The sequence below is a fragment of the Lutjanus erythropterus genome, chromosome 16 (assembly GCF_056507025.1).
Source record: "Lutjanus erythropterus isolate fLutEry1 chromosome 16, fLutEry1.hap2, whole genome shotgun sequence".
Lineage (NCBI taxonomy): Eukaryota > Metazoa > Chordata > Actinopteri > Lutjaniformes > Lutjanidae > Lutjanus > Lutjanus erythropterus.
In genome coordinates, this window is record NC_139332.1 from 18,318,667 (window position 1) to 18,595,000 (window position 276,334).

Here is a 276,334-nt window from a genome sequence, read left to right on the forward strand (position 1 = left end):
ACTAACTTCAGAGCTGCTAAAAGAAAAGCAGCCTATTGTTTTTTTGTTTTTTTTTTAAATGTATTTAAATGTGATTTAATGTCACCGTGCAGCAGTGAGTCAGTGAGCAGCAGCTCTGCCTCCATGCATCCATGCATCCTGTGTCTGGTATCATCGAGCAGCCAGCAGACGGCAGAAGAAAGGAGGAAGTGGAAACATCAGCACTATCTCTACGACAGAGGAGAGAGAGAGAGAGAGAGAAACACCACTGACTGACTGACACACACATTCACACACTCACAACACACGCACACACACACACTAACTCCGGACACCAGCGCTTTAGTGGGAGAAGTGTCCTCGCCTCGTCAGGTTGGTCAAAGCTTTCTTCTTTTCTTGCGGAGCTGAGCGGGATTTTGGCTCCACTTGTTTGGCGTTTCGTGCTAAATGTTGGCGATGTTTTGGGGGCTCGCTGCGCCTCGGAAAACGTTTCTGTCTCTGTTACATCGTAGCGAGGTGATACTGTCTTTCTCCTGTCTTTTCTGTCTGTTTATCTCGCCGCCTGTCTTTATACTTTTGCGTAAAGTGCCTTTAGCGGCAGCTTTGGGCGCTGTTCTTTATTGACATGCACGTCTGACTGAAGCATCGCAGCTCGCTCCCGCTTTCAGAGACACATTGAACTGCAGTGGATATTAAACTGCCGGTTAATTCAATCTGTGCGTGTTGTTATTTTTAGTTGTGTTTTGTGCGTGTTAAAAAGCTGCAAGTTGTGTGTTTTGCAGCAGCTCTAGTTAAGCCGAGGCTGCCGCTGCCGCCGCCGCCGCCGCCGCTGCTGCTGCTCCCCCGGCTTGTTTGTTCAGTGCATGCTGTTCGCTTGATGCCAAAAAAAGTGGTGCGTTTATAGATGCCTCCGTTTTTTTTCTCCCCTCCACACTGCTAATTAAAGAGCTGCTTTAATGGTGTGCGGTGTGTAACTCCAGCCCAGCATGCTGGCCACACCGTGGGCCTGTGATTAGGAGACAGGAGGGTAGAGAGCAGCAAACGCAGTGTTGGAGCTCTTCCTACTCTCCTCCATGAGATGACAACAAAGATATCAAGAAGCATTTTAATCTGGGAGTTAATCCATTTATCTGAGGTCTAGAACTTAAAACGACTTTGTTCTTTTTGAGTCTGTGCATGAGGGGTTCCCAAAAGTTGTCATATGTCAGTGTTTCCCAAACTTTAGTGGCTTGTGACTCCTTGAAACAACAGTGACCACCTGCGACCCCTCATCACCTATAGTATACTCAAAACTATACCTCAAAATTAGCCCACAACCCCCAGTCCCCAGGTGTGGAACAGCTGCATCAGACCTCTGTTTAAAGGGGTTTCCACTAAGCATAAACAGTAGAAGAAGTGGATGGAGTTTCTGGGTCTGAAAAGTGAAGCCAATGCGGAAGTGCCTTAAACCTGCGTTCTTACTAATGGCCACCAGGGGCAGGCTCCACTGGTTGCAAAAAGAAGTCCAATTCTATGGAGTGTTATGAGAAAATGACCCTAATTCTCACTTGATTTATGACCTCAGTAAATAGTTTCATATAGAGTTTATGGTCTTAATCACTAGTTTCAAGTCTTCTTCAACACAGGTTGATGTTCATTCAGTAAACTATGATCCTATTTAGAGAAATATAGATGAGATAGGAGGTGGCCATCATTGTATTTCCAGTTTCCACCGGAGCCTCCCAAACTCAGATCAAACTGTCAAACTTGGCAGTCCTGATCAAATATGGACCAATATTCTTTCATTGCATTTCTCACCTAAGATGTATTCAGAAACATATTTTAGTGTACCCTTTAGTTGTAATACAAGAAAGATTGCGGTGAGTCAGGCTGACATTATTTCCTGCTGAATGGACAAGCCAAAACAAAGCAGTATGTCACTCACCAGCTTCATGCTCTGTTAGTACTGTTCATGGTCTGGTTGCAAAAAAACATGATGGTGATTCTCGTAATGCAAAAACTCAAGGCTTCAAAACAGTAGTCCACAAACCACTGGGTGACGCCAGGATGGCTCCATCCACTAACTCTACTGTCTGTGGTCCCAAACAGCCCTTTTCTCAGACGTTTTGGTGTTTTTGTTTCAACGGAAACACAGAAATATTAATACTGTAAATCAGCCATTCCCAACCAAGGGGTACTTGCAGTTACCGGGGGCACATGGAAAGATTCTGGAATAACTGAACTAATTTGAAAATTTAAAATCATGTCTTGGAGGAAAACAAACATGCAAATATGAATATAAATTGGTGCAATACTGACTTTTAAGTATCTTTATTGCCACAATAACAGCTATGACAGATCCAGTTACCCACTAACCAGTTGAGTCAGTTTGTGCTACAGTTGGGGGTATGAGATACATATTAGCCAAACAAGCAGAAAAGTCATAAAGGTCAAATGTAAACTTGACCAAACTTACACTGATAGTTCTTTTTGTCGAATACTTTTGAACAAGCCATCTGTGGCTGTAATGATTATTTTCATTGTCAGTTAATCTGATGAACATTTTCTCGCTCAATTCATTAGTTGTTTGGTCCATAAAATGTCAGAAAGATGTTGATCAATATTTTTCAAAACCCAACGTGACATCTACAAATGTCTTGTTTTGTTCATAACCCAAAGATACTTAGTTTATTGTCATAGAGAAGTAAAGAAACCAGAGAATATTTACATTTGAGAAGCTGAAATTGGAGAATTGGAACATTTTTTTTTCTTTAAAAAAATGACTCAAAATGATTAATGATAATATGATATGATTGATGGTAATCTTAAATTAGTTGTTGATCAATTCTAATTGACTAATTGTTGCAACTGTAAAGTCATCCCATCCATCACAAGGGTCCTTGAGTCTGGATGATATGGCTGTGGAGCTACATAGGCCTTAATGCCTTTGGTCCCACAGCGGCCCTTAAACGGCCCCAGGTCATCCGCAGACCCCACTTTGAGAACGCTTGCTCTACATTTACTCTGTGATGATCACTCGCTAACCATAATCAGCCACAGCAACATTGGTACTGTGGCTCACAGTGTGCATTGGCGCTTTCCTCCTCACGTCAGTTGCGGCGCGGCCCTGCGGCTACGCTGCCGTCGTCTCTCGGTCCCTCTGGCCCTCCAGGCGGCCTCTGATAGAGTGAGAGCCCATTTACATGCCCTGTTAGCCACCAAAGATGTCCCTGTTGTGATGGAGCCGCACGCACTCCAGCGTTATCGTGTCAACTCAACAATAAACACGGGGCAAACATACCCTAGATACAGAAGCACAGGGACATGTGCAGCCATGTCTTAGACACTGACATAGGGGCAGTTCAAGAGCTTGATGAGGAGGGATGTTGGGGGGGGGTGGGGGGGTGGGGGGGGTGTCAATTGTGGTTTCAAGTGCCATTCTGGGAAAAGCAGCGAAGTAGAAAGTTAGAGGTTATTGTCTGGTTGCTGTAGTTGTTCTTTGATGTGAAATCTGAGTTTCTACATACTTGCACTGAGAGGTTCTGCGTTGCATTGTGAGGTTTTGGCCTGTATGTGCTCCCAGTTCATGTAACTGTGGTTGACAGTGGGTTAGAGATTGATGTTTGGTTTTCGGTTCAGGTCTGGCGCAGCTTTCAGCAGTCAAGGAACGCAATTTTCATCTCGTGCTTCGGAGCAAACCACTAACTTGAGCACTCTCTCCCATTAAACTGGTATGTGAAGCAGGGCCAGACCGATACTGGATTTTTGGGGCTGATACCAATATCAGGGAGTTTAAAAAAAATAAAAAAAATCTGAAATCGATATATTAGCTTTGTTTTTGGTCAACAGTATTTTTGAAGAAACATGTAGTGTAAAAACTGATACTTGTGAAAATATGACTGGTTATTAACTTTTTAACATTTCAGTGAACTGCATTGTAAATGTGTTCTGTGGTGTGACATTAAATTATGAAAGAAATCTTTAGTTGAATGATATACAAATAACATGAGAGTTATCTTCATGGTTAGACACTTATTTTCATACAGTATTATTTAATTCATATGACATTATGAATAACACTATTTTTTTCCCATGACTTATTAGACATGTTCAATAAATGCAAATCAAACTTTGCTGTCATCCTCATAAAACTGTTGAAAATTATATCACTTTAAAAAAAAGCGATGTTTATATATCCTGTAATGCTCAACTATTATTTTGACACAGGACATTTATAGGACGTAGATACTTTGACATGGGATGTTTTATTTATTCAAATAAAATTATTTATCTTCGTCTTGTTGCCGCTGTTTCCACTCAACTTGACACAAATTCAAGTAATGCACTACAGAATTGTTTCCTGGGCGTAGAGGCAATGTATCTATTTTGTTTTATATTAATCATCAACGTTGTATGTTTTTGTATTATGAAGGAACTACAACTCTAATTTCATTGTACAACTCTGTGTTGTGTAATGATAATAAATGTCCTTGAATGCTTGAATGTCAGTCTGGTGTGAGCACAGTGTTGTCCAGTAGTTGTCCAGGTTAGAAGTGAAGCATGCCACAAGACTTATATTACAGTTTTACAGCCACCTGAGGGACCTATATGTCAAAAGGAATGCACACACGCATGCGAAAACAAGTTTTATTAGCCACAGCAAACCTCCGTTTCTTGTTAGCTGGCATGCCCAGATAAATATTTCTTTATCCCTACAGGGTCTTAAAAATCAGCGACAGAAATGGAGTGTTGCAACACAAGAGAAAATGAAAAGTGAGGAGGTAAAATGCGGCAGCCTTGACTTGCTCTGTAAGTCATACGCCAGATAAACTGATGGAATTAAACTTGAGCGCTTTGGTGTTTTTGTTTTAAATAGTGAAACATAATCCAGGAAATCAGATTAGCGCAAAGAGGCAGAGATGGAGCACTTTTTGGAGAGAGGAAGACGGGTGCCTGCCCTTGCTTATTGAGTTGCATCACATACGAGAGATCCTGGTGTGCATCTGTTTGACACTGCCTACTGTTTGGCATCCCCTCAACACCTCCCGAGGTGCAACCTTGCCAGTTTCAGAGCTGTTTCTGCCTCCTCTCGCCTGTCACACAGCCCCCCCCCCCCACACACACACACTCCCCTTGCAGCTTGTTATCGTTCTCTCATTAGCTTACTCCCTTACACTCGCTTTCTCACACATACTATCTTACTCTCGCTCGGTTTAGCTTCTCTCTTTCCCACCATCTCTTGCACTTTCTTCTCATCATTGCAGCGCAGCCCCCCCCAATCTACTCTCTCACTCTGTTCTTGCTCCCTGAGGGAAACAGAGGTATGTAAATTGTTTTCTCCTTGATAGATGCCCAGCCTGCTATCTGTCCATCTTAATGAACTCATTTCCCCCAATTTTTTTTCCTCCTAAAACCTCAAGATTGCAGCAACACCAAAATTTCAGGGTCTGAAGTTTCCTGTCATCTCTCTGTTGCTTCTTTTTTGTCTTTTTGTGCTGGGAGCCACTGAGAATGCTTACAGAAAAAAACTTTAATGTAGTGGTATCCTTGCTTGCCTGTCCTTCAGTGGCTTGAGGTTAGATTAATTTGTGGTTCCAAATGAGATGAATGTTGCCTTGCATAATTGCTCCCTGTGGTATGAAGTTAATTAAAACAGCAGGTAGGTACTGAAGGTGCAATGGGAAGGTGCCAGACAGCCAGACAGACTTAGGTGGGTGAGGAGAGATCTCATAGGCACTGCTGCTGCTGCCATGTTCTACTCTTTAGTTTTCTGATTGTCGCTTCGGGCTAAACTCAGAGCCAGGCAACTATTTGATTTGTGAGAAAATGCAATAAATAAGAGAAACTGATGTGTTTTATGACCGACTAAGATGATCTCTTAGCAATTGTGTAAGGAAAAAACGCTTGTGGATGCATTTTGACTTATTACCCTGTGTTTCTATAACTGTATGTTGTATCCCTCAGGCACAGTCCATCCAGAGTCCATCCATTCTTAGAATATGCATCAGTTTAAGCGGCGAGCATCCGCGGGCATGTTTTTCTGTTAAAGTCTAGACTTTATGCGGAGTGAAGCAGCCCTAGATGACCCAGAAACTGATACGGTTCCCTCAGCGCCCTCACTATGCCCGCTGCATTCCAGCTGTGGTACTGCCGCAGAGCTCTGTAAATATTAGGTGAGAGGTTAGCCAGCTCTCTTGCTCCGTGTGTGTGTGTGTGTGTGTGTGTGTGTTTGGTATTTAGCATCTCTCAGCTAAGAGCCTCTCAGCCTACTGACCCAGCAGGATAAATGGTTAGATAGTGTCCTCGGTCTGACCAGTATATCCCTGCTCCAGCTGTGTGAGGGGCTTGAACCAACTTTACATTTTAGAGGAGGGGACTTTGTCAGGATTGCCAAGTTGTGAGCAGGTGTTAGGGACTACTAGACAGCATACAGCTGTTGTAGTAGGATTGTGCATACACTGTAAAAAAAACAAACAAACAAAAAAAACCCCAGAAAGTTGAGTTAAAGTTGAGGTCATTTATAATGATTCGAAACATAAACTTTTAATCACCTGAAGATGATGATGAAGTTGTTGATGCCTCACTTAATTTTTTGTTGTTTCGATGGGTTAGGTGAAGCTGTTTAGACGCTGGCTGCAGGCGTGCTACTCTTAGCAGATGCTGCTGTGGGGGACTTTTAGGCTAAGAAATACTCTTTAGCTTCAGATAAGCTATATTTTTTGTTTGTAAGACATGTTGCCCTTGTCATCTTTGCATTTCACATTACACAGACAGTAGCGAGTGTTGTTGGTGTTGGAGTTTTGTTAAGTTTAACCGTACTTGCTTCTGCTTTCAGCTCATTAATCTGACTCACTGACTGATTACTCTCTCATCCAGATGTCTCATCCAGGTATCAGAATTTGGCCCTGCTTGATTTAATGTGAACTGGCACTCATTACTGCAAAATTTGGTCAGTACCTTTAAAAGTACCTAACCCAATTCAGTTGTACTTAGCTTAAGATATTAAGTTGAACCAACAACTCATCAGTCACACTCATGAACATTACAAAACAAATTTAATTTCCTTTTTCAATTTCTGAGTTTAAAGAGTTTTTCATTTCACAATAAGAACTGAAAGCTTCAGCTGCTCCCGTTGGAGCTACTTTGTTCCAGCATTATCATAAGGACAATATGTGAAAGTGCTCCCAGTGAATTTATTAAATTTTAACTGTAGGGGGGGGGCAGGGACTGAATTCAATACTAACTGTCATCATGGTTCACAGTGTTTTCATTATTTCATCACCATGACTTATCTTAAAGTGTATCAGACACACACAGATAATTTCTGAATTTCTAAAGTCTTCAAACTATAAAAGAGAAGAATCACGGGAGAGTTTTAACTCTCAAGCAATGCATGCTGGGAAGTCTGCTAATATGCTGATCATGTTCCTCAGAATCTTATCTTAATGTTTATTGAGTTAGTCTGTACAGTACATTAATTCAACTCATCATTTCAAGTCAGAAGACTTCCAGTTAGAAGAACTCATGTTTTTAAGTTCTTAAAATAAATACTAGAAATTTAAAGTTTCATTAACTAAATAAATAAAACTTTTATATTTATGTTAATTCAATGAGAAAAGATTATTTGGCTCCACTAAATTCCTGTATGATCCTTTATGCTGTATGTGTTAGTGATGTTAATGTCGCTCAGTGTGTGATTTATGGCATGTGTGTGTGCACATGTGCTGTAGAAATGTGCAGACAGTGCCGTGTGCTGCTGTGTCAGTTTTTATTTTTCTTCAAGGCTTGCCTGCGTCATTTTCACAGTAGCTCCATGCTGGTGTGTCAGTACGACCCAGGTGCTAAACACAGGTTTTCTTCAGCTGTAACCTAATTATAGCTGTGCATGTGTGTGTGCACATGTGTCTAACAGGCCTTTTGGTGGTATGTAATAGTGTGGGTCATGGCTTGATCTCTGTGCTTGCTGTTCAGACATGGATGGCTTCTGTCAAACTGCCATTTCCATCCATCACTCCATCCACTCGCACACCTCTGCGTCTCTTGATCCATGCGTCCATGAGTCATCCATCCATATATCCATTTGCCTTTTTTTCCTCTCTCCATGGAAATATGATCAGGTGGTCTACCAGTGCTTGATCAGGCACACACATGGATCATTGCTAAATCCCTACATGATTGCAGTGGCTTAGAAAGGTGTGTGTGTGTGTGTGTGAATCCCTTAAGGCCCCACAGTGTGCACTGCTTCCCCTGACAGTCTCGCCCACTACCGTCTCCAGCGAACGTGAGTTAGTGGAGGTGCCCTGGTTTTCCGCACTATTTTCCCGAAAGTGTGCACTTGACTTTTGGTATTTTCAAAAATGTTGACCCATTAGTTCGTGGCTGTTTTTGTCTGATGTGGTAATGAGTTTTCTGTTTGATGTTAGATCTGGGTTGGATAAAGATTTTTATGAACTGTGTGTGTATGTGTGCTGCAGTCTTATTTGTGCTTTTTCTCACTGTGTATTGCACAAAAAGTTTATGAACTGCTGGTGTGAGCTGAACAGTATCTTACATATCAGATTATAAGGGCAGGCAGGAGATGTCAAGGTGCCATGTCCCCTGGAGCTTTAATGTTGTTCTTTATGATGCTGGCTTGCTTCCAGTCGCAGAATTTTTGTTTAGTTTTAGCAGAAAAGAAAATACCGGCATACCTGCTGCAGTATGCACAGGTGAAATAGACTGAAACAACGTAAGGTGGAATAAAGTGCAGAGAAAAGGAACAGGCATCATCATATTGAAAGACCTAACATTTTCTGGCAGATTAATTTTAACTTCACTTTATAGCTGATATAAATACTTGAAAGGGGAACTCAAACCAATTTTACACACCAAAGTCTGTTGGCATGTCTTGGCGTGTACCTCTGCATATGTAAAAAAAAAAAAAAAAGTTGTAAAGCTTTTCGTGGCTCCAGAGGGAGCTGAGTGAAGTCTGATAAACTGCCTCAAGTGATAGACCATCATATTAAAATGCCCAACTTTACAGCAGAAATAAACATGTTTACAGCCTGGTATAAAAATGGTTTTGGTCTCTGTAGCTCATTTTCTGTCTTCATGACAACTAGGCAGGGGGTGAAGATTATAAAACTCATCCACTGAAATTCTATTAAGGCTTAAAGTTAAGCATAATTGATCCCTGCCATGTCCTGCTTCTTTTGCTCTGTGTTCCAATTAGAGTTGAGCTTATGACAGTCCTGCTTGCTTTTCCTGTAAAAGCAACATATAACTAATGTTACCAAGCACTAGATTAGCTAGCATTTTGATAACATTGGTTAATACAAGATGTGGATATGTCATTTTTACAGGTCCCCCAGCAAAATCTTTTAACCATCTTCAAACATTATTTTTTCAACCTAAGTCTAACACAATGCATATTTAAGTTAAAAAAAAAACACAAGAAAGGAGAAAGTTGGCCGAGGTACCAAGCTTGCTCAATGGGCGCTAGAGCACTAAATGAAAAGGGGCGAGACTTAGGAAGGCCCAATTAGGGCCGTTTTTGGATTAGCTGTGAGTTAAGAGGAATCAGGCATTGCCAACATCTGGAGCCACCAAACTGAGCGTCACAACAGCTCTTAAAAAAACCTATGAATCACAGAGTGTACATCCAAGTTTTACAATATCTATGTGTGGAGTTAAAAAGAGGTGAGCCAAACCTCTGAAAACTGCCCCTCATCTCTGCTTGAGGCTATTAGCTTGAGATTTCATTAGCCACTCCAAGCATAACTGTAGACATATGTACATAGAAACAGCAATGGCCTTTGGATTGTACGTCCACATTATTAGTCAGGTTAAGACTGGCCTGTAAACACATTTATATAAATGGGGTAGCAGCATTTTTTCCTGGATAAAAAGGACTGGCTTTTATTCATTCAAGGGTTTATGATTTACATGAAGTAGAAAAAAAGGGTTTTTTTTGTCTAACGTGCACCACAAAAATCATGAACCCTTGAATATAAAAACAACTCAATAATATGACGGTAAGTGACGATAAGTGGCCAATGCAACATCTATGCATATACTGCATGTCCGTGGGTGTAATCCACCTGAATCTCCAACTGAGTTGTGAATGTTCGAGTTGCGTTGTGGGTAAAGTAGGTGCCAGGTTTTGACAGGAAAGAAGAGAGCATGAAATTAAAAGATGATATCTCTAGTTATGCTGCATCGATTGATATCATTTTTAACTGCCAGCCCCACAAAGCTTCCAGGTCTTTAACTTCCAGTACGGAGTGTGTCAGGCCGAGTGGTTATAGAGATGGACATAAAGAGTACTTTGGTGAAGTCCTGATAAGTCCTCAAGGGCTCGGGGCTGTCCTCCTGCAAAATCAGCAAGTGCTTGGGGGCTCTCTGAATGACTTTTGGAGGCCTTTATTGTGCCCTTTCTGTAAATGCTGCAAACTTTGCTTGAAGGAGTTAACACACATTTCATAGTAGTATAAATGTGGCTGACAAGGAATTGAAAACCAAAGAACGTGTTTATCGTAATAATACATAGTCATGTTGATCTGTTTTCATCTAATTGATAAGACAAAGTTACTGATAATATACTAACATTACATTAACGTTACACACAAAACTGTTTGGTGTTCAAGGGTGGACATGGGGACTGTCTGGCACTATGGTCAGTTTAATCTCTCAAGCCCAGTATTGCATACAGTAAAGCACAACAAAGAGACATAGGAAGGTGAGATTAAAGGAAGGTTTTTTTTCCCAGTAAAGGAAAGGTCTGACTGATCTTGTCTGTATATTTGTGTGTATACATAGATGTGTTGGTGTGTTTTTGAGCTCCGAGTCACTATGTTGAAGCCGGGGCCCAAACAGAGGTCGACCCCATGTCGTCTCTCTGCGTCTCGCAGGCGCGCACACAACACTGATCTTGTCAACGCTGTTCCTTGATGACAGTGGACAGCACATACGGATGACTGGAGGTTCAGTGAGATGGACCGGAAATAAAGCTACCCTGTTGTTTTGCAGGATGTGGGAGGGGTGGAGGTGTGACACTGTTTCCAAGAAACCTAGAAAAACTTATTTTTTTCTTATTTTATCCTCACATTATTGCCAGTATGGTCTCTCTGTCCTTTTTTTCCCTTGTTTTCTTGTACTCTCTGCCTCTCTTTGATGATTCTCTTTAAGTCCCAGTATTCTGACTTGATTGGTTAGAAAATGACTCGCTTGAGATTTAATTTATTTAGTTAATGGAAAGGAAGCAGAATTACAGTACAGTACGTGCTCAGAAGGTGCTGGCAGAATGTGTACCTGTGTGTGTAATCTTTGATGGTGTCGCTGCCTCACAATGCTTCACTACAAAAACACCTTTTTAGATAGTAGTTCCCTTTGGTACTTCCCCCACTTGTTTGCTTATGGCTGCAGTGAGTTTGTTCATTTCAAGTTATTTCTGTTCAGAGGACTTGAGGTTTGACTGAAAAGAGAAATGCAGTTGTCATACAGCAGCTGCTGTGCACTGTTAAACAGGGAGGCCTAAGAATGACCACCACAGCAACTCCGATATGAAGATCTAAATGAGAGTTAATTTGTGTTTAAAATTGCAGTTAACCCTTCGCTAAGCCCCACCCTCCTTAGCTACTGTTGCTATGCGTTTTCTGAAATGAAATTGGTGGACATTTTCAGTTTGGTGGTCAGTATATAATTAAAATATTAAAAATGTCGTCTCCATTCTCGCACTGCACATATGAAGTTTACAGTGATAATGGTGGCAGATTTAACATCAAAATTGGTAGCTTCTCATTTCTAGCTGATAACCGTGGATTTTGTTGGTTAAAACGATGACTCTCACTCGCAGGTTTCTTAAGCGTAGTTAGCTAATGTAAGCTAATGCTAATGCTTAAACTCCTTGAGTCGGATGAGACCTCTTCCAGTTGACTTGTTAATGTTTCCACGTGACACACTAAAACGAAAACCCTGCAAAAGGGGCTAAATATGTGTAGTTACTTAACGCCTGTTTACATAATAGAAAGTTAACGCTAAAAAACTGAGGCTAAAAGTACATCCCAGCAAACATTTCTTGAATGGTGAAATATGACACATGTACTAGACAACATAAACACATTGGAAATGGAAGCACAGGGATTAGATTAAGTGCAGCGGACCTCACCCGAGAGAGCTAAGCTAACCCAGTTTAGAACTAAGAGAGCCAACTAGAGAGATGCATCTTTGTTGGACCACTTTCATTATGCGCCAGCCCACATCATTGTCCTCAAACCCCTCACAGAAGTCATGATTCTGGCAAAAACAATGGTATATAACACAACTGGAGGTAACATTACTGCAGGTGGTAAGCTAGTTAGAGAGGCATGCTAATGTTTGCAGCTCAGGTTAGTGCAGATAAAGACGTGTACATGTGTTTTTGAAAGGCTGCAAGCCTACGACACACAGAGTATCACCGTGCCTGGTTACAGTTACTAAGCAATAATTGGACAGTTGCTGTTTGGAGGAGGGGCTTAGCAAAGAGTCAATTATCGGAAGGAAACTGGGACTGCGTCGTGTCGGCAGGAGGGGTTGGGGATCATTCCTACTGAACATCTCATAACACAATAACACGTAGCTAAACATGTTGCATAATTAATGTACGGGCTGAGATTAAGGATTTGAACCCATTCTGTCACAACGCGGCCCTCTGCGATGTCAACGTGCCACAGCAGTGTTTTCCATTAGACTTGTCGAGGCTCCTCTAGAGAGAGGAGGCTGAGGAGGAGTGGAGGGCCTCTCATAACAAGCCAAGGTCAGCAGCTCGCTCGTTCTCTCTGGCTGGGGAACTGCAAGCCTTGGTTTGAAGGTGTGTTGCTTTATGTTGGGGCTGCCTCTGAGTGTCTGAATAAATCAAAACACAGAAGGACATTCGGGAAACAAGGCACTTTGATATCTCCCTCTCTCGCTCTTCTTTTTTTGCTCCTAGACTTTCTGTCCTCATGTCTCCCCTGCAAGACTTTCCTAGCCCCTTTTCTTCAGTGTATCATTTTTGTCTTGCATTATCATCTATCTGTAGCTGTTTCTGCCTCCTCTCTGGCCTTCGCTTCTATAAGAGCTAAGCTTACAGCTAAATGACTTCATATACATATTGTCCGGTTTCTGGGCCTCACTGCCCACACATTGACCAGCTACAGCTGAGTTCAACAGAGCATCTGGAATAGATCGACCTACACAAGGCTCCAGTGGTCATCAGTCCTGCTGCTACTTTTGAGCTCAGTAACAGCCGTGAGTGAGCTTTTGTTGGCTCCAACCAGCCAGTAGAAAGAAGCCATAATCACCCTCACACCCCAATGCTGCCTTTCATCACCTGTTAGCAACAAGTAAATGTGATCTCTGGCTGGAAAACAACCGCTGCATGGAGAACATTTCTTTCAGGGCCCACCAAAGCCTTGCTCAGGGGTATGTTGATGCCCTCAAATGCGTGTAAACTAAATTATATATACCTTGATTAAGCACTGGTGTAAATATTGACATCAGCATTTCATGGGTTGAAAAAGGCTCAAAATGCCACCCACGTTTTTAAAATCATCCTCAGCCTTGCAAGGCCAATGTTGAGAGAATCGACTGTTTGGGACTAATCAACATCATTAAATTTATATTAAAAAAAAGAAAATGAATGCCCTCTAATCAGAGCCCCAGCCCCTGCTCTTGAGTGGGAGTCTGTGGAGCAGTGCTCATTTTCATATATATGCCATTTCTGCATTTTGGGACTTTTGACGGCTGTAGATGCTCCACTGGACTGCATTCTGTCCCTTGATGATGATCCAGTGATAAATAGCAGGGCTATAGTGTACTGACTCTCCCCTACAGACACAAACAAGCCTCTTAGCCTCTAGCTGCTAGCTCTAGCTTGGCTAGCTACAACATAGATGCAACACAGAAACAAATGTGAAGTGCGACAGATGTGCTTCTCGTGACTGTCAAAGCTCCTTCGGACTCTGTGTCTCCAGTGTTTCTCTGCAGACACGGACAGTCTGACAGCAGCTGCTCACGGCTGGCTAGCTGTGACTACCTTGGCCTCTTTGGTCTGTGTTGTAGCCACGCCCCCTACAGTGGTTTTTCTATGCACCCCTAGCCTGCCACCCCTTTCCCACTTTTTTAGCCTTTTTCAAAATTTTGCGGTGGGTGGAGTTGGGCTCAGACCTGGATCACAAGTTGCACTTTAAACCTCATGGACAGCTCATATTTTCTTTACAAGGAGTAGTGTTTCAGCTTGCCCTCATCCTCAGTCACATCCTTGTGGCTATTGTATGACCACAATGTTTGAATGCATGAAAATTGCGGTTTTTAATTAGCGTCTATCCATTTCCCATGTTGTTTTCCTTTCTAAAAGGGCAGTCATAAACACACAGACATTTGATCAAACCGTTATTTGTCTCTTTTCTGATGACAGTGTACTAAAAAGTAGAGCATTTCTGTTTCTTCCTCCTTCTGTTGTGTGCTTATCTGTGTTTTTGCTTCTTGTCATTCCTGCCAGCTTGTTGTTGTGTCTATAGACACAGGTTTTCAGTGCCACCTGAGAACAAGCATTAAGGAGTGTTTTGTTTTCTCCCAGGCTCGTACTGTTGTGTTGCGCGCCGGATTCTCTTGCTGTTTGTGGCCTGACCAGATGCCCCATCTGTAAACCACCTGCCTTACCCCGTGTCACCCCGACTGGTCTGCGCTGGCCACACATCAGTGTTTTCCACTTCCTGTGGATGTTAGTCATTGTCAGTGTGCCTAACCCTTATCTTACTCCCAGCTATGTTAAAAACTGAGGACTAACACGGTGCAGCTCAGCTCAGTTGTGCTTAGTGTGGCTCTCTATTGAGAGAAGAGAGGTATTGTAATGGCGGACTAGCTGGGTTTAATGTTGCCTTCGGGGCTTGTTGCTGTGTCTGTTCTTTTGTTGTCTGGAGGCGAAGCTTAACACTCTGTGTTTGTATTTTTGTGTGTGTGCGTGTCCAACTTGTGTGGCTGCATTTTCCAGCCCAGACAGTGCCGTGGAACCAAGGCGCAGGAAATACCAATGGCATTTTTACAATAGCTGCAGAGCTACTGGATGTGTGACAGTCTTAAGACATGTGGTGATAGTTGTTTTTGCAAGCTTATTTAGTAAATACAGGCAAGTAATACAAATAGCACTCACGACAATGAGGAGATAATGATATAACTCAAAAAACAAAACAAAACAATTAGACAAAGAGACCTAAAGAAAAATAAACCTTGATCCTTTCAGTGATTCAAATGATTAGATTTAAAGTACTAGTACTATTAGAAACTGAAATATACATGTGACAGGTAGAACACAGGCTATTTAGAGTTTTATATAGTCTCACTCTACACTAGAACAAATCTTTTCCCATTTCATATTATATTGTTCTTTGTAATGGTTTGTAGCTATTTTTTGGCTTTACATTTTTTTTCTGTTTTTTTTTAAAGAAACTTAAGCAGGGTTTTTCTTAACTTGCCCAGGCCAGAGAGTCAAAATCTACTTTCCCAAAGTCAATTTTTACTTGTCCTAGTACAAATTGTTGTATTTATTAGCAGTTTGCAAATAACAACAAAGACTTAATTGGCTGCAGCATCCATAAAATGTCAGAAAAATTTGGAAAATGTCAATCCCACTTTTTCAGAGTCTTAAGGTGTTTTCTCTAAATGTCTCATTTTGTCAAACTAAAACTCAAAGGCTTTCAGTTTAATAAGATAATGAATGAAGAAAAATGGGAAATCTCAACATTTGAGAGGTTGAAAAAACATTTTCTGCCATTTTTGCATGAAAAAGTATTTTAATAAGTAGCCGATTATACAAAATGTTGAATTCTAATTTTGCTTGTGCCAGGCATGCAGGCAATCCTTATTGTTGAGCCCTGCTTAAGGTAAGATTGGTACTTGATTGAGGTTTAGATACACATATTTAACAGAATAATTGTATTTCTTATCTGGGGTCTTTATCCAGAGCCCACAAAATCATGTTTAAAGGTGTAAATTTAAAGTGAATGTCAAGTTACCTTGAAAAGACGATAGTAAAACAAATGCATCTGGTCTTCCTTGTTACAGAGTCTATGTATCATGTGGTGGCAGTTTCTTACATGAGCAGCAGCAGGTTTCAGAAGTAGATTTTAGTACAAATGAACATGCCACTCCTGAACTGAAGGTGGAGGTGAGCCACTTCCTGCCAATATCTGCATGCGAGCCGATCCATTTCCTGTTGACACAAAGTGTGAACAGAAAGGTCAAGACGTGCAGGCATGAGCCGATGTAATGTGGTTAGCCGTTAATGTTTTTCAGTATCAATTACAGTGCGGGCTGACAAGTGAAACATGTCGTGTGTGATGTCTGTTTCCATGTGCTCAGTGCATAGATGTATGGGGGGCTGCTGTGCGTGGATTACATCATCCAATGACATCGTACCCACAGCAATGAAAGTCTGGCCTGAGGAATGCCCTCCACTTGTGTTTTTCTTTCCTCGTTTCTTCCCCCCACTTTCCCTGTCTCTCTGTATTTCACATAAATGTGGGTTACATGCAGTTAACCCATAAAAGGCAAAAATGAAGCTTTGAATCCTATGCCCCAGTCCATAAATAGCCCCACATCAGCCTCATTTCAACTCTATCCCACAAGCGAAGCCCCCACCCACAGTTTCACTATAACTTGACAATAATAAGGCAGCCACTAGCTCAGCCCCAATGAATGGCTTTGTAGGACTTCGGGTTAGGCAGGCAGGAAGGATGAAAGTGTTCCAGCAGCGGCCAGTCACCACACTGCTAGGGTGGAGGCCGAGCTGGCACCGACACTGGCTGGTGACTGACCAGGCAGGCAAGGCTGGAGGCTGTCAGTGGGTAAACATACACTGTAAAAATAAACTATTTGTTATACCTTATAAAAGCTAGTGTCCGGGATACCTTAAAATCTTAAGTTGATTGAATTTGAGAAGACAAGTTTAGGTAATTTTGTAATTATTCAAAACAAATAAACTTTTCTAGGCAAATAAACTTGATATAAATTCAGTTGTACTTGAGAAAACATGTTTAACATGTTTAACATGTTTAATAAACTTAAGATATCAAGTTCAGTCACACTAGTGAACATGAATGAATTTTTTCTCAGTTTGAAAAGTCATCTCTTCGTTTCATTCAAAGAACTTCCAGCTGTAGCTGTTCCTGTTGGAGCGACTTTGTTCCAGCATTGACACAAAGACAATATGTAAACTGCTCCCAGAGAATTTATTACAATTTAAATGTAGGCGAATAGGGACTGAATTCTATAATAACCTTCATTATAGTTCACAGTGTTTTCATTATTGTGAAAACAAACCATGACTCATCTTAAAGTGTAATAGAGATGCAGAGTAAATTTTCATCATATGTTTTCTTAAAACCATAAAAACGATGGTCTCAGGAGAGTTGTAACTCCCAAACAATGCATGCTGAGAAGTCTGCCAATATGCTGATCATGTTTCTTGAGAAACTTAATTTAGTGAGTTGATATACTGTGCACAGTACATTCATTCAACTCATCATTTTAAGTCAAAAGACCTAAAGTTAGAAGAACTTGTGTTGTCTGAAGTTCTGAAAATAGATAATAGAAATTTTAAGTTTAATTAACTTGAATAAATAAAATTTGTATATTTATGTTTATTTAATGAGAAAAGGTTAGTCGATTCTGAATTCCTGCATGATCTTTTTTTACAGTGTATGGAGGGGAGGGCATGGGTGTAGCATATGGTTAAAAAAAAGACAGGGGATAAATAAATAATAGGAAGACTGTGGAGAGTGGGAGGCTGAGGGCAGAGTTTAGGGGTTAGAAAATTAAAGGTTGAGCCCAGAGATTCGGCACGGGGCATCTGTCAGGAGTGGGGAGGACCCTGTGGTGAGAGGGTGTGGTATGCATGAAGGAGAGTCTCAGTGGGCTGGACGGAGCAAAAGAACAATAACAAGCATCTATAAGACAGCACAGAAGGCAAGAGGGACTAAAGTAAACGGAAAATATTTAGAAAAAGACCCCAGTGTGTTATTCGTAGTAAACATGAGCTCATGTGTTGTGGCTGTGTGCGGTGGTGTGATAGTGATGAGCCTTTGGTGGTGCTGATGAATAATATTGTGCCTCCAACAGTGCAGTCAGTCAGTCAGTAAGGCGGATAGGCAAAGAGCACCCAGCAGGGAGGAAGACAGTGTTTCGGTGAAGCCAGGCCCCTGAAGCCACCCAAGACATGTGTGCTGAGTGGGATGTGTTTGCGTGTGGAATTAAGGCTAACTTGATGTATAGCCACAGCTGGGGGGGGGGGGGGTGTGTGCTTTGGGAGGGGACGGAGAGACAGCTGGCAGAGCAAAGGGTGAGTGTAATGGGGAGTGAGTGTGACAGCCACAGTGACTCCTTTGTTCCCACTCACTTGTGCCAGTCACAGCGAGTAGATGGCTGATCTGTGAAGTGACTGAATCCTTTCACAGCACCTACACCAGATACACAGTCCTGCTATACAAGGACGGGGTACCGTTGAAAATTTTTGATACCGGTACCTTGATGCTGATACCGGTTCTTGAAGGCAACCTTTTACTTTACCAATTTTAAATGTCAGGAGGATTAGGAGAAATGATGTCCTGTCCTGGTTAAAAAAAAGAAAAGGATCAGCCAGACTGTTACCAACACAAAGTTCAAAAACCAGCATCTTCGATGGTATGGGGGTGTGTTTGTGCCGATGGCATCGTGGGTAACTGTCACAAATGTGAAGGCTCCATTAATGCTGAAAGGTAAATGCAGGTTTTGGAGCAACATATGCTGCCATCCAGATGTCTTGTAAGCAGGGACCTCCCCACTTATTTCAGCAAGACAGTGTGGCTTCATAGTAAAATAGTTAGGTACTAGACTGGTCTGACTGCAGTCCAGATCTGTCTCCCACTGAAAATGTGTGGTGCATTAACAATTAATGTCCTCAGTTCCCAAACGCTTACTGAGTGTTGTTAAAATACAAGGTGATGTAACAGAGTGTTAAACATTCCTCTCTCTGAACTTTTTTTGGAACATGCTGCAGATATCAAATTCAGAGTGAGTGTGTGTATATGTACAAAAAACATTAAAGTATATCAGTTTGAACATGAAATAGCTTGTCTTCGTATGTTTTTCAATTTAACATAGATTGAAAAGGATTTGCAAGTCGTTGCATTATGTTTTTATTTACGTTTCATGCAGCGCCCCAACTTTTTTGGAATAGGAGTTTGTAGATCTTGGTACAAGCATGCTGCCTGCTTAATGGCTCACTGACGCTGCTCAACAGTGTCAGTGGGCCATTAAGCAGGCCGCATTTACTCCTTTGTCACGAATGACAGTGCATTTTTCAGTTCACGATAGGATTGAAACAATTGGCTGGTGCCGTAAAAAAACTGAAGTGCAGTACCCGGCCCTACTGAGGTTTCAATTCCAGTAAGAGCTGTAGACAATCTAGTGTAATCTGAAAGCTCTCAATAGGTGTGCAGCTCTAATGGCAGTATGTGCATGTTTATTTTATTTTATTTAGTTTTATTTAGTTCAGATGTTTAATTGCTGCGTGTTAATGGCTACTGAAATTTGGTACCAAATGTTAGGGCATTTTCCAATACTCCATATGATTGAAGCAATTTGGTCGGTGCCATTAAAGTGTTGAAGTTCGTTACCCAGCCTTATGCTTTACACTAAATGTGTGTGTATATGTGTGTGAGACTCTATACCAGAGCTGGCAATGGCAGGAGGAGATTTCCATGAGAGAGCCCATAACCATCTTCCATAATGTCAGTGCTCCTGTAGAGCACTTATTACGCTCGTGATGATAGTCATCAGCTGCTAACATAATTGTAGCAGCAGCAGCATCGAACAGTAGCCTGCTCAGTATATGCTTAGGTAATGAGTGTTGTTGAGGGCCTGTGTTCTCTTCTGAGTTATGGTTTAATAAGAGGAGTAATTTTTGCTCTGGCGGAGAGAAGCGCAGTGTGCAGCTGTCCTCTGTGGCTTCTAGAGGAAACGCTGCCACTGCATGCGTTGAGTTTATCGAGGTGCAAGGTCACTTGAGACAGGTTTATTCCACCTTTCCTTTATTAAACCTGTCCGGCGCGTGTGTGTGTATGTGTTCACTTGGGCATTTATCTTTCCCAGCACGTTAATTTTCATTCCTCAGAATGCCAGTGGCCTTTAAATAATAGACCAATGGATGGGGATACTCTGTAGCTTATCCCTCTCAACTATTAAAAGGTGCTCTTCTTCTCTGAAAGCTCTACACTAAAGCGTCCACTCTCTTAACACCATTTAGCTTTCCAGTGATTTTTTTTTTTTTTTTAGGAGTTCAATAAGCCTTTTCAGTGCCTGACTTCTTCCTCTGAGCATCTGAACCATTTAGTTCAAGTAGGACAAGTAAAAATAGCCACAAATCAATCCCAAATGTTCTCGGGCTCTTCGCACATCTCGATCTAGGCTAGCACAACCCAACAGGGGATAGAGTGACACAGCATTCAAAGCTGGGCAGAGTGACTGGCAGACTGGCACTTTAGAGGAAGGCATGTTCATTAAAAACGGGACTGGTGGCAGTTATTCGGGCCTTGACACACTTTAAAAGCCATTAAAGAGGCAGCGGCGGATTATGGTTTGTTGAGTTATGATGATGATATGACCTTTTGGTTATTACATGCTTCAGTAGAGATGGTAATCCTCTGAGCTATTGAATTTAGCTAAGTGGAGACCATGTTTCCATTAAGAGATGTATATGACGTGTGCAACACTGCAGCAGCAGTTCATGCCAGACCAAATTATTGATAGCACAGAAATGTCACATACTGTAAAAGTGTTGTGTGATTCCACAAGAGAGATGGAAAAAAGACCTGCTGGGTGCACTCATCAGCAGGGGGGAAAGAGCAATCATAGATCTACAGATTATTTATTTATGTAGGGTTCAGCGCAGTCATATCATTTTGTTTAAATATTTCTTGTTACGCAAGCCAACCATTTGAAAACATTTGGGATTAATGTCATCGGAGAATATCCCATTGTTCCACTTAAATAAAAATGTATTCTATTTTTTATTCTTTACGATAAAGTACCCACAAGTCACCACCAATATTTTCATATTTATGATGTAAGAAAATATGCAGTGTTATGTGTGTGTATAAAAACAGTGCAAACAAACAGAGGCTGCAGGATTTGTTCCTTTTTCTATTCATCCATCTCATGCTTACATGAAAATGATTCTGCAATATTCTGCAGGGAGCAGCAGGGAGCTCTGTTGCATCAAAACAAGCACTCTGGTTTTCTCCCTAATTTAATTACCAAATGAAAAACAAAAATAAAAAATTGGGGAATGGGGAGAAACAAAATTGAAAGTAACGTGTTTGAGAAAGATTAAAGTAAAACAGTTCAGAAAAGTAAAACCTACTAAACAAAAACTTAAGAGTCAGAATCAAAGAAAACTTTCTGGTGTAGGAAAAGGAAATAAAAATAAGCTTGCACCAAAAAAATGGTCATCTTGAACGTTGGATTAAAATTGATGATGATATTTATCTTACAAACATTTATCTCCCAAAAATATTGATAATGGGATCCTACATGACCATATCTGACGACATTTCTAAGAATGATGAGGGTTGGGGTCAGCAGCAGTGTTCAGTTGTCTCACAAGGGGCACCAAATGTATCAGAAACTCTCTGTGCGCTGGAGTTTCGTGGGAAAATCTGCAATCTGATGTAAGCACTTGGGTGGAACATACACTATGTCTGACTGCGTGTACAGTGGTCCTGGTAGGAAGGCATCTGAAAGTGATCCGTGTTGTGTATGTTTGTCTAAATGCTGAACAAAATGAAAGCTGGGCCTTGGTGGCTCAGCAATCATTTGCAATGGAAATTCTGTGACCCGGGACGCCCAATCCTTCACATCCCATTTAACTCAGTGGAGCACATGCCAGCCCTGCCAGGCTGTGAGTAGAGAGAGTTAAGCTCCTATAATGTAACAAAGCAGGTCTGAAAAAAAGCTCTTTAGTCGTCAGTGAATCAGTAGCCTTTTAGTTTAAAACCCCACTAAGACTGTGGTCATAACTATAATGCTTTTTGTCGTACACTGTAACAAGGAAATGCTCAGTGTATCACTTTTGGTCCATGTTAGCTGTTTTCCAGGGAGAATTTTGTTATAAAACTTCATATGATGTTTACTCAATTTGCTGCACTGCACTATTTCACAGTTGAATTTCAAGTTGCTCTCGACTCAGAAAGTGTTTTGTGTTGTCACTTCACTTGGTTGTTTGACAGTGGAAGGCTGATTTCAAATTCATTTGCTGAAGGAGAAAAGTTTCTCTGTGCTCAGAACTTTTTCCATGTGTCGGTATGAGCAGGATTTTGTGACATCACAACTAGTTTGGAGATCAATCTTGGACTCGTATGTAAATTGCAGAAGTGTTATGTGGAATCTTGAAACATCCAGCACTCACTGTGAAGTGGGAGACATCTTTTCTCATCGTTACACTTTTGAAATGGAATTAATCTATGAATATTTGCACATTCATAGATTCTGTTATTTTAATGAGGGAGAAAGAGTAGATATGTTTGTAAGAATGTTTAAACTTTGTGTCTGTGAAGTTTTTCTAACAAAGTTAGATTTAAAAAGTTTTTTTTCCAAGCAGCAGTGTTTTAGTTAACTTTTTCTGTGACCAAAAAATGTTAAAATCCATGTTTTTGAGTGCTTCTCCTTTGTCCTAATAGTCCATTCACCTGTCAAGGCATATGGAGCTGCTGATTAAACACCAGTCTGAACTGGGTGTGTGTGGCGTGACGGTGTGCAAACAGCCTGTCAGGACGTTAGGAGACTTGGCTTGTGCCAGATGAGCAGTATGGAGGCATTTTATGTTTTGTTTTGTTTTTTATGTTTGAAAACCGGTCACCATTATCTTTCATTGTTTAAGAATTTCTGCTGTTTTCCTGTGAAACTCCAGCAGTGTTTCACGGACTAACAAAATAATCCTGACCCTCAATCAGCATAGTGGTCAGAAGACAGTGACTGAATTTTCAGTTTTGGGTAAACTATCCCTTTAAGTGTTGAGCTGGGTATATAAGTCTTAAGAGATGTTGGGTGGAAAGTGATGCTGCAGCTTCCTCAGCAGGCATCAATGAGGGCTGGATCATCAGCTGTGCTACTCAGACTTCATGTCCTTGCATTATTTTTTTCTCCTTTTCTTATTTTTGTAACCAATTTTAAGTTTAATTTTCTTCCTCTCCTTCCATCTGAGTCTTGACACGGGCACGTACTGTGGCTTAAGGAAGATTTGAAAGCCTTCAGTACTATTTATATCTCATATGAACAACAGCTATTGACTAATGGATAATTGGCTTGACAGATTAATTGGTCAATCTGAGGCAATATTTAAAGCTGCTACAAGTAACTTTCATATTGTATTGATTTTGGAGACCACTGTGAACAAAAATGTTAACAGTTTCACCGTCATAGCCACAAAATAAATTCCAAAATGAAATTATCTTAACAGAAATGTCCTCCTGCTTCTGTTAAACTGGCTTATGGAAATTTCCCTAAAAAAATGTAAACATACACTATTCCAGTCTGCATGCTATAAATCGTTCACGGAGAATTCAAACCACCAAGAATAACTTTCTAGAAACAGCTAATCTTCTCACTCTTTGTCTTCTGTGCTTATGTAAATCATATAGAGGCATCACCACTAAACTGAGACTGTTGACTTAGAGCGCTTTACTTTCTCACTCTCTCTTCTCTCCGACAGTGAACTAACACACTAACACGCCGCTGCAGTGGCCGCATAGTCCCGCCTCCTCTCACTTACTCACAGTGTTGTCTTCTTCTTGTCACTTGACTCATTTGCTCTGGTTTAACATTGTTGTTGTCATGTTTTAGCCTTGTTATATTTATCTTCAGATGAAAATCTATAATTTTATCACCTCAATGTTGAGTCAGTTTTTGCCCATGGTATCGAAAATGGTATCGAATATCGATATTTTTTGAAATATTGATTTGAACTTAGAAATTCCAGTATCGTGACAACACTACAGGGGAACCACCCATCTATACAATGAAATGATTTTCCTAAGGCTTAATTTTAAATTTACTCATCCAGAATCAGATATTAACAATATACAATAAATGAAAATAACATATGGTGTACTGTAGACCCTGATTACATCACTCCATCTCTGTTAATTCAATTTGAAAAGAACCGTGTTTAACAAAATGGGCACCATAACATAGTGCTAACATTAATTACCATATTCTGCCATACAGCCCATGCTTTTGGGCAGAAAAGGTCTCTTTTCTCTCTAAAATGAGTGAATCTAAGCCTTTAGCCACAGTATTGTTCTTGCATAATCCCCACCGCTCTATTCTGGGACTTACACACACAAACTCATGCCTGCTCGGCAGAGTGCACTGCTCTTTTTGTGTGTTCGTAGGCGTGCGAGTAACTTCCCATAGCACCTGCCCGTTTGGTTTTCAATTAGCACACAGAAGACGTATGATCATTATCTTCCTCATGAACTGAACTAATCCAGTTAAGGGATGGAGGATCCCTCAAGAGCTGTGTTTGGTTAGCCGGGATGTGATAACCACTGTCAGTGGTTTTATGAATGAGAAGCCCCGTAGAGGGGAGAATAAAAGGCAGCTTTACGTCTGTTGTCTTTTGCTTGCATATACACTTGTGCCTGTGTGAGCATCTTTTCCATAATAACCTTTTGTCTGGTGCTTTTTATTTCCCCGCTGTCTGGGGTGTAATTTTAGTGCTTTGAGGAAGTGGGATTTAGTCTGTTGTTTTTTTTTTTTCTTTTCTTTTTTTAATCTCTACACTGTAAAAAGCAAGTTGAGAAAACTCAGAATTTCAAGGCAACTGTCTTCATTAAATTTTGAGTTTTGAATTTAACTCTGAAAGCACTAGTTCACCCAAAAATCAAAATACATGTTTTTCGTCAAGCTTATATGAGCTTATATGCTATTTATATAGATAGGAATGTCTGCCTTTTCTCAAATATAATGGAACTCAATGGCATTTGGCTTGGGGGGCTCAAAACTCCAAAAAATACTTTTGACACGGTTACTTGTAATAATTCAGAGTCCTTTTTGTAAGCAGTTTCATGAAGGAACTAGTTTCTTTCTTTGGTAGAATCTATCAGAACTACTTCCTTTCTAGAAAAAAAAATAGTTTTGACACAGAACTACTCTCAAAATGGTCTGTGGGTTATCTTAAGTAACTGGGTCATGATCTCTAGAAAGAAACAGTGGTGTTCAATAATTCACGTTTTCTTTTTTTTTGGAGAAGCCAAGCGCCATTTAGTCCCATTCTGTGCGAGAGAAGGCTGACATCTTCATGGCTGATATCTCTAAACATGGCAACTCACACCAAAACAATCAAGATGAATACATAGCATTACAGGCCAGAGGAAAAATGTGATTGCTTAATTTTGGGGTGAACTGAAAAAGAAAAAAACAAAACTAATTGAATCTTTGAGTTTTGAAAAAAAAAAAAAGTGTGTAAAAAATTGTTGAGTGAATTCATTAAAATGAAGGTGAATAATGGATAATAATTTAATATTTTCAGTTGCAACCATTTAATTTTCAAGCACCCAAATAATGACAAACTGGGCTCAGAACTCAGTGTGAACAATTTTTGAAATACATAATTTTGGGGTTTTCTAAAACTGAAAGATTCAAGTTTATATCTAGAAGAAAATCAAATCAAAGCCAGCCAAACTTGTTTTAGTTTATAGGTCGGCAAAACTTTCAGTGTTTCAAATTTTATTGAGTTGCCTTGAAATTGAGTTTTTTTTTTTTTACAGTGTAGAATCAAAAGACACTTGAGCTTGACCCTGCCAAATTAAGAGGCCAGTTAAAACATTGTGAATGAGAATAGATTTTCAAGTATTTCTACTCTTGTAAAGAGCTGAGTTTACAACAATTTTGTTTTCTGACTGCAAGGATTATATTTCATTTCTGTAACAGAGTTTATATGAGACAGACGTGGATAAAACACGCCTCTCATGACGCTGTGCTGGGGAAGAGTTATTGATTTGCCCCGCAGTAACATGTTTTGATTAGTTACACAATGTGAAAACTGGCGCTCATCATAGCTTAATATGTTTTTTCAATGAAAGCCCGACTTCATAGCCTGAATTCATAGACAAAAAGGCAGTTTATGTTTATGTGGTTGTTTGCCTTTTATAAAATGCACCCACTTGGAATAAGAGGGTGTGTGAGTGAGATGCTTGGATGCATTCACTGTTCTGCTGGAGTAGTCAAGGTCACTTCATGATGGAGGCGTTTTTCTGCTTGTGAATGAAGAATGCTGTGCTGGTTTCTCCTGGTGCTACGATGCCTACCGCCTCCTCCAGCACACACACATAAACACGCACACATATAGGCTTCACAGTTAAACAATGGGACCATAGACCTGTTTCTACAACTTCCCTCTCTGACCAACCAAAAAGCAACATTCATCCCCGCCTTGGTCATGTGACCTGGCAGGGTCTTTGTGTGGTCCCTACCCATCCCCTCTATATACTCTCTCACACACACAGACACTCAGACGGATCCAGTGAACTTTTTCAGGATGGCTTGTTCCTTGAAGCGTGGCCTCGGAGGCTCCAATCATTGTTGTCTGCAGTGATCAGTCATGGGGAAGCTCTGGTCAAACCAGTCCCCGTGTCCCCCCTCCCTCCCTCCCACTCCGCTGCTTTTGAAGAATTTTGACTTTGATGTTTTGTTTTTCTACATCACAAACTGTTGTGTCGTCGGAAACAAGGCGCACTTTTGTTGTGTTTCTTTTGATTCTCACGAGTTTGCTCTACTTTTTAGCACTTGTTTGATATTTTCTTGATACTGAAAAAAGGGACTTCAGCTTTGCTTTTGATGACAAAGAAGAGAAGGTTTAAGATCCCACAGTGGGAAAAATGCATCTTTATCCTGTGTGTCTCCCCTTTGGTAATATAGAGTACTTTAAGGTTTTTTTAAGCTTAATTTTAGAGTTGCAGAAGAGAATATATCAATACAATATTTATATATGTATAAGAGTACATTTTCTTTTAAATATATAATTTGTTTGTAACTGAATTTTGGTTATTTACAAGTTACCATCACTCTTTGTTGGACATTATTAGAATGAGCTTTGACTTAATAGCAAATCTAATGTAAAGGGACGAGGACTGAATCCAAAGAACATTTTGGGAAATATATATATTCACTTACTTGCCAAAACTGTGATGAGAAGATGAGAAGGCTACAGGCAGCAGCAGGTTAGCATAGCTTAGCATAAAAATCGAAACCGTGGGAAAATAGTCTTTGTCCAAAGTAGGGTTGACTTATTTTTTAAGGCCAATATAATAATGATAAACAAGAACTGAACAAAATGTTGACTATTGAATTCAAGTAATATCTTAAATATATGAATTTGAAACTGAACATTAAACTAAGCATGAAAGATCTAAGTTTGAGCAATTTTTATTTATTTATTTACTTTAAATTACTTTATTTTATTTATTGTTCCTCCATGCAAAATGGTGTGTACATCCCTGTGTGACTTGTGGAGGCTGTGCAGTAGTGATGTGTGTACCACAGTTACAACTGCAGACACTGCTTTATCCACAGATCGGGTGTGCCGGGTGATAAAAATTAACATTCTGATTTATAGAGGATGCATTGCAAGTGGGAGAGACACTATGTGCACATTTATGCATGAGGTATAATCAGTCGTCAATGTCGTCACACACATTAGTACGACGCACAATAAAGAAATCATCTGGGGAGCTTGCACTGCTCGACATAATTTAAAAGGTAATACAGCCCACAGGGATGGGTAGAGGTGCGGGTCTCCAAATCAGAGAAAATAATGTTTGGATGGGTGGCGGGATGATGATTTATGCTAAGATGTGGATTCGGATGAACTCTGAGCTCATCCATGCATCATTACAGTGCAGCCATCGGCCATGATTGGCGCCAAGTTACTCTGATACTGATAGTTCGGTAAACTCCCTATTGACGGAGATTAATCAGCTAAATCAAGCAATCTGTCGACCTCTAGTCGACTAATGACCAGCACTTCCAAGATTTATTCATTAACATGTTATATTGTTCACTTTGCACAAAACAAGTAGAGGTTTTGTGGGTATTATGAATAGGGCTGTTTCTTGGCTTTGCTGCAATCAGATTAAACAAACAAGATGTACCATTTTAATTAGTGAACTGGAATTTGTTACCTTTGGACAGGACTGGCTGTACACCCCCATTACCAGTCTTTTCTGTTTAGCAAACCAGCTGTCACAAACAGATAATGAGAGTGAGGTTAAATCTTTTTTTCCTTTAACTCTCGGCAAGAAAGCAAATAAGTGTATTTTCCCAAATACCACGCTATTATTAGTCAAGTTAGTCTGGAGCAATACTCAATCAGAAATCTTTTATGTTCTCTAAACTTGGAAATGTTCTCTAGTGTCTTGCAATTTGGGAATAGTTTTTTTCCCTTTAGCTGAAACCCTCAAGTTTTTTCTGTGCTGGCGGTCTTCTATAAGACACATATTTATAAGATAACATTTGGAGAGTAAATTTACTCCCAGAGTAAATTTAAACCTCAATAAACATTTGGTCCATAGTCTGCCTAGTGATTAGATTCATACACTGCTGCTGTTTTCAGATTCCCGTCTGTCTCTTTAAGCATCCAGGCTCTTTCTTCCAGCTTCGTCTTAATGGTCCAGCTATGTAAGTTGATTACACCAAAGACCCCACGGGCCTGCAGCCAGACCAGCCGCTGTGGAGTCTTCTGGGGATGCACATAGCATAGCTGACATTTCTATCTTCCTAACCAGCATCTCTAACTGAGGCAATCTAAGGTTTCAGAAACCACTGTTATCAGCCTCAGAATTTAATCTGAGGTTCGTAAAAGCCTTCTGGTGGAGATCAGAATGGACGAGTGGTCGAGTGTGGTGTCTTTCATGGTAACTCTAGCTGCATTCATGATGTAGAAAAGCCTGATTCCTAAAAATCTTAGCCCTCTTACCACTAAGATAAGAGAATAATGTGTATGTGCTGATTGCACAAGTCAGCATGTCCACAATATGGTACCCTCTTAGAAATAAAGGTGCTCACCAGAACCATATAGGGTCCTTTAGCTTGTCCCCATATGAGAACTCGTTTTGCTTCCTGGTAGAATTCTTTATAAAGGGAATCCTTTCAGGGAGTTCTACCTAGAACAAAACATAAAGGGTTATACCTAGAATGATCTGTGAAAGGTTTTACCTGGAACTCCCTATGAGAGTTTCTACAGAGAACCCTTCTATGGTGCAACGGTTCCACCGACTACCCTCTCTAGACCCTTTTCCGTCAAAGTAGCTCTGGTTTTGAACAGGTTCCATTCAAGATTCTTGGGACCATGGTGCTATCTGGTGAAACAGCCCATGTTTCCACCCATTTTGAATGAAACTATTGGATGTTATCAACAGAGGACTGTGCAAAATACACAACGATTCTGTATATATAATTTGCAATGTTTGGGGTCTGGTTAGAAACCAACTTTTGTGGTTCTGAACCAATTTACTTTTGGTGGAAATGCTGTGACCAGTTTGAAATTAGATTCTTGAACCAGAACAGGGCTTGTTCCATGTTGAACCAGGCCTTTGTTGGCCTTTCCAACTTTTAAGGGTTTAATCTAGAACCCACTCAGGGAGCTCATCTACAACCCACCAAAAAGGATATAAAAATACAAATTTTAAAATACAGGTTTCACCTATATCCTTGTTCTGCAAAGACACATCTATAATTAAAAAATACTATCTGAAACATGAATTTTAATAGTTGAGGTTAAGGATCTTTTACCACCCATGTCTTTAAGCAAATGGTTCTTAATGGAACCCTAAGTTTTACAAAGAACCCTTTCTTCAAAGAATGGTTATTCAAAAGCAAATTGTTCTGTGTAAAACCTCAGTCCTTCTGAACTCTTATTTCTACGAGTGTACACTGCTCCTATCTTCACAGCAAGAATCAAACAATCCCTGCTGTATGTTAATGTTTCCTGCTGCTGCAAGAATTTCTGAGTTGGAAACGATTTTCGAAAACAGCAGTTAGGCAGCATTTCCCTATCTCACTCCTCCTATATCGACAGCTTGGACCTCGTACACTATGAGGAGTGGATGTTTGACCTCGATAGGCTGCTTCCAACAGAGCCGAGGAGCCTTAGAGCAGAAGGTCACGCTGTCAGTGACTCACTACGCCCATGGGCTCTCTCACGCTCGCACACACACACATTCACATCCACGTACACACACACTTTTCCTAACTGGCAGTGAAAAGGCTTCCAGGGTAAACACCTAATTGCGCTCCTCTTTTCTGTTTTTAAGCTCTCACCACCGACCTTGATGCTGACTGATATTGAGTTATGTAAGGGGGGAGGATGGCATGTTATTTTTAAATCTAAAGAGAAAAGAGATTTGTTTGAACAGTGCACATAGCCTATTGTGTTTCAGTTAGCAAGGCAATGGAGGAAAAAACAACATGTGTAATAGTCAGCTTACATAACACTCTTGAACACACACAAGGTGTAAGTGCAGCGGATTAAAATATACACACCAGGGTATTTTAATGGTACAGATAACGTTTCATAAGCACTTAAATATCCCAAAATATCACAAGTTGAGATTGATCAGGGAACAGTATGAACCTCATTTGGGAACAATGTGTCACCGTGTTTGTCTGCACTTCTCAGTGTTTTGTAACTCAGATGTCGTTCATGCTGTAAACACCCGATAAATTCAAATAAAAATCTAAATTAATTCAGTCATGATGTTGATAATGAGATAATGGCACTTGGCTGTCAAACACTAACATCTGAATTTCATATCAATCGCGACCACTTTGTTGCGCTCTCCATCATTTTAACAAATCTCTTGTAGCACTTCATTCATTTTTTAACACTATTTGTTTATGTACACCTATTTTGAATACATTTCAATGCTACGGATGCAGTAAATGCAGCAATGGCAGGTGCTTTATGAAAGAAGGAGTACGCCTCCTGGACCTCTTTTGAAAACACAGGCTTTCTCCTCGGCATGACAGCTAACTGTTAGCATACTGACAGGTTCTGTCAGAAAGCGCCGCAAGCCAGTGACTCATATGCTAGCAGCAGCCTTGACAACAACACATTGAATGATTGACACGCACACAGACAAATCACTGTTGAATTCAGACATGTGGTGCATTGTTTATGTTTTTATGTCGGGTTAGATAATGAACAGAACAGACAGACAGAATATGATAAATGTCTATGTAAGCGCTGGAAACAAGTTAAGTATTATAGTTATTATTTTAATTGCAGTGAAAACTGGGACAATTCGGTGTTTTATATATAAGAGTTTGACCTATTGTGGTCATTTTATGATTTAATACAGTAAATAAATTGCATATTTCTCCTTTAACCCCTGAGTAGAGGTAGTATTTGTGGAGAAGTTAACATGCAGTTATGCTTTGCTCTCATGAATTAGCATGGTGGCAGCTTAAACGTTAATCTTTCACACAAGAAAGAGAAACAAAGTCTGTTAAGCATGTACTAATTGGCATCAATTTCTGAAACTTGATTTTCTTCATCTTACATTCAAAGTTGTCTTGGGTTAAGGAACAACAACATAATGATCTGAGTACGCCTGTTACAATAATGACAGAAAAATTGTCGAGGTTATGTCCATATTGCCTATTGAGCAATAGGAACAAACGAATGTCGCCAACATGATGCCAGTTAAACCACAGGGTTTTCCCTGCCACTGTAAGACTTGCCAAAGTGTTCTTTCACGGTGCCTAAGCTAGACGAACAGAAACAGAAACAGAGATGTGTTTTTCTGTCATGTCTGGTTGCACTGCTTCCATCCTCTGATGGATGGATGTCTGAATTAAAAGTTCTTTGATCTTGTTACTTTATCATTATATCAGTGGAATAAAATGGTGTTAAAACAGCTATAATATTGTTTGCAACATTATTCCAGCAACAATATACTGGGCACTCACTATGCAGGCATAATATTGAAAGCTCGATCAGTATAAGTTTGGTGTTTTTGGCTGTTTGTTGTCACCTACACACCATGCAGGTTTAGTTCCCACTGAATATATGTGGTGTTAAACTACTGTGATACAAGCGAGGAGTCAGTAGCACATTAGCCTGTGTGACCATGTTCCAATTATTATTGTTATTATTTTAAACCATCACAGACAATAATGAGAGGATACTTGCACAGCCCGTGGGCAGTGAGACCCAACTAACAGTGTAACTCTACTTGACATTTCATGCAGCCAGCTAGACCCAGGAGTGTTTGGTCCAATTAAATAGCTGCTGTTTCTAGCAGGTTGTGTACCTATTAACTTTGACTCTGTGGTCTTCACTGCAGGCTGTTTACTCCATATGAAAGGTGCGATTCGGACTATATTTTGCGGAAGAAAGCCTGTTCTTAATTCATATTTGTTTAATTTTTTGTCCGATTATGCCACATGATGAAGATGATTCCTGGAAAACTTTCAAGGCCGTGCTCTGATTACAGCGTTATGAATCGACTCTGTAATGTAATCATGCATTACTGTATGTTTTTATGATTTCCAGGCGTGCACATACAAGGATATGCATTGATGATGTTTATCTGATGATGATGTTGATTTGATGGATGAATTGCCTGCTGTTATTACACATGGCTCATGATAATCAAATTACAGGTTGCCCCTCAGTGAAACTAATTCAGTTCAGACTTCCTCCTCAGACTCCTTCAGGCAGGAAGTCTGGCTCTCTCCAGTACCTTCTTCATTGTGTGAACACTGGGATTTCTCCAGGCTAATAGCTTGTGTTTGTTCATTTGTATAAAGACAAGTATTATATGTTAGCTTAGCAGCCAGCCACAGGCAGCTGCTTTGTGCTCAAGGCCAAAGGAGACGTCGCTCTGTGTTGTTTTGGGAAGCTGGATATTGTGTGATAGTTGTGAGGTGGTGTTTTGCAAGGTGATGTACTATTTGGAAACTAAAAATGCAGCCCAGCTTTCTGTTGAGTGTAACACAGAAGCTGCATGTTAAAATGCATGGATCATAACCACTGGAGTTTGACAATTACAAGTAAAGCATGTAACTCCTCTTCAAGTGGAATAAATTTGGATGCGGTTTTGAATAATAGATGATCCCCTGAGGTGTTGTGGAATTATCTTTGCCTGACAACCTCCTCTGTGAGCAGACTGTGAGAATGTGCAGATTCATTTTTGGTATTGAAAAATGGGAAAGAAAGCCTGTGAATAAGAAAAAGGGGTTATGAAACAGTAATCGACCGAATGACGTCAACACCTGTCTGGGATATTATTATTCAGCATCAAAATTTACATTTCATATTTTGGGCTTTCAGCAGACACTCTAACCTCGTGCAATTTAGAGATGAGTGTAACCACAAGCTCAAATTTCTGAATCACAAACATTATAAGCAACGGATGTGGGCCAGGGTCAGAGCCACAGTTGACTGGTAATAGTCTCTCCTGAAGAGTACAAACAATAACAACAATTATTTTGATAATAAAATGTTGTTACAATTGGTTGTTTCCAACTGAGAAGGCATCTGGGAAATGATTAGATATCTATCTGTTATTTTTAGCTTATAAGCAATGGAAGCAGAGCCAGGCCAGCTGTTTCCCTCTACTTGCGCTATTTTTGTATTTTTGTGCAAAGCCTTTGCTAAGCTTTTTTTGCCTGTAGCTTCCTATTTAAGAGACACAAGGCTGGTATTGATCTCACATAAAACCCATGGCAAGAAAATGAATACTTATTATTTAATGAATGCTCATTAATGAACAAACAGTTAAAGCACAGTTTTCATACGTCGGTGTGGGCTTACTATGTGGAACGATCTAATTACTGCTCACTACTAATCAATCTTACTGAGCTACTACCATTTATAACTGGCAAAAGGGAACCTTGTAAAGTGGTGCATGCAAAAATGTCAAGGTAAGCAATATCGCCAAAGCCTTTGTGTATCTATCTGTTAATTTAATGTTACTCTGAAATGCCAAATGGAACTTTTTGGCTATTAAGATGTGCTGGCAGCGATTACGTCCAAGTAGCTTATAATAAATATCTGATGAAGCTGTGATGGAAAAGACAAAGTAAGCTGAAAGTAAGTGAGCGATGAGATCTGAGGCTCAACAGTACAGAGGAATGCGGGCTCACTATTTGGCAAGCAACAGGTCACTGTTGTCACCTCATGTTGTAACATTTAAAATCTAATTATAAACCTTTTCTAAATCATTCATAGAGGTATTTTTATTGTTAAGTGGCACCCTACATTATACTTGCTAGTCAAAATAAGATCAGAGTATGCTTTCAGTAAACTATACTCCACATTACATACAGTGTACATTTTTGTACATAATAGTTTTACAGCAGAACAAATCTGAACTTTTCTTGCCTTTTTAAATAAAACAGTCACTTAAAGATTTATTGTTTCACCAGTCATTTTCAAAAACTTAAGCCTTTGTGTTTGTTTGTACTAATTAAGTTTAACATTTTCCTTTCAAACACTGCTTCAACACAGCCAGCTGTGCATACTAAGGCTGAATAGCTCGTGATTGGAACAACAAACAACCTAGACAGACAGTTAAAATCGGGTCAAAAGTACAATCCGACTGACTAAAAACTATTTTAGCTGCCGTTTATAAAGCCAGAGCGAATGACGGACATGTAAACATAGCAGCAGGTCACAAACCACTTTTTCCTGAAGAGACTTGACACTCAAAATCTACATCTTTGGTATCAACCATTCATCGCTTGTAGGTTTGAAAGTTTCTGTTGATCCTTGTTCACTGAGCTGGATGGAAGTTTTGATAAAGTCTGGGGATGCAAATTTCTCCCACCGTTTTTTTTTACCCAAACAAACAGGTTTTGAATTTTGACGAGAGCAGCCGGTGGAGGGAGTGTTCAAGGAGGGGGTTTGAAAGGTTGTGGACAAACATGGCGCAGCATCGTGGAGGTCAGTGGTGCTGAAAGAGAGAGCACAGAGGTGGGGTATTCATGAGGGAGCTGAAATAGTTTGGATAGATTATTAAATCTTTTGACATCATGGAGTTGGTCCGAGTCCCCGGTGAGCTCTCTGACTCAGCAGACTTCAGTTTCCCTGTCAGACAGACAGCTGTGCGTAGATCACACAAATACTCTTCGTCTAGCAGGGAGTCATCAGTGACAAAGGTCCTCTAAACTATTTCACTTCCTCAGGTCTCCATGGCACTTCAGTTTGGCTTCAACAAAACGATTAACCACATGACAGCTCAGCTCATGCACAACCATGTCTTCTTATTTTCTCAGCTTGCGACTAAAACTCAATAAGGATATGATCTGTTTCTATTAGCTTGTTATTTTTCCGGTTGCTGTGTTGAAATGTTTTCGTCTTTGGACACTTGCCTCTCTAAGGCTCTATGGGAGTTTGTGTCAGAACTGAAAGTTCTGGATGTTTGCATTTATGAGGCTCATACGAACCAAAGTTGACCTCAGCCTGGGTGGAGTAAACATCTGTTTTTGTGTGACACTTGCACAGATGGCCCGTTGAGCTTGCAGTCTGAAATGAAGATGTCATCACCCCCGGCTCAAACAATAAATGTTTCATTTGGGCATCTAGCCTCTTAGCTCATGATCAGTGGTCTTTTGTGACAGTGTAATCTGTCTGACTCACTCTCTTGGCACTAGACTGTTCTGACTCTGTTGCATCAGTGGTGATTGGGTGGGAAGTGAAAGTGTGCAGTATATTTTTGGTAATCACCCATTCTCTGGCCATCTTTGATCAACATTAAATGCAACATTGAATCTTAATTGGCTGTAGAGGCGATGACACTTATTCTAAGTTTAATGCATATTAAAAAAATTACTTTCCTGCTTCTTAGCTCTGATATTACTGTTGGCAGGGTCATTTGTAAACTAAATCCATAATTATAAATACAACAGTGAATGTCTTGTGTGATTATTTATCCATTTTTACATTGAAAACAGTTGTTAATGTTGTTCCAGCCTTCCACTGGTTGAGACTGTCGACCAATCAGAGGCTGTGTGCCTGACTTGTCATGTGTGACGGCACTGATCAATAGGTTTATTAATAGATCCATGTGCTAATCTCAAACACAGTTGAATTACATGAACTTGACCTTTCATGATCAAATTTTCGGTGGTGATGTAATGAGCACAACTCTCTGGTAGGTGTCATATGGCCGCAGTATCGTGGTAATCTGGTTTTCCACAGCCTTATAGCTGTGTGCTAGACTGAATAAGATTTGGGTGAAATTTGTTTCCAGGGTAAATCATTTAAATGATAGTTCAACGTTTTGGGAAATACACTTTCTTGCCAAGAGTTAGAATGAGATCCACTCTCACCTCCAGCAAATTTAAGGCTGCAGCCAGCAGACAGTTAGTGTAGCTTAGCATAAAGACTGGAAGTAGGGGGAAACAGCTAGCAGTAACCTGGCTCTGTCCAAAAGTATAAAAATCCCCCTGTCAGCACCTGTAAAGTGCAATCAATGATACATTATGTCGTATCTGTTTAATTCATATAGAACTTGAAGTCTAAATATGACAAGTTGCTCCAGGAGGTGACTGGGTCCTGCCAAGAAACAGTGTACCACATAACTTCCTGTTTAACTACACTTGAGTTTTTGTACAGATTAAATTCAATATAAAGTGAAAAATGCGCTTCGTAAGCTGTTGGTAGATGGCTAGCTTAATAGTTTCCCACTCTTACCTCTTAATGTTAAGCTAAGATTATCTGCCTTAAACATGCAATATGTAAATTCTTTCTCACAATAAGAAAATACATTTTTACGTGGCGTGGGATCATGGGAGTTGTTGCCTTCACTTTTAAACAACCACCTCTATCTGACACGACTCAGGCAGAATTTATGTTCGTGGATCAGGTAATATTACAGTTTTATTCTCGTTACATTTATTCATGTGCACCGATTTCCTTCCTCACTCTCCGATGTATCTGACCTGAAGTGTATCTGATGTTATGGCAACTAGCAACCAGATAGCGATGAAATATATAGCCTAGCATATGTCTAGTGTTTTTAAACATTTAATGTTTAAAATGTAAAATGTTACACGTTAGAGATTTAAGGCTCTGGTCTCACAGCAAAGCACTGGAGAGACAGAAAACTAATGAGATATTTATGACATAATTATGCTAAATTAATCCTATCAGCTCAATTAAGTGTGTTTTTAATTTACAGGGATGATCTGGATGCATGGTTTGTCTTTCTTTACATGTGAATCTCAACTTTAGACTCCAGCAATTTCTTCCTGCTCGCTGTCATCTTATCTTTGAATTTTGCCGCTTTTTTCGCTGACAGACCTGTTTCCTCTTTTCTCGACAAACGCCTACTTCCTCCTTCTGTCTGTCTCTCTCAGCACTCTCTTGGTCGCTCTCTCGCTTGAGGCGAAGCACCTCACAAACCGTTGTGAAGTCTTTGTCTATGGCTTATGATGCTGAAGGCACTGCACTTGCAGGCAGATACTTAAGTTGCTTAGAAAAGGGCTGCCTTCTCTCTCTGCTTTGAGCAGTGGTTTGCACAAGAAGGAGGTTTATTGGGGAGAAAAACTACCAAGCCTGTTGGTTGTCAAGTTTTCCGGGTGAGTCCTCACATCTTCATAGTGTTTTTTTACTCTATCTTCATGCTACACAGGATGCAGTAGGCCTCAGGGTGCGGCTGCCTCCTCTCTTCTCCTCTCCAGTGTGTCACCAGTGGGCACGAACATTGTGGTTAGATGTTTGCAGTCTGGAGCAGTGAACGTCTCTGTACGTACTGTACATGCTTGTTGGCTGATCCGATATGGAACTCAGTGTGGGTTTTCCACATCTAACCAGAGAAGAATGGAAATGTCAAAGAACGGATGTGTTTTAAGACAGTTGAGCGTTGTGGCCTCATGGTTTGGGGGGATGGAAATGTGGTGTCAGTAGTTTATGATTTTGGAAAGGATAAATAAAGACCATACTTACACTGCTGATAAATCTGCTGCATTGGAAAGTAATTACTTGGCAATATCGCTTGGTTCATTCACAATACACATTATGGATTAGTTGTGCGTCTGTAGGCCTAATTCAGCCATGTATTTTCTTTTCCTCTAGCAAGTGTCTTCTTTTTTTGTCTCCTCCTCGTCGCTAAATGTTCCAGTGTTTTGATTATCTGGGTTGCAGAATGCCATCCAAGTACCTCTAATTGTTTCTGACTCACTTGTTTACTTCAAATTGCTGGCTTGCTCTGCTCGCAACACACTATTTAGACTACCTTTGTACCTTGCTCAGCAATACGCTTTAGCTCCATGCTTCACTCATTCTCCTGCGTGTGCAGATTTATGCATCTAGACACACATGCAGTAGATATATGTACAATGTGTGTGCAGCCTGAGTGCAAGATTTGATTTGGTGTCCTCTCAGAGGGTTCTCGCCTCAGTGGGAGGTCGGTTGGCTGCTGTTGAGAGTTGTTACGAGCTGCTGGTACCAACATTTGACAGGATATCCTGGTTGCAGCAGTTCAGTAAGAACCAGGGCGGATTTGTGACACTAACCTGCTGTGAGGCACACAGAGAGAAGTCAGACTGTTGTGATGCTTGTCACTCAAAAACTGTGGTGGAAGCCATACTGAATTTGTAAAAAAAAAAAAAAAAAAAAAAAAGAAAGAAAGAAAAGAAAAACATGTCCACATTTGATGTTTGTGAGAAAAAGTTTTGGTCTGAATCTTTTCTTGGTATATAAACATGCATGCTGAGTCTCTTAGAGCATTGCACTTCCTCCTTTGGTTGAGTCTAGAGGCCATATTTCTAAACCCTGACCCCAGCCTTCCCCCTTTTCCTTTTGTCTTCTTCCTTTATTTGTAGCTGTTTTGTCAGCCCTTTTGTCTTAGAGCCAGCAGCTTTTCCTGTGGGCTGGGTGTTGAGTATGTGTGTGCTGGGAGGGATTGAGCATAACTCAGTAGCATTTTTAAGACTCTCTGTTTTAGTGTACTCTTTCTGTTGTGTTTTACTCATGGGAGCGTGGTGTGCTGTTGTTGTAATATTCTACATCAGCGATTCTCAATTACCTGCAATCCAGTAGCTGATTCTGCACTTGCCTGGGAGGTAAGTGGAAATATTGTGAAGAAGCTCAACTCATTTGATTAAACAGACGTTAAATTTTGCAGTCTGATAAAGAAAACAACACAACATAACAGTGTTGTGATTAAGATGCATGAAAAAGTAGTTAACAAACAGTTGGATAGAAGTATTTGATAAAGGGTTTGAAATGGATAGTATGAACAGAAGGGATAGATAGCGAAATGTAGCAGATATATGGTTGACGTAGGTAGAAATAGTGGAATAAAAAAGGGGATAAAAATAAGTATTGCCTTTGGATATCCAGTACACATTTCAACCCAGTATAAACCCACTAAACAAATAAATCTTTGACTAGGCATGTCAGCCCAGGGAGGCAGGGATTTGCATCTGGGCTGCCTTGTTGAGGGTATGTCTTGATACAGGCTCGTCTTGAGTCAAGCAGCTGTAGAACGCTAGTTAATCATGTGCCGTTTTTCGATATTTTGTTCTCTAAAAACTACAAAAGCACGGAGAGCTGAACACAGAGACACAAAACGTTTTTCCCTCTGGCTCCTGCACTGACAGGAGTCGAGTCTTGCCTCTCCAGCACACATCAGGGTGGTGAGTCCCTATAAAATTCATGATATGATAGGTTGCCTGACCAAAAGAAAAAAAAACAAAACGAGACCAGCACCTTTGTGAAAAATTCAGAGATTTTCAACTTGAAGCATTCGGAGCAGCTGTGCAAAAAAGGTGGAGCTCTTGGAAACACTTGGCGCAGAGCCTTTTCTCTCTCTCTCTCCTCATTGGGAACAACTGAAAAAAAAGACACTGAAGCTCAGAAAAAATATGCTACATGGACACAGGCCCAACAACAGCTAATGGTAGTGTTAGCTAGATTATTTTATCCGTTAGACTCGTGTTTTATTGATTTTACACAATGGATGCAGCATACAGTGCCCACCATGTTAACCTACTCTCTTTTATAGAATCTCCTGAGTTAACATTGTTGTAAATTTCCCAAAAGGTTCATCCTTGGATTTCTCTACTCATCTTTCGTGAAGTCAAGAGCCCACTGTTGTTTTTCCACTGTGGTTATTTTTTGTATGTTTCAATGTACATTTAATATATATATTTCAGTATATTTAAAAAAGCAATGGCTGCAAAGTTGTTTAGCTTGCTGAGATGAAAAAAGGAGTGTTGATTGCTCGGTAACAGACATAAACATTTGATAAGTGATTGAGTATTTAGGATTTCCTAACCTGAGATAAGATAGGAGGAAGTCAGATAAGATTTAGTTCTGTAATACCAAAATGGGAAAAAATCCAATCTTAGACTCTTAAGACTTAAAATAGGAGGTTTCTGTGTTACGTCCCCAGGTGTGTCAGTAAACCATGACATCAGTGTTGAATGCTGCCGCAAAAGAGCACACTTTTGACCCCCACCAAATCACACCCATCACTGTGCCTGGATGTAGTCAAAGGTGAAACAGCAGTAAAACACTGCTTTTCAGAATGGAGTTAAGTTACTTTATGTCTGTGTGTGTGTGTGTGTGTGTGTGTGTGTGTGTGTGTGTGTGTGTGTGTGTGTGTGTGTGTCTGTTTCTGACATGCACACACCTCTCCTCTAGGGTGTAACGTGACCATCCTGTGGCTAGTGTGTGTGTAGGCGTGCGAAGGCGCCACGCTCGGAGCAACAATAACTTGCTCCTCTGCACCATGTCGGTGGCCCTTTGTCTCAGCTCTCAGATAAAAGATGGTGCTCTTTTTGTAGGCTGACACACACTCTTCAACACACACACACACTCACACACACACAGGCCCCTGCGGCGAGGCGGGCCCTTTGTAGAGTCATCAAATGAAGAGCTTGAAGGGCTCCTTTTGAAATCTACCCAGCACATAGGTTAATACAGACACACCCACACACAGGAGGCACAGGCGCAGTCTGCATATGCATTTGTTGAAGTCCACATACTAAAGCGTGATTATGTTCACTCTCACACAGTCAACATGCACATATTGTGAAACCTGATGGTCCACACACACTCTGAGCACATGAGAGCCTTAACAGCCAGATGTAATAGATGAAAATGTTCAGATTAGATTAGTCAGGAGAAGTGGCTGGACAATAGCTTGTGTGACAGTACTTGGCTTGAGCCAGATGCCAGTATGGTCTGCTGTAGGAGGTTAACGTTACATAAAATTTATGATCATTCTGTTTTTTTGTTGTTTTTTTTGTTTTTTGGTCTAAAAATAGTATGTTGTCACCTACCATTTGTATCTATAAACCTCTAGCTGGAGATTAATGACCAGTTATTAAAAGTAGAGCAGGAGGATTCACTGCAGAGTTTCTTGTTTTGAACAGCAAATGATGTTAGAAAAGCATTTTAGGTCTTAGACCTGATAGTCAGCAGCAGAATATTTCTTTATTTGTACTGTCAAAAAGGGTGATAACAATCGAGTGAAAAAGGCTGATAAATTCTGAAAGGCTTCAACAGAGAGAGCACTGTAGGGAGAATAATTTAATCTCATCATCTTTATAGTTTTGAACCAGTTCCTTCATATGTGGATCAAGGAACTTATGAAAAATAAGGTCTGTCAGCTTTAATAGTTACAGTCAAACAAACTTGATCTGGACCTAATGTGAACCAACGCTCATTTTTTTGTGGACTACAGTTTTGAAGCCTCAAGTTTGGCGTTTTGGGTGGGGGTCACCACCTCGGTTTTTTGCAACCAGACCATGCACAGTGTGAAGCTGGTGTGATAAATAATAATAATAAATTCATTTGAGGTCTGACACATGAATGTATCAGATCATGGGAGGTCTGAAGTGTGCTGTTTAGCATGCATCAGGCCGCTCAGACTGCTGCACATTTAAGCGTCAGTTAAATGCAAAAGAGGTCATATTCAAATCACTGACAGTTTAAACCTTGACATAGCTTGGGGAAAAAAAGAAGGATGACAGTTTAGTAAATGTGTTAACACAGGGTATTCTATGCTTTTAAAGTCCGAGGTTCATCCGGGCTGAGTGCTGGTTGGTCACATTGACATTTATGTTAAAACTGCTGCCTCATGTTCTCTCACACCATTAGGGTCCCGGGAGGAGCTGGCAGGAACGGATCTGCATTACTTAGATCATGTTCCCCTTGATGTTCATGCCCCCAGTCTTACTCTATTTGTCTCCTCTCTCTCTCTCTATGGGCGACTCCTGATAGAGTTTTAATTAAAGTTACTTCAAAGTGTCAAAATTCCTTAAATGCAGCAAATAGGCATTTTAATTCTTTATGCAGGGATATTTTAATTAAAATTCTTTGAGAGTTCTTGCATGCAATCAGAAAGTGGTGCTGATGGATTCTTTCGCAGAGCCTAAAATTAAATGAGGCAAATGCCATTAATTAATTGCACAGTCGCACCTTTGGTAGTAGATCTATTTATTTTTATTGTGGAGCTAAATGTTATTTTGCACATCCAGCTTTGTCTTTCTCAATCTTGGATAAGTTGTTCGTTTGGCTTTGTGAGATTTGCAGATACTCTGCTCCTCTGCTTCTTTCTCTAACCCTCTGTCTCTCTTTTCTCTTTTTCTCTCCTCTCTCACCTTAATCTTTTGCTCTTTTATCATCTTTTTTTTCTTCAGATGCTCCTCTCTCCATTTGTCTTGCTTTTTTTATTACCACTGCCAAATTTTGGCCAATTATCAGATCTGATATTCTGCATTTTTCAATAATCCTATCAGAATTGGTGTTTTTTCTGCTTTAGTCAAATTGCTGATGAGATAAATTAATTTAAAAAGGGTGCTACTTTGGCTCTGATGCAGCCACCTCTCTCTGTCACCTACCTACACTATCTCACTGGTCACATGGCACAAGTAATAGCCTAATAAATATGCTTAAAGACATTTCGACAAAGTAACATGTTATTGCACTAAATTTTGACACCAAGATTTTTATTGTTACTGCAAATGTGTATTGGTTCCAAATATAGCTTCCATGATTTCTAATGATCAGTATCAACCTTGAAAATGGCTCATCAGTCATATTTTCAGTGCTGTTTGTCTGTTTGTGAGTAGGATTATACAAAAAACTACTGGCTCGATTCTTATGAACCTTAGTGGAAGGGTGTTGCATGGGCCAAGGAAGAACCCATTATATTTTGTAGTGGATCCAAATCATGGAGCAGATACACAGAATAATTTTTCACTTTCATTCATATTACAAGGTAGGGCATTTGGCCTTGGCGAAACAAATGCCTTAAAATGCTGTAGATGGTATTAAATTCAATAGTGACAAAACATAGTTAATTGTAGGAATACAATAACTGCATCACAAACAGCAGGAGTTTTCAAAGTCTTACTGCCCTTTCACACCTACCTCATTTGGTCCAGACTTTTGTGAATTACTGCAGTGGAGACGATGTAAGAAAGACACAAATCTTGGTTCAGACTTTCAGGTCCTCAGCAAAGCTTGAAAAAAGGCACCAAGTTTACTTTCTTAGTTTTGCTTAATTCCTGGATACTCTGGGTTCATGATTATGTTATTTGGTCCCACGCTCAACAATTAAGGCACGATAGCTTTACATCGCTGTTTTACGTGACTTAGGACTAGTATAAATACAAAAACAGGGTCTCTCCTACAGCATTTATTAATTTTTGATTCTGTGTTCAGAGATACAGTTTTGGGGAATTTTTACTTTCTATCTCTTTAACCATATCACACACAGTTAGGCTATTTATATGATCTTATTTTGATAATAAAAGTGATAACTAATGTAATAATTTTCATTTCCATTTCACTGAGCCTCCCCCTGAAACTATTTTGAACCCACAGAGGCTCGTCTCCCACTTTGAAAACCTCTATTCTATTGTATTTTCCTACACAATGGGACCTCATTGTCTTTATCTTGATTTACTTTTAATGGCATTATCTCATGTTTACTGTCTATGTCTACCTTCCTTTAATCTCTATTACCTCTCATCTCCTTCCTCTCTCACTGCCTCCTCTCATGTTCACTTGCATTTCTCACCTCCATCACTCCATCTCTCTTTCTCTTCCCCTCCCTCCTCCCTCTACAGACGATGTGACCCTCGCATTATACATCATGAATTATTGAGGTGGAAACCGAGCACTCTTCTGCTGCCCAACAAATCACAGGCCCTCTCTCCTCCTCTGTTTCCTCTCCTCTTACCCTCTCGCCCCTTTTTATTGATGGTTTTGTTCCTTAATTTCGACCTCTGGCAGCAGATCAGATCACAGGTTTCTGAGTGTAACATGAGATTTAGTTTTTTCCCCACTCTTTTGGAGCTAATCCTGAGGAATTCTGGCCACTGTAACCCAGCGGCGAATGCCTCTCTGGTTACGGCAGGTGGGCGAGTGCTTGAAGACAGATTAACTGCGCACATACAGAGTCACAGATTACAATACTGTGCTGGAGTGGAGCCCAGTTAGACTTTGATGGTTTTGCCAGCCTGTATTTGCATACATTAGCGCAATTAAACCAATGAAAGGATTATATATGTGTCGAATGCATGACAAAAGAGTCTGTTTCATGATTTTCATTGTCTGGTTTATTTTCTTTTTGGTCAAATTCTGCAAAATAATATGTTCTCAGTAAAGACAGACTCGGCAGGAAAGCCAAGATTGATGACGGTACAAAACGTTGGATGTGGTGGACAAAATGAATGATTGGAGCGCTGTAATCCCCCCAAAATTGGCAGTACTCAATAAAATTGAGGCAATCAGTTGCCACAATTTTTTGGGTTCATGAACTCAGAAGTTGGAGTTTGTCAGAGCTTAAATATTTGGAGTGCTGGTCTTACATGTACTCTTTGATTAGAGTTAAATTAAAATTGATTAAACCAAGTCAGATATTTTCAGTAAATGCTTTTCCAAATTTTCAGTCACCCCCTCACTGCAGTAAGTTAACATAACTGAATAATAGCTAAGTATAAAACTCCATTATTTTGTGTTCAGCAAAGTTCATATTAATTGAAAATTGAGTTTAAAGGACACAAAAGAAAGAAATTTGTGTAAAATGTGTAAATTGTATAAAACTCAGAAAGTGATGATTTGCAAATACTTTTTGACTTGTATTCAAGTGAATACAGTACAAAGACTAGATGAACTTAATATTTTTCGTAAATACACACTCATTCTGAATTTGATGCCTGCAACACATTTCAAAGAAGTTGGGACAGGGGCAACAAAAGACTGGGAAGGTAGAGGAATCTCAAAAACACACCTTGTTGAAATATTCCACAGGTAAACAGGTTAATTGATATCAGGTCACAGTATCATGATTCACTATTAAAAAGGCATCTTCAAAAGGCTCAGTTGTTCACAGACATAGAGGGGGTGGGGTTCATAACTTTGTGGCACATAATTGTATAAAGGATATTACATGTACCCAGGAACACTTGAAAACCTCTAAAAAAACACAGTTTGTTGGTACATCTACAAATGCAAGTTAAAACTCTACCATTCATAGAGAAAGACACATATCAACAACATCCAGAAATGCTGCTGACTTCTCTGGGCCCGAGGTCGTCTGAGATGGACCGACAGAGAGTGGAAAAGTGATCTGTGGTCTGTGATTGTTTTTGGAAACAAAAGATGGTCACATCTGTGAAGGTTCCTTTATAACTTGCAAGTACATACAGGCTTTGGGGCAACATAGACATCCAGGCAACGTGTTTTTCGAAGATGTCCCTGCTTATTTCAGCAAGACGTTGCCAAGACACATTGCTGCACGTGTGACAACAGCGTGGCTTTGTAGTAAAAGAATTTGGGTACTAGACTGGCCTGCCTGCAGTCCAGACCTGTTTCTCATTGTTGATGTATTGTGGGCTTTACAATGCACCACACATTTTCAGAGAGCCCGGACTGTTGAGGACCTGAAGTCATATTTCAAGCAAGAATGAAAAAAGAATTTCACTTTCAAAATACAACAATTGCTGTCCTCAATTCCCAAATGCTACTGAGTCTTGTTCAAAGAAAAGATGATGTAACAAGTTTTTTGGAATATGAAATTTAGAATGAGTGCATATTTATAAAATTGGTAAAGTTAATCAGTTTGCACAATAAATATCTTGTGTTTGTACTGTATTCAACTGTAGAAAGTTTTTGCAAATCATTGCATTCTGCCCTTATTTACGTTTTACACAACGTCCCAACTCCTTTGGAATCAGAGTTGTACATGGACTCAATTTACTCAAGTTAGTAGAGCTTCTGAACACATTTTAAGTTTTCTTGACTTATTACAATTAATTAATGTGAGTGTTCAGTTGCACAGTGAGGAGCGGAAATAAAAAAAACAGGGTCATATCCTGAAAAACTTGACGGAGCGTTCTTCTGCAAGTAAATAAGATGGAGTGAACTCTGTGTGCCGTTAGCCTGTTTAAACCTCTGGCAAAGTGAAAAATAAGCACACAGTCACTCATGCTCAACTAAAACAGGTTTGCAGCAAATCACCTGCTCTGACGTGATGAGCTCTGACAGCAGCTAGCTCGATAACAAGGTCCCATTTACACCATGAGGAGGTTGCCACGAGATGCCAGAGCAACAGATCGGGATTTGATACATGCCCCCCCAGGCTATCGTAAACACTCATCATGACTTGTAGAGAATATATGGAGACAAACACACACACACACACACATATACACATATACACACACACCTGAGTGCAAAACCTTGTTGCCCAGGAGTTGTTGCCCTGGAGCAGTGTGTGTCGATTGCAGGAAAAACATGTTGATCAAATGAGCACTGGACCGTTTGTAGCCCTGCTCATGGTGTGCTGGTGTGTTGAACCGCTGTGTCTCTCAATTACATTTGAACCCATTTTCAAGGGATTTACTGTGGCTGTCAGCAATGAGATAGGTGTGTGTCCTGGTGTGTGTGTGTGTCTCCAATCAATAAGCCTCAAGGCCGTCCATCTCTGAGTCATCTGTAGTTCTCGGAAGATGATGACAAGGTGCTCAGAATACACACATACAGACACGCATGCACACACACTCGTTGTGTTTACTGGAAAACCAAAGCCAATCCTTAGTCAAAGCTTATATTTTGACTTCACTCACAAACTTTCCGTTCTCCATTTTTAAGTATAAATCCTGTTTATTACATCCTGGGTGTTTATTTTTGGAACTTTTGGTGAGTGTAATACTCTCATAACTGACAGAAATGGGCAAACTAATTGCTGAAATGTGGCAACACAGTAACATCACTACAACAAAGTCTGACAGGGTAGGAAAAATAAGCAGTTAGACAGTCAGACAAGCTTTAAATAAACATTAGTTTAGCCAGATTATGCAGACCACTTTATTTGGAGCTAAAACCAAAAGGCGTGACCCAAAATGCTGATAATAATCACTGATTATACAGAGAAAGTAAGTTGGCCTACAGGAAGTCAAAGTTGAACCAGTCCAAAGTCGGACTGTAAATTAGTAAGTAGTAATGGATTTTAGGGGCTAAGAGTGATATTTAAAGGACCAGTGTGTTGAATTTAGTGGAATCTAGCGGTGAGCCTGCAGATTGCAAACACCTCCTCTCACTCTCCCCTTCCAAACAAGAACCTATGGTGGCAGTGAAAGTTGTGCAAAATGCGTAAGGCTGTACACAGAGCCAGTGTTGAAGCCTGAAGAAACATGGCAGCCTCCATGGAAGAGTACCAGCACCCTGCATAGATGTAAGCGGCTCTTTCTAAGGTGGTCTGGATTTAGTTTTGTTTTCTCTTTGTTGCGTTTGTTTAAAACTGCCTGAACTGTCTGATCTTTGTGCTCGTTTGTTGTCTAGTTTGACTTTTTAGAACTGTGTTCCCCGGTGCAATGATAGCATTACTAACAAGAATGACAGTTGCAACTATGAAAATAAGACCCAAATTATTTGAAAACTAAAATGAATCTTTAGGTTTGCACTTTTGTTTGTAATTGAAACAAAAAGAAAGAGTCAACAACCATGGTTTTGGATCTGAGAGGGCGTGCGTAGCATTTAGCTTAATGAATTAGTGTGCTAACATGCTGACAGTGACAATCCCAACATGCTGATGTTTATCAGGCATAATGTTCACCATGCTCACCGTCTTAATTTAGTGTGTCTACATGCTAATATTTACTAATTAGTATGAAGCTGAAAGCTGAACATCCAATAACTGTTAGACTTTTCATGCAAACCTAAAATGTAAACCTCATGGTGGTTGCCAAAATGAAAAGTCACCAATATTATTACAATTCATCCAGAGGGAAACATAAATATCTGTTCAAAATTTCATAGCAATCCCTTGAGTGGCTGATGATGTATTTAAGTATGGAATAAAGAGATGGACTGACTGAATAATAGACTGATATTTAAATCCCTGGAGCCATACAGCTATAGCATGGCTAAAAATCTTGACAGTTTGCCTCAAGGACAATTTTATGGCTTTCCTCCTTCACTGCCTTTCTGTGTTTTCAGTTAGTATTGAGAAGGATGATAATCTGTGCATAGATGACTAACATGCTATTGTCTGTATATATCTGAATGAATCACTCATTCACAGGATGGTGCTGCTGATATTCTTTGCATTATGTTTGTTCCAGTCTGTTAAGTGTAATGTGTGTAGGATTGTGCTTTTCCAGATGTTTGTATGTATCCGTTTCAGTTTTATCTTTCCAGTTTGCTCTCTCCTCATCGCTTATCCAAGAAAGGGCACCAGGAGCAAAATTTTTTCTGCATAGGGTTGCAGAGGGGGAGGGAAACAGAGATACACAGCTGCGAGGCAAAGTGTCTCAGAAAGTATTTAACATACGTTACAAAACCACTCTAATCTTCAATGAACGCTCTCGTCCATATTTCAGTGGTGAAATTCAAAGCGGAGGGGTGGAGTGAGTCATATTTTGGGGAGTTGTGACAAACGTGACTTGAGTATGACACGCGCTTTGGAAAGAAAGATGCATCCGCTTCTCGAGCTATTGATGCAGCGGCTGCCATGGCAACGGGCCCTTGAATAAAGGCTATGTGGATCATTATGGGGTGACTCACACACAACGCCAGGCCAGTCTCATTACGTAAACTATCTTTAAATTAATACATGCTCATCAAACACACAGGCATACTCACACAGTAGACTCCAGATATCCACAGAAAAACACACATTTCATCACTCACCAGTCTGCACACATGCTGAATATATCAACACTCACACTATTCTGCTCAATAGTTTTCTCCCAGGAATTAATCCGAGCCGGTCTTTATGCATTATGGATTGAGATTAAATATGTAAACAGGCTTGTCCACCAGGAACTAGGATGATCCAAGCTTTCTAGACAGGGCAAGGAAACTAAATTATTGATGGTTTCCTCAGTTGATTTTGGGGATATCTATGGTACATTTTCTACTTGATAACTGTGCATTGGTGGGTTTCATTAGACCCCCTGCAAGCACACAGGAGCGGCTTCGCCCAGCTCCCCCTTTGTGGTTGGGAATGACTGTGATTTGGCTGTTTTTCCACCGTGGGGCTTCTAACTGGCTTCTTTTTAAAAAGCTGCAGGGTTTCAGGTCAATCCGGCTGCCTGTTCCTCTGTCAGATATTGCAAGTTTTTTTTGTTTTGTTTTTTTTTTTTGGTGCTGTCACGGGAGTCGTCTGCACAGGAACACGAGCCAGGCCACCCCAGGATTACATGTTCAATATTTGATTGTGAGTGTGTCTTTGCAAGAAAGAGGAGTGAGAGTTAGGGTGCTTGTTGCTATGCGTATCAGCCAAGGTGCACCCGGCGACAAGTACAAATTGAGTCTGTCTGTGTGTTTTAACGCCGTTTTTGACCAGTGAAAGACTGAGAACACAACAGTTTTTATTTCTGGTGTCTGTTAGTACTTCACTTCTGTGCCTCGCTGGAGACTGAATGTCAAACAAATGCTCTTATCTCACTTTTTCCACTTTGTCCCTACTTGTTCTCTCTGTCCGTTGCCTTTGCCTTCGCTTTTTACTTTCCCCTGATTTTACCCTGTCCTCTTCTTTTATAATGCTGATTTGATACACAACCACAGCTTTCAAAACTCAAAAACAATTTGTAGTCTCCAAACTACAGCCTAACTGATTTTTGAGGCTGATACAAATTTTGTTCAAGTTCAGGTTTGTTTATGTAATTTCTACACACCACTAAGTAAAGGAGGCACTGTGTCTAAAATACTTCAAGTGCATATTTGGCATAATTTTTGTTCTATATTTCCCAAAATATAAATATATAATTCTCAAACTTTACTCACGTTTTTCAGGCTCACCCAGAACCACAGAACTCGTAACACAAATGTTTTCAAAGGTTGTTTTATGTTCCTCATGATGAGTAAACTGACCTTTATGTATAAAATTTGAGGATTGCCCCTTTTAGCCAGTGGGATTCGGCAGAGGAAGAAGCTCTGTAGTTGAAACCCCCTTAATCTGCTGCTGCAAAAGTCCTGCACGCTTACTGCTGTTGTGGCTGTAGAGCTTCTACATCACTGTCCTCACTTCAGTGAAAGAGAGATGCAGTTGCTTGTACATTCATTTCTGTGAAAGCGTCTAAAAGGAGTCACAGCAAGATACTGCTGGGTGTTTTGTGTCTTTTTGTCTTTCTGCAGTGTTTAAATGACTGAACTGCTGCAAGGTGGGTCTTTAAAAATGTAACTTTTTGATGCACTCACCTGCTGTGACCTCATTAGCAGTTAAACTTTGATTTGAATTAAACTCTTGCGTGTTTCTGCCCCACTGGCACATCCTTATGCTCACATTGTCAGCAACTGCAAATTAAATTAGGCTGAAAAAAATCTCATAGGACAAATTGAAAAAAAAAAAACAGTTTGTCTGCTTTTGTTTGTGTAAGTGGGTGTCAGTTGAACTGAGTATGCGAATATGATTTCAGGCACCGGTATCTGCAGGAATTTGCATTAAGTGCTTAGTTTTTAAGGTCAACCGTGACACAAACAAGGAGCGTGTTCTCGTTGTGGGTTACTAGAAATGGCAGGTAGTGCATCTGTGACTTCTATACTGGAGCACTGAAGATAGACCCTTGCGCATTGTGGCTGGGCAGCTTGAACTCACATATGGTTTTGGGGTAAAGTGATGTAAGAAGGTCATCTGACTCATTTCTTTTAAACCTGTGTTGTATGAAAATGAATTATTGGTTTGAGCTGTTCAGTAGCTTGTACTGCTGCACTTGTACTCATGTCTTATATATTTTTTAGTAGTGCTCTCACTGACTTTTTCTCTTCAGTCATATGTAATCTTGTTTGAATTTAGAGGAAGTTAATGTAAGCAAACATCATCTTAAGTAACCAGACATAGTTCTTGACTAACGTGCCCTATTTTCTGTCTTTTTCCTCTCCTCTTATTTCCATTCGCCTCTGTTTTCCTTCTCTCTCTGTCTGTCCTCTCCTCTTCATTCTCATCCCGCAGGTTTGGATGAGCTACCTCCAGTAGTCGTGACAGAGGTGTGAGGCAGTGAGACCCACACCAACCACGCCCCGCCCCCAGCCATGCCGCCACCGGCAGACATCGTTAAGGTGGCCATTGAGTGGCCGAAGGCCTTCCCCAAGCTCATGGAGATAGACCAGGTGGGTGTTTTAGTACACAAAAGACTCAGCTTAGTATCAACACATACTCTGACCACAATTTATCAGATAAAGACTTTAACAGCATGAACAAGGTGTAGGTTTTGTCTGAAAACACCATTATATGGAAATCCGCTGTTGTGTATACACTGAAAGGAGTTCAAATATGTGGATGTGTGTGTATTTGGAGGGGGTGGGCGGTTGTGATCAGGAAACGGAATATCATGCATTGTTCCTTACAATTACACTGATTAAAGTCCCTTAACTAAATATGTTTAAACACAGCCACGGCTTTGACACAACTTTACAGACATTACATTAAATGTGATGATGGAGGCTAAATCTAACACCATAATTATCACAGACATGCTGTCCAGCTATTATCCTACTTTTGTCACCAAATTTTCAATCCTCTAATGTCTGCTAGTCTGTTTAGGTCACTATCAGGGCAGAAACAATCCATCATATATGTGCAATATACAGTAGGTCTGGGTCTTGATAGCTGTTTCTCGGTTAGCAAAATATCCGGATTTGTTAAACTTAGAAGCTAACAATTCTTGTATAGAACCTTTTATCTCTATTTTTTATTGGCAGAAGATTCAGGTAGCAGGCCTCTTGTTTCATTAGTTAAAATGACACAGGCTGAAGATTATATCAGCTATAGCCAATACATTTTTGTAGTTGTTAAAGAATGACTTTTTTAGCTGTTGTCAAGTTAAAGGATTGTTCTGTTGTTTGTATCTGCAACCTGGTGTCTGCTGTCAGCCAAAAATCATTTGTGAGTGAAAAGTCACATCAACTGCAGGAGTGCTTTTGTAGTTCTGCAGGATTGTTGGCGTGGTGAATGTTATTTGGATAAATCATCTAGGTAATGGTGTTGCATCAAGTTTGTGAGAATCTCCCAGTTAATCTTCAGATGTCTTGAATATCTTATTGAGATTATCTGCTGCACTGTCTTCATTTCAGAATTTGGAACCAGTAATGCATACAAAAAAAAAAACAAAACAGTGTATGTAAGTAATTAGCAAGTAATTAATCAATTATTCAACAGTTCATTTCTCAATGTGCTCATCTCATTTACTTACTGTAGCTACAGATTGTGAATATTAATTAGATTACCCCTGAAGCCTGTAGTGTTTTAGTGTAGATAATCATCTAAATTGAATCTTCTGAGTTTGCGTTATTTATAACCCCGATGAGACAGAGTGCATCTAGTAGGTTTCAAACAGCGAGGTGCACTGAACTGCATTTTTTGTTGAAGCTGTTGCTCAGAAAGAGCAGTACATTGAGTTAAAAAAAAACCAAACAAAAACATGTTCATTTCTTTTTTTATTGCTGTTAGGCAACCACCGAATCAGCTGTCCTTAGTCTAATCATGATTTTACTGTGAAGTAAACTGAAATCTGTATCTTTTTTATTTTGGTTAGCTAGAAGTACTGACTAAGTACTAGCTAGAACTTTCTAGTTAAACATCTGAGATCTTAAAGTGGATGGGCAGAGGGCACAGGCTCTGGCTCTGAATGAGAGTGAGAGACTATTTCCAAAAACATTGGACACATAAAAACAGAGGTTGTTTGGGTGATGAGACCCTCAGAAAGAGGAGAAATCACAGGGCAACGTGTATCGTGCCAGGGGGATGTTGAAAGAGAGCTAACAGCTGAAATGGATTAAAGAAAGTTAAAAAAAACTTTCTCAAAATCTCAAGTACCACACAAAATTGCCACCAGGCTGGTGTTCTCTGTTCAAATGATGGAAACTACAGTTGGTAAAATCATATTGCTCCAGGTACCCGGTAACAGTCACCAGTAATTTGTACTCCATGATTGTTATTTCCAAGCATCTTTAAACTTTGTTGTCACCACCACAGAAGGCTTGTCTCTCAATTACTCTGAGCATCTGAAAAGCAGTGTGCCCAGGGTGCATTAGTGGCGCACAAAATGCTTACTGTCTATACAACACAATTGGGAAAAGACAACTCTCACTGCCAAACCTGTGCTCTGTCTGACTGGGGCTCTCAGAAGAACTAAAAGCTGAATCAGGATTAATTGATTAGGATATGACACTGGATGCGGATTTGATAAAATGTTATCAAAGCCCCTCAAAGCATCACTACAGATTTCTCTCATTTGCATAATGTGGTTGCTGTAAATCCTGATTTAAATGGTGGACCTCAACATTTTCAGCAACACTGCAGTGACTTTTGATTGAAGTAATGCAATATCTAGTGTTAAAATTGCTGCTTATTGCCTGATCAGTTGCTTCCAAGGGAGTGTGTGTGCTGTCACACAGCTCAGACACGAGTCAGCAGATAAAGGGCATTCTGTATGTCAGCAATCATCAGGGTCAAACAAACAGTGGGTAACATGCTAATGAAATAATTAGCACAAACAATGACTACCTCGTGTGTGTGGGGGGTGACATGTTTACTGTGGCGTTGTTTGATTACACATATACAGTGTGTAAAATGGCCTGTTCTGTGTGTGTGTGTGTGTGTGTGTGTGTGTGTGTGTGTGACTCACGGACAGGCTAATGATTGTACAAGCTGTGAGTCACCGTGACAACTAGAGCCACAATTGCCCGTCTCAATGGATGAACCACTAAATGAAATATTGAGCTACGGAGTGCATGTGCTTCAGGATTTGCCTTGAAGTCCTTTAAGCATTTTCATGTCGATTTAGGGATTTTGCGTCTAAAAATGACCCCTCATCAGCAGCAGCTGCTGCAGTCTGAACTGTAAAAAAATGTCTGTAGGTTTTCCTTTTTCATCTTTACTTCTTGAGCCCCCCCCCCCCTTCCTCATAACCCCCTTCCTCCGCTTATCTCTCCCTGTCATCTTCCTCTTGTTCCTCCTATCTGTTGCCTCCTCCTCCTTGTCCTTCTTTGCTTTCTCTCCTGTTCGTTCCCCCTCTCACTCCTCCTCCCCATCTTTTGTTATAACTGTGAAAACTTGCGCTGCGCCTCCTCCTCTTCTCTTGTCTTCCACCGTCAGCCCCCACCTTTTCCTCCTCCCTCTGCATCTCCTCCGTACAATAGGCCCTGCAGCAGCATATGGCTGTCTGAGTCATGCGATGGGGAGTGGGCTTCAGCTGCTTGCTCTGTCTTGAGACCCAGAGAAAATGTGTGTGCGCGCGCGTGTTTTGTTTGTTTACGTGGGAACAACTCTGAAGAAGTGAAATTGTGTGTGGGTGTTTTTGTGTGGCAACATGCATACTTGTTACTATTCATGCGTGTGTGTGCTTGTGTGTCGACAGCTCTGTGTATGTGTGTATCTTTGTATGTATTTGTATGGGGATTCATGTGTATTTTTCTGATTTCTCTCTCTGTTTCTGCGTATGCTCCTCTGCAGTGTGAGTGTGCATTTAAGCACATCTGCGTCTGTGTGTGCATAAATCAAACTGTGATTCCTGTATCTCTCCAAATATCTTCAGTGCCCCACAGGCACAAAAGTCCAACATTTGTGTAGGAACGCTGGGGAATCGGTACAAGCGCAGACAATTCTAATAAGTGTTGTATTGTTATTGTCAGAAATGCGGTAGAAAACAGGAGGTGGAGAAGCTGCTGATGTCTGCAGGTAGAAAATAAGTTTTGGAAACAAGCAGGAGGATTTAAGTCAAACTAAAGAGAAAGAAGCTGTGATGTTCTGTCGGGGAGCATTGATGTTCTATGGGTTATATTTTCCAGTGTGGTGTGAGGCCATATAGAACTTAATAGATTTTATGCATGTGGGAAATGGTTATTTGACCATTTAGAAATGGAGGTAGGTAAATGTATGCTGATATTTGTGTTTATTTGTAGTTTGTGCTTTGATGCAATGTGGGTACATATGTATTGTAAGTAACCTGTGCATGTTTGTACAGTAAAGGTGTAGGGCAGGTAGTGCAGTTGGGTTTATCAGAGCTTTTTCACTGAAAAAAGATGCCAGCTCTGGCTGGAAAGACTGAGGGTGACAGCTGATAATGAATCAAAACAGTAAAGTTACAGCTGGGCAATGAAAATGATGAGCTGACAGAGGCTGAAATGCTTTGGAGTTTGTTGATTTTTATCTGTGGCTTCATTGCGAGCACTTCCTTTTCATGTACACATAGTTAATAGATCAGTTGTTAGTGTAAAACTGATGATTACAGGAGCTTTAATAAACTGAAGAAAAAAACAAGTCCTATAATTTTTATTAGAATCCATTTTCCTATGCATGTCTCTCAGGTGTGCATTAGATAAGTTTGTACGTTTTATTTATAATTTATATATATTTCAAATGTATGAAGCAGATTTCAGCTGACTTGTTGTTTATGTAAACTCACCAGCCAGTTTATTAGGTACAGTAGTACAATCTAATGCGATCTAATACAACAGTCCTGCCATAAAGTCTGCCTTTACAAAGACAGGAAATGTTCAGTTGTGACGCTATAAGAGAGGTATTCATTTCATTTTGTGTTTATTTTGAACTAGACTGCAGTATATTGTTAGGCATTGCTAATATTTTCTTTATTCCATTTACATACATGAGAGGGGCAGAATATTAGAAACACCTTTCAGTATAATGCACACCACCCACTATGACCTCAATAATAAACATAAAGTAGAATTGCTACCTTTCAGACCGTGTCAACAAAAACTAAAATATATATATATATGTAAGCTTAATAGAAGTAGAATTGCAGGCATCAAATTAGATTATACAAGTGCACCTAATGAAGTGGCCGTTCAGTGTACATAGTGTGAAGGATAATTATCTGTAACAAACCATCTTTGTTACTGCTGTACTTGAATGTGGTACTTTAATTATTGGGGATAAAATATTTAAGAAACCAACCAATAAATTGATTTTGTATGGCCTTTTGAGTGATATTTTAGTGTGTATATATAATAACACCAAAATTAAAATGATCAGGAAGTGAAAATAGAAATACTAAAATCTAGCTTTATGCACAATAATCGTTTCATATGTGTGGATTGAATGTTCAGACAATGCGGCAATCAGGCATCAGGCCCAGCTGATGAAATCCGCTTCTTGTGTAACTCAGCGACCTCGAAAAGAAAGAGATTATGTTTATTTGTTCTCCTCCAAGTTAGAAATGAGAGGTTGTGTCAGATAACTGAAGCTTTAAGAGCTGACAGATGATAGAGACTCATTAAACATGTTTCATTATACGGTACATTACAGTTTTCACGTCTATGCCAAGGCACAAGATGAATACTACTTATGTATGAGGTGTGACACTTGTGTAGTACTCCTTCCTGGACTGCAGCAGTGGAGTGGATCTGATAGTAAGGCAGAGGAAGATGTGGTGGGAGTTCAGACAGGGAAATGTGATGGAGTAGGAGAAGAGTAGATAGGACAGTGGAGGTGGTGTAACTCCTGGATGATGAAAGCGTAGGAAAACAGCAACATGTATTTATACCTCAGAGGTAATAAGATAAAAGGTGCAGATGGCAGCCATTGGAAGAGGAGAGGAGCAAAGTGTTGTGGACGGGACACCTGGGGGAAACACGATATTAATTTATTTATTAATACATTTGTAGATTTAAACTTTAAACCAGTCCAAATGAATTATAAACTAAAGACGCGCTGTGAATGACAATATTAATCATCTGAATGAATGTTTAACAAGCTAAATGTCTGCTGAGAAATAAGGGACCGTCTTAAAAGGGATTAAAATAAATAGTTGGAAGAAAAAATATTTGGATGCACAACTGTAGCACAGACCAAAATACCTGGTCAGACATTGAAAAAAACCCCCAAAAAACTAAAAATAACAGTGCATATAAAATTGGGAAAAGATCTGGGATCATTTATAATACAGATTTGTGAGCACTTTTTTATTTTTAACATTTGTCTTTATAAGAAATAAAAAGTTATGCACATGTGATAATGTATGATTACCTTTTTACATTATTTAAATATCCACAAATTCAAATGTATTACTTTATTAATAATACAAAAGTGGAAAAGGCTTTGATCGTGTCTGAGAAAAGGAATGGCTCTAAGCAACTCACAAGTGGTTTAGTGTCTCTTTAATATTATATTTAAATATTGCAAACCTTTGCTATTTCTTGGGTAGCTGATCTAATTAATAACATTTACAGTGTACACCAGGATTATTCAAGTAGTATTCATATTCTTGCATGATTGTGAAGAACATTTCTTTACTTCTGATATTTTATTGTCAGAGGAGGATTGTGATAATCTTGAATTGTGGTTTAAAAGGGGAACCTTCTCTGTAGCAAGCCTTATTTGTCAAGGTTGGGAAAGAAGTCAGAATATTCTTATTAAGACAGAGTTCTAAAATAAACTGTAATTTTGTAATTAAAGGAAATGTAATTAATTGTTTGAACAATGCAGCTGTATTTTTGTTGTCTCATAAACCCATAAGGGTTGGGCATGAAAAATAAAACATAAAAAGTGAAAGAAATCAGTCGGTGTAATATATTATTACATTTCTATTTATTAATCTTAAATTAAAGCTACTACAAGGACTTTTTAACTTGTTATGAAACCATCTCAGTTTAATAGTGATTCCTCTAGATGACCTACATTAGCAAGAGACCACTTACGGGAAGATTGGCTGTTTTTGTAGTTGCTCCTAATGTCTGCCACTGATTCTCTGGGAAAATATTTTGTGATTATTATGATTATGATGATTATGACAACTGCTTTTGTCCACAGGGGCCTCAGCAAAATGTACTTAAAGCACTTTAAGTGAAAGAACTCTTCATTTTCAGTATTGTAGTTGGTCAAAGTGGAGCTTAAATTGAAACAATGCATCAAATTCTTACGCTGTTCATTGTTTTGTGTCTAAAATGTTAACCTGAAGAGAAACTAATACTTTTAGTTGTGGTACGAATGTAGTGGGAGAAGTTACCCTTCAGGGCTTTTTGAGATGATTGTCTATTTTAACTCAAGTTCGTTGTTGTCAAAAGCAAAAACAATATAACATTAAAGTGTTACATTAACACTGAAATTAAATTAAAACTAAAATTTCTGGTTGAAACCCACGTATGCCCTTGGAGTACTTTTGGACGTTTGTGTGTATTTGTGTTCACTGTGGTCTGGCAGCATACTGTAAGTCCCTGAGAGCTCGAGGATGACAGCAGTAGCAAGCGAACAGATATTAGGCTAATACTGACTGGCATTGTGCACACACACTCCTTATATTTGCCACCTCATCCCCCCGTATGTGTGCTGCTGGCTCCTCATATTCCTCCAGTCCCTCTTTTCTCTCTGTTCAGCATCCACCCTCACTATTCTCATCCTTTCTGCTCCTTGCTGTGTTTGCTTTTGTTTTCCTTCCTCTTATTCAGTTTGCTTATTTCTCACTTTTTTTTAATCTTCTGTTCTTCCTTTTGTTCACATAACAGCCCACATTCTTCTTCTGTCACCTCTCTCTGCCTTTCTTTTCCCTGTCATATATGCCCACCGTCCTGCCGGCATTATCTCCTCTCTGTAAGTCCTCCATCACTGCGGCTCATGCTCTTTGAAGCAGCCTCTGTCGCTGCTCAGGGTAAATCCCAGTGAAGCAGCAATTCAATCATATCATCCACAATGCTCCCTACATTGTGACCGTATAGAGATGCTCAGCAAATTGCTGTGTGTGTGTATTTTAGTGTGCATGGTTGTGACTGTGTGATTTTGTGGACATGCTGATGCCTGTCTGTTTTGACAAGATTACGTTTGGCACAGCGGGAATAAGAGACCCTTAAACATCTTTAAAACACACTCTTGGCTTGTGGATCAGACTCTGAAATGTAACTTCTATTCAGATGATTTGCTTGATTAAAAGTAGATGTACTGTAATTTAAAGGGGTTCTCTGATTGTGATTGATCAGCTTCATAAAGCTGGGGGATTTACAGAAGTCAGAATAAACAAAACAATGAAACAGAGCAGCAGAGGCCTAGATATTCTGACTATAATTATAATAAGTATAATGATATTTTAACCCAGTTTTTCATATAATAATGCCACACTTCTCAATCCATTTGTGTTTATTGATTTATGTCAGGAAATGTCTGCTATAATAATAATAGTAGTAGTGATAATAATAATAACTGTGATAATAATAATGATAACAGTAATAATAACAAAGTCTCTCTACGCCTCAGGCTAAGTTGGGTGCTGGCATTTTGAGGAGGAAGATGAAAAAATGGAAGAGGAAAGAGATAAATGAGAAAAATGAGGGTCCCTCAGCTGGAACAGAACTGCCTGAACATAATTATATAAACCTTTTTAAATTAAAAATAAAATATCTATATAATATAATATATATAATATAATATAATATCTTTGAAAATGGTGAAAAATATTGATCACTGTCTTCCAAAGCCCAAGCTAATGCCCTCAAATGTCTTGTTTTGTCCAAAACACAAAGATATTCAGTTTATTGTCACATATCAAAGTAGTTGGTGATTGATTTAATCGTTGATTAATAAATTAATTGTCGCAGTGCTACAGCTGAAAAACCATATGGCTTCACACTGTGACTTTGGCCAGTGTTTCTCAGCTCCGAGTCCCAAAGGCACCCCTCTGTTCATGTTTCAGATGTTTCCCTCTCAGCTTGTCTTAAAACCTCTGGAGAAGCCTGATAACAACCCATTCATGTGAATCAGGTGTGTGCGAGCAAGGAAACATCTAAAACATCACAATGTCTGAGAATTCATTTGCATTTTTATTCCGCATCACCCAGAGCTTTGAACTCAAAACCCAAGGCACCAAGGGCAAGTCGTGATCTTTTTGAGCTACCTGCTGAGAAACCACAGAGGGATTCTGTGGCTTCTGGTACTGTGGCTGGGCTACCTGCTATTCCCTTCATTAAAGGGAAACTTTGGGACTTTTCATGTGAATGTCCAGTCAGTGTTGATGGTAAATGCATTCAATTGAAGCAATAAATTCTTCAGTGTGTGCTACACTGAAGAATTTATTGCTTCCTTACATCTAGGGACATCACTGAAAGACTATTTTTGTCATCTGTTGCTATGTTTTGGCCAACAAAGTAATAGCTATACCCTAAGGCGGTGATAAAACGGCATCATGGATGTGGGAGGTCACCTGTAATGACTCCTGGTACATGTAGGCACTGCCATATGGCTTGAAAACTCAGTGTTTTTTTTTTGGTCAACATAGCGCAAACAGAGAAACTTATTGCTTAAATTGACTACATTTAACTATGAACACAGACTGGACACCCACATGAAAAGTGCCCCGACTTTCCTCCTTAACGTTTCCCTTTAAGGAAGCGGTGGGGATGAGTGAGTGTTTGCGTCTGTTTGTCTTGACTGAGGGGAATCTGAAGTAGGCACTGAAACTCTTGATGAAGAGGGTGGGTGGAGTCCGAGTGTGGGTGCAATATGTACCCGGCAAAATTAATGTGAAGGAGTAAAAATTACAGGATTTCCTGCTGAAGTAGAAGCAAAAAGAAATAAATTAAGAGTATCTCTAACTTAAACTTATTGTAGAACAATACTTGAGTCAAGGTAATTAGTTACTTTCACCACTTGTGAAGCAGAATATCACCGCTGCTGATAGAGAAGCAGTTTCACACACAGTAATAATGAATGCAACGGTGCCAAACAGACATGGTCAGTGATCCCACACGAGCAGTGGGACAGTTAAACACAGGCTGCAAAAGAACAGCCTCTCATTGTGCCAGTCCTGTAATATAAAGTAATTGCAGCTCCCTGTGAGTCAACTGTTGTTTTAGGAACTCTAGCTTGGACTGTGGACTAAATGTAGTTTTGCCTTTCTCCACAGAAAAAGCCTCTCTCAGCCATCATTAAAGAAGTGTGTGAGGGGTAAGTCTGCATCGGCTTTGTGCACAGACACAGATTGAAAATAATTCTCCCAGGGCCTGTCTCCCTATCTCCTCACCTAAATCTTATTAGCTTTATATGTTCTTCACATTTAATACCAATTAATGTGTTTTTCTTTCTCTCCATCCAATGGTTTTTAGGTGGTCACTGGGGAACCATGAAAACTTTGCTCTGCAGATTGCTGACGCGACAAATTTCTACATCACAGAAAAGGTTTGGTTGTCTGTTTTGTAACTACAGGCAGCAGTGCCTAAGGTAAAAACTGTCTAACTTCTGCTTTTTTCTCTGTAAATCTCCACAGAATCGCAATGACATTAAGAACGGCTCGATCCTGCGCTTGACCACTTCTCCTGTAAGTTAACTGTCCTTGTCTGTACATAAGAATACTCTGATCATTATGGATGCACTCAAGTTTTTATTATCCCAAGGCATTCTTAAAGATCCCCTCCAGATGTGGATTAAAGGAGAAATCTGTAATATGTAATATTCGACCACCTGTCATAAAAACGAGAAAAATTATAAATATTTTAGAAATCTTTAAAAAACGGTTATTGATGGTTATTTTCTTCATCAGATAGTCTCTGCACAGCTTTGAAGTATACTTGTGGTCATTGTCTTGTTGGTATATGAACCCGCGACCAGTCAGATTCAATTTTCATTAATTTGCTCCACAAATGGAACCCTATACCATAATGGAATCTCCACCATGTTTCACTGTGGGTGTAATGCATCTGGCATCAAAATGTTCTCCAGTTTTTCTGTGGACATAAACACGACAGTGCTGACCGAAGAGTTCAAACTTGGACTCGTCCGTCCAGAATACCTTCTTTCAGTCATCAACAGTCCAGTGTTTGTGCTCCCTGGCAAATCTGAGGCGTTTCTGGATGTTTGCAGGCCTCAATAATGGCTTTTTAGCAACTAGTCTTCCCTTTAAGCCTTGTTCTGTCAGTCGTCTCCTTATGGTCATTCTGGAGACTTTCTCAGAGTCTGATCTAGAAGCATTTATCTGTGCCTGAAGATCAGCAGTGGTCTTCCTTCTGTCTCTAGTACTTAAAATCTTGAGGTGTCTGACATCTGCTTCAGTTAACTTTCATTTCCTGCCTCTTCCTTGGTGCATTTTGTAAGTACCAGTCTCAGGAATTGACTCCAAAGCATACTTGACCACACTGTGAGAACACTTAATGTCTGTCCCTTTTTGTCTCAGAGACCATCCAGCATCATGAAGTGTTTTAATGCGGACTCTTTCATTTTCAGTGACCTCTCGACATTTTACCATTTTGAACAGGAATGAGGAATTTCAAACTGAATTCACTTTTAATACCCAAATTTGAGCCGGGCTTCTTTGAGAAGTCAGAAATTAATCAAGCATAACATTCAACCACTAAAACTATTTTTTCTGTTCAGGAAGTAAATAATTATAATTTGATATGCTTGTTATTGTGAAATTACAATGTTGTGCTTGTCTTGTGCTCCTGCAGTGCTCCTGCAGCCTGCCTGAGCTTCCTCGAGTCTGGGCAGTAGGGGGCGGGGGGAAACAACTGACTATTTGAACTGCAGTACTCATTTTTGGACACACAGTTGTTACATAGATACATATACAAATGTTCTGCACAGAACAGTTATGTATTCCCTGGAAAAGTAAACTTCTCATGTCAACCTCTGCACACACATAATTTTGTACAGTGAAGCTGAAACATCCAACTATAGGAACAAGACCAAAATTGAATGGAGGGGGATTTAAATGTCCCTCACATACATACTGTATGTGTGTATGACACCATCACACTGTCCTCCTTCTCCCTTTGTCCACTAAAGTACCAGAATGCAGTCCAGCTTCATGAAAGGATCCAGTCGTCCAGCATGGATGCCAAGCTAGAGGCTCTGAAGGACCTGGCCAACGCGTCGCGGGACATCACCTTCGCTCAAGAGTTCATCAACCTGGACGGCATCTCCCTGCTAACTCAGATGGTGGAGAGTGGGACTGAGTAAGTGAACTACCTGTCCATCTCGTTTGCAGTTTTGGATTTCCTCCATCGCTGCTGTGTTTTCTTCCTCAATGACAAGTTTTCATTCCTCTTTGTTTGATGAATTTGATAGGGACGATGGGGAACACTAGACGGGTGGAAGAACACAGATTTCCAGTTCTTTTCTAAAGCCATAATGCTGTTTAATTTCACATATTTAATTTGTGGCTACAGAATTTTTCATCAATATTTTTGCATCTACGCCTGCATATCTATGCCATGAGTTTTAAGAATATCACCTACACAGGTCTGAGAGGTCAGTGAGAATATAGGCAGTCTTTGGAGTTGCACTGCTCATTTTGATTTAGTTCAAGGCAGCTGAGTTACATTCTCTCAGTTCAGCAACACTTCTCAAATCATTGTATTAAGCTGGGTTTATGCTTTTGTATCAGGTGTTATGGCTGGCCCTCTGTAGATGCCTTTATTGCGGGAAGTATTCAGCACATAGGTTTCACTAACACTTTCTAAAAGCATAATTTCTTAAGACCGTTCTTAAAAATAAAATGGCATGAACCAGGAAATGTTAGCTGACAAATCAGAGTTTGCACAATAAAAAAAAAAACAGAAGTCATGATTGGTTGAACTTGACTTGTTTCTCTATTTGTTAAAGTATTTTTTAACATCTAAAGGTAAGTTTGATTTTTGTTTTTAATGCTGTTCCCCCAGTTGTTTCTATTATGTCATATTTTAGGTTATTGATACTTGGTATTATCACTGGGCTGACTGGTGCTATCAAGAGTATAGATGTGATATTGGAATTGTTCGATCAATTGTCGTGGTGTCACACCTTGGCTGTGATGGATGACTGTTAGGCTACTTATGTTTTATTTATTTAGTATTTTTGTAATGTCCAAATGTAACCAAAACTATTCCTGTTTGTTCCAGTGTTATTATCTAATTTGACCACTTTCCGATATCCCATTACATTGTCTAAAAGCACATATGATAAAGATAAATGTTTAAAAAAATGTTTTTCTTCAGAGCCCTTATGTCCCCAACACTTTTCCACACAAAGTGACGTCCTTGGTTCAGCACACTTTAGAATTTCATAGCACCACTGCAACACTAGATAGACGTGTCATTATTGGGCGGTGTTGCAGAACTCATAACAAACAGCACCAGGAGAAATCTTGTTTACAATCTTACTTTCACTTTGTGACTTAGAGTGATAATGGGAATGTTGTCCTGTTCATCTTCTGAAAAGAAAACACTGTCCTGCATTAATAGCCAAAGTACTCTTGTTTACATTCATCCACTACCTCTGTGATAGTGTGGGAAGCAAAATGTGTGCGGAGGAAATAAAAAAGCAATATCACACAAGAGGTAGTGCTGTTGTTGAATCAACACAGCTGTGATTCAGTCGTAGGCATAAGGCTACGAGTCTATATTGCTTTGATACCACAGTTCAACAGGCGCCAACGACAATAAGCGACAACATATTAAGATGCGTTGGTTTATTTAATCATTTATATGGCCCCGCCGACACAAACAGTCCTGCAACTGGACTGGGACTGGACCATTGCCAAGCAACACATAAACATTTTCCTGCAAACTAACATTAGCTTGCTGTCTACTTTGTGTAGGTCTGCACATTACCACAGTAGAGCTCTCCTTTAGTTGTGCGGATGGATCAATAAAACAGCCCCAGCACAATGTTCAGCTTAGTCTTCTTAATGGACTAAAAGTTATTGTTTATATTTTCTTGAGACTCAACCCGGCATTGACAGAACTAACAGTTGTATAATCTATAAAATCCACCAGCTTTTGAAAGTTGTAGGATAAAACACAATCAGCCTGATGTGATCAGTTGTTATTATCTCTGTGTAGTAGCTAAATCTTTGAGGAGGCTATGGCTACAGCGGTTATCTGCATTAACAGCGTGGCCGTAACCCTGTAACATGCTCTAAAGGTGTGTTACCCAAGTGTGTTACTGCTAAAAAGAGAAGAAGTGGCTTGTGAAGAACATGCCTAGGGGCTCCTGTTCGCCTTTGTTGGGCATGATGGTGATATTACACACAACTGAGACGAGAGCTCTGCACTAGTGGTTGACTGTTCAGCAGATCCAAAAACTCACTGTGTGTGGAAGCCCTGGAGACCGTCGCAAATAAAGGTTAAAGCGAGGACATTTTTCGCTGAGGTGGAATTTCTCAGCCGTGATGCCAGTGGGAGGTGTGTGTTTGTGTCTGTGTGTGTGCCAGTTGTGAACAGTGTGAGTGCGAGGCTTCGGCCAGAGAAAAAACCCAGAGAAAAGTTACAGCTGAAGTGCAAACTTGCACACACACACACACATGCTTGCAAGCAGACGTACGGTGCAACCCGGCAAGGAGGGCAGCAGCAGCAGCAGCCAGCCGGCCGGGACTGTCATTTTCTGCCTCATGCAACTCTCATTATTCATCCCCTTTACCCAGCGAGAGAAGAGATAGATTGAAGAATTGTTTGCTTGCATGAGGAGTTGGCTCAGACACACTCATGTTTTAAATGCACACTCGCATAAGGTCAAACATGCTGTACGGAACAGTAAAAGCCCCACCGCTTTGATGCACCTGATTGTTTTGTACATATATAAAGGGTCAGATTCCAGTTAGATATTTAATGTCTTCTCCTCAGCAGAAAGCACTTAGTGATCTCCTGTTTCAGGGTCTAACATTCTAGCATTACACTCACTTTCACTATTTGACAGGAAATCATTGAAGCATTTCCCTTTTTTGCATATTACGTTGAAATGAGCAAATATCAGACACTGTTTGATCGGCGAGGATCCATCTCAGCAGCACTGATGTTGACTCCACTCTGCTCCTCGCTCTTTCATTAAATACGTTTCTCTGTGAATTGCCATCACATCCGTTATTCAGTACTGGAGAGGTTAAAAGTGGCCTCTGCATGTTTGTAAGCGAGAGAAAGATATAGCGAGTGGTTCTGCTGCATTTCCATCTGAACAGAAGGAGCTTATGAAACACAGACATGCAGATAGGTATCAGTGTCTGACACACACAAAACACACACACTCATTAGTGCGGCTGCCAACCAACTTGGTGAACTGTAATTATTCAAGAGGTTCAGTGCTGCAGACTCTCGAGGGCAAAGCGGTGCTGTGATCTAATGCTTCTGCCAGAGATGTACATGTATTCATGTGGAAATCAGTTGGCCGGCTGCTGCTACTGCTGCTGCTGCCCACGTGAGCTCCACCAGTCAAAGGTGGATATCGCCCTCTACTGACTGAAACATGGAAGAAGCTGATACTAAATGTGACAGTGAACAGGAGGCATAGATCAAAATTATATGTGTTAACTCTTGCAATACAAAATAAGATGAATAAACAAGATAAATATGATGAGGTAGTGTCCTCTATCTACTGTACATATTGTAAATAAAGGACTTTGGATGAGGGAGGTAAACGGTGATAGAGCAAACATGGCACAACAATTAAATAGTGCAGAGAGCATAGATTAGATTGTGCAAACATTTTTTGCTTCATAATGTGCCACACATTTTCAGTAGGCATTAATGGGGTCTTCACAGATGTGACCCATGATGCCATGGATGCTAACACACCCCCATATCATCACAGATGCTTCCTTTGAACTTTGTACTGGTAACAATCTGGTCAAATGTCACAGGCGTTCATTGTTGGTCTTTGCCTCTTATGTGCAGAGATGTCTTTGGATTCTCTGAATCTTTTCATGATATTATGGATTGTAGATGGAGAAGTCACTGAATTCCTTGCAATTGCGTGTTGAGAAATGCTGTTCTTATACTGTTGGGCTATTGCCCAAGCACTTTTTCACAAAGTAGTGAATCTCGCCCCATCCCTGCTTGTGAATGACTTACCCTTTCGAGGATGCCCCTTTTATTGACGAGAGGGGTTCACTTGAAATATTTACAGTCTTCACTCCTAAATAGCTCTGTGATGGAGGCTGCAGTTGTGGGGATAAGCTGCTGTTCAGTCCGGTAGACTGGGCTTTGATGGCTCTATATGTCTTCCCTGATGACAAGGGGACAAATGGACTGGGATCTGGTTTGGGAGCACAGTTCCCACCATCTTTTGTGCTGTTTTTAACACCCCGGCCAAGTCCTTCTGGTTCTAGGCGGTGCAGCTGGTGTACCACACTGTGCACAATGACAAAGAGTGCTCTCTATGGTGCCTCTGTAAAAGTTTACGAGGAGCTGAGAGAAAGTTTGGCCTGTTTGACTTCTCTTGATGAAAAGTCTCTGAGTCTTCACGAGGTGGGAGGTGATATTAGTGTCTTATTAGTTGTTATTAAGTGTTATCAGTAGGTGTTAAGAATGTGCAGTGCAACTTCAAGCAGTTTATTAAATGGTGTTATTAGTTTCAGAAATGGGGGGGGGGGGGGGTGTAAAGTTGTTGTTTTAAAGGGTCAGTTTTACACAAATGTAAAAAAATGAATTCTCTCACTTACCTCTAGTAATGTCTAAGCATGTAGACAGTTTTGGCTGCCCAGGTTTTGAAATATATGTCTGAGAATTCTGCTGCAATGCGAATACAATGGGATTTTGTTCAGAAAATTCACCTAAACACACATTTAAACAGAAGCGTCCTTGTTACTGCCTGTCAAGCGTTTTCATTGGGACTACTTTCTACTTAAGAAATAGTCCCTGTGAAGGCTTTTTTGCTTACAAAGTGAATGAGACGATAAACAAATAATAAAAGTAGTTTGCATTTAATTTTCTTTCAGTGAACTAATAGGTTATTTTTTTTTCAATTTGACTTCTTTTATGAGATATTTTCTGATCTAAATCGAGAAAATTGTCTATTTCTTTCTTTCTTAATTCCATGGTTTCTCATTTGTGTATAACTAATTGCTGCAGCATTTAAATTACAGTATGTATGACCATATTAGGATGTACATTCTGCAGCAGAACTTAAACACTGGTTACATGCAGGGAAACAGAGCAGAGGGTTTCTCTCTCTTTTTGATACATAGAAAGCACCCGTCACTCAAGATGTTTGAGGTGTGAAAAATGCCTTTGTCTTTGCTTCTTATTAAATGAAAGTGTTGTTTGATCATTTCTATGCATTGTCATCTCTACCCAAGCTTGCTCTGTGACAATAAGGTTGGCAGCAACCTGCTTTCTCAACTGTTTCTGCTTGGCATGCTTTTAATGTTTTACAAGTTGGCATACTGGTTAAAGGTGTACAAAGTCATTATAATGTATCAAAGCTTATGCTAAGTGATATATTGAGATTTAATTTCAGTTTGCTTGTGTCTGAATGTATATAATAAGTTTTTTATGATGTGTACTAGATTGGATTTGCTTGGAATCTGGTCTCTTCTTTCAAGGACATTAACTAGTCACCAGATTGTGATGTGTGGTTTTCCCTGCTGGTTTGGTTGTTTGTTTGCCACCTTTGACACCAAAGTTTCTCAAATCTTTGCAGGCGCTATCAGAAACTACAGAAGATAATGAAGCCCTGGTAAGCCCCTCCCCCTTCCCCCCAAGCCGGGTAATGTCGTTGGCTCTGTGCTCTTCCTAACCTGCTGGCCGAGTCTGCATGATTAAGACTCTGGCCCCAGTGCCTTATGGGAAATTACATATATGTATAACACAGCCACTTCCAGGCCTCCATTTTGAAATCAGTGTCACACTTTAATTTTTTTGCATGTGGTTTTGGGCAGCAGACTTAATGTGACTTCCTAATTCTTCAACACAGACTGAAAGAAAGCCAAGATTTATTTCTAAAAAAAACAAATTAAATAAGACGTCTATTGAAACGAGTGAGTTTGGATTGAAATGTTGCACAGCTACATATATTCTTACTTCTAGCACAAGTCGGTGCTTACCCTGAGTTAAATCTTGGTGTTCTTTCCAAAATGGTGCCGCTCAGGGTGAGGGGGTTGTTTTTGGGCTCGCTGTGAGTCGGCTACTTTTCTTACTTTCTCTTCAACATTATTAGCCAGTAGCTTCTATCATCACAGGAACATCATCCATTCATTAACAGGGTTTCCTTTATTCTATCTGCCTCAAACAATCTATCCTTTAATGCAGTGTTGGGGAACCTACCAATTACTTTACCCTGGAAGAAGTTGAGCTACAGAAAAGCTACATTAAGAAGAAATCTATCTTGTTAACTGAAGCTACTTGGAAAAAGTAGTTAAGACTACTGAGAAGGTTGAGGAATTTTTTTTTTTTTTTTTTTTTAATTTAGCATTTAAGGACAAAGTTTGAATGTTGAGAATTAAGTTGAAATATTGAGAAGTCAGTCTTTAAGAAAGAAAAACAAATCAGAGTTCAAAGATTTGATGATAAAGTCGAACTATCGAGATTAAAGTTGAAATACTAGAATAAAGGCAAAGTGGTATTTTAACTTTATTCTTGACATTTCAACTTAAATCTCAATCCTGGCCTCAATCCTGGCCTTAATACACTTCCATATTCATGTGATATGAAATTCTAACAAAATATACAACAACAAAAAAGTCAAATGCCAGTGCCCACTTATTCACAAACAACACATAAACAAAACAAAACAAACAACAAAAGCTTGAATGCAAATTGGAAGGAATATCAGCTTTGGTTTTGTGTCATCAGTCTCTAGAGATGCAATGGTAAAACAATTCCTTTCCTTTTATTCTTCATAGTTTTTCCTCTTCATAGTTTTCAACACATAGCTTAGCGACCATCAAGCGACTGCAAAATGTAGTTAAACTACTAGTTTAATTACTGTACTCCCCAACACTGTTCTCATGTCAGTATTCTTCGATGTCATGTAGCATTGTGTAGTTGATGCAGTATGTCATTTAAATGCCCAGTACCATCTGCAAAAACCTCTTCGTCCTTCAGCTTTGGGTTACTAATTGTCCATTTGACTGTTCACTAATCACCCACCACGCAGCAACACTGACCCATGATGCTCTCTGTTGATCTACTGTCTATGTAGACATATTTGTCTCCTTGAAGCCTATACCTCAATTTCTTATCATTTTGGTTTTATTTGCTGAATTTATATAGTTAGATAGTTAGTTTGGATAGATAGTTTTTCTCAATGAAAGTTAAAATTTCTCAGATACATACGTAAACATTTTGTTTGGGTTATAGCGCCACAATTTTGCATATTTTAATGGTACCTTGATACAACGAGAACATCATAAAAAGAACCTCAGTTCACAGTGGTTCTGCAGTACCAATTCGAAGCAGTAGAGGTCAGTATTGTACAATCTATTAGAGAAGCCATAAAGCATGTGAAAGCCTTACTGAAAAGTTTTATAGCAAAAAATAGCAGAAATAACTTTAAACTGCGTATTCTATCACAAGTGTTTTGCAGGTTAAGACTTATATATTTTAATATGATTTCTGAATTTCTCATTAAGTACTTCCAGCAGTAATGTGTCTTGGATATAACAGCTGTTTAATGTGTTTCCTGCTTTGGCCTCCTGTGACTCTTGCAGAGTGATTTATTCCTCCTGATATTTGTGTAACTGCATGACATCACTCTATTATGAAGCTTTCTGGTCCTGATTGAAAACCGCACTGTGCTGCCCGGCTCCTACTGGCCTTCTGACGGCCCCAGCTGTTTCTCGAAGGCCAGTCTGTCTGCGCTGCATCGCAAAACTCTGTCCCATTTCTTCCTCTCTGTCCCTGTCTCTCTTTTTTCTCCGTCTTTCTCCAGCAAGCCTGGTCGCAGCATTGAACGTAACGTTCTTCTGTCCCCTCTCCTGCCCTCCGCCACCTCTCTCTCTCTGTCTCTGCTGACCGCTCATTCCTCGTTATGTTCCAAGCCATCTGGGCCTTGCAGCTAAACACTGGTCCAAGCCATCTGCTGGAGAGAAGTTTCCTATGGTGTGTGTCTGTGTGTGTGTGTTGTCTCGTAGTTTTGGTGACCTGCTGTCCTTCACTTTGACGGCCTTTGTGGAGCTGATGGACCACGGCATCGTCTCCTGGGACACGTTCTCTGTGGCCTTCATCAAGAAGGTCAGCCAAGAAAACGTCTCATTTAACAGGGCAGGGATTTAAGAGGGACTTGCATTAATAACACTGCTGTTATATTTGCTGGGAATGTTTTGATTTGAGAGTCACGTAAAGACTTTGACGGCCTCTGTGATTAATACAAGGTAGAAAGTGAAGTATTTTGTGGGGCTGTACAAGGTACTTTGGCATGGCCAGCATGCCCCCAGCATGGAGAAGCAGCAGTAGTACTGGTGGAGGAAGCTAAGCGATGTACTGCCAGGGTAAGTGTATATATAAGCCAGATATCGCTCTCTTCAAAGCAGCCAGACTCCACTGACGAAATTAGTAATGTTACCTTGCAGAACACGGGAGATGTTTGTCTACAGCTGCCTTGATTTGTTAGTTTGTTTGTGTTATTGTATGACTTCTGTCTTTTCAAGGGTTAGTTTGGATTCACCAAAGTCACTCAATAACACAAACCAACCAACCAATCACAGCAGTGGTAGACTACCAACTGTATAGTTTTGCAACATAAAATTAGTAAAATTAATTTTTACAACAGCACATCATCTGTATCAGTCAATAAAGGCTTTCAGTATCGGCCCAAAATGAACATTTCTGCTGATTTGAGGAACCGATAAGATGATGCTTTAATTCTGTACACTTGCTGCATGTATGTCTGCGGTGTGGAAGCTTTTGTTAGTGTCTGAGTTAAGTGTGTGTCTGAGGTGTCTGAAATGGATAGCAAATTTGCAATTTGCAGTGATTGCTCAGGATCCAAATTGCATTCCCTCAACACTACAAATTAAATTGCCTATCATAAATCCCAATTTTTTGAAACAAGTTAGTGAAGAACAAAGCCTGTCAGCAGTAGTTATCTTATTTTTCTGTGTACACTCTTAGACACATTGAATTTTATGTCTGCACCTGCCAGTGGGCTATCACTGTGAGAGCAGCCATAATAATGTGTTACTTCCACCACAGGACAGACTTGATGTTCAATTAGGTGGAAAAATATGGTCATATATCTGTATGAGCAACTGGGATGTTGATGATTAATCATTAATTGATTAATCACTATTAAGAATTTAACAAATGGAATTTAATAAATGACAATAATTGTGCCTCATGTGACATTGTTTGGACTGGTGGAGCCATTTGTTGAATAAGGAAACTTAAACTTACTATGAGCAAATGAGGAAAAATGTGTGTTTTGCAGCTTATTCATTAATTGATTATTCCATTGTTGGAGTTTTCAGCATTCGGTTATTGAAAATTTTTGGTTATTGAAGATTTTCAACCCTAATGGGCAATCAGCCAAAATGAGTTGGAAAATATTGGCAAAAATCCAGTGCTGTGGATCCTTATTTTTGAAACGTAATTAGCTGTTACTGTACATAGAAAACGTCACAACTAACTAAAAGTGAAGATTTGCAGTTACACCTTAAATTTATATTCCCAGGTGTTAAAAGAAAGGCCTTTTTTTAAGCTTTCCTTCATTACTGTACGTTTTAGTATCTCTGTGTCTTACATCTCATAAGTTCTTCAGTGTTTTCTGCAGCTTCCTTCAACTCTCCTGCTCTGTCCTTCCTGCAGATTGCAAGCTATGTGAACAAGTCGGCCATGGACACAGCCGTGCTGCAGCGGTCTCTGGCCATCCTGGAGTCCATGGTGCTCAACAGTCAGGATCTTTACCACAAGGTGGCGCAAGAGATCACCATTGGACAGCTTATCCCACATCTCCAGGGGTAAGTGGATCAGTAAACTCATGTTGATTCATTTTTGTGTCTCTTACACCATGATAAATGCATTTCAATCCACGTGAACTACTCATTTACACAGTTAATAATCTGTTTGTGCAAATTGCAGGACTGATCAAGACATTCAAACCTACACTATCGCTGTCATCAACGCGCTCTTCCTCAAAGCTCCTGAGGAGAAGAGACAGGTGAGGCTGCGGTGTGCACACACAGCACTTTCACACTGTGCTGTACATCATTTTCACAATGCAGTGAGCTTTATGTGGTGCATTCACATGTTATCATGTCAGCATTTTTGCACTGTAACAGTGTATTTTATGTGTATGTTTGTGTCTAGGTCTTGATATGTGTTTATACCACATCTCCAGTATAGTGTAACAATAAAATCTAGTAGAACAGAAGTGATTAAAATATATTTATAAAAGCCCAATAAACCCCCCCCCCCATTCCCTGCTCATCTCTCTCTCCGTTCCTCTGTGTAGAAGTGATGTTTTGTGCTCGACCATGCTCTCATTTCTCCGCTCTCCCTCTCTCTCTCTGACTCGCTCTCTCACCTATGTCACGCTCTGCCCTGTAGCTGATCACATGATCCCTCGTATCAGCACCATAGGGTCCAGCGCTGTGCTGTGACATTAATAATGAATGATGCTAACCCACAGTTTTCCCGTATGCAGCATACAAAGTTGAAGACACGCTATGCAGAAATAAGCTTCACAGCCCCGCTGCATACAGATCGTAGCACACTCTTGCAGTTCTTCTTTGTGCTGAGGCTGAGGTTCTGTTAAAATCAGATTCATGTGCCTGGTTGGCAGCAGTTTTAAGCTTAATTGGGTTGTTTTAGGTGATAAGTGAATATTGTCTCTTTGTCTCAGGTGCAGACACGTGTGGTAATACAAGTTTACAGCAGACAGTTTCATTTCTGCAGGGAGACAGTTTTTATATGGGACGGCACCTGTTCATCATGTCAGCTTCTTTTATATGCAGATAAATCAAAGATTACACTTTTTAATATATGCGAGGGGCTAATTACACTATTTTACTTCTCAGTGTGCCGTGTGTGTGTGTGTTAAAGGGATAGTCTGGATTTTTTGAAGTGGGATTGTGTGAGGTACTTATCAGTAGTCAGTGTATTACATACAGTAGATGCTGGTTGGCGGAGCACCAGTATGAATGCTTAGCAATGAACTGCTGTGAATGGGCTCAGCGACAAAACAGATTTTAGCCACTTAAATACTTAAAACAATACTAATTTAACTGTTTATAAAAGCTAAATATCGTTCTCTTCTGAACAAGTACATTAAAATCAATAATTTTACATTCGTTCCCATCAGAAAAGGCTGTCTGATGGCAACGTAGAGCAGTGAAAATATAGCGTACATTTAAATAGTTGTCGATTTTAATTTTAGGTGGACATTTTTTTTAAGTGGCTAAAATATGCTGACCCTGTCCAGAGCAGTTTATTACTTTGTTTCCATGCTGGTGCGACTCTCTGGTTCTCCAAAGTGGGGACAAATCGACCAGAATCTACTGTAGTAAATACGCTGACTATCAATAACCACTTTAAATAGTCTGCCCCATCCCTTTAAAGGACAGATGACTGTGTGTGTGTGTGTGTGTGTGTGTGTGTGTGTGTGTGTGTGTGTGTGTGTGTGTGTGTGTGCGTGTGTGTGTGTGTGTGTGTGTGTGTGTGTGGTAAGGACTTCACCATCAGTAAAGCTTTTATTATGATCCTCCTCTAAGTCTCTTACCATTCTGCTGACTCCGTTGCCCCCTCTCCTGCTCTCCCTCCACAAGCTGCACCAACAGAAAATGATTTTTTTTTAACCTCCTCACAGACTCTTCTTCTTTTTCTTTACATTCACTCACTCACCCTCTCTGTCTCTCTGTCTCTGACTTTGTCTCCTCACTGCACACGATATGGTAGTTTGATGAGCACATTGTGGACATCCTAAATTGTCCCCTGACAGTAAGTGCACCCTTGATTAGCACACTTTATAGTTTGCACTGTAGAAGACATCGGTTAGTGCATCTAGAATCCCTTCTTAAGATTAAGTTTGTTTTTTGGGATGGCTTTTTCCTTTTTTTTTTACAGCCTGTCACTGCTTGCTTTGCAGTGTGCTAAGGCAGTTTTTTGTTTATTTACCCCACATTCATTCCTTCCATTTACAATCCCATTTCCAAAATAGTTGGGATGCTGTGTAAGACATGAATAAAAACAGAATGCAATGAATGGCAAATTCTTTTTGACCTGTATTTAATCAAATACAGCACAAAGACAAGATATTTAATGTTTAAACTATGTAACTTCATTGCTTTTTGTAAATATACACTCGCTCTGCTACATGCTTCAAAAAAATCTGGGACAGGGGCAACAGGTTAGTTGGAAACAGATGAAAGGATCATGATTGGGTATGAAAGGGACATCCTCAGAAAGGCTCAGTCGTTCTCAGGCAAGGATGAGGCTAGGTTCACCGAGCTGAAGAGGAAAGGCTCGATCCAGATTGTTACCAGCACAAAAACCAGCGTCTTTGCTGGTATGGGGTTGTGTTAGTGCCCATGGCATCATGGGTAACTGTCACATCCGTGAGGCCTCCGTTAATGCTGAAAGGTACATACAGGTTTTGGAGCAACAAATGCTGCCATCCAGACAATGTCTCTATCAGGGACGTTCCTGCTCATTTTAGTAAGACAGTGCAAAGACACATTCTGCTTATTACAACAGAGACCATGGGCTGAAGTCATATATCAAGCAAAAAAATGGGAACGAATGAGTGTGTATTTACAAAAAAAACTAAAGTTTGAACACAAAATATCTTGTCTTTTTACTGTAATCAATTGAATACAGGTTGAAAAGGATTTGCAAATCATTGCATTCAGTTTTTATTTATGTTTTACAAAAAGTATTTGGAATTGGGGTTGTATAACGTAAAACCTCAAAGAAATGTATCTTATTTGTTGGTATATTGTTATATCTCATCTTTATCTTTCTGCTCTCCTGTCTTTCTTCTCTCTATCTCTATTTCTCCGTCTACAGGAGATGGCCCATATTCTTGCTCAGAAGCAGCTGCGCTCCATCATTCTCAGTGTAAGTCGAACCGTGCCCTTCTCCTCCTCACCTCTCCAGTGTATCCCTCTGTCTCTATCTCCTTCTTCTGTCTGTCTTTGTCTCTTTTTATCTCTGTTCGGGTTTATGCCTCTGCACCAGACTGATATCAGAGAGGAAAATGACACCTGCCACTGTCTGTCGTCGCTGGTTATTATCTACTGTACTCGCTTTCTCACACCTGTTCCCCTTGTCTCTCTTTCATCCGCTCCCTCGTGTTAAACCTAATTTCTCTCTCTGCTGTTCCCTCATCTGACTTATGCTTTCTAATCCTCCTCATTCTCTCCCAAATCCTCTTATTCTCCTTTGTTATCTTGTTCCGTCTTCTTCCAAAATCCATGTCTGTCTTTCTGACCCCAAAACCTGTCCTTGCTCCCTCACCTTCTCTTTGCACATCTAACACCTCCACTCCTTTTTTCTAACTTAACTCCTCCCACTGTCTCTCCTCTGTTCGTCCTCCACGCCGTGTAGAACGTGATCCGGAGTCCCACGGCCATCAACGATGAGATGGCCCACCAGCTGTACGTGCTGCAGGTGCTCACCTTCAACCTGCTGGAGGACCGCATGATGACCAAGATGGATCCTCAGGACCAGGTGTGGGACTGTGAATGATGTAGACAGGAGCAGGGTGACAAATGAAGGGACAGATGGATGAACGAGTAAACAAATGGGTACCTGCCAAAAAGAGAAAGAAGGGGACATCATTAACACAGATTTTGTAGAGTCGGATAAAGTCAGCTTTGTACAGCCTGAGTTCATTAACTGTAATCTTGCTGAGTTTGTATTTTAGTAAATACATTATGCACACTATATTACACACTATTCAGCAAACTAAGGAAACTTATACATGCACTATATGCAGCAGCATATAGAAAAAGAAGAACAACAAGACTGTTATTGTTTTCTTCATATAGCTTATTTGAAAGAGGTAAGCTACCATTAAACGTTAACAAAAATACTCTATTGGAGGTGCAAGCTCATTTAGTTAAATAACACCTCACACTTGAATTATTACAGGCATGTCATTCAGGAGTTTATACAGAGAGCAATCCATTAAACAACAAAAGTAAGTAATATGGTGTGTAAGAACTTAAATCTTAAGGCTGGTGATATTCTGCATTTCTTATATTGTAAACAAATCCATTTCACCAAAACGGCAATACTTTAGTCTGCTCATCTCAGGTTCAGGTCATTTTATTTATTCCTGTAGGTACACACATTTTACAAACATTTTACAAACATTACAATAAGATAAAATGAAATGCAGGCTGATACATCTGAGCAAGTACTTTTCAGCTTCCCCAGCCTCTGATCTAATGCTCTCCACCCTGCACCCACTGGTTCATACTCAAGGAGTCAGTTTTTTTTGGTGCATTTGTTTGGGACTATTTTCAGCAGTGGATTGATACACATTTTGTGCTTTTGTGCGGATTTCTGACAGCAGGACAGGTGTATGTGGGATTGATGATGCCCATGTTCATCATTATGAGGGAACATGTCACCAAGTGCAACTGTGTTTTTGATTTTTTTTGTTTTTAATAGTTTAAATAGTAATAGTGGAAATCTATGGCACAGAGGAACGAGCTTTATCAGGATTTAAATACACAGACGGTTCTTGTTAGAAGGATTAATTCATTGTTGGTTTTGGTCTTTTCGAGGGATTTGCTGACAGTAAGAACAATATAACCAGACTTTTTAAAATGAAACAGTAGCAAGACAGAATAGAAAGCAGTCAGAACATCCCCATCAAACTGGAGCTGACATTGCACTTGTAACCTCAGAGCATGTACGTGTGCAAAGAACAATCCTCAAGCAAACCTTTTCAGAGAAAAAAGCAGAGGTACATCTCAGTCAGGCATGCTGCAGCTGCGGGGAGTAAACAATCATTAATCTTTTATTCAGCAGTTTATGGGGAGTTTGGGGTGATCCGGCCAGGTTTCTGAAGACTAGTTATTTTAGGTTGGCCAAGTAATAAAAACGGTGAAGAGACATGGCTCTTGGCCAGATTGCCTTGGGCACTGCAAGACCCCAGACAGTGGAGATGAGGCTGAAGCATTCTTAAATTATAAAATGGTGAATGGAAGAAAAGACAGATGGATTCATGAGCAGCACTTTAATATTCTTCTCTGCATGTGCAGGCTCAGAGGGACATCATCTTTGAGCTGCGGAGAATTGCCTTCGACGTTGAGTGTGAGCCCAACAACAGTGGCAGCATCGAAAAACGCAAGTCCATGTACACCCGCGACTACAAGAAGCTCGGCTTTATTGTAAGTTTGGCACATCTTTCACAGGGTCTCATGAATACGCTCGTTCTCTGATCTTCTACTACTGCTTCTACACACACACACATGCACACACACAGAGGACTCAAAACTGAGATCAGAAAGGAAAACAGGAGTCTGTCCTCACGGGATGCCTGTTAATTAGACATGGTTGTCCTTCACTTCAAAATCTGCAGATTAAAGCGTGATTGTATCTGTCTCAGCACGCCCAGAGAAAAGGATGGAGGAAGTATTCGGATCATTTTCATAGCCTTAGTGAAAATGTTAACCCAACAATCTAAAAATAACTTGTCACAAGTGAAATTTAGTGGCAGTTTTATTATAAAAAATATACCAACACTATATATGGCCCATATGACTGATATTCTCTCATATGTTATTATTAGATTGTTAATGCTGTTGCATCGATGCAGAGCTGCTCGAGGTGAAGCTAGTTACTACTTTATGTACTGTGAGTTTTTTTTAGCTTGCCTGTTGGTCAGGCCACATCCATAGGGTCACAAGATATATCTGAGGGATCATAAGATGATGAATGTGGTAGGAGAGAGAAAAAAAAACAAAAGTCTGCTACACAGATCTGAATATATGTTTTCTTTTTTCTTTTTTTTTTAATGCCTCTGCACCAGCGACAGCCATGTCCTGAGGCATTATGTTTTCAGGTTTTTGGGATTGTTGTTAATGCAAGATTTGAAGAACATCTTGAGGGAATTTGATACAAATGTTCACTTGCTCTCAAGGATGAACTAATTAGAATTTGGAGGTCAAAGGTCAAGGTCAGTGTGACCTCATTAACCACATTTTCGGCCATAACTGGAATTCATACGCCAGTTATTACAGAATTTTAAACAAATGCCATTTGACATTTTATATCCAAACAGTCAAAGGTCAACTTCACTGTGACTAAAGAAAGATGTTTGTTTCTCACTTGAAATAATTCACTGGAATCATTCATGTCAATCCATTATGCCAAAAGATACACTTAATGCCTTTTATTAAATTCCTTCAACATCCATAAGTTTGGACAGAGAGGATGTAAACTGCAACTTGACTAGTTGGCAGAGGCATACAACCATGTGGTATAATTCTAGGTTTGTTAAATACTGAACACTTAACTCATTGAAGCCTCAATTAGTAATTTAAATGAAACCATCTGAGGTTTATAGCGGACGTCTCTCTTTGACATAACTGATGACAACTCATGGATTTGTGAAACATATGAAGAAGACACTGCTGTCTTTGTAAAGGGGCATTAGCCAAAACAAATTTGGAACCACTGATTTAATATAAAAACATGCACTGTCATCCTTGCCTGAGAACATTATAAGTTAACTTAATGAGTTAAGTTTAAAAAGTATGATATTTGACTGAATGTACTTTTGAAGTTTGAAGTGTGAACTGTTTCTTAAAGTTAGAAGTATTTTCCTGTGTGTTTATGTTCTAACTCAAGTTCTCTCTCACTCATCCTATTATAGTGTATTTCCTCCTTGGGCTTTTTAATCTTCTCCCACTCACATTCTCCCTAAAACATATTTTGTTTACTACTTTTTTCATTCTCTCATCTCCCTACCTTGAAGCAAGTCTGTTTTAATGAACTGTATATGTGTGTGTGTGTGTGCGTGTGTGTGTTTGTGTGACTTTTTTGTAGTACACAGTGGTCTAACTATAGCATAAGAACTTGAACTAAACCCACTGTGGCTCAGTGTAAGCCCAGATCTGTTTCGGAGCTCTTCCCATCCACACTCCCTCGACAGTGTGCTCAGTAAAGATAAGGACAATTGGACCGACTTGTCTCCACCAGTGTGGAGAAAACCCACCCTAAAATCCTTAGTCTGCTTTCCATGCTAGACAGCTTGCATACACAGACAGACGCACACAAACAAATACACAACCCATAATTCTCTAGATAGACCTTATCGCTGCTGAGATAATTTGTTTTCTGTCTAATGCCCTCAGGTTCTTTCAGTGGGGATTGTTGCACATGCTGGAATACTTTTCACATGTTCATGTGAGGGTATTTTGTAAGATATGCATATGTCGTGGTGTGTATTTTCTGTTTTAAGCCTATAAGTCTGCTTCCTGTCAAGCAGAATTACAAAAGTGATGAGCCAGATCTCAGTGTCCTCCATTCCTCTTTCATCCTCTGCTTTCTTTCCTCACTTCCTCCTCTTCCTGTCTCTTTCATCTTCATCAACATCCTGTCTCACCTCTTAAACTCAAGACGAGCCTCAGAGTGATGTGTTTGCATGTGTACCCACGGATTTAATCATTAGTCGAGTGAATTCTCTGCGATATCTGGGAGGAATTAAGTATGATCGACTGTGACAGCGTAGGCAGCATCTATCTGCATATCTCATACAATATTTAGATGTTATGGGAGGTGGTAGTGAAGAGACTGGAGAAGGAGTCTTGTTATGGCAAAGTTAAGTTTGTTCTTGAAATGTGGGGTACTGGTCCAAACTAAAAAAGTACTTAAATAGTACCTGAATACCTGCACTTTTTCTGAACATTTAGCAAAGCATAATGTCATTTTAAATTGATTTACTGCTGTACCTTTCAGGCTGCCATCACTTTATATTGAAAATCAACTTGAAGAGACTTGAAATTTGTTCATAGATAGTGTCATGTGTATTTTATTTGACATTTGAGTTACCTTTTTGGTGCCTAAGCTGTAGTACAATTGTCTGAACCTACAAAAGTAATCCAGAGCAGTTTATCTAACCTAACCTAAAAATCATGGTGAACAATTTGCTGGCCTTCTAAGAGTCATTTTCTTCATCGTTGTGTTTCAACCAGACTTTTTGAGGAAAAACCTCCTTAGAGGTGCATTCTGACACATTTTGACATCTGGAGATGAGATGACTGCTGAAAAGGATTCAAATTAATCCCAGAAGACAAACAAAAAGCAAAAACAGACGCTGTGAAACGAAGGATGTGAATGTGGTAGTTTGTTGCTTTAAAGACTCTGAAAACATAATTTTCAAATTAGCATTTTACACGATTTGAGTCCTGAGCACAAAAAAAAAAAAAAAAAAGCCAAAGAAGGACATTTCACAGGCAAGGTAGTACCATGTGAGAGGCAGCAGATCACCATACATGGAGGCAGTCCAAGGAAACAACGAGCAGCAATAAATAATAAAAAAGTAAATATGTAAAGCATTTTGTTGCAGTTCATATAATAATTAAATGTAAAGGAAAATGTTAGTCATTTAAAAAAAAACAACTGTCACCATTCAGTTATCTGACAGCAGAAGGAATGAAGGTACTGGAGTGACCGTTTGTTCTGCTAAGAGGCACATTGTAACGGCAGCATGATGACATTACGATGAATTCATTGGACAGAATATGGTCAGATTAGCTGATATTTTCTTGTGTTTTCTTGGCCACCTGTTTCTCTCAGAGGGAACACATGTCTCTTTGCTGGGCTCAGACTATCTCGGAGCAGACTTCCACAATACAATTAGGCTACTCTTGTCTAATAATTGTAATAACATCTTGAGATTTAATTTTGTCTTTCTCCTGCCGTCACCATTACTGCTTTTTGTTTAAATGAAAGAGGCAGACCTTGCTTGTGCTTGTTAGTGCGCCTGGACGTATTTCTGCTTTTACATCAGTCCCATTTGAGAGGAGCTACTGTGATTGGTTTCTTTCTGTGAGGAACACAGCATGTGACCAACTGCATTTTAGAAAAGAAAAACCAGCAATAGCTGACTTGAACGATGTGCTCAGTCAAAAAGTAACAACAACCTTCCTAGAAATGTAGTGGAGTCAAAAGTACAATATTTGTCTTTGAAATGTAGTGGAGTGAAGTGTCATCAGAGAATTTAACAAGATAGCTTCCCTCTTGAGAAATCCTGTATGTGGTTATTAAACATGGGGGATTTCTGTATTTCTGCTTTTGACTTGCCGCAAAAGTTTAAACTGGGTGCAGGGATAAGATGGAAAAAGCTGATGTCATGAACTTCTGTGTGCAGAATTTAGCATCATTTGAATCATCAAGTGATCATGGTTGTAGGGTTGTTCACTTGTGGTGCCAGGCCTCTGTCAATTAAATCTGACAAAACCACGTCCACACAGTCCTTTTTTTGTTTGTTAAATCCTTTATAAATAATGATTTTCTTCACTAAACTCTTAGTTTTAAACACTCAAGTTAGTTAAATGATAGTTTTCCGTTGTAGTCCTTTTGCCAGATGTTTTTAGGCATCCTACGACAGTGGTTTTCAAACAGGAACTGACAGGAGTCCTTGAGGGGTCCCCAGCAAAAGAAGGGAACAAAAGGGTTTGCTGTTTTGATTGACTTTAATTTGTAGTGATCCTAGTTTGATCATTTTATAAACTACACTATAAAGACTTACGTTATCTTCAATCTAAAAATAGAAAAAAGGGATTCATTCTGAAAAAAATCCTTTCAAATTGGGTGCCCATGATCTAATTTGCATCTATTGTGAGGGTCCTTGAAATTAAAAACTTTGGCAGCCCCTGTCCTACAATAATAAAAACTCTATCTTATTTTATTATGATTTTTTAATCTTGTCAAATAAAACTAATTTTCACAGGCTTTAAAAAGGTTACCACTACTGTGCCATAACATAACTAACATAATTAAATATTCCAAGGAAATATCAAGCCTCTACAAGTTTATATTCATACTACAATGAATTGAACTACACTAATTTATGGGATGCAACATGTAACTTAACTGGTGGTTCTTTAACCCTAAATTTCTCCCCCAACAGCAGGGAATTGTTTGAACTGTAAAACATCTCACTTCTCACTTCTAAGCGAGTAGGAGAATCTATGCTGGCTGCAAAACTTATGAAAAATACCCAAAGGCCATACCTAGAGTCAGTGTTTGGTTTGTCCACTGTGGGCTACTGTACAAACATGGCAGTGCAACATGGCCTCTGTAGATAAAAAGGTAATATTATATTCCTTTTCTGCCATGTTGTGCCAATAAATCCCTTTAAATCTTACACACTGGACCATTATGCCAGGAAATAAAGCATATTCAGTGGATTATACCTAAAAGAATAAAGGTTAAAAAAGAGATTTTGTAGTGCATGTTTAAGTCCATGTCTCACCCTCCTCCTCGTCTGTCTCACAGAACCATGTGAATCCAGCTGTGGATTTCACCCAGATCCCTCCAGGCATGTTGGCTCTGGATAACATGCTGTATTTTGCCAGGCACCACCAGGACGCCTACATCAGGGTAAGCGTGCATGTACACTTTCATATGCTGCTATACCCCATGCAGAGACACACTAACACACGCGCGCACACACACACGCTGCTCAGTGATTTCTATGGTGTTGTGTTTCTCGTCACCTCCGCTTCCTACCAAACCATCTTCCCTCCAGTTTCTGGCTCATTCCCAAATTTCCTTTCACAGCTAAAACTGCATTTTATGAAGTTTCTCTACCCAGATAATAGAAATGATTTAATTCCTTTCAGCTTTTTTTGCCTTTTTGTTGCAGTCACCATAATTTTATACTCCAGGGTAATAAACTCATTCAAATTCAGATATGAGATGTACAGCTGTGTTAAAACTTACTGAGAGATTACAAACTGGATAAATGGTAGGATGAGTTTTGTATATTAGCACAATCCGAGTTGATAGATAATGTGGATGAGCTTAAATTTAGGAGATCACAACAGAATAAACCTTATTGAAATGCAGAGTTGGGTAATTTATGATGAAACATGCAGAGCGCAGGATATCTTTTTTTTTTAAACTTGTAAAAATCGTAGGTTAAGAAAACAAAGATATCAGAGAGGACAAATTGTGCATTTGGAGCAGATAAAAGCAAAGAATCCATAAATATCTACATAGGAAAGAAATCCAAAATGCAATTTAGGCCACTAAGTTTAAAAAAGCTTTTCATATAGAAACTCCATTTCCAAAAAAGTTGGGTCGTTGATTAAAAGGTACGTAACAACAGAATGATATTTAAATCCTTTTTGACCTATATTCAATTGAATACAGTACAGACAAACATATTTAATGTTAAAACTGATCAACTTTATTGTTTTGTAAATATACACTCATTCTAAATTTGATACCTGCAACATGTTCCAAAAATAAACAGGAGCACATTTACCACTTTGATAGATCACATTTTCTTTTAACGACACACAGTCAGAGTTTGGGAACCGAACACAGTGAATGTTGAAGTTTTGAAGCTTTACAGTTCTTGCTAGATGACTTCAGGCGCTCATGGTCCGGGTCTCTGTCTCCATATTTTCTGCTTCATAATGCACCACACATTTTCAATGGGAGATGGGTCAGGACTGGAGGCATGTCAGTCTGGTACCTGAACTCTTTTATTATGAAGTCACACTGTTACTCGCTTGTAACATGTGCAGAATGTGTCTTGGCATTTTCTTTCATTCTGTTTTTATTTATGTTTAACACAACATCACAACTTTTTTGGAATTGGGGTTTGCAGATGAGTTGTCTGAGGACGTGCTGAAATCTCTGAAAATGTTTGACTCATGTACTGTTTGCTGAAAATGTGTTATGATCACAGTATAGTGTGTAACCCTCATAGTTTCTGGACCTGAAAGTGAGAAAAGAGATGTGTTAGTAGCGCCGACTCAGCCCTTATCTATCGACTGGAGGGAGAAAACACAGCCTCCAATTTCCCAAATTAAACTGTCACCAGCTAAAAATGATTGGGACCTTGATGGCCTCATTTATGGCAAGCTGCCACCATCCACATAATTAGAGTGCATTTTTTGCTGTTGAGATTTCATTTATGTTTTTTGGCTTCTGAGTCGATAGTTAAGAGAGTCAGATAAGGTCAAATAATGACTAATAGTTTTAACCATAATGGAAATATTTATGGGAGAGTGACCCTTCAGTGTGGCCCTGTAAATTAATGCAAATATATTTTACGTATACTTATAACCACAAACCTCAGCCAAGCCCTCAAAATCCTCAAAATGTGTTATTTTAATATGAAATGATTAATTGTCTTTTAACCCAGCCACTTATGGGATTTGGCCATTTCTGCCTTCTGGTGTTCAAAAAAGACAGGAATGTGTGCCACTACCACCTGGTGACATTGAGAATGAGTGGGATGAAAACAGCACAGTGCAATTTCACATAAAGATTCTTCACATAGAGGCTTTAATCTGCTTCTGGCTCCACGTCTACATGCTATTTTAATAATACCTAAGTTCCAGGAATATTAGGGCTTTGCTCAAGAATCAGCTGACCTAAATGTCAGACTTATAGCCACCGAGTCATGAGGAGATACGGCCCGGATGTTTCTGCTCTGGCTTATTTGATTGTCCATGTTTCCAGATCGTCTTGGAGAACAGCAGCCGAGAGGACAAGCACGAGTGTCCGTTTGGCCGCAGCAGCATTGAGCTGACCAAGATGCTTTGTGAGATTCTGAAAGTGGGCGAGCTGCGTAAGTCATTTTATTCAAAGGCTAATTGGCTCATTCATTTGTTATGTCTAGTTAACCATGAAAAGTTTTGACTAACTTTTAACTTTAAGCAGGGGGAATTTAGTGGAGTCAAACTGAGTGGGGAGAAAGATGTTAAATGCAACATTGTGCAACGGCAAGCTACTTCTAGTAGACTTAAAACCCTGTGATGACACAGGCCCTAATGCGCTTTGTTTCAGTGTGTTTAATCCAATATTGGTTATCAGTTTCCTTGATTACTAATAATCTGTAATAATTATATCAGTCAACCGCTAACACACATGCACCTTCCACATTCAGTGTGCTGTTGCTGGCGCATCTTCTTCATCTCACTTAACTTCTTTTGCTCACAATATCTTCAGAATGAGCTTATAGACAAAAGAGAAAAACAGCCCAGGGACTGCTTTATGCACAAAGATGCATATACTTGTTGGCACAAAAATATAAACAAGTGCACACAATCCCTCCCTGCTAAGATGAAAGCAGCCATTATGCTCTGTAATTGTGCTGCTGGGAGTTCATTATATAGTGATGCACCTCACCCCCATTGAGCCCCTTTCAGCCTAATATACGGCCTCTGGGAGGCACAGTGCGCAGGGAAAGAGATGCTGTGCCCACGTCCACTCCAAATTGATGTGCCCTTTTCATTTGTCTTTACTTGTTTAAATGGGCAAGTTGGTCTCAGTTCCGCTCCAGACTGACCCCTGCTGCTCCCTGTAGGGAGGGAGACGGCATTCTTAGCTCAGTTTTAAACTGATGTGCCCTTTTCATCTGTCTGTTTTCTCATAGAGGATTTAGACATGGCTGCATTGCAGGGGTCTTCAACGCTGTGCGTGCAAATTGCAGCGAAGACGTTAAACTTGAAATTGTGTCCACTGCTGTGTATTTCATTGGAATTCTCCCATTTGTCCTTAACACTGCTGATAAAAGTGACAGGCTAGGTTTCAATACAAGATAAGAAGGTGCAGAAACACTTTTTTTTTTAGCATTTCTAAGCATATTGTAATTTTCCTGTCCTTTTTTTTTTTAATATGCTCTTATCTCTGCCAGACTGCTCTAATGCAAAATGTCTCCACCTTTTCCCGTCCCCATTACATTCTGAGCACATACTCAACAAAGGCAAATACATTTATATATTTTATTTTAGGCAGAAAGATGCAGTCTACACTACTTTATTACACAAACGTAGCTACCGGACAGGCGTGTCTTGACCCGGAGAGACAGGGTAGGTGAGTAGAGTGTTTTAGTCTAGCTGAGTGGACAGGTGAGAGGTGGTGCTACAGTATGTGACGCACTGAGACTTTTACATATTTCAGTGATCTGGTGGCTCTTTCTTCCCATCTCTGTGTGTTTGTGCGCATCCACTTCCCTGTCGTGTGTCTCAGGGCTTTATTTTTATTCTGAGTGTCTCATTAGTTTTTATCCAAATGTTCTCCACTGCACATGGCCTTTTGATCTTCACTCTTAGCGGACTGAAATTGCTTCCCTTTAGTCTCTCTTAGAAATATGGCTTTGACCTCATTCACATCAAAATGCAGATTAAGTAACCAGAGTTGTCCCAAAATAGGGAAACATCTTTATCTCTAAGGCTTTTCTAAACATGTAGCTGAGGGCTTATGCAATAGAGCTCAAATCCCCAGGACGAATGCCAGGCCATCGTTATGAATACGACTTTGTTTTTGAGAGACTTTCTTGTTCATACAAATATAGCTTGGCCAAGTGCAGGATTTCATAGAACTTACTCAAAAGCTGCGAACAGAAATATGCAGCCAGACCAATAAATTCTGTCCCACCATATTGCGATCCTCCCGGTTTTTTTTCATCATCTTTTTATTTCCAACAAGTGTACCATAACCAGAACCAATGGGTAAACACACAAGTATAACAGAGTACACTGAGATTCCTCATATCCACCGTCTCTTCGCTCCTCCTCAATACACCCAAGTAAACAAAACAGAAAGAAAAACTAACAAAAGAAGAAACAAACAAACAAGCATTTCACCTTTATTAGAGCTAAAATTAATGCCGGATGTTCACCAAACGAGTAAGTGTCCGTTTATGAGTTAAAACTTATAAAAAAATCATTAATAATCTCATTAATAATCTAGAAGGGGCAGATGTTTATAATGGTTAAATTTGGCAATATGTTAATGGAAAACAGTAAGGCAGGCAGTCACTGAACTCTAACTCTCTGGGGGCTTTTGTTTTCAGGATTATTGGTTTAACTCGTCAACCACAGATCACATATTAAACAGGGATTCAGCCTATTTAAAAGTTTAAAAGTATGAAAATAAACCAAAGGTCTCGAGGGTTAGTCTCTCTAATGGTAAAAATTCTGATGTTTGGTGCAGGAAAAGTTTAAAAAGTATGTTACAGCAATTAATAGTCTGCATTTATGTAGATCTAACTGAAAATCGGGCATATTATGTAAAGCTACTGCAAGGAACTTTCCTTTTATGTTGATTTTAGAGGCCCTTTTGGACAACAGCGGTAGTGTCTCCACCGCCATAACCACAAAATATAACATCAAAAATACAATTATGGAAATAAAGATCTCCTAATGGTTAAAGTATCACTTGCTTTAGGTTTTGCTGGAAAATGTAAGTACAGGTTCATTTTCTGTGATTTCATGGAGAATCCGGCCCAGTGGCAGGGATTAAGAATGACTGTATAGAAATAGCTGATCTTTTTGCCGACAGTCTGGTTTGCTTACGTAGGTGATATGGAAGCGTCAGTATAAACTGAGACTGTTTCATAACCAGTTAAAAACTTTTACTTTTACTGAGTGAGTGAGATAGAATTTATGGATTAACTTAAATTAGTTTCCTTCACTTGTAATGGGAAATGCATTTTTTCACAAATGTTAAGCCAGATGTTTCATTTAAAAACATCCCCAGATCTTTTTCACAAATCTTTAATAGAGGTTGTTAGGACAGATGAATGACTTTCTTTAGCTATAACGTCATAAAATTAACTTATTTTACTTTTAATTACAGCTGTTTCCCATGATAAACATTTCCAAACCTTTTTCTAGTAGCCTCTGTTTATGCCTGTGTGTGTGTGTGTGTGTGTGTGTGTGTGTGTGTGTGTGTGTGTGTGCGTGTGTGCGTGTGTGTGTGTGTCTTTAAAATAAGATATGAATTTGTCGGGTGAATCTGTAACCTACAGAGAATGATCTATCTGTTTGAGATACTGTCTGCTTCCATAATAGCAACACATACACCTACATGACAGAGTTTCCATATACAAAAGTAGATAAGGTATGGACACACAGATAAAAGAATATATACAAATGCAATAAAATAAAAAAAAACCCTTGCAGGAAATCACTGGGGACAGGAGAGACAAGACAACGTTTTGATTTATTTATATTTACTGCATCCCATATCTTAATGTTGCTATCCGTCTTTGTCACGAGTCCAGTAAATATTTGCTCCCACAAAGCGTTATATGCATCTTATCCTCATGAGAGGAAGCCAGTGTGTCCCGGAGTAGCCATAAGCTGCTCTGCATCTTCTCTTGTAGAGAGCTAAGTGCACTTTCATCCACACACCATTAGCCCTGCGTATATTAATGTGCACTAATGAACGTATGAGTAGGATGAATGTAACACGGGCCAGGCAGGTGTTGTAAAAGCTTAGTGAGCAACGGCTGGTCGTTAGACAAAGAGTGTAAGTGTATGTGTGTGTAATGTGGGAGCACGAGCCTGCGTTTTCCCAGAGGAAAGCAGGCAGAGAAGTGAGTCTCAGCTCCGCACTGACTGTCATCATTCAGCTGACCTTTCAACAGAGAAACAATGAAATGCCTGACACTAATGACCATGTTGGAGGGTGCGTCTGTGTCTCTGTAACGTTTTATCAGCTTTGATAGTGTGGTATTTGAGTCAGAATAATATTAGAAACTGTGGTGCATTATTTCACCAATAACTTCAAGTGTAGCAATGACATTTCAAGCAGTGTTTTTTTCCCCATTCTATATATGAAGTACCCCACAGTAAGTTTTAGCCAGACTGGCAGGGCTCTAGGAATGCCATTATTACTCTTCAAGCCCAAACATGCTGGAGGTGTCTATCATTCATTCAGTATACCTATTGTTTTAAATGGTCAAACACCACCAAAAGCATTGAGGCACGTCAAACTTTGAGCGTCAAGTATGGACCAAAGCTTTTTTTCTACAGCTGCAGCACCTGTTTGGAAAGAACTAAGAGGGAGTGCCAGTGTGATATAAAAAAACTTTTTGTGATCATGAATCCTGATGTTACTGTACAGTTCTGTGGTTTAGCAATGAAGTATGAGCTCCACTGTAGACTGGAGTGCCCACAAGTCGAATGCCATCTATGTTCCTTTGTGTTCAAGTGATGGTATACCTCCAACACTCTGCAACTCACATCAAAAGTATCTAGATGGATATTTAGCGCTATAGGCAAAAACAGAAAATATTTTTTTTATTTGGGGTTCAAGTGTCCCTTTAAGCCTAAATGCTGCAAGAGATGCAGAGCGTGTACGAACTGCTGTAGGTAATTGAGCTGTCAAGGTAGTTGTACCTTTTGCAGCAAAACCGCAACGCAAAGCTGCTGATAGACGCTTCATTAAAACAGACCAGAACACTCTATTTAAAAAGCCATGGTTGTCTTTCAGTGTCTATAAAAACAGTCCAAACCCTGCTGCAGAAAAAAAGTTATTTGAGCTTCTTCTATTATAATTTTTTATTTTTTTTTTACTTACCCCGTTTGTTCTCCACATCCCTTTATGGATTGAGGCAGAAGAAAGAGACAGCAGATTAATGCTGACGGCGGTGACGTCTTAGTGGCTCATTTGCTCTCCCTGTCTGTGCGACATGCCAGTGTGGCTCTGACAGAGGCCAGACACTCTCTTCTTGTTTTCTCACGGGGATGAAACACAGAGGGATTCTGAGTTTGCCGGTCGCTGTTGAAGTTGCCTTTCTTCCCCGTTTGCCTCTTCAAGCCTTCTATCGAGTTTAATTTTTTCTCACTCTTCATTCTTTCTTTCAGGCCTCAGCTTTTTTTTTCTCCAAAAACATCTGTCCCTCTCAGACTTGTAATCCTTTCTCATGCTTTCATGCTCTGATTTTCTTTTTTCTAGCCGACGAATTTGACGGAAATGACACCAATACTCAAGCAAGTAGAGTCTTGCCATTTTTTAAATAAATGACAGAGATTCCACTCAAGAATCTGGCATGACGGCTGTTTTCACGCTCTTTTAGGTCAACAGATTTTCTTCCATTCAACGCTGGCCTCTTTTTGAGACGTTTTCCTTCTCGGTTGTCGTTGAGACATTTTATTTCTATGCAGATGTGGTCTGAGGGAGCTTCTTCTGTTGAATTAGCTGTCATCCCTGCTGCTTTCTACACTGTTAGAAATGACAGTGCTAACTAGAACCACAGAGGGTTCTTCAGCTTGTTCCCCACAGATGAATCCTTTATGGTTCCTGGTAGAACCTTTTTATAATAGTTCTGCTTGGAACTCTTTCAGAGATTTCTACCTAGAACCCAAGTTAAAAGGTACCAAGAATCATCTGCAAAAGGTTTTACCCAGAACCCCCTATGAGAGGTTCTACAGAGAACCCGTCTATGGCTTAATGATTCTATCCAGAACCCTTTCTGGGGGTTTTATCCACAATCGTTCCACCACCCAAGGGTGCTAACAAGACCCCTTTTATTTTCAAAAGGCTTTATTGAGAGCCCACCGAGGGAGTTCTACTGAGAACCTTTTTTATGCCAAGGATTTTCTAGAACCCACGAGGGTGCTGACAAAGACCTACCTAGGGGGTTCTACAGAGAACCCTTTGGGGTTCTACTGATGACTCTTTAAGCTTATGGTAGGGTGTTCACTAAAACCTTGGGACACTATCAAAATTTTATTGAAATTGCATTATAGCTTGCAGGAATTTTCAAATCGCAGGAGGCGCAATATTTGTTAAAGGCAAAATGTGCATGAATGTTGAGAAGCAAAGATGTTCTGATCTACAAATCAGATTCTATAGACTAGAAAAAAATCTTAATTTGGTACAGATTCTTGCAAAAAAAAAAAAAAAAATACAATATCAGTCAAAATAATCACACTTAGATAATTTAGCAAAATCGTTAAGCCCCATTACAACCCATCCGGGGGGTTCCACCCTGAACCATTTTTGTTTTCCAAGCGTTGTATCTAGAACTCACTCACTCAGGGGGTTTGACAGAGAACACTTTCATGTTCCAAGTGTTTTATCCAGAACCTACTCAGGGGTTACTCTTTCATCGAGGGTTCTTTGTAACATAATATAAATGATCTTACTTCTAGTTCTTTTATATTATGGTTTAATGAATGGTTGATGAAACTTTCTTCTAAAAATGGTTCCTTGGATGAAAAGGGTTCTTAGTGGAAGTCTTACAAAGAACCCTCGACAGGCCCTTTCACCAAAAAAAGGTTCTTCAGTAGCACCTGGTTCCTGGCAGAACCTCAGCACTTCAGTAGAACGCTTTTGGAACTCTTATTTATAAGAGTGTTAATAATTCATAACACTATCCAGGTGTCAGTCTTCCATTAATTCTTACCCTTTCTGTTTCTCCCTCTCACTCCTACATTTCTTGCTGTCCTTCTTCGGATCCTGAAAGATTAATTGTCCCGCCATGTTTCTGCTGCAACACCGGCCTTAATGGAATCTGCGTCGTCGAGGCACCAAGCCATGACTTTTCAGACTCCTGTTTAAGCTGGCCCATGGAATATTTATGAAGTTATTTAGAATGGGCCAGGCATGGTGAGTAATGGCCCTGCTTGGTGATTCACGGTGTGGCATCTCGCTGCTTAGATGGAGAGCCGGGTGGCGAGCCGTGGCAGGTCCGGGCGTGGACGCACACACACACACACGCTAACAGACGCACACAGTAAACTCAAAAAGAGACCAGACCGATGCATGTTCAAACACACACACAGGCAGGTCTGGGCAGGCTCCAGACTGACAGTCACATGATGTCCTTATATTTGTAACTGCGTCCTCCATCAGAGAGCCGTCAGCTGGGGTCAGAACAAAGGGCCATGTTCAGCACCACAGACAGCTCCATTCTACATCTGAGCTCATGAGCGTAGGACACCAATGCAATACATTGTGGAATATTTGGATTGATTTTCTATTTAGTTGCGTTTATTGATTTTCTTTTTTTTTTTTAACATCATTTCTCCTCAAGGGCAGTATTAAGGTTTATGTCTTCCTTTTTAGCTGCTTAGTTATGAGCTTTGCATCACAAAATGAGATAGAATTGCATCGTCAGAACTAAGGATGAAGCATTTTGCAGTCAGCGACTCAAGCACATTGGGTTTAATTTAGGTTGTGTATATGGTACTTTAGCACAGCAGTTTTCTAGTCTCATATAAACTGAAGTTTTTGTTTAGTTATTATAAAGAACCAAAATCAGAACTGACAGGAGTGATATCAATATTTTTATGGCAGCAGTATTCTTAAAATGAAAACCAGATTTCCTCAACTCTTTTGTATAAAGGACCTGTGTGCAGGATTTTGTATCAGTGAGCTTGCAGGTTGCTCACTCATGAAAGGCAGTATCTAGAGCCAGTGTTTGGTTTGTCTGTTCTGGGCTACGGTAAAAACATGGTGGTGTAGCATGGCGACATCATCAAAGAGCAGCCGCACCCTCTCTAGACATAAACAGCTCATTTTACAGTAACAAAAACACAACTATTCTTTTTTACACTAATGAAAACATAATTATGAATGTTATGTAACCGTATTAGGGTTAAAAAAAATGTTTAAGTAAAAGTATAGTGTTCTTCTCAAAAACTTCTCAGAGTATTATTTGATAATAACAGCTGAAAGGGGATATTAATTAAAATCAGAGCCCAGTACTCACCTACAATTTAAAGGTAAAGTAACTATTTAGATTAAATAGTGTAATTAATACTTAAGTAAGAGTAAACTTACAGACCTGAAAAAATATTCATAAAAGTACCCACCAAAAAAGACTTAATTTGACAGAAATTTGAGCAGTTGTTACTTGTTACTTCCAACCCTGCATAAAGAGGATGTTTATAACAGTCCCCTCCAATTTTGTTCTCTTTGGATTTTGACAATGGCAAATAATACTGCATTTGAATTCATTTATTTTTTTACCCTTCATATGTTCAATTACCTGCCATTCCAAGTAAATCTAAAGTAAAACCTAAAACCTACAGCACATTTTGGGTCAGTTTTTAGTATCACTATGTCCTCTGCAGGCGCTGCTGTGATGTGTGTGTAGTCATGTCATCGGTGTGTTCGTACGTGGAGTTCGTATGTTTACAGTATGTCTAAAACCAGCAGGTGATTCACAGTCATCCAAACTCATTAACCGGACAACTCCCACTGTAATGACACTCCTGAGCTGCCCGCTGCGTTCCAATAAAAACAACACACACACACTCACACACATACACTCACTCACTTACTGGCCTAAACCCAGTCTGGCCCCTAAACCCTCCCCCTACCCGCTCTCTTTCTATGTTTGTGTGTTTGGATCGAGGGTCCACCTCATTGAGCGTCATTCCAAACCAGTTAGCCTTCAGGGGTTATGAAGCCCTCCAGCACCCAGTCTGCATCGACGCAGGCTTACAACCTCACCTCTCTCCTCCTACACACCTCAGTATGACAAAAGTTGGCTCTGTGCAGTTATTACCAAAGGATAAGTACTAAGTTGTCTTTGACAGACATTTGCGCTCATATGACGGAATTAGAGGTTACGTTGTATTTCGTATTGAACGTGACATCAGTGTTGCCAGATTGGGCAGTTTTCTGCCCAGTTGGGCTACTTTGGGTTGCATTGTGCGGCTTAAAAGTGGCTTGGGCGGGTAGACAGAATTTGGGTTGTTTTTTTTAAATACATTAAAAATTACAAGACATTAATATACATTACATATACATTACACGAATACATCCAGACGCTCAGCACCGCTTTGATATGAAGTAGTTTTTATTCTTTCTACTGAGAGAGCTGCAGCTATCAAATCTGTATTTTCATTACAACAGAAACAACTTGCAGCGTAATTTGTTTGGCTTTTTGATAGCGTGGGATTTCGTGTACTTCTCTTTTACCCTCTTTACGTGTTTGTACGTGGAGGCTGCTCTCAAGGCTTGTTGCAGTCGACCAAGATAGATGAAACCTATTATTTTTGTTATGTTAGCTGTCCCTTTATTTATTTATTCATTTATTTATTAATTTATTTTTTAAGGGAGGGGCAGAAAAGGCAAATATACTCTAGTTGTGTTGTACAATGTAACCTCCTATCTGTGTTCTAGTCCGCTCTTAAATTGTTGTTTTAATATTATGTCATATTGAAAAATTGTTATGAACCACAATATTATTGTTTGAGAATGAATTTGTGTTGTTTATTGTTATTATAGATATATATTTGGGTGGTCTTCTCAGTAATTTGAGCAGACTTTAGCAATTATTGGGCTGGAAAACATCAGACCAATCTGGCAACACTGCATGATGTTGTGAAAACAGTTTTCATTTATTGTTCTGAAGAAATAAAAAAGAAGAACAGATTTGATTTGACTTGACTGCCTGTGTTGTGCAATTTCAGGGGTTGTGGAAAACAAACAAGGGCCTAAGATTAGAAAATGAAAAAAATGTGAAAGAAAGGAGGAGAGAAGGAAAGAAAAAAAAAAAGAAAGTAATCCAACTAAAGAAGCGTAGGAGAGAGTTTTCACCAGCTTACTATGCTATGAATGTAATGAGTGGACCATGTCATTGCTCATACACCCACATCTTAGTCAATGCTGTGTATAAGATTTTAGATACGCTAAATATTGATTGAATCACAATATCCATCATGATGAATGCCTCTGTTTCCATCTGAGAAAGGCAAGGGCGTCCCAAAGCTTACCGGTGTATTTATACCCTCCGCCGTATTTAAGTGTCTCTCCACAGCCACTAAAAACTGACACTGACTGGGAGTGTGTAGAGCCCAGACTGATATTGGGTTAGTCACTCAGTCACACAAACTCTCTCTCACACACACACACACACATATACACATATACACACATACATGCACAGTGTCGATTGAAATGCTGTATGTGTTTGGACTGGCCCAGAGTGTGTCACTGAGGTATAGGTTTAACAGTTGCACACACACATACTGATACACACTGTACGCACTGTGATGGTCAACATGAAAATGACATGCAGTCATAGATTAAAGAGGGGTTGAACGGTAAATATCAGCTGAAAATGTCATTGCTCAGATTCTCTGGCATTTTTTAATAAGAAGTTTTACAATATGCTAAAATGTTTCAGTCTTGAAGGATAGAAAAAAAAAATTAGGGGTGCATAATTAATGAAGATTAAATTATGATTTTTAGGTTATACACAGCAACCCAGATTTTTTGAAATTGGGGTTTTATTTTTGTGAAGATAAGGCGCTGTAAGACGCTTTTCAGATCAAACATATATGACTTTCTGCAAACTTGACATTGTTGTACATAGGGCTGCAACTTTATTATTTCCATTGTCAATTAATCTGTCAATTACCTCCTTGATTACCTCCATTAATTGATTAGCTGTTTGGTCTATAAAATGTCAGTAAAAAATGGTAATGGGGATGGGTTCCCAAAGCCCAAAGAATTTCTGCTCTTAAAAACTTGTTCTAACCAATCAATCAGTTATCAAAACTGTTTTTGATTATTGTTATTGATAAACAAGCAGTGAATTCAGCCCAAAATGTGCTGAAAATATGATTGAGTGGATCATAATAAGCATACTGGAGGATTGTAGTATTAGTCTGCGGGATTTGTTTTAGACATTTTTATTGACATTTTAATATTTTCTACACCCTGAAACCTGTAACCCCACATGACCTCAATCACATGCAGCTTACGTTAAGCATAAAATATAAAAGCATCCACCTTTCCCAGCCTGGAACTCAAGCTCAATAGACTTTGAGTTTCACTTTAATAGGATTAATTATATTTCGGACTCACTGACAGACACAGTTTTCCCCACATGCTGACAAGTCATTGCATTATTCAGTAATTAATACGATACATTAGCTGTTGCTCAGGGTAAAATATGACTTGAAGAGTTTGTCAGTGTTAGTTTTCCATAGTTATTTGTAAATTACTGGCAACGCTTAAAGACTTTTGTGAAACATGAGGGAAGGGCAGACTGAATTACGGTGCACGAAATCTGCCTTTCATGATATGTTTGTGTCCTGTCTCTTTTATTTTCCCCTGCTAGCAGCCGCTCCCACTAATGAAGTATCCATGGGAGATCAAACATTAGTATGCTAACATTAGTGTTAGCTTCACATTAGCCTGGAAACTGATCCCATTTGAAATGACTTGTTAAGTCTCAAGGTTTTAGCGGCTAATCCCTCCCGTAAGTCTCCCTCCATGAATCATGAACGAAGTGGATGATGGCGGGAGGAGGAAAGGCCGAGCATAGCATCCCAAGTATCCCTCAAGTCATGTCATGAGGATCTATTTGGCAGGCGGCAGCCACTTCACACACTTGTCAGTTGCAGCCTTGTGGTAAAGGGGGAGCGCTCTTCAGGGTTTTCCGCTCCATAGCCTCAGGCATACACCAGCAAAAGGTTTTTAAATTGGAGTGCACAAATAACAACAAACTTGACAGATGGGTGCTCGAGAATCTCAAGTTTTGAGCATCCTTGGAGTTTTTCAGACACTCCTGTCCCCTGTCAGCTCTCAGCAGCCCTTGGTGGACTTGAAGCGGTGTGGTGGATAAAACGCAACCCAGCCGATGACAGTGCTGCCACTCTCATTTTTAGCTGCGTGTTTTCTCAGAGGAGCTCCTCGGATGTAATTTACCATCAAACTCTCACCAACCCGTCACCCTCAGACTTTGCTTTTTTTCAGAAACTGTACACCGTGCTCTAGACAAACTGAAACTGTTTTCCCGAAAGGCCCCTTACTAGCAGACCATGTCAAAGGTGAAATCAGACAAAACACTAGCCCCTCCCTAGATTTACACACACACACACACACACACACACACACACACACACACACACACACACACACACACACACACACACACACACACACAAACAATAAACAGTGTAGCTGATTAAAGTTCCTGAAGAAGCTGGGATCTTGGAATAGAAAAAAGTTATTTGATAAAAATCCTCTTTATACAGTTTTATCATGTATTTAATTCAAGTTTTAATAATTTTGTCGACATAATAGAGCCCGTAACAGCACACTGGGGGTGGAGGCGCCATGAAGCGCTGTGATCTGTCAATTCTGGAATGACTTTACTGTCTGTCTGCTCTGCTTGTTTCTCTCCCTCTCTATAGACACAACTGACAAATATGTGGAATAAGTACATAACCTCAAATAGCAGTGACACTATAACTAATAAAAATGATGAAATATTCATATTTCATCATATGTGGGGGGAAAATAGGGGGAATTGAACTCCAGGTGAACAGCAGGAAAAAAGAGCTGAAAAGCATAAGCATATTGTAGAATAAGATCATTTATATCATGTATAATATATAATTTTTAGTTGATTATCTGTGTATTTTCATGCCAGATAGTTTTGTAAATCACTGAAGAAAAGATGCATAATGCATAGTGAGTACAGATTTTAGTCACTTACTATACATTATTGTCACTGCTCATTTAAAGAAATATACAATATACATTTTAAAGTAGTTAAGTCTTCTTCACTGAAGCTTTATGATAATACCTGTGTATAATTTTGTGTATGAATGTTCCCTGTATTTGTGCATCACTTCTGCACAAATACAGGTTGCGTCTGTGTGCTTCCATGTGCATGTGTGCATGTGCACATATGCGAGTGTTAGCGGGACGATCTTCTGTTGTTTTATTATGATTAAACAATTCTGTTTCTTTGCTTGGGCAAACACAGATTGTGTGTTTGTTTGCGTAAGCATGACTCACATCGTCTGACTTAAGATTTTCCTTCAAAAGGAATCTGTCTTGAGATGCATATTCTAGTTCATACTGCAGCACCCATATTTGATGCATTGCGATGTGGAAGATACAAGTTGTGTTTTGTATTTCTGATAAATGCAACCTGGGGCAGCAGCTTTGAGTTGATAGAAACCTCACAGCTAGATGCAGTTGCACAAGCCTCATTGTTTATGAGAACATATGAGTCTGTGAAAGCAGATGTACTGCTAAATTTGTTGGATGCGTGTCTCAGTCCAGAACGCTGATGGATTTGCTACATGCCTCCCTCGGTCTCATTTTCTCTTCTCTCCATCTGCTGCTACCCTGCGCCGTGCTCTCCCTCTGTCCTCTAATGCATCTTGACCATTGTTAGGGACTCTGCATGCTAAAATGGTTTAGTTATGTAATTAGAGACCACAGAGGAAATAAGGCTTTGACTTTTCCCCATTTTCATCCTTATCTAATCAAGCTTCTTCATATGCTTCTCTTCCTCCCTGAAATGAAATACTTGGTGTAAATTCACTCAAAATAAATGAACAAAAAAAATTCAATACTGTGAGCAAATAGTATTTTACTTTGTGCAGCATTGTGCAGTATATTTTTATCCTGCATTTCAACTTGAACCAGTGACCTCATTCTCCTGGCATCTTTGTTTACTGTTCATTAGTTTCAGGGTAGAGGCACTATACTATGTTATAAATTGGAAGAGCAAGTATAACCCAGAAAACATTATAAAAGTGATTCATCATTTTATATTGATCAGATTCCAAACTCAAAAACCCAGAGACGTTGCATTTTAATGTGACATATTTGGCCCAGAATCTACCCCAAAGGACATACCAAGATGCTTATTAGCTTGTAAGCTAATTAGTTTCCTGCTGAACTCGTGTGAGTCCTGTGTGCTATGTGTCCTATTTTTGTGCAGAGCCCATGGATGTACTGTATGTATTAAAGTCCCTGGAAAGGAAAAGGGGAGTTGTTTCCTTGTAAAAACATCAGTCATGTTAGAACATACATGCTGAAAACACGTTAAAACACTGGGATCTATGTAATACTGAATTCTGGAGTTAGACCAGGATCCTATCCCTGTCCTCTGGCTCTGGTGGCTCATACATGTCTGGATCTGTCCAATAAAGCTGGAAGACAGTGTGTCCACGTTTCAGGTCAGGCAGAGCAGACACTACCCATGAGTTTCAGAGCAGAGAGAACTCTTTTTATGTAAGTTTCGCAGCTACCGTAGCTTCTCCTACAAACTTGGCTGGCAAGTTGGTTGCACTCAGCTCTTTCACCATTAGATGCCACTAAATCCCCCACACTGGTTCTTTAAACACAGACTTCTTTCATCTGATTTCAAGGAGAATCCAAGCTGGTGGCAAGCATGAAGAATAAATCAATAGAAATAGTCAATCTTGTCGCAGATGGTTTCATTTGCTTATATAAGTCATACAGAGCCACCAGAGTCTGGTTCTCAGGCCAGGGGACATGTGTGACAGGATTCAAAATAGCAAATAGATGAAAGCAATCTACATTTTTTTCCCCACTGAGATGAACACAGTCAGCAAAAATGGCTGGTTTGCTTCAATAAATGACATAACTTTAAGTTTCAACCTGGGTTAAGCTTTATGCATCACCAGTAGCTGTTTGTCGTTGCTGTGCTGTTAGAGCACAGAGTCAGCCTGCTAAGTCATCCAGCCGGCTGTGGTTTGCGTCTCTGTGTACCTGCTGCCTTGGCATCCTGCACACACGCAAACAGTGACTGGACCGGAAAGATGGTGCTGATGCTGCTGACTGGACGCACACACGCAGACACACACACACACACACTCTCTCTCCTTGTCACAGTTGGACATCAGGGCATGCTGGTATTGTAATTAGAGTGAGGATGACACTTTTTTGCTGTGTATTCATCATGTGACATCGCTGCAAGGTGACTCTGGGGGTTGTTTCGCTTACTTTGTGCACATTCACGGCCTCACATGCACACAAACAAATACACACTGGACCTTGACAGATGTCAGGGTGGCATTCAGCCCTCACGTCTCTCCCTCTCTTAACACACATGCTTAGTCACCTCTCTCCTCTGCAAAACTCATCTGTGTTGCGGCCAGTCGAGTAATTAGCTCCTTGCTGACGTCACAGAGCCCTCAGAGGCCTCACGTTGAATGGACTTTGATAACAGCGTGACAGGCAACAGCTGTCCCGCACTCTGTCGCACTAGCATTCACATACACATATACACATAAACCAAAGTCGCACAGTCACATCAGGGAGACGGCGGTGACCCCTGACCTCAGCCACATCCCAGGAGATGGATGGATGGATGGATGGATGGAAAATGAGAACAGAACTCTGTCCACCCTCTGAGTTATCTTGCCGTCATGATGATATTGTGTGATGTTGTGGAACATCATGGTGGTGATGTATCTAATTTAGTCTGCGACCAATGACTTGGAACTCCTGTCTGCCTACAGAGCTTATGACGCGTTCACTTCATCATACCGTTCAGACTGTAATCACGAGTAGCCGAGGCGTAAAAACATCAGCCACCCGAGTTGTAATTCCATGTCATTAATATTTTAAGGTTTCTAACCTCTCCCACATGATGAAAAGACTTAAATAAGTATCAACAAAAATGGCTGCATATCTGCGATTACTGGCAGTTACATCTAAAATCCAGTGTTAACATTAATCAATTCAGCTTATTTCAAAAGAAGCTATATGTTTGCATCTCATTTTGGACACATTTTGACTAAAATAACTAAATCAATTCCAATAGTGCATCCCCTACACTAAACCCCTATTCATATTTGGAAGTTTTAAGAATAGCTTTGCTAAAGCAACACACCTGTTAATTCCAGTTTGTTGCAGGCATTATTGTGCACTTGACACTGAAACAGGAACCTGTTCGTATTTGAACTTGCACTGATTTTGATGCTAAGCTTACAGTTTGTTTTACCACTGAATGGTGATTTATTCTGTTCTTAACTGTTGCTCACAGGTTTCTTTGTCTCTTTCTGCCATTTCAATTGTCAGTCTGGTTGAATCAATATACAAGGTTTTATTCTCCATGAACAAAACATTGCTTTATTTGCAAACCCTTCATACAAAATAACATCTATTTGTAAGAGGAACCTAAAAGCATTGAAGACCTTAAAAGCATAAAAGACCATTCAGTCCTGTTAACCATATGACTGTGTTGAATCAAGCTTTTGTGTCAGGCAATTCTAAACTTTTGATCAGTATTGTATGTCATTAGTATTACAGAAACATGCTTCATAACTGTATTTTGGGAAAAATCATAGAAATCACAGAACAGACCGTCCTAACTGAGGAATTTCTGTCCTAAATTTAAAATAACTGCGAAAATGGCAGCACCACCGTTTTAAGGTCTGCATGACAATGAAGATGAGAAATGACATTCAGCCTGAAATATCATTGAAATGCTACCTGAAACCAGATTTCTCAGACCATGTATTAAAGGGTTTATATCGACTACCAAGACAGTTTTTAAATTTATTTTGAATTTGATCGATGTGCCAGTCCAGCGTTATTGTCCACTACAGCAAGTTAGCTAGCCCCTGACAAGTAAAGTGATATTGTCATTGATATTATATTCTAAACACAGATACAGGTATTACAAGGGAGTCATTATTATGTTATGCCTGGTTCGGGAGAAAACCTGAGCACAGAATAAAAGTGATTCCCCTTTTTCCCCACTCCCAAGGATGACCAGTGCCACGGTAGATACAGTCCAACAAAGAATGATTTCTTCGTCATTCACATGGTAGACAGATTTTTTTAGAAGGTATTTACATTCTGAGAAAATATAACAAGTTAATCACAACACCAGCTTTCACGAAACAGCACAGCATAGTCAAAATGAAAGAGTGATGCCAATCATTAGCCGACACTGGCATCCTGGGGAAAAAACACAAACAAGAGAACAGCACCACCACAACCAACAAAACCCCTCGTGACTTGGTTATAACACTTAACTGGTTTATTTAAAATTTCTTAAGTTTTGAAGTCTAAGATCAGGTAGGACACAGCCATGAGTTTAGGAATTTGAATCTTTCCCTGAAGACATCACCTTTGTGTCTGGCAAATTGTGATGGGCATTCTTCACAAAACGCTAGATGAGATAAACATAATTACAATAGTTGCAGCCTTTAAGTAAAAGACCTTTCAGCCTCCACCCTGCTGAAATGTGCTTAAGCAAAACATATACTGACTGCCATGCCCTGGAGGAAATTGTGTAGTAGTTTTTACAAATAATTTAAAACAACAAAAGCACAACAAAAGCTACCAGTTGTACCACCAAATCATATCTATTTGTCATCATTTTGTAGTGACATATGGGCAGTCACAAAGTAGCGCACCATAAAACAAAAAGTTCTGCTGATCTATGTGGGCATATGGTTCAGTATAACCTAAACTGGTCATCATAGTATCCTGTTACCTGCTTTATGGGTGGTACAGGCATCGAACATCTGTCTGTGCAGATGGATGTAAAAGCATACAGGACAAAGAAAACTCATTACAGCCCATTTGCCATCCATCTAAATTGTCTGCTATGGACCCATATGCTTGGCCAAAAAGAGTCATAAATTGTGACTTAAATTGAGAGCGAGTTCATATCTATCCTGCTGTTTCGTGGCGTGTCATCCAGCTACAAGCAGAGTTCAGTGTGTGTGTGTGTGTGTGTGTGTGTGTGTGTGTGTGTGTGTGTGTCCCTGGCTGTGTGACTCATCCATCGAAAAGTGTCAGACTCCTCAGGCACTTGATGTGTCCAGTCGCCCACCCCATCTCCATGACCGCGTTAGCCTGCCTGTGGGAGAGAAGGCTGTTTTTCAGCGGAAGGGAGGAAGAAAGGAGACATTTTACATAACCCATTTCAACCAATTAAGAGTCCGGTTCACAGTGGTTCACGAGTGCTTAACCTCAGGCTGTTTTAGGGACACGGCATGATGTAGTTCTCAATATCTATTTAATTTCACATGGAAAAAGAGGATTTAAAGTAATGATTGCAGTGGAAGAAGACCAGAAGAAAACAGCAGTAGAAAATAGCTGAACTTAGGAGGAAGAAAACTGTTGCTGCACTGCTCTCTCTGGTCACCTCTCAATCAGTGTTTTGACAGAAACGATTTTCCATTAACTGCAAAGCCAAAACACCAACTTTGCACTGTGTGTTGAAGTTCTTTCAATCATGGTTATGCTCATGGCATCACTGCATCAGATATGATAGCTCTTCAGGTTACCCTCCCCTTCCAAGCGTGTAGGAGAATCTACAATACTCGTGAAAGACCCTCTCTAGAGACAGGTGACACATATTGTGCAAAACATTCTAGTAGCATCATGGTGCATTTGAAGAGACCAGGCATCATGCCGGCCACTCCTCATTTGCGAAAAGTAGAGCTCTGGGTGACTTTATGCAAATCAAGGGCATCCATCGTGATTCGAAGCTTTGGAAAACCTCTTGAAAAACTTTTAAACTAATCATTCTCAGTCCAAAAAGAAGACAGATTCAACAACCGTATCTCGCCAAAAATGTTTTCAAAACACGTTTCAGTGAACTGCCATGTTGGTCTGTATGGTAATGAAACCACCACAAATACTATTTCTTATACTACTAATAGATCCCCTTATATCTGACACACTGCACCTTTAAGGTTAAATGTTGAAAGGTAGTATTCTGTATCTTTTTCTCCTCTATATCTTATTTCACATTTCTTGACTCTATAAGTCTTTCCTATTTATTCTCTTATAAAAAGTCATTGTTATGAGGAAGCCTCACTTGTCCAGAGCCCTTAAAGTGAAAACATTAATGATAAGTTTCTGGTGTTCAAAGTAGTTTCCTAATGGCTCCCTTATGTCAGTTTTACACACACAAACACACACAGAGCCTCAGATTAAGGTCATGTGCAGCCTAACGTTTTGGGGCAAGAGCAGTGAGGAGCTTTAATTTTTCTTCAATACCGGCCTTCAGTACAGCCAATCCTGCCACTAAGCCCCATCAGTCAGTGTGATGTGTGGTACAGTATTTCACTGTATAGCAGATGTTTTTATTTCATCACTGTGGCTTCTGTCAGAATAATGCTGCAGCATTGCTCAGGTAAAAAAAAGGTCTGTTTAAGGCTAGTAAGGCTTAAAGCCAAAGTTACCTAATCACAGTAACATGACTTTGCACTCACACAGTGCCATCTCCGTTCAGGCGGAGAATTTTAAGTGCATTTGTGCAGTGGTGAGAATGATTCAGCCATGACATTTCAGCTAGCTGGAAAGCAGCTGCAGTGCTGAAAGTATTGCACTAAATTGTTGTTTTTTTCCCCCCTATGTGGGCTTTTCTTCTGCAGAAACTATACATTCAAACAGCTGCTAAGGCTCAATGAAATATAGGCCTAGAGCAATCTGTAAGTATTAGGATAGCATTGATTTCTTCTGTATTTCAGTTAACTGGATTTTAATTGTAATTACCTACAGAGATGTTGTTTGTTGTGCCCCCCAGTTTGGTGAAGCAGAGAGGAGTACCAGCATAGATGCTAGGTAATGAACTGCTGTGGATGGGGTCAGCAACAAAAAATATTTTCGTTACTTAAAAAGATCCACTTAAAAAATATCAATAACAGTCAAAGTGTGTTTCACCACTTAACTTTTTTCTCAGACAGCCTTTTTCTGTCAGACAGCCTTTTCCGAAGGGAACCCCAAACCAACTCAACTCAAATGACAACATCAGTAATTTTATCTTACATAACATACGGGTTGCTGATCCACCATAGCCTCGATTTGTTAGGTTGTTTGTGTTATCTTCGGTGAATCCAAACTATCCTTTTAAAACATCAGAGTTGCACAATAAGACAAACAAACAGATCAAGGCTATGGTAGACCAGCAACTCCTTTGTTTTGCAAAGTATGTAAGGTACATATGGTTTGGAGAGAGCAGTATTTTTCTTATATAACGGAGAAAGCCTCATAAACATAATTTGAAATCTAGTGGGCTTGAATGGAACTAAAACTATGAAAAATATCCTCCTAATATGGATTTCATTGTATGTTCAATGTTATATTTAGAGTTTTCCCAAAGATGCAAGTATTACATCCCATACTGTTGTGTTTTCATTTCAGGCATAAGCTACAAATGCAGAACAGCTGCACCCAGATTTCCCCCCTCTTAAATTATTTCCTCAGCGTGGGTGAATTATGTTTGTTTGATGAAATATTCAGTGATCCACACTCTGTAACCATTTGGGTGAGTTTGCAATAAGAGTATTACAATGCAGAACAGTGTTTGTGAATTTTTCAAGCATCACCACGGTAAAGTGTTTTTTTTTTTTTTTTTGCCTCATTGCTGTGCTGTTTCTGGTCCCGCTGAGCCCTGCGAGAGTTAATAAAACTGTCTGCGACTCAGCACGGCTCGCTAAAAACCTCAGGACGGAGAAATTTCTGTAGAGCCACATGAGACTGCTCACTGTCTGTATCTCCCAAATACGCCTTGACATGTAATTCCCCTCACCTTGCCACCTCAAGGCTCTATTGGTCCCATCAATAAACTGCCCATTTAGCTCCGAGGTCACTCCAAACTTCAACCTTCCCAACAAGTTTTATCAGCCGGCCAAAAAGGCTATTTGATTGAGTTAGGATGGTTTGTTTGATGTTTTGTTTCCATCTTTTTCTGTTTTTGTTCTTTTTAAATGCCTCTGCTTGGGAGACAGCTGTGGACAAGGCGTTATGTTTTTGTCCTTCTCTCCCAGTCTTGTGAATGCAATATCTCAAGAAAGCCTGGAGGGGGATTTCTTCAAATTTGGCACAACTGTCCTCTTGAACCCAAGGATGAACTGATCAGATTTTTTTTGGTTAAAGGTCAAGATCATTGTGACCTCATGTTGGTCTCATTCATATTAATAGTCAAGTGGTCAAAGGTCAAGATCACTAAACTTGGTACAAATATCAATTTGGACTTAAGAATAAATTGATAATTTGGATGTCAAAGGTCAAGGTCACTGTGGCCTTGCAAAACTTTTTTGGCCATAACTCAATAATTAATAAGCTAATTGTGAAAAAGAAAATCACACAAATGTGTAATAGAGTAAAATTTGATGAGATGACATTTTATATCCAAAAGGTCAAAAGTCAACTCCACCGTGACATTATAATGTTCAGCTGTCTGTAAAAATGTAAAATATACTTAATACCGTCATTTCTTCAAAGTCTTCACTACGTATATACTACAAACATGGACATAAACTGGAACTTGACAAGTGTGAGTTGGTAATTCTAGTTTCCTCTTTTTCTGCTCCTGAGGGCAATGTACTGTTGACTAAGCAGCCAGTCAGCATCTGTTTTGGCTCACCTCCATTAGTTTCCTGATTGACTACCGGCACTGGTAGCACACACACACACACACACACACACACACACCCTCCCCTCCTGGATTTCTCCACCTCGCCCTTCGCTTAATCTCCCATCCATCGCTCCAAATCAAGGCTCAGGTCGCTGTGCCCGTGGCCTGCGGGCATCACTCATTATACTGTGAGGTTTCAATTGCTGCCTGACCCCTTCCATCCAATTTCATGGCTGCTTGTGGTGGGCCAGTGCCCCCGCTGCTCGGCTCTAAAACTCTTTAAATGAACCAACCTTTGGCTCAAGGCCGCCACTCATCTCAGCGAGACGACGTGAGGGAGACGAATTTAGTTCAAATGAATGTCAAGCCTTGTTATTCTACCTCTTGGTTAATATGGTTTGGGCACTCGAGAGCCCTGGCCGTACCCTCTTTCCTCTCATTCTTATTTCAAACACACTCTCGCACAAATATAGTGGGGATTGAAACGCTTCAGTACACTGCTAATAAAGAAAATAAACCACCTCTGGCTTTGGAAAATGAAAAATCTCAGCTTAATCCGGTTGGAAGAGTGTTTGCTGGTCACAATTTGTCTCTGAGGAATATTCTGTGTTTGAAGTTGATGAGGAGCTAAATTTTCAATAATGCACAGCCGTGCTTCACTGGGGAACTGTGTCTCGTTCTCAGTGGTTGCTTTTATGAAATAAACTATGAACACATCAACTTTCTGCCGTGTCTGCAGAATCATAAAATCCCTCCCAGGTCAGTTAGATTATCTCTCATGAACAGTCTGTCGCATCTCATCTCACTTTGTAGTCCTTATCTTCTTGAAAATGCCACATTTTGAACATGAATCTGGCTCGCACAAGCCTGATTTATTCTTTAAAGCTGAAGTGTCAGAATGATCACGCATGATCCTCATTTCTGCGGCAGGAATTTGACTTCATCTGTAACACTTTCTTGCTAAGTGCTGTTTACTTGCAGAAGCTGTGTGTGTGTGTGTGTGGGCCGCCTGTCACTGTTGCTGTGCATTAGTCAGGTGTTCAGGTCCAGACGAGGGGCCACAATCCTTCAGGCCCAATTACATATTTATAAATTGAAGGCCACCATATGGCATGAGTCGCTCAACGGAGGAGAAAAGTAAAAAATAAATGGACCTTTGCTGGCCAACTGGCTGTTCTTTTATCGACGCATCAGTGGATGTGGACATGCTGTGGGTCTAAGTCAGGATCAGGCTTATTGAGATTAGATTTATTGAGTTCTGATTAACACGGTGCAATGAAATCCAGACTGTGGTCAGATGAGTCCCTGATACATTTTGTGTCTTAAGGGAATAGTTTGACATTTTGAGAAATAAGCGTTTTCAGCTTCTTGTGGAGAGCCAAATGAAAAGATTAACTAAATAGGAAGATGGAGCTGGCAGTCGGTTAGCTTAGCTTAACTGGACGTAGTATGAAACAGCTACCCTGGCTTTGTAAAACCACAACTTCTCATTTCTGCACTTAAATATTGTACAAATGAAACAAGAGGGATATAAAATGTTCATTTGTGAGATTTAGAGGGGCTCGTAGGAGTGCCATTAATTCAGTTTACCTCTATACAGAGCAAGTCTAGCTCTTCCTCTTCGTTTTCAGTGTTTCTTCTAAGCTAAACTGGTTTGTTCCAACTTCATATTCATGGCAGAGAGGAGGAGGTATGGCTCAAGTCCCACTGGCAACACCTGAAGTTGTTCAGCGTCCTCCAGGATCCACATTCTTTACCTATAGTCTGTATCATTATTTATAATGTAATGTATCAGAAATGTTGTCATCAAAGTTGAATTAGTTGTTCTGTTCAGTAGGTATGAGAGTGGTATTGATCTTATTTCTCAGCTCACAGAATTTATTAGGTACCAGACGATTTATGTTTAATCCTGGCTGTTACTGTTTTTGGTGTTTTGTCTGTCTTTCTGTCTTAAGAATTCGTTCATTCTTGACAATTACTTTATGGACCAGTTATTATTGCATAATTATCTTGTAACATGGTAATGACTTATCTTGTCCGCTTGCTATGCATGTGGGTGCTTAGCCAGTTGAGATTTTTACTAAAAAAGACTGTGAAAACAATGATATTCATAACAAATCGTAAAAAGCTAAAATACCATAAACAGGAGTTAGCCCAAACATGAACCCAGCAACATGGTGACTGGGTTCACAAAAGTATAGACAAGGTCAGAAATTAACCTTAAGCTGTAATAGGAAACAAAAACAACATGAATTCAAATGGTAAACATTCACACAGTCTACAATAGTAAAACTAAAAAGAGTATTATGTATAATTTAGCCCAACAGTAAAATAACAGCTTTAGCTAAACTAAACTGACAAATCACAAGCCAACAATCACAAAACAGCAACAATAGAGGAGTACTTGTATAAAATGTTCTAGCAAGGCCATTTGTGGAGTAGATACAAGATACTTGTCAGTATTTACTCGGTCAAGTACCTGACAAAATGGTGAATGTAACAACTGAAACTTCTTGGGACACAATAGTTCGTACCCATTATTTAGGTAAATAATTTTACAATGGTGCTAAATGCAAATAAGTAGTAGCCTAATTATTACAGAATGAATGAGCTACTGGTAATTACTGTACCCATTAGGGTATTTTTCATGGTATTAAATACAAGTGATTACAGTTTTCCATAAATTAAATGCAAAGTAATTTGTCTTATTTCACCATAAAATCTGTTGCTTTCACTTAATTCACTGGTATCAGTTTTGATTTAAACTCCTGCTGTACTGTAGGTGACGACCTTTCTGTCTCTCTCTCTCGTGTCCACAGCCAGTGAAAACTGCCACGACTTCCACCCCATGTTCTTCACCCACGATCGCTCCTTTGAGGAATTCTTCTGCATCTGCATCCAGCTGCTCAACAAAACCTGGAAGGAGATGAGAGCCACAAGTGAAGACTTCAACAAGGTACGCTGCATGTGTGTGTTTTTAGGAGATGGGGAGTTTGAGATGAACAAAAGAAAAATCACTGTGTCCCGTTTCCATGCTAGATACTAATTGTAACTAGGTTTTGAGTAACCAGAGTTTGACTTGGCATCGGGTTTTGACTTGATGCCATTATCATGCATTCTAAATTAGTTTGATTTTTAAATGTGCTGTTGATGGACTCCTCAGAGCTGGAAAAAGTTGAAACACATTGTCCATACAGACCCAAACTTGAAATTGGCAGTAGCTTTTACAAAGTCCCAGTTTGTGTTTTATAATCTCAATTTGATTTGGGATTTGGGACACATCTCATGTCTTTTACCCATTGAAAAAAGATGAACTTGCAAAGATACAACGTCATGGGAATTCAGGCCATGAATTTCTTTTGAAATGCAAAATGTGACAGCTACTTTTTTCATATTTGATGAAAAACAACCCATTTGTTGATGTGGTTGTTCACTTAACAAGGACAAACAGATAAAGATTGTTACATTGTACAACAGATACACTCAGTATATAAAGGAGCATTTATAGCCAATTTGCAGCCCCCGTTGCTGGTTAGGCAATTAAATGTAGGTTAAAACAGACAAAAAATGAGCTGATAAAATGGTATCGGGATAAAAAAACAAGGTAGATAAAACCAACATGTAAAAAATGTGTGTATATGTGTCTGTGTGTATCTATGTAAGCATAGATTACATGATATGCATTATTATATTTTTTGATCAATTGATATTTGATACCTTTTATATAATTAAATGTTTTTTTTAGAATGACAGCTATCTAAATTTGAAACCAAACCAATTATACTTTTGAAGACTTTGCTGCTTGCTTGGCTGCTCCAATTTGGAGTCGCCACACAGGATCATCTGTGTCTCACTGACAAACTGGGCTTTACAAATCCAGCATGGGAATCAGATTTTTTGTGATGCTCATATTTGAGTGCATTTTACACCTGATGCTCTTCCTGATGCAGCCCTCCCCATTTATCCGAGCTTGGGACCAGCAATTAGGAATGCACTGGCTTGTGCATCCCCAGTGACTTGGGAGCAGCCTGGGGTTCAGTGTCTTTCCAAAGGACACTTAAGGCACTTTTCCACTAAATTAGCTCTGGTTCTTGAACCGCTTCCATTCAAGATTCTTGGAACCTTGGTGCTATTTTTCTTTTTTTGGATCTAGCTGGGAACCAACTTGTCAGGTTCCAAGCTAATTTATTTTTGGTGGATATGCTCCTAAACATTGCACAAACTGGAGCAGGGCTGGTTCCATGTTGATGGAAAAGGCCTATAGAAAGGTGAAGTCCCCTTCCAGTGAATCACAATGAGACCTTTGATGAGACGTTTGAAGTGTGCCACAAAGTACATGTCTGATGTTTGTCAATTTAAAAGAAAATTCAGTCAAGAAGTCAAGAAAGTTGCCATGCTGCAACTGTGAAGATTCATATTTACCCTACACATTCAGAAGTTGTGTAAAGGATGCCATAACCTTCTCCCTCTAAAAGCGAAAGTTAGCCGCTGAAGCTACAGTGCCTCTATGTTTTTGTACAAGAATGTAGTCACACAAGCAGTGGGTTTGACTCATTCTTTCGCTTCCCAGCTGATAAAAAGACCAGGAGTTGCTGAACTTTAATGTCTTGTAAAGTTACCTTTTAAACTGACACACATCATAAGTGTAATTTGTACCACAATTCAAATGGGAAGCTTATTTATTCTCACCACTGACTACCTTCATATTTTCTCAGAAGTAAGGTCCCATGGGACACACCTGAGGGCGGGTGACTTAGCCTCTCTATTAGACATATGCACAGGAGGAGATCGAACCGCCAACCCTGTTATCAGCAGACGATCTGCTGTACCTTCTGAGCCACAGCCTCCACTAAACAGCTATCTATAATAATCTAATAGATACTGAGGATAAGACAGTGTTTTTACAGAGGTGGGCTGCTATTTTAAGGTGAACTTGATACAGAATTATGGCACTGTAGGATTTGTGCCAGGCTTCACTGACTTTCTGTTGTAGACACTGGCAGGAAGCACAGTCACACAGCTCACTCTTAATCACAACAGTGTTAATCATATCTCAAATTATGTTAGCTATTACAATGGCATTGCCGAGATTCACATGCAAATATGAGGCCTGATTAAGGCGCAGAGACATGGAAATGTTTTTTGCTGTTTGCACAGATGAACATGCTTTAGGCGTTTCCTTTTTAAGGGCACAGACTGAGCGAGGGAGCTGCATACACATCTCGGGGGCTTTTTAGATTTTAAATGTTTCCTACATTGTTTTTCTCCCCTCTCTGATATGAAACATTAGCTGCCTCAATTGGCTGAGCCGCTGATTAAGCTACTACATCTTCATTTGGAGCTCATTGGAGTCTGGATGACGATGAAAAACTTCCTCGAAGCTGGCTAATGTTGAGTGGACTCACGCAGGAAAAGTGTGTGTGTGTGTGTGTGTGTGTGTGTGCACTGCCAGAAGGTGAGAGTAATGAGGTGTTTATGACAGATATTGTATGTTGTGAATTCAACTGGGCATCCAATGTAGCAGTCAACAGATCCCTGATTTGTGAAACAAATTATGATCTTATGGAGTCAAACATCAAACGTGTCCAAGTCACTGTGTACATATTGATTTGTTGTGGTCCAGGTCCTCTGCTCATGTTTACTGTCGTTGACCAGCGTTGAAGTGGTTCCTCACCTGAATGAGTTGGCCCCTCAGCTCTACAGTTGCTCTCCTCTCCTCCTGGTCCAATATGTCACACTACTAAGCTGACACTGTAATTGCTCATTCAGCCCCCAGCATCCCCTGGATGAATTTTTCAAGAGCTTGCACATCTTATTTTTGTTTATGAATGAAGCAATGGTTCGTGGTGCTGCAGTTGCATCATCCTCTGTCATTTCACTGCAAGTTAAATGACGGAGGACAGTGGGGTGGGTTTCATAAGCCAGTCTGTCATCACAGACAGAAGTTGGTGCTTGGATGCGAGGTTGTGAGTAAAGTCTAGCTCTCAAGTTGCACAAAGGAAATAACTAAGAGTTATGAAAAATTTATTTGTTGTTGTTTAGAGACTTGGTAGAGCATTTTGATCTACTGCAGGGTGCTGTAAATGAAGAATCATAGCATATTGTAGTTGAGATGAAAAATCTAGTCATTCTCTGTAGCTGCTGTTGAATAAATCCACCTGCAGCCTATTGAAGTCTTCATCACCATCTGTGTTTTTATATTTGTTGCCACTCGTTAAAGAAAAGCCTTTGGTAGTGGAATAATTTATGATTTTATGTTTGGTTTATGAATTCAGAGCTGAAAAACAAGAATGTTCTGTTTGTCTGATGGTCTAAACATTGTAATAATAATAATAATAATAACTATGAGAGCGCATTCAGAGTGCAGATCTCTGCCAGGCAACCCAAAAAGAATATTTGGATGTAATCTCCAATATTCTGATTATAACTTTAAATTAATTACATATTTTTGGTCAGTAAGGTAACATATTACAATTACTTGTAACCAGTTACATGTCAGTAGTTGCTCTCCAGCACAATGATCTTGACCTTTAACCACCAAAATCTAATCAGTTCATCCATGAGTCCAAGTGGTCATTTGTGTCGAGTTTGAAGACGTTCCCTCACGGCGTTCTTGAGTCATGGATGTACACAAAAATGAAGCTGATTGGTTGAAAAGTATGCAAGAGTAGCAACAAACAAGCTTCAGGCCTGTTGATCACGCACACACACGCAAGCGATCGCAGATGCTCTAATAATAATGTTAAGCTGAAACTTTTTGTAATGATAGATGTACCAGGAGTGATGCAGTCATATTTAACAGACTTGGAATGACTACGACATCTCATGTGCAGCTGTATTTCTAGTTCATCTTGCGGGAGAATTCAGCACACACACACACCGTACACACACCTCCCTTTGGAAGCGATCCTATTATCCAATCCCATCCTTCACACCTTCCCCTTGAAGGCGAGAGTCAGTTTCGATTGAGTTGGGATAGATGATGCTTCCCTTCCCTCTTCCCTCTTCCCTCCTCGACCTCATCTTTCATCACACGGCACCTTGGGAGTTTGAAATTCAGCAGCAGCTTACCCGATAGTAAGCCTGTTTGGTCTCGAGGGCTTCCTATCAGCTAAATGGTGCGTGAGGAGCTCTGCGCTTCCAGCCTCTCTAACGCAGAGTCTCAGTTTGTATCCGCCATGAACTTAGAAACACTCTTGAGACATCAGCCTCTCTGATGATGTCTGAAAGTTGTCATTTTCTACCCAATTCTGTCAAGGAGAGAACTGAGTTGTTTATGTGTAACTGAGGCAGTCATTGACTGCACATTTCGTAAAACAAAATGACGAGAAGATCGAGAGCAGGAAAATGTCCCAAATCCACAATGGGGAAAGCTCAGTGTAAATCCCACGAAATCCTGAGCATTAGCGTGAGAAAATGCAGATGCAAGGCAAAATATTAGTAATGAGTAGAAGGAGAAAAATTGTTTTAAGTTAAAATGCTTTATGGGGTCAGTAAAGTGAGTAATTAAATGAGGGGGAAAAGGAAAATGTAAATCACAAAAATTAATATCCACTGTTAACATTACTGCAGTTTAAGTGTCTTTAGCTACCCTTCGGTGACATATGTCTGACTCAGGCAGTCCTACTGAAATAAAAATAATAATAATGATAATAATGATAATAATACAGTTGTAATAGTAATAAATTATAGCACAGCCACACTCTCTTAGGAATGTAAACAAAGTTGCTGTTAATGGAAATCTAGACACTTACCTCCGACACGTTGATCAGATAATATACATATAAGCCCAGAAGATTAGACATTAAAAGTATTTTGCAGTAATACAAAACAGAGTAATTTTGTTACAAAAAATCATTTTTTGACATATATTTGGCAAATACCAAGAGATAATTGAAGAATTAACACAGGGGCACAGGATTAGAACTTTTTATTTCTCTGTGTCTATAATGATAGAATGGAAGAAAAGAACTCTTTTGCATAAATTAAAAATATATGGCATGTAAATAAAATCAAATAAAACTTGAAGGGATGAAACTACGATGATTCATAAAGGTAAGAACAAGTGTGAAGAAATAATGCTGAAGATAATACTGCAGGCGTCACTGTCACAAAGTGTCAGGATCATAATGCTGTACATCCCACATTCCACTGATTTGAAGCACAGCTATTGTCCTTTTAACTACCACCAATTGCTCATTTAAAGTGGACTTTCTAGTTGAGCTGCGCCGTATTAGGCAATCAGTCCTGTAATTGGTTATTGGTGTCTCAGTTGACTAAGAAAATTATAGCCTTTTTCATGGTGTCTTGATGGGAAATGAGTTGTAATGGGTCATTACTCAACAGTACGTAGTTGCAGTGATACTCACAAATATGCGTTGGTGTTTGGTAAACACAACATCACAAAAGATCCATGTGTGAGCCGGAGATGCTCACAAGTCATTATTTGCAAGTCTCAGGTTTCTAATGGTTTTAATGAGCGCTCTATCATCTGCTGTACGTCATCCAGTCTACTTCAGACACTGCAAAGTTATATCTAAGGAATTCGAAGCATTTATTAGTATCACTCTTTTATCAGCACTGATTATTTGTTTTGTTAGATCACTTTAAACAGGCTATTGCTATGCAGTATGAAATTATGCCCAGCCACTGCATAATGACACATCAGAGAAACCCATATGAGCCCCAGTCATGCAGCAGAGTAGAATATTTAGCATTCGCTATAAGGGCATGAAAGCTGAGAACAAATAAAGCCTATTGCTCCGAGAAAGCTGAGATGAAAGTTGCACACTGTGACAGTGCAGTGAAGGAGCAAAGCAGGGGGGAAAAAAACGCAGCTCTTCATGCACCAACAGGCAGAATGAAGAGCACACAACCGGATCACCTCATATCAATCACTCAATGACAGAACACTCAAGCAGTAGACATCCTGTAGATAAAAGCCAATGAAAGAGCAGTGAGAAGGCAAAGGCAGGGAAGATTAAATTATTTTACAGTCACGGCAAAGCAGCACTGAATGCAAACAACTGTGGCAAACAAAAAATGCTCACTTATTTTACAATAAATATTCAGCAAACACCAGTCTAATCAAATTAATCTCCCTTAGCTACAGGCCAACATTAGATAGCTAATGCTAAGCTAACTGCCCATAGGTGCTAATGTTAACTTTCACATTAACAAAATGACTCACCTGTCCAGGTGCATTTTCAGGTGCCTGATAAAGTTTGATATGGTCAATCCAGCATCCTTAATCCCTGCAGATGTTGAATTTTGGGAGTTTTGCTTGGGCCTTGTGTGAAGTTATGACAGACAAAGGTTGTGACAAATGGCTCAGAAGCTGCAGATGTGCCGGCCATGGTGTTAGCAGTCATCTGCGGCACTAGATGTGTAGATTACACGTGATAATGAAGGAGGGAATGACATCCAGCTCATCATTTCCTGAATGTTAATGCACCAAAAATGAAAAATGAAAATTGTTTGCAACTCCCTAATCTTGAATCCAAATTGAGCTTGAAGTCTTTTGACGGTGAATCCAAGTCAGGTTTCAAGTCTGTGTGTGACTAAACAGCGACTGTAGTCCCCCTCTTTGCGGTGAGCCAACATTTATGTGAAAAATGACAACAATACTAGACATACAATATTATAGATCTGTCAATTAAATCAACTAATCCATGCTATGTTCCTGGAAATTCACTGTTTGACGGCAGCTCTGCTTTCTAAAACAATAATCCTGTGTTGTCAAAGGACTAGTCTGTCTGTAAATGCATGTGTGCAACTATTCAATTCCTCATGTTCATACAGTATATAAGGATGTGTCCTCTCTAGGATGTGTTGAGGGATAATAAGCTGTGTCGAGGATAAATCTGAGGGCGTCCACTTCAAAACACAGCTAGCGTACGGCTAGATTTCCCTGCAGCTTCCACAGTCGCTGCCCGCCGCTGACAGCGCAGAGCTTTCTGAGGTGTGGAATACTAAAACACCTCGTTCAGGTTTTTATCAATGTTTGGCTGCGCACGCTGCTGTGTGTGAGTATTTCTTAAACGCTGAAGGCGCTCACAGCCGCTGGCTCTTCATGGCTGACTGAGCATCGGCCCTGCACACACACACACACACACACACACACACACAGGCTCTTACAGGAATTTATGCTCATTTAAGACAAAGGCACAGAGGCTTAAATGAAGCTTAAAAACACTGTGGCACTTAAGCGCCCACACACACCATGGTGGAGCCACTATACATTCTGTCTTGTTTGCTTTCTGAATATTTAGTAAAGGATGTGCTTATAGAGAACAAGAGGTGTGTGTGTGTGTATGTGTGTGTGTGTACATGCCGGTGTGTGTGTTTAATGGAGGCAAGTCTGATGCTCCCAGGGCACAGCTACGACCGTCAGGCAACCGTTTCCCCTGTTTCCATAGCAACCCCTGTCCAATTACCGCTGCTGCGCTGCACTACTCTGGCTCTGTTTCGGTAAGATGGAGCCACTTCTGCGCTGCCTGTGTACACGCTTGTTGTGTTTATGTGCGTCTATCAGAGACTGTGTCTTGTACGGCTGCCTGTCTTCCAAATGTCTCCGCCTCAACCTCCCCCACCACAGAAGAAGAAAAAGCCTCCATCTCTGCTCAGACGCTTGGTTGGGAAAAAAAAAAAAAAAATCCCCTCACTGATGTAGCGGCTTGCAGCCACTCACGATACCCCTCCTCCTCCTTCTTCTCCTCCTCTCCTCTCCTCTCATCCCTCCCTCCCTCCCCCCTCCATCTAAACCTCTCTCTCCCCACACACACACACACACACACACACACACACACACTTATCATGTGATCCACTTGCTGCACCACCATTGGCGTCTCTGATCGTGGCGTGTGTCCAATCAGGGCATAAGCCCGGAGATCAACATAAGCGAAGCAGTGCTGCCTGGCTGATGCTCTTAGAGTCACAGAGGGAGGGAGGCAGGCAGATAGAGAGGAATACAGAAATATTATAGTAGAGGGGACAGAGTTGAAGAAGAAACCGGGAGAGTTTGGTGATGTTTTTATTTGACTATTAAAGGGAAAATTCAAAAAGAGAGAAGCAAAAAGGAAATGTGAGGGAACAAGACAGGAAAAAAACGCAAAACAAGGAGGTGCACGAGCTGTGTTGACAGACGAGTCTTCCCTTAGTGTAGCTAACGCTAAAGCTAACAGTCCACAATCCGCTAGACTGCTCTTCCAAGGAGCCATCTGCTTCCTCCCTCCATCCATCCATCCGCGTCTCCCGTCGGGCGCTAAAAACTCCTTCTCTGGCAAAAGCACGAGGATTCACCACCAGTCACTGTGGAGAGTATCACACTACACTTGGAATCATGGAGGTGACATGTAAGTACTAAGACTGGAAATGAGAAAGAGAAAGAGTGTTTTTTTTTTTCAATTAGCAGGGATGGATGGTGGTAGTAAAAGGAGGAAGAGGTACTGTTTGTGTTGTTGCCTGGCTGCGGAGGAGGAGGAAGAGGAGGGGAGGGAGGGAAGTGGAGGGAGAGGAGAAGAGAAGGCAGAGGAGAGATGGAGAAGATGGGACAGGGGGCACGGCGGAAGAGAAAGAGGAAGGACAGATGGGGTTGTGTAGACTCGGCGAGGCGTAAGCAGGTTAGACAAGGACCCTGATCACAGCCTTTTCATCAACACACACACTCAGTCACACAAATGTAATCTGCTAGAATAGAATTTCACCCTGTCTCACACAACACGCACCCACATTTATATGCACCTAACCCCCCATCACTCTCCGGGCATCATCTGTACGCGAGTGTACAGTGTGTTTTTGTGTGGGGGGTTGGGCTTTGTTGTTGTGAATGGGATTACTCCACATCACCAACACCCACCATTTGTCACCAGAGGAATTCAGTGCCCCTACTACTGATCTCCTCCACTCCACACTGTCTCTCTCAGCCTTGGATGAGCTTCAACCAGTGTTTTAGCCAGAGGGCTTTGACACAGGATTAGAGTGAGGTCAGCTCCAGACTGTAGAGCAGGAGGCTGTGAAATACTGCCAGAACCTGATTTCATTAGTTTTGGACAATACACAGTACAATTTCATCCACTTACTGTCCTTTTAAACCAGGCTTTCTATGAAGGAACTGTGTCTCAGCTACCAGGCGACCTACTGTTTTAATTGTGCTTTTGATAAGTGATGAATCATTAGTCATTCATCAGTTTGCTTGTTCCAGCTTCTCAAATGAATAAATCCACTGTATTTTCTCTGTTTTATATCATTAAGTGAATACAGTGCCATTTGAAAACATTAACATTGGCTTTGGAAACTGTGATACCTGTTTTTCATTATTTAATAAACAATCTAGAAGGGCATTCAGAGAGTGCAGTACTTCAAGGCCAAATGCCCTATCTCACAGCATGAGATAGGCAAAAGTGAAAAATAATCTGTGTATCCTCCCTGTGAGTCGACCCACTTCAAAATTTTATGTGTTCTTTCTTGACCCAGGCTACACCCTTCCAGGTTTCATGAAAATTAGGCCAGTAGTTTTTCCATAACCCTGCTGACAGACAAATGTCACCGAAAACATAACCTCTTTGGTGGAGGTAATAATTGATTTATGAATATTTCAGTATTTTGGAAAATACACACATTCACAGAGAGTTGAGAAGTTCGATATCAGTCACATGTATGTCAGCTTAGCATAAAGACTGGAAACTGGGAGAAACAGCTTTTCCAAAGGTTAAAAAAAATCACCTACCAGCTCCTCTAAAGCTCAATAATTAACATGTTGTAGCTCATTTGATTTATTTGTACAAAAAGTGCAAAAACAACCCATTGGTGGTTTTGCTTGCGGGTCATGTTCAAGCTTGATTTTTGTGCTCCCCAAAGATTTAGCAAAATAATCCTGAGAACATATCAGATAACATCAAAGTGTGTGTTTCATACATGATGGACAGCAGGGCTACTGTAACAGAAAACAATGAATGGATATTGCAAAGTGAAGTAGATCCTTGACTCACAAGGTGTGTGAGGAGGATTTGAGCAGGTGATGCTAGCCTACGAAGTATAATGAACACACTCAGGTGCTTCAGGTAGGGCAATAAACAACAGCTCACAGAGATTAAAAACAACCCATTGTGATTTTATTAGGGTCCTGCACTATTTCTTGGCAGGGTCAGGCTTCCTTTTTCCAGTCTTTATGCTAAACTAACTGTCTCCTGGCTCCAGCTTCATATTGAAAAGAAGACAGATGCAGAATGGTATTGATCTTCTCATCGAACAAGTAGATTTCCTAAAATGTCTCACAGTTGGTGCAATGTGGCGGCCTCCATGGAAGATGACCCATGCCCTCTGTAGATACAAATGACTTGTTCTAAGGTGACAGAAACACAACAATTCTTATTTTCAGATGATTATAAACTTGTAAAAACATACTTATGAAGACTGTATTCCATTTCTACAATATTCTGACAATAAATCCCTGTAAATCCTACCTACCAGCACTTCGGGAGCTCTTTAAGTAACTAGCCCCCACTATTTCTTGATGGTGCCAGGATAACTATTCCAGTCTTTATGCTAAGCTCAGCTAACTGCCTCCTGGCTTCAGCTTCATATTGAAAAGAAGGAATGGTATCAGTTATGTGATCGAACAAGCATATTTTCCAAAATGTTGAATTAATCCTTTAAAGGACTAGTGTGGAAGAGGATGTCCGCCCTCTGCAGATATAAACAACCTATTTTGAGGGAACAAAATTTCAAGGATTCTTACTTTTATTCACTAATGACAAAATACTTTCTGCTTACTATTTCTGCTGTATTCTGCCAATTAACCCCCATAGATCTTACACAATGGACCTTTAATTGACAGTAAAAAGTAAAAATTAGTTGCAGCCCTGTGAATGACACTGTTCCCGAAATAACAAGCAAAGTTCAGTTGCTGTAAAAGTGCCCTTGAGCAAAAGACCTTGAACCTGGTCACCCATTTTACAGTCAGCAACTATGAAAAGCCCTGCAGCTAAAGGAACCAGGCAAGCATCGATGTGAGGCAAAACCTTTTTTATTGGTGTTTGACATTTCTCCTCTGGCCAAGGGTGATACAGAGGAGAGTGGATAATCTGCTTTGTTCAACCATGTTGAAGACTGACCCTGTCCCATGTGGGATTATTCACATGGCAATCCTCCAAAGCCCTAGAAGCAGCATGCCGACCCTTTCATGAACTATCATATATCACTCTGTGTGTTGCTGCTATTACAGAATATTTTTGGCATTTAACTGCTATCCCTGTTTTATTTAAGGCCGCTCACCGCAAATCAATTACAGACACTTAATGCAAATCAATGCAAATGATTTCTGGCTCTGCTCTTTAGCAACAGGACAGTTCCTCCACTTCGCCAGAAGGTTATAACACGCACGCATACATGATTAATGAAATGGGTGCTGCTGGTGTGTCCGGTCAGAAGTGATGTGACAATAATAATGTGAGTGCAGGTGCCAAAGGTTTTGGGCGGGTGCCATGTTTTGGATTCCAGGAAGCAGCCTGGGACAGTTGGTGAAAGCGCTGCACACGCTGCCATATGCCAACAACTGTGACTGCTGCTGTCGTGCTTTGCATGAAACGAAGACACGGCGCTATACCGGGGCTACTGGGGGCTATAGCCTCATTACGAGTATGTGTATCCCCGGTTAAGCCCCTTCAAGCATTTTAGTATGTTTTTTTTTTTATTCTTAAATAAAGAAATATTTAAAAATTAATAACCAGCTTGCTCATTTTAAACCATGTGTGCACAGTTGACTGGCATAAGGGTAAATTCTCCTGTTGTGGCTGTACTATGGATACAGTTAACATTATAACAAATTTGGGTTGTTTTCTTTTCAACTGAAATATAACTATTAAGTTTGTGATGATGAGGTGAGGATGATAGTTGTTGTGATGATAATGAGGCTCAAACTCACTGTTTGGACTGCAGTACTCATTTTTGTGTGTGCAGTTGCTACATATTGATCCTTGAACATAATTTCTGATGTTTCAATAGTCATTTTCTACCAGTTGTCTGATCATGAATATGGAATAAATGCATCCTTGTTGTTGTCGCATTTTGGATGTATTGTGTTATTAATTGTGGTTGCATAAGCATTGTCTGGTGCTATTCTTTCATATTTGCATGTGAAAGAGGGTATTGTCATTGCCTTGAGGTCAACTGTATTAGGCTTTATGGGATTAGATTTTGTATATTCTTTGTCCATATTCAATCAAAAACTACATTTATATTGAATGTGCTGTGTGCCATATCTGCTTTTGTTAAGGAAAAATGAGAACATCCTTATAAGGTATCTCTGAAGTCATGAAAATCAACTATTTCCTTTGCACCCCACATATTGGTCAAGCCCCCCCTGGGCACAGGGAGAGAAAAAATACTGGAGCCGGCGATGATGAAACGGCGCATCTCTGACGGGTATCAGGACACAGTAAACCAGCCCCTCCCCCACTCCTCTCCTGCAATGAGGCCTGCTGTTTTCTTATTCCATACTGGTTTTGCTTATCTTTCTAGACATCTTTCCTTCCCTCAATCTCTTATAGCTCTTTCTTTTTGTCTTCCTCTCCCTCCTTGCTCTCCCTTTCTCTTTCCCTCCTCCTCATCCATGCCTCTCGACCCCCCTCCACCTCTATTGTTGAATTCAGACAGGCTATTTATATCTTTCTGCCTGGCTGCCTCACCTCCCACTCCCTTAACAAGGTTTGCTTTATTGTTTTTGCACATGTGTATGCGCACTCGGACAGTGCGTGAATGTGTGTTTGTACATGCGTCGTAACAAATCGGTGTGTTTGAGTCCTTGAGTCCTGGTAGGGGTGCGTGTGGCTTTGAGTTTGTTTTTGTTTGTATGTTTTTTTTTCTCCTCATGGTTTGAGTGTGTAGCAGGAGCAGAGTGTGGATGCTGAGCTTTGTGTCTGTGCAGGGGACTAGTTTCTTTTTTCTGTGCATTAGTTTTTCATGAGTGTGTATGCCTAAAGGGGGGGGGGGGGGGGGGGGGGTCTCTTATCTCAAGCAGCGTTGGCCCACTCACACTGAAAACATTGAAGCTAAGCTCACTAATCAGACAAGAGAAATCATCAGCCATTAGCATCAAACCATCAGAGCTGCATGAGCAGAGATAGAGATGCATAACATTTTGTTTTGTAGTCTGTCGAGATAATAATTCTGTTGTCTCATCTTCACTGGAAATCAGCAGGGGAAAAGTAAACTCTAGTTTTCTTGTCTTTTGATTTAGTTATTTATCCATCTATTCATTTATTCACTTGTGTTGGTTTATTGATAAGTGAGTGTGCATTTCTGTGTGTGCAATCCTTTTTGTGCACAGCACTTCACACAGTATGCACTTTAGATTCCTTGAAGACAATGAAAAGTCTCCACAAAGGCTCTGGTGTGTGGGTGTGTCTTATTGTGGATGCATGCTGGGATATGGCCGCCGTAGGCCGTATCATTAGTATCACATAATAATCCATTTTTGATGTATCACTGCATGAATCTGGGTTTAATTTGAAGCACTTCATGTGTCATTGTGAGGTTAGGAAGGAGGAGACGGAGATATCTGGTACTCTGCAGTTTTCTGTCTGGGGTATGGTTCATCTTCCTTCACACAACAACAAAAAGAAAAGAGGTAGAAATTAAATTGCTCTCTTTGTGTCTTGCCTCCGTGTGCCCAATAGCAGTGTCAGATCAAAATGAGCAACCAAGGTAGAGCAACCCATAATCATACAAAGCATTTAAGTAGGATGTTCAATATAAATAATCGCAATCACCTTTCTCCAACCAAGTATCTTTGTTCTCTTTGATATTTTCTGCCAGAGATTTTGTGCTTCACTCCCAGTAGGACTGAAGAGAAGAACTCCAAGAATTCAGAGATGCACAAAACACAACTTTCGAGCATCACCGCCTTCATAACTGTGCAGTGTTGGGTAGCATCATTTTTAATTTTTAAAGTAACTACTTACATTACAGTATTACTGCCATTAAAAAGTAGCTCATTACGTTACAGCGTTACCTACTGTAACTCATTAAAAAGATTTGATCATGGTGAATTTGTGCAATGCAAGACTTCAAGACCTCATTTGAGACACTGTGAATTTGAGACCATAGGCAGTGTCTGTCCTCTGTCTCAAATACAAATAGTCGCCCTCAGAGTCTCCCCTGGTGACAGGTGCAGGCAGCAGTAGTTCATGCAGTGGTGGAAATACGGTAAAATTGTAACATACTACGTTGCTTATTTGAACACTTGACAAAACTAACACATTACATTGCTTGTCACAGCACAAACAGTAATCTAAATACTCAAACGACTTACTTCATAGTGTGTTACCCCAAACACTGTAACCGTGGATGCAACTTTGTGTCAGTCTTGTTATGAAAACCAGTATATTAGCTGTAAAACCCAGTGGAAGATCTGCTTGTGCAGCTCTGTCCATAACCAAAATGGCTCCTCTTTCTCTGTAGTGGCAAACTTTTGGTGTAAAAGCCCTGTAACTGGCCTAAATGTGTGCTCTTTGCATTATTTATGAAGAACTTATCTGACTCCAGTTTTAAAGACAACTTCAGTCTGATCCAAAAAGGCATTAAAACTGATTATTCAGATAGTATTTCTACTGAGTACTGATGCATTATGGGTAGACTCTAGGGAAGGGATCATCCTTGACGAGACTTATCTCATATAATAAAACAATACCTGCTCTGATGTCCTTGAATAGATGTTTAATCACTACCAATTTATCCATCCCTCTGGGACAATTAATGCAGAATGTTCATATTTCCTGCAACATCCATGTCATAATAAAACACTCATTAATGCAACACTGTGCACAAGCCAAGGTCAGCACCTGGCTTTCATCAGCATTTCTTGACTCACATTAAATGGCGATTTCCCAGGTGACTTTGCTCCAGTCATCCATATGGGCCGCGCTGCACCTCACACTGAGCTGGCTGTTGAAAAAGAGCTCCTCTGACAGTTTGTCTGGCCGTGCAGCGCTAGCGCTCTAAATATGGCAACAACAACAGCTAGCAGCAACAGCCGGCGTCAACCCTGCATCACTCATGCAGAAGAAAGGATAAGACTGATGGAGAGAGGTCTCCAGATGTGTTTTGTTCATGTGCATATATGTGAATATTGGTAATTTACATGGAATAGTTTTGTTTTGTGCGTGCTGGTGCTTGTTCATATAATGCGTGCAAGAGAAGGAATAAATTAGTATATGTGCAGTAGAAGGGTGTACATTGAGACTGTGTATTTCTGTCTTGCCTGATACAGTATGCACTGTTCCCTGTGGTGCATTAATGCTGTCAAACAGGTCCCGAAGGCATTCGCTAAGTAGAAAAGAGCTGCATTTCGCTGTGCTTTAAAGTTACATTTACCCCTCACCGCTCTATTTTATATTATTGAGATACCCAGATACAGTGACTCCTTACATGTGAGCCGTGGGGCGTAGATACATAATTGAAATTTTAATGGATGAAAGTAGTGCCTTTCCACTTAGTTGCTCTCAGCAGACTTAACACAGAGGCATGACAGGGTTGTCAGGAGAGTCTAACAAGGAAAGCTGAATATACTAAATATAATCTGAGAATCTGGCTGTAGAGCAGCATTCACCTCTTGTTCCTCCACCTCTATGAAATGGCACTCTGACTGTCTCCTCTTTGGCATTTTCATACAATACATCAAGATTTGGCATTATGCTGTGATTGTCTCTAAAATGCCAGAAACAAATGAAAAATGGCCACTGCATATTTTTTTCGTCATGGCCAAAGGTCGTGTTCACTTTGTTGAACCTATAAAAGTACATTTCCCCTAATCAATATTTGAACATGTTAATCATTAGCAATTAATATGATACAAAACACCTCAAGTAAGTCTTTTTATTAGTTCATGTTTTATTTAAACAATTCTGGCAGCACATTAGTTATGTAAAATATTAATTCATGTTGCACAGTTTCAACAAACAGAATAAAAAACTACAAGGCTTTTGCTCAAAACAGCTGCTCTTGTTTGCCCGTCCTTATTCAAAAATGTCTGAAATGAAATTGTGACTACAAGACTATCAAAGCAGACCAAATATGGTCCAAAATATGTCGCTTGTAGAAGAAAAGGAGAAATTTGACAGAGGTGCCAAGTTTGCTCAACTGTCGTTAAAGCACAGAGCAGAAAGGGGTGGGACTTGGGAAGGGTCAATTGTTTTGATTATGAGAGATATCCGTAGCATCAGAACTTACAGTGTGTTGAACTGACTAATGATATCAGCTCTAGTCATTCTGTATGAGTAGCTAAGAGTCCCTTTCCTGTTCCTGCTGCTCGTTATGTGATCCACATTAATTTCGACAGTCTCCATCCTTGCTAACAGCAGTGTGAACATCCAAATGTAGATAAAGTTTGTCCCACAATGTTGCCTGAATGTCATCTCATCTGAAATTACAAATGTCTCTGTAACCATCAAATCAAAACTCTGACAACAGCTGACATGCAGAGCAGCATGAACTGTTGTTTCAGAACAAGCGTTTTTGCAGTTGGAGCCAGTGGGAAGCATTTGAAGCATTATACTGTGTTGTGACCGAAGCAAAGCCGAGGTATGTGTGTGTGTGTGCGCTGTCTACCGCCTGTCAGACGGAGATCTGTGTTTTGTTGTGCCTCCCCGAACGTCCTCTCACACAGACTGCGAGCAGGACAGAGAACACAGTTGGCATTGTTGGCATAGATTAGTGTCACTACCGTTTCATAAACAGAAAGCAGAAGTAAACAATATCTGGTTAGCCTACATAGTGAGTGCACAAACCAGGCTCATTTCAAACCTGTCAATATTTGATCTGATCCAGTGTAGGCTACACTCTGTCAGCTATACTCTTGGTTGAAAGCCCTTTGGTTTAAGATATCGGAATAAACACTGATCAGCCACAACATTAAAACCACTGACGGGTAAAATGAATATCATTTGATATAATGGAACCTGTCAAGTTGAGGGATATACAGTATTAAGCAGCATATGAACAGTCACATCTTCAACTTGATGTGCTTAAAGCAGGAAAAATTGGCAAGTGTAAGGATCTGAGTGACTTAAATGGGCTTTCTACTGTCGAACCGTGCAGCGCTGGTTTGCATTTCCATTACCACCTTTAACATGCCAAGCTGTGCCGAGTCATGCCTGAGACAGACCATCTCCGGAGTGATACCAAAGCGCGCCCAACTTGCCTCTACGCGGGTTTCAGTGATGTCTTGTCTACCACAGCCAATGGAGATGTAAATCCCTGTCGAGCTGGGCTAACATGCCAAGTCAAACCAAGTCAAGCCAAGCCAGCATATATGTGTATGGAAAATGGGTATTAGACAGTGGCCAAACTGTGTTGACTAGATGGCTGGGTCTGAGCATCTCCAAAACGTCAAGTCTTATGGGGCGTTCCCAGAATGCAGTGGTTAATACCTACCAAAAGAAGTTAGGAAACACAACCAGTGAATTGGTGACATCATCACAATTGCTGAGGGCTGATTGATGTACATGTTGAGTGAAGGCTAGACTGCCTGGTCCGTTCCCATGCAAGAGCTACTGTAGTTGCTGAAAAAGTTGATCCTGGCTGTGATAGAAAGATTTCAGAGCGTGCAGTCCATCGCAGCTTGCTGACCTGTTAGAGCGCCCATTCTGACCCACGTCCACCACTGAAAGCACCTTCAATGGGCGCGTGAGCATCAGAACTGAACCAAATAGCGGCCGATGAAGGCGGTCTGGTGCTGACAAAGTGTTGACTTGACCTCCAAATTCCCCAGGTCTCAGTCTGATGGAGCATCTGTGGGATGAGCTGGAACAACAAGTCTGATCCACTGAGGCCCCATCTCAAATTTACAGGACTTAAAGGATCTGCTTTTTAACATCTTGGTGCCAGATACCACAGGACAACTACAGAAGCCTTGTGGCGTCCATGCTTCCATGTGTCACAGCTGTTATGGCGGCACAAGGATGGCCTACGCAATATTAAGCTATTAGGCTTTAATTTTGTGGCCAATTGGTGTATAACAATTTTGCAGTGACAGTGGCAGCGTTGCCTTCAGTTTGGGATTAAAGACCTATATCTTCACCACAGCTGTGTCACTTTTTCAGTCCTGTCAGCTTCCAAACACCTTTATGCATCTTTATTCAATGCATTTTTATCAGCTTCTCAATTTAATACCAGCACTCTTCTCTCTGTGCTTGGTGATAAGAGACAGGCATCCTTTCATGTCCATCTCTGTGCCATTGTTTTATTTTGAATGACATGATGGTCAACTTTGAAGGAGATAATTATTAATTGAACATGGGACATGGTGGCTGGGAAGGAAAGTGTAATTACCATTTCAGTAACAGAGAAATGGATTCCCTGTATTCTCTTTTACTCCTGCTTATTAAAATTAACAGGCCCTCTGACAGATGTTAACAGATGTGCACTTTTTTGTATGTTTTACATGTGTGTAAATGCTTCCCTTTGTGCAAGCATCCATGTTTGGACTACTGTGAGGCTTTAAATGCAGAAATGCTCTTCACTGATGCTCCCATTATCACCATGTGAGATTGACTTTTTGATTGCTTTCAGGGAGTACCAGCAAGGTCATTATTCTGTGATTACCGCGTTATTTGCCCACCAAAGCACCTCTCCAGCAAATCTCCAGATTTCACCGGCCAGGCTTGAGTGGCGGGTGAGCGTTTGACTGACAGCTGGTAAATGATGTCATTAGCATCCTTTTAGGCAAATGGAGCAACGGCGACAGTCGATTGGTCAGCGAGGGGGGGGACGGTAATTTGTTACGGCTGATGCGTTGCCGATGATGGATGGCGGGGTGACTCCAGGAACGAGGAACTGCCCGACTGTCCTGTTTGAGGAGAGACTGAAAGTAGGAAGGAGTCAGTGTGGCCAGCGCTTCATTACGTGTTCTAGATGGCTCATGGGACAGCATTTAATTACTTTTGCTGACACTTGCTCCACTGTCTGTCTTCCTGTTCCAAAGAACTACAAGAAAGAATGATGGCCTGTTGTTTGGAGGAGATTAGGGAGCGTGAGAGGGAATGTAGAGAGAAATAAAGGTGGACAAGATAGAGGAGATAAATCTTGGATCAACAGCACAAGATGAACAATTCAGTCATCCACCCAGCTAAAATCACGCCAGTGCAAAACCTGAGCCTAAATTTATCCTGAGAGTGAGCTCAGCCTGCAAAGTTTGCTTCGGCGCTGCTGACGTCATCGTCTCACCTCTGCCAAGGTGCTCTCTGAGCAATCAGCGGATGAAAAAGAGGGATGAAGATAAAATATTCATAATGCCCCTCCGCCCTGTTGTGAAAGGACCATGTGTTCGTATTAAATGTGATGAATATTCGTGGTGTTAATTAGCATGAGTGCAGCCACATGGGCCAACAGAATTGTTTTCCTGCCGGAGACATGACTGCAAACAAGGCATATTAATGAACATTCCCCAGGGACGGCTCAGCTGAATCACCAGGGCTGGATGGCAGTCAGTCTCCAGAGATCAGGATGAGGCTAGAAAGCGAGCCGCAGGTGACGAGATCTGTCTTAGAGAGCTCGTAGAATACAAAACATTGAAGTTTCCTGTTGTTTCTATGATTGGGATAATTTAGGGATTTTTGGGGTGCAGCAAATCATAAATTTAAAACCATAGGCGGATTATGAATCAGTGGGGCCTGGGGCATAGACATGTAAAAGGCCCCCACCCTTCCTTTACAGGAGCATGGCCAGATAGAAAGAGTGTCCTTCAGTGGTTGTTTTGTCCCTTTGTAGTTGCTTTGTGTTTCTTTGTGGTAATTTATGTCTCCTTGTGGTATTTTTGTGTCTTTTTGAGGTAATCTTTTGACTCTGTGTTAGTTTTATTTCTCCTCATATTTGTTTTTTGTCTCTTTCTGGTACTTTTGTGTCTCTTTGTGGTCCGTTTGAGTCTTACTGCAGTTATATGATTGACTTGGACAAAGAAATGTTACTTGTCGATGCTCTGGGCCAGGGGCTCCCTGACACCTTGGGTCCCCAGGGCTTTTAAAGCTCACTTTCTGCTATAGTTTCATATGATTTCTTTTACTTTTAAATAGCTTGTTAAGGAAGGAATGTTCCTGCTAGACACGCTGACAGACCATTTGTAATCTTAATGGGAAAATAAATTAATTTGAGGCTTAATTATCTGGATTATAGGCGTCTGAAAATTTATGATAGCCAACTCTGAGAAGTTGTGATTAAAAGAAGTGGACAGCAGTGATGAATCTCTCATAGCATGATTGCAAGCTGTGGCTTCAACCATTTGCCTGCACATTTTTCAGCTCCAACAGGAGGAGGAGGAGGAGGAGGGAGAGGCGGAGGCCAGGGGCTGAAGCTGAAAGGCCGGTCCTAGGGGTTGTAAATCTGCTGTTAGGTGGACACTTGCCCCCCCTCCGTGAAAATATGGCATGCATTATTACAGGGAATCACAGACGAGGGCTGAATATAGAAAACAGCCTTCCATGGAGATGACATCCAGCATAAATATGTTTCAGCTGAGGGAGGAATGGACAGCTGTCTTTATGCATGGATAAACAGATAGAATGATGGGAAGGGACAGACAGACTCCTGCACATCCTCCTCCTCATCATCACAACCACCACAAGCCTTCATCTCAGCTCAGCCTCTGCACAACGTCACCTAGAGCAAATCTTGACGGGTGGGGAGCGAGTGTTGACCCTCGCCCTCTAGTGGCTGGTTGATTTTATATTTGTGTTTACATTTTTTGGTCACTGTGGTATAGAGTTGACATGATACCGGAATTTTTAAATTTGGATACAATACTAGTGTAAATAATAAAAAGCAAATGATACTCAATACTTCTTTCAATACCACAGCCAAGAAATAAAAATCAATCCTAGGAGCACAAATTTGATTTTTTATTAACAACCTGCACACAGTATTGGTGCAGAGAAAAGTCACTGAACACTGTCAGTTTTGCTATGCTGCAAACCAAATTTCAGTCAGAACAAAAAAGACCAGCATGGAAAAACAATATTTCTTTAGATGCCTACATTAACCCCAAAATAGAGTTCAATGCTTATCACCAGCACTCAAGTCATCTCAGCCTTCTACAAAGCTTTAGGGGACAGTAGAGAAAGCCAAATGGAAATCAGCTAAACATACAAATCTCAGACAAAGAATGGTATAAAATATGTATGATATAGTGTTTGGTTGGAAGAATCTTGCTAGCTTTTTCATAATACCTCAGATCAAAAGCAAACAGCTAAAGACACAGCAACCTTATTAGAGGCTCTGTGGCGACATGGTGGCTAACCGTACCCATGTTTTCTAGAGCTGAACTGAACTAAAGGCTTACTGGAATAATGTAAATGTAACTATAAATGATATTATGGGATATGCTGTTCAAACAACTGTGCTGTGATGTGCCTAGGGAACATTGAGGATGCTGCACAAAGGAGGGATAGAGATCTGACAAAAATTCTGTTTATAGCTAGCAAAAAAGCTATAACAAGAACGTGGTATGAAGCTGAGCCTCCAGGGGGAGAACAATGGTTTGAGACTATCTGGGATATGAATGTATATATTGTATGTCGTATAAAATGGATTATTTAGATGAAACATGATTCCATAAAATAGCTGAATTTAAAGAGGGCGGGGAAATGGAATAACTGAGAATTTATGATGTATAGGTGTCTTAACTGCCCCTGACAGCTGTTTCACTTAACAATTTAAGTGATGTGTTTTAATAATGCTAATGATATTCTTGCTTGATCTGAAAATGTAATAAAAATTAGATTAACAAAAAGGACAAAAAAGACTGAACTGAACTGAGGTCCTAATGAGCACTTAGCTTTAGTACTTTCGATAATTAACAGATGTTGTACACATGGTAACGAGAAAGTCAATACTTTTGACCAAACTGTTTTAACAATTATATTTTGTGGTGAATATTCTGCTGCCTCTGTCAAAGGGGATTTGAAGGGATGTACTTATGCTGAGTCACTGATGTTCTGCATCAACTTTAATGTCAGATAGATTTGGATCACTCTAGAGAAGACCTCGTGCACTGATGAGGGTTGTTTCTGAGCTTTGTAGATGAGTTTTTGAGTTTTGTACATAAATCTGACTAAATGGGTCACTAGACCAGGTTATTTCAGTTGGTGACCAAATCCAGCTCTTAATCGACCTCAGTCCAGCCCTTTGGTCATTTACACACACACACGCACACACACACACACACAAGTTTATGGGTTCTTATAATGTTTATCAAGAGATCATCATTTTATTATTAGGCTAAGTTGTCCATTAATTGGTTTTGTCTGTTGTTAGGCACAGAGACATTTATTTTATTAAGACGTTATAACTCAGGCTGTTAAAGCAGTGGAAATTTAGTCAAACTAAATGAAGAATAGAGTGGAGAAAAAAGTAAAAATGTGCACTGATTAACAACTAAATTGCTCATTTTACAGGTCAGACATAGAAAATGTAAATGTCCGTCCCTGTGCCACTTTTCTTTTTACGAATCTGGCCCTTCTTAAAAACTAATTGAATAGGGCTGATCTACAAGTTATTCTTGTAATACATCAATAGGAGATTATAATGGTTTGTCATATCTGGTCACTAATGTGCTAAAGCTAATTTCAGAGCTCAGCTGGTGCCAAAAAGCCGCATGTCTGCTCATTTGACCCAGCTATCCTCTTTCCTGTTTCAGTTGTCAGCCATTTTTTTTAAGGTCAATTTGTTGCCCATTTGTTAGAAAATACACTGTGATTACCGCCTCTGACCATATTTGCATTGGAAAAGCTAATCCCCGGATTAAATTGAGTAATCAGTAAACAAATTTCCTTTTTTTTTCTGTATTTTTGTGGCAGGAGCTGAGTATTACCTTCACAGCTTATCAGATATAGATTTAGAAATGGGTTAATTCCTTTTTGTGGCGCTCTCACTGTGCAGTGCCAGCGTCTCAAGAAGGGGACTTTGAGCCCAGACCACTTCTTAGTGCATTTTTCCACAGCAAATGTGATGCTGATTCCAGAGGTTTATCCTCAATCGCCTTTGTTGTCTTAAGTTTTTTATTTTTTGGGTGGGGTGGAGGTTTATGCTGTTCATACTTCATTTCCGGCAACTCAAATTTCTAGTTTTTGCTGCTCTCACCCCTGGCTTAGTCTGACTAGTGAGAGTTCAGAGGTTAGCAAGTTGATGAGTAATGGCCCTGCAGTACAAACAGCAAAAGCAATATTACATAAGTCTATATTTGGGATCTACGCTCACTGGGATTTGGCATGATTGTAGCAGTTGTGGAGCCCAGATGAAACACAATAGTACAGACAAGGAGAACACAAAAAGTATGAGGAAAGTCCTCACCTACTTTTCTCATGCACACAAAACGCCATCCTAAACTCTTGTTGGGTGTCATAATTGAGCTGTCGTGTCTTGAAGATGTGTGTTTGCAAAGGCTGGAAACAATCATGCGTCTTCAAGCATTTGATCAACAAGACAAGCAGAGGAAATAGAGTAAAATCAAAGAGAGCAGAAGGGAAGACGGTCTATTTCTCTCTGCCACCTCACTATGATCTGATCCAGTGAATCAGCATCTGCAGGCTCAGAGGTGGCTGCTAACAAGGCTCATCCATAATCAGGGCTGCTTGTCACGTCTACCATCACACTGTCTGCAGCAGCTGCTCCACCTGGCTGGAGAAAAGTTACATTTTTTTTTTTGGCTAAATATCACACAGTGTGTCTCAGCAGCATTTACAGGCTCACTTCAACCCCAGCTCTGCAAGCTACGCTCAGTTTTGTGGGGGAAAACTGCTGTTGCAGGCGATGTTCTGTTGTGTTTGAACAATTTCAGCACATTAGGAATGATGTTTGCCCTCAGACAAGTCCCACGTGTGTAGGCTGAATACTTTCACAAATAAAGAATCAATCTTTGAGTTATATTAGAGTCCAGATTATGCAGAATGCAAATCAGAGTGCAAAGCTTAATGGAAGGAGCTGTCACTGAAGATTTCAGCTTACGACTCATTTTCCGGAGGCTCAAATGTATGTGCAGAAGAATGAGGAGATTTTATACATTGGAAAGAATCAGTGCTTTATTAACTGTGTTAAAAATCAGTCTAGTCCTGTCAAAAAATAGCTTGTACTGGGGTTTAATTCCATTTCACATCTTTAATAACCATTTATTCCTATTCCACCAGAGTAGCTATTCTAAACTAATTGATACTTCAAGTGATAGAAAAAAGACCTCACTTATGTTTTGGTTATATTTTACTCAGACCATTTTTTTCACCAGATTTAATGAGAGAATGTCAAATACAAATACGTGAATCCCATTGTTAATTTATGGAAGCTCATCTCTGCTAATGTGATGGGAAAAAAAAGATCCTGTAAGTCATTATGAGAAACTTTCTCAAAGTAATAACCTAGTGTCTCAAAGGAATGAGAAACTTTCTTTTTAAAAAATGAGTCAGTAACTCAAAATAATGACTTGGTATCTCAAAGTAATGGCTTAGTATCTCAAAATAGTGACTTGAATAATGATGTAGTATTTTAAAAAATGACAAACTTTCTCAACATAATGACTTAAATCTCAAAATAATGAGTTTGATGTTAAGTTATTATTTTGAGAAAGTTCCTCATTATAATGACTTACAGTATTGTTTTTTTTTCACACTAGCAGAAATGTTCGTCAGCATTAGTTTTTATCATTTCATTACTTTTTTTTATATGCATAAACAAAAGATGATATCTTTTTAAGTCTGTGTTTGTGGTCTGTGTTAGTCGTACCGTTTGCTATCACTCACTGCTGATGATGATTCTGTTTGGTTTTCAGGGTATTAGTTTTAAATGTGTGTGTGTGTGTGTGTGTGTGTGTGTGTGTGTGTGTGTGTGTGCAGCTCTGCGGCATCTGTGTGGAGACTTTAATTATCTCCTGACAGCAATGCATACACGCTAGGCTAATTGATCCAGACATGCATGGTGTGTTTTATGTGTTATTGTGGAGCACTTTCCTATTGTATCGTTACCACCGTTGATCACAAAGACCCCTCGAGAGGGATTGATGACTTGGAACACCACTCATGTCATGCTTCTGCAGCCACAGCCAGACTAATGGTATTAGCAAGCTGGGGTATTATAGGCAAGTTCTGTCATGCATTTCACTGATGCATGATACTGGGGCTAACAGCTGACTAGCCACTGTTGAATTATTCTGCTTTGCTCTTTTCCTCTTAAGGCTCAGTGCACCAGACTGGATTATAGGCTCCGGTTCTGGAAAAAAAAAAAAAAAAAGCCATCATTAATCCTGTTGGGAACTGAACAGAAGTTTATATGCTCTCCTGCCCCCCCCAAAAAAATAGAGTGGGGGTTAGCTTTGACTGACTGACTGGAATGTCTATGTCTACAGTCTATATCGCTCCTGTATCCATGATGATCTCACCCCGCCCTCCTCGGTCTCCTCTCCCCCTTCAGGTAATGCAGGTGGTGAGGGAGCAGATCATGCGAGCTCTGACTCTCAAGCCTAATTCTCTGGACCAGTTCAAGAGTCGTCTGCAGAACCTGAGCTACACAGAGATCCTGAAGATACGCCAGTCCGAAAGGATGAATCAGGAAGACTTCCAGTCCCGCCCCATCCTGTGAGTCAACCATTGACTATTTTGATGTTGTCACAGTGTAAGAATCCAAAAGTTAGCGGTGTCACAATTTCAATATTAATTAAATCGATCAAAATGTGCCTTCAAATTCAGTAATCAAGTTGAAAAGGCAGAATTTTTTCCTCAAACCCTGCTTACCTGTGGCGTCACACTTGTCACAATGTTAAACCTTACTTGAATAATATCTACTCGTGTTTTCATGCAGACTGTTAACAGGAAAAGACACTCTGAATACAAGGAAAAGTGAGACTTTTTCTTCATTCTGAGCAATTTATTTATTCTTTTTCTCAATATAATAAAACAGGACAGCATCAACAACAGCAATACTACAAACAAACCAGAAGAAACCCTTACGAAACAGAAACAGAAAAACAGAAATATGCACAGACATTAAGTCTAATTGAATATTTTAAGGACAGATTGAGCCTGTCACGTAGTAACAGATTGTTTCTGTCACAGATAGGTAGGCACATGAGCATTTGGAGGAAGGGAAAAAAGAGACAACAACAGCTGTTCAGTAGAGAAGATGTATATAAGTTATTTGCACTCAAAAAAACAAAAACAAAAAAGAAATGAAACTGAAAAATGTTAGTCAGGTCAGAGTACCAGCTCATACAAATTTTAACATCAAACTGCTGGATAGTCAATAAAGGGAAGCCATGTTCTGTTTTATCTCTTACAGAAGTGATCCATTCAGAGTGGATCTCAGCTTTGACTGACATGAAGTGACGCTATGATCTAGTGAGGGTACACCAAATATAGATTGGGATCTAGTTTTATTGCAGATATATGAATGGACAAATATTCAGATCTAGAAACTGTTTAGTGAGTTTCATGACCAGAACATATGGGTCATCGTCACTGGTGACACCCAGGACAACTGGCACCAGACATCATTCAGATATCAGAACATATTTTAGACAACTGAGCATCAGTAAAGCAGAGGCAATGAATAACTTCAAATTGTAGCGAAGAGTGGAGATGCAAATGAAAAAAGTAAGACATTTTCTCAAAAGTTCGAGAAGTTGCTCAGTGATAATGATGGAGGAAGTATTCAGATCCTTCACTCAATTAAAACTACCGCACTGTAAAATACTCAGTTACAGGTATAAGTCCTACATTATAAATGTTATGTAGAATGATACATAAAGTACGAAAAGTAGAAGTACTAAACACAGAAAATTGTCCTCAGTGTCCGTTATACAATTATATATTATATCATTAAAGTATTATTACTAATGTAGTTGTGGTTGGTTGAGGTTGAGGTCATTTTGAACTGTATTGTTTTGGACTACAAATAATGATTATTTTCACTATGGATTTATCTGCTGATTTTCTACATCAATAAATTGATTTTTGGTTTGAAAAAGTCTAAAAATAGTGAAATATGCCATTCACAATGCCCAGTGTGACACCTTCACAATGCTTGTTTTGTCCAGCCAACAGTCCAAATCTCGATGAAAAAGAAATGCAGCAACTCTGTGTTTTTGCATTAAAATGACTTGAATTATTATTGAAATAGTTACTAATTAATATTTTAATCAGTTAAACATTTAATTCACAAAAAAAAAATGATTTTTTAAAACTCTTTATATGTTTTGTGTGCCTTATGTCTATGGTTATGTACTTGCTCTGTGCTTATGTGCTTTCTATATATAGTTGTGTGCCTTTGTATGGACATGCCATCAATGTGTCTTCTTACCTTCTTAAAGAAAATTAAAAGACAAACAAACAAACAAACAAGAAAACAGTCAGGTAAAGTACAAGTACCTCAAATGTACTTACTTTCCACCACTGCTCAGTGATACGCCTTTTGTTAAGTGTTTTCCCTTCTCCTCATCCACCTGATCGGGACTCAAATGAGGACATAATTTGCATGTGCAAAAAAGAGCCATGGTCATTAATATGCTTGTAATTGCTTCTTTTGTCTCCTTTCCATTTGTCAACCAAATGCCAGCTACCGGTCTAAAACAGGTTGCACCCATGCTCTCCTCTCATGATTGAAAATATGCATTAAATTCAAATTGTCTGCAAATGGTATTCCCAGTGAATGCTCCATTAACGAGCCTCCAGCTCACTAAGCATGGAGAGCCAGTCTGTAATAGATCATTCATTGACTGATCATGGATGCAGGCCCTGTAATGGAGAACATTGTTTTGTCCAGCCTGTATTTAATGGAGTAGCCAGCACTATTGAAAAATCGTTTCACCGAGAGAGCTTGTCCCTCTGAACAGTAATCAATGCTGAGCCAAGAGCTTATTTAATCGATATTAGAAGGGTAGAGACCAAACTTTAGCAGCCAATTAATCCGTGGGGAGAAAGCAGAACAAAAGCAAAGCATTCTGCAGAAAAACCTTAAAACTGCAGGTTATGTTGCTTTTGATTTAGCTATGAAGAAAAGATAATCCTCTGTTAGTCCCACAGTGGGAAAATTTGCAGTGTTACAGCAGCAAAGTGGAGAGCAAAATAGAAGGAAGCATCCATAAAACTCAATAAATTAGTAAAGCAAATATATAAACAAGAGAAAATGTGAAAATAGAAACAGTAATAGGTAATTGAATTAGACGCTGAAATGAAAAAGGCACATTTTAAGATTTTATCACAGAGTGACTGGTGGGAAGCTCTGAAGATCACAGTCTCTCCTCAGCAGTGTGAGACTGCCCGAGGGTGGAATTTTCCTCTAATCAATACAGTACAGTCATGACTTGTAAACATAATGAGCAGAGCATGTCACACCGCAGATTTAGAGGAGCTCTGTTTTACCTGCTGCAATTGCCGCCAGTTTTCTGCCATCAATTACTGTCGAGAATGACTTTAGACATCAAAAGAAGGTGAAGAGGAACCTGTATTGGAGTCAGATCAAAGCTGCATCTCCCTCAGAGGGACATTTTAACTGCTGAAAGATGCAGTTTTTGGAATGTATGTGAAAAGTTTTGCGTTAAAAGTTGCTTACGCCAAAAAAAACAAACGAGGCATCATCATCATCTCAACTCAGAACTGCTGAGGATATGAGAAAATGTTAATACACAACTTAAATTATTGCAGTCCCCAGAAAATTTAGAGGAAATGTCTTTATATGTGAAAATATTTCTTTTTTCCACAACACAGAAAACCCAGACAGACTGTCAGCTCACAGAAAATGTGCATATATGCATGTAAATCTGCTCCAAAGTGGATTGTGGATTGATAAAGTTCATGCTACCAAGACTGAGTGAGGTTGAGGTCGGCCAGAAAATGAAAAATGTGGCAAATCAAACCACAGTACAATACAAAACTAGTACAATACAATGCAATCCAATACAATGTGTCATGAGGTAGTGGCCATCTTTAGACTGAAGGGGTTTTTTGGTGGATGCAAGACCTCCTAGTAGCAACTTACACTGTCTTTCACCAAGTCCTGACTGAAGATCATTGCTAAGGAGAAGTAGAGTTGATCAGTGTATTGCGCTCTTACAAAACTTTGCATATCCGGCCCCAGATGTTACATATTGCACTTAGACTCTGTATTTGTCTCATGGGAAACCTGGTGACAGGCACATAGTACACTCTGTAATAAAACTTAATATGGATAAGTTTGTGATTTGGATTCTTGAAGGTAAAGAAGGTATTTTTTTATACATTGTCCCCAGACATGTCCTCATCCTCCAGGTCAAAGTCTCTCTTCAATTACTTACCAGGCTGACACGTCTAACTCCTAATATGACCAAAAAGGGGCCGCCGATAGGGTGACCAGACGTCCTGAAAAATTCAGGACAGTCCTGAAATACAGGTAGTTGTCCCAAATCCTGTCCTGCTTGTCCTGAAAATGAACCATTATAGTAATGAATAATATAAACAAGCTAAAACGAGTTGTGTGCTGTGAGACTCGACTTGACTTGAGACTTGAAAGCACAGAGACCTGACTTGGTGATGCAGTGATACTGAGAAATGCTCGCCTGGAACTTGATAACAGAAATACATGCAACAAGCTGCCAGGGTCACCAGAATAAAGAACAATCTTTAAATTCAGTCACTTAAATAGGCTATTATTTCTTTTTTCAGTCGTCTAAAAATGTGTTGTTTATTTTTAGTAGTATTATTGATGTGGGGTTTTTTTTAACTGATTCAGCGATCATAGATAATAATAACTGAATAACAAATTCAGGTCCCAATGCAGGAGGAGTTTGTGACAGTAAATATCTAACTAATGTGTTTGTAAGCTCTTAGACACGACTGTAACATAGGCTACTTGTCACCTGTGCATGATGGTTCATGTGTCTTTTTAAACACCTCCAGGACACTGTGCTTCATATCATCTCCAGAATCTGTAACTTCGTAATGTTAATGACAAATGATCAGAGTTACAGTCTGATGTTTTTCTACACTTCAGTACTTTTGACACCACCAGTTCCCTCGTCCTGAATTTTTTCCCATTCTCATCTGGGCACCCTAGTCCTCAGATATTAAGAAACGTGGAGTGGGCATTGGACAGTACATACCGAATAGTTGTTTACCTTAATTTATCATTGATTCCCTTCTTCTCCTGTGTGTGTGTGTGTGTGTGTAGGTACTCTACATTTCTACAAAGCTGAAAATGGTCTTTTGTATTTCACTTCTTTCATCATTTGAACACCTGATACCAACCAGAGTGCTTCCTTTATAGAGGTGCACCACTACAACACCTTAGTCCTTTAATTCAATTGTCTGTGATTTTCTGCATTTGCTGGAAAGAATCAGTTTAAATTGAAACTGGAGCTACTTCCCAAGAAAGTGTCTGAAAGTCTCAGACAAAAAACAGTTTCGCACAGTCAGATGAATAGCACATGAGGCGGCAAAGCTGAGCTATCATCATCCATCTTGCCTTTCTACAGCGAGCCACGCCCTCCCCACTAGCTGTTTCTTTAAAGATGTCAGGGTGAATGTCCGACCACAGATCAATGTAATGAGTCACTGATGAGGCAAACACATAGACGGCGAGGGTGAGACGGATGAAGGGAGACAAGAGCGAATGAGCCTGGAGGAGAAAGGGAGAAAGAGGAAGAAGGACAAAAATGTGATCAAGGGCAGCAGCAAGGGGAAAATAGAAGAACATGTGCAGTTTTTATGTGTCTAGAAAAACCTGAAATCCTGTCAGAAGTCTGCTTCATGTTTCAAGAATTAAAATAGAATCAAAATGGAAAAGAAAAGAATCAAGTACAATGGTGAGAAATGAAAGATGGGGAGCAGCAGCACTGCTTGGGCAGATAATATACATAATTCATGTGTGCTTCACATTCATATGCAACACAGACACACATGTAGATGCATGAATAAATGACAGGACCTGAAGCAGAAGCAGCACATATTTCCTCTGATCAGTCTTTTGGGACCCTAGATGACATATTTATGAGTGTGTACATCGACATGCATGTGTGGAAGTGTGTCTGTGTGTTTGGCATCTTCTTTTCCCTCCTGACAGTCATAATCCCAGGGATTTTTGTTAGTCAGATGAATGTTGCATACCACCAGAAAACCAAGGAAATGTAAGAGAATTCACATCCAGGTTTTAGAGCATTTTGTATTTCTTTTGCCTCATTTTGGACGGCATGGTTACAGTATTTAAATAACCCTCTTAAACCCAGGGTAGACGTATTTTCGGTGTCACTGGAAAAAAAAGTTCTGTTATAACCTTTGAAATTCCCATGAAATGGCTAGTGGAGTTCTTTTTTTTTGTGATCAGTAGTTTTTGATTTTCTTTTCGAACAAGTCAAAACAACACATCATTGCATTGTACGGCAGTTTAAGAGCTGTGAGACAAGAAACATGGAATAAAAACAAAGTTACACAGTTATATGGCTAAGTAGTAAACAACACAGAGACTGAGACCAACAAACAGAAGAAATAACTACAACGGTACAGAGAACATGTCAGTAGATAAGAAATTTCACTGGCAAATGACACAGGTCTAAGTGATTCTCAGGGATCTGAGCGGATGATATATCTTGTCAGCGTCCATTAATAAAGGACATGGCTAGTGGTGTTCTTATTATGTACGTGCATTACAGGTTTACTAGGGAGCTAGAGAGGGAGTTGTGTCCGACATTTATTGGCATTTACCGTAGCCAAAAGCGCTGAATGTGCAGAACCCCCCGCCATGTAGCTTTAGTTTTCCATGGATGTAGCAGAGCAGTCATGTTTACTCGCCTTTCCTGGACTGAGAGCTCCCAGCAGCCACGGCCTGAACGTGATCAAAAAGCTGCCGAGACAAATGGAAGCTACACTACCGAGGTGGTTTTCATGCCAGGGTAGGTTTTCAGCACCCCGGGGCTGAGTCACAGCTTACCAAGCTAACTGCAGTTAATGGTTAACTAACCTGCTTTAAGGAATCAAGGAATCAATTATTATACATTATACAACACAGGGTTGTACAATTAACTTAGATTGATAGTACCTTCAGGCTAATAAGATAATGAATAAACTTCAAATCACAGTAAAAAAAAAAAAAAAACAATATGTGCATTTATTGACATTTATACACATATACACCCAGGAAATTATTACATTTTTTTTAATTTGCGTCAGGTTGAATGTAAACAGCATCAAACAGATGGTGATGATAATACAGTCGACATCTTCACATAAAAAGTTCAACGTCTCGGAAACATTGTGCAGCGACTGTGAGTGTCATCGATGTAAGACACAGAGTCCGCCTCCCCTCATCCCATGTGGGCACAACAGTTGCTGATGTCCCATTGTTTGGTCAGTTTCAACCAGAGGACATCAGAGGGAAAACCAGAAAATGTTTTTTCAATACAATATTAGGGGTGTAACAATCTTGATCGATGTATCGATTCAGTGTTTTAAGCATGATGTACAGTAATTCAAATGGTCTGAGAGAAAACCTGTCTTCTGCTCCTCTTGGCTCTGTTTTCAGACTTTAGAATGTCTCGCCCATGACGGGAGTCTCATTCACAAAACAAAAGTATTGCAAGTCCTGGGCATGAGACTCAACAGTCAGCTACTTTTCTCCAGAATTGCTTACTGCACCTTTAAACTAATAATGTGTGTGTGTGTGTGTCTGTGTGTGTGTGTGTATTTTCTGTTTTTCTGCAGGGAGCTGAGAGAGAAGATCCAGCCCGAGATCATGGAGTTGATCAAACAGCAGAGGCTCAATAGGTTGTGTGAGGGAACCTGCTTCAGGAAAATCAGTAGTCGCAGGAGGCAAGGTGAGCTACACAGTACTCACACACACACACACACACACACACACACACACACACACACACACACACACACATGCATGTACAACCATGCATACAGTATATCCACGAATCACAACCACACAGACTTTGTTCACAAGGGCAATTCTTCAGTTTCCCCTCCCATTTCCATCTGTGTTTGTTCCTTATCCCTCCTCTCTGCTCCCCCACTCATCGCCTTATTCCCTTTGCGTTATGAAAACCCCACAGGAGATACGATATCACAGGAGATCTCTGAAGCTCTGGACTGCTGTTGAGCTGCTGTCGTGATGTTTCACACACATTATTCTGGCTCTGTCAGCCTTCGAGGCAGACACATATAGCGACACGACACCTCTCTTACTCGAACACATACAGAGATGCAGTACACTTGTTTCTGTGCCTTGAAATACACTAACGCAACACCCCCCTCCCATTGCCCCATGCATGGACAGATATATGACATGCAAAGATACATAAACCCAAAAGCAGGGTAAATATGCATTAATACTCACTTGTCGAGATAAATTCTAGAGAAAGCTCAAAGAAAACAAATGAAAGAATGACAAAAAAGCAGACTGCGGTAACCCCGGGCTGTACAGTGTGGAGGGTGTAGCGGAAATGATAAAGCTGCACTGCCTTTGCCGAGAAATAACACAAGTCAGACGATTTTTAGCATGGTGGATGTCGAAGGCTGCAACTTTCAGAGGGTATTTTGAGATGTTTAACAGGGATTATTTGAAGTGGGTTTGTATGAGGTAAATGGCCGTCGACCTGCCCCGAGTTTGGAGACGCAGCAGGAGTTCCTGTGTAGGAAGCTAAGCAATGTACTGCTGTGGACAGGGTCAACAGCAAAACTTATGTTAGCCACCTAAAAAGAAAATAATATTAAGTGTACACAATATTCAGAATATTTTCACTGCTCGCCATCAGATAGCTGCTGTTATGGACAATAGTTGGGACACTCTGACACAACTTGTACTCAATCAATTACAGTACAAAGACGAGACATTTAATGTTCAAACATTATTGTTTCTTTGTAAATATGCTCTAATTCTAACTTGATGCCTTCAGTACATTCAAATTAAGTTCTAACAGGAGCAACAAAAGCCTGGGAAGGTTGTGAACTGCTCAGAAAACACCTGTGTAGAACATTTTACAGGCTAACATGTTAATTGAAAACAGCAGATTGTATCATGATTGGGTGTGAAAGGGGCATCCTCAACTGGCTCAGTCATCCTAAAGTGAGGATGGAGCAAGGTTCACCAGTTTGTGAAAACCTGAGACCGAGAACGTTTCTCGACACACAGTTTCAAGGAATTTAAGGCAACTTGCACATCTGTGAAGTCACCATTAATGCTGACAGGCACATGCAACACATGCTGTCATCCAGATGACATCTTTTTCTGGGAAAACGTGTGGTGCGTTATGAAGCGAAAAATTTGACAACAGAGACCCCTGACTGCTATCCCTTAAAGGACTTCAAGGATGTCTAATTTGTCTGTCTATGGCGCCATGACATGTTGAGTTTTTGGAAATACATGTCTTGCGTTCTAAGCGCCTACAGTATAGACTTTTGACTTAATGTAGTGCAAGTATTAATGGTATTCTTTCTCACTGATACAGCGAAAGAGAGAGAAATGAGGAAAGTAGGAAGTGAAAACCCCATCAGCCAGCTTAGATAGGAGCGTTTTCGAATCATTCTGGCTGATATCGTGTTTCACACTCCCTGCCACAAGAGAGAAAGGAGAGGAGGGAGGAGAAGAAAGGAGTAGCAGTGGCAGCATTTAGCCTGTATAATATACTGCTTCTCACTCAAAGAGGGTTTAATCTGGTTGAAACCTGATCCCTTCACTTTTCTGTCCTCCCTCTTTGCACTTTCCTTCACCCTCTCTGTCTGCATACACAAATGCATGGATTTAAAAAAAAAACTGACAAGCTCAGGTTGGGTGGGGGGGTTGGTTTATTGTTACTGCATTACTGTCATCAGCTTCCCCGCAGGAACTCCAAATAAGTCAAATCAAATTGAGCACAAGCAGGTGGATTTTTCTCCACTGACACCAATGTATTCTGGCATTTGAAAGCCTGATCACGATTTGTCTCGGCAGCTGTCAGCCAGATGTCATCAAAGCTGGGTTACAGAAACAGAAAAATGAATGTAGGAGTCGAGAGACAAAAGATCTGAGTTGAAAAGACGTTGCAGGACAGATGTTCAGGTGGATGTTCAGCATCACCCCAGATTGAGTGTCTGATTGCCTTCGCTGCTGCTGATTTATGCTCGTCTGGCTTTTCACGCAGTGACAGGCCATGAATAGTCCCATATTACCATATCATTGTTAAGGAGGACACATGCACTTATATGCACGCAGCAGCACTCACACTAAACAGAAACAAAACCATTAGCCATTCAGGAGCAGTACACCCGCACATATATAAAGCAGTTCATGAGCCTCACTGGATTTAATTTAGCGCACTCGCCTGTAGGGTTACACCAGCTTTAATCTGCCGCAACAGCACGCTGACTGTAGAAGAGTCGTTTGCCCGTGACAAGCTCGCTGGAGCTGTCTTTGCCTTTGAGGACTCGAGAAAGAGTCAAGGACATGCTGTTTCTTCACGACACCCCCCAAAAAAAGCTATGTATTATCCTTGTGCATGTCAGAATGTATACCACCCTTCATCCATTCCCCTCACTCTCATCTCTCTTCCCTCCACCCATACGTGATAATCCTTTCCTCCCTCTCCTCTCTGTTCTCGTGCTGGTACTCGCAGTACATCCAATGTGAAGAGCACTTTGTCTCGCAGAACTTCTGCAAGCCGAACAAGAATAAAAGGAGCCCTATAGCAAATTTAATTCTCTCTTGGTGTTCACATGAAATGAGATGTTAAATCAAAAACAGGGTGCTGAATACAGAACGCCGGTTTATTAGTGTCATTTCTCTCTTGTGTTTTGTACAAAATGCTTATACTTCTCAGAGATGTTAACTCTTAGTAACACTTTGTTTAAAATGGTGTGTATAAGACTGTCCCTCTCATAAACATGTCAGGACACCTGGCATGAACATGAATGAGTCTTTATGAATTTTTATGACTGTTGTCATTAAGTGGTATTCAGTCAATTATGTAATTTGATAATGTTGATATTGTTTTAGATGTCGTTGTTATAGGAATTTGACAGTAATCAAGCCAATAATGTCTTGTTGTGACAACTTGACATTAACCAAGACAGCGAAACATGTAAGTGACTTTGTCATAGTAGCTTGACATTATCAAACTCAAAGAAACGGTTTTGTTTTATGATTTAACGTTACATTATTACAACTGCCATATGTGGTAGGTTTTGTCACAGACATTGACAGGGTATGCTGTCTTGTTAATGTCAAATTGTCATTACCGGGTTATATTGTCTTGGACAATGTCAAGGTGGCATAACGGAGACATCTCAAACAATGTCAGCTTTGCATTAAAAATGACATAATTGGTGGACATGGTTCTGGCAATGTAATGTTATGTGTCTTGTCATATCTTTTACATACATAAAATGTGCTCCCCTTCCTCCCTCCCTCTCCTTTCCTCTCCCTCGGCATCTTGTGAGACTCTTTCAAAGTCCTCCAGCCTGCAGGGACTCAAGTATCTACATCAAATATTAATTTAGCTGACTTCAGTGCAGATGACTTCTCTCTCTTTCTGCCTTCCAAAGTGCCAGTCTGCCCATTATGAGGGGATGCTTCTCTCTAAAAGCTCATGTTGATGGTGTTTTGAAGTTTGGAAGAAAGAGCATTACCTGCACAGTCTTTTAAGTGCAGGGTACCGGCAGGTAACATCACTTGGGGCTCAGGATAGAGTGCACCTTGTGTAAAAATACTGCACTAAAGCAAAACTAAAATTGGAAATTTGGCCTGATTCTGTGGAATCTCACTTTATCGTTCACCCACGTCCTGGCAGCTGACTTAGATTAAGACAATTATAGTTTAAGGGGTTCAACCCAAGATAGAGATACATGCTAAAGGAATAACATGTGTTTGTATACAGACACACATGCACACACAAGTCAGTTACATTTTGCAATCAGTTAAGCTGAACAGTTGATAGCGTACGCTCATAAAGCGTCCCTCCCCTCACAGCTGCCACACACATCTCTATCTTCTCCCCTGTGGACCGGTGCCACTGTGCACCAGCCTGGCACCGCCAACTGTCTATTTTCAGCAATTAGGATTTGGACTGTGCCACCCTGGCAAACGGCAGCCAGACCTCCCCAGTCTGTGGCCGCTCACTGCCAGCTCAGCTTGGTGCCCACCTTGGCAGGGAACCGCTAAAGAACACCAGGCTGGTCTGCAGTGACCGGCGTTTTTACAAATGCAGCGGATCGTTCCAGGCCTCCACTGCAGGAGGGTTACACATCACATCAGCAAAGAATGAAACAAACATAACTTGATCAGCAATTATGTCTTCTTAAAGACTTACTATGCAGCAATAATCCTTCTAAATCATCACTTCTGACCCAGTAGAAGTGTGTAGTGGTGGCTGTATCTACACAGACCCTGATCTCTGGGCTTCAGACTGTTCAGTAGTGATGTGTAGTCTCCAGCCAGTATAGTGAACAGGTTTTGAGGTCGGAGCTATAAACACATGGCAGCCAACAGTTACATCACATTCTGTGTGTCTTTTCTCTGCTGAGAGGCGCAGAAAGTTTTCCACACATACACGCACACAGGCAGAGCAGACTTGCTTCGGCTGCGTTCACACAAAATTTGCCATTGTGTGGAGCTGCGGGTGTGTTTATTTATGCTTTTCAACGTAATGCTGTGAAAAAAAAAATCAGAAAATAATATTTTATTTCTCTAATTCATGGCTTTGTACTTGCTAATGGTGCTTGCTCTCTTAATTCACTCTCTCTGTCTTTTCCACTTGTTTGTTCAAATATTTTTGCACATGGTCCAATACAAAAACATCAAGTACGGCCCCCGAAGCAGCCATATAATCAAATCCTCACCTTTGACACAGTCCCAAACAACAAGCGGATCTGAAAAATATGAAAAAAAAACAGGAATTATTGGTCTGCAGGTGTTCTGTTTTTTGTGTTTCATTGTACATTTTAAGCACCATGGTGTGAAAATGATTTGATTGCTTGGCTGTCTTGTAAATAAGTCCTTTATTATTAAAATCAAAACATGTTGTAACACCGAAGAACTGTCTTTTTGTTGTTGTGTATGTTATTAGTGTAACTCTGCCTTAACATAACGTGAATGTCAGGCAGAAACCTTGTATCTCCAAAATTGTTACTGTTCAGGAAATGAAAAAAAAAAAACCTGTGTTTTTAAACTGACTATATGCTGCTTTGTCAAATTTAGTGGCTCTTTTTAATACTTTTCGCTGTGCTGAGGAGGTACATGTACAGGACACAGTTAAGATTTCATCTTTTCCTCATTTTAGCCAGAGAGAGAAAAAAAACACCCTGGTTAACATTTTGTGGTATTGACTTGTGTATATTGTTGTTGAATCATTGTTAAAATGATGAAGGCCAACTGTTTTTTTTTGTTGCCCATCAAGATCCCCCCCTCATGCAGAGCATCATGGCCCATCTGTGGATTTTCCTCAAGGCTGTTTTCTCTCTTTTCTGTCACAAATTTTTTGCCGTGCTAATTTTCTCTCCCGTTGATGACTCACGCAATCCCATATCATGTCTTATGCCAGCCACTGACGTATTTCATAACTCCTCTAAATCTGTCTCTCCCCTTTCTTCCCTTTCTCTTCCTTTCTCCTCATGTTTTCTTCCAGATAAGTTTTGGTATTGCCGTCTGTCTCCGAACCATAAAGTCCTGCACTATGGAGATTTGGAGGAGAGCCCCCAGGGTGAAGTGCCCCACGACTCTTTGCAGGACAAACGTGAGTGTCGAGTGAAATAATTGATAGCCTTTACCCAATATATAGTGGAGGAAAAAATACAATATTTTCCTGTGAAAAGTAGTGGTGTAGAACATGTATATAATGTACAATGTTGTATTGCTCAACAACAGATTCTGTGACCTTATCCCAATCAACTGTCCTTTGTATACATATAAGACTGTAAAAACCATGTAACAAAGGGCAAAAAATATAAATATGAATGTACACGCTTTAGTGTGATTTGCAGAGGTCCACAGATGTGGAATTAGACCGATAATAATGTAGAAATGTCATCATCTGTTTCTGTTTTCAAAAAGATAGGTTAGTTAATGTATTTAAATATTATTTTTCTTAATGTTGGCCTCCTACTTTTCAACCTGTTTTGTGAATAAACTAAACTTACAACGTACAGTACTTGAGTAAATGTAAGTATTTACATTCCACCACTGCAAGCAGCTGACAGTGACGGCTTTAAGAGTTGGTGTTAACATCAGTGTTACTTGCTGTGCGTGCACAGTGACAGATCTTGGGAGAAGTTTAACTTTTAATCACTTGAATAAACCAGTTGCCCATCTGTACGACACAGTTGTCATGCCGATGTTGTTGTTGTTGTTGTTGTTGTTAACTCACTTGTGTCCTCTCTGCAGTGCCTGTGGCTGATATCAAAGCTGTTATCACCGGCAAAGACTGTCCTCACATGAAGGAGAAGGGAGCCCTGAGGCAAAACAAGGTGTGTGCGTGTTTGTGGGTGCGTGCGTATGTATGTGTATGTGTGTGTGTTTGTGTGTACACGTGCATACGCGTGGGTGGGTGGGTGTGTAACCAGGCGAGGGAATGTGTTTCTGTATGCGTGAGAGTTGCATAACATGATGTCAGTTACATAAATTTGCTTTGGGAAATAACACAGTAACTTGCGTCTCAGTGCTCAGCACAGAGAGACGTATCCATCAGTGGCATTGTATAGAAATTACGCTAACTTAGCAGCACGCACGAATCACACCAGAGCCACCAAAAGCAACTTTTCTTTGCCGTTTAAATTTGAAAGTAACACTTCAGCGTGCCCTCTGCATTCCCTAACCAGGATGAAAGAGCCATCTTGTGTGCAGCTGTGTACACATCAGTCCATCCTCTCCTGCACTTTGCCTCTGCAAACCTTCACCCTCCTCCTCACCTGCGGGACTCTGATATATTGGATCTTGGATAAATAGCCTTGAAGACAAAGGAGCACACCTCCTCCCCGTTTTGTCTCCTTTATTACCTTGTCGATAAGCGCAGGTCTAGGAGAATGACCTGAGGGGGGTCTGTGGGCCGTCTAGCAGGCCTGTCCCAGTCTTGTGAATGAGAACACAAGCACATTTCATTACTCACTGTTACAAGGCTGGCCAAAGTCACCTCTACGGGCTCCGGAGCAGAGCTGCTGGCATCAGAAACATTTGTGAAACAGTGAAGTGGAGGTGGGAGAGTGAGGTGGGAAGCAGTGTTTCCAAAATTCTTCCCGATTCTTAGATAAATGTCATTATTTTTTTTGGAATTATTCTATACACATTTATCTCCCATAAGTAGATACTCAGGACCATGTTTACCTTATGTTCCTCAAGACAGGTGTGTTTAGCAAACAGGTGCATCGACCTGGAAACGCAGTTTGCCTTTCATCTGTGGTGCATTTTGCATCTCATTACTGAAACACGTCTCTGCTTTATGTACATGCAGGAACATGCAAATACTGGAGGGTATACAGTATGATAAGTGTGGATGATTGCATGTTCTGCTGTATTTGCTAATGTTCATGCAATTTGCCACGGATCCAATTTGTGTGGAAAATCCTCTGCATCTAAAGAGCGGGTGGAGATTTGTGCAGCTGTGGTTGGGGAAAGGAAGATTTAATTAGGCAGTATTTTATTGAGATCTCAGTGATGGCAGACAGAGTGCCGCAAGGAAGGTAGAGCTGCACTTAAATAAAATACAACAGTTATAAAAGAGCATTGATAAATGGACACAATATCCATTTTACTACACCAAATAAAGAGCGGAGTTGTGTCTTTGTGGCCATAAACTTGAACTGTTAACAGAGCTGTTAATGCACTGTGGGGATTACACTTATTTCATTTACAACATGCTCACTGTGTCAATGCCGCACTAACAGGCCGATGTTCACAGAGCCGCCAGCATTGTAGAGTCTTTCAAGCTTTCCTATTGTGTCTTAAGGTTTTTCTGTACTTAATTTAAGGTTTTAAAAACTCTCACATTATTAGTTTCAAAAACGTTGTAATGTTCTGTCCTCGCAGTACGTATTGATTAACAGATGTCCAAATACACTGTATACAAAAAGTTGAGAAAACTATTTTAAGGCGACTTGACTGAAAACACTATATTTTTGAGTTTTAAGTAAAGTTTATTCATATAGCACAGTTAGAAAACAACCTGTGGTTCATCAAAGTGCTTTAAACAGTAAAAAAGAAAAGAAAATACAATAACAAAGAGAACACAGACACAAAAATGTTTTTTGCCAACCTATAACCTTGTGTTGAGATAATTTAAAAGGCTTAAATCTTTGAGTTTTAGAAACAAAAAAAAAAAACACAATAAGGTCTCAGGAGACTTGTAATTCCCACACAATGCATGCTGGTAAGTCACCTAATATGCTGATCATGTTTCTTTTGAAAGTGGATTTATTGAATCATTTCAAATCAAAAGAAATGAAATCAAAATTTCATGGCTCTAAGTTGTTCTGAAAACAAATAAATTAAATTTTATTAACTTGAACAAATAATACTCGTATATTCATGTTACATTAATGAGAAAAGATTAGTTGATTCCACTAAATTCCTGTATGATTTTCTACTGTGTAGTAGCTGTTTTGAACCCTCATTACTTCAATAATAAGTATTCTTATTTGAGCAGCTCACCACTGAACTGCATCATTTTAAGCTCTCCCTCACAGAGTGCACCTAAGCTGCAGTCTCAGTCTCTGACTGTGTAATTACCTGCTGCCTCAGTACATCAGACACTAATTTCACGCAAATTGCAAGCAAGCATTTAGTGAATTGCTTTCATGTATACAAATCCGTCCCTCTCTGTCCCTGTTCTGTCCTCACAGCACATTAAATTTATTTCCTACAGTAGACCAGAGTGGATATTGAGGGAATTCACCCAAAATCATATCGCATCATATTCCCAGCTGCCCCAGGCGTTTTTCAATATCTAGTATCTGAGGGCATCCCAGGTATCTCTTCCTTTGAGTTCTACCTCGCTGATGCCTGATGAGTTGATGTGCAGCTGATGTAACAGATGGTGACAAGACGTGAGGGAGATTGCACTGGTATGGCAGCATTGTGGTGTAAATCTCACCTGTTCTTTCCTTGCATGCTTTTTTTCTTTTATTTCTCCATCCCACCTCCTCCACCCCTGTCACTGTATGTGTGTATTTGCACCATTTTCTCCTCCTCGTCCCTCCCTCCCCCCCATGCCTTTCACTCTGTCCTCTCTCCAGGAGGTGTTAGAGCTGGCCTTCTCTGTCCTCTACGAGTCCGACGAGTATTTAAACTTCATTGCTCCTGACAAGCATGAGGTAAGCCAGCGGTGGTTATTGACTGTGTCAAACAGAAAGAACATGTGTGATCACACAAACAGAAATGTTTTTATTTAGTGTATATGCAAGTGTCTGATATGTACTGGAAATTATCACTGCAGCAGATTTAAGTGTTTTTTTTCTCTGGCACAAATTAAAAATGTATTAAGGCTAGATTAACCTAACTGCTTAGAAAAACTATAAAAGAAAAGTATTATACTTATAACCACAGCTGTAGACATCAGACTTCAGAATTCATGCCAGACTTAAAGGTCCAGTATGTCAAGTTTAGGGGGATTCATTGGCAGAATATGGCAGATATGGAATATAATGTTTTTATTAGTGTATAATCACTGTAGAATGAGCCCTTTATACAGAAGGAGTTTTATGGAGTTCGCCATTTTCACCACAATGTTACTTTCTCCCAGAATGGACAAACCAAACACTAGTTCCAGATAGAGCCCACTGTTTGCAATCTTCAACCTACCCACTAGATACCACTAAATCCTACACACACAAGTCTTTTAAGTCACAAAAATGAGGACTTGAGACTTTGACAGTTTAAGGTGCCATATAATGCTTTCGTTTAAATTTTCTCACCAAAGCACATTGGGTGTGTGAGATTTAAAAAAGATGTTTACATCTTTTTCGCTGCTTTTATGTTTGCATTTATGTTTGTATGCTCAGCAGAATAACATGACAGGAAGGATCAGCTTGAATGTGTTTCACATCACACACATTCATGCGCATGTCTAGTACAAACCAAAACTCCATCTGACTTCGAATCCAAAACATCATGCAAAATCTCTAAGAAATAATAAAAAAAAAAAAGCTGCTTTGTGAGGACTTCATCTCATGGATCTAAAATAAAACATGATTAAAGACATAACAGGTTAAAATGCTGTGTCATTTAAAAGCATTCAGAGAGACAGAGAATTTGCAGTTGAGTGGGGTATATGGGGCACTTACCACAGTATGTATGTAACTTTATATTGGGAAATCTCCATAAAACACTTCTCACTGCTTTGCAATATTGTCCATAATGGACAAATACATTATTTAAGCTAAGCTACCAAGCAATAAATGGTGCAGAAAAGTATACTAATTTAATCATGATGTCTGATGTCTGATGATGGTATATTTGTCGTTATATCAAACACTATTTTAACTTAGCTTGGAATCAGTGTCGCCATATTTAATATATTTAATTGTTTGCACCATCATTTAAACAACTGTACAACATGCAATTAAGATTCAAAAAACAAGCTATTTCATTAAATCCACAATAAATTCGTGATTTCAGAGCAACCTGGTAAAGCAGTGACACACAACTACACACACCTTGACATGGACTCAACTGACTTGAAACTTCACCTGGAGTTTACCTGAAAGACTTTTTTTTTTAAAACTGCTCTGCCTGGCGACAAATACATGGACAGTGTTCTTGTTTTTCTGTAGATTATGGTGTAATAGCACACATTGCACACTGATTGCATTCTTTGTGACTTCATGACATAATTTTGTTTGTGCTTGGATCATGAAACTTTTTTTTTAAAGAAATTTTCTAAACATAGGGGTTTATTCAGGACAAAAGAAAAGAAGGTGTCCCTGCTCTGTTTCTCCTGAGTCACAGTGTACACAAACTTTCCTCCCTTGGTGGCGAGCTCCTTTTGTGCCTGCAGGTGGAGTCAGCAGCTTGCTTTGAGTTTGAAAACATGTCATGTCTAATTATAGCTTGTGAATTTTGGTGTAGTTAGCTTTGCGCTTCAAGTTCTTTCTGCCAGCATGGATTTTTTTTTTTTTTTCTTTAATTTTGGATCTGCCTCTGTCCATGTTTCTGCAGTACTGCGTGTGGACAGATGGTCTCAACGCCCTCCTGGGTAAGGAGATGACCAGCGATTACACCAAATCTGACATGGACACCCTCCTCTCCATGGAGATGAAGCTCCGCCTCTTGGATCTAGAGAACATCCAGATTCCTGAGGCCCCGCCCCCGATTCCCAAAGAACCTAGCAACTATGACTTTGTTTACGACTGTAACTAGACAAACGACCCCTAGGAGCCCCTGAACCCAAACCCCACCCAGCACCTACTGTACTCACTGGACCAATCCCCTTTTTTTCTTACAAACTGGAACAAAAAACAAATAAAACCGTCTAATATAAAAAAAAAAAATGAACTGTGATTGAAAGAAAAAAGGATTTATTGAACTGTTTTCCTCTTGCTTCTTGCTTTATAAGAGAGAAAATAGTGCATATTAATCGGCTCGCTGCACTTGAGGGACTCGGGGTCGATGCAGGTTGCCATGGAGAAGAGAAACCAGGAAGTGTTTGTTTGGCCTGTGGTTGGTCGTCCTGCGTCTTCTTCCTCACTCCTCCTATGTCTGATGTTTTTGAAACATTCACTCCTTCTTCTTCTGCTCGGCCGAGGTGCCCACTGTCATTTTGCTTGAAGGTTGTTGTAGAAAAATGCTTAGAAGTTCTATTTGATTCAGCTTCCTTGTCGTCCTGTTTTTTTTTATGTTTACTTTATTATTTTTCCTCAGGGCTTTTGTGGGGGGGAGGGATAATGGTTGTGTAGTCCAGGAACAGGGAGGGGCGGGGTTTTGTCGTCAGCTTTCCAGCAGTATTCCCTGTCACATTCTCACTTACAGTATTTGTGGCAGCTAAATGTTTCCCAAGAGGCTGAAAAAGAAGGTCGAAGTACATCTTAAGACAAAAACTTAATGAAAATGGTCTCTTATATCCGTTCTGTCCTGCTACACATATACTGAAGACTGTTAGAATAAGTCGATCCTCAACATCAAGGCCTTCAAAGCCTTTCTTTTAAATATCCTGATGTTAATGTTACTATCCCACCGCTGCTTATATCGCATATTGTACACACCTACACAGTGGCTTCGCCAGAATCAACCGTTAAAGCACCATCATTTTGAAACACACATGCAGACACACACTCGTCTCTCCCTCATTTAAGTCTCTCTCATTGTAATGACTGCTGTACACGACATTCCTAAGCAATATTTGAGCTTTTTTTCTGTTTATCATTTGTAAGATGGTCATAATTTAGTGATTTTAAAATTGTGAAACTGCCAAGTAGTTGGTATTACAAAGAGGATGTTAGTGTTTTGGTCAAGGGAAGTAAGTTGTCTTTTTTGTGTGTGTGTTCGGGACTATATGGCCACAAAATTGAAAGTTTATGTATTTTTTTAATTTAAAAACAAATCATGGTTGTTATCTCTGGTATGATTTATATATTTTCCCCCCTTCCTATTTAATACCTTCAGATGTTTTTTTCTTTAGGATTTTTCAAAGCCCCTCAAAACTGCTGTTTACATTAAAGATTTAAGAACCGTAACTGCTTTTTCCTCTTGCTCTTCTCTTCATTCATGAACCACACGCACTTCAACGGTCATTTATTTATTTATTTATGGTTTATTTAGCAGGGATAGTGCACAATACATCTATTGTACCAGATATAACTAAAAGCTAATTTTCATCTGTAGTCCTTAGGCAGAGGCCACCAGTGATGCTCAGAGATAAAAGATCTGTTTCAGTAAAATAAAACCTTACATTTTGTGAAACAACAGACAACAAAAAAAAAATTAATATTAAAAAACAAAACAACCACACTGACATAAAAAACAGAAGAACAATTTAAAAAAAAAATCCCACACACACTCTCTGCAATCCCAACACCTCATATATTGGTTCTTGAATAAGAACAAACAGTTCAGTACAGAAGTATAGCACCAGTGCACATCTGCATTATCTTTTATCTTTTATCTAGCTGTTCCAGGTGTTATTGAAAATCATTACTAATCTAAAATAAAAGCTAAATGTAAAAGCACCTATGAAATTCAAACAAATGAATCTACAGTGAATGTAGACTGCACTGAAATGATCTGGTCTGCCGCCGACAACAACCACAGTAAACTAAGTCTACAAAATGTACATGAAAAATGTAAATATTTGTTGAAAATGATTTTGTTCCAAACATTAGAATACAGATTCAGTTTTCAGACAATAATTAGAACAATAATAGACTTATCAAAACAAACAAAAAAAAAACAAGTTCCTTTTATACTGTTATCACAGATTCAAAATAAAACTAAATAACTAATACTAAATAAAATGCCCAAAAAGTGGTGCACCATGAACGGTGTTCTATCAGCTATGATCTCCCCCTACCGACATGTCCACTCACACAATCACATAACCATACTTCCTATCTCACATTCTCTCAGGTGAAGAAAAGGGAGGAATGAATAGACCCTAAACATCTAACTACACAGCATGAATTTATCTTTTAATAACTGAAAAAATCTCTTCACTCCTGAATGAGTGATAGCTGCACTGGAGGGCACAACTTGAAATGAAGTTAAAAAAAAAAAAAAAAAAAAAAACTTCTGCACACTGTCAGGCATTCCTCTATTATATTTACTTTTGAATGTTTCATTCTACACAGCCATAAATCATCTTGAGGTATATAATATACCTGGTCAGTGTTTCATTTTTATATCATTTGAACTTTAAAAAAATATTCCTCTTTGTCTGATATCAGAGAGAACTGTCAACTCATTACGATCAGTCAACCTGGTGGAGTGGGTGGATTCAAAGGTCTGGAGCCAAGCAATATCCCCCTACCAGATGTGATGTTTTGTTAGAAATACTAGTATTACTGAACAGTATATACAAATACAGAAAACTAATTCATGCAAAACATTTCATGACAAACATGTCCAGCTTCACACGTTTGAGGATTTGAAGTTGTTTGAAGAAATTTTAATCACTTTAGTTAAAACTGTGATATTTTTCACCTGAAATTGATTTACACTGGTTCACACAGACACTGTCACAAGGGCAGTAAACGTCTAATGTGACAGACTCCTCACTGACAGCAGCTGGTGTCGCACCGTCTTCCCTCTTCACTTGCACTTGTTGCAGCTGGATGGGCAACATACGGTACGCCTCTTCGTGCAGGTGGTGCTGGAGCAGTTCTTTGATTCTTTGAGTAGTCACAAGGGTCCATTTTTCAGTTCAGAAAAATTAATGTGTCAGTCCTGTGATGAAGTGGCGACCTGTCCAGGTTGTACCCTGCCTCTTGCCCAATGTCAGATGGACTCGGCTGCAGCCTCCTGCGACTCTGCAAAGGAAATCAGTTAGAGATAATAGATGGACGGGGTGCTTCAATATCATCTGCTTTAACAATAATGCAGCTGTAATGATAATCTAATTATATTATATATAATAGTATAACAGTCAAAGTAAAAGTAAAAGATATGAATACTTCCTCACCCACTGCACATCACAGACACACTTCATGGTTGGTTGTTTGATGGTTGTTGTTCACAGTGTCACAGTTCCTCCACCATGCTAACACCACCACCACCTCCTCCAGAGACTCCAGGTTCGTCTCCTCCTGTCCAGCTCACACAGCCTGCATGTGTCCTCTGAGCTGCTGCTGTCCAACCACAGTAACAGCAGCATAAAATGCGGCACTGGTCCCAACAGACCTGGACAAAAATTGCTGACATTTGATGACAATGCCTCAGTAGCCTGTGTTGTCATTGCCTTCAGAGCTGAAAAGACACCCTGCTGTACATAAACACTCTCTTGAATCTCTCGTGTATCCAGGCCTTAAGCTCAAATGTCAACCTACATTTTACATCTACACCTGCATCAAAGCTAAATGTCCTCCTGACAAATGTAGTTACATTAATAACATGTTAACATGCAAAAGGTAGTATTAGTTTTAATCCACAGAATTTGTCAACATCTTAATACCACTGTAAAGGAAGCAGAATTTGAATGCAGCTTATTTGCAGCTAAATAACTGCAAAAGCTGTCATTGTCCTTAAATATTTATGTCTAAATATTGTACTGTAAAACAATCAGTCTTACACTTTTATGAATTTATAATTTATGACCCAGAACGAGTGGGGATCTACCTTTGCTTCTAAGCTGCATATTTTAGCTCACTTTGTCTTTGTCTTTGTCTTTGTCTTTGTGTGTGTGTGTGTGTGTGTGTGTGTGTGTGTGTGTGTGTGCATGTGTGTGTGCGTGTGTGTGTGCATCCTTGGTTTTGGTGCCTGATTTTTCCCATTACATGCATGGCTGTGTCACAGGATATTTATTTTCCTGCACATAGGTCGTAGCAGTCCCTCACTCCTCCGTGTGTGACACCATTTCCTGCTTGACGGCTCTATCTAGCAGCCAGCACAGGGACCTCCACTGCGCTCCGTCTTCAGGGGAAGATTGTTAACTCACCAATGGATACTGATGCCTCTGTGCTCATTAGAAATGTAAGTCAGAGCCTAACAGCATCTGTCTCACACTCTCTTGGGCAAAAAAGAAAACACTCTCTACTGCCTACCACCCAGTCTTTCACACACACACACACACACACAGCATGCAGATGTTTCAGCAGTCACACTTTAATGGCACCATTCCTGGGAGGGGGAGCTGTGGTGTGTTTTGTGCCTGTGAAGTGGTTTACTCACCAGAGCTGATGGCTCTGATGAAACTCTATTAGCCACTCGTTAGCAGGGATGGAGGAGGAGAACCGATGGAGAGGGACAAAAAAAAGTGGAGAACCTCAAGGGAGGTCAGACAGATGCAGAGTGTGGACAAAACAACCCAAACAACTTGCACTAAAAAAGAAAAACCTGCAGTGAATATTAATTTCATTTTGGTACCACTTCACAATGAGACTATCGTTATGAATGATTTATGAATTGTTTATAATGAGGTTATTAGTTATGTTGTAGGGGTGCCCTGGTAGTTCAGTTGGTGGAGCGTACACCCCATGTACTGAAGCGATCAGTCCTCTGTGCAGCCCTGCTTTGATTCCAACCTGTGGCCCTTTGCAGCATTTTGCTGCATCTCATCCCCATACTCTCCAACCCCCTTCCTATAACAATCACAATCTTCCAAGCTATATATTAAAAAATGTCATAAACATTTTATACATCATTAATCATCTCTGACAACACATTAGATGTGCAGTTACACCTGCCAGCCTCATCAGATATTTGTTATAACTGTTGTCAGTATATCTTAATAGTCAGAATGTTTCATTTAGCATCAAATTAACAAATAACCAGATTCATGCACAGTTAACTTATTTATAATTGTTTAGAAATGACTTTGGCACAATTACTGGCATAATTAATACTTTAATTCTAAACTATTTATAAGAGTATGGTCTTACTGTAAAGCCCTGCCAACAAATTTTAACAAAACAGAAACATACAGTCTTAACAATGACCACCACAACAAACCAATAAAACAAGTTCAAAGGTTCAGATAACCAATTTAAGAACTGGGACTTCATGTATTCATATTGCCAAAGGGTATGTGGATTTCCAAGGTTTCAAAAGTGTCTAAAATATAATTAGTGAAAATTTTGAATAAAATAACGAATTTGGTCAAATTACAAATTGAAATGACAGTGTCAACCACATAAGTCAGTCAATCTGGAGGTGGGTAGGCACTTAACTTTTGGTTTGGCAAAATCGCCATGATAGCCTTCAACATAATGTTATTCAAGTGGTCTGAGAGAAAACCAGACTTCTGCTTGTCAAATAACAGAATACATACAGGAATAAAAGAAGCCACATACCTGCTGTTGCATCAGTTCTGAAGTGCAAATATGTGACAAAAGGAAGAGTCTCATTTATCATGACAACATAATGCCAAAGACAGAGAAAGTGACTGAAGTAACAGGATTCATGTCTAACAAAAGAAAAATCAAAATGTTTATCAAAACCCCTGACAGTGTCACCTGAGCTGATGTTTACTGCAGGACTACAGTGAAAGGTGTTGCTATTATTTTGCCCACTTCCTGTAAACCTTGCTTGTATTAAGATATTGATCCAGATCAATCATATATAAAGATGGACAACATAACAGCTCTCCAAAAGTGAAGCTAGATATCTCCATCGCCCCCTGGTGGCTGGCTGTAGTATAGGACATAAACCCCACCCCCGCTATGTTAGCCTATAGGACATCAAAGTACACGTAAAATATTTTTTTCTCTGACATGGTTTCTGTCATTTTAGCATGACACACTGGTGTTTGTTCAAGTGTTATTTTTTCTGATCAGTTTGGATTTAATTAGTTATTTGATACTATAAAAAGCAGGTTTCACATAACAATTGACAGCTGAGCTCCGCTCCTCCATACGGCAGCTTTAACCATGATTAGCACTGGACACACTCTGGCCAGTACAAGATGGCAGTGCTTGTATCTGGGATATTTTGGCTTCAGTTTTGTACAGATGGAGGAAGTGTAGACGTGTCGTCCATCTTTATTTCTGTCAATGAAACCCACATATTTTTTGACGCACGTTCAAACCCAGATTTAACCTCTGCCACTCACTACTACATCTCTGTGGGAGTCTTATAGCTATGAATCAATATCACTTATCACTATATTGGTTGTATGTGTTTGTTTGTGTTTGTGTGTAGCAATGTAGCTATTTTTATGTACTCACCATATCTTGATTCCCTGAGGTGCTCGTTGCCATCATGTGTTTGTGTGTTTCCATGTACACTGACTCGCCTGTGAGAGCCAGGAGAGAAAAAGACTTGGCTGGCCTCATTACAAGTTTCTCAGAGACTTCACGCAGAGTGTGTGACAGCAGCCGGAGGGGCTGCAGCCAGCAGGGCGCTGCTCCTCTCCTCGTCCAGCAGGACACACTAATCAAATCAGATTAAGGCTGGAACTGATTATATGGGCACGCGTTCTTCCAGAGCCGTCTCTCAGACAAGTTGGCATGGCATCCAGACTGGTCCGCCTTCTGCCCTCGTTAGTGTTTGTAGGGTCATTTCAGCCAAACACAAACAAAAACCTCTTTCTACCAAGACAACAGACCCATTCTGAGTGATAAGTGATGCTTATACCTTATAACAGTTTCTGAATATCTTTTTTAATATGCAGTTTACTGGTTGAAAAATAAATGTTTTAAGACATTGCATTTGTACGCAGGGGTGGAAATAACTAATTATAAATACTCAAATTACAGTAATTAAGTAGTTTTTTGGGGTACTACTTCTCTATGTAATCTACTAGTTACTTCCAAAATCATAGTTGAGTACTGAGTACAGTTTGAATTAATATCCAGACCTTTCATCTGCATGTTTGTAGCCAATCGGATGATCTGATCACAAACGAGCCAATAAAAACAAAGACATACAACTGAAAAACAAAACAAAGTGGTGCGGCAGCAAACATTTGGAGTAAGGTTGTTAATGATTAATCATTAATTGATCAGTTGCCATTAAGAATTTAACTAGTTAGAAATGTATTCATCAATATTTAATCAGGAGACATGGCAGTAATTGCGCCTCTTTTGATATTGTTTTGTCTGGCAGAGCCATGTGTTGAAGAAGGAAACTTGAGCTGTGTGAAGAAGTGATGAAAAGTTATGGAAAAAATTCAAAAGTGCTGTATTAAAGAGTGCTTCATCACCAAAACGTATTTATGTGAAATTTGTTAGTCACATTTTATTAACTTTGACCACAAGAAGTGTTAATTTCAGATGGAAAGCTACTTTTAATATGAACATAATTAAGGATTTACTAACCTGAATAAAGCTTTGTTCTCATTTTAGATCTGGTAGCTGCAAAAAGCATACTGTTAATTAATGAATAATAAAGTATTTTTTTACTTTAAAAGAGAAAAATATTTAGTAAATGCTTAACAATGAGATGATATGCTATTTTCGTTATTTTGCCGTAATTCCATCCACTTCAATATTAGGGTATTGGCAGATATCTCAGAATCTCTGCAAATAAAACCAAATTTCTAAATCAGAAAGTGTTTTTGTGATTTGAGTGGACTAATCCTAACTTTTCTCAAAGTTGGACCAGATCTGTGCGTCATCAAAGTGTCTTCAAAGTAGAGACGGATTAAAGGTGAAGCCAATACAAACAAAGAAACTATACTTGCTATTTCTAGCCGTTTGTTATTGAATGTGATGCCATAGTTCAGTGGTTCCCTAAGGGTGTTATTGACAAAATGTCATCTTACGCGAGTAAATCACAAACGTAATGGTGCCAACAGAGCAGCTTTAGGGGCACAGAGGAAAAAAATGTGTGAGACCTATTCTAAGTTTTCCTGCTCATCATTTGTATTGACTTGTTTTCTCAGCTTGTTGTCTCAGCTTGTTCTCTCTGAGTCTCTCATTACTGGAGACATTTGTCCAATGCGGAGCCATCAGAGGCTGCAGATAGGAGCTCTGCTACACTGATGTTATTGATTACTGGAGGGACAGATCCATATCCCTTGTACATTATTATTCACCTGACCCGAGAGCAGACTGAACGATGCAGGGTGCAGCAGTTTCTAATGTGACAGACACCTCCAGGTGCTGAGTCTGGATAGTGCAGAGAGTTATTGATTAATAACTCAAATTTAATCCCAATAGATAACAGATACATACATGTTTAACCTCAGGAAAGACCCTGAAAAAGTAGAAACTGGTGTTGTTTTGTCCGGCGTGAGGTGGGTGGGACTCAGTTGGAAAAAGATGATGTCACAAATGTCTGAGCGCCAATCAGAGTTTATTTACATTTGAAACAAAACCTGATGACAGTTGAGGGATTGTCTCCTCTGGTCCCAGGCCACTGCCTATCGAGTTTGATCAAACCCACACAGTCTTGATAAAGTAGAGCTGAGTTTTTATTTCAGTGTTTTTATTAGTGCTGTTTAGTGTTATGAATACCAAGGGAGGTTTTCAAACTTGGACTTATTTATTATATGTGTTAAAATTCATATATCCATGAATATTAATTAAGAAATATTTAAAGCAGCCATAGATATCTTTTTAGATAACAAAGTATCAAAAGATCAGGATCGCTCACAGTGATAAAATAAAATAAAATTACTACCCAAATCTGCAGCTCCCCTCAGATTTACAGGGGTTAATAGAGTTTCAGCTCATTGTTTATCTGTCCGTCTCACAACTTTACTCTTTTGGTTCACTCTGACGGCTCCCCATCGTTTTCAGGCACAGCGGGCAGGTGTTTTCCCAGAAAATGCTCTGAAAACCCACTGTACACAGTTAGCAACTAGCTGGTGAACATAGAGGAGCATTTAGTGGCTAAAGAGCTTCATATTTCCTGTATGAGTTGGTGGAGACCAAAAACAAAGCTAAAGGAGAGTGAATATCAGCAGGTGACCACAAACAAATGAATGATAATGTTGCTCTGTAAGTGCTGGATGAGTAAATAAGCAACTGTTTTCTAGCAAGTTAAACTGAAAATGTGTTTATATGTCAATGTTGTTTCTGTTAAGTGCCTTGATAGCTGAATAGTGACAGCACATAATGGCTGCATGGTCAAAACCGTCGCCAGTACAATTCCAACTTTGCAACCCTATTTCATATCCCTCCCTACCCCTTGTTTCGTGACTGCTTCTGAACCGTCTCTATCCAACAAATGCAAAGATCTTAAAAAACAAAACTGCCAGAAAATCAGTTATTGCAGGTTTAAGAATTGAAACCAAGTTTTCAGGAACTTCAAGGGAGCGTAGTGTAACATGTGGCTTAATTTTTCTGGAATTCATCTTGAATACTTCTGCTGTGGTGTAAAATAATTACAAAGAAACTTAATGTTAGCTGATGATCCAGGTTTTGTTCACCTCCAGTCTCTTAACTTCTCACCTTGTTGCAGTGAAGTTGAAGCATAGTCAAGTCTGTTGGGTTTTTTCACCAACAAAGGCAATGAAACTGATTTTCAGCCGGCTGTCTTTACATTTTAAGGGTAAATTTTGTATATTTTATATTCTAATGATAATTTGGTGAGTAAACTAGGTGATTCACACCAAAAAAGGTGTCGTGCCTGTGTAACTGCATGTTACCCGCTTAAACCTAGAGTCGGTAGGTAGATTTTCTCTGTGAATGTGAGCAGTGGCTGTGACTGCTCCTCCAGCTGCAGCACCTGGGGCCCTGGGCCAGGATTAGTAGGGCGAAATGATTGCATTAACCCAGACAAAGATCATCCCTACAGAGTGGGGAACTGTGATTTAGATAAACGGATACAACTCTGGAATTGATTTCCATGTCCACCTCAACAGCTGCTTAATCTCACCTATCTCAGTGGTGAATCTGGAAGTCTTATCTCCTTCACTGGCGTTAGCGTGGTGATTGATTGAAGAGACCGCTGCAGTCAGTCAGTGTTTACAAGAGTTATACAAGTGCACCAGGACTAATGCATTTCTAATAGGCTGCGAGTGGAGCAATCTGCCAAGATGCATTCACTCTGTATGACTGAAAAATGGTTGTAGTTTAGAGGCGATCAAGTTTATTTGTATCACCAAGTGCCACATAGACTCAAGCTCTAAGGAGACAAAAGTTCATACTAACCCTGAAAACAGCAGTCGAGAAAAGAAACTCACCACAAAGTCAATTTAGTAGCTGTTCTGGAGCTTTCAGTCATATCACTGGAGTTGTAGATTGTCAAAATTTCCTTTTTTTCCCAAGCACTTTTGGATTTCTCTTCCATTCTGCTCTGTAAAGTTTCTTGACCTTTGAAACCAATCTCCCTTAGAAATATGTAATATTTATGATGTTTAATAAGTCACTCCTTCTTGCCAAAGTTTGAATAAGATGTTGTCAAAAAAGTACATATGAAAAACTGTCAACTGGGGAAAATCTTTATCCAGAACTTATATTTGGCTTCTAATTATTCTAAAGAACAATGGAGCCTGTAGCCTGTTTCTCTAATGCCTTACTTTTTTGCGTCTTTATCATATTCCTGCACACCAGGAAACTTACCTGTCAAGAAGAAACAAAACCTAACAGAGCTAAAATGGTCCCACAGTCACCTGTCATCTCTGCCTCTCACTCATTTTTCTTTAAAACATATTAGTCAAACCCCAGCATGGCATTTTCCGTTTTTTTTCCTTTTTTTTTTTGATGTCCTCTTTATGTCACTAAACCACACTCATCTCTCCTCTTTTTCCCACTTTAACACCCATACACACAGAAAAAACCTTTGTTCTATTTTGGAGAAAAGTATTCTCAGGAAGTGAACATGTCATACACAAGTCTTTTGTTCTCCTCTGCATCGCTCAGGATCTAATTCTGGTGAAGGTTGACACTTCTTGATGTTGTCAAATGGACGGGTGCTTTGTTGTAAACCGGAGCCCATGAATCACTCGGTGTGGCTTTGAAGAGCAAGAGCACCTCTGAGGACAGGGAGGTTATGAAGAAGAGACTTTGTAATGTAGCAACAAATGAGCTGAACTTTACCTCGGGTGTCTGTTTTTGGGCCGCGAGGTTTGCTCCTCTAATTGCTCGCTGAGTTTTTCGAAAGTCACCATATGTTCAGGGGTGTCAGGCTTTGATGAAGAAGTCATGTGGGGGGGAAATGAAAGATGGATGGTGATGTGCTGAGGACCACAGGGGATAGCTATCTGGTGCATCAATAAATCTTTGAGATTTCCCCACCGCCAGCCCCACCCAAGGCTGCACCAAATGAAACAACACGCCTGATGGTCGGAGAGACTGTCCTCCAACCAGGTGACTTGAAGAGTTCAAGACCAAGTGAGTGTTATCAATCATCTTCTTTTCTGAAGAAATACCTTGGCTCACCGTTCTATCTGACTTCCTTGAGGACGGCAAGCAGAGAGTTTCGGGAGCATATCTAAATTCCCAGGATAATCTGTTCTCTGCTGAAGTCAGTCTCACACTTCGCTCAATAGAGACTGAGGACAAGCTCCAAGCTTTTATTTCTACAACTGGGTGGAAACAATTAGAGACAACATGCACTGCAGAACAAATTTTAAGTCTTTAGGGTGGCCCTTCTTATTGGGGTGGTGACATGGCCTGATGTGTCTACAAATGAGGGGAATGGTGTCACGTGAAAAAATATAAGGGGCAAAGGTTTGTTGGCGGCCATCCTCACTTTGCATTTAGAAATCCCCAAATAGCCAGTAAGATTGACAATTGTTTGGTTTAGCAAGACTAGTTCTATACTAACCACTAACCCTAACACGTAATGTCATATATAGCAATGGGGAACATCGGATCCTGGGAACATAGAACCCTCTGTCATGTTCCCATTACTAGGAACATGTGGAGGAACTGCAATCTAGATCACAGTTCTGGGGACGTTATTTTACCCCATTTTTGATTGGACGAGTACTCAGTTTATTTCAGCCACCATTTTTAAAAATATGCTGCCACAAATATGTTTGTTTGTTGTTCATTATGCTTCAATACATCGTAGGGTAGTTACAAAAGAAAACATATTGCAGATGGATGAACGATAAAGTTTCAGCTTTACTGAGCATTTATACTGCTATAAGGATGAAATACAGCTGGAATTGGAACAAAACTCATCGGACTAATTTGCTTTATCTTTGCAGATCTTTTGACCCCAGTGGAAAAGCAGACAACAACCTCAAAAGAACATCTTTGTATTTCTCTACACCAATAATACTTACTCATCTGTCCTGAAGTTAAGTACCTGTCATTAGTTTTGCTCCATTTTTGTGTGTTTCAGTGAGAAAGGCCAATGGTTACAAAGTTGTTTAACTCTGGAGTTATAAAGCTGGATTGAGTATTTAGGATTTCCTAACCTGAGATGAGATAGGATGAAGTAGGATAATAGGATCTGCTTCTGAAATACCAAATTTTCTTAAACTCTTTGTATTTTTAAGTCTTAAGATAGGAAGTTTCTGTAATACAGCCACTGGGGAACATAGGACCCTGGAAACATAAGAAGAATTGCAGAGTTTTCAATGCAGAAATCAACAAGGCATCACACAATCAATATTATTGTTAGATGGGAGGAATCCAGGTTTTCTCTCCGTGTGACCATCCACCAGACAGTCCCACGAGACAGAAATGCTTCTACTCAAAGTCACAGATGTCATTTTTGTTTCTCTTTCTCTGTGTTTGTGTATTTTAAAGGAATTTCCTGGAGTAACAATTCTTCATGTTTGTCCCATCACAGTTGCGGGAGGAAAAAGTGACAGTGATAGATTGATAAAAGAGGGGAGAGAAAAATGTCTCCCATTGGACCATTTTTTTTCCATTCGGCATTGTGTGGGACTGACACAAGACTAATGCAATCCAAATCCAGCCCAGTGTGTCTATATTTACCTCTGCAGAACAACCTGCCGGTGCCAGTGTGTGTAGGATGACAGCAGGGATAGCGCTTCAATAGGAAAATATTGTCAAGATTGTGCGCTGCAACCACCGAGGAACAGCCTGAAGACTGTTGCAATCTCAGGTAAGACTCTCAGCTCTTTCAGATGCCCTGGGACCCTTCAGTCAAGACCTGCACAAAGTTTCTGCTCTAAAGGTTTAAAAACAGTCAGGAGAGCTTTAAAATCTGTTTACATTTGTTTCTTGCGTTTCACCTGCCAGTAAACTGCTCCAGTTAATTCCTGCTGAGGGCACAACACAGGCAATCTTTGAAGTTTCTTTTTTTCCTCTTCTCTAAAATATGGGTCAGCCTGGTGCTTATTCTTAACTTAAATCTCAGTTGCTTCAGCTGTTTACAAAAGTGCAAGTATAAACATTATGGCTGATGTTAAAAAATGTCTTGTTTTAGATTACATGCAGGAACCTAGGACCATTAGAGCACTTGAACTGCCCTTAAAGGCGGCCGGATCAGCATTTAATAAGTTAAAGTTAAGTTTTTACTAAAAAACTAAAGTTAATACTAAAATATATTAATACAGTGTTTGAAAACCTAAAGGTGGTTTTTCAGTTAGTAAAAATGAGATGGAGTAAAGATCTTCTCAGTTGTATAATTTTGCTTACTGACATTATTTTGCTAATAATTGGCATTCAGCCTAATGTGACAGCCCTTAAAGATTAAAGGGATAATTCACCCCAAATTCAAAAATACATATTTTTCCACTGACCTTACCACTGTTTATCCATCTAAATAGTTTTGGTCTGAGTTTTGGAGATACTGTCTGTAGAGAAGTCTGCTGTCTCTCTAATATAATGGAACTAGATGGCAAAAAGTATATTTGAGCAAATCAACACAATGTCTCTTTCCAGAAATCATGATTGGGTTGCTCAGGATAATCCACAGACCTTGTTGTGGGCACTTTCACATAGGAAGTATTTTCTTTCTACTGTCCCCAAACTGTATCACCGCACAGAAGGAGGCATGCATCTACTCATGGATGAGAGGTTTGTGTTTGTGACATGATGTGAACATGAAGGCATCCTCCTCGGCTCAACTGTAACCTTTCATCCATGAGTAGATACTGCTTCCTTCTGCATGGTGATACGTTTGGTAGGTGTAGTTTGGGAGGAGGAAAATAGTTTCTCCATGAAACTGCTCACAACAAGGTTATGGTTTATCTTGAGTAACTGGGTCATGATTTCTTCAAGGAGACACTGATGTTGAGTTTTTCGAATGTTTTGAGCATCACAAGCCGAGTGCCATCCGGTCCCATTATATCTGAGAGAAGGCAGACATCTCTACGGCTGATATCTACAAAACAATCAAGATGGATATATATATATATATATGTATATATATATATATGTATATATATATTTGACTTTAAGGTGAACTGTCCCTCCAAACTGTGAATCAAAATGTGTGAAGTCAACTATCTGTCCATTTCTGACATTTACTCTACGCTCACTATGATCCCTGCTGGTTGTTCTGGTTTTATTATAGGAAGTTGAAAATGAGCGTCTCTATTTACAACAAGTGACTCCAGTAACTCTAATTGCTTTTCTCGGATGACTTTAATCCTTCTCAATTTATATTTATATGTAAAGCAATTAAAATAGATTAAGACTGTTCCCTTTTAAATTAACAATGTTTGTCAAACTTAATCACGAATCACTGCCTATTAGTCCAGGAAGGTCGAATAATGAAAATAATACATAACAGCAGCATCAGAAATATTCATATAATGAATAATAACTATTTTAGAAGGTTCGGGTTTCAGTCAATCTAACATAAATATGCATTCGAGTGATAATAAAGGCTTCTTGCACTCATGTTACACCCACACAGGTGTTTTCACTTTGTCTAATTAGACCTCCTCTCAATGAGGCGTGTACAGACTAACTTACATCTTAATCATTCTCATTAGTTCCTGGAGTTCGGTGACCTCATGTAATTTGCTGCACAGCTCCACCCAACTTCAACCTGAGCACATGACTAATTAGTTTAGATTAAAAACACCTGTGTGAGTGTGCAGGACCTGAAACCACCTACAGCAGAGGTCTCCAACCGTTTCCCTGACATTCTGCTCAACTCTTTGAGGCACTACATCTTGAAAAAAGTGTTGAACTGAGCTCAGCGTGCTTGAGCCGTCTTTACCACTCAGTTTATTTTATGCAAAGAAATATCAAGTGGGTGTTGCTGTTTTTTTAAAAATAGTATTCCCTTTCAGTTTGCTCCTGAACACTGGAAACAAAAGTCACTCCAGACACGTGATCCAAAGGTAGGCGTATTTTTTTAAAGATTATTTTTGAAGATATTATTGTTTCAGAGGTCTCACTGGACATAATTATGTTACTTTGTTACAACAACAACAAATGTCTAATAAGGCTCATAATTTTCATGGTCTACCAAATGGTTCGTTTGTGTTTTTTTTTTTGTTTTTTTTTGGTAAAGGCAGTGAAGCTAAGCTAATATGAATATAAATTGACATTTGCTACAAGATTTTTTTTTTTTCGTTCATGGTTTTTAACCTGATGAATTTAATGTTTTTCCATCGCAAACTGTCAAAGTTTCTTCTTTTTCTCACTGTCTAAAAACATACTGTATACCACACGGGTCAGTTTTCTATGAAATAAAAAAATAGATCTGCAAGTAATGATTATTTCATTATTAATTAATCTGATGATTATTTTCTCAATTAATCTACTAGTTGTTTGATCCATAAAATGTCAGAAAATGATGAAAAATGTTCCTCAGTGTTTCACAAAGCCCAAGCTCTTGTCCTCAAATGTCTTGATTTGACCACAACGCAAAGATATTCCGTTTATTATCATAAAGGACTATAGAAACAGAAAATATTCAGATGCTGGAATTGGAGCATTTTTACTTTTTTTCTCTTAAAAATGACAAACTGATTAATCCATTATCAGAACAGTTGGTGATTAATTTAGTTACCATTAATAATCAGTTGATGGATTATTAAATGTAGCTTTTAAAAAATACTTCTGATCATCCATTGTTGTTAATGATGCATTTAATGTAACTATTATATACAAGCTTAAATAATTTCATAAGTATGACTTTTTTTTTTTTAAGTTTCTGAAACCATGCTCTACCAACAAAGTGGAATTGTCATTTAGTGATGCTAAGATGATAAATTTGCATTTAAAAAAAAAAAAACTAAATGTAACAAATTTGTACTGTTGGACCATCACACAGATGAGTAATTGATTTATTTCTTTATTGAGTTAGCATCTTATTTGACTTTTCTACATTGTCAGTTTTTGTAAATATATTTGGATACTAACACATGAACTGTTTGGTAAAGGCTTATATTTAAAAAAAAAAAAAAATCCATTGCTTTTTTTCAGGGTGAGGACATTAAAGGGTTAAGTGACCCCTTTTCTGTCAGTGACAACTCATGCATAACAATAACAGGACAGAAAAACTAATAAGTGTATAATTAACCCCATTAGTAAAAAGCTTGTGTTCAGGTCGTCAATGTTCCCTTATCCTATCATAGTTTTAAAATTTATAACATAAAAAATAACCTAAACTTTTGCAAAAACAATTTAATTTTCTTCCCAGAAATCAATGACATGCTAAGATATAGGCCTACTGTACAAGTTTTCTGACACCCCTAAAATCAAAAAGGCCCCGTGACACCCCGTGTGCCTTTGGCGACCCCTAGTGGGGATCGGGATCCTCAGGTTAGGAACCAGTGATCAAAATTATCCTTGCAATACCAAACCATGCTATGCTAGCATCTGAAAAGAAGATATAAACATAAGATTTGGGTTGAGCTCAATAAGATCACTTTTAGATAAGGTAATAAAATTAAGAAACATGTCTCATCCAGTGGCTGTAAACAGGAGAATAATGAAAGCAGTGTACTGCAGGCAAGATTTGTACAAATATTCAATGTTTAATTCTAACAATTAGATCATTTATACTCATTATACATATGTACACTTATTACATTTTAAGTTAATACATGTCCATTCAAAATCAAGTCAGTAGGAAAGTTGTAAATGATTACATTATCTTTAAAGCTCTGCTCATTGTTAGATTATCAGTCATCAATATAAATTAGGTGTCAAACTAAAATGTCTGATCAAGCTAAAGTCACACGTTGTCCAGGTTTAAATGTGACTGAGGGAAGAGATTTTCCTTCTCCAGCACCACCAAATCCTTCATACCTAAAATGAAGAAAATAACACTTATTAAAACAGTTTATTTATGTCATGTCTAAAACAGTTAAAAGTAGCCAGAAAATAACAAAAATATCAGACTTGATAGACTGATCTAACACAAAGGAGCTACAAGATCTGTCTTGTTTTTTTTTTTTCCCAAGTTTAAGATATTTATTCCCTCACTTGACACACAAGAGATGAGTCAGCAGCTATATATAGTTGACTGAGCAATTTCTCTGCTCCAGTTCAGCTATAATTCTAGTGATTTCACAAAATACACAACAAAGTAATTCAACTGGATAAGAAATGCTGAATACTGTGTAAATGATTGTAATAACGATTCATATTCTGCTATTGCTGCTACTTGGCAACAGCTTTGAAGCACCAGTTTGTCAAATGTTTTTCATTTCCTCCTGTAGGTGAGACTCTAAATGGCTCATTGTATGCTTGATAAATTTCATATTGACTGGAACTATTAAAGACGTAGTTTCTTCCAAAATAAATGGACAAATGTGGAAAGATTTTTTTGAAATATACTCCTGTAGAATAAACCCTGTTTTTTAGACTGGTGTCATATCAACATTAGTGTCATTTTGTATTGCTGCGACTATTGTCTGGTGTCTTTTTTCATACTCACAGTTTTGTGTATCTGTTCCAGTCGGCTTTGCTGAGAGACGGTCTAGTCACTGCCAGGGCGGAGTTCACATGAGCCGGACACAGCAGCAGGCCTGGCTGAGTAGCCACTGAATGCACCCGGACACAGTCCTCCTACACACATGAATCAATATGAAGGTAGTATGGGCAAGTGAGTATGAACGGGACAGTTCAGATTATTTGAAGTGGGGTTGTATGTATAAAGGTAATACTCTGAGTATTACCTTACAGCACACCCCCAGAGGCGGAGAAGAGTATGAGCATAGAAACTAAGCAATGTACTACTGTGGACAAAGTCAAAAGGTATTTTAGCCACTTAAGAAGGGTTCACCTAAAAAAAGAAAAGTTACCAAACCAAACTCCATTGACAAAATCAGTTATTTTTAACTCACAGACCTCAAGAGTTGCTAGTCCACCACTGCCTTGGTTAGTTTGTGTTATTGTGACTTCAGTGAATTCAAACTATACATTTAAAACACCAAAGTCACACAATGACACAAACAAATTAACAGATCAAGGCAGCAGTACACTAGCAGCTCCCATGTTCTGCGAGGTAAAATGACTGTTTTCACTTATGGAGTTTCGTTGGTTTAGAGAGCGATATTTGGCTTATATAACATTGGTCTCCTGTCATAAAAGGAAGTTTGACGGTAAAGAGGTGAAAATATTCTAAATATAGCTTTTTTTGTGTGGGGGGGGGATTTTTGGTGGACCTTTTCTGTTTTTTAAGTGGCTAAAACACATTTTTTTGTTGTCCCTGTCCACAGCGGTACATTGCTTAGATTCAATGCTGGTACTCTTCTCTGCTTCTCCAAACTGAGGGTGAGTCGACTACATACTGTAACTAATATATACTGAATATTGATAACTCATACAACAACACTTCAAATAATCTGAACTATCCCTTTAAAGACTGAAGTACTGAACATAGCCACATATAAAGCAACAGAATAGAGAGAGAAACAAATCAGAATACAACAGCAATTCATTTTCTTGTCCATTGTTGTCACTTACGTTGGTTCTCCTGTGGTTGTTCTTGATGTTGTTAACGTCTTGTTGCAGACGCTCCTGCTGCTCTGGGCTGAGCTCTTCATACCCACTCTGGAGGGAGGACATGTATGCAGGTGGGAGTGAGCCACCAGGGTCACGGACTGATGCTCTTGTAAAGTCGTGGGTAACAGAGTTGGGTCCAGAGATGCATTGGGAGTTCTGTCAAGGGAGGCAGAGTAGAGGAAAAATTGACGGACGCAAAAATTAAGCCACTGAATCATACCACTGCATTTCAGAGAGCATAATTACACAGGCCTGTGTTAATATCACCGAAGATGACTAAAGTCAGGACAGATGGTTTACACTGAATCATTACAGAGCAAACACCAGGCATGCTGTCTGAAAAGGTCTCTCTATAACAATCCTTTTCTATTGTCAAGACACATGGAATAACAATCTGAGCATGTCAGTGACAAAAGCAAGCACTTTTAGTGGACGTCGCTTTAACAGCCTTATTTGCCTCCATGGATTATATTGCAGCCTGCAGCCACTGTAGCCTGTTTTGTGGTGATCTACTGGACCAATTCCAAATCTCTTGGTACCTATTAGTAATTTAGACACTGAAATGTGTAATGTGTTAAAAGTACCAGAATTACATCAGCATTACACTGATATTGAACTTTTCATCTGAGTCAAGTATAGAAAGCAAATAAGCATATTTCCCAAAAATGTTCAACTATTCCTCATCTGGTATAGTGTATTACACAATAAAATCTGTGATCTCATTTGACTTCCAGTGCCATAAATGCATGACAATTTCTGCAATATGAAATTGTATATAGTAGTGTGTTGTTACATTTTAAGGGTGAAGGTTTGATTGTTGTTGACTGATGTGTTGGTTAACTATGGTTTTACCTAAATGTAAATAAAATAATAGAAAAGACTGCTCACCAGTCCTGAAATCGGTGAATTCCCAAACTCTGACTCGTAGGAGCTTCCAAAGTAGAGTCTCCAGATGTTGCCTCGGTGGTGTTCATCTTCTGCTTGAAGGTCGCTGGGCTCCAGGAGAACCATGGACTGGTCTAGCCCCACACCTGTGTCCCCCTCCCCCACCGAATCATCTGAGCCACTGCTGTTATTTGGGAAGATCATGGAGGACAGGCTCATGTCGCTTTCTGAGCCAGAGGTCAGATCCTGATGATCCCGCAGAAATGGAGAGCCAAAGTTTAGATACATAAGCTCACAAAAACATATGAACAAGCAAAGTGGCTTCACTGTGTTATCACAGTTTAAGATATCTAAGATCATTTTGCCTCTGGTTGCTGTTAAACTTATTAAATCATAACCCTGTCACCATGGCTGGGGATAATTTGAAATATGCTGTAAACTGATAAAGGAGTAACGAGCAGAGCCACTCACACAGGCTGAGATGCATACAAAACTCATTTAATTAGCCTTGAGGGACAAAAACTGTGCTTGGCTGCTTCATAAATAATTTGAAAATGGACTGGCCAACAGTACCCTGTGTTCCTGATTTATTAGCCCGAGGCAACCCTATCTCAACAAAATGAGCTCTTTTAGTGACTCTTCTTTTCAGCACAATAAACTTACATGTGGTGTGGTGGAGCCCAGGCTGTTGTGGACAGCCTCCAGCTGGGCGTTGTAGAGCAGGGCCTTCAGGTCTGCCCCAGTGAACTGCTCTGTCGCTGCTGCCAGCTGCTCCAGGTCCACATCAGCAGCCAGAGTGATGCCGACACTCAGAGCCTTCAGGATCTCCACACGAGCCTCCTGGAAATGTGACACAAGAGCACAGTTTGTCAGTAGTTGGATGTAGTGGTGACAGCCTATCTTGAGGCATCACTGAACAATTAATGCTTCTTTTAAAGGAACAGTTCGGATTATTTGAAGTGGGGTTGTACGAGGTCAGTGTATTACCTACAGTATATGGTAGATGGCACAGCCCTGTTTGGAGAAGCAGAGAGGAGTGCCAGCACAGAAGCTAAGCAATGTGGAATATGTTCATGGCTTTACTTTGCTGTCAGACAGTCTTTTCCAATGGGAAACAGCCATTATATTAGCCAAATATTCTTCTGTCTCCCTCAACCAAACTTCTTTGGCAAAAACTCATTTTACCTACTGAACTTTGGAGTTGCCGGCCTATTTTTGCCTCGACCTGTTAGTTTGTTTGTGTTAGTGTGTGGCTCTGATGAAACAAAACAAATCTTTTAAAAAGCAAAAGTCACACAATAACACTAACTAACCAATCGAGCCAGTCATAGACCAGCAACTCCTGTGTTTAGCAATGTAAAATTACAGGATTTGCCTGTTGATTGGGAGACTGCAATATTTGACTTGTATATTGGCAATTAGAAAAGGCAGAAAAGTCCGATGGTAAGGTAAAGCAGTGAAAATATTCTAATTATAGTAGACACTTAAACTGATATTGATTTTCTCCACAGCAGTACACTGCTTACAAACTACAACAGGTCTCCTGCTGCTTCCCGAAACTGGGGGTGTGCTGACTGACTATGGATGAGTAACACACACAACCAGACTTTAAAAAATCCAAACTATGCATTTAAACTTTTCTGCACATAGAAATATATAAATTATAATACAAAGCCTGGTGTTATTAAAAGTGTTATAAAATGAGCATTAGAAGTGACTGACTGATTTTAATTCAACAGACCTGGTCAGGAGGGGGACAGTAGAGGGACTTGTCTAGTCGTCCAGGTCTCAGCAGGGCTGGGTCGATCAGATCTGGACGGCTGGAGGCTGCGAGCACATACACACCTACAAATGCAAACATGATAGATTGGCATGTATTCAAATTAAGAGAATAGCTTGTCATTTTGGAAAATACCAGAAAATCAAATCAGCTACTAGCTTTATATTTCTCTTCTTATTCTTTTAAAAACATGACTGCAGCACTGATTAGTAAAATATACCAGTAGAAAATGTATCCAATCCTCAAGAGGACTGTGAATATACAGAACACATAATATGTTGTACACTGCTGTGCGGCTGTGACCTACCCTGCAGTCCCTCCACCCCATCCAGCTGGGTGAGGAGCTGGTTGACCACTCGGTCAGTGACGCCTGTGCTGTCATGACCCCTCCTGGGGGCCAGAGAGTCAAACTCATCGAAGAAGAGGATGCACGGCTTGGCAGCTTGAGCCCTGGAGTGAACAGAGAACAGGAAATCATTCCTTCTACATGAATGGTTGTTAGTGGAGCTTACAATTACTATAAATATTTAATGTAAGTCATTATAGCAAACAACTATAAAGCTCAGCTGGACTCATAAGAAAGTGGTAGAGTGAAAATGTTCACTTACCTCTGGAAAACATCACGGACTCCCTGCTCACTGGCTCCGATGTACTTGCTGAGAAGTTCAGGCCCCTAAAGAGAGGTAAATATCCTGTGTCACTGAAGAGACAGGTTGATCTGATAAAGAAATGCACAGTCCTTTTTTCCCCATTAGAGCAAACACCCAGCTTACCTTGATGCTGATGAAGTTCATCCCACTGTCTTTGGCCACGGCTCTGGCCAGCAGAGTCTTCCCTGTACCAGGAGCTCCGTATAGCAATATTCCTGAACGATGGCGGATAGGAAGACTGGAGAACAGGACGGGATACTGCAACACACCAAAGTTATACAATTTATCATTAAGAATTTACATTTTATCACATTTCAACAGTCATGTGTAAAAAGTCCTTACATGCATTTTGATTAGACGTAAAAAAGAAAACAGGGAAAAGTCAAACACTATTTTTTTTCTAAACGTTAACTAATTATCATATCGTTAAGTCAATACAATTTTAGACAGGAGTAGCCTTAACTTGACTAGTACTATGCTACAACACTAAACAGTGAATATATACAATTTTAAAATGTTTCTCACTAACTTTGTGGTATCTACTGTATGAAGTGTACATGAAGTGACAGTCTTGTACATAAGTAGTGCACACTCTGGCCTGAAGGCCTCAATTTCCAGGACCTGCTTGTGGGTCATGTTTGCAATAAAACAACAGCAGCAGAGAAACTGAAGTCTATGAGGGCTGGCAAAAAAAAATGACATGATAAAAATAGACCAAATCAAACCATCAAATCACCAGACAACCTAGTGTGTTTTCTAATAACCATACTACTGTGGGGTGTACAAGTGGAAGTAAAAAAAAAAAAAAGAAATAATCATAAAAACAGCATGAAAGTGTGTTGGAGCTAAAAAAAAAAATAAAAGGTATTAAATTGGAAAATGATCTGCTGACTCCCAAAAGATATGAATTGATAAGTTAATTTGTTAAAAAAAACAACAACAAAACATTGTCATCTTTTATCACCTCTTCCTACTGTACATCATATAAACAAGGATACTGTGTACACATTTATTGTTCTGTATAAAACTGCATGACAGACATGAAACTAATAGAAAGTGATAAAGTGAGCTTCAATCTGATTAAAATCAACTAGTGTTCATTTTCATCATCTGCATTCATCTCTTGACTTAATTTCTTGAGAATTGTAATAACTCATCTTACAACAATCAATGGTACTAAAATCATACTTGGTGATAAATGATAAATGCATTATCGTAACATTCGCTTTTATTATTTAATTTTATTACATTTATTACTTATTGATCAAGATGGTGCCACAGAAGACTGACTCGATGTGTTCATTTGCGTTGTTTTGTTTGTAAAGTCAGTTTTTATTAACTTTACTTTACTTATGAATGTGTTGTACACAAAACATTCTGCTCTTTCATTAAATATTGTACATATTTCTTTGTTGTTTTGATAATAACTTTAAATATTTTATTGTCAATTTTCTGTTTTTCTATTTATGCTTCTTGACTTGCAGGACTTGCTTTTAAATGTACTTATGTTTTTCTCATACTATGTTTATTATCATGCACCAATACACCAAGGCACAATTGTGTGTATGTGAAAACCTGCTCAACAATAAACCTGATATTGATTCTCTTCCTCCTGTACGACACACTGGTGTTTCCCTCAGACTGAAAACACACACCTTGTCTTGTGTTTAGTTACACTGACCTTGGCAGGCAGCAGTATGGTGTCCATCAGCTGCTGCTGGACCTCCTTCAGGCCTCCCACCCTCTCCAGCCCAACTCCAGTTGGGGTGTGGAGGTCTACGCCCCACAACGAGGGAGGCGTGAAGCCCTTGAGAGCCTGAACGAAGTCCCTCCACAACAGACACATACCTGAGAGACACAGAGCAAAAACAAATAATGTGATAATAAACAACATAATGAATTCTATTATTTTAACGTATTGTAAGCAAACTCTTTGGTACCCTGGTCGCTGTGTCCTCTTTGTACAGTCCTGGCATGGATGGCCCGCTCCAACAGCAGTGCTAGGTCTTGGGGTGTGTATCCTTCTGTCTCCTTGGCAACATTTGCCAGGTCTAGAGTCTGTAAGGTCTCCTCAGACAGGCTGGGTTTTCTGAGGATCAGATGGCGCAAGATTTCTGCTCTTTGAGCCTACAAATAATAATGAAGAAGATAAGTTATCAATAGGCTTAGTGACTACCTTAAGAATGGAGGTCAGTATGTATCTATAAATGATAGTCTATTGAACAGAACAATAAAGCTATATTGTGACATGCCTCAAAGATCTAGTCTGGGGCCTCTTCTATTTCTACTACTTCTCATCATCTCATATAAATGACTTTGCTTTCATATCTGATACTGCATTGCCCATTCTGTTGATGATATTTATATTTTCATAACACAAGCATTTTTTTTTCCTTGATCAGAGAAGCCAATGATACTCTTATCATGTGCTGAAAAGCTTCAAAACCTATTCATAATTATCACTATTAAGTCTAATACCTGTTAGTGTGCTCATTATGTGTGTTCATGTCTGTTTCATTCATGACTATTATTACTATTTGTTTTGTTTTCTATATTGTCATGTTAAGCAGAGAATTATTCATAGTATTAGGATGAACTGTAAATCCTAGAGGGAAGGTTTTCAGGTTTCTTACTTCTGCATAATCACTGCAATGTTTCTTTTTACATGCTTTTGTTTTTATCACTTCTTGTATGCTAATAAATGTCTAAATTCTACATTCTAAAATAAGTTTTTGGTTTCTTACTTTTTTCCTAACTTTCCCAGTGTGCACATGTACTGTGTGTGTATTACCTGGTCCGGTGGCTGGATGCGCACAAAGCCCTGGATGAAGTGGGACCCCTGAACCTCGGTCAGGGTGGGATGGAGGGAATGCTCACTCTGGCTGGTGATGAGCAGACACACCAGGCTGGAGTGAACCACCACCTCATCCACCACATCCTTCAGACCTGCAGCCACAAACAGACAAGAGGAGCCAGAATCAAGCCCTCTGAGATAATTAATATTACATAGGGGCCAACAGACGCCCTCTCCCCCACACAAAAAATAAAGAATAAAAGGTTTACTCTGTGCTATGTGCAGCTGCAGCAGCGCTTCAGGACCATGCTCATGTTCTGGTGAGGTTGGTGCCCCGGTCACAAGGTCCAAGTCGTCCAACAGAACAACTGAAGGCTGCCTCCACTCCGCCTGTTCAAAAATATCCTGCAGCATCTGTCTCACCGTTTCTGCTCTTTTACCTAAAAGACAAAAATCACAATTTTTATACAGTTTCTCTATAATTCTAAATACAGTCAACTAGTTTTATATGATTCAAAATTATGTTCAGCGAGTACTTGTTAACCTTGTAGTTTTTTGCACTCCACCACCTCCACGTGTGCATCCAGATGTTCTCTCGCTTTTCCACAGAGGGCTCGAGACAGAGAACTCTTTCCACTTCCCTGTGAGGACACAGTATACATTACATAGTATACAAAATAATGGTGTTAAGGACAGAAATGCATTAAAATACGCAGTTATTATGCTGTCTGTCTGATGAGTTTAGTCTGACAAAATCAGCACTCTACATCAGTTTTCCTAAATGGCTGTAGATATCTAAATTAACTCTGTTAAAAGGAAGCGAAGCAATCTGACTGATAAGCAGGGTCAGCAGCAAAATGTAGTTTAGCCATTTATAAAACACCCATCTAAAACAAAATCTTTAATTTGGTGTACACTCTATGTAGAATGTTTTCACCAATTTACTTTGCCACCAGACACCTTTTTTAATCAGGAAACTGCCATTATAATTACAAGCCAAATATCGCTCTTTGTCATTTTACTTCACACAACAACAGACTTGTTAATCTCCTGCTGCCAATGGTTTTTATTTCTATTATTGCATGACTTCAGTGAATCCGAACTAACCTTTTAGTAACACAACAACACAAACAAACTCACCGATCAAGAAAGTGAAAGGTCAGCATCTCCTGTGTTCTGTGAGATAAAATGACTCATTTTGCTAGTGGAGTCTCGCTGATTTGTAGAGAATGATATTTGGCTTATATGACAGTGGCTCCAAGTTGGAAAGCGCTGTATGATAGCAAGGTAAAGCAGTGAAAATATTCTACAGTGTACACTTAAATTGGCATTGATTTTTTGAGGCAGACCTTTCGAAAGTGTCTAAAGAACACAAGATGCATCTGTGTTATGAGCAGTAAGATTATTATGGTTATTATTTCAGTAAAGAGATACCTTAGCACCAGTTATTAGTAGAGCTCCTCCTTGGAGACCCCGTCCGGTTGCACCAAGTTCTCGTGAGAGGGGACTACCCAGAAGGCTATGGGAAATGAACTCAAATCCAGTCTTACTGAGCTTGTCCATCCCACTGGGGACAAATGGAGGAGTGAAAATGTTATTGAGAGAAATAAATGCTGGAAAAGATCTTTGTTGAAACTAAACTCATGCTCAAAAAAAGCTACTAGTTTACCCAAGAATACTGAGAGAGGGCAGCTCAGGTTTGGGTGTTTCAGCTGTAGACTTCACAGCTGGCATCACCACTGGCTCTCTGTCTACCTGTACATGACACATAGTGGCAAGCAGGAATGAAGCATCCGTTTTGCAGAGAAAACTGCATGCAGCAATTTGTTTTTATGAAGCAATTTACATGACATGCATGTACCTGTATGTGTTCCTTCTGGATAACAACAGGTGCCAGTAAAAACAGCTGGTCCGCAGGGTCACTATCTGCTTCTGGTTTCACCACAGTGAGAACAAACTCCAACTTTGCTATAAATATAAGAAAAGGTGGGAGAACGGAAATATTTCATTGCAGCAGAAAGTCCATGTGTGCATAACGTAATTTTAAGCCTCTCTGGTATTCAGTTTATTGGTTATTTTAATCACAATGCCATCTGCATATTTGCAACGATAATTTGTAAAAAACAGAATGAATCACCATCATTTCCGTGTAGGAGGATGTTACTACGCCGTGCAGTCAGACAGGCTAAAGGTTCATGACTCTGAGTGTGCAGCCACCCAAGGAAAGCTGTCTGGATCTCCTCATCATCCTCCTCAGGCTGAAGAGCAAATGTCAAAGATCACATGGTCATTAGGGAAAGAGGTCAAATAAATGTTATGCAGCAGTGACAATTTAGCAATTTGATGACTAACCCCTTGTCTAGCCCACAAATATCATGTCAGCATCATGCTTGTATGACAACCTTGTTCACACCACATTGAAGTATCTGTCTTTACAGGATCTGTCTAAATCAATGCTTCAGGTTGCATTTGTGCTTGTGAAAGCAGCTGAGAAACTGAGCTGATGCAGACAACTGCATAGATTAAAACGAGAGTGTTTCTGTTGTCTGAGCGTGCAAATGAAAAACACGTCTGATTCACTTGAGGTCAAGACAGGGGGTATAACTAAATAAACCAAATTCTTAAAAAAAATCTCCTTACATCTCACTGTAACTGCATATGCTACTCCAGCACTCACCAGTGGTTTTAGGGGCTGTAGGCGAATAGAGGAGGCTACTTTGATCCTTGATTTGACTGGCTTAATTCTAACTGTTGAATGGGGGACGATATGGAGCCTGGTGGCCAGGGGCTGTGGGATCTGAAAATCACAATTCATGTAAGAGACATAACAGCATATAAAGAAACAGAGGAATGAGTTGCAGTTACAGTATAATAAGTATGAGATTTTTAATTTGGGTTTGTATGAGGTACTTATCAATAGTCAGCGTATTACCTAGAGTAGATGGTGGTCGGCATGCCCTCACTTTGGAGAAGCAGAGAGGCACCAGCACAGAAATATAATGCTCCAGACAGGATCAAAACACAAAACATATTTTAACCACTTAAAAACATCCACCTGAAAAAAAAACTGTACTTTTTTGTACTTTGCCACTCGCCTTTTCTGGCGAGAAACAACATTTTATAAGCCAAATCTCACTAAACCAACCAAACTCCATGGGTAAAAACAGTAATTTTACCTAACAGAAAACAGGAGTTGCTGGTTGACCACTGCCTCAATCTATTTGTTTGTGTTATTGCGTGACTTCAGTGAATCTGAACTAACCATTTAAAACACCAAAGTCACACAATAACACAACCTAAGAGATTGAGGCAGTGGTAGACCAGCAACTCCTGTTTTCTGCTAGTTAAAATGACTGATTTCACCTGTGGAGTTGGTTTGGTGAGGGTACAGGTGGTTTCCATTCAGAAAAAACTGTCTGACAGAAAAGTAGCACTATTCTAAATGTAGCATACATTTAAAATGCTATTGATTTTTTTTTTAGGTGGACATTTTTAAGTGGCTAAAATACCTTTTCTTGCTGACCCTGTCCACAGCCTGCAGGTAACCCACTAACTATCGATAAATAACTCATATAACCACACACTAAATAATCCAAACTATTTACCCTTTAATCTTAGGTTTGAGTGGATAAATGAATCAACTGTTTAGAGAGCCTACTCACCCATACTCTTCCGCTATGGATCTCTCCTTTGCTGTGACTTCTTTCCTTGCCTGATAACTTCTCAGGATCGTGGCACACCACTCTGACCACCATGGCCTCGTCTTCTGTCCTCTCCTCTCCTCCGTCCACAGTTGCAGCTCCTTTACTAACTCCTGCATTCTTCTTTTTTTCCATGGCTTGCTTGGCTCTGTCTCTCGATTCTTTTGGGGAGGGAACTTTGTACAGCAGGCCATAAGTAATTGGAGACTGACCACCAGTTAGCCCAGCACCGGACCCATGGCTCAGAGGAAATAAGTGAATAATGCCAGTTGCAATGTGACTTATAGTGCAAAGAGAGGCCGGAGGTGCACCACAGACTCTGTAGACAGAGTCCGTGAAGAGGGCAGGGACATCAGGTACAGGTGGTAGTTCTTTAACTGGGTCATAAGTGCCCTTTATCATATAGCGTAGCAGGCTCCTCAGGTCAGCTATGCCACCCCACTGGTGACTTTGAGGAACAAGGGATGGACTTTCTAATGATGGTCCTGAGGGGGAGGAACAATCCATATTTTGCTGTCTGTGAAAATTCTGCCTCTGGTTGGTTCTCACTGGAGAACCACTGCAGTTGCCGATTCCAGCGCGGCTCTTAGGAGAGACAACTAGTTCTGTGAACTGCTCCAGGCGACCATAGGGCACAGACGGTGAAAGTGATGCTGCAGAGTTAAAAACAGATCATACTGTGTTAGTAAAGACTGTGTCTGAACATGACCAGTACAGAAACTTTAAACAAAAGGAGCTGAATAAAAGTAAGGAGGCTTAACTGCAAACCCCCAGTTCCAAAAAAGTTAGGACTCTGCATAAATAAAAATATAATGCAATGATTTGTGAATACTTTTCATCCTCTATTCAATTGAATACAACTGAGTTCAATTGTATTTAATTGTATGTAAGTCAATTCAATTGAATACAATTGAATATAGGATAAAGTACAAAAACAAGATAGTTAATGTTCAAACTGATTAACTTTACTGTTTTGAGTAAATGTACACTCATTCTGAATTTGATGCCTGCATAATGTCCCAATAAAGTTGGTACTGGGGCACAGGATTATTACATGATGGCACAAGACATTTTTGGTCTTCCTAAATATCTGTCTTTCACTGACATAATCCCTACAGACATCAGAGTGCATCTTCAGTATCTGTCTCCCCATGAATTTCTCAGTTTGGAAGACAACAAGGGAAATTTAACAGACTATTTCCTACAGCTAAACCATAATGATTATTCTATTAACTCTAACCTATTCGGATGTAGATGGCTGTGTGGCTGTCCACCCACACAGGAAACACAGCATCTTGGAAAACCACTCTGATCTGATCCAGCAGCTGCTGCTCCAGTGTGGCACTGTGGAGTTCCTGCAAATATGAGTCACAGAAAAATAAAACATTGTTTGATGTGGTTCTGGGTCACAAGTCTGTCCTTTGTGTACTGCTTTGAAGTGGGAGGCTGGTTATTTAATGTGTGTAGCTTATTAATGGTTCTTGTGCCTCCCTCAGTGTCCACTGCAATTTTTATTTATGTTTGGTCATTTATGTTTCATTGTCTGAGTTTTGTTGTCTTTTATGGTTCATTCTTGTGAGGCTAAACAGAGGAATGTGGTTGTACACATATATAATTGAAAATCAGCTGTACCCACAGGGTGCGAAGCGCCTGTACAGAAGAGAGAGTTATTGTAACACTAGTGTAAAAGTTGACATATTAGTTTGATTTGAGTGCCTTTTGCATAATTAATTTTACTTTTCCCTGATTAAAATTTATTTAAGGTACAGTACTTTTACTTGAGTAAAATATTCTGGTACTTTTTCCATCCCTGGTTACAAATTACTGTAAGTCACTATGCTCACTCACCAAGATTTCCCAGTCATCAGCTGACAGAGGTTCCACAAAGACTTGATGCACTGATGAGACCTGGTGACACGGTCTCAGAAAACCCTGAGGGAAAACCACACAACCAGTCAGTCATTACAAACACCTAGTCAGCCTAGACACTGACTGATAATTACTCTAAACTGTGAAGACTGTCAGGATGTGTCATCATGGACTCTGCAGGTGGGACACAGAGCCTACAACAGATTGCTCAATGTGGAGGTGTACCTGCTCTCCATCTTTCAGCCCCAATTTTTCTCCCAGTTGTCGACACAGTTCCACTTTATGGCTGTCCAGGCTGGAGGAGGTTCTGTTGCAAGTCCAGCTGAGGAAAACTGGAGATCCATCATCCCAGGACAACTCCAAAGCCTGGTTCTGAACACAGACACACAAAGTATTGTTATACGTTTTGATTATCTATCAGACTTCTGTATAATCATCCTCCTTTTTCTGCCAACAAACAGGCTCTTCTCATTTAAACCATTTTATACAGTGTAGACTAACAATCAATAACAAATCTTAAACATGTTTGATCCCTGTGCAAAGATGTCCAACTAGAAGGGTGAGCCAGGAATTCTCCACACCAACCAGCCAAACAGAAAAGGAAAAAGGCATGTACAACTGTCAATGCAACTACCTCACATGTACTCTTTCAAATTATATCACACAGTTGTCATTTGAAACATTGAGTTCTCTATAGATGATGATGATTTGGAGATATCTGTAAAGAACAGACCTCAGTGAAGCAGCAGTTGCTGAAATGTAAAGTTCTGTCACCACCATGTGAGCTGCCAGGGAACTACTACAGAAATGTTAAGTCAAAATAATAGAGTAAATACTAATTACCACGCCAGTGGATCATTAATAAAATATTTTTAAATAAGATATTTTAGATACTTTTTTAAAGATATTTTCCTAGTTACTATTGCCTGATTTTTTATTAAATCACCCATTGTCAATGCTGACAACACTTAATTCTTTTCTATCCCCTTTTGTTGGTGGTTGCATTTTTCTGAATGAAATATAGCTAACTGTTTCCAATCCTCTAGGTCTGTCAGAGGATGCCTTCAGCATGGCATTTAATGGAGCTGTGTTTCACTAAAAAAAAATGCCTGTGAGCATGTGGACATTTTGAGTCAAAAGTTGAGTAATTTTGTGATGTAAACAATTACAGGTAACTTTGAATGGAAGGTCTCATGTTGACAGCAAGATTTATTCAATATAATATAAAGATATGCACTACAACATAAGTATATTAACTCAAGTACTGTACATAAGTACAAATTCAGGTACTTGAACTTTACTTTATTCTGCAATTTGCTCACGTTTATATTTCTATCCCACTACAGTGTCTAGCAGCTTCAGTTACTAGGTGCTTATAAATGTTCAATTTTTCATACCCTTCCTGTACAGTGAAAACCATGTACCAAATTTGGTCATTTCAAATGTGAATATTTGTGACAACCTAAAGTTTTTAGTGCTCCTTTGAGTTGCGAAAATTCTCATACTTCTAAGATAAATAACCTATTTAAAGCCCCTTTTGGATTACCTGGAAAACACATTGCCACAAAGCTGAAAACAAACCTGTTTTACTGACACCATGGGAATTTTACTTTTTAGAGAACGTGGTTCTCACAGGACAGCGACACACAAACATCATGATCTTATAAAGCAGGAAGTAATTAACTACCCAACCGGATATAAAGTAGTTCAAAATAGTAAACCCTTTAAAAACCTACAGCAGTAACAGTTAACATACACACATTTATTAAGAAAGAGTATTGATATTGATTGATTTTTAATATTTACTTAACTTTTCGATTTTGAATGCAGGGTTGTTGTTTTTTTCTTGTAATGGCGTGTTTTCACAGTGTACTTTTGCTTTTACTTTTTACTAAGCAAAGGATATAAATACTTCTTTCACTACTGACATTAGCTGACACTGACGGCTAGCTAAGCTAACTTACCTCATTGAGGCTAAGATGCGAAGCCAACTTCGAAGGCAGGTGAAGAAAGCAGTTTTTTGTGTTGTTAAAAACAACAGTTACGGGTTGAATGCCCTGATTACTGAACATAATGTTCACATTGCCTGACTACCTCTGTAAATACAAAGCAGGTTGCTCTGCTAATGTTAAATTGTGCAACATACTCATAGTCGATCGATGTGCTCCGTATGCGCCCACCTAGACCAAAGCAGCTGATGCCTAGCTGAACAAATTTTCAAAATAAGATATCACACGTGGACACGCAATAGATGCATGTGTACGTGAAATTGAACGAGCTCTTATTTTGAAGTGAGTTAGACGGCAAAATATTTCCAGAAACATGGCGGCACCTGTAAGCAATAGTTCAGACTGTTGGGGCGTCCCAGAGGTTTATAAACACCACGAACAGCGGAAAGTATGCATTTCTCGACCAAAATACAGAGAGGGAAGGAAAGCGAAAGCTGTTAAGGTAAGAATATGCTAAGTGTCAATAAGAAAAACACATATCAAGCTACGAGACGCTGTTACTCCTAGCTAGAGAGTAAATATCACGTACAGTGTTAATATACCGAGACCAGTTCTCTCTTTTTTTTCTTTTTCTCTTACAAGATAGAAAGTTTACCCCGGAGCCCCTCATGTATATCCACTAGAATAATTTGACGCAATAGCACATTCTTTTCCACCCCTACTTAGTTATGTGAAAGGACACCTCAAGAGAAGTGTTTGAAAAATATGAGAGATGTATTAAAATATTTAAATACAGTGAATACAGATCATCCATAACACATACACACATCAAGAGAGTGTGTTTTACTCTTGATGCATAAAGAAAATAAAATGCAGATCATGGTTAACTTAAATAATATACGTTACAAGTATATATAAAGTATATATGAATTATAAATAATAGAAAATATAAAACAAACCTGATTAAGATCATAAAAAGAACAACAATAAGCCTAGTTCACTTGTATATTTGTCCTGTGCATCATCAGGTGTACACCATCAACTTAGAGTCTCGTTATGTGATGGTCCAAGGAGTCCCAGCCATCGGAGTGATGACAGAGCTGATCCAGCTGTGTGCCCTGTACGGAGTTGTGGAGGAGTACAGGCCCCTGGACGAGTATCCTGCAGAGGAGTTCACGGAGGTCTACCTTGTCAAGTTCCAGAAACTCACCAGTGCCAGGTTCAGGATGTGACAAACTTACCCAGTCCATTACACTGCAGTGGCAACACTGAAGAGACTCGCTCAGTGATTTTTGTTTAAACGTGTCTGTTTCAGAGCAGCCAAAAGACACATGGATGAAAAGAGTTTCTATGGGGGCGTGCTGCATGTGTGCTACGTCCCAGAATATGAGACAGTGGAAGACACCAGGCTGAAGCTGCAGGACAGGAGGAGATATGTAATCAGGGCTGTTCAGAATAAAGGTACATGTTCACATCAAGACTTATTCTTAAAAGGACAGTTCCCCCTAAAATCAGAAATGCATATTTTTCCTCTTACCTGTAGTGCTATGTATCCATCTAGACTGTGTTGGTCCTAGTTGCTGAGTTTTGGTCATATTGGTAGCAGAGATGCCTGCCTTCTCTCCAATATGAGTAAGCGCCAAAAAATAGATTTCAAAAATTCAACGGAAATATCTTTTTCCAGATAATCCACAGACCTTGTTTTGACTAGTTTCATGTAGGAACTACTTTCTTTCTAGTAGATCAAAAGCAGTTTTGCAATATTATACTGCAGAATGAAAGTAGTTCTTACATGAAACTGATCACAACAAGGTCTGTGGATAATCTTGAGTAATTGGAAATTCATTTCTGAAAAGAAAAAATGGTGTTGAGTTTTCATATGCATGTTCTTGGTGCTCCGAGCACCACAAGCAGAGTGTCCTCTAATTCTGTGATATTTGAGAGAAGGTAGATCTCTATGACCAAAATGTTCAAGACTTGGCACCTCACACCAAAAACAATCTACATGGATAAAAAAAAATTATTTGTATTTTTTGTTGTTGAAATTACAAATTAACCTGAACCATTTGTTGAAAGTGTTTTTTTCTTTAATATTATTGTTACACAGCAAGAGAAAAGGAGGCTGTAAAGAAAGAGTCCATGTCATCAGACACAGCCACCACATCAGAGACGATCGTCACCAGACAAGATAAAACCTCTGACAGTGATCATACAGGAGAGACCTCAACCTTCAGGCATTATTCAGGTTTTCCTCTACTGCCTTTACCTCCCCAGGAATATCATTACCATGGACATAACAATCAGCATGGCACTATAGCAACAGAGGACAAAATGGGGACATTGCACAATGTCATCATTGACCCAAAACAGGAACCAACACTGAGTTCAAGCTCCAGCCAAACCTCTTCAGACAGAAGCACAGAACACAAACTAACCTCAAGTCAGTCTTCTGCAGTCAGATTTGTCCCACGGACCGCACACTTGGAGAACAGGAAACGCAAGATGGAAGAGGCTGCGGAGCCCTCGCTGACTGATGTTAGCAGAAACAGTGAGCCGCTTATTGGACCAAAGCTCCCAGAACCACCTAAACTAGACATGGAGGACGAGTCGCTGAACACAACTGTGAGCCTGATCAGGAACACAATGAAACAGGTATACTGAAATTCAGAATAAAACAAAATCGTCTCTGTTGTCTAATTCCCTTTATTCATGTCAGTAAAAACTGCTGTTTCATGATTCTCAGGTGGAATCGGTTCCTGACCTCAAACCAGTGGAGAAAAAAGTGAAACCACGTCGTCGGATTTGATCAAATGAGCTTCCTTGATACTGGACTTTATGCAGAGATTGCTGCTACCACTAACTAACAGTCTTTGAAGTTTGTTTTTATTAACATGTTTTGCATCAAAATACAAACATCTCTTAACATTTTTATTATTTTTACTTACTATGGCTGGAAATGCAGATGAATGATTTTTTTTTAACTGTTCTGGTTGTTCCTGAAATGTATGCTGTTCAAATGCTTCAGTTATCTGAAAACAGAGGAAAATAGAATTTAAGATGAAAAATGTCTGACTTAGAAATTGAAATGATAAGTTTTTCGATAGCCTTTAAAAGGACAGTTTTGCCTAAATCAAAAATACACATTTTTCATTTTACCTGTAGTGCTGTTTTTCATTCTAGATTGTTTTGGCCTAAAATGTAGAGTTTTGAAGATAATCAGCTGTAGAGATGTCTGTCTTGTCATGAATATAATGGAACTAGATGGCACTCTGCACAGTGTCCAAACAATTAAACAACCTCAAAAACTCAACAGCAATGACTCTTTCCAGAAATCATGACTCAGTTACTCAAGATAATCTGCAGACCTTGGTGGGAGCTCTTTGTCTCTGCCGAACTACAACCACCAACGGAGTCATCATGCGGAAGCAAGGATGGATCTTTTCTGGATCTGTTTTTTTTTTTAATACTGAATTGAAAACAAACATTATAACACTTGTCAGTATAATGCAATACAGTTCAACAGCATCACGTCAAACAGGTTTTCACACATGCAGTAGACCTGTAAGCAGACTTAGATGTGTGACATTGGTGGAGAAAAAAACAAAAAAAAAAAACAAACCTTCACTGTGTGAATGCACTCCACAGTCCATGATGATCACTGTCTCGTCTGTGCTGTTTTCACGCCCTGCACCACTGCAAAGATCTCCTCTGCAGCAGCATTAAGCCGCTCACTGATGAAAAGCCTTAGCCTCTTCACTTTAAACAACAGTCAGCTCTCACCCACAGCACACAGTCCTGCACAAAAAATTTAAGGTGACTACATTCAGCTAAACCTTCAAAATTAAGTAGTAAGGCAGAGTAAATTGGTTTAGTATTCAGTGAATGAAACTATGAGTGGTGGAAAGTGAAGTACATTTACTCTACTACTCTACTACTTACATATATTTTTGTGGTACATGTACTTTTACTTGAGTATTTCCATTTGTGGCTACAATATACCTCCTTCCCACTACAGTTTAGAGTGTAATATCATGCTTTTTACTCCACTATATTACATACATATACATATTTTACCTAATAAACATAAAATAAAAAAGATTAAACTACTGTTTGTCCATGTTTAAGACCTTTGACCTGTTACAAGACAGCAGAGTCTAGCTAGGGCCCTTTCTCATGTTTCAGTTACAAAAAGAGACATTTCCCCTTTAAACTTTATATTTATTTATTTAAATTTTTTGTTCTCTGAAAACAAATTTGTGTCACTAAACTTTGTTTTTCTTCTTTCCTACCAGAATAATCATACTTGTGTTCAGATTTATCTGGTGACCCTTTAATGGGGCCTAAATCCTCAAAAGGCTCTTCAGATCTAATGATGGAGTCCTCGTGTCATTTGAGGAACTAAGAGGAAAACACAATATTCAAAAAAAAAGCCATTTTTTTAAATACCTGCAGATCAGAAGTTTTATTTTAGCCAATCAGAACAATTCACTAACAATGTCACACTTTTCTGGTTTAGAGAAAACTATAACACACAAATGCTATGGCAAGAGTCTAATTCCTCTCACATATGACTTATTGGTCTCTGAATGTACAGAATCTTCTGAATTAGGATCTACAAGTAGAAGCTACACCAGATGAGTGCCAGGATTCTTGTACAAAGGCACAAACCCAATCTGTTAATACCAGACATTAATTGGTACAATATAATTAGTTAACGTGCACTTATGTTACTCCAGTTAAACGACATACATTCGATAGCAACGATCCAGATACAAGCATCAAGTGTAAACAGGAAAGAGGAACACTGATCCATTCTCTTTGGGAATGTGCTAAAATAAATGAGTTTCGGGGGGAAATCAATGTGGCTGTTGCAGAGATTTTTATCTCTAAAATTACTCCTCTTTATATAAATTTGCAGTGTAACCTCCTAGTTCTAGACATTGTGGGACAAATGAAGATGGGAAAGGGGTGCTTGGATATGTATATATTCACATATATTTTATATCATTAAAAATGACTGACAATTGAGCGTGAACTGAGCCTTCAAAATTAATTTCTATTGACTTGCAGTAGTTGGGTGACCTCAAATTAATAAATGTTTAAATTCTTAAAAAACAAATACAGGATCCTAAAAGTGACTCTCTCATGCAAAAACATACAAATCAAAGCAAAATGATTCAATACCACATCCAATACAGGGCATCTCATCAAGATTTTTTCAAGCACGGGCATTAGACCTACCTCAAAGAAGTAGAGTAATTCAATGGAGTTTCAACGTCTGGTGTTAAGATGCAACTGATGCAACATCACATTTAAAGTAATTCATGAATTACAAGGGTTAAGATACTATCAAGACTTTAGCTCCACTTCCTGTTTAATTCCAGTTGCAGCAGCTAAGATCGCCACCTGTTGGACAGGAGCTCTGACTCATCTGATAAACACTTTACTCTTCTGTCTTTTGATGATAAATAGGAAGGTTGACACCTGATGTAAAAGGGTTTCTTTCATATTAAAAAGTGAGGTCAAATTACAGGATATTGTCTTCTCTCCTTGTGCTCGTGGCCTTAATCATCACTGTCCCTTCTGTAATTTGCCTGAAAAGTATAAAGTGTGAATATGACCACAAGGTGGCAGTCAGCTCATCCATAAAAATATGAACACATACAACCCCAGGCCTTTTCTATTATATCTGATTACAGAAGTGACAGCTGAATAATCAGAATACATTTTCCTGTTTCTGTAGGGTGAAAGGGATTAGGCCTATTTTTCTGGCATGCTCCAAAGAGTGCAGGAGGTCTGGGAAAATACTAGAAGTACTTCATTTTAGTATTTTTTGTTTAGAAATGTTTTCTCCATCTTTGTCTCCTTGATATTTTAAGCTAGTCAGTAAAGCAAACAGCGGAAGATTCATCAGTTCCGGTTTGATATTTAATTAATACCCTACAATGGATTACAAAGGCACATTTGTCAGATAAGACAGACTGAACCAAACATCCACGTAAAACAACTGAAATGCAGACAGATTTGGTTTCAGAACTACATATTTCTATTCTACACCATCAAGTCACAATATTGCACCACTACTGCCTCCTCTGAATGTGTTTGTGTGCATGAAAAACAGAAATAAACAGTTTGTGTGTGTCATTGTGACAGAGAGGTTAAATGCGTTGAAGGTGTCTTTTCAGTCCAACCATTACATGAACATGCAAATGACCGTGATTGTGTGCACAGCATGTGTCAGTCAGATCGCTGTGCGAGGTTAGTTCTGATTGGCAGCGCTGTGTCGATCCAGTGGTTTGGGTTTTTGATCATGGAGGTCCACACAGCGACCTCCTCTTCTGTGGAGTCCATCCAGCTGACGGCCTCCCCGTAACTTTGACCTGGCATTATAAAAAATAGACAAATATCAGTATTTATGTCGAAAACATTACCAACAACTGACCACTGTTCATGTGTGTATAAGCGCAGATACTGCACTGTACTTGCTTTGATCATAGGCTCCTAATCTATGGCGCAAGTAGAGCCAATGCATTCCCATTATTCAATTAGTGGAAACAAAGTTATGGTTTTGCTGCCCCACTTTTTGTATTTCTAAAAATAAACTTATCACAGCAATCAGATGATTATATTTAAACACTCTATATCAAAGATGATTTTATTATTTTCAGCTTACTAACAAAACAAGTAAAAATACCAATTTTTGGACCACTGATTGTGCGTCACAGCATGCTTTAGCTGTCGATCACATTAACCAATCCAAGACAATCACCACACCCACTGATCCACCTTGCGTTTGGCATTTATTATTTGAATTTCAACTGAGGGTGTAAAATACTAAACTAAGGGTGCAATGCGGGCTTCTGCACCATCGTAAAACCAGACCTGGTCTCGTTTGTCATGTCTCTGTGTGAATTTTTTGCCATGTCCTCAGCATTCATATCTATACAGCCAATTTGTTTATGATTTAATTGTTTACAAGGTCACTTCTTCATAGATCTAGACTCTTCATTTTGCTCTCAAAGTGCACCAGATTGATGCATTTAACTTTAAAAGGCACAAAATTTCCCCCTTTGTATCAAAGAGTCTGGGTATTATTTTGTATTACCCTGTTGATTTTATTGATTGAGATGCAGAGGGGGTAAACACACTAGAGGTATCTGTTTCTTGACTAACAAGGTTAGGTGCTACAGAAATGCTGGGCGAGGACCTACAGACCCCCTGCAGAACATGTATCTTTCCAAGTTTGCCCCCCATTAAAAAAAACAAAAACAAAACATAAACAGGTGCCAACTGCTACACTGAAAGGCAATTTATCGGTGTCCATGTGCTCCCTTCGGTGCAGGCTCACCTGGAGAAGCAGATGATTTTGCCACTTGATTAATATCCAAGAGATTGTGCCTGGCAGCCAAAAAGAGAAATCATGCCCCCCTAAACTGAAAGCACTAATTACAAACAATCCCTGTAGGCTCTTCCCTCTGAATACTACAACTTTATGTTAAAATCTAAAATAAACTGAAGATACCCAGTGCACAAAGGTGAGCTTCTCTCCTAAGTGCCAGCTGGTGCATTGCAAACCCCAGTAACACACTAGGATACTAAAATTGACAGTGTTTTATTATAACTTCACATTTAAAAACAATAAAGAGTGAACTATTTATTTTGCGAGTTGGCTAATCAAATTTTCTCTGTTTTTATGTTAGAATCTGTTTGAAAATCCATCTTAGTTAAACTCCCTGTGAGCCATGTGGGACAAGAACCTCAGGATTACCATGTCAGATGGACAACAGGGACTTACTGTACACTAGAACTTGATACAGTTTACTGTAGTGCAGGATTTAACACAAAGTCCATTTTACCAGTGCAAGACCAGCCTGACAGAGTGGATATATGCAACAGATGTAAACAAAACACCTGCTGACCATACATATTTTGTTATAGTTATCACAATTTTGGCCTGCAATATTTGATACACTCAGTGGGGTCTGAGGTAAAACAGTAAATCCTGATCCCGACACTGCATTTTTCAGAATTTCTTCTATGCATCCGTCCCTCTGCTTTCTAGGAAACTTATTTTCCTTAAATAAAAACGCCCATCTCACCTAAGGATTCATGAGACACTGCAGTAACCCAGACAACCCTTTTTAGAACATGTGACTGTATTGACTGAATTTCATTCTATGCATTTATTTATTTTTATTTTGTTCTTGGCCCCTTTTTGATAGAGACAGATGAAGGGAAGACAGAATAGGGGGAGAGAGAGATGGGATGACATGCAAAAAGCAACAAGCTGAAAATGAACCCAGGCCACTGCAGAGACCTGCCAGGTGAGCTACCAAGCTGGCCTTATTTACTTATTTATTTATTTTCCCTCCCCTGTCCTGGTATGAATGTGTATAAATGAGACTCCAGGGTAGGCAGATGGGGGAGAGGGTTCGACCTCCATGTGTGGAAGGGACCCAGAAGTGCGTGGGAGCGTGGGCAGGTGGGAGTGGGCTGGAGTGGACAACTACAGAACACTGTTAACATTACTGTCAGTTGTGTATGTCGGTAATTTGTGTGCAAAACATAATAAAGAGATTTACAGTAAGAAAGACCACATCAAAGTTGTCACTTCCCACCACTCTACTGACATCATCTTCCTACAGGAAACTCACAAAGAGACAGAGGCCGCCGCACTGTCATCTGTGGTTTGATCTTGAGTGCTTCACATTTCTCGTCAAGCACAACAACTCCAGCCATGAGCAAAACAATACCATCGATATTGAGGCAAACTAAAATATCTATTTTCTGCATTGCTCACATGTAAAACTTGATTAGTGATGCATGCTTCATGCCGTTTGCCTTCTTTTTGGTGGATTTCAAAAGGAATCGGCCCAACGTGGGATATTTAACAATGCACAGTAACATTGAGACGCACTGGTAATCTAGAAATGACCTCACTCTGATGACACGACCATCTGAAATGCCTGAAATGCCACCAGGACAAAATGCAGAGTGAAGCACTGGACTGAAATACCGTCACCATACCACTCCTAAACATCACCACTGTAGATGGAGCATAAAACTGCTTTTATGGCACCCTCTACAAAGCTGATCATAAAATAAACCAACCAGTCAAACATCCTCTTTAATGTCATAACCCCTCACACAGCAACTGCTGCCCTCCTACAAACCTACAAAATATCAGGAGACAAATGAAATAGGGTTGAATCTCTAATCTCTCTCTAATCAGCACAGAATAGCTAAATTTTAAAATGAGATCCACAAGCTTTTAGTCGTCACATTATAAGCCTCTTTGTCAGAGCGAGTCAAGCCTCCAGTTACCTACTGATTTATAGAAGACAGGCGAAGACAAACATGTGAGTGAGATAATTTAAAAAGCACACTGGACAACAACAGCCCAGAACTGAGAGGTGCTTGATAAGAGATAAGATCCTCTGTCTAGACCAGGCTGGTATTCACAAGGACTGCAACAGACGAGAACAAACCCTAACCAATAAAACTGGCCACTGTTTTCAGAACAAGCTAACGATAAGAGTGTTGTCCCCTATCTAGTTGCCTATTACATCATCTGTCACAATCCACCATGCAATTTTGCATTTAAAAGACATCTAATAGACGTCTATAGACCTGACATTTAGACTAGAACCCAGCTAAATTTGAGCTGTCAATGAAGGTTTGGTAGACATCTAACCATAATATAAGTACAGCCTAGCCATCAATTAGACAGCTATTAAATAACTACATATTAATCTCTGTCTTCATAGTTGATTTTATTAACATGATAAAATGGCATACATCCCACAGACTGTGGGAAAAAGCTTCAGTTTTAACACTGTTTTGACTAGAAGTGGGACAAACATAGCCAAGCCACTGAAATGATAGTAACTCACTTACTCGGTTTCATTGGATGGGCTTCAAGCAGACTACACATACCTGGTCCAAGTTAGACCTAAATCATATATATATAGATGTATAGACCATGTCAATAAAATGATACTATGAACATGATGGGATATTATCTATTTCACAAGCTACATAAGCAAAAACTACAATGAAACGATTTGGCTAGAAGTTGCCTACAAATAGTTGGTCCAGTCGGGAGCTAAATCTTGGCTTTGTATGGATCATGTCAGAAATTGAACCAGACACTTTGTAATCACTGTTAGATTTGCTTATGTGATGGAATATCATACATCTCAAAAGCTGCATGGGCAAAAACTAAATTTAACCAATTGTCCAATATTCTATACCCACTTCATGAAAGCTCATATATAGATGTTAATCTCTGTGAGTCCCTGCTCCTGTAAAACATCCATTTTCATTCATTCATTTGATCTTTATTTAAGCCGTGACGAACATTGAGGTTTTCCTCATTTTTAATAAAAAATAATAAATTAAATAAACAAATACAAACCTCAAAACAACTGCAATTGTTTTGAGATTTTATATTTGTAAAAGCAAAAACAAATATTTGTTTGCAAGCTGCAATCTATGTTTTATGTTAGCAATGTTATGTTAGCTCCACGGATGTCACCAAAATTACACAAACAAGAATCTACACAGTAAACAGCCTCCAGGCTTGTGTAACCCTGTACAGAATCTGAATCCTTGATGAAGCTCAGTTTGTATGTTTGTGTGTGCAGCTGTGCACTTAGTAAGAGCTAAATGGTGAGTCTGGAAACTGGCTGGACATAAGTAATGGCGCGAAGAGACGCTCACCGGTTCCACAGCTCAGACGAATCCCTCCCAGGACGTGTGTTTTTAACCCTTCACGCTGCCAGACAGTCAGTTCAGCACAGGCCTCTTTCAGGTCGCTGGTGTGAAAGCCATCGTACACCATGGTGTGGTTATAGGTCGGGCTGATGGAGCGCTTCACCATCCGAGTCTTCTGACCACTCTGCCGACTTGCATCTGGGAGTATGTAGCTTGTGGGGTGCAGATTATGAGTATGAGACAATTCATTTCAGATTAAAACCAGAATTTGGTTAAATATTGATGTTGAGGGTATACACATACAGATCTGATGTTTTTAAGAACATTTTAAGGCTATATGTATAAGTGGAGGGAGTTTTGTTTCCCTCATTCTGTGTACTTAGGTGATTTGGTAACTTGGTGGCAGCACAACAAACTATAAACAAAATACTGACGTATTATGACCTTAAAAAGGTCGTTATGCCAAGCATGTGAGCAAACACTTCCCTGTTGACACACCCAGCAGTTACAGAGCAGCATTGTGATTCATTTGGAGCCGAGTCTAACATTCACTCTTCTTTTAGCTCTGCTTTGGTCTCCACCAACTCCTGGAGGAAATATCAGGATCTTGAACTGCTAAATGCTCTATTTGCTTCACCAGCTACTTGCTAATTTGGCCCTTGGGTGCAGATCTGAGGTCTGTAGGTTGAGCCATTGTTAATATAAGATATTGATTATAGCAGCTTTGAGTTTGGAGAAGGATTATCATATAAAGATGCACATGAAGGTGGATAAAAATAAAAATGCTAGGTTGCTAGGTTGTATAACTGATAACAAAATATCAGGAAATATGTTGCAGAACTGACACACCTTCTTACAAAGGAGTCTATAGGGCCCCCTTTGTTGGACAGGAGACCTTGAGCCTCCCGAAGCCAGATGTGAAGCTCTCCTGTCAGAGGCAGACCGCCACCTAACACACACACACACACACACACACACACACACAATATATATTCGAGACAAATGTGATTGAGTTAAGACATAACCTGCATTTATGATGTCTGTGCTCTGCTCACCTTCAAATCCATCTGGGATGAACTTAATAGAGAGCAAGATGGTCCCACGGCTGTTAATGGAGTCTGGACTCAAATGAACCTGTGATGGGGGCAAAGGGGGGAGCAGAAACGAGAAAAAGATACAGGCAAAGGAAAAGAAACAAGAAGAAAGAGAAAGAAAAATCAGGGGAGAGGGAGGCAGAAGTGTGGAAGCAGGAAAAGATTAAGGTTACATAAAACCTTAGTTGAAATTCACAGCATGTCTTCGTCTCCCTTCAGCTCTCCCAGACACAAGAGACACTCCTCTCTGTATTCTGTGTCTCCAACAAAGCTGCCAAAACTGCTGTCACACAGACACTCAGATACTAAACAAATGTAGATGCAGGCAGCATACTGTTTCGGTAAATATTTGTCTGGGAGTATTCAAACTCGCATGCTAATTTATGTGACTACATGATTGTGTATTTGCATTAAAGCGCTTTGTTTCTGTTTTCCCCTACCCGCGGCTGCAGGTCTTGCCACAGAGGCTGAGTGCAGGTCCAGTCCCAGAGACCCAGAGACACCTCCACCTCCCCCAGAAACACGTTCCTGCTCAGGGGCTCGGCGTGCCACACAGACAGGTTCAAGGTCCGGCTCCTGAGTTCTCCAATCCGCACTTTATACTACAAGAAAAGAACCAGGGGTCGTATCGCAGAAATGTACGACTTGCGTTAAGATAGGAAGAGCCTAAATAGGAATTTTCCCATGTTCCCTATGGAAGCAAATCCTAATTAACATCAGGAATTGTGTCTTAACTTACTTCATCCTATCTTATCTCAGGGTAAGAAATACTAAATACTCAATCCAACATCACTTGACAACTTTTATGCCTGTTACCTAGCAACCAACACCACTATTCTCATCTTGTCTAAGTAATTAACTTGGTAACTGTTGTTTTTTTTTTGTTTTTTTTTCTCACTGAAACATACAAAAACAAAGACATTCTTTTTGGGAAATTTACAACAATGCACCTAACTTTAGGATAACTGTTCAGCTGTCCTTATTTTCACTTTTTCACCTGTAGTACCTAAATTACTATCTAGCTAATGGTAACAAATGGTAGTTTTCCCAAACAGCAGCTAACAGCAGTGCTCACTAACAGTAGCCACAGTAGTGTTAGAGAACACTAGCAAAAGGTAGAGTAAGGTAGCCAACTTTTTAAATTCATATGTTTTTAAAAATGGATGCTGGTTACGGGAGTAACTGTGTCTGCTAAGTAAGCCCACTGTGCTTCGTTTATGTACCAAGTTAGTGTTTTTGTCAGTTTTTCAGAAAGAACATCTGGGGTTCTCTACAGATGTTATCAACACCTCTAACACAGAGGTTCAGCAGGGGCCGTGGTTTTGATTCCTCTATGCATCTTCACCCAACTCTCTCTCTTATTTCCTGTCTATCTTCAAGCTGTCCTATTGATTAAAGGCCAAAAAGCCCAATAAAGTGTGCTGGTTCCTAGGTAGGAGACATTAAAATTGATAAGCAATATTGTATTGAGTATTTAGGATTTCCTAACCTGAGAAGAAAGATGAGGTAGGATAAGTTTATTAGGGCTTGCTTCTGTGATACCAAATCTGTAATACCAAATTGGAAAAGAATCACAATTTTAGACCTTTCCTGTCTTAAGATGGGAAGTCTCTGTTATACAGCCCCAGAATCAGACATGTAACACATGAAAGGATGGAAGGGGAAAGAGCAGGACGAAGCATAACATGTTTTCTGCCAACATGAGAAGTAAACATAAATTTGGTCATTTATGGAAAGGATATCTTCAAGACTGGAGAAATAAGTGACTGCAGCACGTGTTGCAGGACACGTGGACGAGAGCTGATGGAAAAATGTGCAGATGGGGGATTTCTGTGAAGGCTACCACTTATTATGTAAACGAGAGTGTCTCACTCGGAGCGTCTGATCATAGACTGGGTTTAGTGTCTTCTTCTTCACTGACGTTTTCTTCTTACTATGACTCGACTTGTCCGGCAACAGATAGGCTTTTACATATCTGTGAAAAACACACACACACACGCACGCACACACACACACACACACACACACACACACACGCACACAGTCCTTTGACTGATTTTGTATGTGACTCTGTTGCTGCAGGATACACATTCACATGCACCGTCACTTACGGGTCGGAGCGGTTCTTGCGTGCTGAGGCGATGTCCTCACAGCGATACACTTTAACGTGCAGCTCCTCCTTCTGGGTGTCGTAAACCAATGAGAATTGGATGCGGCCCCTCACCTCCACCACTCCGAAGTCCCCCGAGCTGAACAGACTCATCATGCTTCCACTGAGCTATAACACACACACACACACACACACAAAGAGCAGCGATCGGCTCCTACGTCATTGTCCAAAGCTGAGTCATCTTGCGTCGCTGGATAGCCAATTAATCAAATGTGTGAGTGTGTGCATGCACGTATGCCTGCGTAAGTGTGTGCGTGTGTGTGTGTGTGCGTGCGTGCGTGTGTGTGAGTGTGAGTGTACCGTGTAGCCAGATTGAAGGCTGCCAGTGGAGCTGCTGGTTTTCAGAGAGGCTGGATCTGGTTCTGTCAGGCTGCTGCTCAGAGAGTCAGTGTCCCCATTGTGACCATCAAAGTCTTCCTAAACACACACACACACACACACACACACACACACACACACACACACACACACACACACACACACACACACACTCAAAATTCTCAGATACAGCGTCACTACTGATCATTTATCAACACTCTTTATATATCATACTCTTTAACAATTTTATTATACCATACAATTGCATGTAAAAGTTAAATAAGAAAAAAAATGTGATTGATTTATACATTTTAATAAATAAAAAAACACTGACTTCACATTGCTGGGGGTGTCTTCGAATTGAGCTCAACAGTGACCACCCACTTTTTGTAGAGGTTTCAAAAGTGAATTCAGAAACTAGTCATCCAATAAACCACTGCCACTTTTTAAAAATTTAACCTGTCATTGTTATTGTTTCTATTCTTAACTAGACGAGCGCACTCAGTAGAGTGCATATCTCAACCAGACAACAGATGGTGAAGCACTTACTGCAATGCTAACACAACTGCCAGATGTAACCAAGAGAGATTTATCAACCAACTGCCAACATGAACATGAACCCCACATACGTTATCCTGAGCTGAAATACAACTTCAGACTGTGGCAGCTGTTGATCACTTCCAGCTTCCAGCAATTAAGAAGACTGAGTATGGTCAAAAACGTGTTTAGTGAGGTCACAATGACCTTGACGTTTGAACACCAAAATTCATCCCTGAGTCCAACTGGTCATTTGTGCCAAGTTTGAAGAGATTCACAAGACTTGTGGCCACGGCTGTTGCCAGCATGGAGCATACAGTCAACGTACGGTGTACAAAAAAAATTAGGCTGATCAGTCAAGTAGTATGCGAGATTATCCCCAGACAAGATGGAGGTCAGTTGATCAAGTATGCACACACGCAAACCTGGAAATGATAGCATGATCCCCAGGCAGGCTTAATAATAATGGTGTTGTAATACACTGTAGTTTGTATTTTGTGTGCATATTCACTGCAGCATAAACATCACGAATAAGGTTCAATTTTTGCAGAGTCAACCCTGAAGAAGAGGAACAGTCAAATACAATTTGCAAACATGGCAACACAGGAGGAAGTTGTAATAATGTATTTCATGAGAAAGAGGCAAAAGTGGAGGCAGCGTTGTACATGAAGGTGTGGCCATTAAATACATCACAACATGTGGATGGAGACTTTTTTTTTCACTGTCTATTTGACGACCAACATCCTTTACAATACTATTGGATTTTTTTTAAACTTCTTCGTCATGTGCTATGGTCATTGCTTGCTTGAACTACTGGCTACACAGACTACCTAGCTCCAACAATCACAGACATTACTGTTACACTCTAGGATTGTGGGCAATGTATCACTTCTCCATTACCATCAGGAATAAAACATGTTTTTCTTAAAACAAGGTTGATATTGTACATATTTCTGGCTTTTACAGGAACATATAACACCTTCTCACAATCTCATAGCTCATGGTAAGTCTACCGTCAGATGCTTAATAATTCAAAATCCTCGACTCAGAATATGAACGCTCACTTCCAGAACCTCACTGTTGAGCTCTACAGGAGGCGAAATAAGTTTTGTAGAAGCCAGTTTACCAAGACTATTAGTGGTGTAAATCTGTGAGTGTGGGTGTGTGTTATAATCACCTCTGGTTCCTCTGAGTGGCCATTACTTCTCCTTTCGGACTCTACGAGCAGAACAATGAGTTAATAATAACTCTAAGAGACAGTTAGAGAGGTACAGAGGCATTGAGAGAGGAGAAGCTTTCCTACCTTTGGATGAAATGGAATTATTGTGCTGGAGTCCCTGGAGTTGGAGATGATTATTTATGATTAGATGATTTGTTTTTTCAAACAGAGAAAAAAGAAACGCACATGTAAACACATGACAGACCTGTGCTACAGGACATCTTGTTCTGGGTGTAGGTGTTGGTTTCAGATTTCCTTGATTCCTGAAAACACAAAGAAGATATTGGGGAAATGCAACTACACACAGTAAATGATTTTTCCGTGACAGATGCCCTGCACTAACCCTTTACTCTCCTCCTCCCCCTCCTCTTCTTCTTCTTTGCTGTCTGTCAATCTACTCTCAGCCTCGGGAGAGGTGTTGCTGTTGTGGGAGGTCTCCTCTGTCTCGCCATTGAACAGTCCAGTCAGGGGTGAATCTGTCACCATGGCAACAACCACAGAACCATCACTGGGATATCCCTATAACAGTAGGAAATCAGCCCCACGTGCCTGTAACAGTAGCACTGCGTTAACTGAAAACAGACCTCTGTTCTTTGTCTTCCTGTGGCGTAAGGTGGCATGGACGAGGGTGCTGCCTGACCGGCTGCGATGGCGTTTGCTGCGCTCCTCATTGAACCATGCTCCAGACAGGGAGCGCAGACGTTGCGGGTCTGTCTCTGTCTGCTCGAGGATCCTGCAGCGTTGACACAGGGCCAAGTTAAGCAGCAAACAATCTCATCCTCCCATCGGCAAGAGTCAGCTGATGTCAGCTGACATCACAAAATAAACAGTCACCGTTGTCACGTCTGTCATGACACTTACTCAACTTGAAGGCGACAAAGACATGTGTCAATTCTGCTAATACAAGAACACACAAAATCTGACTTGCCAGGTTTCCATCAACATTAACAACAGGATGCTTTGAAACATGCACCATCCTGACAGCAGAGCTAAAACGAGGCAACTGTATAATTCATTTTCTATACAAAATTAATAGGGAATGATTGTGGTTATCATCATAGGTTAGCCACACTTGGCGAAACAACACCGCAACCTATTTGGTGGCAGGTCAGGCACAATTTGGCCCCATGGATGTGACTTGGGTGTAACTCGTTACAGCTGGGCGCCTTATGTGAAGTAATGGAAATGCAAAACATCATGGCAGAATTTGACAAATGGAAAAGTCCAATTTCAGGATCCCATCTCATCTTGAAGATGATTCATTATTTCAGCTGATATTGAGCTTACATGTTACCTATTATTAAAAAGTAGTTTTTCTACCTTAAACTACAACATACAGACAGGAGATGAATTAAACAAAGCCCCTGAATGAATGGCTGTAAAACAAAGAAAGCAGACGCTTTCTTACACGTGTGCTGGATGATAGAAGTCATTATCATCCTATCGTGTTGTCTGACAGGACTGCAACTTGTCGCCTTTGGATGGAAGGGTCACTGTAATTCTGCTCCTTTAATTTGTCACATGTCTGTATGTTCGTGTTAATTACTGGAGAAAACTGTCACCTAAAAACAGTCACCTCTGACCTTACACGTCCTTCATCAAGACGACGCAACTCCAAGTCCCGCTGTATGACCTGCAGGATGGTGGACTGCTCCTCTTCCGTCAGATGGCTCAAGTCCAGAGAAGAGTCAAACTGCCCGTCCTCCATCCCTGAGTGAGAAGCAAAACCACACTGCTTAAACAAGCAGACAGCAACTACTCATTTATAACTACAGCTGAATACGTAATATAAACAAACTAAATGACTATTGTCTAGTGTAAGACTGCTCTTATTGTTCTTGCCAAACCAGCGTTGCTGTCACATGTTGCATATGTCAACAAGTTTTGAGTAGATTTTTCCTGCTCAGAATGTTTCATTTGAATAATTCTTTAGGTCTGAAGAGGTAAAAGTGTCCAGTTTCTCACAAGAAACAAGCAAAGAAATGTAAAAACAAAATACATTATTTTGTGTAGTGGACAAATGTTTTTTTCCTCTTTCTTCTTCTTCCTTTGGGTTTATCCTGTCCTCCTGACACACAGGCCAGGAAACACATTGTAAAACCATTCAACCAACTTTGAAATCAAATCATGTGTCCTCCGGTGACTCTAGTACCTCAGTGGGTGAGGACACATGCTGTGTAAGGTACAGTAGGCTATTCCTGTCTGCCTTAATGACTTTCATCCCCTCCTGCTCCAAATGCCGTCTGCTGTAGACTGTTTGTAACTCTTTTCTTAGTTGATAGCATTTTCCAGTCTTTCTGGGCTGTGATTAATAAGCGGAATACAATTTCTCTTTAAATGCTCTTCTTTATTTCTCTTCTCTACTTTACTGTTGCACATAACAATAATAATAATAATAGTGTTACTTATATAGCACCTTTAAAAACAGAGTTTAAAAAGTGCTTTGACACACAAAACAAAAATGCAGGATACCCAGGAGGCAATATAACAACAGACAGTCAATTTAAATAAATTAAAGGAATAAAATGGATGGCAACCTCACATAATATTAATATAAATAAATACAAATACAAAACAGAAAAGAATTAAAAAAGATTAAAAAGATGTTATCAGATAAAGGCAAGTCTATAAAAATGTGTTTAAAGACGTGACTAAAAATATCACACTGCAACATAAATGTTAAACGTGTATGTCTACATAAAATTATCGATGCACATGGATTTCTTTCAGCCACTTCTCATGGCCCATACCAATAACATAATCACGACATTCACATTTTGTTATTTTAAAAAGAAGTTCATATAACCTGTAGTTGAGGGCATGAAAGCCAAAGATGTAGTGAGCAAAGACAAATGACTTAATATTCCATAGTTCTCAAACCAAGTTTAACTGGCATAACTGTTAAAAAAAAGAACAGTACTGCCTTAGAATTTAAATTAAACGCTTTGGAAATTTCTCAAATCAGATATTTTTATAGCTGATATTTATTGTCTAATGTATGCTGATACAATAAATATATGTTTATGTAACCCTCATTAAAATAATAGTTGGAGTCGCTGATGACAATGAAATGAGGGTGTTTTAAGAGTAAATTTAATTCTATAATAATGTCAAAAAATAATGCTGCGGAAATATTCCTTCTGAGATATATAATGCATACAATAAACTACATGGCTCAATGAGAAACATCAGATTTAGCACTGTAACTGGAGCAACTGAAATAACCCCAAAATGTAAAGTCTACAGTAACTTCAGGTACTTTTTTAAAACTACAAAATAATACTGTTTAAGCTGTCACTATCTGATTTAACACTGAGGGGCGTGATGTTAAAAAAAAAACAAAAAACAAAAAAACCTGCTGTACTACAATATAATTAATTTATGTCTTTGTGTGAGTGAGTGAGTGAGTGAGTGTCTGTGTTCACTGCCTGGAGGCTACTTACCTTTAAGTAATTAGCGCATGCGCAAAGCGCCTCTCCTGTTCGAGCGGTTAGGAGTTTGTCAAACAGGATATCAGACATGAAACGAGTGTACCAGAGCTTTAACAGCTGACACCTAAACAACACAGACATAATTATATCACAGCGTGCAGTATACAATACATAGAGTCATATTAACGGTATTAAAGTAAAGTTTGCAGTGATGTACTCATCTAAAATTGATTGAAATTGTGGCTTTTCTTGTGTTTTATTTACATAAAAAAGCTATAAATTTTATACTTTATTTTGAAAGATTATTTAAGCGTTTAGTCATGATTATGTAGGTCGATATGAAGTTTCCCTTTAGGAAAAATAGGCCCATGCTGCACTTTCCTCATCATGAACACCGCGAGAGAGAGGACACCTGTCGCCACTTTACTCTCTTTGGTTAATCTCACAGGTTAAACTCTCCCCTCTCACGTTCATTAAAAAATACACACACGAACCAACATTTAAAAAAAAATAATAATAAATCCAAGAGTGTGTTACCTTACTTGACAGCGTCCACCGGTTCCATCTGTGAAAAGTTGGGAGAAAAGTTGTCCTGTGTGCGTCGAGCCGTGTGTGCAGAGTAAACGCAGTGAACACGCCCTCCTGTGCAGTCCGCACAGGGGCTGTGGTCAGCTGAGAGCGCAGTGTGAACACACGGAACAAACACAAAAAATACAGTGTGTGTGTGTGTGTGTGTGTGTGTGAAGGAATGTCAGATTAGTACTGTGTGTTTATTTGACTCTGTGATATGACTCACACACACACACGGATGTTTTATAAAGTAGCAGGGTGGAGGTGGGATGTAAAACTTTCTTTCTTGTAGCTGTCCACACCTGCTAAACACACACGGCTGCACCTACTGCACTGCACACATACACACACACACGCACACATATATACTCCACAAGATGAAAAATATGAACTTTGGGTTTTACTTCCATTTTGTTAGCTTAAATAAATTATCGATAAGACTTTTTCTGCACACATAAAGGGTTTATTTCTCTCAAATATTGTTCATGATTTTGCTGATATCCATGTCAGTGAGCACTTCCACTTTTGCAAGATAATATACATAAACATAATTATTGCACAGGTGTGCCTTGGACTGGTCACAATAAAAGGTCACTCCAAAATGTGCAGTTTTATCTTCAAAAAAGATAGATATTATCCACTTTACTATGGATATCTCTCATAGGGCAAGAATATCAGAGAAAGCCAATGGGAGGCAGAGCAGGGTGAGTCATGCCTCTGTCCTCCTGGGGCAAAAATGGTGTCTGCTGCTGATTATTCTCTCTTTAGCTTTAAAAAGGCAAAAATCTCTGTCTGAATACTCAGCACTGAACTGAAGGCTTCACGTACTGGTACAGATAATATTTTTCAAGGAAGGCAAAGGCAGGACCTTCCCTACTTGGCCTCTGATTGGCTTCCCCTAATATTTGTAACCTAACACTAACCAATCACTACTCATGCCTAAACCTAACTAACACAACAATTAAAGGAACGAGCCAATCAGAGGCAGAGGATGACGGGTCATGACTTTGCCTTCCAGGGAAAGATTTGCTATCTGTAAGCCTATGTGAAGTAGCCATAGTTCTGTGCCTTATAAATGTCTTTTGTCAAGATAAAACTGTACATTTGGCTATTTCACACAGATACCTTTTTTCTCCCGGGAGGACAAAGTCATGACCCAGCCTACTCTGCCTCTGACTGGCTAACACTTGTCACCCTCCTTGGTTGGGTTGGTCAGCTTTAGGCATGAGTAGTGATTGGTTAGATTTAGGGCAAGAATATCTGGTTAAGCCAATCAGAGGCAGATTAGAGTGGGCCATGACTTTGCCCTCCTGGGGAACAGAAATTGGTATCTGTAGCCCTTTGCTCACTAACACAGATTTTAACAAATTTGTGAACACAATTTGAGAGAAATAAACTTTTTGTGTTCCAAAGAAGAGTTTTCTATGGGTCTGAAAAATGGGAGCAAAAATAAAAGTGTTGCGTTTATATTTTTTGAGTGTACAAACAGAGGTCTTTGCTTGTGGAAGCGAGAATAACCAGCCACATGAAATCTGCCTCAACTTTCTGGTGTGGACTTGTGGTGATGTGTATGTGTGCTAGACATCCCTGTCTCTCATTGGAAGTGTGTTTGTGTGTGTTGGGGGAGGGTGAACTCAGAGTGTAAAAGACCTGTATTCAGTCCTGTCCTTTGTCAACAGACTTGGATGACAGCCACAGTCTGCCCTGTTGGGGAAGTTTTTTTGTGTGGGCTTATTCAAGCCTGTATAGGTCCTGGCTCAGACAGCAACTGGTGCATCCAACCAGCCATCCTGCTGCTCCCCTAAAGGCCTCCACCAGCACCTTGTCCCTGTGGACATTCAGATATGCAAGGATTAATGGGTGATTCTTATCTGCAGATACCGGGAGTGTGTCTCTGGCCCAGGTTACAGCTGAATCAGTTCTCTCTCTCTCTGCAGGTGTGACCAAATACACACTCAACACAAACTGTACAATCTCCTGCAGTGATTAGCTGTTACCAATCCCTCATTTGCATTAATGAAAGCAGACATGGCAGGTTTTTATCCTTAGTTTATTCAGGCTGCCAGCCTTTTTAAAGCATTTTAATTTGAATGGCATCACAAAAAAATCAAACATATTCATACTGATCATCTTAAAGGACCAGTGTGTAGGATTATGTCGTCTCCACCAGTGAGCTTCCAGACTATAAATACTTTGCCTGATCCTTCCCTTACAAACATGCAGAAGAAACTACAATGGCCATGAAACTTGCAAAAAAGTCTGTATCTATAGCCAGTGATTGGTTTGTTCACTCTGGGCTACTGTAGAAACATAGTGGTGCAAAATGGAGGCTGCAGAGGAAGATGACCTGTGCCCTCTGTATATATGAACGGCTCATTCCAAGTTCACAAAAACACATATGTTCTTATTGTCAGGTAATTATACATTAATGAAAACATACTTATGAATATCAGATTTAGAGCCAGACTGATATAGCTGACAGCTGATGTTATTGGCCCAATATTTGTCTTACACAGTTTTATCAGCCTATATAGGTATCAGTGTATATGTGGTCAGATAATATTTTACATAATGCAGCTTGTTTTTATTCATTTTTTTTCCATAGGTTGCATTTTATATATATTTAATGCTTTTTATTATTTCAAATTGTTCTACTTGTGTGGTTTATATATATATATATATATTTCATAATTATTAAAAATACATTCAAAATGTACTGTTTCAGGGCCCTGATATTGGTATATTGATATATAAATATTTAATTTCTTGGCATCATCCCCAAAAATCCAGTTGATCCCTAATTATATTCCGTTTCTGCCATAATCTGCAGATAAATCCCTGTAAATCTTACACACTGGACCTTTAACCAGCATTAGCATGAGTAAACAGGGTCACATCACATCTTGTTGAACTGTTATTACAGGATTAAAGCTGATATGCATGTAAAATAAATATGAGCAGCCAAAACAGTTTATAAAAAAAGGCTGAGCTATTGACTCGTGAAAACAAAAACACACAAAAAAGAGGAGTGCTGCTAAAGCAATATTGGGAGTAATCATGAAGTTAAACGATCTATAGCTATTACTATTACTGTTATTATGCCTTACATGATAGTTTATAAAGTGTATTTTTCTCTGTACCCAGGAGTTTTTGAGACAGCTCCTTATTGTTTCTAGCTAAATTAACTAACGCACTGCAAGTTAACGAAGGAAAACATATATGACATACATAAACATTCAAACTTTAATCTCAGTAAATCACTATAAAGTTATGGAGCTCCACATGAAACACAGAACTATTCTCCGATGATGGACAAAATCATGATGTCCAGGGTCTCATTTTGGTCTATTTTAGGGGGCTTGAAAAAAGTTTGAAATGCCTGTTATGACCTTGCCTGACCTACTGTCTACTATATCACCCTTTCCCACAGCCGTACTACAGCTGTAGCTTTACTATTTACACAGTTGAAACATTGATACAGCTAGTTGCTTGATGTTTGTAAGAGGACAAATACTTAACATGCAGGATTAGTGAAAATTTAGGGTGAATTTTATCATAAAGATAAATCAAAGACAGCTCTAAATTCCTCATTAGTCAGATTGTACAAATACCAACAGCCAAAATGTATCTGAAATAAAAATACTATACAAACACAGTGAACACATGCACACTTGTTACACAATGCAGTATTCTGAGAAAAATGTCCTCTTATAAACACACCCAACCCTCAGGGGTACACATGGGGACCAAACCAAAAATGATAGGGGCACAGAGAGAGAGAAAAAAAAAACCTCTTGTCGTCACAAATCGATGAGTCACTGCTCTGCTGTCCTCTGTCCTCGTCCGTTTGTCCTTCGCACGTCTTGTCTTCACTGTGGCTGCTCGCTGAGTGAAGACAGACAGAATTTTAACATGGACAGATGAGGTTTGTGAGCAGAATTGCAATACAAAGGAGGGATGTTAAAAGTGAATCACATTGTGTGTTGGGTGCTGTTGCTCACTCCTGCCACCAGAGGTTACTGTTGCACCAATAGACTTGGTGAACACACTGACACATTTACATGCACACACTTAAACTGATGCAGTCACGCTAAATTCTCTTGTTCTCTAACACCTACATGCACAAACTCACATGGGATCATAGCTGCTCTGCTCTTTGGATTTGAGGAAGCGCATGGCAAAGAAGCCGCCCGCCTGAACACACAATACCAGGATGATACCTCCGATGAAACTGGACATGTCAAACTTGGCCTGAGAGAACTCTGGAGATGAGGTGGTGCTGCCTCCATCACCTGCAGGGAAATAAATAGAATGGTTTACAGTGAAATCACATAAAAACAGGACAGGGTGTGAAAGGAGGGAGTGTCAGGCTTTTTTCTGAGAAAGCAGTGAAAGGGTGGCATTAGAGAACATTTTACTCAGCTCTTATGGGAATAATAAATGTCTGACGCAAGAGAGAGGGGAGGGGGTGGAAGAGGGAGCTGCTGGCGTAGAGACAATATAATTTACCTGAGTCACCTTCACCTCCTCCATCAGCTCCTGTCTCCACAACTGGGAAAAAAATAAAACATACAAAAGAAGGAATTGAGGCTACAGAAAAAATAGCTTTTTAAAATATATATATATATATATATATATATACATATATACACACACATATATATATATATATATATATATATATATATATATATATATATATATATATATATATATATATATATATATATATATACACATGTATTTATCCATTTTTAGAATGAACAAGTCCAGTTACCAAAAATTTGCTTCCCGTTTCATTTTGGTTCTAAGACTGTTAATTAAATGTTCCTGCATAATGTTCCATAGATGTTAAAATGTCAAGTTTTTCTGATATAAAATCAATGTTTTTGTTATGTTCCCAGTACGTTCTGGGAAGGTTGGTCAAAGGTTCCAGGAAGGTTACTTGAATATTTCCTCTAAACTTTCTCTACATGTTAAAACAGCATGTTTTTCCTCTGTTTCCAGAACGTTCTAGAAAGCTTAGTTAAAAGTTTGAGGTAGGTAGGAATGTTCCAAGTTTTTCTGACGTAAAATCAATATTATTTTTATGTTATTAGAACATTCTTGGAAGGTTAGCTGACTGTTGCAGGTATGTTACTTGAAGATTTCCCCTTAAATTTCCTGGATATTAAAATGGCAAGTTTTTCCTACATGAAAACGTTATTGATTAATTTCCAGAGCGTTCTGGAAGGTTGGTCGATTTCCTTGAACAGTTCCCCTTAACGTTTTTCTGATGTAAAATCAACATTATTGTTGCATTATTGAAAATTCTTGGAAGGTTAGCGGAATGATCATGAAAGGTGACTTAAATCTCTGTTACCAGACATTGAGTTCTTTCTAACATAAAACTAATGCTGTGGTTACATTCCCATAATGTTCTTTGGAGCTTTGTTGAATATGTTACAATATAATGTTCCCTGGACGTTACAACAGCTATTTTTTTCTGATGCACAACTAACGTTATTGTTTTTGTTCCCATTAAGTTCTGGGAAAGTTAGTTGAATGTTCCAGGAAGGTTATTTGAACATTTACCTGTAACGTTCCCTAGATGTAAAAACAGCAAATTTGCCCTTCTTGGAAAAAAGACATTAATGATATGTTTCCAGAAAGGTAGCTGGAACATTCCAAGTAGTTACATTGAGTAATACTGAGGTTATGTTCCCATAAAGTTCTGGGAAGGTTTGTTGAATTTTCCCTTCAATATTCCTTACATGTTACTACTATAAAACTAAAGTAAAAATTACAATCCTTGGGGAAAAAAAACTGTACTTATTAGAACATTGCGGGAGGGTTATTTAAAAGGCTTCTGACAAGAAACCTCAGGGAAACGTTATTAAAATTACTCCCAAAGACTTCATGTTATCATTAGAACGTTCTGAAGATGTTGCATCGAACAAAGCATTCGAAAAAGTTATGGGAGTGTTAGCTGGAAAGTATATCAAAGCTGCTCTGCAGGGTGCAGTGCAACATCACATGTACATTAAGGTTCAAAGAGCCAGGATAGAAGAATTTGTGCAGAGAAATATCTTCATGTGTTCATTTTGGTGTGCTTTGTCTGCTACCTGTGCACAGTTCAGACACTCTGGTCCAGCTGCAGTTCATGCCGTTATCTGCTGAGTTCCCGTCATCAGTCACACACATGCCTGTATCATTACCTGAGACAGAAAAAACAAGTATTTTAGTGTGTGTGTGTGTGTGTGTGTGTGTGTGTGTGTGTGTGTGTATGTGTGTGTGTGTGTTTAAGTGTGTGTGTTTAAGTGTGTGTGTGTGTATCATGTGTATGTTCCTGGCATACTAAATAATTCAGTCATCTTGTACAAACCAGGGAAGCTTATGTTACAGCAGCTTTGATGATTGAATTACTATCAGAGGTCAGGTGTGTATGTGTGTGTGCGTGTGTGTGTGTGTGTGTGTGCGTGTGTCACCATTTGGACAAAGCCTCCAGACACAGCCTGTCAGGTTGAGCATGGACTCTCCAACACACAGGTCACATGACTCGGCCTGAGAACAATCTGTAGGAAGTACAAAACACGGCAATCAATTGGAAGTGTCACTCAAAACCAACTGATTGGCCGACGAACAATTATCTTCCCACAGAAATATTTCAGCAGCTTATTATTGCAAGACATCCTACGAGTCTGGACAATGTCTGAATAGACAAAAGTGAGTAGGCAAAATTGAAGAGTATGCCAAAAAATAGATAACAGATTCTCAGACACCTCTCACATTTATGCTTATTGTCAGCTTGTAAGAAATACAGAAGGACAAGTCATCATCACAGGTACTATGAGGAGAGATGTTATCAAGGAAAGAGGTCACATAATATCGCAAACAAGGAGACAACAGATGTGTAAAAATGAAGAAACACCAACAGGTTTCTTACAAGACCAAAATATGTTGATATGGTCGGTAATAAGAAAACAAATATAAGAATTGAGGATGGACCCATACCTGACTGTGAGTACACCGAAGGCACCACTGCAAGAAGCAGTAGTGTGGAGCAAAGGACCTTTAATGCCAGCTGCTGCATCCTGACAGCCACAGAGCACCAATACCTGCAACTCACAGCTGGAAACTATGGTGCTCTGAGAAGAATTAGTATCAGTAAAAGAAGTTTCCAATAGAAATATCGTTGGTAAGTCCTCAACGGGGTATCCGATGGTTGCAAATAGAGATATGGCTCTTGGCTAGGACACAGAGGGAAAGACAGAAAGACAGAAGACACAGAGATCTGTGTAACATGAGCGACACCCAAACTTGGTTTCCTGGCAACAAACTGGCCCACCTTTACCCTCCTGAAATACACACCAGTTTGGACACAGTGACACCTGTTTAGTTCAGCAGGCAATGCACGCACACACACCTGCATTCACACATATGTCCTCCAGACACCATAAATAATACTGGGACAAATGGGAATACCAACTGCGCAGGGTCCCAAATTAAGGAAGAACACAAGATAAATTAGTTGCAGTTTATCTGCAATCAACTAACCTTTGTAGGTTCCACCTGTAGTAGTAGATAATTTACTAATTAGCTAACAGTAGCTAACAGTATTGTTGAGCACCATGAATGTCTGAACCAAATTTCATGGTTACCCATCAAATAGTTGTTGAGATATTTCAGTATGGACTGTGACAGACAGCCAGACATCACGAGCCCTAAAGCACTCACTGCTATCGTGGCTAAAAATATATCCCTGTTACACAATATGTTTCTGAGTCTTTTCTTGAGAAATGCTGGCAACTCTCACCTCTGAGCCTCTAGAATCCTTGAAATTTAACAACCTGAGAAAGAAAAAACACTCTTTAGTCAAGCCGATCACAAGTCCAGGGTGTAACCTTGACAAGAATTCTCCAGTAGCTTCATTTTAACTGCTCACAAGCCAAATAAAGAGTGTTATGGGACATAAATTAGAATCTGAAACAGTCACTTTTGCTGTGTTTCATGCAAATACTAAAACAAATACGTTCTAAGGAAAAAGTTTAACAGGACAAGTTTGATTAAGACAGTTAACACAGGGTGCTCATTTTACTCAGATACATGTTCGATCCATGTGTCTCACATTAATGTCAATTAAGACAGCTCTAAATATACCGTGTGAGTGAACACACATTGACGTTGGTGTCAGAACCCGTGTGAACTATTTACAGTAGACAGTCTGTACGTCAACCGTCTATCACCTATTGTTAACACCTCAAATGTGTCACTGACAGAGCTGCATAATCACTTGTCAGTCCTTTCAAACACAAATGATCTGCCTGGTGACAAACAACTTCAGACAAGGTTATGTAGTCCATATGAAGCATGATTCACTGCAATGCTTTCCGCTAGCTGTACTTTATATACGAATGAGACGAGAGCAAGAGTGAAATCTGAAAAGAAAGTAGTTTTGATGAATTTTGAGACACAAGACATAACTTGAATGTACAGAATATATAGCATATGGTTACAATACAGAAGGTCTGAACAAAGATATTATTGATATTGACTGAGTAAACTGATGTCTTAAAGGGGAAATTCACTCCCAAATCAAAAATACATGTCTCTCCTCTGGTCTGTAGTGCATCATGATTGATTGACTCCAGATGTTGTCTACTGTAGACTCTTTAAAATGCTATAAAATATTATAAAACCATTAATTAATTAATTAATTAATTAATACCATCACCTGTTAGTTTGAGATTAAGGAGCATGATATTAAAGTGACAGTTCACCCAAATCAACCAGACCTGAAGTGTTAGTTATATATCTAGATTGTTTTGGTGTGAGTTACAGAGATCTGGAGATATTGGCTGTAGAGATGTCTGCCCTCTCTTTAATATAATGAGACTAGATGGCATTCAGCTTGTGATGCTCAATGTGCCAAAACCACACATTTGAAAAACTCGACAGTAGCATCCAAAAACGACCAGGTTACTCAATATAATTCACAGACCCGATTGTGAGCAGTTTATGTAGATAATAATTTTCCAAGAGAGTCAGCTTCAATCATTGGTTCCACACATAGAATGTATTGTTTTCTTTCTATATGGCTGCACCGTGTTGTACAACTCTGGGTTCAGACACCAGCATTACCAGCTTCTCCAATCTGTGTGCATCTGTGGTCGGCAACCGCTCCTTACCCTACAATTAAAACCACTTCCTCTCTTCCTCTCATTGAACAGACTGGAGGTGGCGAGTTATCACGTGCTGTGTGTGCTAATGTACCATTTCTCATAACTACTTTAATTACTAACATTACAGTAAGTTTTTTTATTCCTATGTTTAAAATTTGTATTTCAAAGCTAAATAGTCCTACTAATCACAGCACAACAGTCATACCATACAAATATTATATAAAGCTTCCATACTTTATTCTTTAAGTCCTCAAAAGAAATTGCGCCTGCATTGTACATCTATTCTCAGAGAGAGAATCATGAATGTATCATGAAAAATACTTTTATTTTTATGATTTGTTTTTATTCAAAGAATATCATAACTTATTAAGTAGGCTAAACTGTTAAAAACAAACAAAAAAACTATGCTACATATAAAATAAAATAAAGCCTGTTTAAGAATACTCTTCAAACAGTTGGTTAACTGTTAACAGTTTTAACAGTTATACAAACCTGTGTTGTAAAATGGTACAGAAATTAAATTAACCTTGCAAAAAATAAAAAGTAGGCTACATACAAAGAAAAACATGCCCCTCCTCTAGAAACGTCCCTGCACTACAGGTAGGAGTGTGTATTTTTGATTTTGGGGTGACCTGCCACTTTAAAGCCCGATTGATCACTTTGTGTAATGGTGATGTGGCAATAAAAGAACAGACAAAAAGGGCTCAGAGCGTGTTCCTCAAAAACAGCTCCATGAGCTACAACCTTGTACATGAACATGCAAATGCAGCAGCACAAAAACTACTTGTGCTTTGACCTTCAAAGTGTTGCTTTGTAATGTAGATGCACTGAGTCATGCAGCAGCTCCGGGCAGAGCCCTTCACATCAAGTGCACTGAGCTCAGAATCACGACACAGTTTTTCAGCTTTTGTGCAGTGGATTCCACCATCACCATCACCATCACCTCCTCTTCCTCTCACACCGACGTGGCTCATGTACTCCCACATCTCATATGCTCCCTCACACATTGTCTGGGTACATCTGTGCATCTCTGCAGGGTGGCTGCTTTGTGTGTCGGCGGTGTACTAACAAAAAAGAAAAAACGCAAAGGGATATTCCGCAGTCCTGTCGAACACGATTTCCTCCTCCACTGATGCTCCTACAAAAATCAATACACCAGCGACAAATAAGCGGATATAAAGCTGCAATTTACAGCCAACGGGGGCGAGACGACTCGATAGTATTGGTACAAATGCCCGTGTGTGATATAACTGAGCAGAAGATGTTAGTGCAACGGAGTAGAAAGAGGAATCCATAGTGTTTTAGACGAGCGAAATCACCTGGATATATTGTGCAAGTAAAATTCCTTGTATAATATTTCTTCAGTTTATTTTATGCTTAGTTTTATTTTTGTATGATGTCTGTAATTCTGTCCAGTTCAACAAATACATAAAACATATTGAATTACAATACTGTGACAAATTAAAAATACTTGCTCATTAAATAAATTGTATCAAAATAAAATACAAACATTATTGTGTGTCTCAGGTGTTTTGATCTTAGGTGTGTTGAGTCTTCATCTGGACCTTATTTATTTATCTAATTTTGGTGTATTTAACTGTGTATTTAGGTCTATCTATCTATCTATCTATCTATCTATCTATCTATCTATCTATCTATCTATTAAAATACAAATATTTTGTCATATGTAAATATATAAATACATTCAATGTTACTCTCAACATGGCTCTGACTAGTTTAAAACATTCAAAAGGTAACTAAAATAATCAATAATGTTTGAAAAATAATTTTGATATTGGTCTCAGAGTCTGTGTTCAGTTTTAGAATAAAATGGCATATTAAATAATGTATTTCAAGTATTTTAAATACACACATACAAGATAAAGTATTGTCTTGCAAATTATATCTTTTTTTCTGCCCAGCAAAATACAAATGACAAAATACTCAAAAGTAATTAAATACATATTTTAAACATATTTAATTGATATGCTGCCCATCTCTGAGGGTCCATGACAAGACAGAATAAAATAAAAAAGCTAACCTTCTAAAATATGTGAGTCAGATATAATGTTTTTTCAGTGTTATCATCAAATTTATCCTGAAAAATGGGCCACGGCCAAAACAGTTCTCTTCAGGTGAGATATAATATCACAGCTGTTATTTGGAAGGTGACACGTGTTGCACTTCAGATGCTCTAACCAGTGACGTAGGAGGGGTTTATCAACAGGAAGAGTGTCCTAATATGGCTCGAGCAGGACGAGATTCCCTCACCAGCCCCCTCCTCTCCTATCAGCGCATTGATATGCGCGACCACGTAGTCAACTGTTCAGCCCATCCTGCAGCACCCACGCTCACTATCAAACCGGGGAAGCCTTGAATTCCCTGCTGCTGTTGTTATGGTGCTGCAGGAGGAGTCAGGGGGGCTGTGTTTCTGTGACTTCGATTAAAAGACAAATGAATGCATTAGATAACAAACAAATTAATTGACAGTCCTGCTTTCGTTTGACTGCAGGAAACCCCTCATAACTCATATTCTCTAAAGGCAGATGTTACCAGTGATACTAATTAAGACATCTGTTATATTAAATGGCAGGGGCAGATTTAGTCATTTTGGGACCTGAGGCAAACAGGTATGGGGCACTCCACATCCCTTGTTTGAATTGTTTTCAATACTTTAAGAAATAATAAGACATAAATTATACCTTTGTTTATGGTGGAGTGCAGTAGATGACCTAAGTGGATACTTCTGTATCTCTTAACAGAAGGCAGCAGGGTGAACAGGCTATGGCTCGGGTGGGTATTGTCCAGTTTTATTGTCCCATTTTTTGTTGTTTTGTCCTATAAAAATAAACTTTCATTTATAGTGGAGTGCTGAGGATGAATTAAGCATTCTCAGAGCCTGAGGGAAGAAGCTGCTCTGTAGTGTGATGGTACGGCAGTGGATACTTCTGTATCTCTTGGCAGACAGCAGCAGGTTGAAAAGGTTGTGGCTGAGTGGCTTTTATCTTTTACTGCCCTACGACTACCTCCCTTTTCAGCATCACACAGGTGACTCATTTTTGCAGATGCACAGTAAAGAATAGTCCAAATTAGTAGAGAGATGCTGAGAGACACTGGGACACTTAGAAATTTAGCATTATAATGCAATTTTAGTGGGTGGATTTTTAGAAGGATGTAATTACTCAGCGAAACACAAAAAAATAAACAAAAAACAAACAAAAGACATTAGCAAAACACAAGATAACTAGCTAGATAATAATTTAGGTAGATTAGCTAACTAGTTAGCTAGTGTTTTGCTAACTCGGCTATCAGATGTCAGGCCTAAAAAGTGATTAATGTAGATTAGCAAGCTAAAAGCAGCTAGCTAGAACAGGAGAGGAGAAAGCTGGCCGAGGTTCTGCAGAGTATCACGCTTGCTCAACTGTTATTGGAGCACAGAGCAGAAAGGGAAGGGTCAGTTGTAAACCTTTGTGTAATGTTACCACATGACTAGCACAGTATTATGTTTTGTGACACTGTATCGATTCTCAAAATCACTGTATTGTCATACAGGCAAAGATTCCCGTCGGTTGCCCATTTTATGTTGTGTTCAAACCCCTGACTGCTATTTAAATGTAGACATCCATCTCCACTGTTCAGATTGCATAAAAAAGCAAACTTCTTAAACTCAGATTTTATGCATTTTGTGGCATGTCCTTTATGCTAAGCTTATGTTCCTAATTTTCCTATAATTAAATTTAAAAAACACAAATATATCACCTTGCTTACAGTATTGTATTGGTATCAGCCATATTGATATATTTCATATTAATATGACTGCACTGAAAGGGGCCAATTGTTAGCTTATAACATTTCTAAATGATTTTAGGGCTATTTGATCATATGTGAAATGATTAAAATTCCCAATGCTCTAATACCATTATTATCACTAATGATAATAATATGTCAAATTAAATAAATAAAAATAAATAGAAGGGAAGAGGCAATTATGTCACAAAAGTGGATGGTAGTGGACAGATTCTACTTCAAGTTTTTGTTTCACACAGATGATTGTTGCTCTGCAGGACATCTCCCCATGAGTCATCCTGTCCTGATGCGTTTCAGCACCGTGGACAGCTCCAGCAGCCCTGAGCTCTCTCCCCACAGCCCGCCCCCCCCGAGCCCTGCCCAGAACAAAATATTGTCTCATTCATTCAACCAGGCCCCTGGGCCTGATTGACAAAATCCGTGTGTGTGTGTTAGAGGAGAGAGCAGGAGGGGGTCTATCGGTGGCCATTATTTACCAGAAATGAGAGCAGGAGTGAACCGCAGTGGGAGGGGCGAAAGAGATGCCGCATTTTTCTGAATGAAATTACTCCATATACATCCCCCCCTCCTCCCTACTCTCCCCGCATCCTCAATGCTCGCACCTGATTGGTCGAACCTCCCAGTCATTGACGTCAGGCAGCCTCTCTTGTGGATGAGTCCGCGCGCAAGAGCATCCATTCTGCCTCCCATAACCGCTCCGAGGAGACTGTAGAAGAAGAAGAAGAAGAGATGCAAGCGACGCCAATTGAGAGTTTATAGGACAACTTTAATGAAGACAGAAGGAGACTGGGACTGTCCTCCTTATTTAAACTGGTTCCCTGCATCATCACCGCGGACAGCATCACAGCATCTCCATCACTCGGATCTTATAAGGAGCGAGGACCAATCTGTCCAACTCTTGCAAAGGAATCACAGAATCGTGCTAATAAGGTAAGACGAACACTCCATTACGTGAATGTATATGTGTCTGTGCGATGCATGCGTGTTCATGTGTGCGTGCATGTCTTGGGGACATCCTCCGTGGTGCAGTGAACCTGCAACTGTATTATACAACAGGGAGCTCCACACCAGGAGGTGGGATATACCTCCTCACTGTGAGACGTGACAGGGCAGGGGGAAGATGAAAGACTCCCCCAAACACCCTCCTCCCGCACGAGCAAAATAAAAATAATTGTACGATAACATTCATGTATCGCCACTGAAATGTTTTTAGTAGGCATACAGTACATTTTGACATCTACTAAAGTACAAATAGATGACATACCAGAGATCATCTGAAGCGCTCAACGCGCGAATTCCTTAAATATTCTAATTAAAAGCACAGGACTTCTAATTAAAGACACGAGATACTGAATGGTACACGTACAGTCTGTCTGCGTGGTGTCCCTGTAGATGGACATTATGTTTGGACATTAACGATAGGGAAACCTTAGATCTGGCCGTGCATTTACAGATTTAAACAGTCACATTAGAAATTATATTAAAGATATCTGGAATCGTGTGCAGAATAAAACCCTAGGGATGGACAGCGACAGCCAATGAGAACTCGGATTTACAGCGACGTGCTAAAAAAAACTATATTAATGACACCTTAAATGATAAATGAAAGCCTGGTGATGCATCAGTGCGTTGATAACTCCTTCCTATCGCGTTGCGTTAAGTGTTCTATTGATTGACTGTGATTTACGTGACTTCCCGCAAGAATACAGATGGTGACGTCACATGTGTTACAGGATCCAGCAAGATTACTTTTAATTTTTTCTTTTCACTTAACAGACCGGACATTTAACTGTACTACATAAAATGTAATAGTGCCAGTTTAAATGTTTGAAATGTGTAGATTTAAAGGCAAAAAAAAAAAAAAATCAACTACTTGAGAAGTGCAATTTCAAAATAAAATAAGATAGGAATACATACAATAAAAGAAAATGTGTCTTCCTGCATGTGCAATTTAAAATAGGCTTAAAGTATTTTTGATTGTTTTTGATTGAGTTTGTAATTTGTAGCTTATATTACCTGTTTGCGTTCTGTATGTGCATATTTATTTGTAAAGGTAAAGTTTTTGGTGTGTAATTCAAGCTCATCTAGGGACAAGATTACTTTTAACTTTGAATTTGTCAGACTGTAAATGTAATGGTCAGAATCAGAATCTGAAATACTTTATTATATTGATCCCTGGAGGGGACACTGGGTTATTTTACAAGTGCTACCATTCAAAAATTGAAATGAAATGTACAGTATAAATAAGTGCAGGATTGATTGACAGTGTAAACCAATATATTTCACAGTTGAATTATTGCACAAAATATATGTAGTTTATTAGTCTAGTCAATGAATACTGAATGTTTGCATGTGTTCCAATACTAATTAACTAAATAAGTCACTTTTTTATGGTAAAAAAAAAAAAAAATACTGGACAATATAACTGTTCAATGTTAGGAGCAAGAGTGTGCAAGGCATGATGAATGCAAAATCCACTTAATGCACTCACAGTGATAATCTTTTTAAATAGCTGAACTGCTTTAGATTACATCTTAAGTTCTCCATCACCACATTAAGTCCTTTCCTGCCACATCCGGACTCCAGCAGCTCCACACAGGCTGAAACCACAACTTCTGGTCAAAGAGAGGCTGTTTAATGGACAGATGGAGACGTTAATGACCCATTAGAGCTAATGACAACATGTTTTTCTCGTTTTTTCTCTGTCTCAGGTGGTTTGTGTGACTGCTGATCAGCCATGATTCTGAACGCCTCTGACCTGGGCTGGGACGAGTCCTCAGGTGCAGATCCCTTCTTTCCTCTGGACCAACTGGAGAGTTCGCCTCCATATGAAGTGCCACCCCTCACGGTGTGGGGTGTGGCCCTGTGTGTGTCAGGAACCCTCATTGCCACTGAAAATGCAATAGTCGTCACCACCATCCTTGCCACCCCGTCTCTGCGTGCCCCTGTTTTCCTGCTGCTGGCCAGCCTTGGACTGGCAGACCTCCTGGCGGGTGTTGCTTTGGTCCTGCACTTCCTCTTCCTGTTCTGCATGGAGCCCAGTGATTGGTCAAAATTGTTGACCTCGGGACTGCTGGTGACATCACTGACTGCCTCACTCTGTAGCCTGATGGGTGTCGCTTTGGACCGATACCTGTCTCTAAGCCACGCCCTCACCTATGGCTCAAGCCAATCACGCCGCAGAGCCACTGTCCTCCTGCTGCTGGTCTGGTTGGGTGCGTGTATCATTGGGGCAGGGCCTGCGATGGGATGGCACTGTCTGGGAGAGCCAAACTCCTGTTCTGTAGCACGACCTCTGACCCGGACATATCTGTCGCTGCTGTGTGGCGGCTTCCTGGTGGTCGTTATCATAACCCTGCAATTGTACGCCGGCATTTGCCGTGTGGCAAGGCGACATGCCCATGCCATCGCCACCCAAAGGCACTTCCTCCCTGCCAACCAACCATATGCAAGCAAACACAGCAGTGGGAGGGGCTTCTCCAGGTTGATCCTGGTGCTCAGTGTGTTTGTGGGCTGCTGGATGCCTTTCTCACTCTGGGGGCTGCTGGGGGACGCGTCCAGCCCTCCTCTGTACACCTATGCCACCCTGGTACCGGCAGCGGGCAGCTCGCTGCTGAACCCGATCCTCTACAGCCTGAGAAACAAAGACATTCGCAAGGTGCTGCTGCAGGCCTGCTGCCCTCACAGATACACACAAAACACACACATACACTACCCCGTTGATGTGTAGACTGCCAAACCTCGCCACCACAATCTATGCCAGACATATCACTGTTTGTGTGCCAAGATACACACAGAGCATTGACTGTCATCCAAATCCAGAACATTAAGTCTCACATACTCCCACACACGCAGGCAGCAGCACTTCTCCGAGAGACGGGAGTCCTTCTTGCGAATCAGAATGTCCTGAACTGTCCTGGCTGGCAGCCATATTAGGACTAAAGACTAAACATACTGTCTTGTATGTACTTTGTGCCTCATCCTCAGTAAATTGTAGATCCACTTGATCCACAGAGTGACACAATCACAGGGATGCTATAAATATCCCCACTCACAGAAAGTGGATTTGGTAACACTTCAAAATAACCATCATTAATAAAGGGTAAAATGACGGTTAAAGTTTCTACAAGAAGTTTTTAACAGGTTGTCAAACAGTCTGAATTTAATCCCGATGCCTCTATATGACCTTGATAAGCAAATGAGGCCATCAACGAGACGATTGGCTATTTCTGTAAAGTTATTCTTTGTGCCTGGGTCGGAGTCTCCTTGAAATCAGAGGAAACAAGCCTACACTTTCATTTTCCAGCCAAAGTTACAATGAGTAGTAAGTTAACCAGTTGAGATGAAACAGGAGGAGATTTTTCTTAGGATCATATTATTTTTGACGTTATATTTTTTGGTTATAACAGAGGAAACACTACCACTTTTGTCCACAGGGGGCTCTAAAATCAACAAAATATGAAAGTTCCTTGGATTAGCTTTAATTAAACTTCAGTAAATTGTTATTTCACTGTTAACGTACGATACTTAAAATGAGTTAATAATTACCAAATGATTTGTAAATGTTTAAGAAATATAGAGATGGAGCAGATCTATAAACATTGTCTGGATGGCGACTATACAGTTCCAACTAATGATTATGATAATAATACGTTGCATTGAGTTACATTGCAAGTAGTGTAAAAGTAGTATAAAACTTGACAATTGCTTAATAAACGGTAGGGGTTTAACAATAGCTAAATACCTACAGTGAGACGATACCACAATAAAAAACAAAGAAGTTTCTTGAAGTTGCCTGAATTATGTTTGTACAGCTGCAAAACAAAATAACAATATAGCAGTCAGTAGCAGTCTTTTTTATAAAATAAAATGAAAATAATGAAATAAAATATCACAGTACATATCATCACATTCCAGTACAGTATTGAGAGATTTTGTTATTGCGATATTCAATATATTGTTACATCCCTAGCTAATGGTTTATAAAACATTATTTGAATGTTCGTTAACAGTGAAATTACTATTAATTAAGGTTTAATTAACTATGTATTAATGATGGTTATTATAAAGTGTTTCTGTGGATTTAATGACTGTTGGCACTTTCAGATGAGAGGAAGGGACGGGTTTAAAATGTTAACTTATCACATTGTAATAACATGTGTGATCCAAAGCCCAATTTAATTTACTTGAATGTCTGGAAAACACAATGTTCTTGATCTTTGAGATTCTATTTTGCACATGCTGTTAAAAGCACTTTGAAAGGTACTGACCATATGTTCATGTTGCACAGCCTTTTTGAAATGAATGAATATTTTATACCAATGAATAATAAATATGCTTTTTTTTCTACTGGGTGATGTCAGCACTCTTCTCTTCACTGCCGCGGAGGCTTTTAGTGCGTTTGTCTCTCTCTATCTCTCACTCTTTAACTCAATTAGGCATAGACTGCTGCTTTCTATTCCTGTATCTTAAATTATTTGGTGGCTAAAGAAATCTTCAGTTTTATTACCATCACTCACTCTGCACCCACTGCAGCCTTTTAAAGCCTACAGAGAAGCAGCCTTGGTTTGAGGATATAGTGATTATGCAAGAGGTTTTTCTCTCCTCCTACTCATTTTCAGAACTTTTATCCAGTCAATTCTGTTTGACACTCTCTCCACAGTCACCACCGGGCACTGTGAAGAAGTCTCCGGCACTGACATAAAGAGGGTGAGTCATGGATAAAGCATGAGGAGTCTTAATATGCCAAAGCTCGACATTCTTGGGAGCTTGTTATACAACACATCACGTCATACACACTGTTCACTCTCAGAAAAACGACATCTAAACAATCACTGTATTTCACTCTATCTTTATTGAAATAGCTATAATCATTTGGAAAAATTAAGGCAGGAAAAGCAGAGCTTTGGCTAAGCATGCTGTGTGATTGTGCTTTAACACAAATAATAATTAAAAAAAAGGCACTTGAAGAATATGTGGGCCACACTACAACATCAGTCAGCTCTGTTTGACTCATCAATGATAGCTGTTAATATTTTTGGAAGAAGCTGATGAGTGAGCAGTGTGGATAACCAAAATAAACCTGCACTGACACACAGTATATAAAAAGGCACTTAACAGGTAGCACACTGAGGCAAAAGGGCTGTCTGATTCCACACAGTGATTAAAGGGATAGTTCAGATTATTTGATGTGGAGTTGCACGAGGTATTACCTACAGCACAACCCTTGGAGAAGCAGAGGGGGTCACCAGGACAGAAGCTGAGCAATATACTGCTGGGGACAAGGTCAGCAGCAAAACATAGTTCACCACCTAAACAAATATCAGTTTAAGTGCATGCTATATTTTGAGTATTTTCCACCAACTTTACTCGCCATCACACAGCCTTTCCTGATGAGAAACTGTCATCATATAAGTCAAATATCACTCTCCAAACCAGCCAGTCTCCATAAATGAAATTAGTAATTTCACCACACACAGAAAAAGGGAGTTGGTGGTGTCGATCTGTTAGTTTTTTATGTTATTGTCTGACTTCTGTGTTTAAAAAGGTTTGCTCAGGTTCACCAAAGTCACACAATAAAACAAACAAACTATCAGATCCAGGCAGCCTTAAACCAGTAGCTCCTGTGTTCTGAAAGGTAAAATTACTGATTACGATTGGAGTTTGGTTGGTTTGGAGAAAGCAATACACTACTGACGGTTTCTGCAGGTTTCAACAAGTAAAATTTAAGGCTTTTAAGACCATTATAAATGCAATTTCAGACATACTTCACATTTATACTGGCGTAAAAAAAATACATATTCAGTTTGCATTAGTGGTCAATTTGTACTTGTTAATACTGTTATCAATTCATTTTTTCCCCCAAAACCATATTTAAAAGCTAAAGTTAATGCAACTTTAGTAAGTAATGTAAAGACATTGAGGCCTAAAATTCAGATCACCCATTCCCATCTGAAAAGGTTGTCTGATGGTAAGGTTAAGTATTGAAAATATTCCAACAACTTCTGTGCTGGTTCGCTGCTTGTCCAAACTGGGGGTGTGCCGACTACCATCTACTGTAGTTAATACACTGATTATGGATAAGTACCTCATACAACGCCACTTCAAATAATCTGCACGATCTCTTTGAAGCATCAGAGCCTAGGTCATCCTCAGAAAAGGTCAAAACCAAAAACTGCAGGAAGGAATATGTAACAGGACACATAGCAAAATTAATCATAATTGTGTTGCACGTCTGCATATGTTCAGTACGGTGATCTCATCAAACACCCCAGGTGTCTGCCATCAGCCGATACATCCCCAAACATGCTGAATAATTCATTCATGAATTTGTTTATATAAGCCACAACCATGTCATATCCACAAGTCAATTGTTCCCATGACAACCACAGAAGTGAGAAAAGTAAAAGTGTTAAAAAACAAAAACAAAATGGCTTGAAGGGACAAAACAGATTGCATTAATTATCTTTAGTAAATATGATTCAATATGTAATATAAACTTTACATCTATGTCATATATCTATAAATGAGCAAGAATGTTTTGATGTCATTACTTTGTGTCTTTCCGATGAGTACATACAAATACTGTGTTTGGAAGACTGAGTGCGCGTGTACTCACTCTCTATTATTCTTTCCCATAATATACTAAAGCAGATAAAATCAGACATTTGGCCGGCAGCAAAGAACAGCTGATTCTAACAGACACTAAGATAAAGACAGAGGTGATGCGTTTACGCACGGAGATGTGCATCACATCCCACAACACTCTCACATCAGTAATAACGCTGTGTCATCCAGTGAAAGAAAAGGCACACTGGGACAAAGCCAGGCACACTCACACACTTACTAAATCTTTGGACTTTTGCACCTTTGATCGGAATAATTTTGGATAAATAAAAATAAATGGGTCAGGGAATGTGATTCAATATAGGTCACTTGTACAAATCTGACAGAATATGGACCCCTGCTTCACTGGAACTTAAGAATGAAATCTAAATGGAAATACGCTGAAGTCGTCTGAGGAACGATACAGAGGTGGTAGTGAAGGCGATCATTCGGACCACTCGTCATCATCAAACTCTGATGAGTCGTCCTCGCTGTCGCTGCACTCTACTGCAATACGACGGGACAGGATGGCGGCCACATCGTTGCCAAAGTGATCCCTCTTCTCCTGCTCCCGCTGTGCCTCCACCTTACGCAGGTTGAAACCTAAAAGGGAGTAAGTGAGGACAGCAAGTGAGTGTCTGCACCTGACAACGTCTGCACAGTACTTCAGACCTAGTACTCACAGATTTTGGGAAGTTTGGGAACCGCTGTAGTTGGTTGAAGTAGAGACTATTTTAGTTATTATAATGCTGTTGGGTAGTTTAGCTTACTGTAATTTTTTTTTTTTAACAGAGCATTGTATTTTATATGCTCATTAAAGGTTTTCAAAATCTTAATTTAACTTCAACTGCCAAATTAATCCAACAGTGTGAGTTACATATTTGTCTAAAATGTAGTGAACTAGAAGTATAAAGCAGCGTGAAAGTGAAACACTCAAGTACTTCAGAGATTTATAATACAAACATACTTGATTAGTTTCAAACATTTCGCCTAACTCATCACCAGCATAGTGTACATTGTATATTTTACCACAATGGGTAGATTATATGCACCTGTCAGTAACAGATAAAGCTGCATGGAAAAGACAAAATATTATCACACTAAAGTTATATAAATGTCCAACAGAGTCCTTACAATCAATCATTATAAATGATGATTGAAAGTTATATAACTGCTAAGTATATTAGGTAACACTTTACAATAATCATAATTAAAAAAAAATGTTAAATTGGCATTTAATCCAAAAATGTTTCATATTTATTACATTCTTAACAATAATGAAATAATAACTTATGTTTAGTAATATTAGGAATGCTGTAATTGACACCGTTAGAGACTTTTTTATTCATGTGCAACTCTAATATAGTTTAGTAATGTAATGAGAATGATATTTTTAATGTCTCTTATCAGATAACTTTTATTTTATGTTACACAAACTCATGATAAATCAACATAAATTATAATATTACTTGTACTTAGTAAACAATATTTATCAGAATTTCACTGTTTGCTGATGGTAAAATAACTAAGTTTAATTCACTATCAATTTGCCATTTATTAATGATGCTTATTATAAAGTGTGACCGTTTCAGCTGATTCAGCCAATCAGCAGTGAGCACTGTGAAAATCTATTTTATATTGATCTGTCTCTTGTTACCTTGTCGGATGGCCTGCAGCAGGTCACTGCGAGCGTCACCAGCAGGCTCTGGCTGAGGTTTGGGAGCGGAGCTGGGTACACCACCACCGCCAGAGGGAGGAGGGGGAGCAGAGCTGCTCAAGGATGGAGGAGGAGGAGGGCCAGGGGGAGGTGGAGGCGGAGGAGGAGGTGGTGGACCACCACCTGCAGGCATAGGCGGTGGAGGAGGAGGAGAAACAGCAGACATAGTGGGTGGAGGAGGGGGAGCAGGTGGGGAGGGATAGGCGGAGGGGGAGGTGGAGAGCGGAGGAGGGGAAGGTGGTGTGTCGAACCCGGGGGGAGGCGGGGGAACCCCAAAGCCAGAGGGTGGAGGAGGGGGAGGAGGTGCAGGGGGAGGGGAGAGGTTGGGGCGAGAGTTAGGTAAAGAAGAGGCCATGGGCGGAGCAGGAGGTGGGTGGCTTGGACTCAGCACGCTGACACGCTTCGGGGCTGGAGCTCCATACTGTCCGTCATTATACCTGCAAGTGACAGAGGGAAGTTAGAAATGAGGAAGAGCTAAATAACAAAATGGCGCAGATGCTGGTCAACATGCGTACAGTTTGGAGACGAAGAGGAGTACCAGCACAGAGGCTAAGCAATAAACGGCTGTGGACAGCAACAATATATATATAAAAAATAAAAGAGACAGAGCCAGAGAGAGAGAAATCGCTATTATATAAGCTAATTATCACCATCGCCAAAACAACCCGACTTCACAGGTGAAATAAGTAACATTACCTTGCAAAACATAGGAGTTACTGGTCTTATTGGTTAGCTTGTTTGTGTTATTGTGTGACTTTCAGTGTTGTAACAGGTTAGTTAAGACCCACCAAAGTCACACAATAACACAAACAAACTAATTGATTGAGGCAGTTGTAGTCCAGCAACTCTGTGAGATGAAATGACTGTTTTTCCTTAAGGAGTGTAGCTGTTTTGCAGAGAGTAATATTTGGCTTGTGCAGTGGTTACTATATATAGCATATACTTAAACTGATATTGATTTGTATAGGCCCTTTTTTAAGTGGCTAAAATTCAACTCCATCCATAATAGTTGATTGCTTTGTTTCTGTGCTAGTAGTCCTCTGTGCTTCTCCAAACTGGGGCATGATGACCTCCACCTATTGTAGGTAATACACTGACTATGGATGAGTACCTCATACAACCCCACTTCAAATAATCCAAATGATCCCTTTAATATCTTTGCAGCTGCAGTCTCAGATGGCAATGTTCATTAAAGCAAAAGTTCTCAATTTTTTTTCTCAGCCCAGGACCCCTTATAAAATAGATAATATATTGGGGAGCCCCTTATGTAGGTGCCTTGGAATAAGCCTCTTTTTTTAACACTTCTACATAATTGTGTGAAAGAACAACACAACAGAAACAAAAAGAGAGATGGGTCCTACCATTACTGGGTGAAAGTTAAGTGTGGTTAGATTAGAAAGCACATTAAAAATTTCAACTGAACTATGAAGCCTTTTGTAAAATAAATGACAAAATAAATATTTTTTTTATATCATGATAATTTAGACAAATGAATCTGAAAACTGTTCACCGGCCCCCTGGCAGAGAGCCATTGACCTCTGTGGTCCTCGGGCCTCTTAATTAAAGAATCGCAAGCTGAAAGTGAACAGCAGGTTTATGACCTATTTCTGTACTGCTGAATCCTGTAATCTTGAACATTTAGGACTGCAGCGCAGCTGTACAGGACATGTGCAGCTGTAGCCTCAGCACATGTTGGCAGGGGCGGCAGTGTGTTGGCAGCATGTGGGTTGCTTATATGCAAGATACTATACTTACGCCATGTCTGGAGGTGGAGGAGGCAGGTTGTCATCGATGCCAGGAGAGAGAGGAGAGCCAGGGTCATAGGCGTAGGAGCCGGTACTCAGCTCAAGGCCTTCAGAAGTGAAGCCTTCTCCAGATCCAATACTGCCATTCAGACCCTCAGAAGAATTCCTAAAAACACATAACGGACATCGCTGTGAGCCCAGAGTAAAGTACGTCATATCTTGTCTCAGAGACCCAGGCATGCAAATGAGACATTACCCCAAAGAAATTTAAAATAAGTATCATAAATGCACTGACAGCAGAAGTTACAAATAGTGACATTGACACATGTGGTTGACACAGCTATTAAAATAACAAAGTGCAGTCATTGCCGCAGCAGTCAGAGACTGGCTTGTCCTTCAGTTTAACAGCTTGACAGAAAGAGTTGTGAAAAAGTTGCGAACAAGCCGCCAAATGAAATGGTAAATCATTTTTAAAATAGATTCACACAGCAATGCACAATATGGCACTTTTGTATTACTACACTAGTGGATGGGTCTGTTCATCAAAACCTTACTGTGGAAAAACTGCAATTACAGAAAACAAAGAATAAAATAACATAAATATAATGAATACTATGTGTACTAAAATATGTAGCTTTTCGTTTTTAATTATCTATATTATTTATTTTTACTATTCATTTGATAAAACAGTACACTGTAGAATAAATAATACACAACATAAAAACAGCAACCGAGTCAATTCCACCAATGTGACTCTTTAAAATCACCCCAAGGTCTGGTGTGACTCATTTGTTTACTGCAGTTTTCCAATGACAGCCAGCCCTACACCCAACCCCCTGAGAACATTTTCAGACAGGACATACCACCAATATCACTGTGTACAGATCGGTTGATAAGACAGGGGAAAATGGAACTCACCATAAGAATACCCATTCTGTACTTTTACTGTATTAAAGGGATAGTTCAGATAATTAATGTCATTATTTTATTTTGTTTTTTAAGTAAAGTTTAAGCTTGTTTTTAATTAGTCGAATGAGTTTATGATCCTCCACACTATTGAAAAGACCCGTCTGGTTTTTGAGCCAGTCATAGCACTGAGATGGACTGTGGTGTCCCTCAAGGTTTAATTTTAGGTCTCTTTTAGTATGCTGCCACTTGGTAACATCGTCAAGAGGCACGACAAATTTTCATAGTTATGCTGATGATACACATTGTCGTGTCTCCTGATGACTCGGGGCCAACTGATTCGCTTTTCAACTGTATTTTAGATACAAAGTCTTGGATGGCAGAAAACTTTCTACAGCTCAACCAGGAAAAAAAAGAGGTCTTAATTATTGGTCCTGAAATTCAGAGAAAGAAACTCAATGCCAAACTGCAGCCACAGGCCTTATAACCCATAAACAAGTGAAAAACTCTGAGTTATCTTTGATTCAGATATTAGTTTTAAGCAACGTATTAGAAACATAACTAAAACTGCATTTTATCATCTTTACAACATCGCCAGAGTGCAACTCTTTCTCCCTCAACCCAACACAGAGACACTTCTGCATGTTTCAGTACCTGCAGAATTGATTACTGTAATGCTCTACTTTCTGTTCTTCCTAAGAAAAACATTGTTTTTATTACTAGTGCATTTTATCTAGCCATCTTAATCTGCTTTTCTAGTAGGTATATCCATTTATTTAATCTATTTATTACTATTTACTTGTTTATTTATCATTTATTCTCTGGATTGTTTTCATTTTAATACTCTGCCTTTTGGTACTTTGTTTTACTAATTTCCATACATAGCCTGTCTTTTAATATTTTATGATTTGTGTTTCTTACGTTTTATCTACTTCATTTTTCTATTTTGAGTTTTTACCATTTTTTTTTATAACAGTGCTTCCTCAGTTCCGTTTTTAATGAGTGACATTCTTATTTTAGTTGTTGATCAAATACAAAGTCATTGCTGTAGTGTGTGTGTGTGGGTGGGTGTGTGTGTGTGTGTGTGCGGGGGGGGGGGGGGGGGGGTTGTTTTATTGTTTTGTTTTCTGTTTGTATGATAAGTGCTATATAAATAAAGCCTGACTAATTGAGCTAAGACAGAAAACAGGAAGAAGAGCAGGGGAAAACATGCAGTAAAGGGCTGCAGGCTGGAATGTAACCCACAGCTTCTGCAGAGATCTCAGCCTCAGGACATGGGGCGCATGCTCCACCAACTGAGCTACCAGGGTGCCACTGTTTTGGATTATTTGGCTGTATTAGGTACTTATCAATAGTCAGTGAATTACCCACAGTAGTTTCCGGTTGACATGCCCTCGGTTTGAAGAAGCAGAGAAGAGTACCAACACATGGTCAAAATGAATCGTTTTACCTCACAAATCACAGAAGCTGCTGGTCTCCCGCTCCCTTGATCTGTTATTTTATGTTATGGTGTGACTTTAACACAAACAAACTAGCTGAACAAGGCAGGTGTAGGCCAGCAACTTGCATGGTCTGTGAGGTAACGTCACTGATTTCACACTTACATAGTCTGGTTGCTTTAGAGAGAGCAATATTTAGCATATATAACCATGGTTTCCTGTTGGAAAAGAATGTCTGACGGCAATATAAAATGGTGAAAATATTCTAAACATAGGGTTCACTTAAACTGATAGATGTTTTTAGGTGGACCTTTTTTAAATACTTAAGATAGATTTTGCTGCTCACTCCGCCCACAGCAGTACATTGCATAGATTCTGCGCTGGTATTCCTCTCTGCTTCTCCAAACTGGGGGTGTGTTGACCACCATCTACTGTAGCTAAATACACTGACAATCGATAAATATCTCATCCAACCCCACTTCGATTTAAACTAACTATCCCCTTAACTTGAGAGAGAAATAACGAATTGATCCAGTCATTATTTTTTAACTTATTGCTGAAATGCATTTAAAAAGCTCTTGGGTCTGCGGGTGACCACAACTCTGCAACAATCCACACTACATCAACCTGCAGTGACTTTCGCCGCACTTCACTCAATCTCTTAACTTACATCAAATCATTCTTCGGCACCACAAACTCCTCCCCCATCTTACGCCGCTCCCATTCCTCTTTCCTGGTCTTGATCTTTCTAGGATTGAGCGTCCGTTGGTTCAGATGGTCCTTCTTCTCCTTCTACTCAGACAGGAAACAGAGAAAAGGAGTTGGATCCACGTACTTTCATGTAATGTGCTCACTATTGTCAATTTGTTTGAACTCAACGACTGTCATGTTTGTGTGTCTCACTCTGTGCTTTCGTTTCTCCTTCATGATGTCCTTGGTGTCCTGCAGCATCTTTTCCTTCCACAGGTCGAAGAAGTAGGAGGGATCGGTGTAAAACTTCAGGGCCTCCTTCCCATCGTCCCTGTATAGAACCATTCACAAATATTATAATCACATTTGAAGTTATCTTGAGCTCACAGACATAAATAACACAGTGTCTGCAGACAGATCTTTATCTGCCTAACAGTATGTGTCAATATAACAGCAAGCCAAAAAACTTCCCTTTTTTTAATAACTGGCTTTTTCCTGTCATCACATACTACTTATCATACAAAAAGTGATCAAATGTACCACATTCTGTAAAGATCTGTCATGATCCAATTAATACTACACTTTCACATTCAAATCAGTCACAGAGACTGTTTCTAACAATATTGGACAAGGTTATACTCTCATTCTGCTTATCATGGTTGCCACTGTGCTCTGCTGGTGTTCTGGTTTCTAATTAATCTTACTTCTCATGACACGACATGCCTTGTGCTTAATTAATGTCCAAGATCTCACTGATTTGCGTCAGCTGGGTGGTGACACACAGTTATTATTCTCCTCACGGAATTTCTTCAGCACTGATTTGATTCAGTGAAGGAGTATACTTACAAACTGACAGACGTTTACATTTAATATAAATAAGTCAGTTCCTTTTGCCTTACGTGTGTCTGAGTTTAGTGCGATTTGTGTTGCAAGTGTTGATTACAAAACAATATTTCATATGGTGACGCAATAATAAACACCAGAAAAGATTACTGCTGCAGCACGATTAATTTCAAGGATTATGCAAACAATGGCTCCATGTCCTGCACCGGGTCCAAGAAACCCATTAAAAAGTTGTATAACGGATACAAGATATAGTCATATAAATTCACAGGCATGGGTAAAAATTAACTAATTACAGACAAGAGGCAGGTTAGAGCAGAAATACATTTTTCTACCGGGAAATCAGAAATAAAATTGTGCAGTATTTTTAACCTTTATATCAGTTAATAATATCGAGCCTAATCAACTGCCAGGATTTTTTTTTTCATGTGAAAGACTACAAGATAAATCACACCAAAAAGACACATCTGGCCAAATAACGGGACGTCACTGATCACTCTGCAAAGTGGGCTAGCTTGTACATTAAAATGGAAGGAATAAATGCAAAAATAGCCAGTAGAAAAAAATACCAAATTGTAGACAATACATCATCAAAGGCAAAGTCAAACATTTGGGAGAAATAACAAGAAACTAACGCTGTCAGTGGCTTTGCTGCTTGTAAAAAGTAAGCTAGGGACATCATCATCAATGAAACACATCAATGGCTGCAGGAGAACAAGTCCTGGACCAACTGACAGATACTTTTCCAATAACACAACTGAATGACAAGTAATGAAACAAGTAATTAGTGTGTATGTATGTTTAATCACAGGTTGAGTTGCAGGACTTTATATTATCAGGTTCCGATTTGACTTAGAGATAATTGTGGGCAGCAGGTCGGTTCTAGTACTCAGTTTTGTGGGTGTGGGTTTGCAAAACTGGACTTATGCCGGACTCTGTCCTGAACAACAGAATAAACACTGACATTTTGCTGAGTATTGGAGACTGAACCTCATTAAGGTAACACACAGGTCACTATTTGAGCTCCCTGATGGTTTGAAAGCATATGCATCAGAGAAGTAGATTTAAATTATGTACCATCGTGAAAAAAAATATACTATGCATGTGGTTTTTCATGTGTGCATGCATGTGATCTCTTCTCACTCCTTGCATGTCACAATCCAGTGAATGAATGTGAGTCATGGATGTGTGTCTGTGCGTCTGCTGAGTCCTACCGATACTGGCTGAGTTGATTGAGTGGTGGGGGCGGATTACAGGTGGAATATGTGTCCTGTACAGGCACTGGCAGAGACGGCCTGGTGAACAGCTGCTGGTCCTGGGTCAGACTGCTGCGGAAGGCCTTACGGGTTGTGATGGCCTGCAGAGAGACTGAGAGGGAAGCAGACAGGATGTTATTTCATTAGGCCAGTCATTTTAATTAGCAATGTCAACTGAAGTTGGTTTTACTGAATGAACTGGAAATGTTGAACTTCATGTTATATTTAGCTGAATTAGTAGTCATAGTAACAGTGACATGTGGGAGTACTTACCCTCCTCTTCTTTGGGGTCCAGCTGGGTAACTTTAACCTGCAGACGATCTACTCGTTCTCCCAGTGTATTTACTCTGCTAGCAAATTCTCCAGCCTGGACAAACAGCTCCCCGAACACATCCTCTGCAAATTTGCCTACACACACAGAAAGATTTATAATTTTCAGTGACATTTAAAAGGTGTCTACATATATCAGCAAGTTAAATGTTTTTAATTTCACTGTTTAGCTAAATTTGAGACCAATTTTGCAATAAAACAAAAGATTAAATGTGAAAATACAGGTATTCTTCTGAGTAAACACATACATTGCCAGTTCAAAATTAGAAGTAAGGTGAAATAACAATAACTGGCTGAGTTAAAGAACATTTGTCCAAACATGTTCATAAACAAAAACTTAAAAAAAAACTGTAAGATGATAACAAGAGACATTCAAATTCACCTCTTGAACTTCGAGTGAATTTAAAACCATTTTATAACACCATTACAGCATTCAATAAATACACACTTAAGACCCCTCCAAACAGACTATTTCATCATTTTTAAAGCCTTATATTGGTAAATGTGAATTTAAGACATTTTAAGACTTTGTAAGGACCTGTAACTAGCTGTCTCACACATGCAGATTAAATGCATATTCACAACTCGATTGCTAAAATAAAACGTTGAATACACGTGCAAATACACACATGCCACGTGTTATTAACCATTCACACCTTATTTTAATGACAGACATAATGGCACTCGACCACACACAGCAGACACTCACTGAGGCTGCCAAGCTGGCGGATGATGTTGGCCAGGCTGATATTGGTTACACATTCCAGCTCACTGCGGATGTTGGAAGGGATGGTCTGGCGACACACGTGCCGCGGCTCTATGTTCCTCGTAACCAGAGGCATGGTGGGGTGTTGTGGGTCGGGGATCCCAACCCTGAAGGGAGAACAGAAAGTGGGTCATTTGAGCCAAAGACAAACAAACATAACAAGAACTAAAGGTTAGCACTGAGATGTATTACACACATATGGTGATAAGAATTAAAGGAGAGAAAAAACAAAAACCATACATTTAAATATGTCACTGTGGGTTCTGGGAAATTATGATGGGTATTTTTATTTTTTTTTTGCTGGTTTATGACTTTATGTAGTTACTTCCATGCCTAAATAAGCCATACGCTCATGTGACACGTATGTATAAATAAACACTGGGGCAGACAGAGCTAAAGCAGAAGCAAAACTAAAGCTTTGCTACACTCAGCAAACACCCATCCACCCAGCTGATGTGAAACCAGAAAGTTCAGAACAAAAGAACTTTGCACATCTACTTGATGAGACAGGTGCATAGGAGAGCGTTTTTGGCTGGCTAGTACTGAAACGTTGCAAATAAATGCAATATATATGTGTGTGTGTGTGTGTGTGTGTGTGTGTGTGTGTGTGTGTGTGTGTGTGTGATGTGCACCTATATGAAAATGTTATTTTAAAGAAGAGAATGCAGATTGCTTTCATTTGTTATCTTTATAGACAAGATCTTACGTATATTCGATTCTTTTTCTTCTTCTTCCTCTTTAGGTTTAATATAGTCATGTATTTTGCTCCATTTGCTTTTATTATTTATAATTATTAAAAACACCACTGAGAGTTTACTGTTTCAGTGCACTGATATTTTGGACAGAAAAAAGTTTATTCTTAAACTACAAAATAACATAGCATACATATCTTTGTCACAAGTGTCACAAGGGATCACTGCAAATTATATTATATTCCGTATAAAGAATATCGGTCAATATATTGATATCGGAATTACTTTATTCTCTAACAGCGGTATCGGCCCTAAAAATCCAATATTGCTTGTTTTGTCCAATAAACAGTCCAAAAACCAAAGTTTCTTCATTTACCATCATAAATAACAAAGAAAAGAAGCAAATCCTCACATTTAAGAATCTGAAACTAACAAATGTTTGACATTTTTGTTTGAAAAATGACAATAATTAGATAATCAATCTAAAGAGTTGGTGGGTAGTTTTCTTTCCGTCAACTAATCAATTCATTGCTGCAGCTCTAAATCAAACTCCCCGTTCAATCTGCAGTAACTCTACAGTGCCATATGGAATCTGTTCAGAAACTGACAACTCCCACAGACGCTCAGAGATTTGCAGTAAGCGCAGACTCTGCTTGTTACCAACACAGTGCAGGGCAGGCAGAATTTGTCTTACTGTAAGTATACCCTGCAGTGTTTCCCATTGCCCAGTTCTGGTGCCTAATTACAAGTTGTTTTTTTTGTATGTTAACGCTGCGGCTCAGAGACTGGTGAGGTCACGATGAGACAAGTGTTACAGGGTGGATTCAAGAGTCTACACTTTTGCTTCTGTTGACAGGCGTATTTTGACACTGTAACTCTGTCAGGGTTATCAACTTCTTCATGAAAAACCGAACGTGTCAATCTTACAACTAGCCTGTGTCCAGATGAAACTGTGTGGTTTTTGGTATGTTTGGCAGTACAGTCAACCGCTTTCTGTCAAATTGACATATTGAAATGATAAAGATGTCACTGTGAAAGTTTAATATATTGAGCAAACTCGCAAAATAAGTAAGAATAAGAGGACAAATCAGTCGCAAATGTCACACTTTTACGCCCACAACATTAGCTAAAGAGGGCTACTATGTAAGTTGGGATCTCGGCCTTGTCAGAGCAGGAAGTAACTTGCAGCCGCCTTTTATATCGAAGAAAGAGCTAAACTGACGCATTTTTACATCTTTAACTTTACGAAGACAATACTGATTAAATTTACGTTACTTACCGTCAAAAGTGAAAACTGTACGCTCTTTTCTATGGCCTGGTTGTTGTCCCGTCTCAAGATTTCCACAAGAAATGTTGAGCGGTACAGTTTACGGACGAGCTACACAGGTCACACAAGTCCCGGTACAGTGAACTTCTGATTGGCTCAGGGAATCGGCTCCTCAAAGCTGATTGGCCACTGCGCCTGTCGCCTGTTTTTTACTGAGAACAGGATGTGGAAATTTCAACGCAAAAAGCGCAACTCCACCCTGACTAGTTGCAAACATCTGTCCGTAATGTGCGTAGCGGAGGGTGGAGGCAGGAGCACATTCCGACGTGCGCTTCAGCGAGTTGGAACGCGTCCGAGGAATGACTGGCATCGGCCTTTTATGAATGTAAGAGCACACTGTGGAGAAAAGCACTTATGAAGAGTAATAAATGTCCCGCAGACCTCACCGGGTGAGTGTTAAGTGCATCCTTAACCTCATCTCTGCCTGTAAAAAGTGGAAGCACACTGGGTTTATGTGCGGGGAAGCAAGTCGTTCTTTAGTAAAGGTTAAATCATTTATCCAGGTATAGGAACATGAGGTAAATGGTAGTATTGCGACAACCTGCTCGTTTCAAGTTGCAGTAAGAGAGCAATTATAGCCTTGTCTTGCAGTACAGAGCCTATTAGGGTTATTTGTGTCGAAATAAACAGCGAATGAACTGTTGCAGCCACTTTAATTATAGCCATACTAATATTATTTGCCCTTATGAATTGAGTGGAGATCTTTCTAAATCTTTGACTTGAAAGAACCTCTGTAACTATAATTTGAGGGTGGTATTAATTTACTAGGGAAGATAAGATCTGTTGACACGCATCTCTCTCATATTTCGTGTGACGGCCAGGGAGCAGGTGACAAGGACATGGGAACAACCAAATCCACCTAAACTAAATTTATAGATAATAACAATGGAACAGATTTTGGACATCATTATGTACAATCAGACATGACATGAACGAATGAATGAATTAATAAATGAATTAGATGCACTCTAAAGATAGACTTGGTAAAATGTTTCATCACATTAATCTAATCCAAGATTATCCATGTATGTCCACATCTGTATATGTGAAAGGTGTATATAGTGTATATGGTTTGTGTGTAGAGTTCTTACATTATTTTTTTCGTATTTTTTCTTCTGATACTTTCAGTCCTTGAGCTGCTGTAACAGGTGAATTTCCCTGATGTAAGATCAATAAAGTTGATCTGATCTTATCTTATCTTATCTTATCTTATCTTATCTTACCTTATCTTAACTTATTTGCAATAGATATGCACTTATCATCTCCAGTTCCCTGAGAAATATAACCCGCCTTCATTTGGACTTACAACCTGTTCACAGAGATGATCAGGATTCTCCAAGAACTGAAAAGGTAGCAGACAGTGAAGGATTTCTATTTTGTACTTTATTATCGTAATACAGAAATACATGTTTACAAAATGGTTTCATTATTTTCTTGTTTTTGCTTAATTGTTATACAGTACACAGTAGAGTGCAAAAATGCATCAGTATAATGGACAAATTTCTATATATTTCACAGTGTGACACTATTGTTCTTGATATAATTTAATCTTCTCTTCAACATAAAGAATTATTGCACATAAAAGCATTTCAAGGCCAACAGAGATGTACAGAATACATTAAATAATCTGCTGAATCTACATTCAAAGTAGAGCTGGATCAAATTAATGATTAATGAAAGGGTCTGATGATATGACATAATACTGATAAAATCACATCTATATAAAATAAAAATGTGTTGGTACCCGCCAGACAGCTATTTGGTATTTAGGACAAATTAAGACACAACTGACTATATGTTACATATATCTGCTCTCCTTTATGTTGCAAGTGATACATTTATCTATAGATTTAATTATTATATTATTGCCCAGTTAAATCAGGAAGCCCTCCTTATGCCCCATATTTGGTCAAATTAGCCAGCATCACGCACAGACGCAGCAGTGTTTCTCTCTGAGGGTGGAGTCATAAAAAGGCAGATCCTGTCATCTCCACTAGAGGGCGATGTCGTGTTAAAAATTGTGTGTGCCTGAAATGACAGAGGAGGGGAAAAGTTCACTATAAGAAAAGTGTAACTCCACCAGCTATTTTAAGGTTGACCTCCTCCCTCTTGTTTTTAAGGCCATCTACGATGTCTGGTCATGTGTGTAGACCTGTGTTCATTTGTGTGTGTGTGTGTGTCAGTGTCTCATGTTGACCCAGCTGAGTGTGTAAGAGCTGTGAGCATTTGCTGCGGTCTGTTTAAGGACACTGTGACCCTCTCCTGCAGAGCTGTGGATCAGCTTGAGTCCAGAAACTTGTAGACCCTGCAGGACACTAAACCAATAGCGGAGCACTTCCTCACTGGTTCCGCCCACCTCAAACCCTGCCCACTGTAGGTGCACCGTGGCAACCAGATGATGGACGCTCTGCAGAGTTCCCAACTCAATCCAGTTCTGGAAAACTCGCCACTCAGCACTGAGCAGGTCAGCATACAGAAAGTGAACCTAAAAACACAATAATTATTTGGTATTTTTGGTATGACAAAAATATTTCAGAAATGATCGGTACCCCCCTAGAACCAGAACTTTTTTTTATCATTATTCCTAGTGTGTCTGAAGAGATGACCAACCACAGCCTAATAACAATTCCTCTTTTATTGCCACAACACAGCAAAAAAAAAAAAATGGTACTTATGGAAACAAACAATGGTTCCTACCTCCAATATGTGGTTACATGATCTAACAGTACATCACATTTAGAAAGGATAAGGACTCCCACAATGCAAAGCAATTTGGCAACTCCTTATATCACATCTTGTCAGAAGAAGTTTCTGAGTTTAAACCTATGTTTACACAAATTAGATTCAGATTTATCTTGTCTTTTTTATTCATTTATTTATTTAGAAGATAAACATTTATTTTATCTTTGTCAATTTGTATTTAAAATTTCTACAATTTAGGGGGATCTATTGGCAGAGTATGTAAGTAAGTATGTTCTCATTATAATATAAATATAATTACCTGAAAATGAGAATCATTGTGTTTATGTTACTTTAGAACGAGCTGTTTATATCTACAGATGGCCTTTCGCTTTGAGCAGCCACCATAAGTTTGAAGGTGCAAAAAATAATGATTTTTTTTTTCAGGTGATAATACACTTATGAAAACTTACTCATGTATATTATATTCAATATCTTTTTTTTAAATTAGCTTATTTTCGATAGTGTTCTGATCCCAAATGCAATCCTTACAACTTTATATCATCTGCTTTTTGTCTGTGAATGTGCATTGAAATAATTACAATTAATTTTATATAATTAATTTATTGTTTATTTTATATTATGAATGTATTTATTATTATCTTTGGATCAAAAAACATATTTGAAATAATGCAAATGAAAAGTACAATATGTTTTATGAATTACTTTTAAAAATCCAATTCAGAAAAAAGTACCATTTTAACAACTTACTATGTTTAGTTCATGTTATGCAGCTTTACTGCTTTCATTAGCATACCTGTTATTTTTCTGACCAAACACTTCATCTGTATACAGGGCTTCTGCAGGTCCTTACAAAGTGCAAAATCCAATAATCTGAATGTTAGGCTTTACAAATGTCTTAAATATGATTGACAGGTCTTAAAAATTGAATGAATTCTGAAGGTGACATTACTTTTATGAATTGCATGAACTTAAGTCTCATTTTTAAATGTTTTTGAAGAAAAAAAAATGTTGTTCACACTGTAACAACTACAAAACGAAACGTTGAACCAATAACCACTAATGTGAATTTATTTTTTCCCTATATGAACATGAAATAGGTTTTAAATTGCATTCATAATGGTCCTAAAGGTCGTAAATTTAACTTGTTGAAAACCACAGAAAAGCTGGTGTAGCCAAATATTTGAAAATTAAAAATTAAAATCATTATGGAATATTTATAAATGTATGTCTTAGACCCCATCTTAAAATGTCAACCAACAGTAGCCTCAAACTGTAGGTACGCAGTTCCCTCTTGTGGCTGCAGGATGTAACTGGGCCAGTGTCTGATTCACTCACTTAAATTGTTGCCATGGCAGCCAGGGATGGCGCAGAGCCCTGTTGCTATGGGAACGTACAAGTAAGAGAGCTTTCTGGGTATGTTGGGTCGAAAAGACTCTAAGGTATGTTTGTTTGGCACTGTTTCTCCAAATGTCTGAGTGTGTGTGTGTTTGTGTATATGTGTGTGTGTGTGTGTGTCTTACTGTGTGATGTCCCAGAGCTGCCATGATGTCTGCCAGTGTTTGAGAAACACTACCCAGGTTGCCTCTTGTCTTGTGCTTGCGCTTCCTTGGAACTCGCCACTCCAGCCACATCTTGTGCTGGCTGCTGACCACGCCTCCGTCACCATGGTTACTGGCCAAACTGTTGCCAAGGTGACCACCAGATGCATTGGAGTTGCTGGGATCAAAACTGTGGACTTCACATCCCAGCAGTGACACAGTCTTTAGAAACTCTGTGTCTCTCCCATCCATACTAGAGAGACAAAGGCAAACACAGAAAGATAGACAGAGAGGCAGGGGAGCACAGAGGTGGTTTGAAGATTATTGCATGCATGATTAAATATGCATTGCATTGTTTATTCCAACTCTGCCAGTGATATGAATGCATAAGCATTACAGCACATGTACAGACACATGCACATAGTGTACAGACATATGGACACACCTAAAGGAATATGCAACACACGGTCGATCTGCAGCCGGAAGGAGCCAATCCTCAGCACACAGCAGCCAGTGGGGTGAATCTGCAGGGGGCTCTGATGTCTGAGCCTGACCCGGAGACAAAACCCTGGAGCAGTTTAGCTGTGGATGGACAGAGGAGGAGAGATCGCATGAGATGGGCTAGGTAGAGGTCTGAGACAGTCTGATAGCAAACCACTCAGAAGAAGAAGGAAGTTAAAGAAGAACTAGTTGTGTGAAAGCTTATCTTGTGAAATGTCTGAGAACATTTTAGTGACTGATGTCTCCGAGTACCTTTCAGTAAAGCAAATTATTCTCTGGTAAAATTGACTCTTAAATGTGAGATTCAGTTGATGATAATCGTTTAACTTGAGTAACTTTGAGATTCATCTTAATTCCAACACAGTATACTTATACTTACAATATACTTTGATAATTTTCCCTCCCAGTTCTCCAGTACATGGTGTTACATACAGTATGTCCTAACTCCAGCATGGGAGTTTCCAGTCTGGAACTGAAAGTCCTCACTAGCTCCAGATTTTTGCAGAATTCTGCTGCCAGGATACTGACAGCGCCTGACTGATCATATTACCACACTGGAAGTCTGCAGTTGTAGAAGTGAAGTAGATGAAAAAGTGAAGTTTTTATTGATTACTTTTCAGGCTTGGCAAAATCTAACTCCTGGCTACAGTATCTGTAGGTCCCTTAAGAGCTGGAGAGTAGCTGGAAAGGGGACATTTTGGTTAAATTGCTCACAGCTCATTGTCAAATACAATCTGTGATGATGGATCATAAACAGGCGCCACTTTTTTAAAGGGTTACAAGCCAAAAAATTGGGAAACACTGCATTACATGCATTATATGTGACTACATATGTGATTTTGTTTACCTAATTCTTTTATAAAAAGGCTATTCAATTCTAAATTCAGTTGACCCTTCCTATGTCTCGTCCATATTCATTCTGTGCTCCATTGACAGTTGACCAAGCAACTGGTACCTCGGCCAACTTTCTTCTTTTCTGTTTCCTATACTTAGATATGCTATGTGCTAGGCTTGTCTATATTTAAAAGAAAACCACATTTTGGAGGTAGTTGAAAGACGTTGTTGGGTCAGCTGTTAAAGCAACATATACTCACATCTTAAGTTAGTTAAAGTTGGCAAAATTCTGGTTAACTTGGCAGTGAATCTACATCAATCATTAGCTTGCTAGTTAGCTAGCTTCGCTAACCTTCAATAGATTAAGATGTAAAGCTATATGTTGCATTTCCAGGAAAAGGACAGAGTTGACCAAAGTTTGCTCAGCACAGAGCAAAAAGGGACAGGACAGGAAAATCAGTCGGGTCAGATTTTAAAACCAGGATATGTAGATGGGCCAGACATTTTCAGCAGGCCTGTGAATGGCTGACGCATCAGATAGAGGTATATTTTTAATAGCGGGTGTTACATTAATTTTAATTTTGTGGTCATTCAGAGTCTGTGAATGGCCTTTTTTGTTGCCAAGATACAGGAAAGGAAGTTTCTGTTGCTCTCTCCTGGTTCATGACCGCTCCAGGGTAATACTGCTCAGACCGAAACACCCAATCAAACTCTGTACTTCAGTTTTTGTTTGTCAATATCGTACCTCTGAATATTCTATTCTTTAAATACTGTAACACACTCACTGCAATTCAAACATATTGGTTTGGCGTTTGGAGATGGTGGTGAAAAGAACCATTGTGGGCCAGACAGTGTTAAAGTGATGTTTTTTTTATTGCCAATTTTATGTTTCAGGGTTGACACAGTCAAGTATTCAGTAGAGCACTTCTCTACTTGTAACTGTTAATAGCCAGATGTTTTGAAAAGCTGCTAAATGTGGTTGGAACTCACATGAGAGGATGTTGATTTGTGAAAGAAATATATGATTGGCGGTGCCGCTACATCCGTAAACATCTCACCTGGGTACTGCACATGTGCAGCTCTCAACAGATGAGAAGAAAGCAAGATGGCTCACTCACTAACTACTTCCATACACAATAAATGTAGTTTATTTATTTTCTCATCAGATTTATGTATGCTGGGTCTCTTGGGGTTTGCTTCTAGCTCAGATGTGACCTCTGAGCATCAGCTGAATAGGCCAACTTTATAACTTTTCATTTTATTTCATCTCAGAGTTTAATTGTTTATCCTGTCAGTTCTCACTGCTTATCTGTATTATTGCTTTACAGTGATTCAACAGAAGAGACGTTTCACACAGTTAATACAAATTAGAAATGTCCAAATCATGTTAAGTGATTTTTGTGATATTAGGGGATTCAGACATTTCACACACTTTTAATACTTTTTCAAACATTGAGATTTGGTGACATAATTCTTTTAATTTGTGGTTTTCTGTTGAGTGAATGACAACTCTTTGGAGGGTGACTTTTTCCAGAGTCAAATTCAAGCACTTTTCAAGAATTTTCATGGTGCATTTTCAAGCTTTTCCAGCACCTTAAACCTACGGTAAATTTTTACATACATATACTCAAAATGATTATTTCACATCTTCAGCACATTAAATTAGATGTCATTGTGCTACACGCAACCAAAACTATGTTATTCCTTCTACAGAAGGATGACAAAGGAAAACACAACCTAAATTTCACATATCAAAATGTGTCACCTGTCTCTAAGTATACCTCGCATCCTGTACAACCTGGCTGATTCAATGTCCAACTTGTTTTATTTCTTTATCTAAAACCCAGTGAGGCGCAGTGAGGCAGAGATTTATTAATGCAATGCAGTAATGCAATTGTAATTTCAAGCGGTTTCAAGCACTTTATTCAAAATCCAAGCACTTTTCAAAACTTGAAAACTACATTAAAATTCAAGTGTTTGTTTTTTCTTTTTGTTTTAGGATTCCAGCATCAGTAGATAATATCTTTTTATTTGACTGCTCTACTGTTGGTGATGTTCTGCGTAGCTTACCTGTGGCGTGGTGATATATGCGATGATACGATTGAGTTCTGCTGTGAAGGACGGCTTGTCTGCCGCCCACGGCTGCACCTCCAATGCTCTAGGTCCCATCTGGGAACATGCACACATACATATCAATATATTGATACTACAGTGCAAGGAATATCAACAGATTCATGGGAATGTGCAAGGGGGTGTGAATAATGCATAGGAATGACAGTAATGTGTGGGAGTGTGCACCCCCTGCCCCAGGTATGAGGGATGAGGAGGCAGGTCACAGCCTCTGACCTCAATCCTGATTTGCCTCAGGCACTGTAACATACAAACACACACACTCATGCAAAGCCCCCCACCCAACTCAGACTGAACCCTGTGGTCACCATGGCAACCTCAGCGGGGAGGGGGGGGTTGATGATTCACTAGAATGAGTCAGAGAGTTTAGCCTTGGGCAGAAAAAGAGACAGTGAGAGAAAAAGAGAATGAAAGAGAGAGGGGGTGAGGAGTGAGGGGAAGGAGGTTGAGATAAAGAGAGGACAGCACACACCCACACACACACACACACGCACAGGTGAAGGTTGAAGCTCTCGGCAACTGAAGGGCGAAGAGGGGAAGAGAGAACAGCTGTCACCTCTCTCTGATCTGGGGGTCAGTGCTGCGCTCACCCCCTGCCCTCACCTGTTCCATCATGTTTGTAATAATTCACAGAGCCGAGCACAAACTGACCCAGCATAATGAATAAACTGCATTTGGAAAACACAGCTGCAGAGGCTGAGCACTGAATGGCATTATATCCCTTCATCTGTCGCCTATAGTACATAATCTCAGTTCAATTTCAGTAGGCTACATTTTAAATTATGTTTAATTGGCGTTGAGGAGAGAAATATGGCATAAAATTAAGTGGAGTATGAGTAAATAGGTTGATGCTTTTTCACCTAATATCAATATACACTGTAAAAAGTCAATCATACGGGAATTCAGTGTAATCAGCTTATTTTTTTCTCAATAACTTAACATAAATATCCAACTTTTCATTCAACTTAATTAAACTAAAAATGTCTAGTATTTATTCTCAGAAAACTTCTGAACTTCTACACATGAAACTTGAAATCTTTTGATTTGAAATGATGAGTTGGATGAAAACAGAATTCAGATTTCTTTGTCATGTCCACCAGTGTGACTGAAGAGTTGTGGGTTCAACTTAATATCTTAAGCTTACTGAACATGTTTTCTCAAGTACAACTGAGTGCCAAGTTTATTTGAAGAGGAAAGCTTACTTGTTTTGAATCATTACAAAATTATTTCAACTTGTCTTTCCAAATTCAGTCAACTGAAATGTTACTTAACTTAATACCTAGACACTTAACTTTTTTTTAAGTTAAAACAAATAGTATATTTTATATAGTGCATGTTTAATGTAATGAAGTTTTTTTTTTTTTTTAAAAAGTCAATACTCATTTTTACCAAATGGTCTGTGGTCATTATGTAATTCAACAAATATCTGGTCTTTAGCAATAATGAAAACCAAGATTAGTATAGTTAACTAAAATTAAACTAGTGCAGTTCCTGTTTTTAATGATCACTGTTATTTTAGTTTTCATTTAATTACAAAGTCATCACTTTGAGAAGGGGGGGTGTATGTGTCTGTGTGTGGGCTGGTAGTGGGGGGTGGGATATTGTGTGTATGTGTGGCAGGGGGATGGGTCATTGTAGGATACACTTTGTACTACATTTTGTTTGTATGAAAAATGCTATATAAATAAAGTCAGATTGATTGACAGACTGATGGATTGATTGATTGATTGAACTAAAAACTAAAACTAGGTGTGAAACTGAAATTTAAAAAAGATCTTAGAAAAGAATTAAAACTGAGACAATATTGTGTACTTACAGGAATAACTAAAATAAAATATAAAATATCTTGAGAAGACTTGCCACTAAGGACTATTTTCATTGTTGATTAATCTGTCGATCATTTTCTTAAATAAACGATTAGTTTCTTGGTCAGAAAATAAAATGTCAGAAAATGGTGGAAAAATATCCATTAGTGTTTCCGAAAGCCCAAGAAGACGTCCTCAAATGTTATCTTTTGTCCACAAACCAAAGAGACAAAGATACACAAGTTAAGAAACCAGAAAATATTCACATTTAAGAAGCTGGAATCTTTTTTTTTTTCTTGAAAAGTACTCAAACTGGTTAGGTGATTAATAGCTGACATTTAGTTTAATAGTTGATGACTAGTCGATCAATCGTTGCACTTTGTCAACACATCAAACATAAGCAGGCATTGGTGTTTATTTAGACTTTAGATGTCTACATGAATCAGTTGCTTACACAAAGTGTCTTGTTTGTATTGTAATATTCTCAACTTCTTAAATCATGCCCCTCCATATTTCAATAAATACTAAAAGTAATAAAAACTAAACCAAAACTAAACATTTTAAATAATAAAAACTGAACTAGAAAGAGAAAACTCACTCTGGGGACGGGAGGAAATCAATTGAAAACCAAAATTAAAAATGAAACCAAAATAAAAACTAATGAAAAATACAAAACATTGAGAAACATTTCAATTAAACTTTATTTACCTGGCGTGAGTGCATCTCATTTTCATCCTCATACGCTCCTGCCCCCTCCCTCCTCTGCCCATCATCTTCCACATCCACCTCCTCCTCCTCCTCCTCCCTCTCCAGACGGGACGGAGATCCCCGTTGGCGTGAGTTGCTTTCCGGTTCGATGCTAATAACGGAGAAGGCGACCGCACCCTCCCGCTCCTCCGCCCCCGGCCTTGAGGCTCCAGGTAGCCGCGGCCCGACGACGAGGAGCTGGAGCGCGAGGAGAAACGGCGGCACTAGAAGAAGTAGTATTCCCGAGCGAAGGGGCACACCGCCGCGGCCACATAACTGCGCACAGGTCCGCATACCTCCTCCTCCTCTGTGGCAGCTGCACCGGGGAACATCTCCGGTGTGGTGCCCTGTGATTCAACTTCTTTCTGGAGGGCAGTAAGGAAAGTCCCAGCTGAGAACACCCCTCCTCCTCCTCCCTCCCTCCCGACCTCCTTCTTCTTCTTCTTCTTACCCCCAGGGAAAAGTCGTGATGACGAAGCGCATTCCTCGGTCAACAGTGGCCTTATTGGCACAGTGACTGCCATTTTATTTAGCCCTGAAGTAACTCATACAGTTTCCAGTTAACCTTGGTTAGAAATCCCCTTTAACTGGTTATATTGAGGAGAGAGGTCAAAGACTCAGATGTTGTTAAGCAGAGTGCTAAACGTGTGTGAAACTGCCATCTAATGTAAAGAAAATAACAGTTACACTAATGATTTTACAGTTGACACTAAAGATGATTGATTGCTAGCTAATTTTCAGCCAAACTATGTGGGAATCGTTGCTAAAGTTGTTGCTAAGCAACACATGATCAGCTCTCACTGACTATAATATCACCAGTATTTAATATTTTATCATGATCACTAGTATTTCAGTAAGGTTGTGGTGACCATAATATCCCCTTTACTTGGTAATATTTAGGAAAGAGGCCAAAGAGGCCACTCACCTGTTGCTGGGCAAAAATGCTAATGTAAAGAAAACAATTACAGTTGGTAGTTGCTAATTTTCCACCAAACATCTACTCTACTAACTGCTCTCTTTGGTATGAACAGTGACTATAATGTCAATAATATTATTTTATCATTATCACTAATATTTGAATTAAGAGGCTAATGTTATGGTGACTATAACATCCCCTTTACTCAGTTATATCGAGGGGGTGTATTGTGTAAAACTTTAATGCTAATGTAAAGAGAATACAGTTAAGCAAATGATTTAGTTGACACTAATGATGATTGGTTGCTAACGCTAATTTCCAGGCAAACTGTTTTAGAATGGTTGCTAAAGTTGTTGCTAAGCAACACATGAACAGCTATCATCAGTGTGAGGAGCAACTACAATATCACTAACATTTATTGTTTTATTTTGAGCAATTATAACTAACTAACTAAACTATTTATTATTATCAGTAATATTTTAATTAGTAGCCTAATGTCATGGTAACCATTTTAACCTGGATTGCTTTATTTTAGGAGCAAAACCTGAGTAGTAACTACATATACTGAAGTACTTGTAGTTTACTGTACTGTATTTCTGTTTTCTGCTATTTTATACTTCCATTACATCTCAGAGGCAAATATTGTAGCCAACACTTTACTCCCCTACATTTATTTCAAAGCTTTAGTTAACAGTTACAGTTGTATGTTTTACATAGAAAAAAATGGTCTGGCTTTGCAATAAAGGGCACAAATCATATACCTCAGTAATGCACAACTAATGATGATTTAATGCATGAATTAATGTAGGATGTATCGTGAATTCCTGTTGCTCACCACTAACAAATGATCCACTCACTATGGCTTTATGTAATAGTTCACACTCAGTTAAGTAAGGAATGGTTAAGAATCAGTTATGGAATGGCAATGTCCAGTTACTTCATACATTAATTGTAATGCAGTCAGATTAGCTAGATCCCAGTTAAATAAAAATTTATTTCAGAACCTTTTTAATCAAACTGGTCATCAGATTTAAACATTTAAATAATTAACACAAGTACAATTACAACTTGATGCATATTAATTAATTTGTGAGGTAGCTGTGAATTAACATTCCTTAACTGATGATCTATTAAGTGTGAACTAGACATAAAGTCATAGTGACTGGCTCATTTGTTAGTGTTGAGCAACAGGAATTCATGATACACCCTGTATTACTTCATGCATTAAGTCATCATTAGTTGTGCATTAGTTAAGCATTACTTAGGTATATGATTTGTACCCATATTGCCTGGCTGGCTGCCTAGGAGATTCATGTTTTATATATTAAACCTGTGATTTGTTTATAAAATACGATACAGGCTTATGTCATACCACCCAACAATGTGTAAAGCTGCTAAAATAAGCTCCCTCTTGATAACCTACTTTGAAATGGTGCTTACATCTTCATGGGTCAGTAATCCAATAATGTAATATATAAAAGGGGTATTCTACATAATACATAATGAATACTTTAGCATAAATTACATTTTGATGATAATACTAACAAACTTTTACAGAATATTTTTTTTAACCCAGGACTTTTACTTGTAATCTTACATTGTATTTTCTACTTTTACGCATTTCAGTAGTCATAGTAGTAGTAGTAAAATAAGAAATAATTAGTGGTGGAAAGTAAGTAAGTACATTTACTCAATTACTGTACTTGAGTACAAATTTGAGGTAATTGTACTTGAGTATTTCCATTTTGTGCTACTCTCTGCTTCTTATCCACTGCATATCAGAGGGAAATATTGTACTTTTTACTCCACTACATTTATTTGTCAGCTTTAGTTACTAGTTGCTTTCCAAATTTTTATTATTAATATAAAACATAAATAAATGAATAATTGATGAGTTATTTTTATGGATTAAACAATCCAGCAGTATATAAACTAGTTAGTATTAGCCCCAACACACAAATGCATCATTATTCACAATTTGGTGATATCCATGTTTCTGAAATGGGCCATCCTGCATGATTAGTACTTTAAGTTTTGGTACTTTAAGTATATTTTAATGCAAATACTTTTGTACTTTTACTGAAGTACAATGAATCAAGGACTTTTACTTGTAAAAAAAGTATTTTATACTGTGGTATACTACTTTTATTTAAGTAAAAGATCTGAGTATGTCTTCCACCTCTGGAAATAATGTTACAGATTATAGCAGATTACTGTTGTTAAAGTTGCTGAGAGTGTGGACTTTATTTAGCTGTGGTTTTGTTTGAATTGAGGGCAGAAAAATAATCATTTGTATTTAAATTATATGCTGTTATTTTGCATAAATATAGTACAAAAGAAGTGTCTGAAAGAGAGCTGTTGCTCTGCACCCTCCTCCTCTCTGTCTGTCATGTAGTGTTGTTGACAGTGCGTGTCCCCTTCCACCATACAGTGGAATGTCACAGCAAACACATCTCCTCCGGCCATGTCTGAGTCTATTTAGTCAGCCTGTTGACAAACTGTACACAATATGCAGCCAGTAAACTCCCCCCATCTGCTTTCTTTCTCCATCGCTCTCTCTGTCTGTCTGGCACGCACTAGCATACACACAAGCTGCAGATGTACAATATTTGCTCTATTATAGCAAGTTTCCCTGTGTGAGGACATGAAATGAGCATGGGGTCCCTTCCTGTCAGCACTGTGGTACCACCAGCCTTCACGCTGCGCTTTAATGCATTTCCTTATTTGGAAGAAGAATTTTGAAACCGTGCATTTTTGTGCATTTTGTTTCAGTGGCTTGAAAACCTCTCTGACACTCTTTTCTGATTTCCTCAGTCTGGTTTCCTTCTTTCCCCTCCAACACATCCTCCCCTTCTCTCCCCACCATCCTCTCCTCCCCTCCCCTCCCTTTCACTCCCTGTCGAATTGTGTCCTTGACTGAACTCTCTCTCGCTCACAGTCCCAGACAGCCTGGGCAAAGCCCAATACTCATGGAGGCTCTAAAACACACACACACACAGACACACGCACACAAACACACTCACACCTCCCTTAATCCCTTAAAGAAGAAGCAGTATGCTATAGACGAGATTACCAATGGCAAGAACAGAATGTGTATTTAAATATTTTGCACCTCAGATACATACATGATATGTAACAGACAGATATACAATTTTTTCATCACAAAAACCACCAAACAACACAAGACCACAGAAAAAAGAAAGGGAGAGAGTGAAAGAAAGAATGAGGCCCCATCAAGACTTTGGTGTCTGGGGGGAGCTTCACTCCTTTTGACCCCACAGGCACGCACACACACTCACATAAACGCACACATACACACACAAATACATGCATTGCTGCAGTCACGCCAACACACCCTCCTCTGTCTGTCTCACATTCGCACACAGAAAACAAGAGTCTCTTTGGGGCCGTTGTGTGATTTCAATGTCTCTTTTCCCTTGTAGTTAAAACAGCAAAACACAGGATGTTGGGTCTCCATGCTGCAGTCCTCTCCTCCCCCCCCCACAGAGCAGAGAAACCATGGCAGAACGCTGAGGAGGGCGTGTTGATGACGGACCTTCAGAGCGAAGAGGGGGGCCCCTGGCTTGGAGCTGGAGTTGTATGTACAGATGCTGGTATTTTAAGAGCAAGAAACTGGTTTAGTCCACTTTTCTCTTTACGGTACACAACACAAGGAGTGCAAAGAGCGGGACATTTGCTAGGCTCAAGTTGATTTGGGCTCAGATGCGGTTCAGGTTAGGGCACAAGACAGATATGCAGATATTAGTGTAGGTCGAGTGCAGACCACAGTTGCTGGTTTAGCAGAGGAGAGGGGAGGGTTGAGAGAGAACAGAGGAACGACACAGAAAGAGAGAAAGAGAGCAGTTTGATCCTAGCGTGTCCATATTGCAGATGTACAGAACAGGACCGGATAGATTTGGTGAGATACAGACTTCTGGGAAACGGAGTCCAAGACTAAAAGGGGTGAGGAAATAGTTTTGTCTGTCCGTCATCTGTCAGCTCTTCTCGGCCATGCCCTCATTCCAGCATAGAGTGTGAGTGAGTGTTTACATGTATGATTGTATGTGTCCATGTTTAGGTAGTGAATTCATCTGCACATGCGTGTGTGTGTGTGTGTGTGTGTGTGTGTGTGTGTGTGCGCGTGTGCGTGTGTGTGTGTGTGTGCATGCTTGGGCGTTTAAGTTGCAGTTGATCTTGATTGTCAGTGCTGGAGAATTAAAGCTTTACTGTCCAAAGCTGGCAGCTAAATTCTCACCCTTCATTTCACAGTCTCTCACAAAGAAGTCTCCTTACCAAAAAAAGAAAAAAAAAACAAATGTTTGCAAATCTGTAAAAGCTTGGATTGAATGCACCTGAAAGACAAAACAGAAGGAGAAAGAAAGAAGTGAGGATATAGGAATATGAGACTGACACTTATAAAAGCAAAATAAAATAAAAGCAAACTGTACTGAATTGAATTAACTAAGTCTTGACATACTTTACTGTATGTAACACCATATTTCCACTGTTTGATTTGGTGCGAAAAGTAATATGTATTGTGTGCACTGTGGTGTTCTTGCTGTTGTACTCCATTTTTGTTGATTTACATTTGTACTTCAAGAGTGATCTTGATGTGCTGAAAGCAAGGGGAAGAGTATAGTGTGCAACTGAGAACTAAGTGCCTTATAACTGAACCAAATTTGGACCTCTGTGATGAAATTAGTTCAAAATATAATGCGGCAGTATCCTTGAATGGCATATATAGCATCACAAATAACCAAATATTAAACTAGTATGAACATTTATGAGTTATGGAGTGATGTAGTTATCAGAAAAGTGAGCAGACTATCTTTACAGTGTAAGAAAACCATATTTTTTATGGCCGTTTGTTGTTTCCATGGACACAGTGAATAAACAAGGCTGCACAGATGCCATGAAAATTAAATTATTCAACTTTTTCAACTCATTTTCTGTTCTTATTTCTGAAAGAGACTGAGAGATATGGACGGGGGCACTAATATGATATTTATTCAATATGTTCTGAAAAAAATATGTGGGTAGCACTGGTTAGTTTACTTCCTCTTTGGGCAAAGATGTTTGACAGTGCCACATTGTCCAGCTTTCTGGGTACAAGTCTTGACTGAATTGCCACAATGAGTAAATGCCACTTTTTTGAGGGTTGGCTTGACAATCGCAAATATAACCCTTGGTTGGATAAGTACTCAAAGATGTAAAGTTTATGTAAACTAATTCGACATTGCCTACATTTGGAGTGACAATGTTCTGGTAATAATCTTGCAACATAACACACTGTCAGAATGTAACACACATTATTTACATTATAAACATCTATCTATTTGTACTCTACTGGGAAATATGGTGTGAAAAATTTTGAATTTTGAGATGGAAAATGTGTAGAAACCCTGCCCTTAAGTGTACCTTCCCTTACTAATTGTATTCGCCTGTTTTGTGAAACTGAAACAGATACTGATACTGTAAGTGTTTATATCAACTTTTCACTTACTAATTACAACTGCTAATAGAGCTTTATCATCCAATTAAATATCTAGTAACAAACAGTTTAAAATTTGGTATATCTATTGATGGATTTTTTTTCTTTCATTTCTGAATTCTTTTTTCCCTTTGTAGTGCAAGTAAATATCTACAGATGAGTATGAGGGCCAGGCCCCTTTTTCTTTTGCATTTAAAATTAAGTGTAAATGTGGAGAATAAAGTCTAAACTTTCAGTATTCATTGCTGGACATAAGAAAAATAAATCAGAGGAGGATTTTTTAAAATTTTATTTTGCATCTTGGAGACTTAAGTCAAAATATTGGGAATAAAGTTGAAATAGGATTTTGGCTTTAATCTCAACATCTCAGCTTTATTCTTTTAACTTTATGCTTGACATTTCAATGTAATTCTCCAAATTCAAAATAAAAAAATCTTCCACCACTTTTTTTTTTTTTTTACCTAAAGTGGTCCTAATACTCCATCGTTTTCAAAACAAACAATCCTCTGAATGTCTATGAAAGTTCCAGTGGTGGTCCTAAGTTGTCTTTATTGTTTGTATGAACATAAAGTAAACTCACCTGCTGTTACAGGCTGGTGACACTGAAGCTGTCATCATTGGCTGGATCCAGGAGCTGGCACAGTACCCCACCACCCTGAGCCCCATGGGAGGGATAGCGGTGTCCCATGCCCTGGTAGGATTGATGGGACAGGGAGAAGCCGCCAGTGTCCTCCTGATGGGGCGAGGAGTCCAGGGGAGGTTTGGGGTAGGGGGAGTGGGGCAGGGGGCCCTGGCGATGGCCTGTGCTCATAGCATGGGGGATCAGATCCCGCTTGTGGGGGGGCCCGGTTGAGGGGGGGCTGCACTCCTCATAAAGCACAGGTGTGGAGTGGGAGTGGAGGCCGGGGCTGGGGTTAGAGTGTGTATGGGTCTGGTGTGTGTTGTTGGTGTGGGAGAGGGGGTTGCTCTGGAGATGAGTGTTGGTGTGTGTGCTCAGGTTTGCGTGGGACTGCGTGTTGTGATGGTGTGTGTCATGGGGAGTCGGGGTCATGTGTGTATTGGCGTTTGGGCTTGTGAGCGGATTACTGTGTGTATTTCCATGAGGACTCGTGTGCGGGTTGCTGTGTGTGTGCGGAGCTGTGTTTGTGTGTGTGCTATGCGAGTGCGGGCTGGGGCTGCTGCTGTGTGACGTCTGTCCGTACCAGTAGGGAGAGCTGCAGTAGCTGGGTGAGTCATACTGGGAGAACTGTGGGTCTTTCGGAGGCGGGCGGTGTGAGGGGCTCAGTGCAGTGCCACAGTGGGGTGTTACCCGGGGTGAGGGTGAGCAGGAGGGGGAGAAGGTCCTGGAGGGGACGGGGTGGTAAGACTGGGGTGGAGGTGGGGTGGGCTTGGGAGGGTAAGGAGGAGAGGAGACACTGGGCGAGAGGGAGGAAGAGGACTCTCCAGGGTATAATGCTGGATATCGCTCCTCAGAGGATGGTGTGGAGGGGTGGGCGGAGTAAGGGGAAGGGTACTCACAGGGGTCCTGGAGGTAGCCGGAGGGTGGTGCAGGATTGGGAGTGGCAAGCGGGGAGAGGCTGCTACTGTCTCCACTGTAATAGTCCAGCCCCTCCTGGAACAGCACAGAAACATCTGGACCTCCAGCAGTCACTGCTCCACCCGCTCCAGATGTGGAGGCAGCCTTGCCTCTGCCTTTTGGCCGGTCTCTCTGACATGGAGACAAACCTCCTCTGCCTCCTCTGGACCCTCTGCCTCGCCCTCCAACCCCTCCCCGCTTAGGTCCAGGCGTAGGTGTCGGGGAGGGACTGGATGGGGAGTCAGAGTGTAAACCAGAACCCCCTTCTTTTTCTGGCTGTGGTTCAGTCCGTTTCCTGCGACCGCGGCCGGGTTTGCTGGTTCCCCCACCCTGGAAAAGGACGTTTTGGCTCCAGTTATATGAGGGCCCTGAAGCACTCTCATGCCAATCCATCATCAGCTTCTCCAGACTGGACAGACTTGATTGGCCGCCCTCCCCACTAACAGACTCGTTCTGTTTGAATGAGCCACCTGTGGAGCCGGGTCCACTGCCAGTGGCTGCAGAGCCGAGATGTGAAGAGTCAGAGGAGGATTCTGAGAGACTTTCTGGGAAAGGTTGTCGCTTGGCCTTCTGGGGGGTGTAGTTGGAGATATCCAAGATGTCTTTGGACTCATTGGAGCCATATTCACTATAGCCATGATACTGATGCCCAAAGCTATCTGTTGACCAGCCACCGAAACCTTGTCTGGGAAAAAAAAACGTAAATATAGCAACGTAAGTTATAAAACACACAAACAGCATTTCAGAAACATGTGTGCACTTCAGAAATATTTCAGTTTTCACTGCTCTTGGTTGCAGTTTCACGTAGGGCTGGGCAATATATCGATCAGTGTTGTGGATGAATGTGCTAAAAGAGCACCGTTCATTAAACCTGCTCATGTATTTGGTGAACAGCGAACTTAATGAATCAGATTGCAGCTAATGAATGTGAACATGACATTGTCAACTGGTAAAAAAAAAAAAAGTGCGATGCAGACTCGCAGCAGAGAGAGAGAGAGATTGGTAGCATGAAAATACAGACAGAAGTGTGGATGTGATGTTGCCTAAAAATGTTGTTTGATCAAGCAGCATGAAGTGTATGGCCTAGGCTACACTGCAGACTGATGACTCCGTGAGAAACAGAGATTAGATATAAGTTTTTAATGGCCATTTAACAAAAACTATGAATGTCATGTACCATTTAGTATAGCATCATTATAAAGACTAATTTTTTAAACTTACCTTAGATCTAAATTCAAAATTGTAAACCATGAACATGAACGAGTTCTCTTTAATGTCTGTGAACTGAGCTTCAAGCTTGCTCTCGTGAAGTGTGAAGTTGCACAACACTGATATCGATATTATGTCAATATTGTGATATGAGACAAGATACCGCCTTAGATTTTGAGTATCAGTATATTGTAATATGGCATAAGTGTTGTCTGTAGGCTGTATTTCAGTAAATTATGCAATTTTCTTTAGTTTATTAAAAAGGTCATTGTATTTATAATTTGCGAAAGCGCAGACATTGTTGCATTATTGATTTTTTTTGGGAAAAATGTTATTGTGATATTTGCTTTTGTCCATATCACCCAGCCCTGGTTCCACTATTCAGTTAAAGGAGGCAAGGAGAAAACATGAATGCAGGTTCTGACCATGGACTCCTAAGCTGGATAAATATACTGTGCGTTTTAGCCCTGAGTTAACTAATGTCAGTTATTGACTGTTAATTAGCACAGGGTGGACATGGTGAAATTGAAAATGATGTGCTGACTGAAATATTTATATTAAGTAATTCATATCTCTTTGATCCTGCTGTGGTCAGACTTTTATAAGTTTGCACTTCTCTTTTTAGTTTGCGAAAACATTTAATCACCTAATCATTAAAAACCTAACCCGTCCATACCAAGTCCAATTTTTGTGGAAAAAAGCCATTCAGAACGGGGTTACATAAGTACAGCAGAATTAGTACTTTAGTGCCTCAGAGATGCCCTGGCCCAAAAACCTTGGTCTCCAGATGTAAGAATACATGTTTGTTTGGTACAAATCTAAACAAATGTCACATCATCATGGTTTTCTCATTCCCACTAATCATGAATCATATCACAATTGCAATATCTGTCAGAATAATACCAATATGTTCTTCATGTAGCCCTAATTCAGAAATTTCTTAAATTCATTGTATTATTTTTTAAGTATGTTTTATGGTGACAGGCTGACAACAAGTGATTTACCTGTAGCTCCACTGACTGGAGTTGTACTGTTTGTAACCTTCTGGAGAGGAGGAGGAGCTGAAGGGACTACTTTTGGCAACTGACATGTACCCTCCTCCTGGTGATGTGGGTCCTGCGGACTCCCCCCGCACCATGGAGGAATGTCCTGCTGCAGGATATCCACTATAGCCTCTCTTGCCTGCTCCCTGGTAGCTAGAATAACCCATTTGACCGGAGGGGGCCTTGCCACTGCCGTGTCCAGATCCATATGCAAAGCTGCAGTCTGAGGATCTCTGTGGCACTGCAGGAGAGGAGGAGGAGTAACCAGAGGAGTAGTGGCCATAAGAGGCAGGGTGGGGGGAGCTGGGAGAGTGTGAGAGAGATGGAGGAGTGGATTTGGGGTAGGTAGAAGTGGTGGGTGATGTTTGGGCCAGGCTGCCATAGCTGTATGGAGGTCTGGATGAGGAGCATTGTGTCTGGGCTGAACCCTCCACCCCAGAGCTTGTTCCCTTAGTGCTCCACTTGGGGAACGCAGGGGACCAGCTGTGACCAGTAGCTGGACTGGATGGCTCATAACCGGGGGTGGATGAAGCTTTGCGGGGGTCTGACTGTGCAGAGGAGATGTCCAACAGGTCTGAGGAGTCATCTGAGTCAAGGAGTGACCGGAAATATCCAGCAAACAGGCCTTGTGAGTCCTCACCAGCTGGAACAACTCCCCTGCCTCCTGCACTGCTGTAGGCACCTCCCCTTCCAACCTCACAGGAGGAAAAGCCCCCCCTTGGAGATCCACAGAGCTGATACCCACCCAAAACCTTCTCCTTGTCCAAACCTCCCTCCTCGCCCCAGCCACCTGCCCCGTTGGGCCACTCCTGCCCCATAGACACCCCCTCTCCTTTAAATGCACCATTTTTTCTCACACGTCTCCTCCTGACTATTTTCTCTCCTCCAGGCTCAGTTCCTACAACGCCCCCTCCCCTACCAACCCCACCTACACCCTTTCCCCTTTTCCTAGGTAATCCATGCTCAGAAAGGGGGCTCGGTTTCCGCTTCTTGCCAATCGATTCAAAGAAGTCACTGAAGGTGCTCTTATTGCGTTCACTGCCCCCGATCCCCCCTGCTGCTCCTCCACCTCTTCCAGTGCCCCCTCCTCTGCCTCCTCGAGGGCGTCTAAACCCAGTGAGCCGGTGGAGCAAGGTGGATATTCCAGGGTTTTCAAGGGGGGTATGAAAGCTTTCTGGCTCACTGGGTGTCCAGCAGCGAGGGGGAGAACAGCGGCCAGTGGCGGGGGGTTGGCGATTTAAAAAAGCCAGTTTGGACAGAACATCTCCATACTCTGTTTTCACATCGTTGGTGTCATTAACATAAGATGGATAAGGGGAAGGGAGTTTAGTCCGACGTCGCCTCTGGGGCTTCTTGGGTTGGTCTGTGTTACCACCAGCATTTCCAGGATTCTGAGTCTCTCCCGGTATTCCTGGCAGAGTCTGTTTAGGTGGTCGTCCCCGTCTACGTTTGAGAATAACAGGCAGTTCTCCAGGAGGGAACATCACCATGACACTCTTGCCATTGTTCTTCATGCGGAGAAGTGCAGTTGGCTCTCGAGCTACCTCTGAGCCCTCCAGACTGCCATCAGGGCCTTTCTCTGTCCCTGTTCCTGTCTCCAAATTGGAGATCTTGTAGCTTTTTTGTCGGCGGCTAAGGCTGACAGGAATGCGGGCCACCTTGACAACAATCTTCCTCACCTATGAAGCACAGACCAACATAAAACATATGCAAATGCAAATAAACATTTGTTTCACATATGATATAAAATTCACCCATCCTAAGTCCTGCCCCTTTTTCATTGAGCAAGATTGGTACCACAATCAAATTTCTCCTTTTGTGTTTCCTAAATATGTTATGTGGCACTTTATGAGGGCCTGCAGAGCATTTTTATTCCTTGTCTCATGTCCTGCATATTGAGACCATGTCCCACACATGATTTCAAAGGTCAAACCACTTCAGCACAGACACTTTTCTAAAATCTAGTTTTCATCATGGCTGTGAAGAAAGCAGGGAAGGCTGTCATCATGGGGCTGATGTCAGTCAAACTGCACATGTGGGTCAAGTGCAGGTTAATCTGTCACCATCTTTGCTACCCTACGTCCAATGGGGAAAATTGAGAGTCACCACAAAGTCAGAAACTCTGCAGATTAAGGCAAAATGTGATGCAAACTACCCCAAAGAAAAAGAAATTAAGTCAGTTGTGTGCTACTAAATCAACCAAATGGCAAAGCATGGAGCTTGAACAGTATAGAAATGTATTTTGTAATATCAAAATTTTAAACTGCCTGTTAACATTGTATGTCCCACATTGTCCCAAGCAGGCATACTCTTTGTCCCACATTGTCTCTTTTGGGATCTGGTCACACTTGTGCTAGGCTTGTGTATGTTGAAAAGAAAAAAAAAAGAAGTTAGTTTAAAGATGAGGGACCTGTAAAAGCAACATATTCACAACTTAAGTTAGGTAATGCTAACAAGCTAGCTAACTAATCTACTAACATTAGATAACTCTACCTAACCAACTAGCTAGTTAATCGATATCAATCATTAGCTAGTGTTTTATTAACATTACCTAACTTAGGATGTGATTATATCTCACTTTTACAGGAAAGAAAAAAGTTGACTGAGGTACCAAGCTTGCTGAACTGTTACTGGAAGACAGAGCGAAAAGAGGCAGGACTTAGGGCGCATCGATTGCAGGGGTTCTCAAAGTTTTGATGACTGAGTGTGACTTTAGTGTGACAGCATATGACTGAGGGCGGCACAGGAAAACCCATGAACCATTAACTGAGGATTTGTGATTGGCCTCATAGTGACATTTTTTTTCTTGCCTTTATTAGACAGGACAGCTGAAGAGTAGACAGGAAAGGGGGATGAAGAGAGAGGAGATGGCACACAGGCAGGAATCGAACCAGCGGCCGCTGCAGAGGACTGACAACCTCCATACATGGTGCGGACACTCTACCAACAGCCGCCCCCTCATAGTGACATTTAACAATAATTTCCTTTGTAGCTACTTGCTATGCAACCAGAAGCTTTCTGGACCATGAATGATCAAAAAAAGCAACAATTTCATGTCACAATTGGTGGCAGCACAAAATGTTTTCAAGAGGCACCATTTGTCTTCTGGCTGCGCTTTGAGAACCCCTGGTCAACTGTGTGTTATGTCAAGGAGTTACTACAACGATATGGAACTATAAATTAACTTACGCCAACAAAACGCCCACGTCTCCGGTTATTGGAAGGAGATGTTCCCAATTCTGCAATAGGGTCCTCCTTCACAGTTAGCAGAGGAGCAGTGATGGTTGGTGTGTTTGGAAAAGGGAGATGATGGGTAGCCCGTTGAGCTATGGCAGCCTGGGCTGCCTGACGCTTTTTCATTACACTTTTAGGAGCTGCTTTATGAACAGATTTGGGTGCAGGCCTAGACCTGGATTTAGGTCCAGGTCGATGCCCAAGTCTGGGCCCAGCTTTAGGCATAGCTTTAGGAACAGGTTTAGGTACAGTTAGAGCTAGAGGGATGTCAGCAGGGCAAGGAGGCGTGGGAAGAACAGTTGTAGCCTCCACAGATGATGGCTCTTCTTTCTCACGAACAGCCCCCTCCTCCTCTTTAACCCTCCAGATCTTCTCGATCTTCTCTTCTAAGAGTTCCTCCTCATCCTCTCCTCCCCTCTCCCTCCCTGCTCTCTTCTCCACATCCTCTATGCTTCGGCGGAGGCGGGAGGACTTGCGCAGGTGACAGGGGAAGCGGGGACGTCCAGAGCTGCGGAGTGCATACTTCTTCTCTGCCTCCACAGGAAGAGAAGAGGAGCTTGTGTTTGGGTTCGGACCAATAGGGACTGGACAAAAGGTTGAGGGCATGTCTGTATCTGCAGTGAGGACTGCGGCTGCCAGCTGATTGGTGGAGGCAGGATGATTGCCAAGCGCCAAAGACAGGGGTTGAGGTGAGGTGGTGTGTATGGCCTCTGGTGTGAGAGTTCTGGAGCGTTCTGGCGCTACAGAACCCGTATGTGCATTGATATCAATGTGCCCACAACTATCCATGTGTGAGTGTGAAACAGCCTGTGCGTGCACATCAGGGTCTATGTGCGTTTGCATGTTTCTAAGTGTCTCTGCAAATGTGTGTGTCTCAGTCTCCGTCTGCCTCCGCCGGCAGCTACTGTGCCCCAGCCTTCTCTGTAGATGGAGGCCGTTAGCCAGGGCGGAAGGAGACGAGGAGGGAAAGCGGTCGGAAGTCACCGATGCCAGTCCATCATTAGAGGGATCCTGGGGCCCCTCCTGGAGCCCGAGCTCCCTAGTCCAGAGCTCAGGCCCTGCCAGCCCCTCCAGCCCCCCAACACACGCTTTTCCCTCTGCCTGAGTCCCACCACAGCCCACTGGAGCCCCAGTTTGGCCTGAATGCAGGTGATCTGACAAGCCACTCATTCAGTGGACGGTCTTGCTGGTACTGAGGGAGGAAAAAGAGGGTGATGTTTCCTGCTGTATGACAATGAGTGCTTCCTCTTTGTAGCTGTCTTCCTCTAAGAGCTGGGAAGATGATTCAAGGACCTAAGGACAGAAATAAAACCAGTATTATCGATTGGACAGGAAGTCCAGATGGAACTTTGTAATAAACATCACTAATAAAAGGCCAATTTATAGTTAAATAAACTTTAATTAATAGTTATTTCAGTGGTAACAAACAATATTAAGTATTTGTTAATGATTACCAAATTATTTGCAAACCTTTAAGAAATCATTAGCAAGATAGACCACATGGTGAAATTTTCATTCCATTTTAGTCGGTTGAAACTAAGGTGAAACTAAGTTGCAATTGAGTTACATGGTGTAAAGCTCTATGCAATGCACTTGAAACTTGATTAAAACTCAGCTGTAACAGTTACAAAACTCTCAACAGCCAAATGAAATGCTGATGACATGTCAGATAATGGCGTCAAACCACTGTAGTATCATCTGAACCCGTTTCAAATGATTTCAACATGTTATCATCAAAATGAACAAAATGATAAAAACAGAAGACGGTTTCTTGGCTATTTATCCTTTTCAGGTTGTTTGTTTTTTCACCTGCATATCATTAAATATTAATGCAACAGTAGCTCTCCTCCTTTTCTCCTGCCATTATGAAAACCAGCCAGTACCAGAAGACAAAGTGATACAACATTTTCAAAATGATATTAACTAGCAAAAAAATGATACGAAATAAGATACAAAGTTGCAAATGTGGTTACAATGACACCTTCCACTTGCTATAATCTATGAATAAAAATTACAAATCTATCTAGCTAATTTTAGTGAAATAAACATGTTGTATGAGTCTATAATTGTTTTTTAATTGTTTCCTGTAATTGGTAGCAGCATGAAAATTATGTGTCATGCAATTTCAAACCTGAAACTAATTGCGATAAAGTTTCATTGTGTAAAGCCATACTAAGACTTTTTTAATGGTAAATAATTTGTTTGTAAACCCTCTATAAACATTATTTGGATGATGTTATAAAATTATAATTAATTATAATACCTCACATACTCACATACGTTTTATACATTATATACATGAACTTACGTAAGTACATATTTATTTTAACGCAAAACAGGACTGTTTCCTGAATCTACCCACGTAGCTTTTGTGCCTTCATTTGGAAAGTCTACCTGTTGTATTTTTATTAATACTAATTTTACCATGGAGCCCTGCACGTGCAAAATTGAAACTCGAGGGGTTACAGCGTCTTAGTTTGGAGTGTAGGGACGTTAAGTGACAGTGAGAATGTGTTGTCTATAAACATCATTAGGATGAAACATTATAAAGTTGCAGCTGATATTCATAATAATTTGTAAATGGTTGATAAATTTTGTGTAGTGTATCTATAAACATTATTTTGATGGCCATTATAAATTCACAACTGATGTTTACAAAACTTTACAATTTCTTAATAAATGACTTAAATAGCATATACACATTATTTGAATTGCATTAGAAAATTTGTTAACAGTAAAATAACTTATCACTCACTGAAGTTTAATTAACAATCAATTTACCATTTATTAATGATAATTACTATAAACTATGTAAACTATACCAAAGTGCACAAATAGATTATCACCTTGTTGCATTTAAGACATTTAACTAAACTCCTTGCCTCTAAATATATTGGTCATTGTAAGACATCAAACACTACATATGAAAATCAAATATTTGCAGCACAGATGAAATCGTCAACATTTCTGGCGATGGGCCATAAACCTAATCCGTAATGCACTCTACTCTATTAACCGTGCCACCCACACAGCAGCGTTACAACATTAGATTACATTTACCATTCATATCCTGCTCAATTGGTCTCTTTTACCGAACGGCTGTGGTGCTGATTCTGATTTTGATTCTGAGTTGAGCCTCACTCTGTCTGCCTGACTGGCTCTGTTCTGCAGGGGATCATTGGGTCATCAATACTGCAGTGGAGAGCTCACATACTTCTCTCTCTCCCCTCTGCTCCTGTCTTTTGCCCATGGTTGCTAGAGTGAGAGAAAGAGACAGACAGACAGACAGAAAGACAGACAGGCAGACAGAGAAAGGGACAGGGAGTTGAGGAAGGTGGGAGAAAAAAAGAAAGGAGTGTGGAGGAGGGTGGAGCCGAGAGAAAAAGAGAATAAGAGATTAGTACATGATGTCACAGCACGAATCAGACCAGACTAGAATCAGTATTTTGGTGAGGGCTGCACCATCTCACACCAGACGCAATTATTTTGGAAGATGACTTGCAAAATGAAAATTTTCTAACTCTCATTGTAGTTAGTGTTTCATTTTGGTGTGCACCAGCATATTTTAGGTACACACATCTAAGCCAGAGCCACTTTATCTTTTGGATTTTCAGTGTGTTCACTAACACACACACTGAGGATCATCACGACATGATCATGACCAGACTTGTGCCACATTTTTCAGTCTCACTAGGGATGCACAACTGATCGAAATATTATCGAAATTGCAATATCCAAATGGCAGAAGCTGCAATTTTTTGGATAAAGGAAAAATGCGTGGCAAAACAGCATTATAATTAAGCACTGTAGTGCTGCAGAGATGCTCAAATCTTGTTCTCCAGATGTAAGAAAACATGTTTGTTTGGTACAGACCCACACAAATGTCACATCATTGTGATTTTATTTTATTTTTTTCAGTGAAACTGAAAATTGTGATGCAGATATGATCATTCCAACTCACTGTGAATCATATTGCAATTGCAGTATCTGGCAAAATTAGCAGAATATGTTTTTTTTACCATATCATGCAGCCCTAGCTGTATTACTAATAAACTGAGAATTTAACTAATAGTTAATCAGCAACCATTTAATAATGAATTGATCATTGTAAGTAATTTTTCTAGCAAAATATTTCAAACAATGAATGATCCCAGCTACTCAAATATGAATGTTTGCTGTTGTTTTGTATTATGTCACTGCAAATTGAATCTATTTGGGTTTCAGACCAATTGTTTGGACAAAACAAGACATTTAAAGATGTCAACTTGGGTTCTGGGAAGTTATGATGGATATATTACTGATTTGTGGCCTTTTGTTGTTAATATGACATTCTTTACCATATTGTGCAGCCCTAACTCTCACCATATTTGAGTGGGTAGATGTACATGTAGTAAAAGCCCACAATAAATAGTTAACAGTGGTGAAAAGCAACCAGACACACACTCGCACTGCACGCCACATTTTCACCAAAACTATTCAAATGCATTACAAAGCAAGCACTAGACTTGGAGGGTGCAACTAGAATGAGAATGTGTGAATAATCACAGCCACCAGGGGGAAGCAGAGAGGTGATGAATAGAGAGGTGTTAAGAGGATGGAGAGATGAAGGTGACAGAAAGACAGGAGCGATGGAGGGATTATAGAAGAAACCCAGAGCAGAGGAGGAATGGAGGTACAGACAGCCAGACAGCAGACAGAAGTCTTACGAAACCTGGACCACACGTGCTTTCAGACTCGCACGTGACGGCATGCATGCACACATTCAAACACAAATACAAGCATATATATGCGCACGGCTGGCTCCAGCACTCTTTATATCTAACACAATCCAATCCTGTCCATCCTCAGATCTCCCTGCCTCCCTCTCCAACATATGGGTCTGATTAGGAGGGAGGGAAGAGGACAGGGAGGGGAGGGGGTGAAAGACACTAGAGTGAGTGCGTGGATGGGTGAGAAAGAATGAGAGAGGGCGAAAGACAGAAGCTGAAAGACGGGATTTGGACAGGGAAAGGATGGTAAATGGAGGGATAGACAGAGGCAGACAGATTTTGGAGGGAGAAAAAGTTGAAGGAGGCGAGTGGAGGGAGCAGTAGAGGAAGAGGGGGAGGAGGAGTGTGAGAGTTTTGCTGTACACTCTTAGAAATAAGTGTTCCAAAATGTTCTTGCTGAAGGGGTGGGGTTCTACCCAGACTATTGCCTCTGAAGAACACTTTTTCTTAAGATTGATGTCAAGGGTTCTTTGCAAAATCGATTCATTTTTCCAGTGTTGATGTCTCATCTGTAGAGTATAACTTGGTTCTTTGTAGAGTCCTCTGAAGATAACGTCTTAAACCTTATTTAAAAAGGGGTATTTCTAGAACTCTCTGGGTGGGTTCTAGATGAAACTCTTGGAAAGTGGAAAGGTTCTGGATAGAACCTCCAGTTAGGGCCCTGGGTGGAACCATTACATCTTAGAAGGGTTCTCTGTAGAACCTCTCATATAGACCTTTTCCACCAACATGCAACCAGCCCTGTTCCGGTTCCTAATTCTGAACCATCTGGAGTATTTCCACCAAATATAAAGTTATTCAGAACCCACAACCAAGTCGGTTTCCAGCAGAAACCTGAAAATAGCAGGTTTTTCTTGGGAACCAAAGTCAACATGTCATATTCTATAGGTCTTTGTGACATCCTTGATTACAGTGGGTGCTTTTGAAACACAGGCAGGTTTACTAAGTAGAATAAAGGTTCCAAGAATTTTGAACAGAGCTATTTTGGTGGAAATTGGTGGGTTCTAGATGAAACCCTTGGAATATAAAAAGGTCCTTCTTAGATCACCATGGAAGCGTTAGTGTTGACATCCTTAGAAGGTGGAAATGTTCTGGATAGAACACCCAGAGAGTGTTCTGGATGGCACCATTACACCATAGAAGGGTTTTCTGTAGAACCTCTAATAGGGGGTTCTGGGTGGAACCTTTCACAGATGGTTCAAGGGATTCTTATGTTAGGTTCTTAGTAGACCCACCTGGAAGTGCTATAGGTGGAACTATTACAAAGGGTTCTACCAGGGCCCATTTCCACCAGGTAAGCTCTGGTTCCGTTCAAGTGAACAGTTTTGAATTGTAATCAAGGATCATCATCAACAGAGGGAGTTGCAGAATGCAGACTGACCTGTAGCACATGACATGCCCACTTTGGTTCCCATGGAAAACCTGACATTTTTTTGGTTCCAGTTGAGAACCAACTTTTTTTGGGTTTTGGGTAAACTAATTTAGTTTTGGTTCAAGGTTCAGAATTAGGTGCATGAACCAAGGATGGTTCCTTGTTGGTAGAAAGGGCCTAATAGGGGATTCTGGGTGGAATATTTTACAGAAAGTTCTAGACATAACCATTTATGTTGAGTTCTATGTAGAATCCTCTGAAAGTGCTTCAGCTGGAACCTTTATAAAGGGTTCTAGCATGGCACATGTCCACCAAATTAACTCTTGCTCTTGAACTGGTTCCATTCAAGATTCTTGGAACCCACATTTCCAAGAGTTTTGAGTGGGACCATGAACAGCGATGTCATCAACAGAGGGCGCTGCAGAATGCACAACTTTTAGAATATGATGCACTCACTTTAATTTCCAAGCAAAACCTGCTACTTTTTGGTTTCAGCTGGAAACTAACTTTTCAGCCTCTGAACCAGTTTAATTTAGGTGGAAATACTCTGAACAGGTCAGAATTTTGTGCTTGAGCCAGAATGAGGCCAAGTCGAAGAACCCTATGCGGTTCTAGTTAGCACTTTTATTTGAGAGTGTAGCAGAGTTTGGGGCTGCACACATGGAGCAGACCAACCTCAACATTGTGCTGCTCGGAGGAATGACACAACTGGGACAGACACACATGGAGATGAACACACACACACAACTCATACTTTCTTTAACCCCTCACCCACTCCCTCCCGTGCCCAGTGCCTGTCTCCCTCCCTGCCTCCCCCTCTCTTCTCTCCCATTCTCACTTTCTCTCTCGTCTAATTAACAGAATTCATTAATTAAGGCTCCATCTGACCGGCGTGTGAGAGGAAGGAGAGGAACACATGCTTTAATTAAACGTTGCTGCACATGTGCATACACATACATGCAGACACACTGTCACTCATACACACACACACACAGCGACACATACCAACACACAACGACACATTCAAATATGCCCCCACAGCTTCATCCTCCCACACACTCACACATCGATTTGCACATAAAGACATACATGTCACACACACACACACACACACACACACACACAGAGTCATGCACAATCACACACAAAACAAAGACACACATGCAAATATCCCTCTCCTGTGCTCGGCGGGGGGCATTCTGACAGGGCTTAGATGCCAGCCAATCAAACGCTCCCACTATGATTCATTGTTTAAGCAAACACTCCTGGCATCCATCAGCCACCATTCCAATATATTCACCGTCATACGTAGCGAATGGTGCATTTTTTTTTTTTTTACTGTGAATGGCTCTGGGGCTTTGGAAGACTCAGTGGCGTAGTATTGTCTCTGTGAGAACAGCCGATGGTGTGCGCCCGCCGCTCTCACATGATGATCTGTTGAATCTGTTTCACAAAGAACAGCTCAAGTATGAATGATGATATTCTTTGGAAAATTTTGATCTTGTGCATTTTTCATCTGCACACAAAAGTTTTTGGTGCTTACAAGAAAGGCAACAACAGCACAACACGCCACAGAGTGTATAATGCGCGAGACAAGAACCTGTCATTTTCCACTTTGGGCAGTTGGCCTGTTGTGCCGAGTCTGAGAGGAACAATCATTCTGTACATGGTAGCTGTACAGCATATCTATTCTCTTCCCATCTATCTCACTGCCACAAAGGCTTGCAGACTTACAGGCCTGCCAGCAGCAACCCTCAATGAGGAACTAGACCCTGCGTGTGTGTGTGTGAGAGTGTGGATGTGTTTGTGCTTGCACGCATGTGTGTGTGTGTGTGTGTGTCTCTGAGTGTGCGCGTGTATGAGTGTGTCTTCCTGGGTGTGTTTGTAAAAGCACTCACTGAGCTCTAACGGGTGTGCAGTTGTTGCTAAGAGACAGGCAGCAGCACCGAAACAGCATGGGGGGGTGTAAGGGAGGGAGGTGGGGGGCATGTGGGGGGAGAGAGAAAGAGAGGTAGTGAGAGAGAGGTGGTGAGAGAGAGGGGAGGAGGGGGGAGCTCCACAGAGAGGTTTAGACAGATAAGAAGAAGAAGGGGGGATAAAACAGAGAGAGAGAGAGGGACAGAGAGGGAGAAAGTGTATGTGAGGCCAGGAGAGAAAGAGGTGGGGAGGGGGGGGAGGCTGGGGTCCACAGAGACTGAGTGACACCGTGCAGAAACTCAGCTACCATCAGCCTCACGTTCCTCCACACCACCTCCACCCTGATGCAACCTCAACCTCCAGCTTCAGCAGCCGTAAACATGCATACAACTCAAGAAAATCCACAACTTCTTAAGGTTGTCAAAAGTATTGACACTTCAATACTTCTTTGATACCACGTGTTTAAAATGAGACAATATCTGTTAATTATAGTATCAAAAGTACTGAGGTTATTAAAGATTTCAAGACCTCAGTTCTGGCTTTATTGTCCTGTCTGAAATTTGCAGAGAATAACCAGACAGTGTTCAGTGACTTTTTCTTCACCAGCACTATGTGCAGGGTGTGATTTAAAAAAAATTATCCTATTTTGTGTGTCTTTGGCTTTTCTTTTTGTCGTGATATCAAAAGAAGTATCAAGTATAATTTTTTATACTAGTTTTATACTAGTTTTTAAAATCCTGGCAGTGTTCAACATTAATGTTTTTTTTCTTGAAGTTCATATTTACTTGCCCCTACACAATAATTGTCATCATTATATAAGTAAATTAAGCAGAAAATGGGCACAGAGTGTCATAGATGCAAAGCGGCAAACATTCCTTCATCAAAATGGCATGACAGTTCCCTCCCCTTCTGCCCAGAGATGAACTCATTAACTGTGAAACAATTCGTTTACTTCTTTTCTACCATTTTCCTGATCGGGCAAGTGACTTGCTAGATTTACCAGTCTGACGGGGCATCTCAATTGCCCCAGGCAAGTGGGCAGTCCTTATTGTTGAGCCCTGACTGATATTGTGTCGTCTGTACTTCTTCCAAAAAAACATCATCAGTCCAAAAAAAAGAAAAAGAATCTAAAACAGTCAACAAAACTGCGACCGTTTTCAAGCCATCCACAAGATGTTTTCAGTGTGTCATGTTCTGTTCCAAATCATAAACATCTGCCTGACTTTGTCCAAGATACATTTAACATCACATGACATTAAGAGGATCACTTTAAAGTGGCCGATGCTATAATCAAATCAAATGCTTAACTACTAATAATGGGTGTTTTCAAGTGTTGTCAAGTTTTTTTGATGGCCAGAGGTGGAAATAACAAATTACAGTTACTTTAATACACTTTTTTCATAGCAACCATAATGGCAAGAAACAACAGGGTAAATACAAGCGTTACCAGTGACACTAAGAAGATCCCATTACATTCTCATCAAACGGCCAGGATGCTGCTATTGTGCATGTTGGCTTGATCTCAATAAATATCACTGAAAACACCTGTGTTTACGTACTGTCATATCAGTATATCTGCTATGAAAAAGGTCTATTGAGTAATTTTTGGGAGATACTTTTATGAGTAGTTTATGAAGTCTGTAATTTTCCTCTTACTCAAGTATTCATTACACTTAAAAATCTATCATTCAAAACTCGTTGGATTATATTAGTTTTATTATTCGAAACAACTGATTACTTTTATTTTTTCAAGGAAACCTTTGCACACCCAACATGTGAATTTAAGCACATCTGTGTTAATGTGTTTGTAGTACACTGTATGATGCAACTTGGAGTCCAAAAAAGAAAACTATTGTACAATAAAGTGTGCCTTACCTTGACTTACCTTACTTTTACTCGAGTATTTATTTAACACCAGTAGTTTTACTCGTAGTTGTTTAATATTTCAGTAATTATCCTCACCAGATGTAAGGTTGTCCACAGCTAATCTCACATACCGCTGGACTGAGATCCATTTTCTTTGTGCACATTCATGACTGTATGCTGAAGGACCTCTGTGATTCACAATGTTTGAAAAAAACTTTTTATTCATTTTTTTTTTGCCTCCACACCAATGACAGCCATAGCCAGAGGCATTATGTTTTTGGGTCATCCCATTCTTGTGAATGCAAGGGAACTTCTTCAAATTTTATTTAAGCATCCACTCAAGGATGAACTTCTTAGATTTTGGTGGTCAAAGGTCAAGGTCACTGTGACCTCACAAAACATGTTTTTGGCTACAAGTCAAGAATTAATATGCGACAAAATCAATCAAAATGTTGGTGATTACAAAGGGGTTACATCCAAATATTATTTTCAGGTTGCCTGGCACAGATCCGTGCTCTATCGAGTGTACTCTTTTAATTTAATAGTACTTCTACTTCAGTGCAGATTTTCAGTATGCTTTTCACCACTTCCTCATCAGCTTGAGGATAAAAGAAACAAACTTTATTCAACTTTGCCAGCATCACTAAACAAAAAGACCTTAATTTAACATGAGCACAACAGAACCTAGAGATCATCTTAAATTGATAGGTGGACATGTTGGATTTAAAGGCTTTATTTTTCTTCCCATTGTGGGAAAAAAAGTTTTCGATATTTACTCAATACTCAGCCAAACTGTGCAAAGTTTTAAGGTAAAAGGTCTCGCCTTGACTGCAGTGCATTGTAGCCCAACAGGCAGTTGAAGCTGAAGTCAAATTCAAGCACATCCCGACTCTTCCAATCAACAGACCTGGGTATTTGGAGAGCACTAGGTGTGTGTAAGTGTGCCAAAGGGGGCGAGGAATGTTATACACACATTATCGTACTACTGGGGCCGACATGCGCGCACACGAATTACCACCAACAACCCTCAAACACAGAGCTGAACTTTGGGCTTTGGTGGGCTGCAGCTCGATGCACACACACGTCAGTCAAACAGAGACGGTCCAACCAACACACTCACCCTCCCACCCACTCTCCTTCACTCTGACCTCTCCTCTCACCCACTCACATCCCACCCGTCCTGCCCCCTCCCTCCAAAAAAAAGAGCCCCACCACCCTCCTCCCCAGCTGCAGGAAATTCCTAATGATCTCCATCATCGGCATGCGTGCTGTATCTCCTGCCAAGAGCTGACACGTGCACGCACACACACAACAAACAAAGCATATAAATGAACAGAGAGCAACACATAAACCATATGTGCAGACAAACACAAAGGCAGACAGACGTTCAGACAGACCGACACACATCTAACGTAAACAGACTTCACACACACCAGATACAGTGGCGGCTCAGCCAACGCCACACACGGGGGACCAGAGAAAGTAGCTCGAAACACTAGACAACACAAAACCAGGACCCCCCACCCCCATCTGACTGTCTCACCCTCCATCTGACTGTCTCACTCACCATCTGACTGTCTCTCTCCTGTTGTTCCTGCAGGAACCTACATGCTGTAGTTATTTTAAGATGAGGAGGACTGTATTACCCCCTTCCTCCTCCACCCCCCCATTCCTCTTCCTCACTGTTCCCTCTCTCATCTCTCCACCACACACACCTCCTCCCGCCCCCAAGTTTCTCTCCCACAACACACGCTCCCACTCCCCAACACCACCCCTCCCTCATCCTCATCTTCAACTCAGCCTGACACTTTCTCTCTCCTCTATCTCTCTCCTCTCGCTCGCTCCTGCAGGCAGTTTCCTGGCGCTGCTGATGGCCGCCCCTCAGTCAGGTCATGTGACCAACCGTGCCAGCTGGGAACAGCTAGAAGTGTGTGCACATGTACAGGATTACACACAAACAAGGACACACATGCAAATACGGGAAGATGAAACCATCCACTTAGGTGCAAACACAGAAATGCTCCCACTTGCAGGTAGACACACACTAGCACAGGATAGTATTGATATTATATGGATATGGCGATATGAGAGTAAATACTTTTCTTAGATGTTGTTATATCAATATCATATGATATGGCATGAGTTCTCTTTCATTTGCCTTTACCCACTTAGTCATTCTATCCACATTACTGATGTGAGTTGATCAAAAAAACTTTTTGTGTTAATATTTTGTGAAAGCACCAATAATCATCCCTGTAATGTTGAATGATACTGACAAATCTACACTATAAAAATCATACAGGAAACCCAATCTTCTCCTGTTAACATAACTTAAATATACAAGTTTTATTTATTCAAGTTAATTGAACTTAAAATTTCAAGTTTTTTTTTCCAGGACACTTCAGAACTTATAAACATGACTTTTCTAACTCAAAGTCATTTGACTTGAAATGATGAGTTGAATGAATGTACTATACAGAGTTCAGGCAACTCATTAAATTAAAGCAACACAATGAGCATATTAACGGACTTCCCAGCATTCATTGTTAGTTTTTTGTTTTGTTTTTTTTGTGGAGAAAACATTTACGAAAATCAAATTTGTTTGTAATGTTCGTCAGTGTGACAGAAGAGTTGTTAGTTCAACTTAATATCTTAAACTAATTGAACATGTTTTCTCAGTTTCATCTGTATTAATATCAAGCTTATTTGACAAGAAAAAATATTATTTTTTTTAATCATTATCAAATTACCTCAACTTGTCTTTTCAAATGTAGTTAACTTAAAAAAATTGCAGCCTGGACACTAACTTTTTTAAGTTGTCTAGTTACTGTAGTTGTTTTGCATCTGTTTGTAGTTATTTTGTGCCTCTTTGTGGTAATCTGGTGTCTATTTTTGGTCTTTTTGTTTCTCTTGTAACATTTTTGCATATTTTTCTAGTCATTTTGTGTCTATGAAGTTATTTGATTTACTTTACAGAATGTGAACAGTCTCTGTTTGAAGGCTTCCATAACTTAAAACTTCCATAAAGCAGTTTTTTATAGTGGATATCTAGGTTTTTGGTCAGAAATATTGTAATATTAAATATTTGATTTTTCTCCATATTGCCCAGCCCTACTGTCAGTGTTTTTAGTCATTTTATATGATGTTTTTTAATATTACTGCTGCATTAATTTTGTTTGTTGTGTTTAACTGCTGTAGATGTTTATGGTTGAGCTAATTTTAACTACTTATATACTGTTGGATGGT

At 39.8% G+C, this 276,334-nt stretch overlaps 9 protein-coding genes and 1 long non-coding RNA gene across 19 annotated transcripts; 4 read left to right on the forward strand and 6 right to left on the reverse strand.

The window, feature by feature from the left end:
- The first annotated feature begins 201 nt into the window (after positions 1-201).
- Positions 202-155,770, forward strand: elmo1 (engulfment and cell motility 1 (ced-12 homolog, C. elegans)). Of its 6 annotated transcripts, none has more exons than XM_084738408.1 (23): positions 202-351; positions 51,414-51,571; positions 61,312-61,352; positions 61,511-61,583; positions 61,672-61,722; positions 63,186-63,355; positions 68,793-68,828; positions 71,224-71,323; positions 72,896-73,047; positions 73,169-73,247; positions 74,984-75,025; positions 76,094-76,144; positions 76,634-76,756; positions 78,301-78,429; positions 83,546-83,650; positions 85,748-85,856; positions 109,961-110,097; positions 135,585-135,748; positions 142,838-142,950; positions 148,738-148,845; positions 149,493-149,575; positions 152,336-152,413; positions 154,257-155,770. In XM_084738408.1, exons 2-23 carry the CDS (start codon positions 51,494-51,496, stop codon positions 154,455-154,457), a joined length of 2,223 nt encoding a protein of 740 aa, XP_084594534.1. In that variant the 5' UTR covers positions 202-351; positions 51,414-51,493; the 3' UTR covers positions 154,458-155,770. The 6 variants fall into 6 exon arrangements, with proteins under 6 accessions (XP_084594534.1, XP_084594536.1, XP_084594533.1 ...); XM_084738407.1 differs by lacking the exon at positions 202-351 and adding an exon at positions 37,362-37,575; XM_084738409.1 differs by lacking the exon at positions 202-351 and adding an exon at positions 38,918-39,060.
- A 13,994-nt stretch (positions 155,771-169,764) lies between these two features.
- Positions 169,765-173,736, forward strand: LOC146312956 (uncharacterized). The gene is made up of 3 exons (XR_014772029.1): positions 169,765-169,851; positions 172,422-172,555; positions 173,480-173,736. It is a non-coding gene; the product is annotated as an uncharacterized LOC146312956 (long non-coding RNA).
- Positions 171,471-187,354, reverse strand: pex1 (peroxisomal biogenesis factor 1). The gene is made up of 24 exons (XM_084738829.1): positions 187,114-187,354; positions 185,375-185,521; positions 185,129-185,212; positions 184,521-184,635; positions 183,242-183,933; positions 182,257-182,376; positions 181,717-181,837; positions 181,441-181,547; positions 181,249-181,334; positions 181,014-181,146; positions 180,124-180,220; positions 179,849-180,019; positions 179,577-179,731; positions 178,726-178,912; positions 178,467-178,633; positions 176,909-177,043; positions 176,744-176,808; positions 176,443-176,585; positions 176,097-176,200; positions 175,019-175,195; positions 174,359-174,601; positions 173,432-173,626; positions 172,401-172,531; positions 171,471-171,769 (listed from the first exon to the last, which is right to left on the reverse strand). The coding sequence occupies exons 1-24, from the start codon at positions 187,219-187,221 to the stop codon at positions 171,685-171,687; spliced, it is 3,768 nt and encodes a 1,255-aa protein (XP_084594955.1). The 5' UTR covers positions 187,222-187,354; the 3' UTR covers positions 171,471-171,684.
- Positions 187,355-187,424: 70 nt separating this feature from the next.
- rbm48 (RNA binding motif protein 48) lies at positions 187,425-190,026 on the forward strand. Its single transcript, XM_084738830.1, has 5 exons — positions 187,425-187,600; positions 188,127-188,317; positions 188,414-188,559; positions 189,206-189,750; positions 189,842-190,026. The coding sequence occupies exons 1-5, from the start codon at positions 187,472-187,474 to the stop codon at positions 189,902-189,904; spliced, it is 1,074 nt and encodes a 357-aa protein (XP_084594956.1). The 5' UTR covers positions 187,425-187,471; the 3' UTR covers positions 189,905-190,026.
- A 2,986-nt stretch (positions 190,027-193,012) lies between these two features.
- Positions 193,013-207,273, reverse strand: sytl1 (synaptotagmin-like 1). Of its 2 annotated transcripts, XM_084739800.1 has the most exons (16): positions 207,121-207,273; positions 206,596-206,707; positions 204,736-204,862; positions 203,737-203,885; positions 203,496-203,628; positions 203,358-203,415; positions 203,237-203,270; positions 203,111-203,151; positions 201,379-201,495; positions 201,020-201,186; positions 200,781-200,883; positions 199,349-199,510; positions 198,870-198,948; positions 198,664-198,763; positions 197,821-198,026; positions 193,013-193,478 (listed from the first exon to the last, which is right to left on the reverse strand). In XM_084739800.1, the coding sequence occupies exons 3-16, from the start codon at positions 204,858-204,860 to the stop codon at positions 193,336-193,338; spliced, it is 1,617 nt and encodes a 538-aa protein (XP_084595926.1). In that variant the 5' UTR covers positions 204,861-204,862; positions 206,596-206,707; positions 207,121-207,273; the 3' UTR covers positions 193,013-193,335. The 2 variants fall into 2 exon arrangements, with proteins under 2 accessions (XP_084595926.1, XP_084595927.1); XM_084739801.1 differs by lacking the exons at positions 206,596-206,707; positions 207,121-207,273 and having other exon boundaries at positions 204,736-204,880.
- Positions 207,274-210,757: 3,484 nt separating this feature from the next.
- Positions 210,758-220,818, reverse strand: cd164l2 (CD164 sialomucin-like 2). 3 transcript variants are annotated; one of them, XM_084738517.1, is made up of 6 exons: positions 220,724-220,818; positions 213,621-213,707; positions 213,258-213,350; positions 211,663-211,704; positions 211,286-211,445; positions 210,758-211,038 (listed from the first exon to the last, which is right to left on the reverse strand). In XM_084738517.1, exons 1-6 carry the CDS (start codon positions 220,809-220,811, stop codon positions 211,023-211,025), a joined length of 486 nt encoding a protein of 161 aa, XP_084594643.1. In that variant the 5' UTR covers positions 220,812-220,818; the 3' UTR covers positions 210,758-211,022. The 3 variants fall into 3 exon arrangements, with proteins under 3 accessions (XP_084594643.1, XP_084594644.1, XP_084594645.1); XM_084738518.1 differs by lacking the exon at positions 220,724-220,818 and adding an exon at positions 214,147-215,156; XM_084738519.1 differs by lacking the exons at positions 210,758-211,038; positions 220,724-220,818 and adding an exon at positions 214,147-215,159 and having other exon boundaries at positions 211,282-211,445.
- Positions 220,819-220,913: 95 nt separating this feature from the next.
- Positions 220,914-224,796, forward strand: gpr3 (G protein-coupled receptor 3). The gene is made up of 2 exons (XM_084738516.1): positions 220,914-221,051; positions 222,833-224,796. Exon 2 carries the CDS (start codon positions 222,859-222,861, stop codon positions 223,849-223,851), a length of 993 nt encoding a protein of 330 aa, XP_084594642.1. The 5' UTR covers positions 220,914-221,051; positions 222,833-222,858; the 3' UTR covers positions 223,852-224,796.
- A 2,143-nt stretch (positions 224,797-226,939) lies between these two features.
- On the reverse strand, positions 226,940-239,535 carry wasf2 (WASP family member 2). Its single transcript, XM_084738520.1, has 9 exons — positions 239,390-239,535; positions 237,362-237,525; positions 236,596-236,730; positions 236,281-236,434; positions 234,437-234,554; positions 234,204-234,325; positions 231,199-231,354; positions 229,384-229,880; positions 226,940-228,329 (listed from the first exon to the last, which is right to left on the reverse strand). The coding sequence occupies exons 2-9, from the start codon at positions 237,492-237,494 to the stop codon at positions 228,172-228,174; spliced, it is 1,473 nt and encodes a 490-aa protein (XP_084594646.1). The 5' UTR covers positions 237,495-237,525; positions 239,390-239,535; the 3' UTR covers positions 226,940-228,171.
- A 1,265-nt stretch (positions 239,536-240,800) lies between these two features.
- On the reverse strand, positions 240,801-250,080 carry LOC146312963 (putative methyltransferase-like protein 24). 2 transcript variants are annotated; one of them, XM_084739845.1, is made up of 5 exons: positions 249,657-250,080; positions 247,084-247,182; positions 244,124-244,260; positions 243,661-243,931; positions 240,801-241,922 (listed from the first exon to the last, which is right to left on the reverse strand). In XM_084739845.1, exons 1-5 carry the CDS (start codon positions 249,987-249,989, stop codon positions 241,617-241,619), a joined length of 1,146 nt encoding a protein of 381 aa, XP_084595971.1. In that variant the 5' UTR covers positions 249,990-250,080; the 3' UTR covers positions 240,801-241,616. The 2 variants fall into 2 exon arrangements, with proteins under 2 accessions (XP_084595971.1, XP_084595972.1); XM_084739846.1 differs by lacking the exon at positions 247,084-247,182.
- Positions 250,081-253,680: 3,600 nt separating this feature from the next.
- Positions 253,681-264,452, reverse strand: ahdc1 (AT hook, DNA binding motif, containing 1). The gene is made up of 4 exons (XM_084739793.1): positions 263,120-264,452; positions 259,892-261,609; positions 256,683-258,363; positions 253,681-254,963 (listed from the first exon to the last, which is right to left on the reverse strand). The coding sequence occupies exons 1-3, from the start codon at positions 264,332-264,334 to the stop codon at positions 256,689-256,691; spliced, it is 4,608 nt and encodes a 1,535-aa protein (XP_084595919.1). The 5' UTR covers positions 264,335-264,452; the 3' UTR covers positions 253,681-254,963; positions 256,683-256,688.
- Between the last annotated feature and the right edge of the window lie 11,882 nt (positions 264,453-276,334).

Coding starts and splice junctions, on each gene's coding strand:
- elmo1 (XM_084738408.1), top strand. CDS start 51,494: ATGCCGCCACCGGCAGACATCGTTAAGGTGGCCATTGAGTGGCCGAAG. Junction 61,723..63,185: donor TGCGCTTGACCACTTCTCCT/GTAAGTTAACTG, acceptor TGTCCACTAAAG/TACCAGAATGCAGTCCAGCT. Junction 83,651..85,747: donor ACCAGGACGCCTACATCAGG/GTAAGCGTGCAT, acceptor CCATGTTTCCAG/ATCGTCTTGGAGAACAGCAG.
- pex1 (XM_084738829.1), bottom strand. CDS start 187,221: ATGTTCAGTAATCAGGGCATTCAACCCGTAACTGTTGTTTTTAACAAC. Junction 181,548..181,716: donor CCTCCTACACGGAAATGATG/GTGATTCATTCT, acceptor TTATATTTATAG/CAAAGTTGGAGTTTGTTCTC. Junction 181,335..181,440: donor TCCAGAAGGAACACATACAG/GTACATGCATGT, acceptor TGTCATGTACAG/GTAGACAGAGAGCCAGTGGT.
- rbm48 (XM_084738830.1), top strand. CDS start 187,472: ATGGCGGCACCTGTAAGCAATAGTTCAGACTGTTGGGGCGTCCCAGAG. Junction 188,560..189,205: donor CAGGGCTGTTCAGAATAAAG/GTACATGTTCAC, acceptor ATTGTTACACAG/CAAGAGAAAAGGAGGCTGTA. Junction 189,751..189,841: donor TCAGGAACACAATGAAACAG/GTATACTGAAAT, acceptor CATGATTCTCAG/GTGGAATCGGTTCCTGACCT.
- sytl1 (XM_084739800.1), bottom strand. CDS start 204,860: ATGGAGGACGGGCAGTTTGACTCTTCTCTGGACTTGAGCCATCTGACG. Junction 201,187..201,378: donor GCCTTCAATCTGGCTACACG/GTACACTCACAC, acceptor TGTGTGTTATAG/CTCAGTGGAAGCATGATGAG. Junction 198,949..199,348: donor GGCAAGACCTGCAGCCGCGG/GTAGGGGAAAAC, acceptor CCCCCATCACAG/GTTCATTTGAGTCCAGACTC.
- cd164l2 (XM_084738517.1), bottom strand. CDS start 220,811: ATGGGAGGCAGAATGGATGCTCTTGCGCGCGGACTCATCCACAAGAGA. Junction 213,708..220,723: donor TGGGAGGTTCGACCAATCAG/GTGCGAGCATTG, acceptor TACTTCCTACAG/ATTGTTCTCAGGCCGAGTCA. Junction 211,705..213,257: donor AGTGTCTGAACTGTGCACAG/GTAGCAGACAAA, acceptor TTTTTTTCCCAG/TTGTGGAGACAGGAGCTGAT.
- gpr3 (XM_084738516.1), top strand. CDS start 222,859: ATGATTCTGAACGCCTCTGACCTGGGCTGGGACGAGTCCTCAGGTGCA.
- wasf2 (XM_084738520.1), bottom strand. CDS start 237,494: ATGCCTCTGGTTACGAGGAACATAGAGCCGCGGCACGTGTGTCGCCAG. Junction 236,731..237,361: donor CCGCCAGCTTGGCAGCCTCA/GTGAGTGTCTGC, acceptor CTGTGTGTGTAG/GCAAATTTGCAGAGGATGTG. Junction 231,355..234,203: donor GTGCCGAAGAATGATTTGAT/GTAAGTTAAGAG, acceptor ATGTGTTTTTAG/GAATTCTTCTGAGGGTCTGA.
- LOC146312963 (XM_084739845.1), bottom strand. CDS start 249,989: ATGCGGACCTGTGCGCAGTTATGTGGCCGCGGCGGTGTGCCCCTTCGC. Junction 247,183..249,656: donor ATGAGATGCACTCACGCCAG/GTAAATAAAGTT, acceptor GCATGTTCCCAG/ATGGGACCTAGAGCATTGGA. Junction 241,923..243,660: donor CAGCTCTGGGACATCACACA/GTAAGACACACA, acceptor TTGTGTTTTTAG/GTTCACTTTCTGTATGCTGA.
- ahdc1 (XM_084739793.1), bottom strand. CDS start 264,334: ATGAGTGGCTTGTCAGATCACCTGCATTCAGGCCAAACTGGGGCTCCA. Junction 261,610..263,119: donor GACGTGGGCGTTTTGTTGGC/GTAAGTTAATTT, acceptor TGTGCTTCATAG/GTGAGGAAGATTGTTGTCAA. Junction 258,364..259,891: donor TCCAGTCAGTGGAGCTACAG/GTAAATCACTTG, acceptor TTTTTTTCCCAG/ACAAGGTTTCGGTGGCTGGT.